This window comes from Pituophis catenifer, unplaced genomic scaffold, assembly GCF_029215685.1.
Source record: "Pituophis catenifer annectens isolate HBS135680 unplaced genomic scaffold, rPitCat1.0.hap2 SCAF_6, whole genome shotgun sequence".
Classification (NCBI taxonomy): Eukaryota; Metazoa; Chordata; class Lepidosauria; order Squamata; family Colubridae; genus Pituophis; species Pituophis catenifer.
In genome coordinates, this window is record NW_027256886.1 from 4004764 (window position 1) to 4276816 (window position 272053).

General features: G+C 41.7%; 3 protein-coding genes and 1 pseudogene across 3 annotated transcripts; all 4 read right to left on the reverse strand.

Moving 5' to 3' along the window:
• Positions 1-16482: 16482 nt before the first annotated feature.
• On the reverse strand, positions 16483-111182 carry LOC139318815 (cytochrome P450 2J5-like; annotated as a pseudogene).
• Positions 111183-123996: 12814 nt separating this feature from the next.
• LOC139318028 (cytochrome P450 2J5-like) lies at positions 123997-152356 on the reverse strand. Its single transcript, XM_070945266.1, has 9 exons — positions 152186-152356; positions 147739-147901; positions 133667-133816; positions 133324-133484; positions 131688-131864; positions 128231-128372; positions 126638-126825; positions 126329-126470; positions 123997-124181 (listed from the first exon to the last, which is right to left on the reverse strand). Exons 1-9 carry the CDS (start codon positions 152354-152356, stop codon positions 123997-123999), a joined length of 1479 nt encoding a protein of 492 aa, XP_070801367.1.
• A 21526-nt stretch (positions 152357-173882) lies between these two features.
• Positions 173883-192198, reverse strand: LOC139318057 (cytochrome P450 2J5-like). Its single transcript, XM_070945302.1, has 9 exons — positions 192028-192198; positions 187089-187251; positions 183519-183668; positions 183163-183323; positions 182159-182335; positions 179271-179412; positions 177340-177527; positions 177031-177172; positions 173883-174067 (listed from the first exon to the last, which is right to left on the reverse strand). Exons 1-9 carry the CDS (start codon positions 192196-192198, stop codon positions 173883-173885), a joined length of 1479 nt encoding a protein of 492 aa, XP_070801403.1.
• A 22869-nt stretch (positions 192199-215067) lies between these two features.
• LOC139318036 (cytochrome P450 2J5-like) lies at positions 215068-252456 on the reverse strand. The gene is made up of 9 exons (XM_070945279.1): positions 252286-252456; positions 243543-243705; positions 240284-240433; positions 239915-240075; positions 238292-238468; positions 233912-234053; positions 219188-219375; positions 218879-219020; positions 215068-215252 (listed from the first exon to the last, which is right to left on the reverse strand). The coding sequence occupies exons 1-9, from the start codon at positions 252454-252456 to the stop codon at positions 215068-215070; spliced, it is 1479 nt and encodes a 492-aa protein (XP_070801380.1).
• Positions 252457-272053: the final 19597 nt, after the last annotated feature.

Consider the following 272053-nt stretch of genomic DNA (forward strand, 5'->3'; position numbering starts at 1 on the left):
CCTTTATGATATTATGGCCCAATACTTTTATTATTCTTATTATTCCTTACAACTACATTTCTGATTGCTGTGATGTATCTTATTCTGAGCATAGCCTGAAAGCTGAATCTTTAAAAAAAATTTTTTTTGAAGTTCACATCTGTCCTTGTTCCTGAGCTCCAGATGTTTTTTTGTTCTCCTTAGGTAAACAGCAGCTCTCTAAGAATGACTCATGTTTCACTTGGTTCCTAGAGTCATTCCACAATTATCCCTTCACAGGACCTTTAATTGGTAATTTGGCCCATGTCACCAGGATAAGAATCCTCCTGTTCTCTCCTTGAATTATCCTCTCAATTGTTATTAATTTGCTTATTCATTAAATGTATAAATTGTCCCGTTCACCAAAGGGACTCTAGGTGTTCTTCAATAAGTGACTTTCCCTGACTGATTTTGCCTCTACCCCAGTCCTTGTGATACATTTTTTTAAAAAATACCCTTCCCGTCCTATTTGCAGTAAGTGAAGCATGATCAAAAGTATATGAATTAATGTGATAATATCTTGTTGAAATAAATACCAGCAGTGATTTGATGGAGCAAATATGGGTTGCTATTACTTTCCAGTCAGTGCAATACAGCAATCAGAAGAAAAAGCTAAAGCATCAGACTGAACTTTGCCCACCAGGCTTCCGGGTGCTGCACCAGCCAAGGGCCTAGGGTAGGGGGGGTGGCGGTTGTTATTAGGGAGACCCTTAGTCCGCGGGAGGTCACTGCTCCTAAGATAGACGGGTGTGAGATCCTCCTCATGAAGTGGGGCCCGCATGGGCAGTTGGGCTTGTTGACTGCGTACCTGTCTCCCAGCTGCGTATCAACAGCCCTGCCCGGGCTACTCGACGCCCTATCAGGGTTGGTGGTGGAGTTTCCCAGACTCATTGTTCTGGGGGACTTCAATCTGCCATCCCTGGGTGGGGCGTCGGGGGTGGCTCGGGAGTTCATGGCTTCCATGGCAGCTATGGACCTGACTCAGATTATTCTGGGCCTGACACATGAGGGGGGCCACAAGCCCAATCTTGTTTTTGTCTCGGAGAGTGGCAGGTGGAGTTCGGTGGGGGATTGTCTTCCATTTATCCTCTGTCATGGACCGATCACTATCTCCTCTGGCTGGGTTTCCAGTATACCACCCCTCCTCGCTGGGTGGCAGAGCCGACCATCTGGTTCCGCCCCAGGCACCTGATGGACCCAGAGAGGTTCCAGACAGAGTTTGGGATGATGCCTCTGTTTCTCTCCCACACCCCGGTCACAACCCTGGTGGATGCCTGGGATGAGGCTGCTGCTGGGGCTCTTGACCGGGTCGTTCCTTTGTGGCCTCTGACACGATGCAGATCCTGGTTGGCACCTTGGTTTACCGAGGAGCTCCGGGGGATGAAGCGATGTAGGCGAGGCCTAGAGAGCCGTTGGAGAGCCAGTCGTTCCGAATCTGACCGGTCCCAGATAAGGTTGGCCACACAGGCCTACCTGGTGAAATTGGTGACGGCAAAACATCGCTACTTCGCCAATGTCATTGTATCTGCAAAGAATCACCTGGTTGCCCTATTCAGGATGTCCCGCTCCTTCTTGAATCAAAGGGTGAGGGAAAACCCTCTGCGAGGGCGAGCCGAGGAGTTTAGCCAGCACCTGTTGGACAAGATCGCTCAGATTCGGGATGGCTTGGACTCTGACTGGACAGAGTCAGACGGTGAGGAGGCAGCGGGTCCTGTGCTTTGGGAAGAGTTCGATCCTATTACCCCAGAGGAAGTGGACAGGATCATGGGGAAGCTGAGTGCAGCCACTTGTGTACTGGACCCGTGCCCCTCCTGGCTGGTTTATTCAGCTCGGGAGGTGACACGCGGCTGGATCCAGGCAGTGATAACGGCTTCCTTGGGGGAGGGAAGCTTTCCGGCTGCCTTGAAGGAGGCGGTGGTGAGGCCCCTCTTCAAGAAGCCGGCCTTGGATCCAGCTGTTTTGAGTCATTTTCATCTGGTCTCCAACCTCCACTTTCTAGAGAAGGTTGTCGAGAGTGTGATGGCACGTCAGCTCCCGCTGGCCCTGGATGAAGCGGATTACCTCAACCCATGCCAATCGGGTTTCAGGCCCAGGTACAGCACAGAGACGGCATTGGTCGCACTGGTGGATGATTCTGGAGGGCTCGGGACAGAGGTTATTCCTCTGTTCAGGTCCTATTAGATCTTTCGGTGGCTTTCGATACCATCGACCACGGTATCTTGCTGTGGTGCCTCGAGGGGCTGGGAGTGGGAGGCACCGTTTTACGGTGGTTCTCCTCCTACCTCTCAGGTCAAACGCAAGCAGTGTTGGCAGAGGGGCAGAGATCGACCTTGAGGCCCCTCACTTGTGGGGTGCTCCAGGGGTCGGTTCTCTCGCCCCTTCTGTTCAACATCTATATGAAACCGCTGGGGGAGAACATCCGTGGTTTCGGGGTGAGGTACCACCAGTATGCTGACGATACTCAGCTCTTTATATCCATCCCGAACCAACCCAGTGATGCCCTCGACATGATGGCCCGATGCCTGGAAGCGGTACGGGTCTGGATGGGAAGGAACAGGCTTTGGCTCAACCCTGCCAAGACTGAATGGCTGTGGGTACCAGCATCTCAGTCCAAAGGAGAGATTCCATTGTTGGCTATAGGGGGTGAAGTTTTACCCCCTGTAGACAGGGCACGCAACTTGGGTGTTCTCCTGGACTCACGGTTGAGTTTAGAAGACCATATAACGACCATGACCAGGGGGGCATACGCCCAGATCCGTCTGGTGCGCCAGTTGTGCTCCTACTTGGACCGAGATGCCCTATGCACAGTTACTCATGCGCTAGTCACCTCCCGTATTGACTACTGTAACACTCTCTACATGGGGCTGCCCTTGAGGACCACTCGGAGGCTTCAGCTGGTACAAAATGCAGCCGCACGGGTTGTGATGGGAGAATCCTGATACTCCCATGTAACACCTCTCCTGCGTGACTTGCATTGGTTGCCAGTTGCTGTCCGGGTGAGATTCAAGGTGCTGGTGATGACCTATAAAGCCCTACATGGCTTAGGCCTAGGATATTTGGCGGACCACCTGCAGCCAGCAACAATTTCCCATCGCCCAGTTCGCGCCCATAGGGAGGGCTTGCTCAGGGTGCCATTGGCTAGACAATGTCGGCTGGCGGCCCCCAGGGGTAGAGCCTTCTCTGTGGGCATGCCCACCCTCTGGAATCAATTCCCCTTGGGGCTCCGGCTGGCCCCTGACCTTCGCACTTTCCGCCACAAATTAAAAACTTGGTTATTCAAGTCCTCCAGCCTGGACTGATGGGGTTTAATATGGGTTTTTAACTTTTATCTGGTCTAATTAGGTATTTTAACTTTGTACTGTGATTATTGTGGATTTTATTGTTGTAAGCCGCCCTGAGTCCGTTGGAGATAGGGCGGCATATAAATAAAATAAAAATAAATAAATAAATAAAAGGAAGCAACAGCAATGGTAACACAAATAAGAGAGAGAATTCCCAATCAGGGTCTAGGACCGTGATGGGGAACCTATGGCATAGGTGCCGAAATTGGCACCCAGGGACATCTCTCTGGGCACGCCAGACGTTGCCCGTTGCCCTTCCAGGTTCTGATGTGCACATCTGTGCTAGCCAGCTGGTCTTTGCACATGTGGGAGCACTGGAAACTGGAAGAGCAGCTCCCTGGTGAGCATGCATCCACCAGGAAGCTGAGCTTCCAGTTTCTGGCATGGACATGCGCACCAGCCAGCTGGTCTTCATGCACTCATGCATGCCGGAAGCAGGAAGATCAGGTGACTGGAGCAGATGTGCATACTGGAAACCAGAAGATCAGGTGACCAGCATAGAAATGCATACCGGGAAGCTGCTCTTCTGGTTTTTGGTGCTCCCCCCCCCCCCCGTGCACACTCCCATTTTGGTGACAAAAAGGTTCGCCAACACTGGCCTAGGATAACTCACCCTGGCCAACTTGCCATGACCAACTTTCTGTGGCCAACTGGCTACAGTCAACTTAACATGGCCAACTCTATTTGGGCCAACTCGCCACAGGACAAGAGTTATACTAATATAAAAGAAATGGTGGGATATTATCATTATTAAAGAAAAGATGTAAAAGGAGGAACAAAATGAAATGTGATTTTAAATAATTGAATTGAATTGTCCCATAGAGAGTTGTCACGTGGTGAGTTGTCCCATTCTGCCCCAAACACTATGTGATGAGAGGAAAATTTGGAATGCCTGAATCCTTCAAACTAGCTTGGTCCACATATATCTCTTAATAGAGTTAACATGGATCATTGGAATATCAGAAATAGAGATTGTTTTATCATTAAATCAACATCTTGACAGTCAGAACAATTAATCAGTGGAACAACTTGACTCCAGAAGTTGTGAATGTTCCAACACTGGAAGTTTTGAAGAGATTGGACAACATTTGTCTGAAATAGTATAGGGTTTCCTGCCTGAGCAGGGGGTTGGACTAGAAGACTTTCAAGCCCCCTTCCAACTCTGTTGCAGAAGCAAGACACGCGTGAGAGCAAAGCGGTTGCGTGTGTGTGAGCCCGTTGGGAACCAGTAATAAAGGTAAATAGAACCCATCCCTGTTCATTACCATGCTGAAATTTGGTCTTCTATATGTAATTTAGGGCAAAAGCAAGTAGCATATCTGAAAGCCATGGTGTTGTGACTCCGGCTCCCGAGCCTGTCCTCATGGAGGAAGATGACTCTGAAAGTGATGGGGAGGAGCTGACAAGGCCTCCCTCTCCAGGACCCTCCTTTCTGGCAACGCCTCAGGTTCCATCCGAAGGCCAGGAGGAAAGCATGTCGGGGCACCCACTAATAGGGAGTGATGAAGATCAATCTTGGATTGATCCCAGGCAGCGTCAGAGGGAGAGGCATGCGCAGCAAAGGAAGAGGTGGGGAAGGGCCAGAGATTGCTGAGTCACTGAACCATGCCCCACAGGGGATAAGGTGGCTCAGCAGTAGGAGCTCTAGTGGCTCAGCAGACTAATAGCCTGTTATTATCATCCAGCTGCCTGCAATTACTGCTAGTTCAAATCTCACCAGGCTCAAGGTTGACTCAGCCTTCCATCCTTTCTAAGGTAGGTAAAATGAGGACCCAGTTTGTGGAGGCAATAAGCTGACTTTGTATAAATATACAAAAGTCTGAAGGCTATTGCTTAACGCATTGTAAGTCGCCCTGAGTCTCCGGAGAAGGGCAGCATATAAATCAATTTTTTTTAAAAAAAAAGTGGGTGGGGTTGCTCTGCAGGCTCTGTGACGGACAAAAACTGCATATCGTGAGCTTCGGATGGGATATTTTTCGGAATTAAGGTTTGGACTTTGTGAATGACTTCTGACTACTCTTTGAACTCTTGGTTGCCCCAGCAACGGAATACAGATACGCTGACTCTTATTTCTAGAGGTGATAAGAAACTTGGCAGGCATTCGGAAAGTAGCTGCCAGAATTTTTATCTGCCAAAGGGATTCAGGTCGGCTTGTAAAAATAAATGACTGGTAGACATCTTTTGCTCATGTATCTGCCTATGTGAGGTGTGGGGACAGAACATATGGTAGATTTTCGCATTGAAAGTGTTAACTAGAGTACCCCAGGGCTCTGTTTTAGGCCTAGTACTCTTCAACATCTTCATCAATGACTTGGACGAAGGGCTAGATGGGGAACTCATCAAATTTGCAGATGACACCAAGCTGGCAGGAATAGCCAACACTCCAGAAGATAAGCTCAAGACACAGAAGGATCTTGACAGACTTGAATATAGGGCGCTATCTAACAAAATGAAATTCAACAGTGAAAAAGCAAGGTTCTACATTTAGGGAAGATTAAACAAAATACATAGGTACCGTATATGTGGTACCTTGCTCAATAATAGTAACTGTGAGAGGGATCTTGGAGTCCTAGTGGACAACCATTTAGATATGAGCCAGCAGTGTGCAGCAGCTGCCAAAAAAGCCAACACAGTTCTGGGCTGCATTAACAGAGGGACAGAATCAAGATCACGTGAAGTGTTAATACCACTTTATAATGCCTTGGTAAGTATTCCACACTTGGAATACTGCATTCAGTTTTGGCCTCCACGATGTGAAAAAGATGTGGAGACTCTAGAAAGAGTGCAGAGAAGAGCAACAAAGATGATTAGGGGACTGGAGGCTAAAACATTTGAAGAATAGTTGCAGGAACTGGGTATGTCTAGTTTGATGAAGAGAAGGATCAAGGGAGACATGATAGCAGTGTTCCAATATCTCAGGGGTTGCCACAAAGAAGAGGGAGTCAAGCTATTCTTCAAAGCACCTGAGGGTAGAACAAGAAGCAATGGATGGAAACTAATCAAGGAGAGAAGCAATTTAGAACTAAGGAGAAATTTCCTGACAGTTAGAACAATTAATCAGTGGAACTACTTGCCTCCAGAAGTTGTGAATGCTCCAACACTGGAAATTTTTAAGAAGATGTTGGATAACCATTTGTCTGAAGTGATGTAGGGTTTCCTGCCTGGGCAGGGGCTTGGACTAGAAGACCTCCAAGGTCTTTTACAACTCTGTTATTCTATTCTATTCTATTCTATTCTATTCTATTCTATTCTATTCTATTCTATTCTATTCTATTCTATTCTATTCTATTCGTTTCAGATTTGTACCGATTTCTAATTTTTAGTTCCTCACTGAATATTTTACTGAGGATTCAAAGAAGGCTCTCAGTTTATTTATTTAGTCCATGGCAGGCTCTCTGTATATACATTATTTGCTTTCCTTTAATCCTGCTAAATTCATACATCTGCTTATAGAATCAAGAACCTACATAGGAAAATTATTATGAAGAATAAAATTTAAATAATTTCTGTGCTTTTAGAACCTGAGAGTAACTCTTGTTCCACTAGCCATGTCTGTCTCACCTTGGATGTTGAAATGATTTGTCAGGAGGAGAAGTGCCTACATCAGAGAAAACAAGGTTGTGTCTGTTGCAGCAGAAAAAAAGTCTAAAATACACTGAGCCAGGTTCTTTTCATTGTAGGTAGATGTTTAAAATGGAAAATTACAATGAATTCTATCCAGCTTTTCTGTCATTTTTACTTCTGTATCTCAAGTCTAGAGAATAAATACATTCCTGGTGGCTATATAGAAATACCAATGCAGAAGAGTAATAATTAAAGTGGTAGATTCACACTTAACTTAAAATAGACAAGAAGAAAGACAGTCTCAGGTTTTGAAGAACTTTAATGTGTTTTGTTTTAATTGATAATTGATTACCTCAGGAAATGTTTGCATGTGGAACGGTGACTAATCTGTACTTACTAGAGTGAGTCACAAAAATTCAGAAGCAGCATTACTAGAATTGCCGCATGCATTCAGACATTTAAAGTCATGCCCAAATTGATGCCTATGACTGCTCTAACTATCAGATTTTGTGGCCATTATGCCATATCACAATAATTTATGCAATTTTTAGGATACGGGTAGTCCTCGAGTTACAATCATTTGTTTAGTGATCGTTCAAAGTTTCAGTGACACTGAAAAAAGTGATTTATAACAGCTTTTCATACAATTGCAGCATCCCCATGGTCACTTGGCAACTGGCATGCTTTAATTGCATTGTCCTGGGATAATTCAATCACCATTTGTAACCTTCCCAGCTGGCCTCTGACAAGCAAAGTCAATGGGGAAAGCCAGATTAGCACAGGATTCACTTAACAACTGCAGTGATTCGCTTAACAGCTATGGCAAGAAAGGTCATTAAATGGAGCAAAATTCACTTAACAACTGCTTTGCTTAGCAACAGAAATTTTGGGTCCAGTTGTGGTTGCAAGTCGAGGACTACCTGTGTTGGATTCTTGTGAGACAATATTAACCGTGCACCAAACCAGTGCAATTTCACAAAGAATTGTGGGACAACTGACACAATACAGACCATTTGTCTAGTGATAGAGAAGCATCTTGAGAAGCAAATCACCACAGATATGGCAGTCACTGAGCTAGAAAAAGCATTTGAAGAATTATCACATGATCTATTTCTTTCTCAACCACAAATGGTTCAATTCTCACCATTGCTCTTTATACACAGTACGTACACTGAAACCAGAAACCTTCAATTATAACACCCATGGATGCTATTATATGTTGCTGAACATGAAGCAACCTTGAATCGTTAATACAAGGGTGGAAAACCTGCCTTAATGGTTTAGGAATGAGGGCCTGTATTAAGAAGATTGTATATCTTGAATGTAGTGACCAGAACAATGGTACACTCAAGACTGACAATGCCAATTTGTAAATAAAGTGAGCCAGCTCAAAGTCATTTCAAATCGATAAAAGTTGTTTCTAAAAAACAAAAAAATCAATTTTTTTTTCTGAAAACATTCGAAAGAAGGATCTTTTATCCTTGTTTCAAACATTTTACTTTTTTACTGATGGTCAAAGCAGTAAAAGTATCTGTTGGGGAAAATTGTGCAGCAGTTGTCTAGATGAAATCAGAGGCACTAACACAAAAGTGTAGTCTTTTATATGTGTACATATATATTTAACATTCAACATCCCAGAAGGAGAAAAACACAAGAGAGTCAGGAACATCATGAGGTAAATTTTGCAATATACAGAACACAGAGAAGAGAAAAGGCGGGAAAAATGGGAAATGCCCCCCCCCTTTATACTAAGGCAACCAATCATAGCATAGATTGCCTCATGCATGAGTCAGCACCCTCTAACTAAGCAATTTTCAGCTACTAAATTCAATATCCTAACAGTATCTGTCCTTTTCCCAACTTTTCAGGGAAATTATTTCTTTAAGTATGAATTAATCAAAAGTCCCTGTTAATTCTTTTCCTTCTTAATGGAATTTCTTTAGAAAAAGGGGAAAGAAGTGATAGGGAAACATGAGCCGATGGTGAAATAATAATAAATCTAACTTCCCCCACAAAGAATCTTCCTTGTCTAATTAGAGTTTAAGATTGCTGAGGTACAAATATAGTTTTTATTCAGAAGCAACTCAGAATAGTAGCTGAATATGAAAAAAAAATCATTTGTTTAAGTATGAATTAATCAAAAGTCCCTGTTAATTCTTTTTCTTCTTAATGGAACTTCTTTAGAAAAAGGGGAAAGAAGTGATAGGGAAACATGAGATGATGAGAAATGATAATAAATCTAACTTCCCCCACAAAGAATCTTCCTTGTCTAAATAGAGTTTAAGATTGCAGAGGTACAGATATAGTTGTTATTTAGAAGCAATTCAGAATAGGAGCTGATTAAAAAAAAAATCCAGTGAAGACAATTTCAGTAGCCCTTCCTGTTTGCTTATAGCAAGGAATATAATAATTCCTTTTTGATGTATTGAATCACAATAAACTCATACCTTCTCCATCTGAATAAGATAGTAATTAATGATAGATAGATAGATAGATAGATAGATAGATAGATAGATAGATAGATAGATAGATAGATAGATAGATCAGAGTTGGAAGGGACCTTATAGGTCATCTAGTCCAACCCCCTGCCCAAGCAGGAGACCCTACACCATCCCCGACAAATGGCAGTCCAATATCCCCTTTAAAGCCTCCGGTGATGAAGCTCCCACAACTATTGAAGGCAACTTCTGTTCCATTGGTTGATTGTTTTCACTGTCAGAAAATTTCTCCTCATTTCTAGGTTGAAGCTCTACTTGATCTGTTTCCATCCATTATTCCTTGTCTGACCTTTCAACGAAATCTTGTGGCTCATGCAGAGAGTAGGATTCCTTGTGTTTCTCTATTTCCTGCTTTGCAACAGAAGTGATCACCTTTATAGAAGCCAAGGCCTCCTTGTGAGGGCGTGGGAAGTAGCTCATTAATCTTGGAAACACAACAAACATCTAATAGAAATGGAAAAGGAAAAGTTATTTATTTCCCACTACAACGAAAGAAGATGCTCAGCAGCTCGCAGTAATAGACAGGATTTAATAACCAAAGAAAAACATTGCAAGTGCATTAAAACATGGCAAACCATACATGGTGTCAGACCTCAAAAATCCTCCAAAAAAGCCGTTCCCAAATTCTGCTCAGGAAATTTCTCCTGAGTTCTAGATTGCTTCTCTCCTTGATAAGTTTCCATCCATTGCTTTTTGTCCTGCTTTCAGGTCCTTTGCAAAACAAGGCTTGACTCTCTCTTCTTTGTGGCAACCCCTTAGATATTGGAACACTGCTATCATGTTATCCCTAGTCCTTCTTTTCACTAGACTAGACATACTCAATTCCTACAACCATTCTTCATGTTTTAGCCTCCAGCCACTTAAATCATCTTTATCGCTCTTCTCTGCACTCTTTGCAGAGTTTCAGGACTTTTTTATAACATGGTGACCAAAACTGGATGCCATATAAGGCCTTATAAATCAGTACTAACCCCTCATGTGATCTTGATTTCCCTCTGTTAAAGATAGGATTGTCTTTTTTGGTGGCTGCAGTAGAAGTTCTGGATGGAAGCAATGGCTTTAAATCATAAAAAAGCAGATGTTGGTTTAGTATTAGGAGGTTTGAAAGAACTGTTCAATGATAGACTGACCCAGGAAGTGGTGGATCATCTTTTCTAGAACTGTTTAAACATGGGATGGACAGTCATCTAGTGCTGTTACTGATATAATGGATTTCTTTATGGGCAGAATCATTTTGGTACAGTGGTTCATGCACAAGCCTAGAAACTGAGATATTCTAAGTACTAGTGATAACTCAAGCACTAAGTCAACTGGGTGATGCTGGAACAGTCCCTTTCTTCCAGCCCTAGGAAGTAGGCAATGGACAGCCACTTTTGAAATCTTGACAGGAAAACTGCAAAGACTTGTCCAGGCTCTCATCTTGAGTTAAGACTGATTCAAGGACAGACACACCTATTAGGAATAATAGTACTGTCTACCCTGAAGCTGACATATATGATTTCCAAAGCTTCCTCCATGGATTCCATTCATGATTACATGAAATTACTGATGGAAACATAGGTTTGGGGAAGTTTTAATATAAAATATGACTCACCACGTGAAAAAAGCCACCAGAGAATTTCACAATAATTTCAAGGGCTTGAATTAACTTCTGGAAGTTTTCATCTTCGGGAGCAAACTGATGTCCAAAACTCAAAGCACATATGACATTAGAAACTGCATTTATTACTGGAAAGGAAGGGTCAAATGGCTGCCCTGCAGATGAAGATATTTCATAATTAATTATTAAAGAGCAGGAATTCTAAGGGGACGAGGAAAGAGAATTGGTTCAAAACTTTTAAAAAATAAAAAAAATACTGTACATCTTCTTTTGTTCCAAATACACAGAATGGAAAAAAATTCAGCAGATGGGGACTTGAGTCATTACCCCAAATTACATACCTTTTGCTTGTCTAAAGATCTCCACCAATGTCTGAGCTTTGTCTTCTATCTGATGGTCAATGCTTTTCTTCCCCAGGCCCAGCTTACACAGAGAAGTGAGGCCAATGTGTCGCTGCTGTTTCCAGGTGTGGCCATTGGAGAAAATAATTCCCGAGGGCATCGACAGACAGTGATAAGTGATTCCTTATAAAATTTATGTTTTTAAAAAAACAGTTAGGTCTGATCTTCCAAACATCTTTCTGGATTTCAGGTAGGAATATGATTCTGGCTATGTTATTTCTTCTTTAAAAATATTTATTGGTTTTGGGAATCACAAGGACACTGGGTGACATATGTGGTATGGTGACCACAGGAGCATTGCTGGCCAACCTCTATCTTATATGTCCAGAATCCTTATATTAAAAGGAGTCCCTTCAGGTTTTACTTTGCTAGTCGTGTTCATCTCCATTTCTAGGCCGTTTCTAGGCCATTGAGCCAACCTTATCCAAAGATATTTCTGTGATCATGTGGCCAGCATGACATCATGCCACAGTGCAATGTATGTGGCAAAATATGGACTGCTTTTATCTTCGCACCGAAGTGGTACCTATGCGTTCAAACTGCTAGGTTGGCAGGAGCCGAGTCAAGTGATGAGAGTTCACTCCTTCATGTGATGGTAGGACTCAAACTGCCAGAGCACAGACCTTCTCTGGCACCTTTTAAGCCACTGAGTTTAAACCGGGGTATTAATTGTCCTTAAAACCAAAGTATTCACATCTCGGTCTTTTATCCACCTCCATAGGGTAGATCTGTTCTTTGCTATGTTGTCTAACTTTAGTGGTCTTCTGACCATTCTGGAACTCCATAATGAAATGCCTAATGCAAGAATTGATGTTTCTTCTATCATGGTTCATTAGTGATAGTCCTCAACGTACAACCACAATTAGGACCACAATTGTTAAGCAAGGTAGTTGTTAAATGAGTCATGTCCAATTTTATGATTTTTTTTAATAAGGTTGTTAAACGAAGTCATTTTTTTTCAGTCCATTGTAACTTTGAATAATCATTAAATAAATGGATGTAAGTGGAGAACTATTATAATCGTTCCCTCCTAAAGCTCTCTCTTTCCAGTCACTTTTCCTCTCACCTGAGAACGTTTCTGTGTATTTATTTATTTATTTTATTAGATTTCTATACCGCCCTACTCCCGAAGGACTCAGGGCGGTGCACAGCCAAACAATAAAAACACATACAATACAAAATTTAAAAATAGAATAAAATCAAATTAAATAATTTTGGCCCCGACAAATTTAAAACCCCAAACTTTTAAAACCAATTTAAAATTGAATATATAAAATACTAAAAGATATTTAAAATTTTTAAAATCTTTTATAAAAGAGGGGGAAAATTAGGCCAGGACAGCCTGGTGAAATAGTAAGGTCTTTAAGGCGTGGCGGAAGGTGCGCAGATCCGGGATCCTCCGTATCTCTGGGGGGAGCTCGTTCCAGATAGTAGGTGCCCCCACAGAGAAGGCTCTCTCCCTGGGGGCCGCCAGTCGGCATTGTTTGGCTGACGGCACCCGGAGGAGCCCCTCTCTATGGGAGCATACCGGCCGGTGGGAGGCTATTGGTGGTAGTAGGCGGTCCCGCAAGTACCCGGGTCCTAAGCCATGGAGCGCTTTAAAGGTGGTAACCAGAACCTTGAAGTGCACCCGGAAGACCACCGGGAGCCAGTGCAGCTCGCGCAGGAGGGGTGTTACATGGGAACGCCATGTCGCTCCCATTACCACCCGCGCGGCCGCACTCTGTGCCAGTTGGAGCCTCCGGGTGCTCCTCAAGGGGAGCCCCATGTAGAGAGCATTGCAATAGTCCAGGCAGGAGGTGACAAGGGCATGAGTGACCGTGCGTAACGAGTCCCGATCCAGAAAGGGACACAACTGGCGAATCAGGCAAACCTGATGAAAAATCCTCCCGGTCACGGCTGTCAGGTGCTCTTCTAAAGACAGCCGTGAATCCAGGAGGACGCCCAAGTTGCGAGCCCTCTCCGTGGGGGCCAATGATTCACCCCCAATAGTCAGTGATGGCGTCAACTGACTATAACGGGACATCGGAAACCACAGCCACTCAGTCTTGGATGGGTTGAGACTGAGCCTGTTCCTCCCCATCCAGATCCGTACGGCCTCCAGGCACCGGGACATCACTTCAAGGGCATCGTTGGGGTGATCCGGGGTGGAGATGTACAGCTGGGTGTCGTCAGCATACTGATGGTACTCCACCCCGAAACCACGGATGATCTCGCCCAGCGGCTTCACATAAATGTTGAACAGGAGAGGCGAGAGGACCGACCCTTGCGGCACCCCACATATAAGGGGCCTCGGGGTCGATCTCTGCCCCCCTGTCAACACAGACTGCGACCGGTCAGAGAGAAAGGAGGAGAACCACCGCAACACAGTGCCTCCCACCCCCAACTCTTCCAACCAGTGCAGCATGATACCATGGTCGATGGTATCAAAAGCCGCTGAGAGATCTAACAGGACCAGGACAGAGGAGCACCCCCTGTCCCGAGCCCTCCAGAGATCATCTACCAATGCGACCAATGCCGTTTCCGTGCTGTACCCGGGCCTGAAGCCCGACTGGAACGGATCCAGATACGTCGTTTCATCCAGGTGCTGGGGGAGCTGTTGCGCGACCACACTCTCAACAACCTTTGCAACAAAGCGAAGGTTGGAGACCGGACGAAAATTTACCAACATTGCCGGGTCCAGGGAAGACTTCTTGAGGAGAGGCCTCACCACCGCCTCTTTCAAGGCGGCGGGAAAGTCACCCTCACTCAGCGAAGCGTTTATAATCCCCTGGAGCCAGCCTCGTGTCACTTCCCGGGAAGCCAGTACTAACCAGGAAGGATACGGGTCCAATAAACAAGTGGTCACGTTCAGTCTACCCAGAATCCTGTCCACGTCCTCAGGGGTCACAGGATCAAACTCATCCCAGATAACATTCTCAAGACCTGCCCCTGTATGTGTAGTCGGTTACATGCTCAGAACAATTCTTTTCCTAGGCCAGTTTTCCACCTTGCATTTATCAGAGAACAAAAATGATTGGCCTGTTTGGGTAATTATGGATGGTGGACAGTGTTGCTACTGTACTTTCTCCATTCTGTTGGAGGTTTAGGAGTTCTTACTGAAGGTATCTAAAAGTTGTATCTGAAATAGTATGAGTCTTTTATTGCAATGTTACAAGAAATTTGTAAAGCAGAAATTTCTGATTTCCAGTCAAAGGTTAATATATATATTGTATTTGGAATATTTTGAGTCTTCTCTTGCAACGTTATATTGTAAGAAACTTTAGACCACAACCTACTACTTGGTAAGCTAAAAAAAAAAAAAGTGGGATAGATAGCATCACCACCAGATGGATGTGTAACTGGCTTATCAATCATACTCAATGAGTAGTCCTTAATGGTACGACATCTACATAGAGGGAAGTAAGCAGTGGGTACCACAAGGTTCCGTCTTAGGCCCAGTACCCTGGAATATATTCATAAACGAATTAGATGAGGGACTAGAAGGGGAACTCATCAAATTTACAGATGATACTAAACTGGCAGGAATAGCCAAAACCCTAGATGATAGGCTCAAGATCTAGATTGATCTTGACAGACATGAACACTGGGACCTATCTAACAAAATGAAATTCAACATAGAGAAAAGTAAAGTCTTACACTTAAGCAAGAAAAACCAAAGTTACAAGTATAGTATAGTTTAGGTGAAACCTGGCTAAATAGCAATAACTGTGAGAAGGATCTTGGAGTCCTAGTGGACAATCAATCAAATATGAGTTAGCAGTATGTGGCAACAGCCAAAAAAAGCCAATGCAATCCTAAATTGCATTAACAGAGTGATTGAATCAAAATCACGTGAGATGCTGGTACGGCTTTATAAAGTCTTAGTAAGCCTACACCTAGAATACTGCATCCACTTTTGGTCACCACATTATAAAAAAAGATGTTGACACTCTACAAAGGGTGAAGAGAAATTCAGGGCCACCAAGACAAAATCAACAAACACTTCATCTGGTGGGTTTTTTTATCCTTAGCTAACATATGATCTGAAAATCAAGGACAGTCATGTCACTCAGCTGTGATCACTTTCCGTATACCAGAAAGCTTTGCTGCTGCCACACACCTCTTTATTTAGATCATATCATTCAGATGCAACTGCAATTTCTAGGAGGCACCTGGGGAAAGGTCCCAGAAGCCTGGCAGGCCCTTCTGTTGGGAATCTACTCAGTCTCCAGAATGCAGGGATAACAAAGGGACTAGGCAGATTACTCTGAAGGGACCACTTTATTTACATTGATTCAGAGGAAGATCTTGAATCATCAAAGAATTCTGACAGAGGAATTGCCAGAAAAGACAACTGGAGCAAGACTGACAAAAAATATTTGGGAAAGGTTGTAGAGAAAGTGATTAGGCTGCAACTACAGAGGGCTTTAGATCACGGCTGTCAAACTCGCAACCTGCAGGCCGGATGCGTCACGCACTGGCCACCCCCACCCCCTGGTTTGGTGAAGGGGATAAAATGTCATGATACGTCACGTGATGCTGCCGTGACAACGCAAGTGTGACACCCCTGCTTTAAATGAAGCTCATAATTAGATCCAGTTGAGGTTCAGCTGGGATGAAAAATGCATTGGTTGCTCTTGTCTTGTGGATGTTCTGCACTGGGATGTGATGGGAGCATATTTTCTTCTTTTGCTAATTCTCTCAGCATCATTTCATCCCTTCAAGCATGGCATCATTTTGGTCTATCTACGAAATCTGGTTGGGGAACATGGTCCATAGGAGAAATTTAGTAAAAATTAAAAAGATACCAAAACTAAAAGGAAATATGTTTTATTGGCACCCAAAAGGAAACAAAGATAAAGCATGATAACCTTAGTTTTTTTCACACACATCCTCCCAGTCTTTGGTTGACTTGTTAGGTATGTTGCATGAACCCAACAATAGGTTGAAGAAGTTCAGTATTGAGTAAATAGAAGCAAAACACAAGTGAATTAAGTGAATTGGTATATGTATGAAACATTTATTGTACTGAACAACTCTTCTGTATTTAGTTTTATGCTTTTTTGTGGTGTTTAGGTTTAAGCCTTTGTGGGAATAGCACACAGTTTATAAGGCTGTGGATGTATTGTCACTTTTACAACAGGTTCTTCGTTGAGTTCTTTCACTCCTTCAGGCAACTGGAAACTGAAGGCCTTCAACAGGCTGGTCAGAAAGATGAAGATCTCAATTCTTGCCAGTTGCTCTCCCACACATACACGCTGACCTGTAGGTGAGACAAAGTATAAAGGGAATAATGATCACTTCTCCAAAATATACCCCATCAGCAAGGAAACGTGAGAGAAGATTTGTAACGGATGAAACACATTTCCCTGTTGAACCTTGGTATCTTCTAGTATTGCTTATTATTTAGCATGTTATTATTTAGTCGTAGGAATAGCTTTTGGGGATAGTGCTTTGAATCTGTTGGGGTGCTGAGCCGTTGATCAAACTGCTTTGATAAATCAGTTCATGAGCCATGATGACACAGTGGTTAGAATTCAATATTGTAGGCTAACTCAGCTCACTGCCAGCAGTTCGATTCTGACCTGCTCATGGCTGTCTCAGCTTTCCATCCTTCTGAGGTCACTAAATTGAAGACACAGATTGTTGGGGGCAATATGCTGATTCTGTAAACCACTCATAGAAGGCTATAAAAGCACTATGAAGAAGTATATACTGTATTTTTCGGACTGTAAGACACACCTTTTCCCCAGTGGATGGAAATGTCCCTGCATCTTATAGACTGAATATGGCCCTGTTTTTAGCCTCCCAAAACACGGGGGGGGGGGCGGGGGTGTTTTGGGAGGCCAAAAGCAGGGCCATATTCGAACGTCCTGTTTTCGCCAAAAACAAGCCTGTTTTTGACAAAAATGGGACACATGAAGGGTTTACGAGGCCTGCAGAGTGTTTCTGCAGGCTGGGGAGGGCAAAAATGGGACACATGAATCGGGAGGCCAAAAACGGGCCTGTTTTTTCATGAAAATGGGCCGGTATTTCACAAAAATGAGATGCGCAGAGGGTTTGGGAGGCCTGCAGAGTGCTCCTGAGGGCTGAGGAGGGCAAAAACTGGATGTGTGCAAGCCAAAAAACTAATTTTTTCTCGTCTTCCTCTTCGAAATCTAGGTGCATCTTATACTCCGGTGCGACTCATAGTCCGAAAAATATGGTAAGTGCTAAGTGCTTGCTATTCCTAAATAGACAGAATGCCAATTTGAGCAGACCATCTGTTTCCTGCTCAGGAATGCCTGACTATAAAGGTGATCCTTGCATAGGAAGGTTTTATAGTAAGGAAGAATGCTATTGGTAATATTGATAAAATTTTAGTCTACCTTGTAACCTTTCACTTATAACCTTTAGCACTAGCTAAACCTTTAATAAACCTATTGTTCTTAGTTTTATATACTACTCCATAGGGGTTTACTGCACTCTGAGAGTGATTTACAATGTCCACACATTGCCCCCAAAAATCTGGCTCCTCATTTTACTGACTTCGAAAGGATGGAAGGTTGAGTCAAATTTGAGCCAGTCAAGATCAAACAGCTGGCTGTGGGCAGAGTTTTTCTGCAATACTGCATTTTAACCACTGCCCCACCATGGTTCAAGCTTTAGCTGAACTAAGCCACCCAAATTCTTTTTATTATAAGATGGATGGCATACTGTATTAATTACTTGTCTTACTATGACCCTGATGATGTATGCAAGATACTGCTTTTAATGATTGTTTTATAAAGATATGTATTTCCATAATATGTATCAATGTTTCTTTTTGAAATACATTTATTTTTCCCTGTTGACGCATTTTGCCTTATTTTGATGGATCAAAAAGTTATTCAGTAATCTACCAGTCCCAAAATCTCAGTTATCTGTAACACCAAAAAGCCAATATTGAAACAGTTTACTCAGTCCCAAAATTATTTCTCAGGATGCCCAATATTTATAGTTATTTATAGACCTCAACAGGTCAGTTTACTTCTAAGTTCTCCAAAAAGTTTTTTCTTCTTCTACTTTCACCTCTTAAGCAGTTATCAGATAATGTTTATAATCCTAGGTGATCCATCAGATTTCACCATGTCTTCTTTAGTCACACAGTCAACTCTTCAATTTCAGTGATAATTCCTGGTATTTGTATCCACTCTACTTAGAAATCTTCAGAAAGTCTCACAATTTGTTCCCCATCAGTCATGAAGCAAATAAGTATAAAATAATATGCAAAAAGGCAGTCTTCCAGATGTTGTTTGTCTCCACTCTCTTTTCTGCCTTATCAATCCTCAGATTATTCCAATGTTATTCCCAGCCTTGTAAAAATATAATATATATATATATTCTTTCACCAGTGGATGGCACCTTCTCCTAAAATTTCAACGTTACACAAAATCTAACAGTTGATTGTGGTTCCAATTTTCTTCAAGCAATTTCTTCCAATAATCAACTAAATATTCCCAGCATTTCAAAATGCCTTTTCAAAATATTACCAATAAAATATTTGAATCCAGTCTTTCTGTATTTTAAAACTTCATATTCTCCCCTTAGGTTTCACTTTTGGTAATCTTTCTCTAAGTGTTTATTCGTCACTTTCTCACAGCTTTAGAGAGTCTTTCTTTTGGAATTTCTTTTCTTTGGGATTAGACCTCTAGTATAGAACTTGAAAATCACCTCACCCAGTTCCAGGCCACTGTTCACAAACTGCTCCAGCACATTTCCTTCTTCAGTTGTCCCAGCTTCTCGGTGGCCATAATGGTCACCTCTCCACTTTGTTGTTGGATGGGAGGGCACCTTGGATCAAGCAGAAGAGCCGCCACTCTCCATGATCTGCAAGGCCCCCCCTCCTTTCTTTGTCATCTCTTCAGGGTGAGTTTAGTGCCTTAGGGCTCTCCAATGATGAGGATTCGGCCTAGGTTCATAGAGCCCCGTTACCCACGACCATCCCGCAGCAATGCCAAACTGGAATTCCTAATCTTGTAGCTATCTTACAAAGCTCTACTGATTACAATCTAAATATAAAATCTAAATGTAATTAATATTTCTTTGTAGTTTAAACTCGGTAGCCCAAGAGGAATTTCAGACTCTCGTGGTTTTCAAACTAGAAGGAATTTAGATTCTTTGATTTTCTATTCAGTCCATGATGAATTCAGAACAACTCAATGATGGGGCGGTGGAATCTATAAGTGATAAACTGCTTTGGGTTCATATACATACCCATTCCGAAGGGCAGAAACTCTTCTCTCTCTATGAACTTCCCATCCTTATCTAAAAAGTGATTTGGGTTGAATTCTTCAGGTGTCTCCCATTGTTCAGGATCAACGAGAACAGAACGCAGGTCTGCAATAATAATGGTCCCCTACAAACAAAGAGATGATTAAACAGAGCAGTTTCATAAGGGAAAAAGGGAGAAAAGTTCAAACAATATTGATGAAAAATTTGGTTTTAGTTTGCCTTTATAGACCCATATTTGTTCATTTCCAAAAACAGTTTCTGAGAGCAGTGGCTGTTCTTAGCATTTCTCACTTTTGGAATGTGGTAATCCTTCATCTTTACATCTTTTGTAGTTTGTCTGGGAAGCCCAGCTATCGAGACATATTTTAGACGCTGCATTTCATGAATCACAGCATTGGTGTAGGGCAGCTTCTTCCGATCCTGATAGGAAATTGACTGTGAGATGTCAAACACATCTTTAATCTCCTTCTGGACTTTCTCTAGAAAAAAAATGGAAATAGAAGCTTAATTTCCTTCATTTGTTTCCAAATTTTAATCCTTAGAGGCCTATTGCTACCAATGTTCTTCAGAGTATGTGAAGCCTTCCACCCTCAGGACACACTCTTTGGCATGGCTTCCAGCCATGCAACCCCTTCAGACTGGCATTGGATCACACTCAGGGCCACCTCTCTACCTCCTACCAGTCCCTTAGGAGTGCGGTGGCACATGCATTTAGAATGCTGGGTTGACAATTACAAGCCTGTGTTCGAGACCTGAGTGCTGCTCTATGCTTGGGTGAGCGCCTGTCATTTGCTCTAGCTCCTGCTGATGTAGCAATTTGAAAGCATGCAAACATGAATAGATAAATAGTTTATTTATTTATTTTATTATTTATTATTTATTTATTTATTAATCAAATTTCTATACCGCCCTACTCCCGAAGGACTCAGGGCGGTGAACAGCCAAGATAAAATACAGACAATACAAATATTAAAAATCCCTTAAAATTATTAAATATTTCGGCCGAAACACAGATTAAAACACCCAATTTATAAAATCACGAATTAAAAAATTTAAAATTTAAGAATTTAAAAGAGGGGAGTTAGGCCAGGCCAGCTTGCTGAAATAGAAAAGTTTTGAGAGCACGGCGAAACGTGCGCAGGTCCGGGATCTTCCGTATCTCTGGGGGGAGCTCGTTCCAGATGGTAGGTGCCCCCACAGAGAAGGCTCTCCCCCTGGGGGCCGCCAGTCGACACTGTTTGGCCGACGGCACCCTGAGGAGCCCCTCTCTATGGGAGCGTACTGGTCGGTGAGAGGCTATTGGTAGCAGAAGGCGGTCTCGTAGATACCCCGGTCCGATGCCATGGAGCGCTCTAAAGGTGGTAACCAAAACCTTGAAGCGCACCCGGAAGACCACCGGGAGCCAGTGCAGCTCGCGCAGGAGGCGGGTCACATGGGAGCGCCACGTCGCTCCCATAACCACCCGCGCGGCCGCATTCTGGACCAGCTGGAGCCTCCGGGTGCTCCTCAAGGGGAGCCCCATGTAGAGAGCATTGCAGTAGTCCAAGCGGGAAGTGACAAGAGCATGAGTGACCGTATTTAACGAGTCCCGATCCAGAAAGGGACGCAACTGGCGAATCAGGCGGACCTGATAAAAAGTCCCCCTGGCCACGGCCGTCATATGCTCTTCTAAAGACAGCCGTGAGTCCAGGAGGACACCCAAGTTGCGAGCCCTCTCCGTGGGGGGCAATGACTCGCCCCCAATAGTCAGTGATGGCGCCAACTGACTATATCGGGATGTCGGAAACCACAGCCACTCGGTCTTGGATGGGTTGAGCCTGAGTCTGTTTCTCCCCATCCAGATCCGCACGGCCTCCAGGCACCGGGACATCACTTCAAGGGCATCATTGGGGTGGTCCGGGGTGGAGATGTACAGCTGAGTATCGTCAGCGTACTGGTGGTACTTCACCCCGAAACCACGGATGATCTCACCCAGCGGCTTCACATAAATGTTGAACAGAAGGGGCGAGAGGACCGACCCTTGTGGCACCCCACATACAAGGGGCCTCGGGGTCGACCTCTGCCCCCCTGTCAACACAGACTGCGACCGGTCAGAGAGAAAGGAGGAGAACCACCGTAGGACAGTGCCCCCCACCCCTAACTCCTCTAGCCGGTGCAGCATGATACCATGGTCGATGGTATCAAAAGCCGCTGAGAGGTCTAATAGGACCAGGACAGAGGAACAACCCCTGTCCCGAGCCCTCCAGAGATCATCAACCAACGCGACCAATGCCGTTTCCGTGCTGTACCCAGGCCTGAAGCCCGACTGGAACGGATCCAGATACGACGATTCATCCAGGTACTGGGGGAGCTGTCGCGCTACCACACTCTCAACAACCTTCGCAATGAAGCGAAGGTTGGAGACTGGATGGTAATTTGCCAACACTGCCGGGCCCAGGGAAGGTTTCTTGAGGAGAGGCCTCACCACCGCCTCTTTCAAGGCGGCAGGGAAGACACCCTCACTCAAGGAAGCATTTATAATCCCCTGGAGCCAGCCTCGTGTAACCTCCCGAGAGGCCAGCACCAACCAGGAGGGACACGGGTCCAGTAAACATGTGGCTGCGCTCAGTCTGCCCAGTATCCTGTCCAAGTCTTCGGGCGTCACAGAATCAAACTCTTCCCAGATAATACTCACAAGACCTGCCTCTGTCCTCCCCGCTGAATCTACCCAGTCAGAGTCCAGATGTTCCCGAATCTGAGCGATTTTGTCATACAGATACTGTACAAAATCCTCGGCTCTACCACTTTGGTTGGCTCATTTAGGGGATATGAAAGGCATCCCCAACTGGGCATCCCCCAGACAACAGTGATGGCACTGGTTAATACTTTTAACCTGGAAGCACCTCGGTACTTCCAACGTTTTATGACGATGAACAGTCCCTTGTCCTGGTCATGTCCCTCAGTGCTTCAGACAATGGTCCTAGGTTGGCTCTCCCTGTCCACCTGAAATCTTCACTGGTTGGCAGGGTGAAAATACAAGTCTCAGCTGCCTCCGGACTCCAAATCAATCCCCTGTCTTTGCCAGGCCATCCCAGTTTGGTCCCTTCAGTCTCTGGACTCCAGTCAAATAGCAGAAAAGGCAGTAGCAGGGCAGGAAGAAGATAAGGTTAAGGGGAAGATTGAGGGCTTCCTTTGGTGCTCCAAGTGGTGAAGAATCTCCCACAATTTTCCCATCCCTTCTCTTCATGGCAGGGAGCCTTGTGTCATGCATCTGCTTGTTCCCACCATCTTGACTTATTATTGTTTGGAAATTTAGTCTTGTATATGCAATTTAGTCCAGAAACAAGTAACAAATCTGAAAACCATGGCAGATTTCTATGTTGAACATGTTAGATGTTTCAGATTTGTATTGATTCCAGTTTTTAGTTCCTTGCTCAACATTTTATTGAGAAATCAAAGAAGGCTCTCAAATTCTTTCTGTGTATGTATGTATGTATGTATGTATGAACTCGATTGCAGAAAATATGACTTCAGCAACAAAATGGTCAATGCATGGAATGCACTACCTGACTCTGTGGTTACTTCCCCAAACCCCCATAACTTTAACCTTAGACTGTCTACTGTTGACCTCACCCCGTTCCTAAGAGGTCTGTAAGGGGCATGCATAAGCGCACCAACGTGCCTACCATCCCTATCCTACTGTCCCCAAAAAGGATTTGTATCCTTTTTCTGAATTCATAATCATGTCTATACTTATATCTGTTACCTTACGTGTTTGACAAAATAATAAATAATAATAATGTTATGAGAATGGCACTTGTTCCCATTGCCAGATATGTCTCACCTTGGATGTCAGGATGATTTGTCAGGAGGAGCAGAGCCCACATCAGAGTAGCGAAGGCTGTCTCTGTTCCAGCAGCAAAAAAATCAAAAATACACTCAGCCAGGTTTTCTTCATTGTAGATAGAGTTGGGGTCCTTCTTGCTCTGATGTTTAAAATGGACAATGAAAATTATAACAATTCTAAGAAGATTTTTTCTGAAATCTCAACATCTTTTTTATAATGTGGTGACCAAAACTGGATGCAGTATTCCAGGTGTGGTCTTATTAAATATTTTTAAAATGGAACTAATACTTCATGTGATTTTGATTCTATGCCTCTGTTTATACAGGCAAGGATTTTATTAGCTTTTTTGCCTCACACTGCTAACTCATGTTTAAATGATCATCCACTAGGACTCCAAATCCATGAGGACTCCCTCATGGTTACTGTTTTTGAGCCAGATTTCACCTAATCTGTACTTACTTTGGTTTTTCCTGCCCAGGTGTAAAACCATGGTTTTCTCATTTATGTATTTTTTTTAGTCCTCAATTTATAACTGTTCATTTGGTGATTATTCAAAGTGTCCTCAGCACTGAAAAATGTGACTTATGACCACTTTTCATATTGTTGCAGCATCCCCATGGCCATGTGATCAAAATTCAGGTGCTTGGCAACTGGCATGTATTAATGATGGTTGCACTATCCTGGGGTCATATGATCACCATTCGTAACCTTCCCAGATGGCCTCTGACAAGCAAAGTCAGGGGGGAAGCCAGATTCGATAAACGATCACATGATTCACTTAACCACTGCAGTGATGCACTTAACAACTGTAGTAAGAAAGGTCATAAAATGGGGCAGAATTCATTTAACAACTGCCTTGCTTAGCAACAGAAAGTTTGTGCCCAGTTGTGGATGTACATCAAGGACTAGCTGTACTGGATTCTTGTGAGATATCAATAAGGTTTCACCAAACCAGTGCAACATCATGAAGAGCTATGGGACAAATGACACAATGCAGTCCATCTGCCTATTGATGGAGAAGCATCTTGAGAAACAAAACACCATAGATACGGCAGTCACTGAGCTAGAAAAAGTATTTGATCATGTACCACATGACCTATTTCTTTCCCATCCATAAATGGTCCAACCACTCACCATTGCTCTTTATAATTAGTGTGGATACTGTGACCATAAAGCAACCGTGGATGCTGTTATATACTGATGATACCATGATGGAGAGTGAAAGATGAATTGAAGCATTGAACCATCCTTGAACCATTAATTCAAAGGTGGAAAATCTACCTTAATGGTTTAGGAATGGAGGTCAGTATTAATGGCTAAGACACTGAGCTTATTGATCGAAAGGTCAGCAGTTCAGCGGTTCGAATCCCTAGTGCCGCATAATGGGGTGAGCTCCCATTACTTGTCCCAGCTTCTTCCAACCTAGCAGTTCGAAAGCACGTAAAAATGCAAGTAGAAAAATAGGGACCACCTTTGGTGGGAAGGTAACAGCGTTCTGTGCACCTTTGGCATTTAATCATGCCGGCCACATTACCACGGAGATGTCTTCGGACAGCGCTGGCTCTTCAGCTTTGAAACGGAGATGAGCACTGCCCCCTAGAGTCAGAAACAATAGCACATATGTGCGAGGGGAACCTTTACCTTAAATGTGGTGACCAGACCGATGGTCCACTCAAAACTGATAGTATCAAATTGTAAATAAAGTGATCCACTATAACTTCAAATCAATAAAAGTTGCTCTTTAAAAAATCAAATCTTTTTCTGAAAATGTTGGAGAGGAGGACCTTTAGTCCTTGTTTCAAACTGTTTTACATTTTTACTTATGGTCAAAGCTGTGGGAGGATCTGTCCTTTTCCGATCATTTCAAGATAAGTTTAAGTTTACTTTATTGTCATTGCACCTCGTACAGTGAAATAAATGCCATCTTCAGTGTACATCATACATAAGAAAACTATAAATAAATAAAAAAATCCTTTACATTCTATACAATTAAATTGAGGACCCCTGATACTGCATTAATATTACACTATACAGTGCAACAAGTGTGATAAGTATGTGTGTGTGTATGTATGTATGTATGTATGTATGTATTTGTCTAGTGCAAATGATTTTTTTAACAAATTTATTTATTTTGTCAAGCATGTACAAGATAACAGGGATAAGTATAAGCATGATTATGAATACATGAAATGGGTACGAATAAATGGGAACAGTAGGACAGGGATGGTAGGCACATTGATGCGCTTATGCACGCCCTTTAAAGACCTCTTAGGAATGGAGTGAGGTCGACAGTAGACAGTCTTATGTTAAAATTTTGGGAGTTTGAGAATGTAACAACAGAATCAGGTAGTGCATTCCAGGTATTGACCACTCTGTTGCTGAAGATGTATTTTCTGCAATCGAGTTTGTATCTATTGTGTGCTCGTACAATTTGGTGTACTAATCAAAAATCCCTGTTAATATAGTGAAAGATGTGTGTATGTCCTTTTATTTTTATAGTTATAATGTACACTGAAGGTGGCATTTAATTTTGTTGTACGATGTGCAATGACAATAAAGTAAACTAAACTAAACTAATTATTTTCCTTCTTAATGGAATTTCTTTACAAAAAAAGAGGAAAGAGTGATAGGCATACATGAGAGGATGACAAACGAAAATAATTCTAACTTCCCGTACAAAGAATTTCTCTTGTTTAAGTTTAAGATTGCAGAGGTACAATATAGCCCTTATTTAGAAGCAATCTGAATTAAAATGGGCTAAATTCAGAATAGGAATTGAATGAAAAAGAAAAAAAAAATCCAGTGAAGACAATTTCAGTAGCCCCTCCTGTTTGCTTATAGCAAGGAATATAGTGATTCCTTTTTCATGTATTGAACCACAGTAAACCCATACCTTCTCCATCTGTAGAAGGTAGTGATCAATGACGTCTTGTGGCTCATGCAGAGCGCTGGATTCCTTGTGTTTTTCTATTTCTTGCTTGGCAAAGGAATGGATTGTCTCTGCAGAAGCCAAGGCCTCCTTGTGAGGACCTGGGAGGTAGCTCATTAATCTTGGGAACATATTAAACATCTAATAGAAATGGAAAAGGAAAAGTTTATTTATTCCCCACTACAAATAAAGAAGGTTCTCAGAAGCTCACAGTAATAGACAGCACTTAATAGCTAAAAAAACCCACTACAAGCACATTAAAATATGGCAAACCATGTTTTAGTGTTAGACCGCAAAAGTCCTCCAGAAAAGCTGTTCCCAAATTCTTCCAGAAAAGAATTATGTTAGAGGCAGATTGATTATTATAAAGCTATTATAAAATTATCTCATTCTCTCCAGGAGCCTTTCTAAATATGGTTAACCATGGCTAACTAATCCGTTCTTCAAAAAATCTGGATTCACATGCCAAGCTAAAAAATGAATTAACTACATGGATTGGATATTCGGTTTGCTAGGTTTTCATAAGAGAATAACAGAGTTGGGAGGGACCTTGGAGGTCTTCTAGTCCAACCCCTGTTCAAGCAAAAGACTCTATATCATTTCAGACAATAGTTGTCCAATCTCTTCTTAAAAACCTCCAGTGATGAAGTACCTGCAATCTCTTAAGTCAAGCCATTCCACTGGTTAATTGTTCTTCCTGTCAAGAAATACCTTCTTAGTTCTAGTTGCTTCTCTCCTTGATTAGTTTCCATCCATTGCTTCTTATCCTGCCTTCAGGGGCTTTGGAGAATAGCTTGACCTCCTCTTCTATGTGGCTGCCCCTTAGATATTGTAACACTGCTATCATGCACCACTGCTCCTCGTTTTCACTAGACTAGATATACCCAAGTCCTGCAGCTATTCTTCATATGTTTTAGTCTCCTGCCCCCAATCATATTTGTTGCTCTTCTCTGGACTCTTTCCAGAGTGTCAAGATCTTTTTTATATCATGGCGATATAAAACTGGATGCAATATTCCAAGTGTGGTCTTACCAAGGCCTTGTAAAGTGGTACTAACCCTTCACGTGATTTTGATTCTATCCCTCTGTTAATGCAGCAAAAGAAGTTCTGGATGGAAGCCATGGGTTTAAATCAGAATGAAGCAGATGTTGGTTTGGTATTAGGAAAAAATTGTAAAAACTGTTCAATGACGGACTGACCCAGGAAGTGGTCATCTTTTCTAGAACTGTTTAAATATGGGATGGACAGCCAACTGCTGGTGAATACTGAAATGATGGATTCCTTCATTGGCAGAACCACTTTGGTACAGAGGTTAATGCACAAATTAGAAACTGAGTATTAGTCCCAACTCAAGCACTCAGTCAATTGGGTGAAACTGGACCAGTCCCTCTCTCTCAGACCCTGGGAAGTGGGCAATGGCAACCCTCTTCCAAAATCTTGACAAGAAAACTTAAAGACTTGTCCAATCCACTGGGAATAAGAGTACAAAAGATGATTTCAAAGGCTTCCTCCATGGATTCCATTCATGATTACATGAAAATACTGAGGGAAACAGTTTTGCCTCTTTAATAGAAAACATGACTCACCAAATGAAAAAAGTGACCACAGAATTCCACAACACTTCGAAGGGCTTGAATTAATTTCTAGAAGTTTTCATCTTCAGGGGCAAACTGATGCCCAAAACTCAAAGCACATATGACATTAGAAACTGCGTTTATTACTGGAATTGAAGGGTCAAAGGGCTGTCCTGCAAATGAAGATATTTCATAATGAATTATTAAAGAACAGGACTACTACAGGATGAAAAAAAATATTGGGAACTCCTATCAATTTTTTCAAAAATGTAAAAAAAAATTCATATCAAATACACATATCAAATACACATTTCTTGTTCAAAATACACAGAATGAAAAAATGTGAGCCATTACCCCAAATTACGTACCTTTTGTTTCTCTAAAGATCTCCACCAACGTGTGAGCTGCGTCTTCTATTTGATGCTCAATGCTTTTCTTGCCCAGGCCCAGCTTCCGCAGAGAAGTGATGCCAATGTGTCGCTGCTGTTTCCAGGTGTGGCCATTGGAGAAAATAATTCCTGAGGGCATCAGCAGACAATGATAAATGATTCCTTATAACACTCATATTTTTTTTAAAAAAACTTATAACACTGCCTTGTCAGTATTTGGAAAAGAGATCAGAAAGACAGCAGATTGGTTTGGCTATCTGGATCCGAGAGCAAAGCTGCAGCCAATAATCGTTAGCACATCTCTTGGCTGTCTGTTGGACTTTGCTATGAGCAGCTCGCAGAACCTGTAGGTTGCGCTCACTGGAACAGGCTTTATATGCAATTAAAACTCTCATTTTTTCTCCAAGAGACTCTGTGTTGAGGCTTTGTTTTAAAGTATGTATTGCTAACGCAAAAACCATAGTAGCAGCAAAACTCCAGCAGGCATTGGCCATTTTCGTTCATCTTCCCGACACCGAACTGACCTCAAGAAGTGGGCCAAGCACTATAATCAGCTCCAACTCTGGCATTAAAATCGCCAAGGATAAACAGTGGTTCTTTCAGGGATTTTCTTGATAGTAGCAGCCAGATCATCATAGAATTGGTCTTTGCATTCTACTGAATATGATAATGTCGGTGCATATGAGCTAATAAGAATAACCAGCCCTGTTGATGAGTGGAGCTGCAAAGGAAGAATTCTTTCACTTCCTGCAGCAGGTCGAGTAATGGATCCTAGTAACATGTTTCTGACCACGAAGCCAACCCCATATTCCCTAGACTCGTTTGATGATTTTCCCTGCCAGAAGAACGAGAAGTTTCTCTCCTTAACAGATCCCAAGTCTAACAGTCTTGTCTCTTGAAGGGCAATGATATCCATTTGCAGTCTGCTCAACTCCATGTCAATGGCAGCTGTCTTACATATGTCATCTATCTCTTGTAAATCGTCAGAAAGGCCAGGGATCATTCTCCGAACATTCCAGATGCCCAACTTTAGGGGTAAAGTTTTCTTCTGTTTGTTGCATGGTGCAAAGTTATCAATCTGCTTGTTGGCTTTGACCCTAAACCCCACGCACCCTGTGAGGTTAACAGACCATGCCGGGGCAGCACCTTACTGGCTGGGGGCTGCCCAGGTTAAGGTGGGCAGTAGCTGCTCAATGAGGTACAGTGACCTCTCCCACCGACAAAAGTGGCCCCTGGCGTCACACTCTACGCCAATCAAGCAAAGATTTATAACCGGTAACTGCCACTTCCTGTGTTGTTTCAATGCTGTATGCAAAGCTGGAGTGCCCTCTCCAGAGCACGAGGCCTGGGTAGATTAATATGGAGGATAGACTGTTACCCAAGCAGCAGATCCCCCCCTCCACATTGCTGAAATAGTCCAATGGAACAGCAAAGCCAATACGATTAATTCCAGCTGCGTCGCAGGTGTTACCAGAACGTGACTGTAGACAGTCACGAACTGCTTCCGGGACTCTGACTCTGGATTTTGCCTCAAGGTTGACTCCTGAAGCTTTTTCTGTAGTAGATATAGCCACAAGGCAGTGGAGGTTTGTAATCAGAGTTTCCCTTCTCCTAGAAGATGGTTCTGCCGTTTTATCTGCCGTTGGGGCATAAAGCCCCCTTCCACCTTCAAAACAGTTGACCATCTTCTCTTGTAACCCTGGAAAGGGGCCCTTACGAGGTGCTACCAGCCGGGCCAGGTGGACCAAGGTTTTTTAGAGAGGTATTACTCCTCTAGCACTCCTCCTCACTCCAGGACTCCTGCTCCAGGTTTTGCCTCGAGGTTGATTCCTGAAGACTCTCCCATATATGGATATAGCCACAAGGCAGTGGAGGTTTGAGATCAGAGTTTTCCTTCACCTACATGAGTTGCCTTCCAAGGCTGATGGACACCATCTAACCATTTTTTCCCATGCACACAGCTAACAAGACTTCCCACTTACACTCAATCAAACAGCCACTCTCCCCTCCTCCTAGAAACAAGCAGATTCATTCATGAGGTGAACTGGAGCACTTTCCTCCCTGCGGCCACTTGATTCACTCTCTCAAACAGACACTCTCCTTTCCCCTAAAACAAGCAGATTTACCCATGAGGAGAGCAGTATTGACAGCAGTATTTCAGTATTTGAGGGGTTGCCACAAAGAAGAGGGGGTCAATTTATTTTCCAAAGCACAAGAGGGCAGGACAAGAAAGAATGGATGGAAACTAATCAAGGAGAGAAGCAACTTGGAATTGAGGAGAAACTTCCTAACAGTGGGAACAATTAACAAGTGGAACAGAAGTTGCCTTCAGAAGTTGTGGGTGCTTCATCACTGGAGGTTTTTAAGAAAAGAAAGGACAGCCACTTATCTGAAAGTGAGCAGAGGGCTGAACTAGAAGAACAAATGCCAAACTAGAAGAACAAATGCTCTGTCTTACACATTGGCAAAAAAAAAAAAAAAAATCAGAACACCAAATACAAGCTGGGCGGATACGACTTCATAGACCACCCTCACTCTGTCAAGGACCTTGGAGTACTCGTGTCAAATGATCTAAACACCAGAGCTCACTGTAATAGCATTGCCAAAAAGTCATTAAGAGTTGTCACCTTAATCTTGCGAAGCTTCTTCTCCGATAATATTGTACTGCAAACTAGGACATACAAAACCTTTGCTAGACCAGTTCTCAAATACAGCTTGTCTGCTTGGAATCCGCACTGTATATTGGATATTAATACAATTGAGAAAATCCAGAGGTATTTCATAAGAAGAGTACGCCATTCATCTACTTACAACAGAATACCTTATGCCACCAGGCTTGAAATTTTGGGCTTGGACAACCTAGGACAACGCCACCTACAGTCTGACCTAAGCGTAGTACACAAAATTATCTTCTAAAATGTCCTACCTGTCAATGACTACTTCAGCTTCAACCGCAATAATACACAAGCACACAATAGATACAAACTCAAGGTAAACCACTCCAAACTCGATTGCAGAAAATACGACTTCAGCAACGCAATGGTCAATGCCTGGAATGCACTACCTGACTCTGTTGTTATATCCCCACCCCCCATAACTTTAATCTTAGACTGTCTACTGTTGACCTCACCCCATTCCTCAGAGCTCTGTAAGGGATATGCATAAGTGCACCAGAGTGCCTAGCATCCCTGTCCTACTGTCCCCATTTATTTGTACACATTTCCTATGTTCATATTTATGTTTATACTTATACTTGTTATCTTGTACATGTTTGTCTAAATATATATATATATATATATATATATATATATATATATATATATATATATATATATATATATATATGTTTTCTCAGGTTTTCGCGGGTGTTTGTATGTAGGTCTTTGGTTATTCGGGTCTTCTCCCACGTAGAATTGGAAGTGTATATATATGGAATTGGAAGTGTATATATAGAATTGGAAGTGTATATATATACATATATATATATGTATATATATACATATATATATATATATATGTAGGTCTTTGGTTATTCGGGTCTTTTCCCACGTAAAATTGGAAGTGTCTTGGCGACATTTCGACAAAGTCTCATTCGTCATCTTCAGGCTGGTGTTCTCGGCTTCGTGCTTCCAGGAACACCAGCCTGAAGATGACGAATGAGACTTCGTCGAAACGTCGCCAAGACACTTCCAATTTTATGTGGGAAAAGACCCAAATAACCAAAGACCTACATACAAACACCCGCGAAAACCTGAGAAAACATATATATATATATATATATCCCTTCCAGCTCTGTTATGATTCTGATTCTCTCTTTCCAACCACTTTCCCTCCAACCTGGGAACATTTCTGTGCACATGTAGTATGTTATATGCTTAGAGCAACTCTTTCCCCAGGCAAGTCTCAACTAAATCTAATTTTTATACATAGAAAGTACTGAAAGCTGATGGTTCTGTATGTGGGTAGTCAGTATGAAATTATTGCCTTTAGGTGGGTTGACCATATAGAGAGAATTGATGAAAATCCAAGCTGGAGAAAGTGGCAAAATTTGAAAGAAGAGGCAATTTTTTTAAAAAAAGGTAAAATATGAAACAAAGGAAAGGATTGAAGAGGTAAGGGAAGATTGAGAAAGTTTTTGTTGAATTGGGATGATGAGAGCCTGAAAAAACAGGTAGATATTTAGTGAAAAAGAAGTCAGGTCTAAGTCAATGTATGAATGTAATCGACAAGATAAAATGCAATTGAGACATATAATAATTTGGTGAAAACTGGATTATAGCAATATTTCTTTTGCTTACCTCATTACTTTAAATTATTTTGTTAACTATCCCTTGCTTATTCCCCCCCATGTTATGCATATTATACAAATTGTAACAGTGTGATGGTTTTTCAGATACAATTCCTTATTATTTGCACTTACCCCTTTCTTTCCCTAAAGCAGTGAAGAAAGCATCATCTAATCGATCAGAGAATTCTTCTGGGAAGCTGTTCATTGTTTCTTTCACAGTTTTGAATCCAGACAGCACTACTGCAAAGCGATGTCCAAACCACATGGAGTATATATTTCCATATTGTTTTGCAGGCTGCCAAGTGAATCAAAGTTGAGAAATGTTACAATCAAATAAAACAGATTATTTATAGTTAATATGCCACTTACAGGCTTTCCTAAATCCTCAATTCTAAGAATTTTTATTTTTATTTATTTATTTATATTTACTTTAAGGTGACCAGACGTCCCGCTTTTGGCGGGACAGTCCCGCTTTTGAGCAATTTGTCCCGCGTCCCGCGGCATTTCAAAAAAGTCCCGATTTTTCTTGAGCCCCAGCTGATGGCTAGAAGAAAAAAAAACTGTTTAAACTCTTGCCCGGGGCTTCAAAGGGCCGCCCTACAGGCAATCAGTGTAAAGCAGTTTTTTTTTCCCCTAGCTAAGCTTCAGAAACGAAACTGAAACCAGGGTCTTTGGTGCAGCGTGACAAAATGAGGCAGAGAGAGATTTATTTTTATTTTTATTTTTCCTCCCCAAAAAAGGTAGGTGAAAAACTGCAAACAATGGGAAATTTAGGAGGAGAGTTCAAGATTTTAAAACACAAAGGAAAAAAAGCTGTATTTAACTAGGGAATTGTAATAATTGAGATACTATTAATTGTATATTGTGTTGAAAGCAGAAATGGTTAAGTTGTGGTTCGGAGGAATATATGGGAGAAATTATTTGGTTTATTATTATTGGTAAATATAATTAATTGATTTGTAAGAAATTGGATTGCATGGAAATAATTGGAATATTCATGTTCATATTGATTAATATACAAAAAAGATAGTTTTATAACTAATTGATTTATATTAAAATGTTGAATTTGTATTAAACAACTGTATTACATAATTACATAATTAAACAATGTGAGGATGGATATAAAAATAGATGACAATGGGAAGGGGTATAATATAGAATAGAAGGGAAAAATTGAATTTGATTAAGATTAGAGATGAGGATGAAGGGTAATATTGGTTTTTTTAAAAAATAGATGAGGAATAAATATGGCAAAAAGGACATATAGAAATTGTAAATTTAATTGAAATAACTAAACGCTGTTTAAATTTGTGAACCAGCCAAATATTCTGTTCAAAGAAAATACATTGTATGTTTGTATGTGTGTTTCTAATTATTGCTATTTATTCATATTTGTTCTCTTTTATTCTTTAAAGTTTAACAATTCATTCTTTATCTTAATATCTTTATATTTGTTTGGGGTTGGCTTTCTTCCCTTTCATCTTTTTTATTGTACAGCAATCTTTCTCCTCAAACCTACCACCTCTCTCTTTTCTTTCCTTCTTACTTTCTCTTCCCCCACCCTCTTTTTCTCCTCCCTACTTCCTCTTTCTTTCTCCTTCTCCTCCTCTCTTCCTCCCTCTCTGACCCTCACTCCTACTCTAATTTCCATTCCTTCATCCCTCTCTATTGCTGTAATCCTTTAATGCATATGGACTACTCAGAGGGCTGAAAAAGTTATTTTTGACTGTCCTCACACTTTTGACCAGTCCTCGAACTTATGACTGTCCTCACATTTTACATTTTTGCCCTATCTTGTCATCATGGTGAAGAGAAGCAGTTGTGAAATGAGTGACATGGTTGTTAAGAATGCTGCATGGGCATAAATGTGAGGATGGTCATAAGTGTGAGGACCAGTCAAAAGTGCGAGGACCTGTCAGAAATGACTTTTTTCAGCTCTCTGGTTAGTCCTTTTGTGCATATGGACTACTCAGAGGGCTGAAAAAGTTATTTTTGACTGGTCCTCACACTTTTGACCAGTCCTCGAACTTACGACTGTCCTCACATTTTACATTTTTGCCCTATCTTGTCACCTTGTTGAAGAGAAGCAGTTGTGAAATGAGTGACATGGTTGTTAAGAATGCTGCACGGGCATAAATGTGAGGATGGTCATAAATGTGAGGACCAGTCAAAAGTGCGAGGACCTGTCAGAAATGACTTTTTTCAGCCCTCTGGTTAGTCCTTTTGTGCATATGGACTACTCAGAGGGCTGAAAAAGTTATTTTTGACTGGTCCTCACACTTTTGACCAGTCCTCGAACTTACGACTGTCCTCACATTTTACATTTTTGCCCTATCTTGTCACCTTGTTGAAGAGAAGCAGTTGTGAAATGAGTGACATGGTTGTTAAGAATGCTGCACGGGCATAAATGTGAGGATGGTCATAAGTGTGAGGACCAGTCAAAAGTGTGAGGACCTGTCAGAAATGACTTTTCAGCCCTCTGAGTAGTCCCTATACACATAGCCATGGCCACCCGGTCACATGACCAGGTAGCCACGCCCACCCAGTCACATGGCCTCCAAGCCATGCCCACACAATAAGCCACGCCCACAATGGTGTCCTTCTTACCAATGTTAAAATCTGTTCACCTTACCCTATAGACATAGCCATGGCCACCCGGTCACATGACCAGTTAGCCACGCCCACCCAGTCACATGACCAGCTAGCCACGCCCACAAAATAAGCCACGCCCACAATGTCCCTCTTTACCAATGTTAAAATCTGGTCACCTTAATTTACTTACTTATTTATTTTTATTTATTTATTTATTTATTTATTTATTTTGTCAAGCATATATAAGATAACAGGTAAAACTATAAACATAATTTGAATACATGAAAAGAGTAAAAGTAAAAAAGAAATATTAGGACAGGGACGGTAGGCACACTGGTACACCGTCAGGTAGTGAATTCCAGGCATTGACCACTCTGTTACTGAAGTCATATTTTCTGCAATCGAGTTTGGAATGGTTTACCTTGAGTTTGTATCTATTATGTGCTCGTGTATTGTTGTGGTTGAAGCTGAAGTAGTCATTGACAGGTAGGACATTGTGGAAGATAATTTTATGTACTAGTCTGTGAGTCACATCCTTTGAATGCTACCGTTTGGATGGTTATCAGAGGCTTTCTCAATCTCTTTGCCTTCTTTTTTCAGCCATCAATTCCTCAAATTTCCAACTGCAGTTACATTGACAGAGCTTGGTGGTGCATGAGCCATGATGGTACAGTGGTTAGAATGCAGTACAATGCCAGAAATTAGGCAGTTCAATTCTGACCGGCTCAAGCTTGACTAAGTTTTCCATCCTTCCGAGTTCGGTAAAATGAGGGACCCTGATTGTTGGGGGCAATATGCTGACTCTGTAAACTTCTTAGAGAGGGCTGTGAAATGATATATAAATCTAAGTGCTATTGCTATTCTAGGGATTATGGACTGCCCTGAAGAATTGTTTGTCATCTGATGGATTGTAATCTGAATTAAAATTGGCCACAAGAGCAGAACTATCCATATAAATTATTGGGTGAGTAAGTTGTTAAAACAATTGATTAACTTTCTTTTTTTCAGTTCTATTTTTATTTTTATTTTATTCAAAAGAAAAGTTAAAATACAAAGCTCAAAAAAAAGGAAAACTACAAAACAAACAAGACATTTTAAAAAGTGCATTACAAAAAGAAAAAACAACTCACACACAGAGACATATTATTCCCCCCTAGTTGTATACTGATTAATTCATTGCTACAATATTAGCTTCCCACCCATTGAAAAAAAGGAAAGGCTCCCGAAATTTTTAAACTATTTGCAAAGTATTAACCTATCATCTATATATTATATTAATATATATATATGTTATATTAATGACAAAATAGTTAACAAGAAGAACAATAATAATAAATAGGCAAGACTAAAGTTTCAAAATGCTTTGTAAACAAACTGTTATTTTAATCAACTCGTAGAAAATTTATCATGGCATCTTGGCTATCCGAAATTTATTTATTTATTTTATTTATTTGTCAAGCATGTATAAGATAACAGATATAAGTATAAACACGATTCTGAATACAGGATAAGGATACCAATACATGGAGACAGTAGGACAGGGACGGTAGGCACATTGGTGCACTTATGCACGCCCCTTACAGACCTCTTAGGAATGGGGTGAGGTCAACAGTAGACAGTCTAAGGTTAAAGTTTTGGAGATTTGAGGAAGAAACCACAGAGTCAGGTAGTGCATTGTGTATTGTTTTGGTTGAAGCTGGTAGGACATTGTAGCAGATGATTTTATGTACTATGCTTAGGTCAGACCAAAGACAGCAAAGTTCTAAATTGCTTAAGCCCAAAATTTCGAGTCTGGTAGCATAAGGTATTTTGTTGCGAGTAGAGGAGTGGAGGATTCTTCTTGTGAAATATCTCTGGACTCCTTCGATTCTATTACTGTCCAATATGCAGTGCGAGTTCCAGACAGGTGAGCTGTCTTCAAGAATTGGTCTGGCAAAAAAATTTTATGCCCTAGTTTGCAGTTCAATATTACCAGAGAAGAAACTATGCAAGATTAGGTTAACAACTCTTAATGCTTTTTTAGCAATGCTGTTACAGTGAGCTCTGGCTCTTAGATCATTTGAGATGAGTACTCCAAGGTCTTTGACAGAGTGAGGGTCATCTGTCAGGTCATATCCGTCCAGCTTGTATTTTGTGTTCTGATTTTTTTTGCCAATATGTAAGACAGAGCATTTGTTGGATGAGATTTGGAGTTGCCAACTGTTTGACCATTCTGACACATAGTCGATGTCTTTTTGTAGAGTAGCAGCATTGTCAGTGGTGTTGAATAGTTTTACATCATCCGCAAAGAGAACACAGTTGCTTATAATATGATCACAAAGGTCATTTATATAAAGTATAAAGAGTGTGAGTCCTAAAATGCTGCCTTGGGGGACACGGCTATTAACAAGTACAGGGTTTGATAGGGCACTCCCTATTTTGACTACTTGTTGCCTGCTTGATAGGAACACAGCTATCCACTTATGCAGGGATCCGTAAATGCCATACGTTTTTAGTTTTAGGAGTAGTTTGTTATGTACCACTGAATGAAAGGCCTTACAGAAGTCTATGTAAATTGAGTCTATTGCTTTGCACTGGTCGAGTTGTGTAGTCCATATGTTTTTGCAGTGTAAGAGTTGCAGATTACAGGACAAATTGTTCCTGAAACCAAATTGTTTGTTAGAGAGTAGGTTGTTTGTCTCTAAGTGGAGGGTAATAGATTGGTTTATGATTGATTCCATGACTTTGCAGGTGACGCAACATAAAAAAGTAACAGTGATTCAGCCTAGATCAAATACCCACATTTATTTCTAAATACCATCTGTTATCAATTTTTGTCTGGTTAAATATAATAAATTAAATCTCCAAGTCAGTCTATCTACCCAAAAAAGTCCAGATGAAATTGTTTTCCAGTTAAGTGTGATAAATCCATTCCCCAAATTGCCTTCAATCCTCCTTCTCCAATTAATTAGGTTTCTGCTGTTGTAAAATAATTCAGGCTTGAACTTCATGGAGGTGTGTGCAATCAACTCAGTTCTCAGTGTGTACAGTCCATATTTCTTTCCAATGAATCTGCCACTTTCAAATCACATTCCTTTTCTGAATCTCATTTATCTCCAGCTACATGCATCTGAATATTTTCAACAGCCATTATCATTTCAAACTTTTAAAAAGGCTTTCAACTAAGGATTGCATTTTACCAAACTTTTTTTCAGATATCAGCCAGATGCTTGTCTGTAATTTGATATATTGTTGCTCGGTATAATTTAACAATGATAAATAAGAGAACAAAGGAAACACAAAATGCTGAAGCAAAGTGAAGAAATAGATATTGAAGCAGGGAAAATATTTTCTGGATATTTCGATTCAAAGTTGAAAGAAAAATTTAAAAAATAAACTTCAAATATTTTGCAAATTAATAAAATGCAAAAACTCTCTGGTGAGAGTCAAATATAAATGACAATCAAATGAAAGCACTTCCACTATCCAAGAAAATGCTGTGTTTCCTTACAGAAAAGCAAAACTTATTCAAAACGACCACATAAATCAGAGGGAAAAAGAAAAAAAGAACTGATAAAGTCCGACAAGGGGTTAAAATAAATCAGCATTCAGCCAGCCAGTTAACCTTTAAAGATAAAAGGAAAGTGAAAGAAAAGATTCAAACAGTGAAGTTAAAACCCAGACACGCCTAAGAAAACAAACTGCTAAGAGGAAGATGGATGATCTTTCTGATTGCTCCCACAGGGACCTGAAATCTTCAATATTCCCCTTCCCAGGAGAGTCCATGGCTGTTCAAAAGCTGTCTTGGGTCATTCCTAAGTGATCTCATTCAAATCCAGGGAGCAGCACTGCCAAAGAACCAGCTTTGGCAACAAAATCAGCAGGTCGTCAGCAGAAAAATGAGAAATTCCTACTATTCAGCAGCCGTCAGGAGGAGGAAATACTTCCTTGTAATACATGACTCATGCAGTTAGTGGAAACATTTGTCAGCGTTGAACACTTCTTGGTAAGACTGAACTAGAATTTGCCACCTATTTTGCCCCATTATTTCATATCCTGCTCTGTGAAACACTGATAAGCAGGTCTTGATCTGGATATAGTGGCATGATGAGGAAAATAACCAAGTGTCATCACTATCATTTGATTAATTAAATTTCTCATTATGCAAAAATATTTTACTAGGTTAATACATTTGTATATAGTTATGGTACAGAGAAAATAACTGAGAATGTTTTTATATCATCATCTTCTTCTTCTTCATTTAACGACTCCAAAATCCCTTGCGGGGTAGAGTCTGGGAAACTGAATGGAGCTAACTAAGTTTTTATGGCCAGATGCCCTTCTTGTCACCAATGCAGAATTTTTGTTCGGCAGATATATTCTCAATGTGCCCAGAGAGAGAAATATCTGCCTCCACCTAGGATCAAACTCACAGCCTCCTGATTGTGAGGCGAGAGCTCCACCTCTAGGCCACTGCACCACTCCTGAGAATTATTTTATATATTGTTGGTTAATTATTTAGAACAAAATACCTTACGAAAATCATCTTCATGAAGCCAAAACCCATAAGCCCACAAGATCCCAATGAGAGGTAGAGCCAAAGTCTTTGAGCCCAAAGTTGTCTCAGGAAGAAGAGAATCAGCAGAGCAAGCAGCAAAACAAACAAAATTGTCCCTATTGCCATCATTGTCCAGTTGGTTCTTTTTCTTTGATGCTCATTAATAGATCTGGAGATGGTTGTATCATTTCATCTCATTCTTTTAACTTTTCTTCCACTTTTATATACTTTATTCAGCCCCGTTATTTCACACAGTGCTCTGTGAAACAGCTATAAGCAAATCTTACCTAAATATTCTGGTACCATGAGGAAAATGAGCCACGGTGAGAAAATGAGTGGTTAGAGTACAATACTGCAGGCTACTTCTGCTGACTGCTGGCTGCCTGCAATTTTGGCAATTTAAATCTCACCAGGCTCAAGGTTGACTCAGCCGTCCATCCTTCTGAGGTTGGTAAAATGGGGAACTGGATTGTTGGGGGCAATAGGCTGACTGTAAACCGCTTAGAGAGGGCTGTGAAGCACTGTGAAGCAGTATATACTGTAAGTCTAAGTGCTATTGCTATTGCTAAAATAACTAATCACGTTCATCACTAGCACTTGAAGAAATGTATTCCTCATTGTATTTTACTTGATTAAGTACATTTGTCTATAATTTTGATATAAAGAAAACAAGTGAGAATTATCTTGCATATTACTGGTTAGAATTAAATACCTTAAGGAAGTAATCTTCACGGAGCCAAAGCCCACTTGCCAAGACAGATCCAATCAGAGGCAGAGCCAAAGGACCAGGAGGCAAATGTCTTCGGGACCAGAGTTCTTTCAGGAAGAAGAGAATCAGCAGAGCAAGCAACAAAACACACAAAAATATCCCTGTCACCATCATTTTCCTGCTTTTTCTGGTGGATCTGAAGATGACTGTATGCTTTTGTCTGATACTTTTTTCTTTTCTTCCTCTTTTATATATTCCATTGATGGGAAACTAATAGCAGCATGTCTGTCTCATTAGTGATGGAACTTTGTCAAGAAGATACTATCACATTAATTCGGGTTAATGAGATTACCTCTGACCATGTGCCACCCAAATAACAGAGGAAAAATTTCAATCAAGGGCTGTGTAATCCCTTTTGTCGTAAACATGACAGCATACCAGAATCATTTCAAAATCATACTGTATCACATGCCCATCAAATCTATCTGAATATAAAGGAGAATCTTTTTGGGCCAGGGAGAGATTATCTAGTCCAGGATTATGTCTCATGCAAAGTCATGTAAACCCAGCATTGGGACCTTATCATAAAAAAAACTTCACTCAACTTTGCTTTCAAACGGATTTGACTGGAAGCATCGCGGCAAGACAGATGGGGAACAGTGGGCTCTGATGAGCCTTGCGAAATCCCAGGCTGACAAACCACTGTCGAGGGGTCTTCGGACCAGATCTGTCCTGTAGGGATGGAGGAGAAGGAGAGGCACCTCGGACGACCAAGAGGAACAGGCAAGTTCCTCAGAGGTCAGAGGAAACTCTTCAACTCAGAGGCGTGGGCGGGGGCCATTGCGGCTGTCATAAAGCTGGTGTAACCGGACCACGTTTTGAGCAGGAACAGTGATTTGAACGGAGTACTGATGCTGGGTGAGTGATGGCCAGCTCGTAGGCAAAAAAGAAATATTTTTAAATTGTTAAAAGGTGCCCCAGTGAAATAACAGCAGATAATGGGCCTGAGGGAAATGAAGGAAGAAGAATAAAGAGGAAGTTTAAAGTGGCAAAGCCTGAAACAAAACTTGATTTTTGGATTAAAATGCATAGAGATAATTAAAAAATTAGAAGAAGAAAAAACCCCATAATAGGTGTGAAGAGGATTGGAAAGAATTTAAAAAGATTTTTGTTGACTGCTGAGGAAAGAACAAAGGGAAACTTAAAATTAAAGCTCTGTAATAGAAGATTAAAAAAAAAAAATTCTCCAGGCCAGAGAGTTGAAAGGGACATTGGGGGCACAGTTGGTGATAATAAAGGGACTCATATTGGTTCTCTGGCTGTGTTGCCTTTGTGTCACGCCCTAGGTCATCACAGCTTATCTGCGTCATCAAGATCTTCTGAGTGGTACAAATGGGTGTGGAGAACTTCTCCTTAGAACTTGAAAGGACTGTGTTGTAGATTGGAGATAGATGATGCCATATCATTCTCCCTCTGTTGAAAGAGGGCAGTTCAGTTTTGACATAGATGTCCTCCTTGACCCATCTTTCAAACCAGCAGTCCTCTCTGTCCAAACTGTGGACTTTGCTTTCTTCAGAAGAGTGGGCTTTTCTTTTAAATGAAATGGACTGCTGAATCTAGTCTTGATGGGTTTGCTCTCGTATGTTCTCCTGCAAATGACCAGCTGCCTGCAAGGAGTATAAATCCTTCCATTCCCCACCATCCAGTCAGAGCTGAAGAAGCTTCTTGGCTCACGGTCACTTGATCAGAATTTGGACGCTTGGCAACAGATGTCTATTTACAACAGTTGCAATGTCCCTCCATCATGTGAACACCTTTCGCAAGTTTCTGGCAAGCAAAGTCAATGGGGAAGCCAGATTCTCTTATCAACTCTGTTACTAAATTAACAACTGCAGTGATTCACTTAACAGCTGTGGCAAGTAAGATCATAAAATGGGGCAAAACTCACTTGACAACTGTTTTGTTTAGCAATGGAAATTTAGTACTTGATTATAGCCTTAAGTTGAGGATTACCAGTATTAATGATATCCCAAAGTCCCTCCGTTCAACCAATATGTTTATCCCCAGAGTTAAAAATAAACATGTAAACCTTCTGTTCTATGCAGATGAGGTCTTATTAATGTCATGCACAGGTAGGGATGACAAAATTGCTGCACAGGTTTAGTTCACATTGTGCACCCAATGACATGAAGATCTAAAGTAATTGTTTTGAGGAAGAGACGGAGTGGAGTATGGATAATTGGAGCCTGGGTAGGGAATGTACACATCAAGTTAAGATCTGCCTACACAAAGGACTGGTTTTCACAAAAAGCAAGGTCCTTCACTCCCACATTTTAAGAAAAAGGGCTACAGCCTGTGCCAATTCCATAGGGCAGCTTATCAACTATAGCTACTTGTGTTGTCTACTTCCAGTCATCAAAATATATAACAGCAAAATAGTGTCAATGATGACAAATGGCACAGAGCTGTGGGAATATATAAATGCCCCTTTACTGGAAACGATGCAGTCTACTTTTCTGAAATGTATCCCGGGGGTGGATAACTCTACACTGTTTCCAGCATAAGGGTTGACTTGGATATACCTCCTATACAGGTAGTTCTTGATTTACAACAGTTCGCTTAGTGACCATTCAAAGTTACAATGGCACTGAAAAAGTGATTTATGACCATTTTTCACACTTATGACTGTTGCAGCATCCCCAAGGTCACATGATTTACATTTGGATGCTTGACAACTGACTCATATTTATGACGGTCGCAGTGTTCCAGGATCATTTGATCACCTTCTGCACCCTTTTGACAAGCAAAGCCAATGGGGAAACCAGATTCACTTAACAACCGTGTTACTAGTCTAAGAACGGCAGTGATTCACTTAACAAATGTGGCAAGAAAAATCGTAAAATGGTGCAAGACTCACTGAACAAATTTCTTGCTTAACAACATAATTTTTGGGCTCAATTGTGGTCATACATTGAGGGTTACTTGTACAAAGCCATCTAGTAATTAAAGTATTCAACTAGAAAACTTGGAAAACATATTGTGGCTGAAGATCCCTGTCTGTAGACCCAGATAGATTGCATGCTACTTCACAATTGGGCTAACCAATTTTCAAATGTCTTCACAATGTGGCTTCTCTATCCAAATTTCAGTCCAATTTTATCTAAAAGCCAAAGAAGGAATGCCTGAATCCTTCAAACTAGGTTACTCCACATATATCTCTTAATAGAGTTAACATGGATCAGTGGAATATCAGAAAGAGAGATTGTTTTATCACTAAATCAACATCCTGACAGTCAGAACAATTAATCAGTGGAACAGCTTGACTCCAGAAGTTGTGAATGCTCCAACACTGGAAGTTTTGAAGAAGAGATTGGACAACATTTGTCTGAAATAGTATAGGGTTTCCTGCCTGAGCAGGGGGTTGGACTAGAAGACTTTCAAGCCCCCTTCCAACACTGTTATTCTAATTCTGATTCTAATGTATGGTTGAGGAACTGTAACCTCCCAGAGGTTCATGGATTATGAATCCCAGGACCCTCTACCCTTTATCATATTATCTGGGACTTCATGGCACAGTAGTTCAGAAATATATTCAGAAATATGGAACAGCTTGCCTTCAGATGTTCTGGGTGTTTCATCACTGGAGGTTTTTAAGAAGAGACTGGACAGTCACTTCTCTGAAATGGTATATGGTCTCCCCCTTGTGCAGGGTGTTGGACTAGAAGACCTCCAAGGTGCCTTCCACCTCTATTCTGATTGATTGAATATAAGGAATCAAGTATAAACTTGATAACTATATAAGTATAATACTTATACTGCTGCTGTACTGTCTTCCTTGTTGCCCAGGCCTTTGACCTCATTGCCCTGATGTTGGCAAATTCATCCAAATTTCTTATATTCCAAAATATCAATCTCTAGGCCATCAGAGCAGGGTCTGAGTGACTCAGAAATTCATGACCACCAAGACAAAACCAAAAAGTTATCATGATGCTCATCACACTGGGAGCAGCATAGACTTGGTCTGGTCTTTTTCTTAACTAACATGTGATCTGAAGATCTAGGACATTCATGTCACTCATGGTGAGATCACTTCCCCTATACCAGGAATCTTGCTGCTATCACCCACCACTCTATTTAGATCACATCATTCAGATTCAACTGGTTTTCAGGAAGCACTTGAGGAAAGGTCTCAGATTTTGAATAATCAAAGAATTCTGGAAGAGGAATTGCCAGAAAATACAAGTGGAGCAATATTGGGAAAAATGTCTCCTATAGAAAGTGATTATACTATAACTAGAAAGGGCTTTAGATGAGGCATTTGGATCCAGTCTACATTCAGGCCTAAGTATGGGATAAAAAATGCATTGGTTGCTCTTGTAGATCTTCTGCCCTGGAATGTGGGTGGATAGAAGCCCCTTTCTTCTTCTGTTAATTCTGTCAGCAGCATTTCATCGCTTCAAGCATGGTATCATTTTGGATTATCTCTGAAGTTTGCTCTGGCTGGAGAAAGTGAAGTCCACAAGAGAAATCTACTAAAAATGAAAATAAGTACTAAAACTAAATGGAAAGTAATATGTTTTATTGGCATCCAGAAAGAAACAAAGGTTAATAACAAGCTTAACGTCTATGGAGATTCCCAATCATCCATATCGTGGTTATTTCAGAGATGCTTTATTCCAAAAGACAACTGAACTTAATTAGTTTTTTTTTTTTTTAATTTGAAAATATTTCACTTCTCATCCAAGAAGCTTCTTCAGTTCTAAACTGACCGGTGGGGAATGACTGCCAGAAGCTGCTCAAATTCCCCACCTGCGTCCTCCAAGCTCACCTGCCACCGCTGCAGCTCAGCAGTCCGATTGTCCTGACTGAAGCTGCTCTGTCAGGCTGGTGCCCTCCGCTCCCCAGTCCACCTCTCTCTGAACCTCCATGGTGTCTTTCCCCAAAATGTCAAGACCCAGCTCATCCTCCTCCTCCTTTTCTATTTCATGTCCAGAAATGAGTCCATATGCAGGTCCATTACACTTATCCTGGTTGTGTCCCTCAATGCTACAGACAATGGTTCTAGCTCGGCTGTGCCCCTTCCACTCCAAATCTGTGGCCCAGGGTCTTCACTGGTTGGCAAGGTAAAAAAAAATACAAGCCTCAGCTGGATCCCAACTCTGGACCAATCCTGTCTTCGCCATCCCATGCCATCCCAGCTCAGTGCCTTCAACTTCTAAGTCTCCAGTCAAGTAGCAGGCCAGGTAATAGTAGAGCAGGCCCCCCCCCCTTTGGGCCCAAACAAATATTTCCCTCCTCGAGTCCATTCAAAGCCAGTTCTTACGTCACCTAATGGGAGTCCCCCCCGTGTGAGCAATGCTGCAATCCGCCTGGAACTGGGCATACCATCACTCGCTACTGTTCTGTGGAAGCGTGCTATTGGCTACTGGCTGACCCTGTGGGTCAGACTTCCAGATTACTGTTTAGGCCAGTGCTTATGGCGGGGCGACTTCCACAGTCCTTGGGCCAGCAATATTCACACCAAACTTATGAAGATAGGTATTCCCCCTATTGAAGCCCTTATGCTTGACCCAGATGCAGCCAAATCACTGATATTCCAGTGATTGGATGATATTGAAAGACAACAGAATCTGGTATTTGGTGTGGGAGTATGTTCTCCGTTTTCTTTCGGTATTACTCCCCGAACACACACCCCTAAATATCTCTCTATGCTATCCTTTGTCAAATACAGGTTGGCCTTTCTAAAGGCACGTTTTAATGTGATCCCCTTGAATGTCCTAGAAAGCAAGTGCTTAGGGAGTGTGAAATCCACCCACTGTTCATGTGACGGCCGATCTCCGGAATCGTTGGCTCACATCGTATTTATATGCCCCCATTATCGGGAGGTAAGGTCAGAACTTATTTCTCCCATTTGCCAAAGATTTCCTGGAACATTTGAAAAGCAGCATTACTAGAATTGCCGCATGCATTCAGACATTTAAAGTCATGCCCAAATTGACGCCTATGACTGCTCTAACTATCAGATTTTGTGGCCCTTATGCCATATCACAATAATTTATGCAATTTTTAGGATACGGGTAGTCCTCGAGTTACAATCATTTGTTTGGTGATCGTACCAGCATCCCCATGGTCACTTGGCAACTGGCATGCTTTAATTGCATTGTCCTGGGATAATGCAATCACCATTTGTAACCTTCCCAGCTGGCCTCTGACAAGCAAAGTCAATGGGGAAAGCCAGATTAGCACATGATTCACTTAACAACTCCAGTGATTCGCTTAACAGCTATGGCAAAAAAGGTCATTAAATGAAGCAAAATTCACTTAGCAACTGCTTTGCTTAGCAACAGAAATTTTGGGTCCAGTTGTGGTTGCAAGTCGAGGACTACCTGTGCTGGATTCTTGTGAGACAATATTAACCGTGCACCAAACCAGTGCAATTTCACGAAGAATTGTGGGACAACTGACACAATACAGACCATTTGTCTAGTGATAGAGAAGCATCTTGAGAAGCCAATCACCACAGATATGGCAGTCACTGAGCTAGAAAAAGCATTTGAAGAATTATCACATGATCTATTTCTTTCTCAACCACAAATGGTCCAATTCTCACCATTGCTCTTTATACACAATACGTACACTGAAACCAGAAACCTTCAATTACAACACCCACGGATACTATTATATGCTGCTGAACATGAAGCAACCTTGAATCGTTAATACAAGGGTGGAAAACCTGCCTTAATGGTTTAGGAATGAGGGCCTGTATTAAGAAGATTGTATATCTTGAATGTAGTGACCAGAACAATGGTACACTCAAGACTGACAATGCCAATTTGTAAATAAAGTGAGCCAGCGCAAAGTCATTTCAAATCGATAAAAGTTGTTTCTAAAAAACAAAAAAATCAATTTTTTTTTCTGAAAACATTGGAAAGGAGGATCTTTTATCCTCGTTTCAAACATTTTACTTTTTTACTGATGGTCAAAGCAGTAAAAGTATCTGTTGGGGAAAATTGTGCAGCAGTTGTCTAGATGAAATCAGAGGCACTAACACAAAAGTGTAGTCTTTTATATGTGTACATAATATATATTTAACATTCAACATCCCAGAAGGAGAAAAACACAAGAGAGTCAGGAACATCATGAGGTAAATTTTGCAATATACAGAACACAGAGAAGAAAAAAGGCGGGAAAATGGGAAATGCCCCCCCCCTTTATACTTAAGGCAACCAATCATAGCGTAGATTGCCTCATGCATGAGTCAGCACCCTCTAACTAAGCAATTTTCAGCTACTAAATTCAATATCCTAACAGTATCTGTCCTTTTCCCAACTTTTCAGGGAAATCGTTCATTTAAATATGAATTAATCAAAAGTCCCTGTTAATTCTTTTCCTTCTTAATGGAATTTCTTTAGAAAAAGGGGAAAGAAGTGATAGGGAAACATGAGCCGATGGTGAAATGATAAAAAATCTAACTTCCCCCACAAAGAATCTTCCTTGTCTAACAAGAGTTTAAGGTTGCAGAGGTACAAATATAGTTTTTATTCAGAAGCAATTCAGAATAGGAGCTGATTGGGGAAAAAAAAATCCAGTGAGGATAATCTCAGTAGCCCCTCATTTTTACTTATAGCAAGGAATATAATAATTCCTTTTTCATGTATTGAATCACAATAAACTCATACCTTCTTCATCTGAAGAAGATAGTAATCAAAGATACTAGGTAGGTAGGTAGGTAGATAGGTAGGCAGACAGACAGACAGACAGACAGACAGATAGATTATATAGATAGATTAGATAGATAGATAGATAGATAGATAGATAGATAGATAGATAGACAGACAGACAGACAGACAGACAGACAGACAGACAGACAGACCAGAGTTGGAAGGGACCTTATAGGTCATCTAGTCCAACCCCCTGCCCAAGCAGGAGACCCTACACCATCCCCGACAAATGGCAGTCCAATCTTCCCTTGAAAGCCTCCACTGATGAAACTCCCACAACTATTGAAGGCAACTTCTGTTCCATTGGTTGATTGCTTTCACTGTCAGAAAATTTCTCCTCATTTCTAGGTTGAAGCTCTCCTTGATCTGTTTCCATCCATTATTCCTTGTCTGGCCTTTCATTGAAATTGTGTGGCTCATGCAGAGAGTAGGATTCCTTGTGTTTCTCTATTTTCTGCTTTGCAGCAGAAGTGATCACCTTTATAGAAGCCAAGGCCTCTTTGTGAGGGCATGGGAAGTAGCTCATTAATCTTGGGAACACAACAAACATCTAATAGAAATGGAAAAGGAAAAGTTATTTATTTCCCACTACAATGAAAGAAGACGCTCAGCAGCTCACAGTAATAGACAGCATTTAATAACCAAAAAAAAAACATTGCAAATTCATTAAAACATGGCAAACCATACATGGTGTCAGACCTCAAAAATCCTCCATAAAAGCTGTTCCCAAATTCTTAAGAATTATGTTGTAGGCAGATAGATTATCATAAAGATATTATAAAATTCTGTTATTCTCCTATTCTCTCCAAGAGCATTTGTAAATATGGTTACCCATATCTAACTGATTTAGACCAACTGGATTCACATGCCAGGCTAAATAATGAATTAACTACATGGGTTGGATTTTTGGTCTGCTTGCTTTTCATAACAGAATAACAAGAGTTGGAAGGGACCTTGTAGGTCTTCTAATCCAACCCCCTGTTCAATCAGGAGACTTTATACCATTTCAGAGAAACAGCTGTCCAATCTCTTTTTAAAAACTCCAGTGGTGGAGCACCCATTTGGAGGCAAGCCTGATTAATTATTCCCCTGCTCAGGAAATTTCTCCTTAGTTGTAGATTGCTTCTCTCCTTGATAAGTTTCCATCCATTGCTTTTTGTCCTGCTTTCAGGTCCTTTGCAAAACAAGGCTTGACTCTCTCTTCTTTGTGGCAACCCCTTAGATATTGGAACACTGCTATCATGTTATCCCTAGTCCTTCTTTTCACTAGACTAGACATACTCAATTCCTACAACCATTCTTCATGTTTTAGCCTCCAGCCACTTAAATCATCTTTATTGCTCTTCTCTGCACTCTTTGCAGAGTCTCAGATGTTTTTTATATTGTGGTGACCAAAACTGGATGCCTTATAAGGCCTTATAAATCAGTACTAACCCTTCATGTGATCTTGATATGTCAGGTATAAATGCTCTGCCCATGCCAGGGATCAGCTATAGCGCAGCAGTGCAAGGGTTAACCCAGACTCCCACCTGGTCAGCTCCTCCCATAGACTCCTCCTTACCTGAATCCCCGCCCACAGGTATAAAAGGTGGGCACACTCCTCCTCGCCCAGTTCCTGATGCATTCAAGTGATGATGTGATGAACCTGCAAATAAAAGAGATATATTTTACCAGATGACTCAAGTCTCTTTATTGGGCCTGATCCACCATTCCTTGTAACAAAATGGTAGCAGAGGATGGTTGGTAAGGCCCAAAGATCCCAAGACACAAGACAAGGACCCATACCTACCTGCAGAATGGCGACACCTCCGAAGCAACGGGAGAGCAACCCATCAGACTCGCCAGGGAAGGCAGGAACCTCAGCCACCCCCAAAGCCACAGCGACGGAAGAAAAGGGGGAGATCGAAAAAGGAAAAAGGGCCCACCACCACGACCAAGAGGAAGAGAAGCTGCGACTCGACGTCCTGCAGCTGCTGAAAGAGCGAGCCGGCGACAAGAACCTCCTTGCCGACCTGCGGAGCTTCATAATCGACCGCGAAGTGGCAAGGAGCGAAGAGGGCTCGGACTCTGAACTCGAGGAGCTGGACTCGGTGAGTGGATCGCCCAAAAGGGCACCCCCAACGGCCACCGAGCCCCAAAGCCCCGCTCTAAATTTGAAACGGCGGCCATCTTTGTCCACATGGTCAGACAAGATGGCCGACCCCCAACCAATCAGCGATCAGAATTCAAAATGGCCGGCGCGCGAAAAATGCCGGACCATAAACAATGATGAAAGTGACCAGGGAGAGGGAACCGAATCTGACTCCGACCCCTGGTACACCCCCAGCGAGCGGCAAGTGGATAGGGCCATGAAGACCCTTGCCGCCGCCTTCGGCCCAGGCCTCAAAATCACCAAAGAGAAGCCGGAGAGGCCGAAGCAGAAGGGAAGACGAGGAGAGGGGCAGCGGGGCACCCACCCGAGAGCCACCGACGCCCGCGACGATTCGCCAGCCCACCTTCGCACCCCAGGGACACCGCGCCTCCGATCGCCCAGGCCGCGCACCCCGGACCGCATGGATTGGGGCAGCTACTTACAACCGTCGCCGGAGCCCCAGCACCGCCGAGATCTTCATTCCAGGGAAGCAGCAGCTGGACGACCCCTTCCAGAGGACACCTGGACCCCCAAGGCCGAGGCCGAGGCCTACCCGACCAGCAGAGGCCTCTACAGCGGAGCCGCGACGAACAAGTCCTTCCTCGGCGATGGCGGAGCTGAAATGGACTTCGCGCATGCGCTCTTCCGCCTAGAGGAAGAAAAAAGAAAAAAATTACAAAGCGGGACTTTTAAACTGCCGGCAAGCGTTCCCATGCCCTACTGCTGCTATAGGAACATAAGGAACCATGGACAGCAGCCAGCAGTAAGTAATTTTACTACTAGTGCTGGGAACTTACCTGTTGACTTTCCCAAGTTGAGGATGGATGGGGGTAATATCCTAGAGTGGTCACAGCAGCTCCAGGTGGTGTTTCTGAAAGAAAACATGTCTCATTTTATTAATGACCCCCCAGAGAGACCATGGACTTTAGAGCTGGATTGCATGCACCATAAGGCATTCTACCTTTTAATTGCCAGTATTTCCCCCACAATTTACCACTGTATTGGCCATAACCTCACAGTATCCGAAATCATAGGGAAAATGTTTGGATTGTTTTATAGTGAGAGCGTGTCCACCACCACGCAAATTTCCAAGGACTTCTTTTCCGCCAGACTTAAGCCAGGGACCCCCATGAGTGAGCACCTAGTGTCCTTAAGTGGTACCAGAGCAGAGCTACACCTTAGGGGAGAAGTTATTTCCGACCAAATCATGAAGAGTGTGATAATCAACTCTTTAGATCACTCATGGAATAACTTCCTGACTCACCTAGACACCGTTAGCCTAGGGATGCTGTCTGTGGAGAGGCTATCCAACAGGCTCATCGCAGAAGATAATTTGAGGAGGAGCCGCCCCGGCCCTCCCAGAGAACACAAGAGTGAGAGGAGAGTAGTTTTCCAAGAGAAACAACACAACACCCCCGAGTGCTACATCTGCGGGTCGAGGGGACACATCAAAAGGGACTGCCCCAAGAACTATAGGGAGAGAGGCAGGCCAGAGCATGGACACAGACAAACAGAAAGGCACACATCCGGAGAAAGGTATAGGCGTAGAGACTCACCCATCCCCAGGGATAGGAAGGGAAACAGGGACAGTTCACGCGACAGCAGGACAGGGTCCCTATATGGAATAGGGGAGCACACACACACCACACACCAAGACAAAGACACCAGCTCTTGGCTCCTGGACTCGGGAGCCTCCAACCACACCACATACAATCAGAAACTACTCTCATCATTCAAGAGAGAGGATTTTTCCATCAAAGTTGCAGACCAGAACCAGGTTAGAGTAACAGGCAAAGGGACAATTACATTACCAAGCGTAGGGAAAATAGAGGGGGTACTACTAGTCCCGGAGATACCCCACAACATCCTGGCCGCAGTAAAGCTTAGCAGAGAGTCAGGGGTTGAGATGATATTCACAAAAGGCAACGTGAAGGTTAGCAAGGAAGGGAAAGATATAGGGAGAGTAACCATTAACCAAGGATTGCCCTACATAGCTTTCTATGAGAATCACGCCCACAGCATAAACACCAGTTCAGAGAACGCAGAAGACACTGACCAAGGCAGGACTGAGGGTGAACAGGTAGGCGGGAGAGAGGTAGATAAAGATGGTAACATGACACCAGAAACACAACACAACAAACACACCCAAAGAAGACCCTCAATAGGCAAACCAATGCATGACAACTGTGCCCACCTGCTGCATCGCAAGCTTGGACACGCCAGTTTTCCCGTGATACAGAAAATGGCCAATTGTACCGAGGGTGCCATAATAAAAAACTGTGAAAACTACCTCGAGTGCTCGGTGTGCAAATGTTCAAAACTGAAAGTAAAACCCAGACCCAAGAAGTCGTTACGCGCCGCCAACCAAATATTCGATTTAGTACACATGGACCTGGTAGGACCCCTAAGGCCATCCATAAACTATAAAAAAAGGTACTTCCTCACCATAGTGGATGACCATAGTCGATATGGCTTCGTCTACACCTTAAGAAAAAAGGATGAGGCCTTCCAAAAATTCAAGGAGTTTTATAAAAGAGTAGAAACCCAAAACAACAAACAGATCAAACAGATCATGACCGACAGAGGGTCTGAGTTTCTATCCAAGGACTTCTCACATTGGCTCAGGTCCAAAGGCGTGATTCACTTTACGTCGTCCCCGTTTTCCGCCTTTCAAAACGGGGTCGCAGAACGACGGAACTCCACGCTGCAAACGATGGTCAGGTGCGCCCTAGAGGACGCGGGCATTGGCCAGCACTTCTGGTCTGAGGCCCTGGTCTACTCCAACTATACATTAAATAGAACATGGTCCAGTGTGATAGACAAAACGCCCTACGAGGTTATGTATAACAAGAAGCCACAGATAGCACACCTACATGTGTTCGGTGTAACGGCTGATGTACACATACCCAAGCAGTTGCGCAAGAAAGGGGATAAGGTATCCAGAAGGCTCAGGTTTATGGGATACGAGCCAGGGACCAAGGGCTTCAGGTTTGTGGACAATAATAATAGGTTTGTGATCTCTAGAACAGCGGCATTCCATGAGCAAGCCAACTGGTCCAGATTACACCTAAATGAGGTACCCACCGAACGAGAGGATAGCCCAACCGAACAAACCCAAAACAAAAACGAGACAGTGAGTAGACAGGAAGGGAGCAGGCCCAAGCCCGACCTCCAAGGCATCAAGGTTGAGGGATGGAAAGAGAATCATCCCAAGATAAGTGTCGAATCACTGACACAAAGAGAAGCCAGATATCTGCATGACACCGAGCAGGCAGCAACCAGGCCGGTCAGATCGACCAGAAACCAGCTGCCAAAAAGGTTAAATGATTACGTGATGCACGTGCACGCAAACCACGTTACGCCAAACTCATACGAAGAGGTGCTAAGACTACCCCAGGGGGAGAGGGCAAAGTGGGAGCTAGCCATGGCCAAGGAACTGGACAGCCTGAGGAAGCTGGAAGTATACACCCCCACCAAAGTCCCAGAGGGCAAGAACACAATAGGCACCCGATGGATATTCAAAGTCAAGAACTTAGAGGGGGGCCAAAGCCTATACAAGGCAAGATTAGTTGCCCAGGGGTTTGCTCAAAGGTTTCCGGAGGACTACACAGACACCTATTCGCCCACCGTAAGAACAGAGAGCGTCAAAAGCGCCCTGGTCATCGCATCCTTGCTAGGGCTGGAAGTACACCAGTTCGATGTACAGACCGCTTACCTGCACGCCAACCTAGACAAAGAGATATACATCAGAGCCCCCCACAGCAAAGAAACCAACAGAGGGGACACCTGGTTACTTCATAAGAGCCTGTATGGACTAAAACAATCAGGCAAACGATGGTACGAATGCCTGGTAGAGGCCCTGAAGTCTATGGGATTCACGGCGACCATAGCTGACAACTGTTTCTTCACCAGGAAAGAGGGGGACTCGCCAGAATACATCCTAGTTTACGTGGATGACATTCTGTACATCAGCAAACACGAAGCCAACCGCAACACCTTCGCCAGCAGGCTGAGCGAGCATTTCACCCTAAAGTACCTTGGGAGGATTAACCGATACCTGGGAGTACAAGTCAACCAGACGCCAAAGGGTTTCCAACTGTCGCAGAAAGAGAAGATAGAAGAGTTGCTCCATAAATGCAACATGGCAGACGCCAAGGGATGTGATTCACCCATGCAGGCAGACTTCCTAAAAAACATGCATGATGAATCACCCGAATTTGGAGACAACACGCTGTACAGGTCAATCATAGGCTCCCTCCTGTATATCGCTAACTGGACCAGACCGGACATCGCTCTATCCGTTAATTTACTATCCAGGCACGTGTGCAAACCCACCACATACCACTGGGACGCAGTGAAAAGGGTGCTAAGATACCTGAAACAGAGTGTCAATGCATGCTTAACCCTAGAGCCTGAGAAATCCGAAGAACCCATCCTCTCATGCTACGCTGATGCTGACTGGGCCGGAGACGCCAAGGGGCGCAAAAGCACATCTGGGTACATATTCTACCTAAATAACTGCCCGGTGCATTGGTACTCAGGCAAACAAATCCTGGTGGCAACCTCAACTACTGAAGCTGAATACATATGCCTCTCCAAAGCCGCCAACAACCTCATCTGGTTCGACGACCTACTTGCCAGCGTGTGGAGAGAGCCAGCTTACCCAATAAATATCTACGAAGACAACAAAGCCGCCATAGAGATATCTATGTCCGACGCTGTAGGGCAAAGGTCAAGGCACATAGACATAAAGTATAAGCACGTTAGACAGCTCTCCAGAATTGGTTTCATAAAGGCCATACACTGCGATACAGAAGAACAGACCGCAGACATACTCACAAAACCCTTACAGGGCAAGCAACACTCACACTTAGTTTCCAAGCTCAACATTCACCCCAGAGTACCAACTAGTCAGTCAGGCCTACAGACATGGGTCAGGCATTTAGAGGGGGATTTGTCAGGTATAAATGCTCTGCCCATGCCAGGGATCAGCTATAGCGCAGCAGTGCAAGGGTTAACCCAGACTCCCACCTGGTCAGCTCCTCCCATAGACTCCTCCTTACCTGAATCCCCGCCCACAGGTATAAAAGGTGGGCACACTCCTCCTCGCCCAGTTCCTGATGCATTCAAGTGATGATGTGATGAACCTGCAAATAAAAGAGATATATTTTACCAGATGACTCAAGTCTCTTTATTGGGCCTGATCCACCATTCCTTGTAACATGATATCCCTCTGTTAATGCAGCCTAAGATAGGATTGTTGTTTTTTTTTTGTTTGTTTGTTTTTGGTGGCTGCAGCAGAAGTTCTGGATGGAAGCAATGGCTTTAAATCATAAAAAAGCAGATGTTGATTTAGTATTAGGAAGTTTGAAAGAACTGTTCAATTATAGATTGACCAAGTTAAGACTGATTCTTGAGTTAAGACTGATTCAAGGACAGACACACCTATTGGGAATAACTGTCTACCCTGAAGTTGACATATATAATTTCTAAAGCTTCCTCCATGGATACCATTCATGATTACATGAAATTACTGATGGAAACATAGGTTTGGGGGAGTTTTAATATAAAATATGACTCACCACATGAAAAAAACCACCAGAGAATTTCACAATAATTTCAAGAGCTTGAATTAACTTCTGGAAGTTTTCATCTTTGGGAGCAAACTGATGTCCAAAACTCAAAGCACATATGACATTAGAAACTGCATTTATTACTGGAAAGGAAGGGTCAAATGGCTGCCCTGCAGATGAAGATATTTCATAATTAATTATTAAAGAGAAGGAATTCTAAGGGGATGAGGAAAGAGAATTGGTTCAAAACTTTAAAAAAATAAAAAAAATACTGTACATCTGCTTTTGTTCAAAATACACAGAATGGAAAAAAATTCAGCAGATGGGGACTTGAGTCATTACCCCAAATTACATACCTTCTGTTTGTCTAAAGATCTCCACCAATGTCTGAGCTTTGTCTTCTATCTGATGCTCAATGCTTTTCTTCCCCAGGCCCAGCATCCACAGAGAAGTGACGTCAATGTGTCGCTGCTGTTTCCAGGTGTGGCCATTGGAGAAAATAATTCCCGAGGGCATCGGCAGACAGAGATAAGTGATTCCTTAAAAAATTTATGTTTAAAAAAAAAACAGTTAGGTCTGATCTTCCAAACATCTTTCTGGATTTCAGGTAGGAATATGATTCTGGCTATGTTATTTTTTCTTTAAAAATATTTATTGGTTTTGGGAATCACAAGGACAACCTCTATCTTATATGTCCAGAATCCTTATATTAAAAGGAGTCCCTTCAGGTTTTATTTCATTTCATTTTCATTTTATTAGATTTCTATACCGCCCTACTCCCGAAGGACTCAGGGCGGTGCACAGCCAAACAATAAAAACACATACAATACAAAATTTAAAAATAGAATAAAATCGAATTAAATAATTTTGGTTTTACTCTGCTAGTCGTGCTCATCTCCATTTTTAGGCCATTTCTAGGCCATTGAGCCAACCTTATCCAAAGATATTTCTGTGATCATGGGGCCAGCATGACATCATGCCATAGTGCAATGCATGTGGCAAAATATGGACTGCTTTTATCTTCGCACCGAAGTGGTACCTATGCGTTCAAACTGCTAGGTTGGCAGGAGCCGAGTCAAGTGATGAGAGTTCACTCCTTCATGTGATGGTAGGACTCAAACTGCCTTCTCTGGCACCTTTTAAGCCACTGAGTTTAAACCGGGGTATTAATTGTCCTTAAAACCAAAGTATTCACATCTCGGTCTTTTATCCACCTCCATAGGGTAGATCTGTTCTTTGCTATGTTGTCTAACTTTAGTGGTCTTCTGACCATTCTGGAACTCCATAATGAAATGCCTAATGCAAGAATTGATGTTTCTTCTATCATGGTTCATTAGTGATAGTCCTCAATGTACAACCACAATTAGGACCACAATTGTTAAGCAAGGTAGTTGTTAAATGAGTCATGTCCAATTTTATGATTTTTTTAAATAAGGTTGTTAAACGAAGTCATTTTTTTTCAGTCCATTGTAACTTTGAATGGTCATTAAATAAATGGATGTAAGTGGAGAACTATTATAATCGTTCCCTCCTAAAGCTCTCTCTTTCCAGTCACTTTTCCTCTCACCTGAGAACGTTTCTGTGTACGTGTAGTCGGTTACATGCTCAGAACAATTCTTTTCCTAGGCCAGTTTTCCACCTTGCATTTATCAGAGAACAAAAATGATTGGCCTGTTTGGGTGATTATGGATGGTGGACAGTGTTGCTACTGTACTTATTTATTTATTTATTTATTTATTTATTTATTTATTTATTCATTTATTTATTTATTTAATTTTTTATACCGCCCTTCTCCCGAAGGACTCAGGGCGGTGAACAGTCAAAATAAACATATATATAAAAATGTGAATAGAACCAATAAATAATAATTAAGTCAATTTGGCTTATCAGTTAAGTTAGGATCTTCAGAATAAAATTTACACAATTAGGAAAAGGAAAGAAAAAATTAACTATGCCAGCCTGGCTTGGTGAAAGAGGAAGGTCTTAAGTGCCCGACAGAAAGTACAAAGATCTGGGATTATTCTTATCCCTGGGGGTATCCTGTTCCAAAGGGTAGGTGCCCCCACAGAGAAGGCTCTCCCCCTGGGAACCACCAGTCGACATTGCTTTAGTGATGGTACCCTGAGGAGGCCCACTCTGTGGGAGCGTACTGGTTGGTGGGAGGTTATAGGTTGCAGAAGGTGGTCTCGTAGGTACCCAGGTCCTAAGCCATGGAGCACGTTAAAGGTAAGAACCAACACAAAAGTGCACTCGGAAGGCCACTGGGAGCCAGTGCAGCTCGCGTAGGAGAGGTGTTACATGTAAGCGCCATGTCGCTCCTAATATCACCTGCGCGGCCGCATTCTGGACCAGTTGGAGCCTCCGCGTGCACCTCAAGGGGAGCCCCATGTAGAGAGCATTACAGTAGTCCAGTCGAGAAGTGACGAGGGCATGAGTGACTGTGCATAAGGAGTCCCAATCCAGAAAGGGTCGCAACTGGCGAATCAGGCGAACCTGATAGAAAGCTCTCCTGGCCACGGCCATCATATGTTCTTCTAAAGACAGCTGCGTGTCCAGGAGGACACCTAAGTTGCGAGCCCTCTCCGTGGGGGCCAATGTCTCACCCCCAATAGTCAACGATGGTATCAGCTGGCTATATCGGAACGCCGGCAGTCACAGCCACTCGGTCTTGGAAGGGTTGAGTCCGAGCCTGCTTCTCCCCATCCAGATCCGCACGGCCTCGAGGCACTGGGACATCACTGCAAGGGCATCACTGGGGTGGTCTGGGGTGGAGATGTACAGCTGAGTATCATCAGCATAAAGATGGCACTGCACCCCAAAACCACGGATGATCTCATCCAGCGGCTTCACATAGAGGTGAAAGGACCGACCCCTGCGGCACCCCACAAGTAAGGTGTCTTGAAGTCGACCTCTGCCCTCCTGCCAACACAGACTGTGACTGGTCGGAGAGATAGGAGGAGAACCACTGTAGAACAGTGCCTCCCACTCCCAGCCCCTCCAGTTGGCGCAGCAAGATACCATGGTCGATAGTATCAAAAGCCGCTGAGAGATTTAATAGAACCAGGATAGAGGAGCAGCCCCTATCACGAGCTCTCCAGAGATCATCAACCAATGCGACCAATGCCGTTTCAGTGCTGTAACCAGGCCTGAAGCCGGACTGGAACGGATCTAGATAGACAGTTTTATCCAGGTACTGCGGGAGTTGCTGTGCCACCACACTCTCAACAACCTTAGCCACAAAGCGAAGGTTGGAGACAGGACGGTAGTTTGCTAGAACAGCTGGGTCCAGAGAAGGCTTCTTGAGGAGGGGCCTCACCATCGCCTCTTTCAAGGCGGAAGGTAAGAAACCTTCACTCAGAGAAGCATTTATAATCCTCTGGAGCCAGCCTCATGTAACCTCTCGGGAAGCCAGTACCAACCAGGAGGGACACGGGTCCAATAAACATTCGCATTCAACTTTCCCAGTAACCTGTCCACATCTTCAGGGGTCACAGGGTCAAACTCATCCCAAATAATATCCTCAAGACCCGCCTCCATCACTCCGTCTGAACCTACCCAGTCAGAGTCCAAGCCTTCCCGAATTTGAGCGATTTTATCGTGCAGATATTGTGCAAAATCCTCAGCTCGACCTTGTAAGGGGTCTTCCCGTGCTCCCAGGTGGAGGAGGGAGTGAGTCACCCTAAACAAGGCGGCTGGGCGATTATCTGCCAATGCAATAATAGCAGAAAAATAGTTATATTTATCACCACTAAGTAGGTCTTAATATAGGACCTCACCAGTGTTCGGTCAGATTCGGAACGACTGGCTCTGCAACTACTCTCCAGGCGTCTTTTCCGGCGCTTCATTTTCCTCAGCTCCTCGGAAAACCAAGGAGCTGGGCGACTTCGACGCTGGGTCAGAGGCCACAAAGGCACAATCTGATCCAAAGCACCAGCGGCCATCCTATCCCAGGTTGCCGCCAGGTCTTCAACTGAGTTGTGAGCTAGAGTCTCAGGAAATGGCCCAAGCTCCATCTGGAATCTATCAGGATCCATCAGGTGCCTGGGGCAGAACCACTTAATCAGTTCCGCCTCCCTGCGGTGGGTTGTAGCAGACAGAAAGTCAAGCCTAAGGAGAGAATGCTCTGACCATGACAAGGGTTTGATGACTATATCCCCTATATCTAGACCATTCAACCACTGGTCAGATACAAAAATCAAGTCCAGAGTGTGTCCCCCTGTGTGAGTAGGGCCATGAACTAATTGGGTCATGTCCATGGCCGTCATGGAAGCCATGAACTCTCGAGCTGCCTCAGACATTTCACCGATGGACGGCAGATTGAAATCTCCCATGACAAGAAGCCTAGGAATCTCAACCGCCACCCTGGCTATTACATTGAGGAGCTCAGGCAGGGCTGCTGCTACGTGGCAGGGAGCCATGTACACGATCAGCAGGCCCATCTGTAACCCATGACCCCACTTCACGAGGAGGGACTCACATCCGGCTGTCTGAGGAACAGTGGCTTCCCTAGGATCAAGACTCTCCTTTATAATAACTGCCACTCCTCCACCCCTACCCTGAGCCCTTGGCTGATGGAATGCGCGGAAACCTGGTGGGCACATCTCTACGAGGGGGACCCCCCCTTCATGGCCCAACCAGGTCTCTGTAATACCCGCCAGGTCCGCTCTCCCCTCCTGAATTAGTTCATAAATGAGGGGGGCTTTGTTAGCTGCGGACCTGACATTGCACAACATCAGCCTAAGGCTCAGGCCCTGAGATTCTGAGCAACCCAAGGAACGAGAAGAGCCTTGGGGGTCGGAGCGTGCTACCGCTTGAAGACAATACTTTCTCCATTCTGTCGGAGGTTTAGGAGTTCTTACTGAAGGTATCTAAAAATTGTATCAGAAATAGTATGAGTCTTCTATTGCAATGTTACAAGAAACTTGTAAAGCAGAAATTTCTGATTTCTAGTCAAAGGTTAACATATACGCTGTATTTGGAATATTTTGAGTCTTCTCTTGCAACGTTATATTGTAAGAAACTTGTAGACCACAACCTACTACTTGGTAAGCTAAAAAAAAAAGTGGGATAGATAGCATCACCACCAGATGGATGTGTAACTGGCTTATCAATCATACTCAATGAGTAGTCCTTAATGGTATGATATCTACATAGAGGGAAGTAAGCAGTGGGTACCACAAGGTTCCGTCTTAGGCCCAGTACCCTTGAATATATTCATAAATGAATTAGATGAGGGACTAGAAGGGGAACTCATCAAATTTACAGATGATACTAAACTGGCAGGAATAGTCAACACCCTAGATGATAGGCTCAAGATCTAGATTGATCTTGACAGACATGAACACTGGGACCTATCTAACAAAATGAAATTCAACATAGAGAAAAGTAAAGTCTTACACATAAGTAAGAAAAAACAAAGTTACAAGTATAGTTTAGGTGAAACCTGGCTTAATAGCAGTAACTGTGAAAAGGATCTTGGAGTCCTAGTGGACAATCAATCAAATATGAGTTAGCAGTATGTGGCAACAGCCAAAAAAAGCCAATGCAATCCTAAATTGCATTAACAGAGTGATTGAATCAAAATCACGTGAGATGCTGGTACGGCTTTATAAAGTCTTAGTAAGCCTACACCTAGAATACTGCATCCACTTTTGGTCACCACATTATAAAAAAAGATGTTGACACTCTACAAAGAGTGAAGAGAAGAGTGACTCAGAAATTCAGGGCTACCAAGACAAAATCAACAAACAATTCATATGGTGTTTTGTTTTGTTTTCTTAACTAACATATGATCTGAAAATCAAGGACATTCATGTCACTCAGCTGTGATCACTTTCCGTATACCAGGAAGCTTTGCTGCTACCACACACCTCTTTATTTAGATCATATCATTCAGATGCAACTGCAATTTCTAGGAGGCACCTGGGGAAAGGTCCCAGAAGCCTGGCAGGCCCTTCTGTTGGGAATCTACTCAGTCTCCAGAATGCAGGGATAACAAAGGGACTAGGCAGATTACTCTGAAGGGACCACTTTATTTACATTGATTCAGAGGAAGATCTTGAATCATCAAAGAATTCTGACAGAGGAATTGCCAGAAAAGACAACTGGAGCAAGACTGACAAAAAATATTTGGGGAAGGTTGTAGAGAAAGTGATTAGGCTGCAACTACAGAGGGCTTTAGATCACGGCTGTCAAACTCGCAACCTGCAGGCCGGATGTGTCACGCACTGGCCACCCCCATCCCCCGGTTTGGTGAAGGGGATAAAATGTCATGACACGTCACATGATGCTGCCGTGACAATGCAAGTGTGACACTCCTGCTTTAAATGAAGCTCATAATTAGATCCAGTTGAGGTTCAGCTGGGATGAAAAATGCATTGGTTGCTCTTGTCTTGTGGATGTTCTGCACAGGGATATGATGGGAGCATATTTTCTTCTTTTGCTAATTCTCTCAGCATCATTTCATCCCTTCAAGCATGGCTTCATTTTGGTCTATCTACGAAATCTGGTTGGGGAACATGGTCCATAGGAGAAATTTAGTAAAAATTAAAAAGATACCAAAAATAAAAGGAAATATGTTTTATTGGCACCCAAAAGGAAACAAAGATAAAGCATGATAACCTTAGGTTTTTTTACACATATCCTCCCAGTCTTTGGTTGACCTTGTTAGGTATGTTGCATGAACCCAGCAATAGGTTGAAGAAGTTTCAGTATTGAGTAAATAGAAGCAAAACACAATATTAAGTGAATTGGTATATGTATGAAACATTTATTGTACTGAACAGCTCTTCTGTATTTAGTTTTATGCTTTTTTGTGGTGTTTAGGTTTAAGCCTTTGTGGGAATAGCACACAGTTTATAAGGCTGTGGATGCATTGTCACTTTTACAACAGGTGCTTCATTGAGTTCTTTCACTCCTTCAGGCAACTGGAAGCTGAAGGCCTTCAACAGGCTGGTCAGAAAGATGAAGATCTCAATTCTTGCCAGTTGCTCTCCCACACATACACGCTGACCTGTAGGTGAGACAAAGTATAAAGGGAATAATGATCACTTCTCCAAAATATACCCCATCAGCAAGGAAACGTGAAAGAAGATTTGTAACGGATGAAACACATTTCCCTGTTGAACCTTGGTATCTTCTAGTATTGCTTATTATTTAGCATGTTATTATTTAGTCATAGGAATAGCTTTTGGGGATAGTGCTTTGAATCTGTTGGTGTGCTGAGCCGTTGATCAAACTGCTTTGATAAATCAGTTCATGAGCCATGATGACACAGTGGTTAGAATTCAATATTGTAGGCTAACTCAGCTCACTGCCAGCAGTTCGATTCTGACCTGCTCATGGCTGTCTCAGCTTTCCATCCTTCTGAGGTCGCTAAATTGAGGACATAGATTGTTGGGGGCAATATGCTGATTCTGTAAACCACTCATAGAAGGCTATAAAAGCACTATGAAGAAGTATATACTGTATTTTTCGGACTGTAAGACACACCTTTTCCCCAGTGAATGGAAATGTCTCTGCATCTTATAGACTGAATATGGCCCTGTTTTTAGCCTCCCAAAACACGGGGGGGGGGGGTTGGGAGGCCAAAAGCAGGACCATATTCGAACGTCCTGTTTTCGCCAAAAACAAGCCTGCTTTTGATGAAAATGGGACACATTTTATTAATTTATTATTATTTATTAATTTTATTTCTATACCGCCTTTCTCCCGAAGGACTCAGAACGGTGTACAGCCTAATTAAAAACACAAAGACAGACAATATTTCAAAATAATTAAATAATAGGCCCAATTTATAAAACCCCGAATTTAAAATCCCATTTAAAACCAGTTAAAATCTTTATATTGATAGCCCAGCCTGGCAGAACAACTTGGTTTTGAGGGCACAGCGAAATACATGGAGATCAGAGATTTTATGAATTTCTGGGGGGAGTTCATTCCAAAGGGCAGGGTCTCCCACAGAGAAGGCCCTCCCCCTGGGTTTCGCCAGCCGACATAATTTGGCCAATGGCACCCTGAGGAGACCCTCTCTGTGGGAGCGGACTGGCCGGTGGGAGGCTACTGGTGGCAGAAGACGGTCTCGAAGGTACCCAGGTCCAATGCCATGGAGCGCTTTAAAGGTGGTAACTAACACCTTGAATCGCACCCGGAAGACCACTGGGAGCCAGTGCAGCTCGCACAGGAGAGGTGTCACGTGGGCACAACAAGTTGCGCCCATAACAACCTGCACGGCCGCATTCTGGGCCAGTTGGAGCCTCCGGGTGCTTTTCAAGGGGAGCCCTATGTAGAGAGCATTGCAGTAGTCCAGTCAGGAAGTGACAAGGGCGTGAGTGACTGTGCGCAAGGCGTTGCGGTCCAGAAAGGGCCGCAACTGGTGGATCAGGCGAACCTGATAAAAAGCCCCCCTGGCCACGGCTGTCATATGTTCTTCTAAAGACAGCCGTGCATCCAGGAGGACGCCCAGATTGCAGGCCCTCTCTGTGGGGGGTAAAGATTCACCCCCAATAGTCAACGATGGCACCAGCTGACTATATCACGGCGCCGGGAACCACAGCCACTCGGTCTTGGAGGGGTTGAGTCTGAGCCTATTTCTCCCCATCCAGACCCGCACAGCCTCCAGGCAGCGAGACATCACATCAAGGGCATCATTGGGGTGGTCTGGGGTGGAGATGTACAGCTGAGTATGATCAGAGTACAGATGGACTCTCAACCCAAAACCATGGATGATCTCATCCAGCGGCTTCACATAAATGTTGAACAGAAGGGGTGAGAGGACCGACCCCTGCGGCACTCCCCATGCAAGGCGCCTCGAAGTCGACCTCTGCCCCCTTGTCAACACGAACTGCGAGCAGTCGGAGAGGAAGGAGGAGAACCACCGCAAAATGGTGCCCCCTATTCCTAACCCCCTCAACTGCTGCAGCATGATATCATGGTCGATGGTATCAAAAGCCGCTGAGATATCTAATAGGACCAGGACAGAGGAGCAACCCCTGTCCTAAGCCCTCCAGAGATCATCCACCAACGCGACCAATGCAGTTTCTGTGCTGTACCCCTGCTTGAAGCCCGACTGTTACGGGTCCAGATAGATAGCTTCATCCAGGTGCCTGGGCAGTTGTCGTGCCACCACACTCTCAACAACCTTCGCCACAAAATGAAGGTTAGAGACCGGACGGTGGTTGGCTAATTCAGCCGGGTCCAGGGAAGGCTTCTTGAAGAGGGGCCTCACCACTGCCTCTTTCAAGGCAGCAGGAAAGGCACCCTCACTCAGAGAAGCACTTAAAATCCCCTGGAGCCAGCCTCGTGTAACCTCCCGGGAGGCCAGTACCAACCAGGAGGGACACGGGTCCAATAAACATGTGGCGGCACTAATCCTACCCAGAACCCTGTCCACATCCTCAGGAGCCACAGGATCAAACTCCTCCCAGATAATGTTCTCAAGACCTGCCCTCGTCTCCTCCCCTGGACTCACCCAGTCGGAATCCAAACCTTCCCAAATCCAAGCAACTTTATCATGCAGGAATTGCACAAAATCCTCAGCTCGACCCTGCAAGGGATCTTCCCGCACTCCCCCCCAAAGAAGGGAGTGGGTCACCCTAAACAAAGCAGCTGGGCGGTTCTCTGCAGATGCAATAAGAGCAGAAAAATAGTTAGATTTTGCCACTTTTATCGCCACTAGGTAGGTCTTGATATAAGACCTCACCAGTGTCCGGTCGGAATCGGATTGACTAGTCCTCCAAATTTTTTTATTTTATTTATTTATTTATTTTCAATTTATATACTGCCCTTCTTCCTGAGGACTCAGGGCGGTGCACAGCCAGAATTAAAAACATGAAATACAAATATTAAAAACAATTAAAATCTATATAAATTTGGCCCAAAATTTAAAAAACCACAAACCAATTAAACATTTAAAAATTTTAAAAAATTTCTTCCTAAGCCAGCCCGGCTTGCTGGAAAAAGTGGGTTTTAAGGGCATGGCGGAAGGCACTGAGGCCTTGGATTCTCCTTATCTCTGTGGGCAGCTGATTCTAGAGGGTAGGTGCCCCCACAGAGAAGGCTCTCCCCCTGGGGGTCACCAGCCTACATTGTTTGGCTGATGGCACCCTGAGGAGGCCCTCTCTGTGGGAGCGCACGGGTCGCTGGGAGGTCGTCGGTAGCAGCAGGCGGTCTCGAAGATAGCTAGGCTCTATGCCATGGAGCGCTTTAAAGGTGATAACCAACACCTTGAAGCGCACCCGGAAGACCACCGGGAGCCAGTGCAGCTCACACAGGAGCGGTGTTACATGGGAGCGCCATGCTGCTCCCATCACTACCTGCGCTGCTGCGTTCTGGACCAGCTGGAGCCTCCGTGTGCCCCTCACGGGGAGCCCCATGTAGAGAGCATTGCAGTAGTCAAGGCGAGAGGTGACGAGGGCATGAGTGACTGTGCACAGGGAATCCTGATCAAGAAAGGGCTGCAACTGGCGAATCAGGCGAACCTGATAAAAGGTCCCCCTGGTTACAGCCGTCAGATGTTCCTCCAAGGACAGCTGCATATCCAGGAGGACTCCCAGATTGCGAGCCCTTTCTGTGGGGGCCAAGGACTCGCCCCCAATAGTCAGTGATGGAGTCAACTGACTATATCGGGATGCCGGGAACCACAGCCACTCAGTCTTGGAAGGGTTGAGCTTGAGCCTGTTCCTCCCCATTCAGATCTGCACAGCCTCCAGGCACTGAGACATCACTTCAAGGGCATCGTTGGGGTGGCCTGGGGTGGAGATGTACAGCTGGGTGTCATCAGCGTACTGGTGGTATCTCACCCCGAAGCCACGGATGATCTCACCCAGCGGCTTCACATAAATGTTGAACAGAAGGGGCGAGAGGACCGATCCCTGAGGCACTCCACAGATGAGAGGCCTCGAGGTCGACCTCTGCCCCCCTGCCAACACAAACTGCGACCGGTCAGAGAAAAAGGAGGAGAACCACCGCAATATGGTGCCTCCCACCCCCAACTCTTCCAGCCGGTGCAGCATGATACCATGGTTGATAGTATCAAAAGCCGCTGAGAGGTCTAACAGGGCCAGAACAGAGGAGCAACCCCTGTCCCGAGCCCTCCAGAGATCATCAACCAACGCGACCAATGCCGTTTCCATGCTGTGCCCAGACCTGAAACCCGACTGGAACGGATCTAGATAAGATGCTTCCTCCAGGAATTGTGGAAACTGTCGCGTGACCACACTCTCAACAACCTTCGCCATAAAGCGAAGGTTGGAGACAGGACAATAGTTGGCCAATATTGCCGGATCCAGGGGCGGCTTCTTGAGGAGAGGCCTCACCACCGCCTCTTTCAAGGCAGCGGGGAAGTAACCCTCACTCAACGAAGCATTGATAACACCCTGGAACCAGCCTCGTGTAACCTCCCGGGAAGCCAGTACCAACCAGGAGGGACACGGGTCCAGTAAACATGTGGCCATACTAAGTCTCCCCAAAATCCTGTCCACATCATCGGGAGTCACAGCATCAAACTCCTCCCAGATAACATTCTCAAGACTATTCCTCGTCACCCTGTCCTGATCTACCCAGTCAGAGTCCAAATCCCCCCAGATCTGAGCGATTTTGTCATACAGGTATTGTCCGAAATCCTCCGCCCTGCCTTCCAGGGGATCCTCCCGCACTCCCGGAGGGAGCAGGGAGCGGGTCACCCTAAACAGGGCGGCCGGACGATTCCCTGATGATGCAATAGAGGCGGAAAAGTAATTAAACTTTGCCGTCTTTATCACCACTAGGTAGGCCTTAATATGCGACCTTACCAGTGTTCGATCAGATTCAGCGAGACTGGCCCTCCAACCGCTCTCCAGGCATCTTTTCCGGTGCTTCATTTCCCTCAGCTCCTCAGTAAACCAAGGAGACACACGGGATCGGCACCGGGTCAGAGACCGCAAAGGCATGACTCGGTCCAAGGCCCCACCAGCCGCCCGATCCCAGGCGGCTACCAGGTCCTCAGCCGAGTCATGTGCTAGATCCTCAGGAAATGGCCCAAGCTCCATCTGGAACCTATCAGGATCCATCAGGCGCCTGGGGCGGACCCATCTTATTGGCTTCACCTCCCTGCAGCGGGGTGTAGCGGTTCGAAGGTCTAGGCAAAGGAGCGAGTGATCTGACCAGGGTTCCATGTCTATATCCCCTATAATAAGATCACTCAACCACTGGCCAGAGACAAAAATCAAGTCCAGAGTGTGTCCACCCCTGTGGGTGGGGCCATGAACTAGTTGGGTCAGGTCCATGGCCGTCATGGAAGCCATGAACTCCTGAGCCGTCTCAGACCTTTCACCGATGGATGGCAAGTTGAAATCACCCATGACCATAAGCCTGGGTGTATCAACTGCCACCATGGCTATCACGTCGAGGAGCTCGGGCAGGGCCATTGCTGCACGGCAGGGAGCCAGGTACGCAAGCAACAAGCCCATCTGAACCCCATGACCCCATCTCACAAAGAGGGATTCACATCCGGCAATCTGTGGCACAGTGGTCTCCCTCGGACTAAGACCTTCGTTAATAATAACCGCCACCCCCCCACCCCACCCCTGGGCCCTCGGCTGATGGAATGCTCTGAATGCTCTCTAGGCATCTTTTCCGACGCTTCATCTCTCTCAGCTCCTTGGAGAACCAAGGAGCCAATTGAGGTTGGCATCAGGTCAGAGGCTGCAAAGGCACAACGTGGTCCAAAGTCCCGGCGGCCGCCCTCTCCCAGGCAGCCACCAGGTCTTCAGTCAAGTCGTGTGCCAGGGTCTCAGGAAATGGCCCAAGCTCCATCAGGAACCTTTCGGGATCCATCAGGCGCCTGGGACGGAACCATTTAATCGGTTCCGTCTCCCTGCGGCGGGGGGAAATGGCAGGAAAGTCCAAGCAAAGAAGAGAATGATCTGTCCATGACAAGGGTTTAATGTCTAAATCCTCTCTACCAAGATCATTCAACCACTGACCAGAAATGAAAATCAAGTCCAGAGTGTGTCCCCCTGTGTGAGTGGGGCCTTGAACTAATTGGGTCAGGTCCATGGCCGCCATGGAAGCCATGAACTCCCGAGCCACTTCTGACGCCTCACCTGCAGATGGCAGGTTGAAATCCCCCCATGGCAATAAGTCTGGGGGTATCAACCGCCACCCTGGCAATAATGTCGAGCAGCTTGGGCAGAGTCACTGCCACGTGGCAGGGAGCCAGGTACGTAGTCAGCAAACCCATCTGTAGAGTGTTCCTGCAGGCTGGGGAGGGCAAAAATGGGACATATGAATCGGGAGGCCAAAAACGGGCCTGTTTTCTCATGAAAATGGGCCCGTATTTCACAAAAATTGGATGTGCAGAGGGTTTGGGAGGCCTGCAGAGTGCTCTTGAGGGCTGAGGAGGGCAAAAACTGGATGTGTGGAAGCCAAAAAACTAATTTTTTCTCGTCATCCTCTTAGAAATCTAGGTGCATCTTATACTCCGGCGCGACTCATAGTCCGAAAAATATGGTAAGTGCTAAGTGCTTGCTATTCCTAAATAGACAGAATGCCAATTTGAGCAGACCATCTGCTTCCTGCTCAGGAATGCCTGACCATAAAGGTGATCCTTGCATAGGAAGGTTTATAGTAAGGAAGAATGCTATTGGTAACATTGATAAAATCTTAATCTACCTTATAACCTTTCACTTATAACCTTTAGCACTAGCTAAACCTTTAATAAACCTATTGTTCTTAGTTTTATATACTACTCCATAGGGGTTTACTGGACTCTGAGAGTGATTTACAATGTCAGCACATTGCCCTCAAAAATCTGGCTCCTCATTTTACTGACCTTGAAAGGATGGAAGGTTGAGTCAAATTTGAGCCAGTCAAGATCAAACAGCTGGCTGTGGGCAGAGTTTTTCTGCAATACTGCATTTTAACCACTGCCCCACCATGGTTCAAGCTTTAGCTGAACTAAGCCACCCAAATTCTTTTTATTATAAGATGGATGGCATACTGTATTAATTACTTGTCTTACTATGACCCTGATGATGTATGCAAGATACTGCTTTTAATGATTGTTTTATAAAGATATGTATTTCCATAATATGTATCAATGTTTCTTTTTGAAATACATTTATTTTTCCCTGTTGAAGCATTTTCCTTATTTTGATGGATCAAAAAGTTAATCAGTAATCTACCAGTCCCAAAATCTCAGTTATCTGTAACACCAAAAAGCCAATATTGAAACAGTTTACTCAGTCCCAAAATTATTTCTCAGGATGCCCAATATTTATAGTTATTTATAGTCCTCAACAGGTCAGTTTACTTCTAAGTTCTCCAAAAAGTTTTTTCTTCTTCTTCTTTCACCTCTTAAGCAATTATCAGACAATGTTTATAATCCTAGGTGATCCATCGGATTTCACCATGTCTTCTTAAGTCACACAGTCAACTCTTCAATTTCAGTGATAATTCCTGGTATTTGTATCCACTCTACTTAGAAATCTTCAAAAAGTCTCACAATTTCTTCCGCATCAGTCGTGAAGCAAATAAGTATAAAATAATATGCAAAAAGGCAGTCTTCCAGATGTTGTTTGTCTCCACTCTCTTTTCTGCCTTATCAATCCTCAGATTATTCCAATGTTATTCCCAGCCTTGTAAAAATATAATATATATATTCTTTCACCAGTGGATGGCACCTTCTCCTAAAATTTCAACATTACACAAAATCTAACAGTTGATTGTTGTTCCAATTTTCTTCAAGCAATTTCTTCCAATAATCAACCAAATATTCCCAGCATTTCAAAATGACTTTTCAAAATATTACCAATAAAATATTTGAATCCAGTCTTTCTGTATTTTAAAACTTCATATTCTCCCCTTAGGTTTCACTTTCGGTAATTTTTCTCTAAGTGTTTATTCGCCACTTTCTCACCACTTTAGAGAGTCTTTCTTTTGGAATTTCTTTGCTTTGGGATTAGATCTCTAGTATAGAAGTTGAAAATCACCTCACCCAGTTCCAGGCCACAGTTCACAAACTGCTCCAGCACATTTCCTTCTCCAGTTGTCCCAGCTTCTCGGTGGCCATAATGGTCACCTCTCTACTTCATTGTTGGATGGGAGGGCACCTCGGATCAAGCAGAAGAGACGCCGCTCTCCGTGATCTGCAAGCCCCCCCTCCTTTCTTTGTCATCCCTTCAGGGTGAGTTTAGTGCCTTAGGGCCCTCCAACGATGAGGATTCGGCCTAGATTCACAGAGCCCCGTTACCCACGACCGTACCGCAGCAATGCCAAACTGGAATTCCTAATCTTGTAGCTATCTTACAAAGCTCTACTGATTACAATCTAAATATAAAATCTAAATGTAATTAATATTTCTTTGTAGTTTAAACTTGGTAGCCCAAGAGGAATTTCAGACTCTCATGGTTTTCAAACTAGAAAGAATTTAGATTCCTTGATTTTCTATTCAGTCCATGATGAATTCAGAACAACTCAATGTTGGGGCGGTGGAAATCTATAAGTGATAAACTGCTTTGGGTTCATATACATACCCATTCCGAAGGGCAGAAACTCTTCTCTCTCTATGAACTTCCCATCCTTATCTAAAAAGTGATTTGGGTTGAATTCTTCAGGTGTCTCCCATTGTTCAGGATCAAAGAGAACAGAACGCAGGTCTGGGATAATAATGGTCCCCTGCAAACAAAGAGATGATTAAACAGAGCAGTTTCATAAGGGAAAAAGGGAGAAAAGTTCAAACAATATTGATGAAACATTTGGTTTTAGTTTGCCTTTATGGACCCATATTTGTTCATTTCCAAAAAGAGTTTCTGAGAGCAGTGGCTGTTCTTAGCATGTCTCACTTTTGGAATGTGGTAATCCTTCATCTTTACATCTTTTGTAGTTTGTCTGGGAAGCCCAGTTATCAAGACATATTTTAGACGCTGCATTTCATGAATCACAGCATTGGTGTAGGGCAGCTTCTTCCGATCCTGATAGGAAATTGACTGTGAGATGTCAAACACATCTTTAATCTCCTTCTGGACTTTCTCTAGAAAAAAATATGGAAATAGAAGCTTAATTTCCTTCATTTGTTTCCAAATTTTAATCCTTAGAGGCCTATTGCTACCAATGTTCTTCAGAGTATGTGATCTTCACCTTCAATTTATTACTGGCTTCTGAATTCCTTATCTATTGGAATACCAAAGTTCACAACCCCAGCTAGGCCTCCAACCCCAGTTGCCAGCTCATTGACCTTTATGTCACCATTGTCCCTGGCCCACCTTACCAGAGGGCTCCAAATCCATCTCTGATCTCTGGGTTTTGCACTCCTCCTTCCAATCTCTGACCTCTGATTTGGGACACATACTTCACTTCAAAGGCCCCTGTTGACTTTGGGCAAGTTCTTGCTTCCAGTCCCTGCCAGTGTGTCATCCTTCTGGGCTGGCTTCAGCTCCAGCTCCAAGATAGCTCTTCACTACACCTCTATCAGCCTTCCACCCTCAGGACACACTCTTTGGCATGGCTTCCAGCCATGCAACCCCTTCAGACTGGCACTGGATCACACTCAGGGCCACCTCTCTACCTCCTACCAGTCCCTTAGGAGTGCAGTGGCACATGCATTTAGAATGCTGGGTTGACAATTACAAGCCTGTGTTCGAGACCTGAGTGCTGCTCTATGCTTGGGTGAACGCCTGTCATTTGCTCTAGCTCCTGCTGATGTAGCAATTTGAAAGCATGCAAACATGAATAGATAAATAGTTACCACTTTGGTTGGCTCATTTAGGGGATATGAAAGGCATTCCCAACTGGGCATCCCCCAGACAACAGTGATGACACTGGTTAATACTTTTAACCTGGAAGCAACTCGGTACTTCCAACATTTTATGACGATGAACAGTCCCTTGTCCTGGTCATGTCCCTCAGTGCTTCAGACAATGGTCCTAGGTTGGCTCTCCCTGTCCACCTGAAATCTTCACTGGTTGGCAGGGTGAAAATACAAGTCTCAGCTGCCTCCGGACTCCAGATCAATCCCCTGTCTTTGCCAGGCCATCCCAGTTTGGTCCCTTCAGTCTCTGGACTCCAGTCAAATAGCAGGAAAGGCAGTAGCAGGGCAGGAAGAAGATAAGGTTAAGGGGAAGATTGAGGGCTTCCTTTGGTGCTCCAAGTGGTGAAGAATCTCCCACAATTTTCCCATCCCTTCTCTTCATGGCAGGGAGCCTTGTGTTGTGCATCTGCTTGCTCCCGCCATCTTGATTTATTATTGTTTGGAAATTTAGTCTTGTATATGCAATTTAGTCCAGAAACAAGTAACAAATCTAAGAACCACAGTAGATTTCTATGTTGAACATGTTAGCTGTTTCAGATTTGTATTGATTCCAGTTTTTAGTTCCTTGCTCAACATTTTATTGAGAAATCAAAGAAGGCCCTCAAATTCTTTCTGTGTATGTATATATGAACTCGATTGCAGAAAATATGACTTCAGCAACAGAATGGTCAATGCCTGGAATGCACTACCTGACTCTGTGGTTACTTCCCCAAACCCCCATAACTTTAACCTTAGACTGTCTACTGTTGACCTCACCCCGTTCCTAAGAGGTCTGTAAGGGGCATGCATAAGCGCACCAACGTGCCTACCATCCCTATCCTACTGTTCCCAAAAAGGATTTGTATCCTTTTTCTGAATTCATAATCATGTTTATACTTATATCTGTTATCTTACGTGTTTGACAAAATAATAAATAATAATAATGTTATGAGAATGGCACTTGTTCCCATTGCCAGATATGTCTCACCTTGGATGTCAGGATGATTGGTCAAGAGGAGCAGTGCCCACATCAGAGTAGCAAAGGTTGTCTCTGTTCCAGCAGCAAAAAAATCAAAAATACACTGAACCAGGTTTTCTTCATTGTAGGTAGAGTTGGGGTCCTTCTTGCTCTGATGTTTAAAATGGACAATGAAAATTACAACAATTCTAAGAAGATTTTTTCTGAAATCTCAACATCTTTTTTGTAATGTGGTGACCAAAACTGGATGCAGTATTCCAGGTGTGGTCTTATTAAATATTTTTAAAATGGAACTAATACTTCATGTGATTTTGATTCTATGCCTCTGTTTATACAGCCAAGGATTTTATTAGCTTTTTTGCCTCACACTGCTAACTCATGTTTAAATGATCATCCACTAGGACTCCAAATCCATGAGGACTCCCTCATGGTTACTGTTTTTGAGCCAGATTTCACCTAATCTGTACTTACTTTGGTTTTTCCTGCCCAGGTGTAAAACCATGGTTTTCTCATTTATGTATTTTTTTTTAGTCCTCAATTTATAACTGTTCATTTGGTGATTATTCAAAGTGTCCTCAGCACTGAAAAATGTGACTTATGACCACTTTTCATATTGTTGCAGCATCCCCATGACCATGTGATCAAACTTCAGGTGCTTGGCAACTGGCATGTATTAATGATGGTTGCACTATCCTGGGGTCATATGATCACCATTCGTAACCTTCCCAGATGGCCTCTGACAAGCAAAGTCAGGGGGGAAGCCAGATTCGATAAACGATCATATGATTCACTTAACCACTGCAGTGATGCACTTAACAACTGTAGTAAGAAAAGTCATAAAATGGGGCAGAATTCATTTAACAACTGCCTTGCTTAGCAACAGAAAGTTTGTGCCCAGTTGTGGATGTACATCAAGGACTAGCTGTACTGGATTCTTGTGAGATATCAATAAGCTTTCACCAAACCAGTGCAACATCATGAAGAGCTATGGGACAAATGACACAATGCAGTCCATCTGCCTATTGATGGAGAAGCATCTTGAGAAACAAAACACCATAGATACGGCAGTCACTGAGCTAGAAAAAGCATTTGATCATGTACCACATGACCTATTTGTTTCCCATCCATAAATGGTCCAACCACTCACCATTGCTCTTTATAATTAGTGTGGACACTGTGACCATAAAGCAACCGTGGATGCTGTTATATACTGATGATACCATGATGGAGAGTGAAAGATGAATTGAAGCATTGAACCATCCTTGAACCATTAATTCAAAGGTGGAAAATCTACCTTAATGGTTTAGGAATGGAGGTCAGTATTAAGGAGACTGTATATGGCTCAGTGGCTAAGACACTGAGCTTATTGATCGAAAGGTCAGCAGTTTAGCAGTTCGAATCCCTAGTGCCACATAATGGGGTGAGCTCCCATTACTTGTCCCAGCTTCTTCCAACCTAGCAGTTTGAAAGCACGTAAAAATGCAAGTAGAAAAATAGGGACCACCTTTGGTGGGAAGGTAACAGCGTTCTGTGCACCTTTGGCATTTAATCATGCCGGCCACATTACCACGGAGATGTCTTCGGACAGCGCTGGCTCTTCAGCTTTGAAACGGAGATGAGCACTGCCCCCTAGAGTCAGAAACAATAGCACATATGTGCGAGGGGAACCTTTACCTTAAATGTGGTGACCAGACCGATGGCCCACTCAAGACTGATAGTATCAAATTGTAAATAAAGTGATCCACTATAACTTCAAATCAATAAAAGTTGCTCTTTAAAAAATCAAATCTTTTTCTGAAAATGTTGGAGAGGAGGACCTTTAGTCCTTGTTTCAAACTGTTTTACATTTTTACTTATGGTCAAAGCTGTGGGAGGATCTGTCCTTTTCCGATCATTTCAAGATAAGTTTAAGTTTACTTTATTGTCATTGCACCTTGTACAATGAAATAAATGCCATCTTCAGTGTACATCATACATAAGAAAACTATAAATAAAAAAAAACATCCTTTACATTCTATACAATTAAATTAAGGACCCCTGATACTGCATTAATATTACACTATACAGTGCAACAAGTGTGATAAGTATGTGTGTATGTATGTATGTATGTATTTGTCTAGTGCAAATGATTTTTTAACAAATTTATTTATTTTGTCAAGTATGTACAAGATAACAGGGATAAGTATAAGCATGATTATGAATACATGAAATGGGTACGAATAAATGGGGACAGTAGGACAGGGATGGTAGGCACATTGATGCGCTTATGCACGCCCCTTAAAGACCTCTTAGGAATGGAGTGAGGTCGACAGTAGACAGTCTTATGTTAAAATTTTGGGAGTTTGAGGATGTAACAACAGAATCAGGTAGTGCATTCCAGGTATTGACCACTCTGTTGCTGAAGATGTATTTTCTGCAATCGAGTTTGTATCTATTGTGTGCTCGTACAATTTGGTGTACTAATCAAAAATCCCTGTTAATATAGTGAAGGATGTGTGTATGTCCTTTTATTTTTATAGTTATAATGTACACTGAAGATGGCATTTAATGTTGTTGTACGATGTGCAATGACAATAAAGTAAACTAAACTAATTATTTTCCTTCTTAATGGAATTGCTTTACAAAAAAAGAGGAAAGAGTGTTTAAGTTTAAGATTGCAGAGGTACAATATAGCCCTTATTTAGAAGCAATCTGAATTAAAATGGGCTAAATTCAGAATAGGAATTGAATGAAAAAGAAAAAAAAAATCCAGTGAAGACAATTTCAGTAGCCCCTCCTGTTTGCTTATAGCAAGGAATATAGTGATTCCTTTTTCATGTATTGAACCACAGTAAAACCATACCTTCTCCATCTGTAGAAGGTAGTGATCAATGAAATCTTGAGGTTCATGCAAAGCACTGGATTCCTTGTGTTTTTCTATTTCTTGCTTGGCAAAGGAATGGATTGTCTCTGCAGAAGCCAAGGCCTCCTTGTGAGGACCTGGGAGGTAGCTCATTAATCTTGGGAACATAATAAGCATCTAATAGAAATGGAAAAGGAAAAGTTTATTTATTCCCCACTACAAATAAAGAAGACTCTCAGAAGCTCACAGTAATAGACAGCACTTAATAGCTAAAGAAAACCACTACAAGCACATTAAAATATGGCAAAACATGTTTTACTGTCAGACCTCAAAAGTCCTCCAGAAAAGCTGTTCCCAAATTCTTCCAGAAAAGAATTATGTTAGAGGCAGATTGATTTTTATAAAGCTATTATAAAATTCTCTCATTCTCTCCAGGAGCCTTTCTAAATATGGTTAACCATGGCTAACTAAGCCATTCTTCAAAAAATCTGGATTCACATGCCAAGCTAAAAAATGAATTAACTACATGGATTGGATATTCGGTTTGCTAGGTTTTCATAAGAGAATAACAGAGTTGGGAGGGACCTTGGAGGTCTTCTAGTTCAACCCCCCCCCCCACTTTATCTGAAATGATAAAGACTCTTTATCATTTCAGACAATAGTTGTCCAATCTCTTCTTAAAAACCTCCAGTGATGAAGCAGCTGCAATCTCTTAAGGCAAGCCATTCCACTGGTTAATTGTTCTTCCTGTCAGGAAATACCTTCTTAGTTCTAGTTGCTTCGCTCCTTGATTAGTTTCCATCCATTGCTTCTTATCCTGCCTTCAGGGGCTTTGGAGAATAGCTTGACCTCCTCTTCTATGTGGCTGCCCCTTAGATATTGTAACACTGCTATCATGCACCACTGCTCCTCGTTTTCACTAGACTAGATACACCCAAGTCCTGCAGCTATTCTTCATATGTTTTAGTCTCCTGCCCCCAATCATATTTGTTGCTCTTCTCTGGACTCTTTCCAGAGTGTCAAGATCTTTTTTATATCACGGCGATATAAAACTGGATGCAATATTCCAAGTGTGGTCTTACCAAGGCCTTGTAAAGTGGTACTAACCCTTCACGTGATTTTGATTCTATCCCTCTGTTAATGCAGCAAAAGAAGTTCTGGATGGAAGCCATGGGTTTAAATCAGAATGAAGCAGATGTTGGTTTGGTATTAGGAACAAATTGTAAAAACTGTTCAATGATGGACTGACCCAGGAAGTGGTGGACCATCTTTTCTAGAACTGTTTAAACATGGGATGGACAGCCAACTGCTGGTGAATACTGAAATGATGGATTCCTTCACTGGCAGAACCACTTTGGTACAGTGGTTAATGCACAAATTAGAAACTGAGTATTAGTCCCAACTCAAGCACTCAGTCAATTGGGTGAAACTGGATCAGTCGCTCTCTCTCAGACCCTGGGAAGTGGGCAATGGCAACCCACTTCCAAAATCTTGACAAGAAAACTTAAAGACTTGTCCAATCCACTGGGAATAAGAGTACAAAAGATGATTTCCAAGGCTTCGTCCATGGATTCCATTCATGATTACATGAAAATACTGAGGGAAACAGTTTTGCCTGTTTAATAGAAAACATGACTCACCAAATGAAAAAAGCGACCACTTAATTCCACAATACTTTGAAGGGCTTGAATTAATTTCTGGAAGTTTTCATCTTCAGGGGCAAACTGATGCCCAAAACTCAAAGCACATATGACATTAGAAACTGTGTTTATTACTGGAATTGAAGGGTCAAAGGGCTGTCCTGCAAATGAAGATATTTGATAATGAATTATTAAAGAACAGGACTGCTACAGGATGAAAATAATTATTGGAAACTCCTATCAATTTTTTCAAAAATGTAAAAAAAAATTCATATCAAATACACATATCAAATACACATTTCTTGTTCAAAATACACAGAATGAAAAAATGTGAGCCATTACCCCAAATTACATTACAAAATTACCTTTTGTTTCTCTAAAGATCTCCACCAGTGTCTGAGCTCCGTCTTCTATTTGATGCTCAATGCTTTTCTTGCCCAGGCCCAGCTTCCGCAGAGAAGTGATGCCAATGTGTCGCTGCTGTTTCCAGGTGTGGCCATTGGAGAAAATAATTCCTGAGGGCATCAGCAGACAACGATAAATGATTCCTTATAACACTCATATTTTTTTAAAAAAACCTTATAACACTGCCTTGTCAGGATTTGGAAAAGAGATCAGAAAGACAGCAGATTGGTTTGGCTATCTGGATCCGAGAGCAAAGCTGCAGCCAATAATCGTTAGCACATCTCCTGGCTGCCTGTTGGACTTTGCTATGAGCAGCTCGCAGAACCTGTAGGTTGTGCTCACTGGAACAGGCTTTATATGCAATTAAAGCTCTCATTTTTTCCTTGATGGCTGGCGTCAATTCCTCCGAATGGGCTTCAAACCAAACTGCTGTCTTTCTGATCTCTTTAATAAATACTGACAAGGCGGTGTTATAAACGGCATTCTTTTTTTTATTTATTTATTTATTTAAAACAATGCATCAAAAAAAAGAAATAGTCAAACAAATGATCGCGACAGGAACTTTACATGATATTTACACTTTCTACTGTATGTAGGCTTCAGTCAGATTTAACATATATTAAACATAATCCTGGTTATACTTGACTTTTTGGGCGTCTGTTGTTCAACCAAACGTACCATTTGTCCCAACATTGGAAATATACGGAGCCCTTTTGATCTCTCAATGCTTTAGTCAGCCTGTCGGCTTCCGCATAATCCAAAATTTTCTCCAAAATCATATCTTCAGCCGGCAGGTCTTTCCCCTTCCAATGTTGAGCGAAACATATTCTTGCTGACGTGGTGATAAATACACACAGACACCATATATTTGTGCCTATGTGGTCTGGCCTGATGTTCAGTAGATAGTACTCTGGTTTCAGAATTAGGTTATAACCTGTGATTTCCATGATCCATGCCTGTATAATTTTCCAGAATTCAGTCGTCCTGGAGCAGGTCCACCACATGTGGAAATAGGTGCCAATCTCCCCACACTTTTCCTACATGCTGCTCAGACACTCCTCAGACTGGGAAACGATCACCCTATTTGCACAGCTGAGTGCCAATCAAATCCCTCTGGAGCTGGATCCACCTCACTTCCTGCTTCTTCCTCAGACTTTTTCACTCAGCCATTGCAATAGCATCGAGTGTCTGTTCTCTTGATTACATTTCGTTCTTAATTTAGTTTGTACTTTACTGAATTGGCTAAATATTATTTATTTACTGTTTAAAGGTGCTGCGCTTCGTTTGCCTTCGCTTGGAGAGGTTTTAAGCGCGTAGCGGCGGTTCGGGGCTCTGGCCGCCACTTGCGGCTTGGCTTGGCTGGCGCTTTAATTCTAACTATTTTTCCCGCCATTTGCCGCCATTGCCGCCATTTTGCTGCCAGTCACTTTGCGAGGCTCCGGTTTGCCTTAGTGGCCATTAGATCGATCGGCTTGAGTCCCTGCCGGCTGGCATACTCATCAGCTGTCTTTGAAAATTGTGACTGCTCCCTTTGCTGCAGCTTCAGTCCGGCCGCAGGCGCTTTGTTTCGCCTGGCTTAGGACTTCTGGAAATTCGCCTCGCGGGCCGCCATTTTGGGCCCTGATCATCGGCACCGCTTTTGGATCTCTGTGGCCATAGCGACCTGGGCTTTGGTTTCCAGGGTCACTAGATTGCTGGCAGGTGGGGACGCTGTCCTGCTCGTACCTGCAATTCACAACGGCCTGTAGAGGGGTGCCTGAAAGTTCCAGGGAAGTACATATTGCTTAAATTAATTTACATTCTTATTTAAAAAAAAAGAAAAGAAAAAGAAAAAGGGCCGTTGCCTTGTTATATTGATAGACTGGTTGTGGTTGTAGATACTTATTGCATTTATTACAATAAAAAATAAAAAAAATAAAAAATAAAATTAAATTAAATTAAATAATAATAACAACAGAGCATATAGATATATATATTACAATTTATATTACTAATATTCAATCATATATATAGAATTGATAAGTTTCTATTTACAATTAATTAATTAATTAATTAATAATTCATTGGGGTGATTGATCATGGATGACAGGGAGGAAGGTGCCCTTTCTTCTGATATGGACAGGAGTCCCTCTCCTTCCCCAGTACCTTCCCCTAAACAGCTCAGGGGGAAGAAATCTAAGGCTTCCAGGCAGGCAAAGTCCTCCAAATCTGCCACAGCAGATAAAGATGCCCAAAGGAGGCATAAAGCATTAGAAAAGCAGTTTGCTAAGGCTAGGCAACGGGCCCAGGACCCTGGTCAAGGACCAATTCCTGAAGGCTTGAGCCATGAGGTGACCTGTGAGCCCTCGGCCTCTCATAATGTAGAATTGTTGGTCAGTGGTCTGAGGGAGGATGGCCCATCAACCTCTCAGGAGGCTCCAATGTCTGGGACTAATCAGTCAAGGGCCAGTGTTAGGTCCCACTCCTCTAGTTTTGCAAGCCATTTTTCTCAAGCTTCTAGGCCAGACCCTGAAGCTACCTTTACACCCACTGCAGCCGGCCTCCGCCCTGAAGCGGGCCCAGGGTTCCCTCAGCCTGTGGATTTTCAGTCCTTTTTTACTCAGGCCATGTCCCATATGTATCAAATGGGGTTGCAACAAGCCACTGGTGCCTTCCCTGCTCCTACGTGCCCTACTACTTCTGCCTTTTCCATGCATCCCCCTGGTGCACAACATCAGCAGCAATCTGTTGCCTGTAGCCTTGTGCCTGAATCAGCCCGGGAGGACGATTTCCTAGAGGATTTTGAGATGTCAGAGGATGAAGAAGAGATTCAGGACAAGCCGGCCTTTCCGGGACTATTTAAGCCTTCTTTGTTTCGCTCTCTCCTACGCAAGGCAAAAGCTGCCACTAATATGGAGTCCACTCCTCTTCAGGGTTCCTCTTCTTCTACTCCATCTGGTCCCAGTAGTAACTTGTTCAATCTACCTCAACCTGATGAGGATTTTGTTCCCTGTCCGGATCTTTTTTGCCAGGTTGTTCAAAAGCCTTGGGACCGCCCTGCCTCGTCGTCAGATCCGAATTCATTTGATCGAAAGCTCTATGCTTCGGCTCCTGTGCTGGATGCCCTTTTGCAGTTGCCAACAATTGATGATCCGGTGGCGAGTCTCACATCGTCTTCCATCCTGGTAGGTGAGGCGGGGGATGGCCTCAAGTTTGAGGACAAACGGGCCGAAATGGGTTTTCGTAAAACACACCAAGTGGCGGCTTGGGCCATTCGTGCTGCAACCTCCTCATCATTTTTTTTTTTTTTTATTGCAAAAGTTTTACAATTACATTTTCACCCCTTTTTTTTCCACCCCCCCTCCCTCCCCAAACTTCCCATCCTCCCTAACCCTCCCTAACCCTCCCCCCCCAAGACTTCCCTATTATATACTCATAACTAATAACACTGATATATAAACCTGAACCCATCCCTCCCCTTATATAGTTTTTCCTCTTTATCTCTTTACATTAAAATATTTCTAATACATTATTTTCAAATAAAAGCTATTTGATACTTTCTAGTTTGGTATTTGGTCTGAACATATTCTATCCACCTTTTCCATTCCCATTCATAAGTCTCTTGTGAACAATCTTTTAAATAAGCTGAAATCTTCGCCATCTCTGCAAAACTTGCCATCTTCAAAGTCCATTCCTCGATAGTAGGCAAAACTTCATTCTTCCAATATTTACCTATCAACAATCTTGCTGCTGTTATCATATACAATATTAATTTTATTTCACCCCGTGTAAAACCCTTAACTATACCCAATAAAAACAATTGTGGAGAAAATTGAATTTTTTTCTTCAAAACATTCTGCATGACCCACCATATTTTTATCCAAAAAGCCTTAACTTTCCTACAGGTCCACCAAACATGATAATACGTAGCATCCAAACATTCGCATCTCCAACATTTTGGCTGAACATTAGGGTACATACATGACAACTTTTTAGGATCCAAATGCCATCTATAAAACATTTTATAAAAATTTTCCCTCAAATTCTGCGACTGTGTGAACTTAACATTCTGAACCCAAATTTTTTCCCATGTTTCCAACATCACTGGTTCTTCAAAATTTTGTGCCCACTTAATCATACAATCTTTAACTAATTCAGTTTCTGAGTCCCTTTCTAGCAAAACATTATAAAGCCTTTTAATATGCATTGGACCTTTCTCCCTTATATGTCTAACCAATTCTTCCTCATGCAATATAATACCAGTTTTTTGGTCCTCTTTCCATCTCAATTGTAATTGATTATATTGTAACCAGGTTAAATTAATCCCTTCGTCCAACAGTGTCTGCAATGTCTTCAGCTGCCATCTGCCCGCATCTGTAAAAAGAACCTCTTTGTATAAAAACCCCCCGAGTGACATTATATTTGTATTCCACAAGGTATGACCAAGATCCAGCCATAGCGGTATTTTATAATCCCATTTGAGTCGGTGCTTCTTCCATACTCTCATCAAAGAATCTCTGAGTATATGACTTTTAAATACTTTATCAACTTTATCATGGCTATGATAAAGCTGTGGCTTCCAGCGTCCCGATATAGCCAGCTGACGCCATCGCTGGCTATTGGGGGCGAATCACTCGCCCCCACGGAGAGGGCTCGCAACTTGGGCGTCCTCCTGGACGCACGGCTGTCTTTAGAAGATCATTTGACGGCCGTGGCCAGGGGGGCTTTTTATCAGGTTCGCCTGATATGCCAGCTGCGCCCCTTTCTAGATCGGGACTCTCTACGCACAGTCACTCAGGCACTAGTCATTTCCCGCCTGGACTACTGCAACGCTCTCTACATGGGGCTCCCCCTGGGGTGCACCCGGAGGCTCCAGCTGGTCCAGAACGCGGCCGCGCGGGGGATTATGGGGGCGACGAGGCGCTCCCATGTGACACCTCTCCTGCGCGAGCTGCACTGGCTCCCAGTGGTCTTCCGGGTGCGCTTCAAGGTGTTGGTGACCACCTTTAAAGCGCTCCATGGCTTAGGGCCGGGGTATTTACGAGACCACCTTCTGCCACCAATAGCCTCCCACCGGCCAGTACGCTCGCACAGAGTGGGCCTCCTCAGGGTGCCGTCCGCCAGACAATGTCGGCTGGCGACCCCCAGGGGGAGAGCCTTCTCTGTGGCGGCGCCCACCCTCTGGAACAACCTTCCCCCAGAGTTACGTATAATAACAGACCTCCGGATTTTTCGTCGGGCCCTGAAAACCTATTTATTTCAACAAGCTGGGCTGGCCTGAGTTAAATTTTAAATTGATTTTAAATTGGGTTATCTTAATTTCGGCCAAAACATTTAATTATTTTAATATTGTTCTTAAATTTTGTATGCTTTGTTTTTATCTTGGCTGTGCACCGCCCTGAGTCCTATTTGGAGAAGGGTGGTATAGAAATTTAATAAATAAATAAATAAATAAATAAATCATCGTAAAATAAGTAAGCATGCCATCCAAATTCAAGATCAAAACTTTCTGCATTCAATATTCCAGCCTTTTTACTTCCAAACCAATCACTTGTTAAAGTTAAAGCTGCTGCATCATAATATAACTGTAGGTTTGGGAGTTTAAGGCCTCCTCTTTCTGGAACGTCTTGCATAATTTTCAATTTCACTCTCGGCTTTTTCTCGTTCCAGACAAATTTGTTCACACCAGACTGCCAAACTTTCAGTTGTTTATCACTTTTAAGCACCGGAATCATTTGAAACAAAAACAGAAATCTTGGCAAAATATTCATCTTAACTGCTGCTATTCTTCCAAGTAAAGACAGTTGCAGCTTTTTCCAAGTCTCCATGTCTTTCTGAACCTCTCGCCACAACACCTCATAATTATTTTGAAACAATTTCATGTTTGATTCTGCAACCTGAACTCCAAGATATTTTACCTTAGGTACAATTTCAAAACCTGCCCTCCTTTCAAGCTCATGTTTACGATCTTGTGTCATATTCTTAACTATCATTTTAGTCTTTTTTGAATTCAGTCTAAAACCTGAAACTCTACCATAGTCTCGTATAATGTCGTTCATCAGGATTGTTGATTCCATTGGTTGTGATAGGGTAACAACCAGATCATCTGCAAATGCCTTTATTCTATAATCCTCTTGCCTTATCACTATGCCTTTCAAAATTTTTGAGTCCCGTATTGTATTTAGCAAGACTTCCAATGTTAAAATAAATAAAAGTGGGGACAACGGACATCCCTGTCTTGTTCCTTTTTCAATTTTAAACTCTGTCGTCAGACTTCCATTAATAATAATCTGTGCTTTTTGCTCTTGATAAATTGCTGAGATCGCCTGTATAAATTGGTCCCCAAAGCCCATCTTTTTTAAAGTCTTTAGTAGAAAGTTCCAATCCACTCTATCAAAGGCCTTCTCCGCATCCAGAAAAACCAGCACTGCAGAAATCTGTTTATTCTTATCAAGATATTCCAATAAGTCTATTACTTGCCTTACATTGTCCTTCATGTATCTGCCCTCAATAAATCCCGCTTGGTCCTCATGAATCACTTTTTGGATTACTGGCATCAACCTGTTGGCTAATACCTTCGCATAAATTTTATAGTCTGTGTTCAAAAGAGATATTGGTCTGTAGTTCTCTGGTTTTTTAGGACCAACTTGTTCCTTTGGTATCAAAGATATATAAGCAGTTGTCCAAGATGGGGGTATTTTACCCCCTTGTTGAATATTGCAAAATAAATCTCTAAGTTGTCCCACCATTTCAGCTTGTAAGGTTTTGTAATACACTGCAGTCAAACCATCCGTGCCAGGAGCTTTGGCTGTTTTTAGCTGCTTAATTGCTGCTATTATCTCCTCCTCTGTTATAGGATAATTCATTCTTTCCTTTTGTTGATCAGTAATTTTTGTAACTCTCTTATCCTTTAAATATTTTTCTATAAGTCCATTCTGCACCTCTTCTTTGGCATATAATTTAGTATAATAATCCACAAAAGCTTCTTTAATTAATTTTTGTTGAAAAATTTCTTTCCCTCCAATATCAATACTATCAATAGTCCGTATACTTTGTTTTTTCCTCAGTGTGTAAGCCAACCATCTGCCCGGTTTGTTAGCATTGCAAAATGTATTATGCTTCGCGTATTGTAAACTTGTTGCAACTTGTTCCGCCATAAGCATTTGAAATTGGTCTTTCAAAAGTTTTATAGCACTTCGTATTCTTTCATCTGTTGGGTTTTTAATAAGTAACTGTTCTTTATTCTTTATTTCCATTTCCAACTCAGATCTTTTCTTTTGTCGGAACAGTCTATGTTTAGAATTCATGTAGATAAGTACCCCTCTCATATAAGCTTTACTTGCGTCCCAAACAATTTCAATTGGGGTACCTTTATTCAAATTTATTTCAAAAAATTCTTTCAAATGCTTTTTAAGTTCTATTGTATTTTTTTCATATCTAAACAAGTTCTCATTTAATCTCCAAGAACGTCTCTCAACCTTATCCATCTCGATTTCTATCCATACAGGGCTATGGTCAGTCAAAGTTCTTGGAAAAATCTTTGTTCTTTTTGTCTTAACAAGTAGATCATTTGACAACAGAATAAAATCAATCCTAGAAAAGGATCTATGTCTATCGGAAAAGAAAGTGTAATCCAATTCATTTGGATTATGTATTCTCCAAACATCTTTTAGTTCCATATCTTCTTTCATATCAAAAAAGGTCTGCGGTAGTCTAATTCTAGACTTTGCCAAGCTCTTTTTATCTAATTTAGAATCAATTACTCCATTCCAGTCTCCCATAATTAAAATAGATCTATAGTCCCATTGCAATATTTTGGTATGTAACATCTTGTAAAAATAATCCTGTTGTTGGTTAGGAGCATAAATTCCAATCAAAAGAATTTGACCATTTGCTGTAAGCAATTCAATTGCTACAAACCTACCATCTTGATCTAGTTCTATAACTTTTGCTGTTAATTTTTTATTTACATAAATAACCACACCATTCTTTTTCTGCGAAGTTGAAGATATATAATGTGCTCCTAATTTTGAGTTTATCAAATATTTTTGATCTTGAGTTGTAATATGCGTTTCTTGTAGACATATTATATCATTATTAAATTGTTTCAAATATGTAAATAATTTCTTCCTTTTCTGTGCTGAATTCAACCCATTAACATTCCAAGATAGACACTTAAAGGCCATCAGCCTGTTTCTGGAGCGCAGAGCAAAATATTTGAAGTTCATCCGAGAGCTTCGATCTTGCTCCTCCCATAGCTCCACTCTCTTGTGGGGTACTCTTAGCTGCCTTCTTGTCTTGTCTTTCCTGTTGTTGTTGTTGCTTTTGTTTAAGTAGCTTGGATTGAGCTCTAGTTATACGTTGATCTTTAACTTCAGTCAACTGAATCAAATCCAAAATTGGAGAAGAATCCAACAAGGGCTCACTCAGAAAACCTCCTTCTGCACCTTGCACATTTTCTAATTCCTGCTTAGACTGTTCTTTCAATTGCCTCTCTTCACTCTCCTTAATCTCCAAAACTGTAGATGTACGTGGAGATGGTGTTCTTTCCTTAAGAATAGTACTGTAAAAATGTTGTGCCTTCTCCACGGTATTCAGCCGATATCCTTCCCCCTTATATCTAAAAATTATCCCAACTGGTGCATCCCACCGGAAGGGTATCTGTAAATCTTTCAATTCCTTAACAAGAAAACCAAATTCTTTTCTAGCTTTCAGCATTTTAGGAGGTAATTCTTTAAAAATTACAAGTCGTGAGCCCCCCACTTGTACAGATGTATGAAAAGATTTTTGGAGGATTTCATTTCTAATTTCTCTCTCAGTAAAGTATATGACCACATCTCTAGGCAGTTGTCTTTGTCTGGCCACCCAAGAGTTCACTCTGTAAATTTTATCTATTTTATGAAATACCAAATCAGGATTAACTTGTAAAATCTTAGCCAGGGCTTCAGAGGAAACTTGTCTCAAGTCCTGTCTCTCCTCCTCTCGAATTCCCCGAAGCCGTATGGCAAATTCCATCGCCCGGAATTGTATCATGACAATCTCATCTTCAATTCTCTGCATTTTATTGTCAACTTCATCAATTTTATAGTCATTGTCTTTCATCCTAACATTAACTTCTGATTTAAATTCTTCTCATCATTTTTTAATCGGGCGTCGCTGGTGTGGTTACGTCAATTGAAGGACAGACTTCCCCCGGAGGATGCACAATTACAGCAGGACCTGGCCAAACTGGTCGCAGCTGCTGAATATTCAGCTGACGCGTCCTTGGACGCAGCCAAATTCGCTTCCCGGGCCTTAGCTTCGACAGTATCTTCAAGACGTCTCTTGTGGCTCCGTAACTGGAGAGCTGACGCCAAGTCCAAGTGGCGCTTGACTGCGACCCCTTACAAAGGCCCTGCCTTATTTGGCTCATCCCTGGACTCTGTGCTGGTCGAGAATAGGGATAAGAAGAAGGTGTTACCCACATCTTTCCGACGTCAGGATAGGCGCTATGTACCTTATAATCGACAGCCCTTTCGTCAGGAGCAGGGCGCCGGGGGCGCCTCTTACTACAGATCTTCGCAGTCTCACTACCAGCCAACTTCGGACAGGGCGCCCTTTCGTGACCGCGGCCGCCGACAATCCAACTTCAGACGACCTTTCAGACAGTCGGCGGGCCGTTTTTCCAGGCGCGGTAAGTGACTCACCGCCTCTGGTCCCAATCGGGGGCAGGCTCCAAGCATTCTCTCACCAATGGTCAACTACCACATCGGATGCCTGGATTGTCCAAACTGTAACCAAAGGGTTACGTTTGGAATTCACCACCATGCCACAGGACTTTTATCTTCAATGCCCTTGGCCTCTTCAGCCGGAGAAGCGGTCTCTTCTGTTGCTCGAAATTCACCATCTGTTGCAAATCCAGGCCATAGAACAGGTTCCATTGCATCAACTCAACACCGGCTTTTATTCAACACTATTCCTGGTACCGAAATCCTCGGGCGATTGGAGAGGCATTTTGAACCTTCGACGTCTCAATCAACACATCTTGTACCATCGGTTCAAAATGCATTCCCTCAAGTCTCTGCTGGGCTGCATTCGTCAGGGAGATCTGATGCAATCTGTAGATCTAAAGGAAGCGTACCTGCACGTCCCCATTCATCAGTCGCACAGGAAGTTCCTCCGGTTTGCGTTTGGAGACCACCACTTTCAATACAGGGCTATGCCATTCGGCCTTTCGTCTGCTCCGAGGATGTTTACAAAGTTGCTAGCAGCAGTAGCGGCGTCACTCAGAGAGGTTCCTGTTCGTCTGGCATGCTACCTCGACGACATTTTGATCCTGTCGTCTTCTCCCGAACGGGCGACCCAGGACCGGGAGCTAGTACTTCAATCCCTTCAAGACCACGGGTTCACTTTGAATCTTGCCAAAAGTCATCTGGTTCCCTCCTCGAGTATCCTACATCTCGGAGCAATGATAGATTCGACCCTGTGTGTGGTCTCCCTATCTCCCGACAGACAAGCCAGCATTCGGGAACTGACATCTCAAGTCTTATTACGCAGGACTGTGACCTTACTGTCTCTCTCCCAGCTTCTGGGGAAGTTGATATCATGCATAGACATTGTTCCGTGGGTGCATTTCCATCTTTGTCGCCTCCAATGGTTTCTGCTCCCTTACCAGAGACAAGGTCGAGCAGAGTCTCTTCTCAAGGTAAAGGTTCCAGCTCCCGTTCGCCTTTCCCTGAGGTGGTGGCTATCTCCGGCCCTCAACAAAGGTTCCCCCTTTCTGGAACCAGCTCGGATGGTGCTGACCACGGACGCAAGTCTGCGAGGCTGGGGGGCTCACCTCAACCGTCAGCTAGCCCAAGGTGCCTGGTCGTCGACGGAAAAGCTGCACAATATAAATTGGCTAGAGCTCAGGGCGGTCCGACTCGCCCTGATACACTTCAAACGACTTGTATATCGCCAGGACCTTCTGATTCTAACGGACAATGTGGCCACCAAGGCCCATATCAACAAACAAGGGGGGACCCGCTCCTGGACACTAATGCAAGAGGCGGAGCGTCTTCTGTCGTGGGCGGAGCTACACCTCTCGCCAATAAAAGCCGAACACATTTCGGGGACTCTCAATCGAGAAGCAGATTGGCTCAGCAGAGACCAAATAGATCACGCCGAGTGGAGGTTGGACCCCGGCCTGTTCCAGGACCTATCCAGGAGGTTCGGCCTTCCCCTAGTGGACCTGTTTGCGACGGCTCAGAACACCCAATTGCCGAGATTCTTCTCCCGCTACCCATGTCCAGCAGCGGAGGGGCTGGATGCTCTTCGAAGTCAGTGGCCCCGGGGCCTTCTTTACGCCTTCCCTCCTCTTCCTGTCATCTCCAAGGTCGTGCGGAAGATCATTCAAGAACGGGCGAACATTCTGCTGGTAGCGCCGTATTGGCCCCGTCGAGAGTGGTTCGCCGACCTCAAGAACTTATCGGTCGAACCACCGTGGAGGATTCCACCCGACAAGATAGTACTAACTCAAGGAGCCATCTGTCATCCGGAACCAGAATGGCTTCGATTAGCCGTGTGGCATTTGAGCGCATAAAGCTCATCAAGGACAATTTGTCTGACGACGTTATCTCCATTATTCAGGCAGCTCGAAGACCATCAACAATTCGTATTTATAACGCCTCATGGACTGCCTTCACGAGATGGTGCGGAGATCATCACGTAGATCCCACAACTGCATCTGTTCCGGACATTCTGTGTTTTCTGTATGCGGGATTCTCCAAGGGCTTGGCTCCCGCGACGCTACGCCGACAGGTGGCGGCTCTGGCCACTGTCCTGTCAGGGGAAGCTCGTGTGCCTTTGTCTCAGGACCCCAGAATCCGTTCCTTTCTCCAAGGGGTCTCGAACTTGCGGCCGCCGCCGATTCACCGCTACCCCACTTGGGACCTTACCTTAGTGTTGCAAGCCTTAACGGGTCCACCGTTCGAACCCATTGCTTCGTCCAGCCTACGCTACTTGTCCTTGAAGATGGCCTTTTTGTTGGCAATAACTTCGGCGCGCAGAGTATCCGAAATTGCTGCTTTGTCCATGAGGAGTGATCTCTGCATCTTCTATCCTGACCGGGTTGTTCTACGCCTCGACCCGGCTTTTGTTCCCAAAGTGAACACTCGTTTTCATCGAGCCCAAGAACTCGTCTTGCCTAACTTCTGCCCAAATCCGCGTCATCCTGCTGAGAAGCGATGGCATACTTTGGATGTGCGACGGGCACTGAGAAGATATCTCAAAAGGACTGCCCCCTTTCGCAAGACTGAGGCTCTGTTGGTGTCCTTCCTTCCCTCCTCCCTGGGTCAGAAGGTCTCTTCGACTACAGTAGGCAGGTGGCTCAAAGCCTGTATATCTAAGGCATATGACTTAAGGGAGGCCCCTGTCCCGGGTGGTATACTGCCCCATTCTACTCGTAGCGCCGCAACTTCAGCGGCTTGGGCTACCCAGGCTTCAGTAGATGATATTTGCCGGGCGGCCACATGGTCATCCCTTTCATCCTTTGTAAGTCACTATAGGCTGGATAAGTTTGCTTCTGCAGATGCTGCCTTTGGCAGGAGGGTGTTACAGGCTGTAATCGCTCCCCAAGACCAGTCTACGGCTTAGTTCCCTCCCTTCTTTCTCTAACTTGGGTATGTCCCAGTCTGAGGAGTGTCTGAGCAGCGTGTAGGAAAATGGTCGTTGCTTACCTGAACGACCCTTTTGTACACGCTGCGAGGACACTCCGTCCCTCCCTTTTTCTTCGCCGTGCCTGGCTTTGGTGGAGGTCTGCTTTTTCTCCCTCTGTAGCTGTCTGCTTCCTGTGTGACTACCTGGTGGAGTTTCTAACTGTCGATCCTGCTGCTATTGGACCAAGTTGTCTTCGTGAAAAGTCTGAGGAAGAAGCAGGAAGTGAGGTGGATCCAGCTCCAGAGGGATTTGATTGACACTCAGCTGTGCAAATAGGGTGATCGTTTCCCAGTCTGAGGAGTGTCCTCGCAGCGTGTACAAAAGGGTCGTTCAGGTAAGCAACGACCATTCCAACAGTTTGGTGAGAGATTTGAATACATTTTAGAAAGACGAGCAGGTGGAAGGTGCCATCTATACAGCATCTTGTACACATTTTCTTTGTATGATGTTGCCCACAGGAATTTCATATGTTTAAGCCAGATTTCTTCCCATTTTGTCATATCAATTGGATAGCCAATATTTCTCCCCCAGGCAATCATAGAGTCTTTAACTATTTCATCCCCTATCCAATAGTCTATTAAAAGTTTATATATCCTTGATAACATTTTGTCCTCTTTTCCTAGTATGATATTGTCCAGATCATGCTGATTCAAATTAATACCATCTTGTTCCCTATCTTTTTTTAAATTTCAAGCAAATTTGGGCATAATGTCTCCAAGAGACTCTGTGTTGAGGCTTTGTTTTAAAGTATGTATTGCTAACGCAAAAACCATAGTAGCAGCAAAACTCCAGCAGGCACTGGCCATTTTCGTTCATCTTCCCGACACCGAACTGACCTCAAGAAGTGGGCCAAGAACTATAATCAGCTCCAACTCTGGCATTAAAATCGCCAAGGATAAACAGTGGTTCTTTCAGGGATTTTCTTGATAGTAGCAGCCAGATCATCATAGAATTGGTCTTTGCATTCTACTGAATATGATAATGTCGGTGCATATGCGCTAATAAGAATAACCAGCCCTGTTGATGAGTGGAGCTGCAAAGGAAGAATTCTTTCACTTCCTGCAGCAGGTCGAGTAATGGATCCTAGTAACGTGTTTCTGACCACGAAGCCAACCCCATATTCCCTAGACTCGTTTGATGATTTTCCCTGCCAGAAGAACAAGAAGTTTCTCTCCTTAACGGATCCCAAGTCTAACAGTCTTGTCTCTTGAAGGGCAATGATGTCCATTTGCAGTCTGCTCAACTCCATGTCAATGGCAGCTGTCTTACGTACGTCATCTATCTCTTGTAAATCGTCAGAAAGGCCAGGGGTCATTCTCCGAACATTCCAGATGCCCAACTTTAGAGGTAAAGTTTTCTTCTGTTTGTTGCATGGTGCAAAGTTATCAATCTGCTTGTTGGCTTTGACCCTAAACCCCACGCACCCTGTGAGGTTAACAGACCGTGACAGGGCAGCACCTTACTGGCTGGGGGCTGCCCAGGTTAAGGTGGGCAGTAGCTGCTCAATGAGGTACAGTGACCTCTCCCACCGACAAAAGTGGCCCCTGGCGTCACACTCTACGCCAATCAAGCAAAGACTTATAACTGGTAACTGCCACTTCCTGTGTTGTTTCAATGCTGTATGCAAAGCTGGAGTGCCCTCTCCAGAGCACGAGGCCTGGGTAGATTAATATGGAGGATAGACTGTTACCCAAGCAGCAGATCCCCCCTCTCCACATTGCTGAAATAGTCCAATGGAACAGCAAAGCCAATACGATTAATTCCAGCTGCGTCGCAGGTGTTACCAGAACGTGACTGTAGACAGTCACGAACTGCTTCCGGGACTCCGACTCCGGATTTTGCCTCAAGGTTGACTCCTGAAGCCTTTTTCTGTAGTAGATATAGCCACAAGGCAGTGGAGGTTTGTAATCAGAGTTTTCCTTCTCCTAGAAGATGGTTCTGCCGTTTTATCTGCCATTGGGGCATAAAGCCCTCTTCCGCCTTCAAAACAATTGACCATCTTCTCTTGTAACCCTGGAAAGGGGCCCTTACGAGGTGCTACCAGCCGGGCCAGCTGGACCAAGGTTTTTTAGAGAGATATTACTACTCTAGCACTCCTCCTCACTCCAGGACTCCTGCTCCAGGTTTTGCCTCGAGGTTGATTCCTGAAGACTCTCCCATAGATGGGTATAGCCACAAGGCAGCGGAGGTTTGAGATCAGAGTTTTCCTTCACCTACATGAGTTGCCTTCCAAGGCTGATGGACACCATCTAACCATTTTTTCCCACGCACACAGCTAACAAGACTTCCCACTTACACTCAATCAAACAGCCACTCTCCCCTCCTCCTAGAAACAAGCAGATTCATTCATGAGGTGAACTGGAGCACTTTCCTCCCTGCAGTCACTTGATTCACTCTCTCAAACAGGCACTCCCCTTTCCCCTAAAACAAGCAGATTTACCCATGAGGAGAGCAGTATTGACAGCAGTATTTCAGTATTTGAGGGGTTGCCACAAAGAAGAGGGGATCAATTTATTTTCCAAAGCACAAGAGGGCAGGACAAGAAAGAATGGATGGAAACTAATCAAGGAGAGAAGCAACCTGGAATTGAGGAGAAACTTCCTAACAGTGGGAACAATTAACAAGTGGAACAGAAGTTGCCTTCAGAAGTTGTGGGTGCTTCATCACTGGAGGTTTTTAAGAAAAGAAAGGACAGCCACTTATCTGAAAGTGAGCAGAGGGCTGAACTAGAAGAACAAATGCTCTGTCTTACATATTGGCAAAAAAAAAAAAAAAATCAGAACACCAAATACAAGCTGGGCGGGTACGACTTCATAGACCACCCTCACTCTGTCAAGGACCTTGGAGTACTCATGTCAAATGATCTAAACACCAGAGCTCACTGTAATAGCATTGCCAAAAAGTCATTAAGAGTTGTCACCTTAATCTTGCGAAGCTTCTTCTCCGATAATATTGTACTGCAAACTAGGACATACAAAACCTTTGCTAGACCAGTTCTCAAATACAGCTTGTCTGCTTGGAATCCGCACTGTATATTGGATATTAATACAATTGAGAGAGTCCAGAGGTATTTCATAAGAAGAGTATGCCATTCATCTACTTACAACAGAATACCTTATGCCACCAGGCTTGAAATTTTGGGCTTGGACAACCTAGGACAACGCCACCTACAGTCTGACCTAAGCATAGTACACAAAATTATCTTCTAAAATGTCCTACCTGTCAATGACTACTTCAGCTTCAACCACAATAATTGATCTGTCCCCGTACCCACACATACACCAACACAGCCAGTTGAGGGTTAAGGAAACACTTTGGAACGCACCCAGGTCTTATCTCCGACTTGGCAGCGATAGACACACCGTCTGCCAAGTGACTTTATTTTCAAAGTAAAACAGAAAGATAAATACTCAAGAGTCCAAATGTCCGACACTTTAAATCTTTCTCTCAGCAGTTCCAGACGAGGCTTTAGTGACTATCCAAGGTTTGCTTTGTTCGTCACAAAGATCCTTGACCACCACCCTCTATTATATAGTCTCTGGGGTGTGGTCCAGTGACTCAGTTCTAATCCCTAGCACGCCTCCTAAGCTGCTGCAAACGTTTATCACGCCTTCGGAGGCGTGCATCCAGGAATGATGTTTCCTCATCACTCTGATCCAAATCAGCTGTCTCCTCTCCCTCGGCCGGCACTTGAGACAATGCCAGAGGGGAGGGGCCTGGAGAGGGAGGCCTGGCTGACTCCTCTTCCTCATGCTCGGAGCTTTCTTCCTCCGATGGGACAGGCTCAGAGGGCGGGGCCACAACAATAATACACAAGCACACAATAGATACAAACTCAAGGTAAACCACTCCAAACTCGATTGCAGAAAATACGACTTCAGCAACGCAATGGTCAATGCCTGGAATGCACTACCTGACTCTGTTGTTATATCCCCACCCCCCATAACTTTAACCTTAGACTGTCTGCTGTTGACCTCACCCCATTCCTCAGAGCTCTGTAAGGGATGTGCATAAGTGCACCAGGGTGCCTAGCATCCCTGTCCTACTGTCCCCATTTATTTGTACACATTTCCTATGTTCATATTTATGTTTATACTTATACTTGTTATCTTGTACATGTTTGCCTAAATAGGCAAGTTTTCCACCTTGCATTTAGCAGAAAACAAAAATAGTTGATGCATCTGCGTGGTCATGGATGATGGAAAGTGCTGTTACTTTCTCATTCTGTCTGAGGTTTAGGAGCTCCAATCCAAGGTAAAGGTAAAGGTTCCCCTTGCACATATGTGCTAGTTGTTCCCAATTCTAGAGGGTGGTGCTCATCTCTGTTTCAAAGCCGAAGAGCCAGCACTGTCCGAAGACATCTCTGTGGTCATGTGGCCAGCATGACTAAATGCCAAAGGCACATGGAACACTGTTACCTTCCCACCAAAGGTGGTCCCTATTTTTCTACTTGCATTTTTTACGTGCTTTCGAACTGCTAGGTTGGCAGAAGCTGGGACAAGTAACGGGAGCTCCCCCCGTTACACGGCACTAGGGATTCAAACCGCTGAACTGCCAACCTTTCAATTGACAAGGTCAGCGTCTTAGCCACTGAGCCACTGTGATCCTCAATCCAAGGTATTTAAGTGTTTAAATTGTTTTCTTGATTTCAGGTAAAATAACTAAACTGCTGATTTTATTCCAATTTTGGACATTTTATTAGCTTAGAACAGATCTCAACTAAATCTAATTCTTATACATAGAAAGTACTGAAAGCTGATGGTTCTGTATGTGGGTAGTCAGTATGAAATTATTGCCTTTAGGTGGGTTGACCATATAGAGAGAATTGATGAAAATCCAAGCTGGAGAAAGTGGCAAAATTTGAAGGAAGAGGCAATTTTTTTTTAAAAAAAAGGCAAAATATGAAACAAAGGAAAGGATTGAAGAGGCAAGGGAAGATTGAGAAAGTTTTTGTTGAATGGGGATGATGAGAGCCTGAAAAAAACAGGTAGATATTTAGTGAAAAAGAAGTCATGTCTAAGTCAATGTATGAATGTAATCGACAAGATTAAATGCAATTGAGACATATAATAATTTGGTGAAAACTGGATTATAGCTATATTTCTTTTGCGTACCTCATTACTTTAAATTATTTTGTTAACTATACCTTGCCTATTCCCCCCATGTTATGCATACTATACAAATTGTAACAGTGTGATGGTTTTTCAGATACAATTCCTTATTATTTGCACTTACCCCTTTCTTTCCCTAAAGCAGTGAAGAAAGCATCATCGGATCGACCAGAGAATTCTTCTGGGAAGCTGGTCATTGTTTCTTTCACAGTTTTGAATCCAGACAGCACTACTGCAAAGCGATGTCCAAGCCACATGGAGTATATATTTCCATATTGTTTTGCAGGCTGCCAAATGAATCAAAGTTGAGAAATGTTACAATCAAATAAAACAGATTATTTATAGTTAATATGCCACTTACAGGTTTTCCTAAATCCTCAATTCTAAGAATTTTTATTTTTATTTATTTATTTATATTTACTTACTTATTTATTTTTATTTATTTATTTATTTTGTCAAGCATATATAAGATAACAGGTAAAACTATAAACATAATTTGAATACAGAGAATAATAAAAGATCATTTGACGGCCGTGGCCAGGGGGGCTTTTTATCAGGTTCGCCTGATACGCCAGCTGCGCCCCTTTCTAGATCGGGACTCTCTACGCACAGTCACTCAGGCACTAGTCATTTCCCGCCTGGACTACTGCAACGCTCTCTACATGGGGCTCCCCCTGGGGTGCACCCGGAGGCTCCAGCTGGTCCAGAACGCGGCCGCGCGGGGGATTATGGGGGCGACGAGGCGCTCCCATGTGACACCTCTCCTGCGCGAGCTGCACTGGCTCCCAGTGGTCTTCCGGGTGCGCTTCAAGGTGTTGGTGACCACCTTTAAAGCGCTCCATGGCTTAGGGCCAGGGTACTTACGAGACCGCCTTCTGCCACCAATAGCCTCCCACCGGCCAGTACGCTCGCACAGAGTGGGCCTCCTCAGGGTGCCGTCCGCCAGACAATGTCGGCTGGCGACCCCCAGGGGGAGAGCCTTCTCTGTGGCGGCGCCCACCCTCTGGAACAACCTTCCCCCAGAGTTACGTATAATAACAGACCTCCGGATTTTTCGTCGGGCCCTGAAAACCTATTTATTTCAACAAGCTGGGCTGGCCTGAGTTAAATTTTAAATTGATTTTAAATTGGGTTATCTTAATTTCGGCCAAAACATTTAATTATTTTAATATTGTTCTTAAATTTTGTATGCTTTGTTTTTATCTTGGCTGTGCACCGCCCTGAGTCCTATTTGGAGAAGGGCGGTATAGAAATTTAATAAATAAATAAATAAATAAATAAATAAAAGAGAATACTCTTTTAAAGAGTAAAAGTAAAAAGAAATATTAGGACAGGGACGGTAGGCACACTGGTACACTTATGCACGTCCCTTACAGACCTCTTAGGAATGGGGTGAGGTCAACAGTAGACAGTTTAAGGTTAAAGATTTGGGGGTTTGGGGAAGAAACCACAGAGTCAGGTAGTGCATTCCAGGCATTGACCGCTCTGTTACTGAAGTCCTATTTTCTGCAATCGAGTTTGGAACGGTTTACCTTGAGTTTGTATCTATTATGTGCTCGTGTATTGTTGTGGTTGAAGCTGAAGTAGTCATTGACAGGTAGGACATTGTGGAAGATAATTTTATGTACTAGTCTGTGAGTCACATCCTTTGAATGCTACCGTTTGGATGGTTATCAGAGGCTTTCTCAATCTCTTTGCCTTCTTTTTTCAGCCATCAATTCCTCAAATTTCCAACTGCAGTTACATTGACAGAGCTTGGTGGTTCATGAGCCATGATGGTACAGTGGTTAGAATGCAGTAGAATGCCAGAAATTAGGCAGTTCAATTCTGACCGGCTCAAGTTTGACTAAGTTTTCCATCCTTCCGAGTTCAGTAAAATGAGGGACCCAGATTGTTGGGGGCAATATGCTGACTCTGTAAACTGCTTAGAGAGGGCTGTGAAATGATATATAAATCTAAGTGCTATTGCTATTCTAGGGATTATGGACTGCCCTGAAGAATTGTTCGTCATCTGATGCATTGTAATCTGAATTAAAATTGGCTACAAGAGCAGTACTATCCATATAAATTATTGGGTGAGTAAGTTGTTAAAACAATTGATTAACTTTCTTTTTTTCAGTTCTATTTTTATTTTATTCAAAAGAAAAGTTAAAATACAAAGCTCAAAAAAAAGAAAACTACAAAACAAACAAGACATTTTAAAAAGTGCATTACAAAAAGAAAAAACAACTCACACTCATAGACATATTATTCCCCCCTAGTTGTATACTGATTAATTCATTGCTAAAATATTAGCTTCCCACCCATTGAAAAAAAAGAAAGGCTCCCGAAATTTTTAAACTATTTGCAAAGTATTAACCTATCATCTATATATTATATTAATATATATATGTTATATTAATGACAAAATAGTTAACAAGAAGAACAATAATAATAAATAGGCAAGACTAAAGTTTCAAAACGCTTTGTAAACAAACTGTTATTTTAATCAACTCGTAGAAAATTTATCATGGCATCTTGGCTATCTGAAATTTATTTATTTATTTTATTTATTTGTCAAGCATGTATAAGATAACAGATATAAGTATAAACACGATTCTGAATACAGGATAAGGATACCAATACATGGAGAGAGTAGGACAGGGATGGTAGGCACATTGGTGCACTTATGCACGCCCCTTACAGACCTCTTAGGAATGGGGTGAGGTCAACAGTAGACAGTCTAAGGTTAAAGTTTTGGAGATTTGAGGAAGAAACCACAGAGTCAGGTAGTGCATTTCAGATGTTGACAACTCTGTTACTGAAGTCGTATTTTCTGCAGTCTAGTTTGGATCCATTTACCATCAGTTTGTATCTATTGTGTGCTCTTGTATTGTTTTGGTTGAAGCTGGTAGGACATTGTAGCAGATGATTTTATGTACTATGCTTAGGTCAGACCAAAGACAGCAAAGTTCTAAATTGTTTAAGCCCAAAATTTCGAGTCTGGTAGCATAAGGTATTTTGTTGCGAGTAGAGGAGTGGGGGATTCTTCTTGTGGAATATCTCTGAACTCCTTCGATTGTATTACTGTCCAATATGCATTGCGGGTTCCAGACAGGTGAGCTGTCTTCAAGAATTGGTCTGGCAAAAAAAAATTATGCCCTAGTTTGCAGTTTAATATTACCAGAGAAGAAACTATGCAAGATTAGGTTAACAACTTTTAATGTTTTTTTAGCAATGCTATTACAGTGAGCTCTGGCCCTTAGATCATTTGAGATGAGTACTCCAAGGTCTTTGACATAGTGAGGGTCATCTGTTAGGTCGTATCCATCCAGCTTGTATTTTGTGTTCTGATTTATTTTGCCAATATGTAAGACAGAGCATTTGTTGGTTGAGATTTGGAGTTGCCAACTGTTTGACCATTCTGACACATAGTCGATGTCTTTTTGTAGAGTAGCAGCATTGTCAGTGGTGTTGAATAGTTTTACATCATCCGCAAAGAAAACACAGTTGCTTATAATATGATCACAAAGGTCATTTATATAAAGTATAAAAAGTGTGGGTCCTAAAATGCTGCCTTGGGGGACACGGCTGTTAACAAGTGCAGGGTTTGATAGGGCGCTCCCTATTTTGACTACTTGTTGCCTGCTTGATAGGAACACAGCTATCCACTTATGCAGGGATCCGTAAATGCCATACGTTTTTAGTTTTAGGAGTAGTTTGTTATGTACCACTGAATGAAAGGCCTTACAGAAGTCAATGTAAATTGAGTCTATTGCTTTGCCCTGGTCGAGTTGTGTAGTCCATATGTTTTTACAGTGTAAGAGTTGCAGATTACAGGACAAATTGTTCCTGAAACCAAATTGTTTGTTAGAGAGTAGGTTGTTTGTCTCTAAGTGGAGGTTAATAGATTGGTTTATGATTGATTCCATGACTTTGATGGTGACGCAACATAAAAAAGTAACAGTGATTCAGCCTAGATCAAATATCCACATTTATTTCTAAATACCATCTGTTATCAATTTTTGTCTGGTTAAATATAATAAATTAAATCTCCAAGTCAGTCTATCTACCCAAAAAAGTCCAGATGGATTTGTTTTCCAGTTAAGTGTGATAAATCCATTCCCCAAATTGCCTTCAATCCTCCTAGGGAAAACCAATTTATTACTTCTCCAATTAGTTAGGTTTCTGCTGTTGTAAAATAATTCAGGCTTGAACTTCATGGAGGTGTGTGTAATCAACTCAGTTCTCTGTGTGTACAGTCCATATTTCTTTCCAACGAATCTGCCACTTTCAAATGACATTCCTTTTCTGAATCTAATTTATCTCCAGCTACATGCATCTGAATATTTTCAATAGCCATTATCATTTCATCAAACTTTTTAAAAGGCTTTCAACTAAGGATTGCATTTTACCAAACTTTTTTTCAGATATCAGCCAGATGCTTGTCTGTAATTTGACATATTGTTGCTCGGTATAATTTAACAATGATAAATAAGAGAACAAAGGAAACACAAAATGCTGAAGCAAAGTGAAGAAATAGATATTGAAGCAGGGAAAATATTTTCTGGATATTTCGATTCAAAGTTGAAAGAAAAATTTAAAAAATAAACTTCAAATATTTTGCAAATTAATAAAATGCAAAAACTCTCTGGTGAGAGTCAAATATAAATGACAATCAAATGAAAGCACTTCCACTATCCAAGAAAATGCTGTGTTTCCTTACAGAAAAGCAAAACTTATTCAAAACGACCACATAAATCAGAGGGAAAAAGAAAAAAAGAACTGATAAAGTCCGACAAGGGATTAAAATAAATCAGCATTCAGCCAGCCAGTTAACTTTTAAAGATAAAAGGAAAGTGAAAGAAAAGATTCAAACAGTGAAGTTAAAACCCAGACACGCCTAAGAAAACAAACTGCTAAGAGGAAGATGGATGATCTTTCTGATTGCTCCCACAGGGACCTAAAATCTTCAATATTCCCCTTCCCAGGAGAGTCCATGGCTGTTCAAGAGATGTCTTGGGTCATTCCTAAGTGATCTCATTCAAATCCAGGGAGCAGCACTGCCAAAGAACCAGCTTTGGCAACAAAATCAGCAGGTCGTCAGCAGAAAAATGAGAAATTCCTACTATTCAGCAGCCGTCAGGAGGAGGAAATACTTCCTTGTAATACATGACTCATGCAGTTAGTGGAAACATTTGTCAGCGTTGAACACAGATCCATAAAGCTTTTGAAATCATTATACAATTGCAGAATTAGCAAGGGACATTTAGGCTATCAGGTTCCACCTATTGTCCACTGCAGGAATATAGAATAAAGCATCTTCAACAGAAGAATGTCTAGCTTCATTTGAGCAGAATGAAGGAGAAACCACCCTCTCCCCTCTCTCTCTGAAGAATGGGTTCCATTATCAAACATTTCTTGGTAAGACTGAACTAGAATTTGCCGCCTAAAAACTTAGCCCCATTATTTCATATCCTGCTCTGTGAAACACTGATAAGCAGGTCTTGATTTGGATATAGTGGCATGATGAGGAAAATAACCAAGTGTCATCACTATCATTTGATTAATTAAATTTCTCATTATGCAAAAATATTTTACTAGGTTAATACATTTGTATATAGTTATGGTACAGAGAAAATAACCGAGAATGTTTTTATATCATCTTCTTCTTCTTCATTTAACGACTCCATAATCCCTTGCGGGGTAGAGTCTGGGCAACTGAATGGAGCTAACTAAGTTTTTATGGCCAGATGCCCTTCCTGTCACCAATGCAGAATTTTTGTTCGGCAGATATATTCTCAGTGTGCCCAGAGAGAGAAATATCTGCCTCCACCTGGGATCAAACTCACAGCCTCCTGATTGTGAGGCGAGAGCTCCACCTCTAGGCCACCGCACCACTCCTGAGAATTATTTTATATATTGTTGGTTAATTATTTAGAACAAAATACCTTACGAAAATCATCTTCATGAAGCCAAAACCCATAAACCCACAAGATCCCAATGAGAGGTAGAGCCAAAGTCTTTGAGCCCAAAGTTGTCTCAGGAAGAAGAGAATCAGCAAAGCAAGCAGCAAAACAAACAAAATTGTCCCTATTGCCATCATTGTCCAGTTGGTTCTTTTTCTTTGATGCTCATTAATAGATCTGGAGATGGTTGTATCATTTCATCTCATTCTTTTAACTTTTCTTCCACTTTTATATACTTTATTCAGCCCCATTATTTCACACAGTGCTCTGTGAAACAGCTATAAGCAAATCTTACCTAAATATTCTGGTACCATGAGGAAAATTTTATTTATTTTATTTTATTTTGAATTTGTATACCGCCCTTCTCCCTGAGGACTCAGGGCGGTGAACAGCCAAGTAAAAACATCAAGTACAAATATTAAAATACAGTTAAAATATACATATATAAATTTGGCCCCATTAATTAAAAACAATAAACAAAACACTTAAAAACACTTAAAAAATTAGGCCAGCCTGGCTTGCTGGAAAAGGAAGGTTTTAAGGGCACGGCGGAAGGCACCGAGGTCTTGGATTCTCCTTATCTCTGGAGGCAATTGATTCCAGAGGGTAGGTGCCCCCACAGAGAAGGCCCTCCCCCTGGGGGTCACCAGCCTGCACTGTTTGGCTGATGGCACCCCGAGGAGGCCCTCTCTGTGGGAGCGCACAGGTCGATGGGAGATCGTCGGTGGCAGCAGGCGGTCCCAAAGATAGCTAGGCCCTATGCCATGGAGCGCTTTAAAGGTGATAACCAACACCTTGAAGTGCACCCGAAAGACCACTGGGAGCCAGTGCAGCTCACGCAGGAGCGGTGTTACATGGGAGCGCCAGGCTGCTCCCGTCACTACCCGCGCTGCTGCATTCTGGACCAGTTGGAGCCTCCGAGTGCTCCTCAAGGGGAGCCCCATGTAGAGAGCGTTGCAGTAGTCAAGGCGAGAGGTGACGAGGGCATAAGTGACTGTGCACAGGGAATCCCGATCAAGAAAGGGCCGCAACGGGACTTCCGGTTTGCGAGCTTCGGCGACGGCGGTGATTTTCTAAGACCGCCAGCCCCGCCGCCTGTAGAGCCGCCCCGCGAACGAGGAGCGGCTCGAAAACTCCGAAATCTTGAAGATTGCAGGAGCAGAGACAGCAGGGCACAGGTTGAGCCCCTGTAACCCCCCCAGGGAATTGTTTCTGGGGGTGAAAACAGGAGCGGCTCCCTTCCAACCTGCGGAGACTCCGGGCGGCGTGGGACGATTCTGCCTTCAGCAGAACAAGCCGACAGCAGCAAACTCTTAAAGTGAGAGGAACTAATTCTAACAAATAGCGGAAATACCAACTTGAATCCAGAAACCTGAAAATTGCAAGTATTAGTGCTTTATTGACTTTTTAAATCAAGAGAAAGTGAGCGAGTGAAAGTGATTTGGAAAAAATATGGCGTCCAGCGCTTGAGTTAACGAGCTAGTGAAAGTGAATTTGTGAAGCCTCTCTGCTTTGCTACAAAGTTGAAAAGTTGCTACAAAGTTGTCTTACCTAAAGGAAAACATTTCTTTTTGCTAAAATTTGACTTTGCTTTACTTCAGTTTTATTTGACTAAATTTGGGGGACTTTTTTAGAAGCTTTTGTGGAAGAGGGAAAGGAAAAAGAACTTTCCTCTCTAGAAAAATTAGCCTACGTGGCACAATGGCTTCAAAGAAGCAGGAAGGGAAGGCATCAGGGGGGGGATCCCCCACACACAAACATCAAACGCAACTTCCCCCTGCTCAACAACTACAAACTCAGAAAAAAGAATTTGATGTGGGAGATTTAAAAGACTTTATTGCTAAAACTTTGGATGAAAAATTTCAAGAATCTCAACAGGAAATAGATCATAAACTTCAAAAATCACATGAGGAATTTCTGCAGGAAATTAATGAAGTTAAAGATATGGTGAAGCAGAATCAAAATATGGTGACCAAAAAAATATCAGAAGTGGCGTCTGGCCTGGCAAATTTTATTGGGAAAGTTGATTTTAAAGTTGAAGAACTCAAATTAGAAGTTAATGTTAGGATGAAAGATAATGACTATAAAATTGAAGAAGCTGATAATAAAATGCAGAGAATTGAAGATGAGATTGTCATGATACAATTCCGGGCGATGGAATTTGCCATACGGCTTCGGGGAATTCGAGAGGAGGAGAGACAGGATTTGAGACAAGTTTGCTCTGAAGCCCTGGCTAAGATCTTACAAGTTAACCCTGATTTGGTATTTCACAAAATAGATAAAATTTACAGAGTCAACTCTTGGGTGGCCAGACAAAGACAATTGCCTAGAGATGTGGTCATATACTTTACTGAGAGAGAAATTAGAAATGAAATCCTCCAAAAATCTTTTCACACCTCTGTAGAAGTGGGGGGCTCACGACTTGTAGTTTTTAAAGAATTACCTCCTAAAATGCTGAAAGCTAGAAAAGAGTTTGGTTTTCTTGTTAAGGAACTGAAAGACTTACAGATACCCTTCCGGTGGGATGCACCAGCTGGGATAATTTTTAGATATAAGGGAGAAGGATATCGATTGAATACCGTGGAGAAGGCACAACATTTTTATAGTACTATTCTTAAGGAAAGAACACCATCTCCACGTACATCTACAGTTTTGGAGATTAAGGAGAGTGAAGAGAGGCAGTCGGAAGAACAGCCCAAGCAAGAATTAGAAAATGTGCAAGGTGCAGAAGGAGGTTTTCTGAGTGAGCCCTTGCTGGATTCTTCTCCAATTTTGGATTTGATTCAGCTGACTGAAGTTAAAGATCAACGTATAACTAGAGCTCAATCCAAGCTACTTAAACAAAAGCAACAACAACAACAGGAAAGACAAGACAAGATGGCAGCTAAGAGTACCCCACAAGAGAGTGGAGCTATGGGAAGAGCAAGATCGAAGCTTTTGGATGAACTTCAAATATTTTGCTCTGCGCTCCAGAAACAGGCCGATGACCCTTAAGTGTCTATCTTGGAATGTTAATGGGTTGAATTCAGCACAGAAAAGGAAGAAAATATTTACATATTTGAAACAATTTAATAATGATATAATTTGCTTACAAGAAACACATATTACAACTCAAGATCAGAAATATTTGATAAATTCAAAATTAGGAGTGCATTATATATCTTCAACTTCGCAGAAAAAGAATGGTGTGGTTATTTATGTAAATAAAAAATTAACAGCAAAAATTATAGAAGTAGATCAAGATGGTAGGTTTGTAGCAATTGAATTGCTTACAGCAAATGGTCAAATTCTTTTGATTGGAATTTATGCTCCTAACCAACAACAGGATTGTTTTTACAAGATGTTACATACTAAAATATTGCAATGGGACTATAGATCTATTTTATTTATGGGAGACTGGAATGGAGTAATTGATTCTAAATTAGATAAAAAGAGCTTGGCAAAGTCTAGAATTAGACTACCGCAGACTTTTTTTGACATGAAAGAAGATATGGAACTAAAAGATGTTTGGAGAATACATAATCCGAATGAATTGGATTACACTTTTTTTTCCGATAGACATAGATCCTTTTCTAGGATTGATTTTATTCTGTTGTCAAATGATTTACTTATTAAGACAAAAAGAACAAAGATTTTTCCAAGAACTTTGACTGACCATAGCCCTGTATGGATAGAAATTGAGATGGATAAGGTTGAGAGACGTTCTTGGAGATTAAATGAGAACTTGTTTAGATATGAAAAAAATACAATAGAACTTAAAAAGCATTTGAAAGAATTTTTTGAAATAAATTTGAATAAAGGTACCCCAATTGAAATTGTTTGGGACGCTAGTAAAGCTTATATGAGAGGGGTACTTATCTACATGAATTCTAAACACAGACTGTTCCGACAAAAGAAAAGATCTGAGTTGGAAATGGAAATAAAGAATAAGGAACAGTTACTTATTAAAAACCCAACAGATGAAAGAATAAGAAGTGCTATAAAACTTTTGAAAGACCAATTTCAAATGCTTATGGCGGAACAAGTTGCAACAAGTTTACAATACGCAAAGCATAATACATTTTGCAATGCTAATAAACCGGGCAGATGGTTGGCTTACACACTGAGGAAAAAACAAAGTATACGGACTATTGATAGTATTGACATTGGAGGGAAAGAAATTTTTCAACAAAAATTAATTAAAGAAGCTTTTGTGGATTATTATACTAAATTATATGCCAAAGAAGAGGTGCAGAATGGACTTATAGAAAAATATTTAAAGGATAAGAGAATTACAAAAATTACTGATCAACAAAAGGAAAGAATGAATTACCCTATAACAGTGGAGGAGATAATAGCAGCAATTAAGCAGCTAAAAACAGCTAAAGTGCCTGGCACGGATGGTTTGACAGCAGTGTATTACAAAACTTTACAAGCTGAAATGGTGGAACAACTTAGAGATTTATTTTGTAATATTCAACAAGGGGGTAAAATACCCCCATCTTGGACAACTGCTTATATATCTTTGATACCAAAGGAACAAGTTGGTCCTAAAAAACCAGAGAACTACAGACCAATATCTCTTTTGAATACAGACTATAAAATTTATGCGAAGGTATTAGCCAACAGGTTGATGCCAGTAATTCAAAAAGTGATTCATGAGGACCAAGCGGGATTTATTGAGGGCAGATATATGAAGGATAATGTAAGGCAAGTAATAGACTTATTGGAATATCTTGATAAGAATAAACAGATTTCTGCAGTGCTGGTTTTCTTGGATGCGGAGAAAGCCTTTGATAGAGTGGATTGGAACTTTCTACTAAAGACTTTAAAAAAGATGGGCTTTGGGGACCAATTTATACAGGCGATTTCAGCAATTTATCAAGAGCAAAAAGCACAGATTATTATTAATGGAAGTTTGACGACAGAGTTTAAAATTGAAAAAGGAACAAGACAGGGATGTCCGTTGTCCCCACTTTTATTTATATTAACATTGGAAGTCTTGCTAAATATAATACGGGACTCAAAAATCTTGAAAGGTATAGTGATAAGGCAAGAGGATTATAGAATAAAGGCATTTGCAGATGATCTGGTTGTTACCCTATCACAACCAATGGAATCAATAATCCTGATGAACGACATTATACAAGACTATGGTAGAGTTTCAGGTTTTAAACTGAACTCAAAAAAGACTAAAATGATAGTTAAGAATATGACACAAGATCGTAAACATGAGCTTGAAAGGAGGGCAGGTTTTGAAATTGTACCTAAGGTAAAATATCTTGGAATTCAGGTTGCAGAATCAAATATGAAATTGTTTCAAAATAATTACGAGGTGTTGTGGCGAGAGGTTCAGAAAGACATGGAGATCTGGAAAAAGCTGCAACTGTCTTTACTTGGAAGAATAGCAGCAGTTAAGATGAATATTTTGCCAAGATTTCTGTTTTTGTTTCAAATGATTCCGGTGCTTAAAAGTGATAAACAACTGAAAGTCTGGCAGTCTGGTGTGAATAAGTTTGTCTGGAACGAGAAAAAGCCGAGAGTGAAATTGAAAATTATGCAAGATGTTCCAGAAAGAGGAGGCCTTAAACTCCCAAACCTACAGTTATATTATGATGCAGCAGCTTTAACTTTAACAAGTGACTGGTTTGGAAATAAAAAGGCTGGAATATTGAATGCAGAAAGTTTTGATCTTGAATTTGGATGGCATGCTTATTTATTTTATGATGATAAAGTTGATAAAGTATTTAAAAGTCATATACTCAGAGATTCTTTGATGAGAGTTTGGAAGAAGCACCGACTCAAATGGGATTATAAAATACCGCTATGGCTGGATCTTGGTCATACCTTGTGGAATACAAATATAATGTCACTCGGGGGGTTTTTATACAAAGAGGTTCTTTTTACAGATGCGGGCAGATGGCAGCTGAAGACATTGCAGACACTGTTGGACGAAGGGATTAATTTAACCTGGTTACAATATAATCAATTACAAATGAGATGGAAAGAGGACCAAAAAACTGGTATTATGTTGCATGAGGAAGAATTGGTTAGACATATAAGAGAGAAAGGTCCAATGCATATTAAAAGGCTGTATAATGTTTTGTTAGAAAGAGATTCAGAAACGGAATTAGTTAAAGATTGTATGATTAAGTGGGCACAGAATTTTGAAGAACCAGTGATGCTGGAAACTTGGGAAAAAATTTGGGTTCAGAATGTTAAATTTACACAGTCGCAAAACCTGAGAGAAAATTTTTATAAAATGTTTTATAGATGGCATTTAGATCCTAAAAAGTTGTCATGTATGTACCCTAATGTTCAGCCAAAATGTTGGAGATGTGATTGTGTAGATGCTACATATTATCATGTTTGGTGGACCTGTAGGAAAGTTAAGGCTTTTTGGATAAAAATTTGGTGGGTCATGCAGAATGTTTTGAAGAAAAAAATTCAATTTTCTCCACAATTGTTTTTATTGGGTATAGTTAAGGGTTTTACACGGGGTGAAATAAAACTAATATTGTATATGATAACAGCAGCTAGATTGTTGATAGGTAAATATTGGAAGAATGAAGCTTTGCCTACTATCGAGGAATGGACTTTGAAGATGGCCAGCTTTGCAGAGATGGCGAAGATTTCAGCGTATCTAAAAGATTGTTCACAAGAGACTTACGAATGGGAATGGAAAAGGTGGATAGAATATGTTCAGAATAAATACCAAACCAGAAAGTATCAAATAGCTTTTATTTGAAAATAATGTATTAGAAATATTTTTATGTAAAGAGACAAAGAGGAAAAATTATATAGGGGGAGGGATGGGTTCAGGTTTATATATTAGTGTTATTAGTTATGAGTATGTAATAGGGAAGTCTGGGGGGGAGGGTTAGGGAGGGTTAGGGTGGATGGGAAGTTTGGGGAGGGAGGTGGGGGGGTGAAAAAAGGGGTGAAAATGTAATTGTAAAACTTTTGCAATAAAAAAAAAAAAAAAAAAAAAAAGAAAGGGCCGCAACTGGCGGATCAGGCGAACCTGACAAAAGGTCCCCCTGGTTACAGCCGTCAGATGTTCCTCCAAGGACAGCTGCCTATCCAGGAGGACTCCCAGATTGCGAGCCCTCTCTGTGGGGGCCAAGGACTCACCCCCAATAATCAGTGATGGAGTCAACTGACTATATCGGGATGCCGGGAGCCACAGCCACTCAGTCTTGGAAGGGTTGAGCCTGAGCCTGTTCCTCCCCATCCAGATCCGCACAGCCTCCAGGCACTGGGACATCACTTCAAGGGCATCGTTGGGGTGGCCTGGGGTGGAGATGTACAGCTGGGTGTCATCAGCGTACTGGTGGTATCTCACCCCAAAGCCACGGATGATCTCGCCCAGCGGCTTCACATAAATGTTGAACAGGAGGGGCGAGAGAACCGACCTCTGAGGCACTCCACATATAAGAGGCCTTGAGGTCGACCTCTGCCCCCCTGCCAACACGAACTGCGACCGGTCGGAGAGAAAGGAGGAGAACCACCGTAATACGGTGCCCCCCATCCCCAACTCTTCCAACCGGTGCAGCATGATACCATGGTCGATGGTATCAAAAGCCGCTGAGAGGTCTAACAGGACCAGAACAGAGGAACAACCCCTGTCCCGAGCCCTCCAGAGATCATCAACCAACGCGACCAATGCCGTTTCTGTGCTGTGTCCAGGCCTGAAACCCGACTGGAACGGATCTAGATAGGATGTTTCCTCCAAGAATTGTGGAAACTGTCGCGCGACCACACTCTCAACAACCTTCGCCAGGAAGCGAAGGTTGGAGACAGGACGATAGTTGGCCAATATTGCCGGATCCAGGGACGGCTTCTTGAGGAGAGGCCTCACCACCGCTTCTTTCAAGGCGGCGGGGAAGTGACCCTCACTCAACGAAGCGTTGATAACACCCTGGAGCCAGCCTCGTGTAACCTCCCGGGAGGCCAGTACCAACCAGGAGGGACACGGGTCCAGTAAACATGTGGCCGCACTAAGTCTCCCCAAAATCCTGTCCACATCATCCGGAGTCACAGCATCAAACTCCTCCCAGGTAACATTCTCAAGACTATTCCTCATCACCCTGCCCTGATCTACCCAGTCAGAGTCCAAATCCCCCCGGATCTGAGCGATTTTGTCATACAGGTATTGTCCGAAATCCTCCGCCCTGCCTTCCAAGGGATCCTCCCGCGCTCCCGGATGGAGCAGGGAGCGGGTTACCCTGAACAGGGCGGCCGGACGATTCCCTGATGACGCAATAGAGGCGGAAAAGTAGTTAAACTTTGCCGTCTTTATCGCCACTAGGTAGGTCTTAATATGCGACCTTACCAGTGTTCGGTCAGATTCAGCGAGACTGAGCCACGGTGAGAAAATGAGTGGTTAGAGTACAATACTGCAGGCTACTTCTGCTGACTGCTGGCTGCCTGCAATTTTGGCAATTTAAATCTCACCAGGCTCAAGGTTGACTCAGCCGTCCATCCTTCTGAGGTTGATAAAATGAGGAACTGGATTGTTGGGGGCAATATGCTGACTGTAAACCACTTAGAGAGGGCTGTAAAGCACTGTGAAGCGGTATATACTGTAAGTCTAAGTGCTATTGCTATTGCTAAAATAACTAATCAAGTTCATCACTAGCACTTGAAGAAATGTATTCCTCATTGTATTTTACTTGATTAAGTACATTTGTCTATAATTTTGATATAAAGAAAACAAGTGAGAATTATCTTGCATATTACTGGTTAGAATTAAATACCTTAAGGAAGTAATCTTCACGGAGCCAAAGCCCACTTGCCAAGACAGATCCAATCAGAGGCAGAGCCAAAGGACCAGGAGGCAAATGTCTTCGGGACCAGAGTTCTTTCAGGAAGAAGAGAATCAGCAGAACAAGCAACAAAACACACAAAAATATCCCTGTCACCAACATTTTCCTGCTTTTTCTGGTGGATCTGAAGATGACTGTATGCTTTTGTCTGATACTTTTTTCTTTTCTTCCTCTTTTATATATTCCATTGATGGGAAACTAATAGCAGCATGTCTGTCTCATTAGTGATGGAACTTTGTCAAGAAGATACTATCACATTAATTCGGGTCAATGAGAGTACCTCTGACCATGTGCCACCCAAATAACAGAGGAAAAATTTCAATCAAGGGCTGTGTAATCCCTTTTGCCGTAAACATGACAGCGTACCAGAATCATTTCAAAATCATACTGTATCACATGCCCATCAAATCTATCTGAATATAAAGGAGAATCTTTTTGGGCCAGGGAGGGATTATCTAGTCCAGGATTATGTCTCATGCAAAGTCATGTAAACCCAGCATTGGGACATTATCATAAAAAAAACTTCACTCAACTTTGCTTTCAAACGGATTTGACCGGAAGCATCGCGGCAAGACAGATGGGGAACAGTGGGCTCTGATGAGCCTTGCGAAATCCCAGGCTGACAAACCACTGTCAAGGGGTCTTCGGACCAGATCTGTCCTGTAGGGATGGAGGAGAAGGAGAGGCACCTCGGACGACCAAGAGGAACAGGCAAGTTCCTCAGAGGTCAGAGGAAACTCTTCAACTCAGAGGCGGGGGCAGGGGCCATTGCGGCTGTCATAAAGCTGGTGCAACCGGACCACATTTTGAGCAGGAACGGTGATTTGAACGGAGTACTGATGCTGGGTGAGTGATGGCCAGCTCATAGGCAAAAAAGAAATATTTTTAAATTGTTAAAAGGTGCCCCAGTGAAATAACAGCAGCTAATGGGCCTGAGGGAAATGAAGGAAGAAGAATAAAGAGGAAGTTTAAAGTGGCAAAGCCTGAAACAAAACTTGATTTTTGGATTAAAATGCATAGAGATAATTAAAAAATTAGAAGAAGAAAAAACCCCATAATAGGTGTGAAGAAGATTGGAAAGAATTTAAAAAGATTTTTGTTGACTGCTGAGGAAAGAACAAAGGGAAACTTAAAATTAAAGCTCTGTAATAGAAGATTAAAAAAAAATAATTCTCCAGGCCAGAGAGTTGAAAGGGACATTGGGGGCACAGTTGGTGATAATAAAGGGACTCATATTGGTTCTCTGGCTGTGTTGCCTTTGTGTCACGCCCTAGGTCATCACAGCTTATCTGCGTCATCAAGATCTTCTGAGTGGTGCAAATGGGTGTGGAGAACTTCTCCTTAAAACTTGAAAGGACTGTGTTGTAGATTGGAGATAGATGATGCCATATCATTCTCCCTCTGTTGAAAGAGGGCGGTTCAGTTTTGACATAGATGTCCTCCTTGACCCATCTTTCAAACCAGCAGTCCTCTCTGTCCAAACTGTGGACTTTGCTTTCTTCAGAAGAGTGGGCTTTTCTTTTAAATGAAATGGACTGCTGAATCTAGTCTTGATGGGTTTGCTCTCGTATGTTCTCCTGCAAATGACCAGCTGCCTGCAAGGAGTATAAAACCTTCCATTCCCCACCATCCAGTCAGAGCTGAAGAAGCTTCTTGGCTCACGGTCACTTGATCAGAATTTGGACGCTTGGCAACAGATGTCTATTTACAACAGTTGCAATGTCCCTCCATCATGTGAACACCTTTCGCAAGTTTCTGGCAAGCAAAGTCAATGGGGAAGCCAGATTCTCTTATCAACTCTGTTACTAAATTAACAACTGCAGTGATTCACTTAACAGCTGTGGCAAGTAAGATCATAAAATGGGGCAAAACTCACTTGACAACTGTTTTGTTTAGCAATGGAAATTTAGTACTTGATTATAGCCTTAAGTTGAGGATTACCAGTATTAATGATATCCCAAAGTCCCTCCGTTCAACCAATATGTTTATCCCCAGAGTTAAAAATAAACATGTAAACCTTCTGTTCTATGCAGATGAGGTCTTATTAATGTCATGCACAGGTAGGGATGACAAAATTGCTGCACAGGTTTAGTTCACATTGTGCACCCAATGACATGAAGATCTAAAGTAATTGTTTTGAGGAAGAGATGGAGTGGAGTATGGATAATTGGAGCCTGGGGAGGGAATGTACACATCAAGTTAAGATCTGCCTACACAAAGGACTGGTTTTCACAAAAAGCAAGGTCCTTCACTCCCACATTTTAAGAAAAAGGGCTACAGCCTGTGCCAATTCCATAGGGCAGCTTGTCAACTATAGTTACTTGTGTTGTCTACTTCCAGTCATCAAAATATATAACAGCAAAATAGTGTCAATGATGACAAATGGCACAGAGCTGTGGGAATATATAAATGCCCCTTTACTGGAAACGATGCAGTCTACTTTTCTGAAATGTATCCCGGGGGTGGATAACTCTACACTGTTTCCAGCATAAGGGTTGACTTGGATATACCTCCTATACAGGTAGTTCTTGATTTACAACAGTTTGCTTAGTGACCATTCAAAGTTACAATGGCACTGAAAAAGTGATTTATGACCATTTTTCACACTTATGACTGTTGCAGCATCCCCAAGGTCACATGATTTACATTTGGATGCTTGACAACTGACTCATATTTATGACGGTCGCAGTGTTCCAGGATCATTTGATCACCTTCTGCACCCTTTTGACAAGCAAAGCCAATGGGGAAACCAGATTCACTTAACAACCGTGTTACTAGTCTAAGAACGGCAGTGATTCACTTAACAAATGTGGCAAGAAAAATCGTAAAATGGTGCAAGACTCACTGAACAAATTTCTTGCTTAACAACATAATTTTTGGGCTCAATTGTGGTCATACATTGAGGGTTACTTGTACAAAGCCATCTAGTAATTAAAGTATTCAACTAGAAAACTTGGAAAACATATTGTGGCTGAAGACCCCCGTCTGTAGACCCAGATAGATTGCCTGAGCATGCTACTTCACAATTGGGCTAACCAGTTTTCAAATGTCTTCACAATGTGGCTTCTCTATCCAAATTTCAGTCCAATTTTATCTAAAATCCAAAGAAGGAATGCCTGAATCCTTCAAACTAGGTTACTCCACATATATCTCTTAATAGAGTTAACATGGATCAGTGGAATATCAGAAAGAGAGATTGTTTTATCACTAAATCAACATCCTGACAGTCAGAACAATTAATCAGTGGAACAGCTTGACTCCAGAAGTTGTGAATGCTCCAACACTGGAAGTTTTGAAGAAGAGATTGGACAACATTTGTCTGAAATAGTATAGGGTTTCCTGCCGGAGCAGGGGGTTGGACTAGAAGACTTTCAAGCCCCCTTCCAACACTGTTATTCTAATTCTGATTCTAATGTATGGTTGAGGAACTGTAGCCTCCCAGAGGTTGATGGATTATGAATCCCAGGACCCTCTACCCTTTATCATATTATCTGGGACTTCATGGCACAGTAGTTCAGAAATATATTCAGAAATATGGAACAGCTTGCCTTCAGATGTTCTGGGTGCTTCATCACTGGAGGTTTTTAAGAAGAGACTGGACAGTCACTTCTCTGAAATGGTATATGGTCTCCCCCTTGTGCAGGGTGTTGGACTAGAAGACCTCCAAGGTGCCTTCCACCTCTATTCTGATTGATTGAATATAAGGAATCAAGTATAAACTTGATAACTATATAAGTATAATACTTATACTGCTGCTGTACTGTCTTCCTTGTTGCCCAGGCCTTTGACCTCATTGCCCTGATGTTGGCAAATTCATCCAAATTTCTTATATTCCAAAATATCAATCTCTAGGCCATCAGAGCAGGGTCTGAGTGACTCAGAAATTCATGACCACCAAGACAAAACCAAAAAGTTATCATGATGCTCATCACACTGGGAGCAGCATACACTTGGTCTGGTCTTTTTCTTAACTAACATGTGATCTGAAGATCTAGGACATTCATGTCACTCATGGTGAGATCACTTCCCCTATACCAGGAATCTTGCTGCTATCACCCACCACTCTATTTAGATCACATCATTCAGATTCAACTGGTTTTCAGGAAGCACTTGAGGAAAGGTCTCAGATTTTGAATAATCAAAGAATTCTGGAAGAGGAATTGCCAGAAAATACAAGTGGAGCAATATTGGGAAAAATGTCTCCTATAGAATGTGATTATACTATAACTAGAAAGGGCTCTAGATGAGGCATTTGGATCCAGTCTACATTCAGGCCTAAGTATGGGATAAAAAATGCATTGGTTGCTCTTGTAGATCTTCTGCCCTGGAATGTGGGTGGATAGAAGCCCCTTTCTTCTTCTGTTAATTCTCTCAGCAGCATTTCATCACTTCAAGCATGGTATCATTTTGGATTATCTCTGAAGTTTGCTCTGGCTGGAGAAAGTGAAGTCCACAAGAGAAATCTACTAAAAATGAAAATAAATACTAAAACTAAATGGAAAGTAATATGTTTTATTGGCATCCAGAAAGAAACAAAGGTTAATAACAAGCTTAACGTCTATGGAGATTCCCAATCATCCAGATCGTGGTTATTTCAGAGATGCTTTATTCCAAAAGACAACTGAACTTAATTAGTTTTTTTTTTTTTTAATTTGAAAATATTTCACTTCTCATCCAAGAAGCTTCTTCAGTTCTAAACTGACCGGTGGGGAATGACTGCCAGAAGCTGCTCAAATTCCCCACCTGCGTCCTCCAAGCTCACCTGCCACCGCTGCAGCTCAGCAGTCCGATTGTCCTGACTGAAGATGCTCTATCAGGCTGGTGCCCTCCGCGCCCCAGTCCACCTCTCTCTGAACCTCCATGGTGTCTTTCCCCAAAATGTCAAGACCCAGCTCATCCTCCTCCTCCTTTTCTATTTCATGTCCAGAAATGAGTCCATATGCAGGTCCATTACACTTATCCTGGTTGTGTCCCTCAATGCTACAGACAATGGTTCTAGCTCGGCTGTGCCCCTTCCACTCCAAATCTGTGGCCCGGGGTCTTCACTGGTTGGCAAGGTAAAAAAAATACAAGCCTCAGCTGGATCCCAACTCTGGACCAATCCTGTCTTCGCCATCCCATGCCATCCCAGCTCAGTGCCTTCAACTTCTAAGTCTCCAGTCAAGTAGCAGGCCAGGTAATAGTAGAGCAGGACCCCCCCTTTGGGCCCAAACAAATATTTCCCTCCTTGAGTCCATTCAAAGCCAGTTCTTACATCACCTAATGGGAGTCCCCCCCGTGTGAGCAATGCTGTAATCCGCCTGGAACTGGGCATATCATCACTCGCTACTGTTCTGTGGAAGCGTGCTATTGGCTACTGGCTGACCCTGTGGGTCAGACTTCCAGATTACTGTTTAGGCCAGTGCTTATGGCGGGACGACTTCCACAGTCCTTGGGCCAGCAATATTCACACCAAACTTATGAAGATAGGTATTCCCCCTATTGAAGCCCTTATGCTTGACCCAGATGCAGCCAAATCACTGATATTCCAGTGATTGGATGATATTGAAAGACAACAGAATCTGGTATTTGGTGTGGGAGTATGTTCTCCGTTTTCTTTTGGTATTACTCCCCGAACACACACCCCTAAATATCTCTCTATGCTATCCTTTGTCAAATACAGGTTGGCCTTTCTAAAGGCATGTTTTAATGTGATCCCCTCGACTGTCCTAGAAAGCAAGTGCTTAGGGAGTGTGAAATCCACCCACTGTTCATGTGACGGCCGATCTCCGGAATCGTTGGCTCACATCGTATTTATATGCCCCCATTATCGGGAGGTAAGGTCAGAACTTATTTCTCCCATTTGCCAAAGATTTCCTGGAACATTTGAAAAGCAGCATTACTAGAATTGCCGCATGCATTCAGACATTTAAAGTCATGCCCAAATTGACGCCTATGACTGCTCTAACTATCAGATTTTGTGGCCATTATGCCATATCACAATAATTTATGCAATTTTTAGGATACGGGTAGTCCTCGAGTTACAATCATTTGTTTGGTGATCGTACCAGCATCCCCATGGTCACTTGGCAACTGGCATGCTTTAATTGCATTGTCCTGGGATAATGCAATCACCATTTGTAACCTTCCCAGCTGGCCTCTGACAAGCAAAGTCAATGGGGAAAGCCAGATTAGCACATGATTCACTTAACAACTCCAGTGATTCGCTTAACAGCTATGGCAAAAAAGGTCATTAAATGAAGCAAAATTCACTTAGCAACTGCTTTGCTTAGCAACAGAAATTTTGGGTCCAGTTGTGGTTGCAAGTCGAGGACTACCTGTGCTGGATTCTTGTGAGACAATATTAACCGTGCACCAAACCAGTGCAATTTCACGAAGAATTGTGGGACAACTGACACAATACAGACCATTTGTCTAGTGATAGAGAAGCATCTTGAGAAGCCAATCACCACAGATATGGCAGTCACTGAGCTAGAAAAAGCATTTGAAGAATTATCACATGATCTATTTCTTTCTCAACCACAAATGGTCCAATTCTCACCATTGCTCTTTATACACAGTACGTACACTGAAACCAGAAACCTTCAATTACAACACCCACGGATACTATTATATGCTGCTGAACATGAAGCAACCTTGAATCGTTAATATAAGGGTGGAAAACCTGCCTTAATGGTTTAGGAATGAGGGCCTGTATTAAGAAGATTGTATATCTTGAATGTAGTGACCAGAACAATGGTACACTCAAGACTGACAATGCCAATTTGTAAATAAAGTGAGCCAGCGCAAAGTCATTTCAAATCGATAAAAGTTGTTTCTAAAAAACAAAAAAATCAATTTTTTTTTCTGAAAACATTGGAAAGGAGGATCTTTTATCCTTGTTTCAAACATTTTACTTTTTTACTGATGGTCAAAGCAGTAAAAGTATCTGTTGGGGAAAATTGTGCAGCAGTTGTCTAGATGAAATCAGAGGCACTAACACAAAAGTGTAGTCTTTTATATGTGTACATAATATATATTTAACATTCAAGATCCCAGAAGGAGAAAAACACAAGAGAGTCAGGAATATCATGAGGTAAATTTCGCAATATACAGAACACAGAGAAGAAAAAAGGCGGGAAAATGGGAAATGCCCCCCCCCTTTATACTTAAGGCAACCAATCATAGCGTAGATTGCCTCATGCATGAGTCAGCACCCTCTAACTAAGCAATTTTCAGCTACTAAATTCAATATCCTAACAGTATCTGTCCTTTTCCCAACTTTTCAGGGAAATCGTTCATTTAAATATGAATTAATCAAAAGTCCCTGTTAATTCTTTTCCTTCTTAATGGAATTTCTTTAGAAAAAGGGGAAAGAAGTGATAGGGAAACATGAGCCGATGGTGAAATGATAATAAATCTAACTTCCCCCACAAAGAATCTTCCTTGTCTAACAAGAGTTTAAGGTTGCAGAGGTACAAATATAGTTTTTATTCAGAAGCAATTCAGAATAGGAGCTGATTGGGGAAAAAAAATCCAGTGAGGATAATCTCAGTAGCCCCTCATTTTTACTTATAGCAAGGAATATAATAATTCCTTTTTCATGTATTGAATCACAATAAACTCATACCTTCTTCATCTGAAGAAGATAGTAATCAAAGATACTAGGTAGGTAGGTAGATAGGTAGGCAGACAGACAGACAGACAGACAGACAGACAGATAGATTATATAGATAGATTAGATAGATAGATAGATAGATAGATAGATAGATAGATAGATAGACAGACAGACAGACAGACAGACAGACAGACAGACAGACAGACAGACCAGAGTTGGAAGGGACCTTATAGGTCATCTAGTCCAACCCCCTGCCCAAGCAGGAGACCCTACACCATCCCCGACAAATGGCAGTCCAATCTTCCCTTTAAAGCCTCCACTGATGAAACTCCCACAACTATTGAAGGCAACTTCTGTTCCATTGGTTAATTGTTTTCACTGTCAGAAAATTTCTCCTCATTTCTAGGTTGAAGCTCTCCTTGATCTGTTTCCATCCATTATTCCTTGTCTGGCCTTTCATTGAAATTGTGTGGCTCATGCAGAGAGTAGGATTCCTTGTGTTTCTCTATTTTCTGCTTTGCAACAGAAGTAATCACCTTTATAGAAGCCAAGGCCTCTTTGTGAGGGCATGGGAAGTAGCTCATTAATCTTGGGAACACAACAAACATCTAATAGAAATGGAAAAGGAAAAGTTATTTATTTCCCACTACAATGAAAGAAGACACTCAGCAGCTCACAGTAATAGACAGCATTTAATAACCAAAAAAAAAAAAAAAAAATTGCAAATTCATTAAAACATGGCAAACCATACATGGTGTCAGACCTCAAAAATCCTCCATAAAAGCTGTTCCCAAATTCTTAAGAATTATGTTGTAGGCAGATAGATTATCATAAAGATATTATAAAATTCTGTTATTCTCCTATTCTCTCCAAGAGCATTTGTAAATATGGTTACCCATATCTAACTGATTTAGACCAACTGGATTCACATGCCAGGCTAAATAATGAATTAACTACATGGGTTGGATTTTTGGTCTGCTTGCTTTTCATAACAGAATAACAGAGTTGGAAGGGACCTTGTAGGTCTTCTAATCCAACCCCCTGTTCAATCAGGAGACTTTATACCATTTCAGAGAAACGGCTGTCCAATCTCTTTTTAAAAACTCCAGTGGTGGAGCACCTATTTGGAGGCAAGCCTGGTTAATTATTTTCCTGCTCAGGAAATTTCTCCTTAGTTGTAGATTGCTTCTCTCCTTGATAAGTTTCCATCCATTGCTTTTTGTCCTGCTTTCAGGTCCTTTGCAAAACAAGGCTTGACTCTCTCTTCTTTGTGGCAACCCCTTAGATATTGGAACACTGCTATCATGTTATCCCTAGTCCTTCTTTTCACTAGACTAGACATACTCAATTCCTACAACCATTCTTCATGTTTTAGTCTCCAGCCACTTAAATCATCTTTATTGCTCTTCTCTGCACTCTTTGCAGAGTCTCGAGTGTTTTTTATATCGTGGTGACCAAAACTGGATGCCTTATAAGGCCTTATAAATCAGTACTAACCCTTCGTGTGATCTTGATATCCCTCTGTTAATGCAGCCTAAGATAGGATTGTTGTTGTTGTTGTTGTTGTTGTTGTTGTTTTTTTGGTGGCTGCAGCAGAAGTTCTGGATGGAAGCAATGGCTTTAAATCATAAAAAAGCAGATGTTGATTTAGTATTAGGAAGTTTGAAAGAACTGTTCAATTATAGATTGACCCAGTTAAGACTGATTCTTGAGTTAAGACTGATTCAAGGACAGACACACCTATTGGGAATAATAGTACTGTCTACCCTGAAGCTGACATATATAATTTCTAAAGCTTCCTCCATGGATACCTTTCATGATTACATGAAATTACTGATGGAAACATAGGTTTGGGGGAGTTTTAATATAAAATATGACTCACCACGTGAAAAAAACCACCAGAGAATTTCACAATAATTTCAAGGGCTTGAATTAACTTCTGGAAGTTTTCATCTTTGGGAGCAAACTGATGTCCAAAACTCAAAGCACATATGACATTAGAAACTGCATTTATTACTGGAAAGGAAGGGTCAAATGGCTGCCCTGCAGATGAAGATATTTCATAATTAATTATTAAAGAGCAGGAATTCTAAGGGGATGAGGAAAGAGAATTGGTTCAAAACTTTAAAAAAACTAAAAAAAATACTGTACATCTGCTTTTGTTCAAAATACACAGAATGGAAAAAAATTCAGCAGATGGGGACTTGAGTCATTACCCCAAATTACATACCTTCTGTTTGTCTAAAGATCTCCACCAATGTCTGAGCTTTGTCTTCTATCTGATGCTCAATGCTTTTCTTCCCCAGGCCCAGCTTCCACAGAGAAGTGACGTCAATGTGTCGCTGCTGTTTCCAGGTGTGGCCATTGGAGAAAATAATTCCCGAGGGCATCGGCAGACAGTGATAAGTGATTCCTTATAAAATTTATGTTTAAAAAAAATCTGTTAGATCTGATCTTCCAAACATCTTTCTGGATTTCAGGTAGGAATATCAAAACCCTGTGACATTTTGCATTTTATATGATTCTGGCTGTTTTATTTTTTCTTTAAAAATATTCATTCGTTTTGGGAATCACAAGGACACTGGGTGACATATGTGGTATGGTGACCACAGGAGCATTGCTGGCCAACCTCTATCTTATATGCGTTCAAACTGCTAGGTTGGCAGGAGCCGAGTCAAGTGATGAGAGTTCACTCCTTCATGTGATGGTAGGACTCAAACTGCCAGAGCACAGACCTTCTCTGGCACCTTTTAAGCCACTGAGCTTAAAATGGGGTATTAATTGTCCTTAAAACCAAAGTATTCACATCTCGGTCTTTTATCCACCTGCATAGAGTAGATCTGTTCTTTGTTATGTTGTCTAACTTTAGTGGTCTTCTGACCATTCTGGAACTCCTTAATGAAATGCCTAATGCAAGAATTGATGTTTCTTCTATCATGGTTCATTAGTGATTGTCCTCAATGTACAACCACAATTAGGACCACAATTGTTAAGCAAGGTAGTTGTTAAATGAGTCATGTCCAATTTTATGATTTTTTTTAATAAGGTTGTTAAACGAAGTCATTTTTATTTTCAGTCCATTGTAACTTTGAATGGTCATTAATGGATGTAAGTGGAGAACTATTATAATTGTTCCCTTCTAAAGCTCTCTCTTTCCAGTCACTTTTCCTCTCACCTGAGAAGATTTCTTTGTACGTGTAGTAGGTTACATGCTCGGAAAAATTCTTTTTCTAGGCCAGTTTTCCACCTTGCATTTATCAGAGAACAAAAATGATTGGCCTGTGTGGGTGATTATGGATGGCGGACAGTGTTGCTACTGTACTTTCTCCATTCTGTTAGAGGTTTAGGAGTTCTTACTGAAGGTATCTAAAAATTGTATCTGAAATAGTATGAGTCTTCTATTGCAATGTTATAAGAAACTTGTAAAGCAGAAATTTCTGATTTCCAGTCAAAGGTTAACATATACGCTGTATTTGGAATATTTTGAGTCTTCTCTTGCAATGTTATATTGTAAGAAACTTGTAGACCACAACCTACTATTTGGTAAGCTTAAAAAAAAAGTGGGATATCACCACCAGATGGATGTGTAACTGGCTTATCAACCATACTCAATGAGTAGTCCTTAATGATACTATATCTACATAGAGGGAAGTAAGCAGTGGGTACCACAAGGTTCCATCTTAGGCCCAGTACCCTTGAATATATTCATAAATGAATTAGATGAGGGACTAGAAGGGGAACTCATCAAATTTACAGATGATACTAAACTGGCAGGAATAGTCAACACCCTAGATGATAGGCTCAAGATCTAGATTGATCTTGACAGACATGAACACTGGGACCTATCTAATAAAATGAAATTCAACATAGAGAAAAGTAAAATCTTACACTTAAGCAAAAAAACCCAAAGTTACAAGTATAGTTTAGGTGAAACCAGGCTTAATAGCAGTAACTGTGAGAAGGATCTTGGAGTCCTAGTGGACAATCAATCAAATATGAGTTAGCAGTATGTGGCAACAGCCAAAAAAAGCCAATGCAATCCTAAATTGCATTAACATAGCGATTGAATCAAGATCACGTGAGATGCTGGTACCGCTTTATAAAGCCTTAGTGAGCCCACACCTAGAATACTGCATCCACTTTTGGTCACCACATTATAAAAAAAGATGTTGACACTCTACAAAGAGTGAAGAGAAGAATGACTCAGAAATTCAGGGCCGCCAAGACAAAATCAACAAACACTTCATCTGGTGGGGTTTTTTTTTTCCTTAGCTAACATATGATCTGAAAATCAAGGACATTCATGTCACTCAGCTGTGATCACTTTCCGTATACCAGGAAGCTTTGCTGCTACCACACACCTCTTTATTTAGATCATATCATTCAGATGCAACTGCAATTTCTAGGAGGCACCTGGGGAAAGGTCCCAGAAGCCTGGCAGGCCCTTCTTTTGGGAATCTACTCAGTCTCCAGAATGCAGGGATAACAAAGGGACTAGGCAGATTACTCTGAAGGGACCACTTTATTTACATTGATTCAGAGGAAGATCTTGAATTATCAAAGAATTTTGACAGAGGAGTTGCCAGAAAAGACAACTGGAGCAAGACTGACAAAAAATATTTGGGGAAGGTTGTAGAGAAAGTGATTAGGCTGCAACTACAGAGGGCTTTAGATCACGGCTGTCAAACTTGCAACCTGCAGGCCGGATGCGTCACGCACTGGCCACATCCACCCCCCGGTTTGGTGAAGGGGATAAAATGTCATGATACGTCACGTGATGCTGCTGTGACAACGCAAGTGTGACACCCCTGCTTTAAATGAAGCTCATAATTAGATCCAGTTGAGGTTCAGCTGGGATGAAAAATGCATTGGCTGCTCTTGTCTTGTGGATGTTCTGCACAGGGATGTGATGGGAGCATATTTTCTTCTTTTGCTAATTCTCTCAGCATCATTTCATCCCTTCAAGCATGGCATCATTTTGGTCTATCTACGGAATCTGGTTGGGGAACATGGTCCATAGGAGAAATTTAGTAAAAATGAAAAAGATACCAAAAAACAAAAGAAAATATGTTTTATTGCCACCCAAAAGGAAACAAAGATAAAGCATGATAACCTTAGTTTTTTTTCACACACATCCTCCCAGTCTTTGGTTGACTTGTTAGGTATGTTGCATGTACCCAGCAATAGGTTGAAGAAGTTTCAGTATTAAGTAAATAGAAGCAAAACACAATATTAAGTGAATTGGTATATGTATGGAACATTTATCGTACTGAACAGCTCTTCTGTATTTAGTTTTATGCTTTTTTGTGGTGTTTAGGTTTAAGCCTTTGTGGGAATAGCACACAGTTTATAAGGCTGTGGATGCATTGACACTTTTACAATAGGTTCTTCGTTGAGTTCTTTCACTCCTTCAGGCAACTGGAAGCTGAAGGCCTTCAACAGGCTGGTCAGAAAGATGAAGATCTCAATTCTTGCCAGTTGCTCTCCCACACATACACGCTGACCTGTAGGTGAGACAAAGTATAAAGGGAATAATGACCACTTCTCCAAAATATACCCCATCAGCAAGGAAACATGAGAGAAGATTTGTAACGGATGAAACACATTTCCCTGTTGAACCTTGGTATCTTCTAGTATTGCTTATTATTTAGCATGTTATTATTTAGTCATAGGAATAGCTTTTGGGGATAGTGCTTTGAATCTGTTGGTGTGCTAAGCCATTGATCAAACTGCTTTGTTAAATCAGTTCATGAGCCATGATGACACAGTGGTTAGAATTCAATATTGTAGGCTAACTCAGCTCACTGCCAGCAGTTCGATTCTGACCTGCTCATGGTTGTCTCAGCTTTCCATCCTTCTGAGGTCGCTAAATTGAGGACACAGATTGTTGGGGGCAATATGCTGATTCTGTAAACCACTCATAGAAGGCTATAAAAGCATCATGAAGAAGTATATCCTGTATTTTTTGGACTGTAAGACACACCTTTTTCCCAGTGGATGGAAATGTCTCTGCATCTTATAGACTGAATATGGCCCCGTTTTTAGCCTCCCAAAACATGGGGGGTGTTTTGGGAGGCCAAAAGCAGGGCCATATTCGAATGTCCTGTTTTTGATGAAAATGGGACACATGAAGAGTTTACGAGGCCTGCAGAGTGTTCCTGCAGGCTGGGGAGGGCAATACTGCATTTTAACCATTGCCCCACCATGGTTCAAGCTTTATATGTATCAATATTTCTTTTTGAAATACATTTATTTTTCACTGTTGAAGCATTTTGCCTTATTTTGATGGATCAAAAAGTTATTCAGTAATCTACCGGTCCCAAAGTCTCAGTTATCTGTAACACCAAAAAGCCAATATTGAAACAGTTTACTCAGTCCCAAAATCATTTCTCAGGATGCCCAATATTTATAGTTATTTATCGTCCTCAACAGGTCAATTTACTTCTAAGTTCTCCAAAAAGTTTTTTCTTCTTCTTCTTTCACCTCTTAAGCAATTATAAGACAATGTTTATAATCCTAGGTGATCCATCAGATTTCACCATGTCTTCTTAAGTCACACAGTCAACTCTTCAATTTCAGTGATAATTCCTGGTATTTGTATCCACTCTACTTAGAAATCTTCAAAAAGTCTCACAATTTGTTCCCCATCAGTCGTGAAACAAATAATTATAAAATAATATGCAAAAAGGCAGTCTTCCAGATGTTGTTTGTCTCCACTCTCTTTTCTGTTTTATCAATCCTCAGATTATTCCAATGTTATTCCCAGCCTTGTAAAAATATAATATATATATTCTTTCACCAGTGGATGGCACCTTCTCCTAAAATTTCATCATTACATAAAATCTAACAGTTGATTGTTGTTCCAATTTTCTTCAAGCAATTTCTTCCAATAATCAACCAAATATTCCCAGCATTTCAAAATGCCTTTTCAAAATATTACCAATAAAATATTTGAATCCAGTCTTTCTGTATTTTAAAAATTCATATTCTCCCCTTCGGTTTCATTTTCGGTAATTTTTCTCTAAGTGTTTATTCGCCACTTTCTCACCACTTTAGAGAGTCTTTCTTTTGGAATTTCTTTTCTTTGGGATTAGATCTCTAGTATAGAAGTTGAAAATCACCCAGTTCCAGGCCACTGTTCACAAACTGCTCCAGTACATTTCCTTCTTCGGTTGTCCCAGGTTCTCAGTGGCCATAATGGTCACCTCTCCACTTCATTGTTGCATGGGAGGCCACCTCGGATCAAGCAGAAGAGCCGCCGCTCTCCGTGATCTGCAAGGCCCCCCCTCCTTTCTTTGTCATCCCTTCAGGGTGAGTTTAGTGCCTTAGGGCCCTCCAACGATGAGGATTCGGCCTAGGTTCACAGAGCCCCGTTGCCCACGACCGTCCCGCAGCAATGCCAAACTGGAATTCCTAATCATGTAGCTATCTTACAAAGCTCTACTGATTACAATCTAAATATAAAATCTAAATGTAATTAATATTTCTTTGTAGTTTAAACTTGGTAGCCCAAGGGGAATTTCAGACTCTCGTGGTTTTCAAACTAGAAGGAATTTAGATTCCTTGATTTTCTATTCAGTCCGTGATGAATTCAATGATGGGGGCAGTGGGAATCTGTAAGTGATAAACTGCTTTGGTTTCATATACGTACCCATTCCGAAGGGCAGAAATTCTTCTCTCTCTATGAACTTCCCATCCTTATCTAAAAAGTGATTTGGGTTGAATTCTTCAGGTGTCTCCCATTGTTCAGGATCAAAGAGAACAGAACGCAGGTCTGGGAAAATAATGGTCCCCTGCAAACAAAGAGATGATTAAACAGAGCAGTTTCATAAGGGAAAAAGGCAGAAAAGTTCAAACAATATTGATGAAACATTTGGTTTTAGTTTGCCTTTATGGACCCATATTTGTTCATTTCCAAAAACAGTTTCTGAGAGCAGTGGCTGTTCTTAGCATTTCTCACTTTTGGAATGTGGTAATCCTTCATCTTTACATCTTTTGTAGTTTGTCTGGGAAGCCCAGTTATCAAGATATATTTTAGACGCTGCATTTCATGAATCACAGCATTGGTGTAGGGCAGCTTCTTCCGATCCTGATAGGAAATTGACTGTGAGATGTCAAACACATCTTTAATCTCCTTCTGGACTTTCTCTAGAAAAAAATATGGAAATAGAAGCTTAATTTCCTTCATTTGTTTCCAAATTTTAATCCTTAGAGGCCTATTGCTACCAATGTTCTTCAGAGTATGTGAAGCCTTCCACCCTCAGGACACACTCTTTGGCATGGCTTCCAGCCATGCAACCCCTTCAGACTGGCACTGGATCACACTCAGGGCCACCTCTCTACCTCCTACCAGTCCCTTAGGAGTGCGGTGGCACATGCATTTAGAATGCTGGGTTGACAATCACAAGCCTGTGTTCGAGACCTGACTGCTGCTCTATGCTTGGGTGAGCACCTGTCATTTGCTCCAGCTCCTGCTGATGTAGCAATTTGAAAGCATGCAAACATGAATAGATAAATAGTTACCACTTTGGTTGGCTCATTTAGGGGATATGAAAGGCATCCCCAACTGGGCATCCCCCAGACAACAGTGATGGCACTGGTTAATACTTTTAACCTGGAAGCACCTCAGTACTTCCAACATTTTACGACGATGTACAGTCCCTTGTCCTGGTCATGTCCCTCAGTGCTTCAGACAATGGTCCTAGGTTGGCTCTCCCTGTCCACACCAAATCTTCACTGGTTGACAGGGTGAAAATACAAGTCTCAGCTGCCTCCGGACTCCAGATCAATCCCCTGTCTTTGCCAGGCCATCCCAGTTTGGTCCCTTCAGTCTCTGGACTCCAGTCAAATAGCAGGAAAGGCAGTAGCAGGGCAGGAAGAAGATAAGGTTAAGGGGAAGATTGTGGGCTTCCTTTGGTGCTCCAAGTGGTGAAGAATCTCCCACAATTTTCCCATCCCTTCTCTTCATGGCAGGGAGCCTTGTGTTGTGCATCTGCTTGCTCCCGCCATCTTGATTTATTATTGTTTGGAAATTTAGTCTTGTATATGCAATTTAGTCCAGAAACAAGTAACAAATCTAAGAACCACAGTAGATTTCTATGTTGAACATGTTAGCTGTTTCAGATTTGTATTGATTCCAGTTTTTAGTTCCTTGCTCAACATTTTATTGAGAAATCAAAGAAGGCTCTCAAATTCTTTCTGTGTATGTATGTATGAACTCGATTGCAGAAAATATGACTTCAGCAACAGAATGGTCAATGCCTGGAATGCAATGCCTGACTCTGTGGTTACTTCCCCAAACCCCCATAACTTTAACCTTAGACTGTCTACTGTTGACCTCACCCCCTTCCTAAGAGGTCTGTAAGGGGCATGCATAAGCGCACCAACGTGCCTACCATCCCTATCCTACTGTCCCCAAAAAGGATTTGTATCCTTTTTCTGAATTTATAATCATGTCTATACTTATATCTGTTATCTTACGTGTTTGACAAAATAATAAATAATAATAATGTTATGAGAATGGCACTTGTTCCCATTGCCAGATGTGTCTCACCTTGGATGTCAGGATGATTGGTCAAGAGGAGCAGAGCCCACATCAGAGTAATGAAGGTTGTCAATGTTCCAGCAGCAAAAAAATCAAAAATACACTGAGCCAGGTTTTCTTCATTGTAGGTAGAGTTGGGGTCCTTCTTGCTCTGATGTTTAAAATGGACAATGAAAATTACAACAATTCTAAGAAGATTTTTTCTGAAATCTCAACATCTTTTTTGTAATGTGATGACCAAAACTGGATGCAGTATTCCAGGTGTGGTCTTATTAAATATTTTTAAAATGGAACTAATACTTCATGTGATTTTGATTCTATGCCTCTGTTTATACAGCCAAGGATTTTATTAGCTTTTTTGCCTCACACTGCTAACTCATGTTTAAATGATCATCCACTAGGACTCCAAGGTCCCTCATGGTTACTGTTTTTGAGCCAGATTTCACCTAATCTGTACTTGTTACTTTGGTTTTTCCTGCCCAGGTGTAAAACCATGGTTTTCTCATTTATGTATTTTTTTTTAGTCCTCAATTTATAACTGTTCATTTGGTGATTATTCAAAGTGTCCTCAGCACTGAAAAATGTGACTTATGACCACTTTTCATATTGTTGCAGCATCCCCATGGCCATGTGATCAAAATTCAGGTGCTTGGCAACTGGCATGTATTAATGATGGTTGCACTATCCTGGGGTCATATGATCACCATTCGTAACCTTCCCAGATGGCCTCTGACAAGCAAAGTCAGGGGGGAACCCAGATTCGATAAACGATCACATGATTCACTTAACCACTGCAGTGATTCACTTAACAACTGTAGTAAGAAAGGTCATAAAATGGGGCAGAATTCATTTAACAACTGCCTTGCTTAGCAACAGAAAGTTTGTGCCCAGTTGTGGATGTACATCAAGGACTAGCTGTACTGGATTCTTGTGAGATATCAATAAGCTTTCACCAAACCAGTGCAACATCATGAAGAGTTATGGAACAAATGACACAATACAGTCCATCTGCCTATTGATGGAGAAGCATCTTGAGAAACAAAACACCATAGATACGGCAGTCGCTGAGCTAGAAAAAGCATTTGATCATGTACCACATGACCTATTTCTTTCCCATCCATAAATGGTCCAACCACTCACCATTGCTCTTTATAATTAGTGTGGACACTGTGACCATAAAGCAACCGTGGATGCTGTTATATACTGATGATACCATGATGGAGAGTGAAAGATGAATTGAAGCATTGAACCATCCTTGAACCATTAATTCAAAGGTGGAAAATCTACCTTAATGGTTTAGGAATGGAGGTCAGTATTAAGGAGACTGTATATGGCTCAGTGGCTAAGACACTGAGCTTGTCGATCGAAAGGTCAGCAGTTTAGCAGTTCAAATCCCTAGTGCCACATAATGGGGTGAGCTCCCATTACTTGTCCCAGCTTTTTCCAACCTAGCAGTTCGAAAGCACGTAAAAATGCAAGTAGAAAAATAGGGACCACCTTTGGTGGGAAGGTAACAGCGTTCTGTGCACCTTTGGCATTTAATCATGCTGGCTACATTACCACGGAGTTGTCTTCGGACAGCGCTGGCTCTTCAGCTTTGAAACGGAGATGAGCACTGCCCCCTAGAGTCAGAAACAATAGCACATATGTGCGAGGGGACCTTTACCTTAAATGTGGTGACCAGACCGATGGTCCACTCAAGAATGATGATCTCTTTTTATAAAATGGAATGTATATATAGACATATGTATATTTTAGCAGAGTGGGCAGTGGATTATATTTAGAATTGTAGTGCATGGTAATCTTGCAGGAAACTGGGTTGAAATAGGCTAGTTTAGTGATTGATTAGTTTAAGAAAAAGGATTTTTAAGTCATATATTTTGGGGAGTGGAAGAATTGGATAGAACTGAATAAATGTTAAATTTGGAGAAGGCTGCTTTGAAATGTTAAATTAATATATATAAAAGTAAAGGTTATGTTGTAATAATAATAATATTTTATAAGTTTGGGAGAGGAGAAAAAGGGTAGATTGTGAAAAGCGGAGAAAAGCGGAGTTATAAGAATACTATGCTAAGGGTCAGTACTTTGAGGAGTGAGTAAGGGCATGGTAAAATATTATGTAATTAATTATGAATTAGCTTATTGTTGTGAAGAAGAAGTCACAGGGGGGGATGGGTGGTGAGGGGGGGTTAGGGAAGAAGGGAGGAAAAGGAGGAAAAACTTGTATTTGAAAAACTTTTTCAATAAAAAAAAAAGAATGATGGTATCAAATTGTAAATAAAGTGAACCACTATAACTTCAAATCAATAAAAGTTGCTCTTTAAAAAATCAAACTTTTTCTGAAAATGTTGGAGAGGAGGACCTTTAGTCCTTGTTTCAAACTGTTTTACATTTTTACTTATGGTCAAAGCTGTGGAAGGATCTGTCCTTTTCCGATCATTTCAAGATAAGTTTAAGTTTACTTTATTGTCATTGCACCTCGTACAGTGAAATAAATGCCATCTTCAGTGTACATCATACATAAGAAAACTATAAATAAAAAAAAAACATCCTTTACATTCTATACAATTAAATTGAGGACCCCTGATACTGCATTAATATTACACTATACAGTGCAACAAGTGTAATAAGTATGTGTGTATGTATGTATGTATGTATTTGTCTAGGGCAAATGATTTTTTAACAAATTTATTTATTTTGTCAAGCATGTACAAGATAACAGGGATAAGTATAAGCATGATTATGAATACATGAAATGGGTACGAATAAATGGGGACAGTAGGACAGGGATGGTAGGCACATTGATGCGCTTATGCACGCCCTTTAAAGACCTCTTAGGAATGGAGTGAGGTCGACAGTAGACAGTCTTATGTTAAAATTTTGGGAGTTTGAGGATGTAACAACAGAATCAGGTAGTGCATTCCAGGTATTGACCATTCTGTTGCTGAAGATGTATTTTCTGCAATCGAGTTTGTATCTATTCTGTGCTCATACAATTTTGTGTACTAATCAAAAATCCCTGTTAATATAGTGAAGGATGTGTGTATGTCCTTTTATTTTTATAATTATAATGTACACTGAAGATGGCATTTAATTTTGTTGTACGATGTGCAATGACAATAAAGTAAACTAAACTAAACTAATTATTTTCCTTCTTAATGGAATTTCTTTACAAAAAAAGAGGAAAGAGTGATAGGCATACATGAGAGGATGACAAACAAAAATAATTCTAACTTCCCCTACAAAGAATCTCTCTTGTTTAAGTTTAATATTGCAGAGGTACAATATAGCCCTTATTTAGAAGCAATCTGAATTAAAATGGGCTAAATTCAGAATAGGAATTGAATGAAAAAGAAAAAAAAAATCCAGTGAAGACAATTTCAGTAGCCTTGCTATAAGCCTGTTTGCTTATAGCAAGGAATATAGTGATTCCATTTTCATGTATTGAACCACAGTAAACCCATACCTTCTCCATCTGTAGAAGGTAGTGATCAATGAAATCTTGAGGCTCATGCAGAGCACTGGATTCCTTGTGTTTTTCTATTTCTTGCTTGGCAAAGGAATGGATTGTCTCTGCAGAAGCCAAGGCCTCCTTGTGAGGACCTGGGAGGTAGCTCATTAATCTTGGGAACATAATAAACATCTAATAGAAATGGAAAAGAAAAAGTTTATTTATTCCCCACTACAAATAAAGAAGGTTCTCAGAAGCTCACAGTAATAGACAGCACTTAATAGCTAAAAAAAAAACCACTACAAGCACATTAAAATATGGCAAACCATGTTTTAGTGTCAGACTTCAAAAGTCCTCCAGAAAAGCTGTTCCCAAATTCTTCCAGAAAAGAATTATATTAGAGGCAGAATGATTTTTATAAAGCTATTATAAAATTCTCTCATTCTCTCCAGGAGCCTTTCTAAATATGGTTAACCATGGCTAACTAAGCCATTCTTCAAAAAATCTGGATTCACATGCCAAGCTAAAAAATGAATTAACTACATGGATTGGATATTCGGTTTGCTAGGTTTTCATAAGAGAATAACAGAGTTGGGAGGGACCTTGGAGGTCTTCTAGTTCAAACCCCCCCCACTTTATCTGAAATGATAAAGACTCTTTATCATTTCAGACAATAGTTGTCCAATCTCTTCTTAAAAACCTCCAGTGATGAAGCAACTGCAATCTCTTAAGGCAAGCCATTCCACTGGTTAATTTTTCTTCCTGTCAGGAAATACCTTCTTAGTTCTAGTTGCTTCTCTCCTTGATTAGTTTCCATCCATTGCTTCTTATCCTGCCTTCAGGGGCTTTGGAGAATAGCTTGACCTCCTCTTCTATGTGGCTGCCCCTTAGATATTGTAACACTGCTATCATGCACCACTACTCTTCGTTTTCACTAGACTAGATATACCCAAGTCATGCAGCTATTCTTCATATGTTTTAGTCTCCTGCCCCCAATCATATTTGTTGCTCTTCTCTGGACTCTTTCCAGAGTGTCAAGATCTTTTTTATATCATGGCGATATAAAACTGGATGCAATATTCCAAGTGTGGTCTTATCAAGGCCTTGTAAAGTGGTACTAACCCTTCACGTGATTTTGATTCTATCCCTCTGTTAATGCAGCAAAAGAAGTTCTGGATGGAAGCCATGGGTTTAAATCAGAATGAAGCAGATGTTGGTTTGGTATTAGGAAAAAATTGTAAAAACTGTTCAATGATGGACTGACCCAGGAAGTGGTCATCTTTTCTAGAACTGTTTAAATATGGGATGGACAGCCAACTGCTGGTGAATATTGAAATGATGGGTTCCTTCATTGTCAGAACCACTTTGGTACAGTGGTTAATGCACAAATTAGAAACTGAATTTTAGTCCCAACTCAAGCACTCAGTCAATTGGGTGAAACTGGACCAGTCCCTCTCTCTCAGACCCTGGGAAGTGGGCAATGGCAACCTACTTCCAAAATCTTGACAAGAAAACTTAAAGACTTGTCCAATCCACTGAGAATAATAGTACAAAAGATGATTTCCAAGGCTTCCTCCATGGATTCCATTCATGATTACATGAAAATACTGAGAGAAACAGTTTTGCCTCTTTAATAGAAAACATGACTCACCAAATGAAAAAAGCGACCACTGAATTTCACAATACTTTGAAGGGCTTGAATTAATTTCTGGAAGTTTTCATCTTCAGGGGCAAACTGATGCCCAAAATTCAAAGCACATATGACATTAGAAACTGCATTTATTACTGGAATTGAAGGGTCAAAGGGCTGTCCTGCAAATGAAGATATTTCATAATGAATTATTAAAGAACAGGACTACTACAGGATGAAAAAAAATATTGGGAACTCTTATCAATTTTTTCAAAAATGTAAAAAAAAATTCATATCAAATACACATTTCTTGTTCAAAATACACAGAATGAAAAAATGTGAGCCATTACCCTAAATTACATACCTTTTGTTTCTCTAAAGATCTCCACCAATATCTGAGCTCCCTCTTCTATTTGATGCTCAATGCTTTTCTTGCCCAGGCCCAGCTTCCGCAGAGAAGTGATGCCAATGTGTCGCTGCTGTTTCCAGGTGTGGCCATTGGAGAAAATAATTCCTGAGGGCATCAGCAGACAATGATAAATGATTCCTTATAACACTCATATTTTTTTTAAAAAAACCTTATAACACTGCCTTGTCAGTATTTGGAAAAGAGACCAGAAAGACAGCAGAATGGTTTGGCTATCTGGATCCGAGAGCAAAGCTGCAGCCAATAATCGTTAGCACATCTCCTGGCTGTCTGTTGGACTTTGCTATGAGCAGCTCGCAGAACCTGTAGGTTGCGCTCACTGGAACAGGCTTTATATGCAATTAAAGCTCTCATTTTTTCCTCGATGGCTGGCATCAACTCCTCCGAATGGGCTTCAAACCAATCTGCTGTCTTTCTGATCTCTTTACTAAATACTGACAAGGCGTGGTGTTATAAACAGCATTCTTGAAATATTCCCATCGTTCAGATACATTTACTTCAGCCGGGCCTGGGAAAGTTTCCTTGAGTGCTTGTGCAAATTCCTCCACTTTGCCCTGACTGTGGGTCTTGTTGATGTCAATTCGTGGTCTTCCCATCTTCTTCGAGTGATGCAATATCTTTGTTTGCAGTTTTATTCTGCTGCACACCAAGGAGTGGTCTGTATTGCAAGCAGCACCCTGATAACTGCGTGTGCTTGTAATATTGGGGTAGTTGGAGCGTGTTGCAATATTTTCAGGATCAGACTCAATAAAGATAATAGAAGTTATAGGTTTAAATATAATTCTCTTTAATCATAATAGGCATTCTATATTCGCTGAATATTCAAGATAGAAGCAAGGAAAATGGGGAGGATGGCTCCTTTTATATACAAGGGGCGGAGCCAGTAATGGGAGTGGTAAAATATGAATACATTAAAGCTCAAGTAATAAGTTAACCCCTGATGTTCCATATATACATTATTTACACATTAGAGAATAAGGCATTTACATCTGACAAATCCCCCTCTAAATGCCGGTTCGTTATACAACACCAGTTACATTCAGATTCAGGACAATATAATACATATAATTTAGAAGTTAAATATTTGTGTTGTTTAGAAGGTAAGGGTTTTGTTAATATGTCAGCTAATTGTTCAGAAGTATCACAATGTATTGCTTTGATGAATCCGTCTTGAGATAGTTGTCTCACGTGCTTAAATTTTATATCAATATGCCTGGACCTTTGTCCAATTGCATCGGATCTAGAAATTTCAATGGCCGCTTTGTTATCTTCATGCATAATAAATGGTAAAGTAGGTTTCTTCCAAACATCTGTGATCAAATCATTGAACCATACAAGGTTATTTGCAGCTTTAGACAAGCAAACATATTCTGCTTCTGTGGTAGAGGTGGCTACCAGTTCTTGTTTACCAGTATACCAGTAAACTGGACAATCGTTCAATAGAAAAATATAACCAGAGGTACTCTTTCTGCATGATGTATCACCAGCCCAATCTGCATCAGCATAACAAGTAATTTTTGGTTCTTTGTCATTATTGGGTTCCAATATTAAACAAAAATCTAATGTATTTTTCAGATATCTTAAAATTCTTTTGACAGCTTCCCAATGATACAAGGTTGGTTTGCTAACATATCTTGACAATAAATTGAGAGGTAATGCAATATCTGGCCTAGTCCAATTAGATATATAAAGGAGTGAACCTATAACTGATCTGTAAAATGTGTTGTCTTTAAACTCAGGGGAAGATTCACCATTGTTTCTAAGAAAATCAGTTTGCATAGGTGTGTCACATGTTTTGGCATTATTTAAGTTACATTTGTTTAGGAGTTCAATGATTTTATCTTTTTGAGTAAGTTTGAATCCCCTTTTTGTTTTGTTAATTTGTACACCAAGGTATTTATTCACTCTACCTAGTGATTTCAATGAGAAGTGTTCGTTTAACTTATTTACAAAGATTTCCCTGCTCTCTTTATGCTTTCCAATATATAAAATATCATCCACATAAATTAATACAAATTCAATATGATCATTACTCTTTTTTACAAAGAAACAGTTATCAGCAGTGGTGGCGTTGAAATCCATGGTCTTTAGTACCTTTACCAAACAATCGTACCATCTTTTGCCAGATTGCTTCAATCCGTACAGACTCTTATTTAGTAACCAAATTTCGTTCTTATTAGTGTATTGACTGTGTGGTGCTCTTACATATATTTCCTTATCTAATTTTGCATGTAAGTATGCAGTCTGTATGTCATATTGAAACACGTCTAGATTGAGTGCAGATGCTACTACAAGAGCTGTTTTGACACTCTCTGTTCTCACAGTGGGTGAATATGTGTCAGTATAGTCTTCTGGATATTTTTGTGCATAACCTTGTGCAACTAGTCTGGCCTTGTATAAGGTATTACCTCCTTCTAAATTCTTAATTTTATAAATCCACCTGGTACCTATAATTGTTTTATCCTTAGGTGCGATCGCAGGTGTGAATACATTTAATCCTTGTAAACTTTTCATTTCTTTTTCCATAGCTAGTTCCCATTTTTCTCTTTCTTCACGGGGAAGTTTCAATACTTCCTCATATGTATTAGGTGTTATTTGTTCTCCATCCATATGCATAATATAATCTTTGTATTTATTTGGTATTTGGTTTCTATTATTTCTAATATTTCTTTCAGGTTTGCTATGGTTGTCATGCAAATATCTGGCTTCCTTTTTTGTTAATGTGTCTGTCTTTATTTTATGCTGACTATTTGTCCAAGTTTTGGTTTTGTTCTTACTTTTGTTAATATTTTGATTTTCTGTTGTTCCTTCCTCGCAAGATATATTATCTTTGCTTTTATTAGGAAAAATTTCATTAAGGTGCAACTTAGACCAATTGGCCTGCTCATGAAACACAGCTGTTCTGGATACTATAAATTTGTTATTATTATCGATGAATCTGTACCCTTTGGTTCCAGTTTCGTATCCCATGAATCTTAATCTCCTGGATACGTTTTCTCCCTTTCTCCTCAATTGTTTAGGTATGTGCACGTCTGCAGTAACTCCAAATATGTGCATGTGTGCTAATTTAGGTTTTCTATTGTACATCACCTCATATGGTGTCTTATTCACAATACTGGACCATGTTCTATTTTGAGTGTAATTTGAATAATGTAAGGCTTCTGACCAAAATTGTTTGCCTAAACCAGCATCCTCTAATGTGCATCTAATCATGGTTTGTAGTGTGGAGTTCTTTCTCTCTGCAATCCCATTTTGAAAGGCAGAAAATGGATTGGACGTGAAATGTAGCATCCCTCTATCCTTTAACCATTGGGAGAATTCTTTAGACATGAATTCACATCCCCTATCTGTCATAATTTGTTTTATTCTGATATTATGTTGTGTTTCTACGCGTTTGTAGAATTCCTTAAATTTCTGAAAGGTTTCATCCTTGTGCTTTAATGTGTAAACAAAACCATAGCGACTGTAATCATCCACTATTGTTAGGAAGTAACGTTTTCTATAGGTAATTGATGGAGTTAATGGACCAACTAAGTCCATATGTACCAAATCAAAAATATTGTTAGTTGATCTGTTAGATTTTTTTGGTCTAGGACTGGTTTTTAGTTTGGTGGATTTACATACTGAGCATTCTAAATAATTTTCACAATTTTTTATTTTTACACCTTCTGCGTGTTCAGTCATTTTTTGTACTACAGGAAAGCTAGCATGTCCTAACTTCCTATGTAAGATATGAGCACACTCATCATGAATTGGTTTACCTATTTTTGGTTTCTTCTCATTGTGTGTATTTTTGTTATCATGAGTTATTTTACATTCATCATTGTCACTGTTACTGACATTTTCATCATCTGCTTCAATACAATCTTCCATATTTGAATCAATGTTATGTAACCATCTTTCTTTGGTTATCAGATAGGGTAGACCCCCTTTTATCATCACAGTGCCTACATTTGTTTTGTTCTTTTCTATAGTTGCTTTCCCCTTTGAGAAAACTATATTGATGTCAGATTCTCTGCTTAGTTTTATAGCACTTAGTATGTTGTGAGGTATTTCTGGGATTAATAATACCCCCTCTATTATCCCTAAACCAGGCAAGGTCACATTTCCTCTGCCTAATACTTGAACCTTTTCTTGATTAGCTACCTTTATCACAAACTTATCTTCTGTAAATGAAGATAATATACTTTTGTTATTAGTGGTGTGATTTGTTGCACCAGAATCAATAAGCCAATTATTGTTCTCATCTTGTTGTGTTTTGGTGCTGTCTTGTTTATTTAGCCCATTTAGTGACCCAGATTTTCTCTCTTTTGAATTTTCTCTACCCCCTCTACTTTCTCTGTAGTTTGGTGGACTTCTATATTTGTGTCTATCTGTGGAAGGTTGTCTGTAATTGTATTTGCTCCTATATTCTGGCCTATGTCTCTCCCTTGGGACTTTGGGACAGTCTCTTCTACTGTGTTCCCTGGATCCACAATTGTGGCATCTAAAGGCTTCATTATATTTATCTTGAAAGACTACTTTCCTAAAAGATTTGTGTTCTGTTTGGTTACTGGAACGATTTTTTCTTGAATTGTCTTCTGCTATCAATTTGTTAGATAGACTTTCTATTGATAAATATCCCAAATTAATGGTATCTAAGTGTGACATAAAGCTATCCCATGATGGATCAAGTGAATTGATAATAACACTTTTCATAGTTTGATCTGAAATCACTTCCCCCCTCAATTGCAGCTCAGCTCTTATTTTGTTTAGATTTATCAAATGTTCACTTATAGAAACCCCTGGTTTCACTCTAGAAGAAAAGAAATCCTTAGACATTCTTGTGGTTGTGGCTACGCTATCGCTGTGAAATAGATTAAACATGCATTGAATTATTTCTGATACAGTTAGGTTTGGTTTGATGCTATGATACATTGCAGGAGACACGCTAGAAATTATTATGAAAAATGCTCTATGATGTAAACAGTCTATTTTTAAAGTCCAAGGTCTTCTTGGAGGACTAGTTATAAAGAATAGTAAATTTTCTTTCATAAAAATAACCTGAAGCTGTTGGTACCACTCTTGTAAATTAATGCCATCAACTCTAAGTTTTGGGAAGTCACTGGGTAAGTTCCCCACATTATTTTGTCCATTACTTACAACCTGAGGCAGTCCGTGGTCTCTCAAGTGCAGGAAATTACAGAACGGCATTGGGATGCTTGTAACGAGTCTGCGCGATTCTCTGGCCAGTTCAAGTCTTTCGGGGCCGTCTACGTAGTTTTGCACATGCGCGTTGCTCATTTCTTCTTTGGCGCCGTTGTGGAAGGTTCTCTCCATTTCAGCTCTCTCGATCCGCTCCTCTTCAGATGAGTCGGTCTCTGGCTCGGTTTTTGGGGCTTTGGTGATGGCGGCGGTTCTTCTCTTTCTCTTGTGTGTGCTGGCACTCGATTCTGTCTGCGGTGTAGGGCGGAATCGGCATGGCTCTCTGGGCTCGGGTGTCGTCGTTTTCGAAGTCAGGATGGGAGCGTGCAGGTCTTGAGTTGTCGGTTTGATTTCTTGCTTCTTCGTCGATGTCTTGGAGATTTTCAATCTTGGCCCAAAAGCAGCAAAAAGCGTTTTCATTGCTGACTCTACTTGAGACTTTGTTAAATCGTCTTCACTTTCTGATTTTGGTTCATCTGAAGAGTTTGAGACTTCTTTTTCACTTTCTTCGTCTGATAGCGTTTTTCGCGCCAGAAATTTTGAACTGAGCGTTTTGATTGGCTCTGCTTCACTCTCTTTTGAAGTTCGTTGAAACCAAGATGGCTGCCGTTCAAAATTTCGCGCGGGGTCACATCTTTTCTTTTTTACAACTATTTTCTCAGTAGTCATTTCACTCACAGTTTTTTGATCTTTGGGTTTTTCTTTAATGATGTTTTTCTCTCTCGCTGCTCCGCTGTTCCTCAGCATCTCCTGGAGGTCCGCGATGAGGCTTTCATCATTCTTTTGGCTTTTTAGTATTTTTAATATTTCTGATCTGAGTTCGTTATTTTCTATCTCGATTTCTTCCTGGTCGTTATTTTCACTCATCAGTTCTTCTTCTTCAGTGGTGTATTCTTCGGATTCTCTCGAAATCGCATTAGTGGATTCGTTGATCATCTCTTGATCAGTTTCTATTTCTTTGCTGTAGGCCCTGGTGTTGGGCCTATCTTTCTTGGACATTTTTAATTACTTATTGAGTCAATTAACCATCCTCTGCTACCAGCTTGTTGCAATATTTTCAGGATCAGACTCAATAAAGATAATAGAAGTTATAGGTTTAAATATAATTCTCTTTAATCATAATAGGCATTCTATATTCGCTGAATATTCAAGATAGAAGCAAGGAAAATGGGGAGGATGGCTCCTTTTATATACAAGGGGCGGAGCCAGTAATGGGAGTGGTAAAATATGAATACATTAAAGCTCAAGTAATAAGTTAACCCCTGATGTTCCATATATACATTATTTACACATTAGAGAATAAGGCATTTACATCTGACAGAGCGCCTGGTAAGAATCAAGTCAAGCTGGTGCCAATTCTTCGATCTTGGATGTCTCCAAGAGACTCTTTGTTTTAAAGTATGTATTGCTAATGCAAAAACCATATTAGCAGCAAAACTCCAGCAGGCATTGGCCATTTTCGTTCATCTTCCTGACACCGAACTGACCTAAACAAGTGGGCCAAGGTTTGAGATCAGAGTTTTCCTTCACCTACATGAGTTGCCTTCCAAGGCTGATGGACACCATCTAACCATTTTCCCCCCACACACAGCTAACAAGACTTCCCACTTACACTCAATCAAACAGCCACTCTCCCCTCCTCCTAGAAACAAGCAGATTCATTCATGAGGTGAACTGGAGCACTTTCCTCCCTGCAGTCACTTGATTCACTCTCTCAAACAGACACTCCCCTTTCCCCTAAAACAAGCAGATTTACCCATGAGAAGAGCAGTATTTGAAGTGGTTCGGGAATAACGAGAGGCACAAGCAGGCAAGTGACAACAGCTCTTTAATATACAGTGAGACTTCAGCAAAAACTCAGAGGCTGCAGCCATCCTTATATACAATCCTGGAGGGACTGTCAGCCAATCAGAAACTCAGGCAGGTTTGAAACTCCCGCTGAAAAGTATCAATACATAAGACCCCTCCCTTCCCAGAAGGCACTAACACTCAAATATTTACATAAGTACACACAAAATCTCGCAGGTGCCCTGGCCGAGTTCTTGTCCTAGTTGACCTGCGCAGTTCAGTGTTTGGTGGGGCGTCGAGCTGGTCAGAGGGACTTTCTGTCTCTCCCGGCTCCGCCAATGGAACCTCCTGGATTTTGTCTGGGGCGTGGTTATCCCCGGTTGGGAGTGGCGACTCGCTGGGGCAGCGCTGGAACCAGGGCTTGTCAGCTAAGTATTCTCTCAAACCCGGGCTTGAGTTAGCTGTTTTAGGAAAGTTATTGTAGTTAGGTTCGGAGATGTCTAAATTGATGTTTGCTTTGCCGACTATTCTTTTTCTAAGTTGGTCTATGTGGCGTTTCCAGAGTCTGTCCACCCCTACGTCTACCGTGTATGATTGTGGGCCCGTTATGCCCACTATGGTTCCTGCAACCCATAGAGGTCCGCTAGCATAATTGCGAGCGAACACCGGGGACCCCACCTGGAACTGTCTTAGTCTGGTGGTCTCTCCCTTGAAATTCTCATGTGTGTAATTGGGATGAAGCCTGTCTAACACGCACCGAAGCTTCCTGCCCATGAGGAGTTCATGGTGGTCTCTCCCTTGAAATTCTCATGTGTGTAATTGGGGTGAAGCCTGTCTAACACGCACCAAAGCTTCCTGCCCATGAGGAGTGCATGGTGTGGCATGCTGGACGGCTAGAAATTGGTCTATCCTGGCCTGCCAGTCCCCGTTATCTAGCCTGGACAATGCTTCTTTAGCCGTTCTTACGAAACGTTCAGCCAAGCCATTAGAAGCCGCATGGAACGGGGCCGATAAGGCATGGCGGATGCCCAGCCCAGCCAGGTAGCCCTCAAACAGGGTCGCTGTGAATTGAGGGCCGTTGTCAGATACTAGAGTATCCGGTAGGCCATGTGTGGCAAATAGTTTGCGAAGGACTTTGATGACTGCCTCGGCTGTGGTAGAGGGCATTAGTATTATTTCGAGCCATTTCGAAAAGGCATCGACTACGATTAAAAATGTTTGCCCATGGAAGGGGCCGGCAAAGTCAATATGGATCCTCCCCCATGGTCCTTTTGGTTTCTCCCACTCTCGGATGGGCGCTATCGGGGGATCAGGTCGAGACTCCTGACAGGGTCTGCACTTCCCCACCCACTCGGATATGACTTGGTCCATGTTGGGCCACCAGACATAACTGCGGGCTAAACTTTTCATTTGGACAATCCCTGGATGCCCCTCGTGCAGTAACTCCAAGACCCTCGTTCTCAGTTTCGTTGGTATTACCACCCTATCACCCCACAACAAACAACCCCCTTGCATACATAATTCGTTACGTTTGTTGACATAGCCCTGGTACTCCCCACCGACTGCCTTGACCGGCCACCCCTTAAGGACCCAACCCATTACAGTACGAATTACAGGGTCCCTAGCAGAGGCTTTCGCCACCTCGCAAGAGGAGATAGGTCCCAAGGTCATGGCGTCGATCAGTAGAACGGGGGTCTCCGGCGTGGGGTTGACCAGTAATTCAGGGAGGGGGCAGTGGCTGAGGGCGTCCACGTGGCCCAAGGTCCGTCCGGGTTGATGGACAAGCTGGTATGAATAGGCCAACAGGAAAATGGCCCACCTGGTCAACCGTGGGGACAGGGCAGCAGGGGTGGGCTTGTCACCGGCCAAGAGTCCAAGCAGGGGCCGGTGGTCAGTCACAAGTTTGAATTGATGGCCATAGAGATATTCATGGAACTTTTTAACCCCCGCAATTGCAGCCAGAGCCTCTCTGTCCAACTGACTATAGTTCCGCTCTGCGCTTGACAGGGTGCGAGAGTAAATTGCAATAGGTGCCTCTAGGCCGTTTGGTAGTCTAGGGCCTAGGACGGCACCAACTCCTACGGGGGAGGCGTCACAAACCAATACAAGCGGTAGCGCTGCGTTGTATTGTATTAAGAAGCTATCTTCGGATAGAAGTCTCTTTACAGCCTCGAAAGCGGCTGCTTGGGCTTTTCCCCAAACCCAAGGTACATTTTTACCTAAAAGTTTGTGTAGGGGATCTGCAACTTTGGCCTTATCCTTCAAAAACATTGAATAAAAATTGAGCAGTCCAAGGAAGGCTTGGAGCTCCGCTTTGGTTTTGGGGGCTGGTGCGTTTTTGATTGCTCTCACTTTACTTTCGGTGGGGTGGATGCCTGTGCCATCCACCCTGTACCCCAAAAATTCAATGGAGGGGACAGCGATTATGCATTTATTTTTCTTTAATTTAAGTCCCGCTTCCCTAAATCTGGATAGGACTTTCCTCACTCTGTCCCCTAGTTGACGTTCATCCTGAGCGCTGATTAAAACATCATCAAAATAGAGCACCACCCCCGGGAGCCCTTGCAATAGGCGCTCCATGGTGCTTTGAAAAAGGCCGGGTGCGACGCTCACCCCAAACTGGAGCCTGGTGCATTTGAATGCACCCCTATGAGTTACAATTGTCTGTGCCTCTGCCGTGGCATCGTCAACTGGTAATTGTTGGTAGGCCTGAGCTAGGTCTAATTTGGCAAAAATTTTGCCGGGCCCCAGGGAGTGTAGTAGATGATGCAGGATTGGCACTGGATAGGCACTCGGCTGCAAAGCCTTGTTGATCGTGCACTTGTAGTCGGCGCAAATTCTGATTGAGCTGTCAGATTTAACTGGGGTCACTATGGGGGTCTCCCATTTCGCATGGTCAACAGGGACCAACACCCCTTGTTTAATTAATTTGTCCAGTTCCGCATCGATCTTTGGTTTTAATGCGAAAGGCACCCGTCTGGCTTTAAGTCTTATTTGGGCTACGTTGGGGTCTAGGTTTAGGGAGGTAGGGGTCCCCACATACTTGCCCAACATGTCCCTGAAGACATCTTGGAACTCGTTCAGGAGGCTGTCCTTCAGTGACGGCTCAGACATTCGGTGGACGCCGGTGAAGCCCATGCCAAGGGCTCGGAACCACCCCATGCCTAGAAGACTAGGTAGCTGCTTTGAGACGATGGTCAGCGGCAGGTCTTTTTCGTAGTCTCCGTAGGTGACTCAGAACGTGCCCATGCCTTCGAGGGGGACCCGGTTCCCCTGGTAGTCTAGGATGCGTAGTCTTTGCTTGGATAGCTGGTCCTTCCGGAACGACGGCAGGAGGGTCTTCAGGGTTGCCCACGACATTATGGAGAGAGCTTATCCGGTGTCGATCTCCATCGAGCATGGCTTGCCGTTGATTTCGACCACCGTGCTGACTTTGTCCTCGATCGCCGTGCTGGCCTGGTCTATGTGTACGCTGCAGCCATCTCGCGGTTCAAATTCACGCCGTTTCTTCACGCCGCCTTCTCTCATTGGATGCTTCTAGCGCGTTGATTCTGGTTGGCTACGGCGCTCACGTGGTTGGTGTTTTCTGGGCAGAATGGCTCTACAGACTCGCGCCAAGTGCCCTTTTTTCTCGCAACGCCTGCAAATAGCCTCTCTGTATTTGCAGGACAGTCTATCATGGTGCCCGCCACAGCTGGGGTAGTTTCGCCGAGAGCTGCCTGTGTCTTTTCTGTGGTGCTCTGTTCGGAAGACGTCCTCATCCGACTCGGACTCCGAGCTGGATCCGGCATCTTCCCTGTGCACTGGTGTGGACTTGGGACTGTCTTTGCTGGTCAGCGGATGCTGCAGTGTTTCTGCGGCTTTTGTAGAAGCTTCATGAGCCCTGGCCTCGTCTAGGGCTCCAGCAAGCGTTAGATCAGGCTTGGCGAGTAGACGCCTTTGTAGCCTTATGTCTCGAACCCCACAGATTAGTTGCTCCAGCAACACATCGTCCAAGTCCCTATAGTCGCAGTGTGTTGCGGCTTTTCGCAGGCTCACCATGTACGTGCTGACGGGTTCTCCCTCTCGTTGTACGCGCTGTCTGAGTTGGTATCGTTGCACGAACTTGGAGGGCACAGGAGCGTAGTGAGCCCGGAGAGTTGCCATCAGGGTGTCCCAGGAAACGGTCTGGACCGGCGTTGGCTCACAAAGTGACTCCGCCATCTCGAACACGTCCGGTCCGCAGTGGCTTAAGAAGAGGGCTCTCTTCCGATTAGCGGAGAGCCCTTGCATGTCGCTGGCTTTGAGCGAGCACTCAAACCTCATTAGGTATGAGACCCATTTTTCGCGGGTCGGATCAAAAGGCTTGGGCGGAACGTAGGCAGACATGTTCGGTATGCCTCCTGTAGTTCGCCTCGTCGCCTAGCTGAAGCTCGTGGTCTCACTGGTTCGCCTCTTGTGGCCTCGATCCCATCCTCATCGCCAATGAAGTGGTTCGGGAATAACGAGAGGCACAAGCAGGCAAGTGACAACAGCTCTTTAATATACAGTGAGACTTCAGCAAAAACTCAGAGGCTGCAGCCCTCCTTATATACACTCCTGGAGGGACTGTCAGCCAATCAGAAACTCAGGCTGGTTTGAAACTCCCGCTGAAAAGTATCAATACATAACAGTATTGACAGCAGTATTTCAGTATTTGAGGGGTTGCCACAAAGAAGAGGGGGTCAATTTATTTTCCAAAGCACAAGAGGACAGGACAAAAAAGAATGGATGGAAACTAATCAAGGATAGAAGCAACTTGGAATTGAGGAGAAACTTCCTAACAGTGGGAACAATTAACAAGTAGAACAGAAGTTGCCTTCAGAATTTGTGGGTGCTTCAACACTGGAGGTTTTTAAGAAAAGACTGGACAGCCACTTATCTGAAAGTGAGCAGAGGGCTGAACTAGAAGAACAAATGCCAAACTAGAAGAACAAATGCTCTGTCTTACACATTGGCAAAAAAATAATAATAATAAATCAGAACACCAAATACAAGCTGGGCGGATATGACTTCATAGACAACCCTCACTCTGTCAAGGACCTTGGAGTACTCATGTCAAATGATCTAAACACCAGAGCTCACTGTAATAGCATTGCCAAAAAGTCATTAAGAGTTGTCACCTTAATCTTGCGAAGCTTCTTCTCCGATAATATTGTACTGCAAACTAGGACATACAAAACCTTTGCTAGACCAGTTCTCAAATACAGCTTGTCTGCTTAGAATCCGCACTGTATATTAGATATTAATACAATTGAGAGAGTCCAGAGGTATTTCAAAAGAAGAGTACGCCATTCATCTACTTACAACAGAATACCTTATGCCACCAGGCTTGAAATTTTGGGCTTGGACAACCTAGGACAACGCCACCTACAGTCTGACCTAAGCGTAGTACACAAAATTATCTTCTAAAATGTCCTACTTGTCAATGACTACTTCAGCTTCAACCGCAATAATACACAAGCAAACAATAGATACAAACTCAAGGTAAACCACTCCAAACTCGATTGCAGAAAATATGACTTCAGCAACACAATGGTCAATGTCTGGAATGCACTACCTGACTCTGTTGTTATATCCCCACCCCCGATAACTTTAACCTTAGACTGTCTATTGTTGACCTCACCCCATTCCTCAGAGGGATGTGTAAGGGATGTGCATAAGTGCACCAGGGTGCCTAGCATCCCTGTCCTACTGTCCCCATTTATTTGTACATATTTCCTATGTTCATATTTATGTTTATACTTATACCTGTTATCTTGTACATGTTTGTCTAAATAAATAAATAAATATCCCTTCCAGCTCCGTTATGATTCTGATTCTGATTCTCTCTTTCCAACCACTTTCCCTCCAACCTGGGAACATTTCTGTGCACATGTAGTATGTTATATGCTTAGAGCAACTCTTTCCCCAGGCAAGTTTTCCACCTTGCATTTATCAGAAAACAAAAATAGTTGATGAATCTGGGTGGTCATGGATGATGGAGAGTGCTGTTACTTTCTCATTCTGTCTGAGGTTTAGGAGCTCCAATCTAAGGTAAAGGTAAAGGTTCCCCTTGCACATAAGTGCTAGTTGTTCCCAATTCTAGAGGGTGGTGCTCATCTCTGTTTCAAAGCCGAAGAGCCAGCACTGTCCGAAGATGTCTCTGTGGTCATGTGGCCAGCATGACTAAATGCCAAAGGCACATGGAACACTGTGACCTTCCCACCAAAAGTGGTCCCTATTTTTCTACTTGCATTTTTTACGCGCTTTCGAACTGCTAGATTGACAGAAGCTGGGACAAGTAACGGGAGCTCCCCCCGTTATACGGCACTAGGGATTCAAACCGCTGAACTGCCAACCTTTCAATTGACAAGGTCAGCGTCTTAGCCACTGAGCCACTGTGATCCTCAATCCAAGGTATTTAAGTGTTTAAATTGTTTTCTTGGTTTCAGGTAAAATAACTAAACTGCTGATTTTATTCCAATTTTGAACATTTTATTAGCTTAGAACAGATCTCAACTAAATCTAATTCTTATACATAGAAAGTACTGAAAACTGATGGTTCTGTATGTGGGTAGTCAGTATGAAATTATTGCCTTTAAGTGGGTTGACCATATAGAGAGAATTGATGAAAATCCAAGCTGGAGAAAGTGGCAAAATTTGAAGGAAGAGGCTTTTTTTTTTTTAAAAAAAAAGGCAAAATATGAAACAAAGGAAAGGATTGAAGAGGCAAGGGAAGATTGAGAAAGTTTTTGTTGAATGGGGATGATGAGAGCCTGAAAAAAACAGGTAGATATTTAGTGAAAAAGAAGTCATGTCTAAGTCAATGTATGAATGTAATCGACAAGATTAAATGCAATTGAGACATATAATAATTTGGTGAAAACTGGATTATAGCAATATTTCTTTTGCTTACCTCATTACTTTAAATTATTTTGTTAACTATCCCTTGCTTATTCCCCCCATGTTATGCATATTATACAAATTGTAACAGTGTGATGGTTTTTCAGATACAATTCCTTATTATTTGCACTTACCCCTTTCTTTCCCTAAAGCAGTGAAGAAAGCATCATCTGATCGACCAGAGAATTCTTCTGGGAAGCTGTTCATTGTTTCTTTCACAGTTTTGAATCCAGACAGCACTACCGCAAAGCGATGTCCAAACCACATGGAGTATATATTTCCATATTGTTTTGCAGGCTGCCAAGTGAATCAAAGTTGAGAAATGTTACAATCAAATAAAACAGATTATTTATAGTTAATATGCCACTTACAGGCTTTCCTAAATCCTCAATTCTAAGAATTTTTATTTTTATTTATTTATTTATATTTACTTACTTATTTATTTTTATTTATTTATTTATATATTTTGTCAAGCATATATAAGATAACAGGTAAAACTATAAACATAATTTGAATACATGAAAAGAGTAAAAGTAAAAAAGAAATATTAGGACAGGGACGGTAGGCACACTGGTACACTTATGCACGTCCCTTACAGACCTCTTAGGAATGGGATGAGGTCAACAGTAGACAGTCTAAGGTTAAAGTTTTGGAGATTTGAGGAAGAAACCACAGAGTCAGGTAGTGCATTTCAGATGTTGACAACTCTGTTACTGAAGTCGTATTTTCTGCAGTCTAGTTTGGATCCATTTACCATCAGTTTGTATCTATTGTGTGCTCTTGTAATGTTTTGGTTGAAGCTGGTAGGACATTGTAGCAGATGATTTTATGTACTATGCTTAGGTCAGACCAAAGACAGCAAAGTTCTAAATTGCTTAAGCCCAAAATTTCGAGTCTGGTAGCATAAGGTATTTTGTTGCGAGTAGAGGAGTGGAGGATTCTTCTTGTGAAATATCTCTGGACTCCTTCGATTCTATTACTGTCCAATATGCAGTGTGGGTTCCAGACAGGTGAGCTGTCTTCAAGAATTGGTCTGGCAAAAAAATTTTATGCCCTAGTTTGCAGTTCAATATTACCAGAGAAGAAACTATGCAAGATTAGGTTAACAACTCTTAATGCTTTTTTAGCAATGCTGTTACAGTGAGCTCTGGCTCTTAGATCATTTGAGATGAGTACTCCAAGGTCTTTGACAGAGTGAGGGTCATCTGTTAGGTCGTATCCGTCCAGCTTGTATTTTGTGTTCTGATTTTTTTTGCCAATATGTAAGACAGAGCATTTGTTGGTTGAGATTTGGAGTTGCCAACTGTTTGACCATTCTGACACATAGTCGATGTCTTTTTGTAGAGTAGCAGCATTGTCAGTGGTGTTGAATAGTTTTACATCATCCGCAAAGATAACGCAGTTGCTTATAATATGATCACAAAGGTCATTTATATAAAGTATAAAGAGTGTGGGTCGTAAAATGCTGCCTTGGGGGACACGGCTGTTAACAAGTGCAGGATTTGATAGGGCGCTCCCTATTTTGACTACTTGTTGCCTGCTTGATAGGAACACAGCTATCCACTTATGCAGGGATCCGTAAATGCCATACGTTTTTAGTTTTAGGAGTAGTTTGTTATGTACCACTGAATGAAAGGCCTTACAGAAGTCTATGTAAATTGAGTCTATTGCTTTGCCCTGGTCGAGTTGTGTAGTCCATATGTTTTTACAGTGTAAGAGTTGCAGATTACAGGACAAATTGTTCCTGAAACCAAACTGCTTGTTAGAGCGTAGGTTGTTTATCTCTAAGTGGAGGGTAATAGATTGGTTTATGATTGATTCCATGACTTTGATGGTGACGCAACATAAAAAAGTAACAGTGATTCAGCCTAGATCAAATATCCACATTTATTTCTAAATACCATCTGTTATCAATTTTTGTCTGGTTAAATATAATAAATTAAATCTCCAAGTCAGTCTATCTACCCAAAAAAGTCCAGATGAAATTGTTTTCCAGTTAAGTGTGATAAATCCATTCCCCAAATTGCCTTCAATCCTCCTAGGGAAAACCAATTTATTACTTCTCCAATTAGTTAGGTTTCTGCTGTTGTAAAATAATTCAGGCTTGAACTTCATGGAGGTGTGTGCAATCAACTCAGTTCTCAGTGTGTACAGTCCATATTTCTTTCCAATGAATCTGCCACTTTCAAATCACATTCCTTTTCTGAATCTAATTTATCTCCAGCTACATGCATCTGAATATTTTCAATAGCCATTATCATTTCATCAAACTTTTAAAAAGGCTTTCAACTAAGGATTGCATTTTACCAAACTTTTTTTCAGATATCAGCCAGATGCTTGTCTGTAATTTGATATATTGTTGCTCGGTATAATTTAACAATGATAAATAAGAGAACAAAGGAAACACAAAATGCTGAAGCAAAGTGAAGAAATAGATATTGAAGCAGGGAAAATATTTTCTGGATATTTCGATTCAAAGTTGAAAGAAAAATTTAAAAAATAAACTTCAAATATTTTGCAAATTAATAAAATGCAAAAACTCTCTGGTGAGAGTCAAATATAAATGACAATCAAATGAAAGCACTTCCACTATCCAAGAAAATGCTGTGTTTCCTTACAGAAAAGCAAAACTTATTCAAAACGACCACATAAATCAGAGGGAAAAAGAAAAAAAGAACTGATAAAGTCCGACAAGGGATTAAAATAAATCAGCATTCAGCCAGCCAGTTAACCTTTAAAGATAAAAGGAAAGTGAAAGAAAAGATTCAAACAGTGAAGTTAAAACCCAGACACGCCTAAGAAAACAAACTGCTAAGAGGAAGATGGATGATCTTTCTGATTGCTCCCACAGGGAACTGAAATCTTCAATATTCCCCTTCCCACGAGAGTCCATGGCTGTTCAAAAGCTGTCTTGGGTCATTCCTAAGTGATCTCATTCAAATCCAGGGAGCAGCATTGCCAAAGAACCAGCTTTGGCAACAAAATCAGCAGGTCGTCAGCAGAAAAATGAGAAATTCCTACTATTCAGCAGCCGTCAGGAGGAGGAAATACTTCCTTGTAATACATGACTCAGGCAGTTAGTGGAAACATTTGTCAGTGTTGAACACAGATCCATAAAGCTTTTGAAATCATTATACAATTGCAGAATTAGCAAGGGACATTTAGGCTATCAGGTTCCACCTATTGTCCACTGCAGGAATATAGAATAAAGCATCTTCAACAGAAGAATGTCTAGCTTCATTTGAGCAGAATGAAGGAGAAACCACCCTCTCCCCTCTCTCTCTGAAGAATGGGTTCCATTATCAAACATTTCTTGGTAAGACTGAACTAGAATTTGCCGCCTAAAAACTTAGCCCCATTATTTCATATCCTGCTCTGTGAAACACTGATAAGCAGGTCTTGATCTGGATATACTGGCATGATGAGGAAAATAACCAAGTGTCATCACTATCATTTGATTAATTAAATTTCTCATTATGCAAAAATATTTTACTAGGTTAATACATTTGTATATAGTTATGGAACAGAGAAAATAACCGAGAATGTTTTTACATCATCTTCTTCTTCTTCATTTAACGACTCCATAATCCCTTGCGGGGTAGAGTCTGGGAAACTGAATGGAGCTAACTAAGTTTTTATGGCCAGATGCCCTTCTTGTCACCAATGCAGAATTTTTGTTTGGCAGATATATTCTCAGTGTGCTCAGAGAGAGAAATATCTGCCTCCACCTGGGATCAAACTCATAGCCTCCTGATTGTGAGGCGAGAGCTCCACCTCTAGGCCACCACACCACTCCTGATAATTATTTTATATATTGTTGGTTAATTATTTAGAACAAAATACCTTACAAAAATCATCTTCATGAAGCCAAAACCCATAAGCCCACAAGATCCCAATGAGAGGTAGAGCCAAAGTCTTTGAGCCCAAAGTTGTCTCAGGAAGAAGAGAATCAGCAGAGCAAGCAGCAAAACAAACAAAATTGTCCCTATTGCCATCATTGTCCAGTTGGTTCTTTTTCTTTGATGCTCATTAATAGATCTGGAGATGGTTGTATCATTTCATCTCATTCTTTTAACTTTTCTTCCACTTTTATATACTTTATTCAGCCCCGTTATTTCACACAGTGCTCTGTGAAACAGCTATAAGCAAATCTTACCTAAATATTCTGGTACCATGAGGAAAATGAGCCACGGTGAGAAAATGAGTGGTTAGAGTACAATACTGCAGGCTACTTCTGCTGACTGCTGGCTGCCTGCAATTTTGGTAATTTAAATCTCACCAGGCTCAAGGTTGACTCAGCCTTCCATCCTTCTGAGGTTGGTAAAATGGGGAACTGGATTGTTGGGGGCAATATGCTGACTGTAAACCGCTTAGAGAGGGCTGTAAAGCACTGTGAAGCAGTATATACTGTAAGTCTAAGTGCTATTGCTATTGCTAAAATAACTAATCAAGTTCATCACTAGCACTTGAAGAAATGTATTCCTCATTGTATTTTACTTGATTAAGTACATTTGTCTATAATTTTGATATAAAGAAAACAAGTGAGAATTATCTTGCATATTACTGGTTAGAATTAAATACCTTAAGGAAGTAATCTTCACGGAGCCAAAGCCCACTTGCCAAGACAGATCCAATCAGAGGCAGAGCCAAAGGACCAGGAGGCAAATGTCTTCGGGACCAGAGTTCTTTCAGGAAGAAGAGAATCAGCAGAGCAAGCAACAAAACACACAAAAATATCCCTGTCACCATCATTTTCCTGCTTTTTCTGGTGGATCTGAAGATGACTGTATGCTTTTGTCTGATACTTTTTTCTTTTCTTCCTCTTTTATATATTCCATTGATGGGAAACTAATAGCAGCATGTCTGTCTCATTAGTGATGGAACTTTGTCAAGAAGATACTATCACATTAATTCGGGTTAATGAGAGTACCTCTGACCATGTGCCACCCAAATAACAGAGGAAAAATTTCAATCAAGGGCTGTGTAATCCCTTTTGCCGTAAACATGACAGCGTACCAGAATCATTTCAAAATCATACTGTATCACATGCCCATCTAATCTATCTGAATATAAAGGAGAATCTTTCTGGGCCAGGGAGAGATTATCTAGTCCAGGATTATGTCTCATGCAAAGCCATGTAAACCCAGCATTGGGACCTTATCATAAAAAAAATTTCATTCAACTTTGCTTTCAAACGGATTTGACCGGAAGCATCGCGGCAAGACAGATGGGGAACAGCGGGCTCTGATGAGCCTTGCGAAATCCCGGGCTGACAAACCACTGTCAAGGGGTCTTCGGACCAGATCTGTCCTGTAGGAATGGAGAAGAAGGAGAGGCACCTCGGACGACCAAGAGCAACAGGCAAGTTCCTCAGAGGTCAGAGGAAACTCTTCAACTCAGCGGCGGGGGCGGGGGCCATTGCGGCCGTCATAAAGCTGGTGCAATCGGACCACGTTTTGAGCAGGAACGGTGATTTGAACGGAGTACTGATGCTGGGTGAGTGATTGCCAGCTCATAGGCAAAAAAGAAATATTTTTAAATTATTAAAAGGTGCCCCAGTGAAATAACAGCAGCTAATGGGCCTGAGGGAAATGAAGGAAGAATAATAAAGAGGAAGTTTAAAGTGGCAAAGCCTGAAACAAAACTTGATTTTTGGATTAAAATGCATAGAGATAATTAAAAAATTAGAAGAAGAAAAAAAACCATAATAGGTGTGAAGAAGATTGGAAAGAATTTAAAAAGATTTTTGTTGACTGCTGAGGAAACAACAAAGGGAAACTTACAATTAAAGCTTTGTAATAGAAGATTTTAAAAAAAATTCTCCAGGCCAGAGAGTTGAAAGGGACATTGGGGGCACAGTTGGTGATAATAAAGGGACTCATATTGGTTCTCTGGCTGTGTTGCCTTTGTGTCACGCCCTAGGTCATCACAGCTTATCTGTGTCATCAAGATCTTCTGAGTGGTGCAAATGGGTGTGGAGAACTTCTCCTTAGAACTTGAAAGGACTGTGTTGTACACTGGAGATAGATGAAGCCATATCACTCTCCCTCTGTTGAAAGAGGGTGGTTCAATTTTGACATAGATGTCCTCCTTGACCCATCTTTCAAACCAGCAGTCCTCTCCGTCCAAACTGTGGACTTTGCTTTCTTCAGAAGAGTGGGCTTTTCTTTTAAATGAAATGGACTGCTGAATCTAGTCTTGATGGGTTTGCTCTCGTATGGTCTCCTGCAAATGACCAGCTGCCTGCAAGGAGTATAAATCCTTCCATTCCCCACCATCCAGTCAGAGCTGAAGAAGCTTCTTGGCTCACGGTCACTTGATCAGAATTTGGACGCTTGGCAACAGATGTCTATTTACAACAGTTGCAATGTCCCTCCATCATGTGAACACCTTTTGCAAGTTTCTGGCAAGCAAAGTCAATGGGGAAGCCAGATTCTCTTATCAACTCTGTTACTAAATTAACAACTGCAGTGATTCACTTAACAACTGTGGCAAGTAAGATCATAAAATGGGGCAAAACTCACTTGACAACTGTCTTGTTTAGCAATGGAAATTTACTACTTGATTATAGCCTTAAGTTGAGGATTACCAGTATTAATGATATCCCAAAGTCCCTCCGTTCAACCAATATGTTTATCCCCAGAGTTAAAAATAAACATGTAAACCTTCTGTTCTATGCAGATGAGGTCTTATTAATGTCATGCACAGGTAGGGATGACAAAATTGCTGCACAGGTTTAGTTCACATTGTGCACCCAATGACATGAAGATCTAAAGTAATTGTTTTGAGGAAGAGATGGAGTGGAGTATGGATAATTGGAGCCTGGGGAGGGAATGTACACATTAAGTTAAGATCTGCCTACACACAGGACTGGTTTTCACAAAAAGCAAGGTCCTTTGCTCCCACATTTTAAGAAAAAGGGCTACAGCCTGTGCCAATCCCATAGGGCAGCTCGTCAACTATAGTTACTTGTGTTGTCTACTTCCAGTCATCAAAATATATAACAGGAAAATAGTGTCAATGATGACAAATGGCACAGAGCTGTGGGAATATATAAATGCCTCTTTACTGGAAACAATGCAGTCTACTTTTCTGAAATGTATCCTGGGGGTGGATAACTCTACACTGTTTCCAGCAATAAGGGTTGACTTGGATATACCTCCTATACAGGTAGTCCTTGATTTACAACAGTTCGCTTAGTGACCATTCAAAGTTATAACGGCACTGAAAAAGTGACTTATGACCATTTTTCACACTTATGACTGTTGCAGCATCCCCAAGGTCACATGATTTACATTTGGATGCTTGACAACTGACTCATATTTATGACGGTCGCAGTGTTCCAGGATCATTTGATCACCTTCTGCACCCTTTTGACAAGCAAAGCCAATGGGGAGACCAGATTCACTTAACAACCGTGTTACTAGTCTAAGAACGGCAGTGATTCACTTAACAAATGTGGCAAGAAAAATCGTAAAATGGTGCAAGACTCACTGAACAAATTTCTTGCTTAACAACATAATTTTTGGGCTCAATTGTGGTCATACATTGAGGGTTACTTGTACAAAGCCATCTAGTAATTAAAGTATTCAACTAGAAAACTTGGAAAACATATTGTGGCTGAAGATCCCTGTCTGTAGACCCAGATAGATTGCATGCTACTTCACAATTGGGCTAACCAGTTTTCAAATGTCTTCACAATGTGGCTTCTCTATCCAAATTTCAGTCCAATTTTATCTAAAATCCAAAGAAGGAATGCCTGAATCCTTCAAACTAGGTTACTCCACATATATCTCTTAATAGAGTTAACATGGATCAGTGGAATATCAGAAAGAGAGATTGTTTTATCACTAAATCAACATCCTGACAGTCAGAACAATTAATCAGTGGAACAGCGTGGCTCCAGAAGTTGTGAATGCTCCAACACTGGAAGTTTTGAAGAAGAGATTGGACAACATTTGTCTGAAGTAGTATAGGGTTTCCTGCCGGAGCAGGGGGTTGGACTAGAAGACTTTCAAGCCCCCTTCCAACACTGTTATTCTAATTCTGATTCTAATGTATGGTTGAGGAACTGTAGCCTCCCAGAGGTTGATGGATTATGAATCCCAGGACCCTCTACCCTTTATCATATTATCTGGGACTTCATGGCACAGTAGTTCAGAAATATATTCAGAAATATGGAACAGCTTGCCTTCAGATGTTCTGGGTGCTTCATCACTGGAGGTTTTTAAGAAGAGACTGGACAGTCACTTGTCTGAAATGGTATAAGATCTCCTGCTTGAGCAGGGGGCTGGACTAGAAGACCTCCAAGGTCCCTTCTAGTTCTATTTTGATTCTGATTCTGAAAATATTTGGAGAATTTTAGGTTTCCCAGTAACCAGTTCCTAGCTCAGAATATCTAAATCTAATAAGGTAAATCCTTGCTTATGGAAGTTGTACAAGACATCTCCTCTGTTAACTTCTTCTAATAGGCCCCAAAAAAGCAGAATGACTAGCCACTGAAAGGGAAAATAAGATTTTTGCTGATATTTAAAAGCTGTACTATACCTTGAATATATCAGGTCCTCTTGATCTCAGATCTGTTGATGATTGACAGAATGGGATACATTACAATCCACCCCTAAAAAGCTCCTTTTAGACAAGAGTACAAGTAAAGTAACATTTGGAATTATTCAAGAGATCAATTCAATTTATACATCTCAACAAATACATATTATTGTTAATGGGAGTAATGGTGATTTAAATGAGCTGTGTGAAATCCAAAAAGGGATGAAACAAGGATGCTCTCTTTCTCCACTGTTGTTTATTTTAGTGCTGGAAGTTTTCAACAAAGAAAAATAATTAAGAATGAAAATTAAGAATGAAACTTATAACTGAGAGTTATTTTTCTATAAGATGTCAAAAGTGATATGGAATATCTGATGAAGAAGCTGAACAACTTTGGAGGTTTAACCAGTTTCAAAATAAACAAACAAAAAACAAATATGCTGGTAAAAAATCAAAATATCCAAAACTGGACTTGTGATGAAGAAGTCAAGTTTTAAGGTGGAGAAAAGAGTTAAATACCCTGGGATCATGCTTACAAATACAAATTCTAAATTGTTCCAAAATAATTTAGAACATTCATCAAAATCAGGTGTGCCACTCTCTGAGATTCTCCAGCCAGGATTTCAGCTCTTATACCAGCCATGACTCCTCTGACATGAGTCAGAGGAAAAGAGATGGAAATGATCCTCTGGGAGAACATTGTGGTATCAAGATGCTATGATCCTTACGTAGCTGTTTGGGGGGGGGGGGCGTGCCTAAGTTCCTAACAGTGAGGCAATTAACCAGTGGAACAGCTTGCCGTCAGATGTTCTGGTGCTTCATCACTGGAGGTTGTTAAGAAGAGACTGGACAGTCACTTCTCTGAAATGGTATATGGTCTCCCCCTTGAGCAGGGTGTTGGACTAGAAGACCTCCAAGGTGCCTTCCACCTCTATTCTGATTGATTGAATATAAGGAATCAAGTATAAACTTTGAGTACTGCTGCTGTACTGTCTTCCTTGTTGCCCAGGCCTTTGACCTCATTGCCCTGATGTTGGCAAATTCATCCAAATTTCTTATATTCCAAAATATCAATCTCTAGGCCATCAGAGCAGGGTCTGAGTGACTCAGAAATTCATGACCACCAAGACAAAACCAAAAAGTTATCATGATGCTCATCACACTGGGAGCAGCATACACTTGGTCTGGTCTTTTTCTTAACTAACATGTGATCTGAAGATCTAGGACATTCATGTCACTCATGGTGAGATCACTTCCCCTATACCAGGAATCTTGCTGCTATCACCCACCACTCTATTTAGATCACATCATTCAGATTCAGCTGGTTTTCAGGAAGCACTTGAGGAAAGGTCTCAGAAGCCTGGCAGGCCCTTGTTGGGAATCTACTCCAGATTATAGGGTTAACAAAGAGACTAGGCAGGATTAACCCCAAGGGACCGCTTTCTTTGCATTGATTCAGAAGAAGATTTTGAATAATCAAAGAATTCTGGAAGAGAAATTGCCAGAAAATACAAGTGGAGCAATATTGGGAAAAATGTCTCCTATAGAAAGTGATTATACTATAACTAGAAAGGGCTCTAGATGAGGCATTTGGATCCAGTCTACATTCAGGCCTAAGTATGGGATAAAAAATGCATTGGCTGCTCTTGTAGATCTTCTGCCCTGGAATGTGGGTGGATAGAAGCCCCTTTCTTCTTCTGTTAATTCTGTCAGCAGCATTTCATCGCTTCAAGCATGGTATCATTTTGGATTATCTCTGAAGTTTGCTCTGGCTGGAGAATGGGAAGTCCACAAGAGAAATCTACTAAAAATGAAAATAAGTTCTAAAACTAAATGGAAAGTAATATGTTTTATTGGCATCCAGAAAGAAACAAAGGTTAATAACAAGCTTAACGTCTATGGAGATTCCCAATCATCCAGATCGTGGTTATTTCAGAGATGCTTTATTCCAAAAGACAACTGAACTTAATTGGGTTTTTTTTTAATTTGAAAATATTTCACTTCTCATCCAAGAAGCTTCTTCAGTTCTAAACTGACCGGTGGGGAATGACTGCCAGCAGCTGCTCACATTCCCCACCTCACCTGCCACCGCTGCAGCTCAGCAGTCCAATTGTCCTGACTGAAGCTGCTCTGTCAGGCTGGTGCCCTCCGTGCCCCAGTCCACCTGTCTCTGAACCTCCATGGTGTCTTTCCCCAAAATGTCAAGACCCAGCTCATCCTCCTCCTCCTTTTCTGTTTCATGTCCAGAAATGAGTCCATATGCAGGTCCGTTACACTTATCCTGGTTGTGTCCCTCAATGCTACAGACAATGGTTCTAGCTCAGTTGTGCCCCTTTCACTCCAAATCTCTGGCCCGGGGTCTTCACTGGTTGGCAAGGTAAAAAAAAATACAAGCCTCAGCTGGATCCCAACTCTGGACCAATCCTGTCTTCGCCATCCCATGCCATCCCAGCTCAGTGCCTTCAACTTCTAAGTCTCCAGTCAAGTAGCAGGCCAGGTAATAGTAGAGCAGGACCCCCCCCTTTGGGCCCAAACAAATATTTCCCTCCTCGAGTCCATTCAAAGCCAGTTCTTACGTCACCTAATGGGAGTCCCCCCCTGTGTGAGCAATGCTGCAATCCGCCTGGAACTGGGCATACCATCACTAGCTACTGTTCTGTGGAAGTGTGCTATTGGCTACTGGCTGACCCTGTGGGTCAGACTTCCAGATTACTGTTTAGGCCAGTGCTTATGGCGGGATGACTTCCACAGTCCTTGGGCCAGCAATATTTACACCAAACTTATGAAGATAGGTATTCCCCCTATTGAAGCTCTTATGCTTGGCCCAGATGCAGCCAAATCACTGATATTCCAGCGATTGGATGATATTGAAAGACAACAGAATCTGCCAGTTATTGCGGGAGTATGTTCTCCGTTTTCTCTCGGTATTACTCCCCGAACGCACCCCCCTAAATATCTCTCTGCGCTATCCTTTGTCAAATACAGGTTGGCCTTTCTAAAGGCACGTTTTAATGTGATCCCCTCGAATGTCCTAGAAAGCAGGTGCTCAGGGAGCGTGAAATCCACCCACTGTTCATGTGATGGCTGATCTCCGGAATCGTTGGCTCACATCGTATTTATATGCCCCCATTATCAGGAGGTAAGGTCGGAACTTATTTCTCCCATTTGCCAAAGATTTCCTGGAACATCTGAAAATCTTAGCCTTCGCTTCTTACTCCAAGATACTGATTCTAAGATTAAGGTAGCAAAAATTTTTGCTGCAGTATTGGTATGTAAGAGTCAGGGGAAGGGACGGGCTGGACCCATTGACTGAGGTCAGCCTCACTGATCGTCAGCAGTTGAGCTAGCTGGTGGTTGTATAAAGTGCCGATGTGTGGATTTTATGCAAATTGCAATATAGTATTTTCTACCTATGTATAATTTTAATCGACCATAGTCCATATAGATTGGAGCTAAAAAAATTTAGAACACATGAACTATGAGCTTGACGGAGTGGTTTTCTACCACTGATCTTGTTGTCGTTTTGCACTGCAGTCTGGTCATGTGCCAGCTACGTGCCTTGGATGTTTTGGTTTTTTGGTCTATGACCGCAATAAAGTATGCTGCTGCTGTAGAGCAGGAAAAAGGTAGGTTTAAGGAAAAGATTGAGGGGTTTGTTTGGTGTTGTGAGTAGCAAGAAACCCCCTACAGTTCTCCCATCTCTTCTCTTCATGGCAGGCAGCATTGCACTGTATAGCTGCTCATGTCCGCCATTTTGATTTTTTTCTATATTCATTACCAGTGGTGGGTTGCACCCGGTTCGGACTGGTTTGCAAGAACTGGTAGTAAAACCGGCGGGAGGCATGTGCAGAAACAAGGCATGCGCGAGAGTGAAGCGGTTGCACATGCGCGAGCCCATTGTGAACCGGTATAAAGTTAAATAGAACCCACCCCTGTTCATTACCATGCTGAAATTTGGTCTTCTATATGTAATTTAGGCCAAAAGCAAGAAACAAATCTGAAAACTATGGTAGATTTCTTCATTGAAAGTGTTAAATGTTTCAGATTTGTACCGATTTCCAATTTTTAGTTCCTCACTGAATATTTTACTGAAGATTCAAAGAAGGCTCTCAGTTTATTTATTTAGCCCAAGGCAGGCTCTCTGTATATACATTATTTGCTTTCCTTTAATCCTGCTAAATTCATACATCTGCTTATAGAATCAAGAACCTACATAGGAAAATTATTATCAAGAATAGATTTCAAACAATTTCTGTGCTTTTAGGACCTGAGAGTAACTCTTGTTCCACTAGCCATGTCTGTCTCACCTTGGATGTTGGGATGATTTGTCAGGAGGAGAAGTGCCCACATCAAAGAAGACAAGGTTGTGTCTGTTGCACCAGAAAAAAAGTCTAAAATACACTGAGCCAGGTTCTTTTCATTGTAAGTAGATGTTTAAAATGGAAAATTACAATGAATTCTATCCAGCTTTTCTGTCATTTTTACTTCTGTATCTCAAGTCTAGAGAATAAATACATTCCTAGTGGCTATATAGGAATACCAATGCAGAAGAGTAATAATTAAAGTCGTAGAGTCACACTGAGACACTTATCTTAAAATAGACAAGATGAAAGATAGCCTGAGGTTTTGAAGAACTTTAATGTGTTTTGTTTTAATTGATAGATTACCTCAGGAAATGTTTGCATGTGGAACAGTGACTAATCTGTACTTACTAGAGTGAGTCACAAAAATTCAGAAGCAGCATTACTAGAATTGCCGCGTGCATTCATACATTTAAAGTCATGCCCAAATTGACACCTATGACTGCTCTAACTATCAGATTTTGTGGCCATTATGCCATATCACAATAATTTATGCAATTTTTAGGATACGGGTAGTCCTCGAGTTACAATCATTTGTTTGGTGATCGTTCAAAGTTTCAGTGACACTGAAAAAAGTGATTTATAACAGCTTTTCATACAATTGCAGCATCCCCATGGTCACTTGGCAACTGGCATGCTTTAATTGCATTGTCCTGGGATAATGCAATCACCATTTGTAACCTTCCCAGCTGGCCTCTGACAAGCAAAGTCAATGGGGAAAGCCAGATTAGCACATGATTCACTTAACAACTCCAGTGATTCGCTTAACAGCTATGGCAAGAAAGGTCATTAAGTGGAGCAAAATTCACTTAACAACTGCTTTGCTTAGCAACAGAAATTTTGGGTCCAGTTGTGGTTGCAAGTCGAGGACTACCTGTGTTGGATTCTTGTGAGACAATATTAACCGTGCACCAAACCAGTGCAATTTCACGAAGAATTGTGGGACAACTGACACAATACAGACCATTTGTCTAGTGATAGAGAAGCATCTTGAGAAGCAAACCACCACAGATATGGCAGTTACTGAGCTAGAAAAAGTATTTGAAGAATTATCACATGATCTATTTCTTTCTCAACCACAAATGGTCCAATTCTCACCATTGCTCTTTATACACAGTACGTACACTGAAACCAGAAACCTTCAATTACAACACCCATGGATTCTATTATATGTTGCTGAACATGAAGCAACCTTAAATCGTTAATACAAGGGTGGAAAACCTGCCTTAATGGTTTAGGAATGAGGGCCTGTATTAAGAAGATTGTATATCTTGAATGTAGTGACCAGAACAATGGTACACTCAAGACTGACAATGCCAATTTGTAAATAAAGTGATCCAGCTCAAAGTCATTTCAAATCGATAAAAGTTGTTTCTAAAAAACAAAAAAATCAATTTTTTTTTTTTTAAACATTGGAAAGGAGGATCTTTTATCCTTGTTTCAAACATTTTACTTTTTTACTGATGGTCAAAGCAGTAAAAGTATCTGTTGGGGAAAATTGTGCAGCAGTTGTCTAGATGAAATCAGAGGCACTAACACAAAAGTGTAGTCTTTTATATTTGTACATATATATTTAACATTCAACATCCCAGAAGGAGAAAAACACAAGAGAGTCAGGAACATCATGAGGTAAATTTTGCAATATACAGAACACAGAGAAGAAAAAAGGCGGGAAAAATGGGAAATGCCCCCCCCCTTTATACTAAGGCAACCAATCATAGCATAGATTGCCTCGTCAGTACCCTCTAACTAAGCAATTTTCAGCTACTAAATTCAATATCCTAACAGTATCTGTCCTTTTCCCAACTTTTCAGGGAAATTATTTCTTTAAGTATGAATTAATCAAAAGTCCCTGTTAATTCTTTTTCTTCTTAATGGAATTTCTTTAGAAAAAGGGGAAAGAAGTGATAGGGAAACATGAGATGATGAGAAATGATAATAAATCTAACTTCCCCCACAAAGAATCTTCCTTGTCTAAATAGAGTTTAAGATTGCAGAGGTACAAATATAATTGTTATTTAGAAGCAATTCAGAATAGGAGCTGATTGAAAAAAAAAAAACCAGTGAAGACAATTTCAGTAGCCCTTCCTGTTTGCTTATAGCAAGGAATATAATAATTCCTTTTTCATGAATAAGATAGTAATCAATGATAGATAGATAGATAGATAGATAGATAGATAGATAGATAGATAGATAGATCAGAGTTGGAAGGGACCTTATAGGTCATCTAGTCCAAACCCCTGCCCAAGCAGGAAACCCTACACCATCCCCGACAAATGGCAGTCCAATATCCCCTTTAAAGCCTCCAGTGATGAAGCTCCCACAACTATTGAAGGCAACTTCTGTTCCATTGGTTGATTGTTTTCACTGTTTTCACTGTCAGAAAATTTCTCCTCATTTCTAGGTTGAAGCTCTCCTTGATCAGTTTCCATCCATTATTCCTTGTCTGGCCTTTCAATTAAATCTTGTGGCTCATGCAGAGAGTAGGATTCCTTGTGTTTCTCTATTTCCTGCTTTGTAACAGAAGTGATCACCTTTATAGAAGCCAAGGCCTCCTTGTGAGGGCGTGGGAGATAGCTCATTAATCTTGGGAACACAACAAACATCTAATAGAAATGGAAAAGGAAAAGTTATTTATTTCCCACTACAACTAAAGAAGATGCTCAGCAGCTTGCAGTAATAGACAGCATTTAATAACCAAAGAAAAACATTGCAAGTGCATTAAAACATGGCAAACCATACATGGTGTCAGACCTCAAAAATCCTCCAAAAAAGCTGTTCCCAAATTCTTAAGAATTATGTTGGAGGCAGATAGATTATTAGAAAGATATTATAAGATTCTGTTATTCTCCTGTTATGTCCTTATAAGGACATCCGCCCTGATTGGCTGCCAGCCATCGGGCGGGAGATTTGAATCCCTGTCTAGGGGCGGTGCGTCTGCCGGGAGCGAATATAAGGAGAGCTCCGGCAGCGTGCCAGCAGTCTTCTTTTACTTGTTACATTGTAAATAAAGCTGTTACATGTATCAAGCTGGTCACGTCTTCTGTTCCTGCGCCTGATCTAACACTGGCGACGAAGGACTAGAGAAGAGAACCTGAGAAAGACTCAAGGCACGATCGCCCACAGAGCTGAAGTCACTACACCACAGCGACTTCCAGAATGGCTACCCCGCAAGCTCCGATGACCGCGCTGAACCCATTCGACCCATCCCGGGAGAAGTGGAGGTCATACATGGTCCGATTCCGGCAATTCCTGCGAGGTAATGGCTACCAGAACCTCGACGATGAGAGGAAAAGAGCCCTCTTCCTGGCTCATTGCGGATCGGACGTCCTAGAGATGGCGATTGACCTCGTGGCACCCAGGGACATTGAGGAGATGTCCTGGAACGACCTGCAGGAAGTCCTACAGGAGCACTATGCACCGACAGGCACACCCATCGCAAACAGGTTCACCTTCCAGCAAAGAAATCAGCGGGAAGGTGAATCCATCAAGGAATTCGTGGCAGCGCTTCGCCAGATCGCTGCCAACTGCGAATTCGACAACGTTGATAACGCAATCCGAGACCGCGTTGTGTTTGGGATGCGAGATGTGGGGCTGCAGAAGAAGTTCCTCAGCCGGAAGAGGATCCCGCTCAAAGACGTCCTCGACGAAGCAACAGCGGCTGAAACGTCTGAGCAAGCAGCCGCCGCGATGGTAAAGGCAAGAGGGATCCATAAGATCCACAAGTCGGGCCTGACCTCATCAGACGAGGCAACCACTCAATCCGAGTCGGATGAGGAAATGGCCGTCCACAAGGTCTCCCGCCCCCCCAGGCGGGAAAACCCACAGCATGGCGACCGGGGAGAACGATGCGGCAGCTGCAGAGGTGACCACCCCAGGGCGACCTGCAGATGGAGGGACGCGACCTGCCGCCGATGCCTGAAGAGGGGGCACATCGCAGAGGCCTGCAGAGCCACCGATCCAGCCCTGGAACCGCCCAGACCACGATTCCGGGAGAATCGCAAAGACAACCAGAGGACATCCAAACGGTCCTCAAACCAGTCCCGGCGCGGAGAGGAGGAATACCCCCGAAGTAGAACAGTGCACCAGACCACCATCGCTCACACAAGCGACGAGGGAACCACTAAGTTCCACGTGACGCTGCTGGCAGAGGGGTCACCGTGCAAGATGGAGGTAGACTCCGGATCCGCCTATTCCATCATGGACTGGCAGCACCTACAGCAGCTGAAGCCATCCTATAAAAAGGCACAGCTGAAAACCCCAAAGTCGAGGCTTGTGGACTTCAACGGGAACCCCATTGGAATCCTGGGCAGAGCCACCATCCACGTGAAGTACAACGACTTCAACGGAGAGCTGCCCATCACCATCGTGGAGCACAGCCGACCGAACCTGCTTGGTGTGGAGTGGTTTAAGCCGCTGGGGCTTTCCATCGAGGGCATCCACGAAATCCACAGGGACGAACTCGACACCATCATCGAAGAGTTCAAAGAAGTCTTCGATGGTAAGCTGGGGAAATTTGTGGGGAGGCCAATCTCTTTTAATCTGGATAAGGGAATCACCCCAATTAGGCTCAAGCCCCGCCAAGTTCCGTTTGCCCTGCAGCCCAAAGTAGACGAACAGCTGGATAAGCTGATCGCCCAGGGCGTCCTGGAACCGATCGATCATGCCTCATGGGAGACTCCCATTGTGACCCCACTGAAGCATGATGAATCTGTGCGCATCTGCGCCGACTACCGTTGTACCATCAACAAAGCGTTGGCACAGAGCGCATACCCAGTCCCAGTAGTGCAACATCTGCTGCATTCCCTGGGAACTGGCTCAATTTTTGCGAAACTGGACCTGGCCCAGGCTTACCAGCAACTGCCAGTGGACGAAAAAACGGCGGAGGCACAAACAATTGTCACGCACAGGGGGGCATTCAAATGCAACCGCCTCCAATTTGGAGTCAGCGCTGCCCCCGGCATTTTCCAATCAATGATGGAATGCCTTCTCCAAGGCGTTCCAGGGGTGGTGCCATACTTCGATGATGTGCTCATCTCCGGTGGCTCAAGAGCTCAACTCCTTGAGTGGCTCAGGCTTGTCCTGCAGCAGTTCAAGGCCAAGGGCTTGAGGGTCAGGCGGGACAAGTGCATCATAGGAGTACAGGAAGTCGAGTTCCTGGGCTACCTCATTGATAGCACTGGCATCCACCCCACCAAATCAAAAGTAGAAGCAATCCATGAAGCTCCAAGCCCAAAAAACAAAACGGAGCTCCAGGCTTTCCTTGGGTTGCTCAACTTCTACGCAATTTTCTTAAAACAGAAAGCCACAGTTGCTGAGCCACTTCACCGCCTGCTGGGGAAGTCGGCTTCCTGGAGGTGGGGCCAGGAAGAGGAGGCAGCATTCCGGGCCATCAAAGGACTATTGACGTCCAAGAGCGTACTCATTCAATACAGCGAGACGCTCCCCATCCAGCTGACCTGTGACGCACCGCCATACGGAGTGGGGGCAGTCCTCAGCCACAAACTGCCCAACGGCACGGAAGCCCCGATCGCCTACTTCTCCAAGACGATGTCCGGCGCAGAACGGAACTACAGTCAGCTGGACAAAGAAGCCCTGGCCATCGTGGCGGGAGTGAAGCGCTTCCATGAATACCTCTACGGAAGACGTTTCACAATAGTCACCGACCACAAGCCACTCCTGGGACTCCTCGCAGGCGACCAACCCACCCCGAGCTTCATGTCTCCGCGGATGACGAGATGGGCCATCTTCCTGGCCGGCTACTCCTATAGGCTCGTGCACCAGCCAGGCACAGCCATAGGAAACGCCGACGCACTCAGCAGATGCCCATCTAAGAACCCAGTCGAAGACCCAGCCCCCACGCTCCGCCTATTCCACATCGACGACGACGCCAGCTGCCCAGTCTCATCCGCAGATGTGGCCGTCCACACCCAGAAGGACCCCACACTCCGCCAAGTGAAGTCCTGGATCCTCAGGGGGTGGCCATCGGACAAGACGGAAGAGAAGTTCAGCCCATTCACCAGGAAACAGAAGGAGCTGTCCACCATAAAGGGCTGTCTTCTATGGGGAGACAGGGTGCTGATCCCAAGCACTCTGCAACGGCGGACTCTAGAGACATTGCACAAAGGGCACCCGGGCATCGTCCGCATGAAGGCCCTGGCACAGAGTTACGTCTGGTGGCCCTCCATGGACAAAGACGTTGAGCAATGGGTCTCCAGATGTGACCCGTGCCAAGAAGTCCGCCCAGCACCGCCGCAATCCGAAGTCGCGAGGTGGGAGACCCCCAGCAACCCCTGGTCGAGGATCCACATCGACTTTGCGGGTCCGATGCAGGGGCGACACCTCCTCATCGTGGTAGATGCCTTCTCCAAGTGGCTCGAGGTGGTACCCATGGCATCTACCACAACAGAAGCGACGATCCGAGCGCTGCGCCGCCTTTTCGCCACACACGGGCTACCGGACGTGCTGGTCTCGGACAACGGCCCCCAGCTCACATCCCTGGCCATGGAGTCCTTCCTGGCAGGACTGGGCATCCGCCACGCCCTGTCCGCCCCCTACAGGCCAGCCGGAAACGGACAAGCTGAACGTATGGTCAGACTGACCAAAGAAGCCCTCACCAAGATGGGCCCGGGAGACTGGCAGGAACGCATAGACAACTTCCTCCTCACCCAGCACATCACGCCACATGCCACCACCCACAAGAGCCCGGCCGAAATGCTGATGGGCAGAAGGTTGAGGTCACCCTTGGACCGGCTGCACCCCCAATACAGCCCGGAAGTGACCGCAACCGCCAGCCGCCCGCTTCGCGCCTTCAGCAACGGAGATTCAGTTTTCGCGCTGAATTTCAACGGCTCTCCTAAGTGGCTGAAGGGGAAGATTGCCAGCACAACCGGCCCCAAATCCTACACCGTCGAGTTGGAAGATGGACAGGTCTGTAGACGTCACATCGACCAACTCTGGAAAAGGTGGGGGGGAGCACACGAAAACCAGCCTGACGAGGGAGGCCTACAACACCTCGGCGAGGTAGACCTACCACACCCAGACGAGGTGGGCCTCCAACACCCCGGCGAGGTAGACCTACCACACCCAGACGAGGTAGGCCTACAACACCCCGACGAGGTAGGCCTACCCCACCCCTGCGAGGCAGAGCAACGCCATCCCGACGAGGTCGGCCCAGCACACTACCTGGTACTGTCACGTCGGCAGTCCAGCAAGGTAGACCGGGGCCAACCGCACGGGGGATGGCAACACCAACCCAGCCAGGTGGGCACCGGGCACAACAGGGCCAGGGACCACCAACCCAACCCGCAAGTAGACCGGTACCTGCCCAGAGGAGGAGCGGTGCACCCCACCAGTGACAGCAGCCTACGCCAGCCCAGCCAAGGAGACCGCGGTTCCAGGCGAGTAGACCGGGACCCATCGAAGACGGGCACCCCCCGACCCATGGGCAAGGGTGGCACACGACTCCCCGGCGAGAGGGACCCCCACCCACCTCAAGAGGCAGCCAGAAAACAACACCCCGACCCGGATGACCCCAGGCACCACCCGACGGTAGACCAGGGACTAGGGGGAAGGGAAAGCCGACAACAACCCGGCCAGGTAGACCTGCACCACCCCGGCAGGGGCGACCTCCGCCGCCCCGCAGAGGTAGTGCCGCAACAACAGCCCGGCCAGGTCGACCACCACCAACCAGATGGGGTAGACCAACGCCAGCCTGACCTAGCAGACCAACACCACCCCTGCGAGGTCGGACAACGCAACACAAGCCAGCACCACCCGCAGCCGGCGGGCCGGTCCAGAGGGCACCGAACAGAACCACCACCCACCCGACACCAGGCCAAACCGAAACCGAACCGCAGCGCCCGGGAGACCAGGGAGGAGCAAACGATGGACTTACCGAGACTCAGACGCTCTTCCCGGGTCGGAACCGAGCCACCGAGACAAGGCGATAGATCCACAGGCCAGGAGGAAGACCATCAGAACCAGCCATCCAAGGTCTGCGGTCCGGCCGGAGGCGCTGGGGGTGACCCCGCTCACTCGACAGCCGAACCAAGCCCGGTTCCGGAGAGGGAGCCGGGAGACGACAGAGCCCCATCCACCCAGGCCGGAGACGGAGAACAAGTGAGACTGCGCAGGTCAGCTAGGGTGCCGAGGCGTCCTACGTACCTGCGTGATTACGTGACTTTTGTGGACGAGATTTGACAGTCCAGACTAAGGGGGGAGGAGTGTTATGTCCTTATAAGGACATCTGCCCTGATTGGCTGCCAGCCATCGGGCGGGAGATTTGAATCCCTGTCTAGGGGCAGTGCGTCTGCCGGGAGCGAATATAAGGAGAGCTCCGGCAGCGTGCCAGCAGTCTTCTTTTACTTGTTACATTGTAAATAAAGCTGTTACATGTATCGAGCTGGTCACGTCTTCTGTTCCTGCGCCTGATCTAACACTCCTATTCTAACCCGGAGCATTTGTGAATATGGTTACCCGTATCTAACTGATTTAGACCAACTGGATTCACATGCCAGGCTAAATAATGAATTAACTACATGGGTTGGATTTTTGGTCTGCTTGCTTTTCATAACAGAATAACAAGAGTTGGAAGGGACTTGTAGGTCTTCTAATCCAACCCCCTGTTCAATCAGGAGACTTTATACCATTTCAGAGAAACGGCTGTCCAATCTCTTTTTAAAAACTCCAGTGATGGAGCACCGATTTGGAGGCAAGCCTGGTTAATTATTCTCCTGCTCAGGAAATTTCTCCTTAGTTCTAGATTGCTTCTCTCCTTGATAAGTTTCCATCCATTGCTTTTTGTCCTGATTTCAGGTCCTTTGCAAAACAAGGCTTGACTCTCTCTTCTTTGTGGCAACCCCTTAGATATTGGAACACTGCTATCATGTTATCCCTAGTCCTTCTTTTCACTAGACTAGATATATTCAATTCCTACAACCATTCTTCATATTTTAGCCTCCAGCCACTTAAATCATCTTTATTGCTCTTCTCTGCACTCTTTGCAGAGTTTCAGGACTTTTTTATATCATGGTGACTAAAACTGGATGCCTTATAAGGCCTTATAAATCAGTACTAACCCTTCATGTGATCTTGATATCCTTCTGTTAATGCAGCCTAAGATAGGATTGTCTTTTTTAGTGGCTGCAGCAAAAGTTCTGGATGGAAGCAATGGCTTTAAATCATAAAAAAGCAGATGTTGGTTTAGTATTAGGAGGTTTGAAAGAACTGTTCAATGATAGACTGACCCAGGAAGTGGTGGATCATCTTTTCTAGAACTGTTTAAACATGGGATGGACAGTCATCTAGTGGTGTTACTGATATGATGGATTTCTTTATGGGCAGAATCATTTTGGTACAGTGGTTCATGCACAAGTCTAGAAACTGAGATATTCTGAGTACTAGTGATAACTCAAGCACTAAGTCAACTGGGTGATGCTGGAACAGTCCCTTTCTTCCAGCCCTAGGAAGTAGGCAATGGACAGCCACTTTTGAAATCTTGACAGGAAAACTGCAAAGACTTGTCCAGACTCTCATCTTGAGTTAAGACTGATTTAAGGACAGACACACCTATTGGGAATAATAGTACTATCTCCCCTGAAGCTGACATATATGGTTTTCAAAGCTTCCTCCATGGATTCCATTCATGATTACATGAAATTACTGATGGAAACATAGGTTTGGGGGAGTTTTAATATAAAACATGACTCACCATGTGAAAAAAGCCACCAGAGAATTTCACAATAATTTCAAGGGGTTGAATTAACTTCTGGAAGTTTTCATCTTCGGGAGTAAACTGATGTCCAAAACTCAAAGCACATATGACATTAGAAACTGCATTTATTACTGGAAAGGAAGGGTCAAATGGCTGCCCTGCAGATGAAGATATTTCATAATCAATTATTAAAGAGCAGGAATTCAAAGGGGATGAGGAAAGAGAATTGGTTCAAAACTTTAAAAAAATAAAAAAAATACTGTACATCTGCTTTTGTTCCAAATACACAGAATGGAAAAAAATTCAGCAGATGGGGACTTGAGTCATTACCCCAAATTACATACCTTCTGTTTGTCTAAAGATCTCCACCAATGTCTGAGCTTTGTCTTCTATCTGATGCTCAATGCTTTTCTTCTTCAGGCCCAGCTTCCACAGAGAAGTGAGGCCAATGTGTCGCTGCTGTTTCCAGGTGTGGCCATTGGAGAAAATAATTCCCGAGGGCATCGGCAGACAGAGTTAAGTGATTCCTTATAACATTTATGTTAAAAAAAAATCTGTTAGATCTGATCTTCCAAACATCTTTCTGGATTTCAGGTAGAAATATCAAAACCCTGTGACATTTTGCATTTTATATTATTCTGGCTGTTTTATTTTTTCTTTAAAAATATTCATTCGTTTTGGGAATCACAAGGACACTGGGTGACATATGTGGTATGGTGACCACGGGAGCATTGCTGGCCAACCTCTACCTTATATGTCCAGAATCCTTATATTAAAAGGAGTCCCTTCAGGTTTTACTCTGCTAGTCGTGCTCATCTCCATTTCTAGGCCATTTCTAGCCCATTGAGCCAACCTTATCCAAAGATATTTCTGTGATCATGTGGCCAGCATGACACCATACCACAGTGCAATGCATGTGGCAAAATATGGACTGCTTTTATCTTCGCACCGAAGTGGTACCTATGCGTTCAAACTGCTAGGTTGGCAGGAACTGAGTCAAGTGATGAGAGTTCACTCCTTCATGTGATGGTAGGACTCAAACTGCCAGAGCACAGACCTTCTCTGGCACCTTTTAAGCCACTGAGCTTAAAATGGGGTATTAATTGTCCTTAAAACCAAAGTATTCACATCTCGGTCTTTTATCCACCTGCATAGGGTAGATCTGTTCTTTGTTATGTTGTCTAACTTTAGTGGTCTTCTGACCATTCTGGAACTCCATAATGAAATGCCTAATGCAAGAATTGATGTTTCTTCTATCATGGTTCATTAGTGATAGTCCTCAACGTACAACCACAATTAGGACCACAATTGTTAAGCAAGGTAGTTGTTAAATGAGTCATGTCCAATTTTATGATTTTTTTTAATAAGGTTGTTAAACGAAGTCATTTTTTTTTCAGTCCATTGTAACTTTGAATGGTCATTAAATAAATGGATGTAAGTGGAGAACTATTATAATTGTTCCCTTCTAAAGCTCTCTCTTTCCAGTCACTTTTCCTCTCACCTGAGAAGATTTCTTTGTACGTGTAGTAGGTTACATGCTCAGAAAAATTCTTTTTCTAGGCCAGTTTTCCACCTTGCATTTATCAGAGAACAAAAATGATTGGCCTGTTTGGGTGATTATGGATGGTGGACAGTGTTGCTACTGTACTTTCTCCATTCTGTCGGAGGTTTAGGAGTTCTTACTGAAGGTATCTAAAAGTTGTATCTGAAATAGTATGAGTCTTCTATTGCAATGTTACAAAAAACTTGTAAAGCAGAAATTTCTGATTTCCAGTTAAAGGTTAACATATAAACTATATTTGGAATATTTTGAATCTTCTCTTGCAACGTTATATTGTAAGAAACTTGTAGACCACAACCTACTACTTGGTAAGCTAAAAAAAAAAAAAAAAAAGTGGGATAGATATCATCACCACCAGATGGATGTGTACCTGGCTTATCAATCATACTCAATGAGTAGTCCTTAATGGTACGACATCTACATAGAGGGAAGTAAGCAGTGGGTACCACAAGGTTCCGTCTTAGGCCCAGTACCCTTGAATATATTCATAAACGAATTAGATGAGGGACTAGAAGGGGAACTCATCAAATTTACAGATGATACTAAACTGGCAGGAATAGCCAACACCCTAGATGATAGGCTCAAGATCTAGATTGATCTTGACAGACATGAACACTGGGACCTATCTAACAAAATGAAATTCAACATAGAGAAAAGTAAAGTCTTACACTTAAGCAAGAAAAACCAAAGTTACAAGTATAGTTTAGGTGAAACCTGGCTAAATAGCAATAACTGTGAGAAGGATCTTGGAGTCCTAGTGGACAATCAATCAAATATGAGTTAGCAGTATGTGGCAACAGCCAAAAAAAGCCAATGCAATCCTAAATTGCATTAACAGCGAGTGAATCAAGATCACGTGAGATGCTGGTACGGCTTTATAAAGCCTTAGTAAGCCCACACCTAGAATACTACATCCACTTTTGGTCATCACATTATAAAAAAAGATGTTGACACTCTACAAAGGGTGAAGAGAAGAGTGACTCAGAAATTCAGGGCCACCAAGACAAAATCAACAAATACTTCATCTGGTGGGTTTTTTTTTCCCTTAGCTAACATATGATCTGAAAATCAAGGACATTCATGTCACTCAGCTGTGATCACTTTCTGTATACCAGGAAGCTTTGCTGCTACCACACACCTCTTTATTTAGATCATATCATTCAGATGCAACTGCAATTTCTAGGAGGCACCTGGGGAAAGGTCCCAGAAGCCTGGCAGGCCCTTCTGTTGGGAATCTACTCAGTCTCCAGAATGCAGGGATAACAAAGGGACTAGGCAGATTACTCTGAAGGGACCACTTTATTTACATTGATTCAGAGGAAGATCTTGAATCATCAAAGAATTCTGACAGAGGAATTGCCAGAAAAGACAACTGGAGCAAGACTGACAAAAAATATTTGGGGAAGGTTGTAGAGAAAGTGATTAGGCTGCAACTACAGAGGGCTTTAGATCACGGCTGTCAAACTCGCAACCTGCAGGCCGAATGCGTCACGCACTGGCCACACCCACCCCCCGGTTTGGTGAAGAGGATAAAATGTCATGACACGTTACATGATGCTGCCGTGACAATGCAAGTGTGACACCCCTGCTTTAAATGAAGCTCATAATTAGATCCAGTTGAGGTTCAGCTGGGATGAAAAATGCATTGGCTGCTCTTGTCTTGTGGATGTTCTTCACAGGGATGTGATGGGGGCATATTTTCTTCTTTTGCTAATTCTCTCAGCATCATTTCATCCCTTCAAGCATGGCATCATTTTGGTCTATCTACGAAATCTGGTTGGGGAACATGGTCCATAGGAGAAATTTAGTAAAAATGAAAAAGATACCAAAAATAAAAGAAAATATGTTTTATTGGCACCCAAAAGGAAACAAAGATAAAGCATGATAACCTCAGTTTTTTTCACACACATCCTCCCAGTCTTTGGTTGACCTTGTTAGGTATGTTGCATGAACCCAGCAATAGGTTGAAGAAATTCAGTATTGAGTAAATAGAAGCAAAACACAATATTAAGTGAATTTGTATATGTATGAAACATTTATAGTACTGAACAGCTCTTCTGTATTTAGTTTTATGCTTTTTTGTGGTGTTTAGGTTTAAGCCTTTGTGGGAATAGCACACAGTTTATAAGGCTGTGGATGCATTGTCACTTTTACAACAGGTGCTTCATTGAGTTCTTTCACTCCTTCAGGCAACTGGAAGCTGAAGGCCTTCAACAGGCTGGTCAGAAAGATGAAGATCTCAATTCTTGCCAGTTGCTCTCCCACACATACACGCTGACCTGTAGGTGAGACAAAGTATAAAGGGAATAATGATCACTTCTCCCAAATATACCCCATCAGCAAGGAAACGTGAGAGAAGATTTGTAACGGATGAAACACATTTCCCTGTTGAACCTTGGTATCTTCTAGTATTGCTTATTATTTAGCATGTTATTATTTAGTCATAGGAATAGCTTTTGGGGATAGTGCTTTGAATCTGTTGGGGTGCTGAGCCATTGATCAAACTGCTTTGTTAAATCAGTTCATGAGCCATGATGACACAGTGGTTAGAATTCAGTATTGTAGGCTAACTCAGCTCACTGCCAGCAATTCGATTCTGACCTGTTCATGGTTGTCTCAGCTTTCCATCCTTCTGAGGTCACTAAATTGAAGACACAGATTGTTGGGGGCAATATGCTGATTCTGTAAACCACTCATAGAAGGCTATAAAAGCACTATGAAGAAGTATATACTGTATTTTTCGGACTGTAAGACACACCTTTTCCCCAGTGGATGGAAATGTCCCTGCATCTTATAGACTGAATATGGCCCTGTTTTTAGCCTCCCAAAACACGGGGGGGGGGGTGTTTTGGGAGGCCAAAAGCAGGGCCATATTCGAATGTCCTGTTTTCGCCAAAAACAAGCCTGTTTTTGATGAAAATGGGACACATGAAGGGTTTACGAGGCCTGAAGACTGTTCCTGCAGGCTGGGGAGGGCAAAAATGGGACACATGAATCAGGAGGCCAAAAACGGGCCTGTTTTTTCATGAAAATGGGCCCGTATTTCACAAAAATGGGATGCGCAGAGGGTTTGGGAGGCCTGCAGAGTGCTCCTGAGGGCTGAGGAGGGCAAAAACTGGATGTGTGGAAGCCAAAAAACTAATTTTTTCTCGTCATCCTCTTCGAAATCTAGGTGCATCTTATACTCCGGTGCGACTCATAGTCCGAAAAATATGGTAAGTGCTAAGTGCTTGCTATTCCTAAATAGACAGAATGCCAATTTGAGCAGACCATCTGTTTCCTGCTCAGGAATGCCTGACTATAAAGGTGATCCTTGCATAGGAAGGTTTATAGTAAGGAAGAATGCTATTGGTAACATTGATAAAATCTTAATCTACCTTATAACCTTTCACTTATAACCTTTAGCACTAGCTAAACCTTTAATAAACCTATTGTTCTTAGTTTTATATACTACTCCATAGGGATTTACTGCACTCTGAGAGTGATTTACAATGTCAGCGCATTGCCCCCCAAAATCTGGCTCCTCATTTTACTGACTTTGAAAGGATGGAAGGTTGAGTCAAATTTGAGCCAGTCAAGATCAAACAGCTGGCTGTGGGCAGAGTTTTTCTGCAATACTGCATTTTAACCATTGCCCCACCATGGTTCAAGCTTTAGCTGAACTAAGCCACCCAAATTCTTTTTATTATAAGATGGATGGCATACTGTATTAATTACTTGTCTTACTATGACCCTGATGATATATGCAAGATACTGCTTTTAATGATTGTTTTATAAAGATATGTATTTCCATAATATGTATCAATGTTTCTTTTTGAAATACATTTATTTTTCCCTGTTGAAGCATTTTGCCTTATTTTGATGGATCAAAAAGTTATTCAGTAATCTACCAGTCCCAAAATCTCAGTTATCTGTAACACCAAAAAGCCAATATTGAAACAGTTTACTCAGACCCAAAATTATTTCTCAGGATGCCCAATATTTATAGTTATTTATAGTCCTCAACAGGTCAGTTTACTTCTAAGTTCTCCAAAAAGTTTTTTCTTCTTCTTCTTTCACCTCTTAAGCAATTATCAGACAATGTTTATAATCCTAGGTGAATCCATCAGATTTCACCATGTCTTCTTAAGTCACACAGTCAACTTTTCAATTTCAGTGATAATTCCTGGTATTTGTATCCACTCTACTTAGAAATCTTCAAAAAGTCTCACAATTTGTTCCGCATCAATCGTGAAGCAAGTAAGTATAAAATAATATGCAAAAAGGCAGTCTTCCAGATGTTGTTTGTCTCCACTCTCTTTTCTGCCTTATCAATCCTCAGATTATTCCAATGTTATTCCCAGCCTTGTAAAAATATAATATATATATTCTTTCACCAGTGGATGGCACCTTCTCCTAAAATTTCAACATTACACAAAATCTAACAGTTGATTGTTGTTCCAATTTTCTTCAAGCAATTTCTTCCAATAATCAACCAAATATTCCCAGCATTTCAAAATGCCTTTTCAAAATATTACCAATAAAATATTTGAATCCAGTCTTTCTGTATTTTAAAACTTCATATTCTCCCCTTAGGTTTCACTTTCGGTAATTTTTCTCTAAGTGTTTATTCGCCACTTTCTCACCGCTTTAGAGAGTCTTTCTTTTGGAATTTCTTTTCTTTGGGATTAGATCTCTAGTATAGAAGTTGAAAATCACCTCACCCAGTTCCAGGCCACTGTTCACAAACTGCTCCAGCACATTTCCTTCTTCAGTTGTCCCAGCTTCTCGGTGGCCATAATGGTCACCTCTCCACTTCATTGTTGGATGGGAGGGCACCTCGGATCAAGCAGAAGAGCCGCCGCTCTCGGTGATCTGCAAGGCCCCCCCTCCTTTCTTTGTCATCCCTTCTGGGTGAGTTTAGTGCCTTAGGGCCCTCCAACGATGAGGATTCGGCCTAGGTTCACAGAGCCCCGTTACCCACGACCGTCCCGCAGCGATGCCAAACTGGAATTCCTAATCTTGTAGCTATCTTACAAAGCTCTACTGATTACAATCTAAATATAAAATCTAAATGTAATTAATATTTCTTTGTAGTTTAAACTTGGTAGCCCAAGAGGAATTTCAGACTCTCATGGTTTTCAAACTAGAAGGAATTTAGATTCCTTGATTTTCTATTCAGTCCATGATGAATTCAGAACAACTCAATGTTGGGGCGGTGGGAATCTATAAGTGATAAACTGCTTTGGGTTCATATACATACCCATTCCGAAGGGCAGAAACTCTTCTCTCTCTATGAACTTCCCATCCTTATCTAAAAAGTGATTTGGGTTGAATTCTTCAGGTGTCTCCCATTGTTCAGGATCAAAGAGAACAGAACGCAGGTCTGGGAAAATAATGGTCCCCTGCAAACAAAGAGATGATTAAACAGAGCAGTTTCATAAGGGAAAAAGGCAGAAAGGTTCAAATAATATTGATGAAACATTTGGTTTTAGTTTGCCTTTATGGACCCATATTTGTTCATTTCCAAAAAGAGTTTCTGAGAGCAGTGGCTGTTCTTAGCATGTCTCACTTTTGGAATGTGGTAATCCTTCATCTTTACATCTTTTGTAGTTTGTCTGGGAATCCCAACTATCAAGACATATTTTAGACGCTGCATTTCATGAATCACAGCATTGGTGTAGGGCAGCTTCTTCCGATCCTGATAGGAAATTGACTGTGAGATGTCAAACACATCTTTAATCTCCTTCTGGACTTTCTCTAGAAAAAAAATGGAAATAGAAGCTTAATTTCCTTCATTTGTTTCCAAATTTTAATCCTTACAGGCCTATTGCTACCAATGTTCTTCAGAGTATGTGATCTTCTCCTTCAATTTATTACTGGCTTCTGAATTCCTTATCTATTGGAATACCAAAGTTCACAACCCCAGCTAGGCCTCCAACCCCAGTTGCCAGCTCATTGACCTTTATGTCACCATTGTCCCTGGCCCACCTTACCAGAGGGCTCCAAATCAATCTCTGGTCTCTGGGTTTTGCACTCCTCCTTCCAATCCCTGACCTCTGATTTGGGACACATACTTCACTTCAAAGGCCCCTGTTGACTTTGGGCAAGTTCTTGCTTCCAGTCCCTGCCAGTGTGTCATCCTTCTGGGCTGGCTTCAGCTCCAGCTCCAAGATAGCTCTTCACTACACCTCTATCAGCCTTCCACCCTCAGGACACACTCTTTGGCATGGCTTCCAGCCATGCAACCCCTTCAGACTGGCACTGGATCACACTCAGGGCCACCTCTCTACCTCCTACCAGTCCCTTAGGAGTGCGGTGGCACATGCATTTAGAATGCTGGGTTGACAATTACAAGCCTGTGTTCGAGACCTGAGTGCTGCTCTATGCTTGGGTGAGCGCCTGTCATTTGCTCTAGCTCCTGCTGATGTAGCAATTTGAAAGCATGCAAACATGAATAGATAAATAGTTACCACTTTGGTTGGCTCATTTAGGGGATATGAAAGGCATCCCCAACTGGGCATCCCCCAGACAACAGTGATGGCACTGGTTAATACTTTTAACCTGGAAGCACCTCGGTACTTCTAACGTTTTATGACGATGAACAGTCCCTTGTCCTGGTCATGTCCCTCAGTGCTTCAGACAATGGTCCTAGGTTGGCTCTCCCTGTCCACCCCAAATCTTCACTGGTTGGCAGGGTGAAAATACAAGTCTCAGCTGCCTCCGGACTCCAGATCAATCCCCTGTCTTTGCCAGGCCATCCCAGTTTGGTCCCTTCAGTCTCTGGACTCCAGTCAAATAGCAGGAAAGGCAGTAGCAGGGCAGGAAGAAGATAAGGTTAAGGGGAAGATTGAGGGCTTCCTTTGGTGCTCCAAGTGGTGAAGAATCTCCCACAATTTCCCCATCCCTTCTGTTCATGGCAGGGAGCCTTGTGTCATGCATCTGCTTATTCCCACCATCTTGACTTATTATTGTTTGGAAATTTAGTCTTGTATATGCAATTTAGTCCAGAAACAAGTAACAAATCTGAAAACCATGGTAGATTTCTATGTTGAACATGTTAGATGTTTCAGATTTGTATTGATTCCAGTTTTTAGTTCCTTGCTCAACATTTTATTGAGAAATCAAAGAAGGCTCTCAAATTCTTTCTGTGTATGTATGTATGAACTCGATTGCAGAAAATATGACTTCAGCAACAGAATGGTCAATGCCTGGAATGCAATGCCTGACTCTGTGGTTACTTCCCCAAACCCCCATAACTTTAACCTTAGACTGTCTACTGTTGACCTCACCCCGTTCCTAAGAGGTCTGTAAGGGGCATGCATAAGCGCACCAACGTGCCTACCATCCCTATCCTACTGTCCCCCAAAAGGATTTGTGTCCTTTTTCTGAATTCATAATCATGTTTATACTTATATCTGTTACCTTACGTGTTTGACAAAATAATAAATAATAATAATGTTATGAGAATGGCACTTGTTCCCATTGCCAGATATGTCTCACCTTGGATGTCAGGATGATTGGTCAAGAGGAGCAGAGCCCACATCAGAGTAGCGAAGGCTGTCTCTGTTCCAGCAGCAAAAAAATCAGAAATACACTGAACCAGGTTTTCTTCATTGTAGGTAGAGTTGGGGTCCTTCTTGCTCTGATGTTTAAAATGGACAGTGAAAATTACAACAATTCTAAGAAGATTTTTTCTGAAATCTCAACATCTTTTTTGTAATGTGGTGACCAAAACTGGATGCAGTATTCCAGGTGTGGTCTTATTAAATATTTTTAAAATGGAACTAATACTTCATGTGATTTTGATTCTATGCCTCTGTTTATACAGCCAAGGATTTTATTAGCTTTTTTGCCTCACACTGCTAACTCATGTTTAAATGATCATCCACTAGGACTCCAAGGACCCTCATGGTTACTGTTTTTCAACCAGATTCACCTAATCTGTACTTACTTTGGTTTTTCCTGCCCAGGTGTAAAACCATGGTTTTCTCATTTATGTATTTTTTTTTTAGTCCTCAATTTATAACTGTTCATTTGGTGATTATTCAAAGTGTCCTCAGCACTGAAAAATGTGACTTATGACCACTTTTCATATTGTTGCAGCATCCCCATGGCCATGTGATCAAAATTCAGGTGCTTGGCAACTGGCATGTATTAATGATGGTTGCACTATCCTGGGGTCATATGATCACCATTCGTAACCTTCCCAGATGGCCTCTGACAAGCAAAGTCAGGGGGGAACCCAGATTCGATAAACGATCACATGATTCACTTAACCACTGCAGTAATTCACTTAACAACTGTAGTAAGAAAGGTCATAAAATGGGGCAGAATTCATTTAACAACTGCCTTGCTTAGCAACAGAAAGTTTTTGCCCAGTTGTGGATGTACATCAAGGACTAGCTGTACTGGATTCTTGTGAGATATCAATAAGCTTTCACCAAACCAGTGCAACATCATGAAGAGCTATGGGACAAATGACACAATGCAGTCCATCTGCCTATTGATGGAGAAGCATCTTGAGAAACAAAACACCATAGATACGGCAGTCACTGAGCTAGAAAAAGCATTTGATCATGTACCACATGGCCTATTTCTTTCCCATCCATAAATGGTCCAACCACTCACCATTGCTCTTTATAATTAGTGTGGACACTGTGACCATAAAGCAACCGTGGATGCTGTTATATACTGATGATACCATGATGGAGAGTGAAAGATGAATTGAAGCATTGAACCATCCTTGAACCATTAATTCAAAGGTGGAAAATCTACCTTAATGGTTTAGGAATGGAGGTCAGTATTAAGGAGACTGTATATGGCTCAGTGGCTAAGACACTGAGCTTATTGATCGAAAGGTCAGCAGTTCAGCGGTTCGAATCCCTAGTGCCGCATAATGGGGTGAGCTCCCATTACTTGTCCCAGCTTCTTCCAACCTAGCAGTTCGAAAGCACGTAAAAATGCAAGTACAAAAATAGGGACCACCTTTGGTGGGAAGGTAACAGTGTTCTGTGCACCTTTGGCATTTAATCATGCCGGCCACATTACCACGGAGATGTCTTCGGACAGCGCTGGCTCTTCAGCTTTGAAACGGAGATGAGCACTGCCCCCTAGAGTCAGAAACAATAGCACATATATGCGAGGGGACCTTTACCTTAAATGTGGTGACCAGACCGATGGTCCACTCAAGACTGATGGTATCAAATTGTAAATAAAGTGATCCACTATAACTTCAAATCAATAACAGTTGCTCTTTAAAAAATCAAACTTTTTCTGAAAATGTTGGAGAGGAGGACCTTTAGTCCTTGTTTCAAACTGTTTTACATTTTTACTTATGGTCAAAGCTGTGGAAGGATATGTCCTTTTCCGATCATTTCAAGATAAGTTTAAGTTTACTTTATTGTCATTGCACCTCGTACAATGAAATAAAATGCCATCTTCTGGGTACATCATACATAAGAAAACTATAAATAAAAAAAAAACATCCTTTACGTTCTATACAATTAAATTGAGGACCCCTGATACTGCATTAATATTACACTATACAGTGCAACAAGTGTGATAAGTATGTGTGTATGTATGTATGTATGTATTTGTCTAGTGCAAATGATTTTTTAACAAATTTATTTATTTTGTCAAGCATGTACAAGATAACAGGGATAAGTATAAGCATGATTATGAATACATGAAATGGGTACGAATAAATGGGGACAGTAGGACAGGGATGGTAGGCACATTGATGCGCTTATGCACGCCCTTTAAAGACCTCTTAGGAATGGAGTGAGGTCGACAGTAGACAGTCTTATGTTAAAATTTTGGGAGTTTGAGGATGTAACAACAGAATCAGGTAGTGCATTCCAGGTATTGACCACTCTGTTGCTGAAGATGTATTTTCTGCAATCGAGTTTGTATCTATTGTGTGCTCGTACAATTTGGTGTACTAATCAAAAATCCCTGTTAATATAGTGAAGGATGTGTGTATGTCCTTTTATTTTTATAGTTATAATGTACACTGAAGGTGGCATTTAATTTTGTTGTACAATGTGCAATGACAATAAAATAAAATAAACTAATTATTTTCCTTCTTAATGGAATTTCTTTACAAAAAAAGAGGAAAGAGTGATAGGCATACATGAGAGGATGACAAACGAAAATAATTCTAACTTCCCGTACAAAGAATTTCTCTTGTTTAAGTTTAAGATTGCAGAGGTACAATATAGCCCTTATTTAGAAGCAATCTGAATTAAAATGGGCTAAATTCAGAATAGGAATTGAATGAAAAAGAAAAAAAAATCCAGTGAAGACAATTTCAGTAGCCCCTCCTGTTTGCTTATAGCAAGGAATATAGTGATTCCTTTTTCATGTATTGAACCACAGTAAACCCATACCTTCTCCATCTGTAGAAGGTAGTGATCAATGAAATCTTGAGGCTCATGCAGAGCACTGGATTCCTTGTGTTTTTCTATTTCTTGCTTGGCAAAGGAATGGATTGTCTCTGCAGAAGCCAAGGCCTCCTTGTGAGGACCTGGGAGGTAGCTCATTAATCTTGGGAACATATTAAACATCTAATAGAAATGGAAAAGGAAAAGTTTATTTATTCCCCACTACAAATAAAGAAGGTTCTCAGAAGCTCACAGTAATAGACAGCACTTAATAGCTAAAAAAACCCACTACAAGCACATTAAAATATGGCAAACCATGTTTTAGTGTCAGACCTCAAAAGTCCTCCAGAAAAGCTGTTCCCAAATTCTTCCAGAAAAGAATTATGTTAGAGGCAGATTGATTTTTATAAAGCTATTATAAAATTCTCTCATTCTCTCCAGGAGCCTTTCTAAATATGGTTAACCATGGCTAACTAATCCGTTCTTCAAAAAATCTGGATTCACATGCCAAGCTAAAAAATGAATTAACTACATGGATTGGATATTCGGTTTAAATCAGAATGAAGCAGATGTTGGTTTGGTATTAGGAAAAAATTGTAAAAACTGTTCAATGACGGACTGACCCAGGAAGTGGTCATCTTTTCTAGAACTGTTTAAATATGGGATGGACAGCCAACTGCTGGTGAATACTGAAATGATGGATTCCTTCATTGGCAGAACCACTTTGGTACAGTGGTTAATGCACAAATTAGAAACTGAGTATTAGTCCCAACTCAAGCACTCAGTCAATTGGGTGAAACTGGACCAGTCCCTCTCTCTCAGACCCTGGGAAGTGGACAATGGCAACCCACTTCCAAAATCTTGACAAGAAAACTTAAAGACTTGTCCAATCCACTGGGAATAAAAGTACAAAAGATGATTTCCAAGGCTTCCTCCATGGATTCCATTCATGATTACATGAAAATACTGAGGGAAACAGTTTTGCCTCTTTAATAGAAAACATGACTCACCAAATGAAAAAAGTGACCACAGAATTCCACAACACTTTGAAGGGCTTGAATTAATTTCTGGAAGTTTTCATCTTCAGGGGCAAACTGATGCCCAAAACTCAAAGCACATATGACATTAGAAACTGCGTTTATTACTGGAATTGAAGGGTCAAAGGGCTGTCCTGTAAATGAAGATATTTCATAATGAATTATTAAAGAACAAGACTACTACAGGATGAAAAAAATTATTGGGAACTCCTATCAATTTTTTCAAAAATGTAAAAAAAAATTCATATCAAATACACATATCAAATACACATTTCTTGTTCAAAATACACAGTATGAAAAAATGTGAGCCATTACCCCAAATTACGTACCTTTTGTTTCTCTAAAGATCTCCACCAACGTCTGAGCTGCGTCTTCTATTTGATGCTCAATGCTTTTCTTGCCCAGGCCCAGCTTCCGCAGAGAAGTGATGCCAATGTGTCGCTGCTGTTTCCAGGTGTGGCCACTGGAGAAAATAATTCCTGAGGGCATCAGCAGACAATGATAAATGATTCCTTATAACACTCATATTTTTTTAAAAAAAACCTTATAACACTGCCTTGTCAGGATTTGGAAAAGAGACCAGAAAGACAGCAGAATGGTTTGGCTATCTGGATCCGAGAGCAAAGCTGCAGCCAATAATCGTTAGCACATCTCCTGGCTGTCTGTTGGACTTTGCTATGAGCAGCTCGCAGAACCTGTAGGTTGCGCTCACTGGAACAGGCTTTATATGCAATTAAAGCTCTCATTTTTTCCTCGATGGCTGGTGTCAACTCCTCCGAATGGGCTTCAAACCAATCTGCTGTCTTTCTGATCTCTTTACCAAAGAGATGGCAGTGACAAGGCAGTGTTATAAACAGCATTCTTGAAATATTCCCATCGTTCAGATACATTTACTTCAGCCGGGCCTGGGAGAGTTTCCTTGAGTGCTTGTGCAAATTCCTCCACTTTGCCCTGATTGCGGGTCTTGTTGATGTCAATTCGTGGTCTTCCCGTCTTCTTCGAGTGATGAAATATCTTTGTTTGCAGTTTTATTCTGCTGCACACCAAGGAGTGGTCTGTATTGCAAGCAGCACCCTGATAGCTGCGTGTGATTGTAATATTGGGGTGGTTGGAGTGCCTGGTAAGAATCAAGTCAAGCTGGTGCCAATGCTTCGATCTTGGATGTCTCCAAGAGACTCTGTGTTGAGGCTTTGTTTTAAAGTATGTATTGCTAACGCAAAAACCATAGTAGCAGCAAAACTCCAGCAGGCATTGGCCATTTTCGTTCATCTTCCTGACACTGAACTGACCTAAACAAGTGGGCCAAGGTTTGAGATCAGAGTTTTCCTTCACCTACATGAGTTGCCTTCCAAGGCTGATGGACACCATCTAACCATTTTTTCCCATGCACACAGCTAACAAGACTTCCCACTTACACTCAATCAAACAGCCACTCTCCCCTCCTCCTAGAAACAAGCAGATTCATTCATGAGGTGAACTGGAGCACTTTCCTCCCTGCAGTCACTTGATTCACTCTCTCAAACAGACACTCCCCTTTCCCCTAAAACAAGCAGATTTACCCATGAGGAGAGCAGTATTGACAGCAGTATTTCAGTATTTGAGGGGTTGCCACAAAGAAGAGGGGGTCAATTTATTTTCCAAAGCACAAGAGGGCAGGACAAGAAAGAATGGATGGAAACTAATCAAGGAGAGAAGCAACCTGGAATTGAGGAGAAACTTCCTAACAGTGGGAACAATTAACAAGTGGAACAGAAGTTGCCTTCAGAAGTTGTAGGTGCTTCATCACTGGAGGTTTTTAAGAAAAGACTGGACAGCCACTTATCTGAAAGTGAGCAGAGGGCTGAACTAGAAGAACAAATGCCAAACTAGAAGAACAAATGCTCTGTCTTACACATTGGCAAAAATAAATAAATAAATAAATAAATCAGAACACCAAATACAAGCTGGGCGGATACGACTTCATAGACCACCCTCACTCTGTCAAGGACCTTGGAGTACTCATGTCAAATGATCTAAACACCAGAGCTCACTGTAATAGCATTGCCAAAAAGTCATTAAGAGTTGTCACCTTAATCTTGCGAAGCTTCTTCTCCGATAATATTGTACTGCAAACTAGGACATACAAAACCTTTGCTAGACCAGTTCTCAAATACAGCTTGTCTGCTTGGAATCCGCACTGTATATTGGATATTAATACAATTGAGAAAGTCCAGAGGTATTTCATAAGAAGAGTACGCCATTCATCTACTTACAACAGAATACCTTATGCCACCAGGCTTGAAATTTTGGGCTTGGACAACCTAGGACAACGCCACCTACAGTCTGACCTAAGCGTAGTACACAAAATTATCTTCTAAAATGTCCTACTTGTCAATGACTACTTCAGCTTCAACCGCAATAATACACAAGCCCACAATAGATACAAACTCAAGGTAAACCACTCCAAACTCGATTGCAGAAAATACGACTTCAGCAACGCAATGGTCAATGCCTGGAATGCACTACCTGACTCTGTTGTTATATCCCCACCCACCATAACTTTAACCTTAGACTGTCTACTGTTGACCTCACCCCATTCCTCAGAGCTCTGTAAGGGATGTGCATAAGTGCACCAGGGTGCCTAGCATCCCTGTCCTACTGTCCCCTTTTATTTGTACACATTTCCTATGTTCATATTTATGTTTATACTTATACTTGTTATCTTGTACATGTTTGTATCAATATATATATATATATATATCCCTTCCAGCTCTGTTATGATTCTGATTCTGATTCTCTCTTTCCAACCACTTTCCCTCCCACCTGGGAACATTTCTGTGCACATGTAGTATGTTATATGCTTAGAGCAACTCTTTCCCCAGGCAAGTTTTCCACCTTGCATTTATCAGAAAACAAAAATAGTTGATGCATCTGGGTGGTCATGGATGATGGAGAGTGCTGTTACTTTCTCATTCTGTCTGAGGTTTAGGAGGGTGGTGCTCATCTCTATTTCAAAGCCGAAGAGCCAGCACTGTCCGAAGACATCTCTGTGGTCATGTGGCCAGCATGACTAAATGCCAAAGGCACATGGAACACTGTTACCTTCCCACCAAAGGTGGTCCCTATTTTTCTACTTGCATTTTTTACGTGCTTTCGAACTGCTAGGTTGACAGAAGCTGGGACAAGTAACGGGAGCTCACCCCATTACACGGCACTAGGGATTCAAACCGCTGAACTGCCAACCTTTCAATTGACAAGGTCAGTGTCTTAGCCACTGAGCCACTGTGATCCTCAATCCAAGGTATTTAAGTGTTTAAATTGTTTTCTTGGTTTCAGGTAAAATAACTAAACTGCTGATTTTATTCCAATTTTGGACATTTTATTAGCTTAGAACAGATCTCAACTAAATCTAATTTTTATACATAGAAAGTACTGAAAGCTGATGGTTCTGTATGTGGGTAGTCAGTATGAAATTATTGCCTTTAGGTGGGTTGACCATATAGAGAGAATTGATGAAAATCCAAGCTGGAGAAAGTGGCAAAATTTGAAAGAAGAGGCAATTTTTTTTAAAAAAGGTAAAATATGAAACAAAGGAAAGGATTGAAGAGGTAAGGGAAGATTGAGAAAGTTTTTGTTGAATTGGGATGATGAGAGCCTGAAAAAACAGGTAGATATTTAGTGAAAAAGAAGTCATGTCTAAGTCAATGTATGAATGTAATCGACAAGATAAAATGCAATTGAGACATATAATAATTTGGTGAAAACTGGATTATAGCAATATTTCTTTTGCTTACCTCATTACTTTAAATTATTTTGTTAACTATCCCTTGCTTATTCCCCCCCCCCCATGTTATGCATATTATACAAATTGTAACAGTGTGATGGTTTTTCAGATACAATTCCTTATTATTTGCACTTACCCCTTTCTTTCCCTAAAGCAGTGAAGAAAGCATCATCTAATCGATCAGAGAATTCTTTTGGGAAGCTGGTCATTGTTTCTTTCACAGTTTTGAATCCAGACAGCACTACTGCAAAGTGATGTCCAAACCACATGGAGTATATATTTCCATATTGTTTTGCAGGCTGCCAAGTGAATCAAAGTTGAGAAATGTTACAATCAAATAAAACAGATTATTTATAGTTAATATGCCACTTACAGGCTTTCCTAAATCCTCAATTCTAAGAATTTTTATTTTTATTTATTTATTTATATTTACTTACTTATTTATTTTTATTTATTTATTTATTTTGTCAAGCATATATAAGATAACAGGTAAAACTATAAACATAATTTGAATACATGAAAAGAGTAAAAGTAAAAAGAAATATTAGGACAGGGACGGTAGGCACACTGGTACACTTATGCATGTCCCTTACAGACCTCTTAGGAATGGGGTGAGGTCAACAGTAGACAGTTTAAGGTTAAAGTTTTGGGGGTTTGGGGAAGAAACTACAGAGTCAGATAGTGAATTCCAGGCATTGACCGCTCTGTTACTGAAGTCATATTTTCTGCAATCGAGTTTGGAACGGTTTACCTTGAGTTTGTATCTATTATGTGCTCGTGTATTGTTGTGGTTGAAGCTGAAGTAGTCATTGACAGGTAGGACATTGTGGAAGATAATTTTATGTACTAGTCTGTCAGTCACATCCTTTGAATGCTACCGTTTGGATGGTTATCAGAGGCTTTCTCAATCTCTTTGCCTTCTTTTTTCAGCCATCAATTCCTCAAATTTCCAACTGCAGTTACATTGATAGAGCTTGGTGGTGCATGAGCCATGATGGTACAGTGGTTAGAATGCAGTAGAATGCCAGAAATTAGGCAGTTCAATTCTGACCGGCTCAAGTTTGACTAAGTTTTCCATCCTTCCGAGTTCGGTAAAATGAGGGACCCAGATTGTTGGGGGCAATATGCTGACTCTGTAAACTGCTTAGAGAGGGCTGTGAAATGATATATAAATCTAAGTGCTATTGCTATTCTAGGGATTATGGACTGCCCTGAAGAATTGTTCGTCATCTGATGGATTGTAATCTGAATTAAAATTGGCCACAAGAGCAGTACTATCCATATAAATTATTGGGGGAGTAAGTTGTTAAAACAATTGATTAACTTTCTTTTTTTCAGTTCTATTTTTATTTTATTCAAAAGAAAAGTTAAAATACAAAGCTCAAAAAAAAGGAAAACTACAAAACAAACAAGACATTTTAAAAAGTGCATTACAAAAAGAAAAAACAACTCACGCACATAGACATATTATTCCCCCCTAGTTGTATACTGATTAATTCATTGCTACAATATTAGCTTCCCACCCATTGAAAAAAAGGAAAGGCTCCCGAAATTTTTAAACTATTTGCGAAGTATTAACCTATCATCTATATATTATATTAATATATATATGTTATATTAATGACAAAATAGTTAACAAGAAGAACAATAATAATAAATAGGCAAGACTAAAGTTTCAAAACGCTTTGTAAACAAACTGTTATTTTAATCAACTCGTAGAAAATTTATCATGGCATCTTGGCTATCTGAAATTTATTTATTTATTTTATTTATTTGTCAAGCATGTATAAGATAACAGATATAAGTATAAACACGATTCTGAATACAGGATAAGGATACCAATACATGGAGACAGTAGGACAGGGACGGTAGGCACATTGGTGCACTTATGCAGGCCCCTTACAGACCTCTTAGGAATGGGGTGAGGTCAACAGTAGACAGTCTAAGGTTAAAGTTTTGGAGATTTGAGGAAGAAACCACAGAGTCAGGTAGTGCATTTCAGATGTTGACAACTCTGTTACTGAAGTCGTATTTTCTGCAGTCTAGTTTGGATCCATTTATTGATCTATCTATTGTGTGCTCTTGTATTGTTTTGGTTGAAGCTGGTAGGACATTGTAGCAGATGATTTTATGTACTATGCTTAGGTCAGACCAAAGACAGCAAAGTTCTAAATTGTTTAAGCCCAAAATTTCGAGTCTGGTAGCATAAGGTATTTTGTTGCGAGTAGAGGAGTGAAGGATTCTTCTTGTGAAATATCTCTGGACTCCTTCGATTGTATTACTGTCCAATATGCAGTGCGAGTTCCAGACAGGTGAGCTGTCTTCAAGAATTGGTCTGGCAAAAAAATTTTATGCCCTAGTTTGCAGTTCAATATTACCAGAGAAGAAACTGGTAATAACCTAATCCTAACCTAAGATTAGGTTAACAACTCTTAATGCTTTTTTAGCAATGCTGTTACAGTGAGCTCTGGCTCTTAGATCATTTGAGATGAGTACTCCAAGGTCTTTGACAGAGTGAGGGTCATCTGTTAGGTCGTATCCGTCCAGCTTGTATTTTGTGTTCTGGTTTTTTTTGCCAATATGTAAGACAGAGCATTTGTTGGATGAGATTTGGAGTTGCCAACTGTTTGACCATTCTGACACATAGTCGATATCTTTTTGTAGAGTAGCAGCATTGTCAGTGGTGTTGAATAGTTTTACATCATCCGCAAAGAGAACACAGTTGCTTATAATATGATCACAAAGGTCATTTATATAAAGTATAAAGAGTGTGGGTCCTAAAATGCTGCCTTGGGGGACACGGCTGTTAACAAGTGCAGGGTTTGATAGGGCGCTCCCTATTTTGACTACTTGTTGCCTGCTTGATAGGAACACAGCTATCCACTTATGCAGGGATCCGTAAATGCCATACGTTTTTAGTTTTAGGAGTAGTTTGTTATGTACCACTGAATGAAAGGCCTTACAGAAGTCTATGTAAATTGAGTCTAGTGCTTTGCCCTGGTCGAGTTGTGTAGTCCATATGTTTTTACAGTGTAAGAGTTGCAGATTACAGGACAAATTTTTCCTGATACCAAATTGTTTGTTAGAGAGTAGGTTGTTTGTCTCTAAGTGGAGGGTAATAGATTGGTTTATGATTGATTCCATGACTTTGCAGGTGACACAACATAAAAAAGTAACAGTGATTCAGCCTAGATCAAATATCCACATTTATTTCTAAATACCATCTGTTATCAATTTTTGTCTGGTTAGAAAAGATTCAAACAGTGAAGTTAAAACCCAGACACGCCTAAGAAAACAAACTGCTAAGAGGAAGATGGATGATCTTTCTGATTGCTCCCACAGAGACCTAAAATCTTCAATATTCCCCTTCCCAGGAGAGTCCATGGCTGTTCAAAAGCTGTCTTGGGTCATTCCTAAGTGATCTCATTCAAATCCAGGGAGCAGTACTGCCAAAGAACCAGCTTTGGCAACAAAATCAGCAGGTCGTCAGCAGAAAAATGAGAAATTCCTACTATTCAGCAGCCGTCAGGAGGAGGAAATACTTCCTTGTAATACATGACTCATGCAGTTAGTGGAAACATTTGTCAGCGTTGAACACAGATCCATAAAGCTTTTGAAATCATTATACAATTGCAGAATTAGCAAGGGACATTTAGGCTATCAAGTTCCACCTATTGTCCACTGCAGGAATATAGAATAAAGCATCTTCAACAGAAGAATGTCTAGCTTCATTTGAGCAGAATGAAGGAGAAACCACCCTCTCCCCTCTCTCTCTGAAGAATGGGTTCCATTATCAAACATTTCTTGGTAAGACTGAACTAGAATTTGCCGCCTAAAAACTTAGCCCCATTATTTCATATCCTGCTCTGTGAAACACTGATAAGCAGGTCTTGATCTGGATATAGTGGCATGATGAGGAAAATAACCAAGTGTCATCACTATCATTTGATTAATTAAATTTCTCATTATGCAAAAATATTTTACTAGGTTAATATATTTATATATAGTTATGATACAGAGAAAATAACCGAGAATGTTTTTATATAATCATCTTCTTCTTCTTCATTTAACGACTCCATAATCCCTTGCGGGGTAGAGTCTGGGCAACTGAATGGAGCTAACTAAGTTTTTATGGCCAGATGCCCTTCCTGTCACCAATGCAGAATTTTTGTTCGGCAGATATATTCTCAGTGTGCCCAGAGAGAGAAATATCTGCCTCCACCTGGGATCAAACTCACAGCCTCCTGATTGTGAGGCAAGAGCTCCACCTCTAGGCCACCGCACCACTCCTGAGAATTATTTTATATATTGTTGGTTAATTATTTAGAACAAAATACCTTAAGAAAATCATCTTCATGAAGCCAAAACCCATAAGCCCACAAGATCCCAATGAGAGGTAGAGCCAAAGTCTTTGAGCCCAAAGTTGTCTCAGGAAGAAGAGAATCAGCAGAGCAAGCAGCAAAACAAACAAAATTGTCCCTATTGCCATCATTGTCCAGTTGGTTCTTTTTCTTTGATGCTCATTAATAGATCTGGAGATGGTTGTATCATTTCATCTCATTCTTTTAACTTTTCTTCCACTTTTATATACTTTATTCAGCCCCGTTATTTCACACAGTGCTCTGTGAAACAGCTATAAGCAAATCTTACCTAAATATTCTGGTACCATGAGGAAAATGAGCCACGGTGAGAAAATGAGTGGTTAGAGTACAATACTGCAGGCTACTTCTGCTGACTGCTGGCTGCCTGCAATTTTGGCAATTTAAATCTCACCAGGCTCAAGGTTGACTCAGCCTTCCATCCTTTTGAGGTTGGTAAAATGAGGAACTGGATTGTTGGGGGCAATAGGCTGACTGTAAACCGCTTAGAGAGGGCTGTAAAGCACTGTGAAGCAGTATATACTGTAAGTCTAAGTGCTATTGCTATTGCTAAAAAAACTAATCACGTTCATCACTAGCACTTGAAGAAATGTATTCCTCATTGTATTTTACTTGATTAAGTACATTTGTCTATAATTTTGATATAAAGAAAACAAGTGAGAATTATCTTGCATATTACTGGTTAGAATTAAATACCTTAAGGAAGTAATCTTCACGGAGCCAAAGCCCGCTTGCCAAGACAGATCCAATCAGAGGCAGAGCCAAAGGACCAGGAGGCAAATGTCTTCGGGACCAGAGTTCTTTCAGGAAGAAGAGAATCAGCAGAGCAAGCAACAAAACACACAAAAATATCCCTGTCACCATCATTTTCCTACTTTTTCTGGTGGATCTGAAGATGACTGTATACTTTTGTCTGATACTTTTTTCTTTTCTTCCTCTTTTATATACTACAGGCTACTTCTGCTGACTGCTGGCTGACTGCAATTTTGGCAATTTAAATCTCACCAGGTTCAAGGTTGACTCAGCCTTCCATCCTTCTGAGGTTGGTAAAATGTGGAACTGGATTGTTGGGGGCAATAGCAGCATGTCTGTCTCATTAGTGATGGAACTAAATTAATTTGGGTTAATGAGAGGACCTCTGACCATGTGCCACACAAATAACAGAGGAAAAATTTCAATCAAGGGCTGTGTAATCCCTTTTGCTGTAAACATGACAGCGTACCAGAATCATTTCAAAATCATACTGTATCACATGCCCATCAAATCTATCTGAATATAAAGGAGAATCTTTTTGGGCCAGGGAGGGATTATCTAGTCCAGGATTATGTCTCATGCAAAGCCATGTAAACCCAGCATTGGGACAATATCATAAAAAAAACTTCACTCAACTTTGCCCTCAAACGGATTTGACCGGAAGCATCGCGGCAAGACAGATGGGGAACAGTGGGCTCTGATGAGCCTTGCGAAATCCCGGGCTGATAAACCACTGTCGAGAACCTTCTGTTCTATGCAGATGAGGTCTTATTAATGTCATGCACAGGTAGGGATGACAGAATTGCTGCACAGGTTTAGTTCACATTGTGCACCCAATGACATGAAGATCTAAAGTAATTGTTTTGAGGAAGAGATGGAGTGGAGTATGGATAATTGGAGCCTGGGGAGGGAATGTACACATCAAGTTAAGATCTGCCTACACAAAGGACTGGTTTTCACAAAAAGCAAGGTCCTTTGCTCCCACATTTTAAGAAAAAGGGCTACAGCCTGTGCCAATTCCATAGGGCAGCTTGTCAACTATAGTTACTTGTGTTGTCCACTTCCAGTCATCAAAATATATAACAGCAAAATAGTGTCAATGATGACAAATGGCACAGAGCTGTGGGAATATATAAATGCCCCTTTACTGGAAACGATGCAGTCTACTTTTCTGAAATGTATCCCGGGGGTGGATAACTCTACACTGTTTCCAGCAATAAGGGTTGACTTGGATATACCTCCTATACAGGTAGTCCTTGATTTACAACAGTTCGCTTAGTGACCATTCAAAGTTACAATGGCACTGAAAAAGTGACTTATGACCATTTTTCACACTTATGACTGTTGCAGCATCCCCAAGGTCACATGATTTACATTTGGATACTTGACAACTGACTCATATTTATGATGGTCGCAGTGTTCCAGGATCATTTGATCACCTTCTGCACCTTTTTTTTTTTATTGCAAAAGTTTTACAATTACATTTTCACCCCTTTCCTCCCCCCCCCTCAACCCACCCCAAACTTCCCAACCTCATCCTCCCTAACCCTCCCTAACCCTCCCCTCCCCCCGGACTTCCACACAATATACTCAGATCAAGAAAAAAAAAACCCTTTGTATAAAACTTGAACCCCTCCATCCCCCTTATAATTTTTCATCTTCATTCTTATGCACTCTTTTGACAAGCAAAGCCAATGGGGAAACCAGATTCACTTAACAACCATGTTACTAGTCTAAGAACGGCAGTGATTCACTTAACAAATGTGGCAAAAAAAATTGTAAAATGGTGCAAGACTCACTGAACAAATTTCTTGCTTAACAACATAATTTTTGGGCTCAATTGTGGTCATACATTGAGGGTTACTTGTACAAAGCCATCTAGTAATTAAAGTATTCAACTAGAAAACTTGGAAAACATATTGTGGCTGAAGATCCCCATCTGTAGACCCAGATAGATTGCCTGAACATGCTACTTCACAATTGGGCTAACCAGTTTTCAAATGTCTTCACAATGTGGCTTCTCTATCCAAATTTCAGTCCAATTTTATCTAAAAGCCAAAGAAGGAATGCCTGAATCCTTCAAACTAGGTTACTCCACATATATCTCTTAATAGAGTTAACATGGATCAGTGGAATATCAGAAAGAGAGATTGTTTTATCACTAAATCAACATCCTGACAGTCAGAACAATTAATCAGTGGAACAGCTTGACTCCAGCAGTTGTGAATGCTCCAACACTGGAAGTTTTGAAGAAGAGATTGGACAACATTTGTCTGAAGTAGTATAGGGTTTCCTGCCGGAGCAGGGGGTTGGACTAGAAGACTTTCAAGCCCCCTTCCAACACTGTTATTCTAATTCTGATTCTAATGTATGGTTGAGGAACTGTAACCTCCCAGAGGTTGATGGATTATGAATCCCAGGACCCTCTACCCTTTATCATATTATCTGGAACTTCATGGCACAGTAGTTCAGAAATATATTCAGAAATATGGAACAGCTTGCCTTCAGATGTTCTGGGTGCTTCATCACTGGAGGTTTTTAAGAAGAGACTGGACAGTCACTTGTCTGAAATGGTATATGGTCTCCCCCTTGTGCAGGGTGTTGGACTAGAAGACCTCCAAGGTGCCTTCCACCTCTATTCTGATTGATTGAATATAAGGAATCAAGTATAAACTTGATAACTATATAAGTATAATACTTATACTGCTGATGTACAGTCTTCCTTGTTGCCCAGGCCTTTGACCTCATTGCCCTGATGTTGGCAAATTCATCCAAATTTCTTATATTCCAAAATATCAGTCTCTAGGCCATCAGAGCAGGGTCTGAGTGACTCAGAAATTCATGACCACCAAGACAAAACCAAAAAGTTATCATGATGCTCATCACACTGGGAGCAGCATACACTTGGTCTGGTCTTTTTCTTAACTAACATGTGATCTGAAGATCTAGGACATTCATGTCACTCATGGTGAGATCACTTCCCCTATACCAGGAATCTTGCTGCTATCACCCACCACTCTATTTAGATCACATCATTCAGATTCAACTGGTTTTCAGGAAGCACTTGAGGAAAGGTCTCAGAAGCCTGGCAGGCCCTTGTTGGGAATCTACTCCAGATTATAGGGTTAACAAAGAGACTAGGCAGGATTAACCCCAAGGGACCGCTTTCTTTGCATTGATTCAGAAGAAGATTTTGAATAATCAAAGAATTCTGGAAGAGGAATTGCCAGAAAATACAAGTGGAGCAATATTGGGAAAAATGTCTCCTATAGAAAGTGATTATACTATAACTAGAAAGGGCTCTAGATGAGGCATTTGGATCCAGTCTACATTCAGGCCTAAGTATGGGATAAAAAATGCATTGGTTGCTCTTGTAGATCTTCTGCCCTGGAATGTGGGTGGATAGAAGCCCCTTTCTTCTTCTGTTAATTCTCTCAGCAGCATTTCATCACTTCAAGCATGGTATCATTTTGGATTATCTCTGAAGTTTGCTCTGGCTGGAGAATGTGAAGTCCACAAGAGAAATCTACTAAAAATGAAAATAAGTACTAAAACTAAATGGAAAGTAATATGTTTTATTGGCATCCAGAAAGAAACAAAGGTTAATAACAAGCTTAACGTCTATGGAGATTCCCAATCATCCAGATCGTGGTTATTTCAGAGATGCTTTATTCCAAAAGACAACTGAACTTAATTGGGTTTTTTTTTAATTTGAAAATATTTCACTTCTCATCCAAGAAGCTTCTTCAATTCTAAACTGACCGGTGGGGAATGACTGCCAGCAGCTGCTCACATTCCCCACCTCACCTGCCACCGCTGCAGCTCAGCAGTCCGATTGTCCTGACTGAAGGTGCTCTGTCAGGCTGGTGCCCTCCGTGCCCCAGTCCACCTCTCTCTGAACCTCCATGGTGTCTTTCCCCAAAATGTCAAGACCCAGCTCATCCTCCTCCTCCTTTTCTGTTTCATGTCCAGAAATGGGTCCATATGCAGGTCCGTTATCCTGGTTGTGTCCCTCAATGCTACAGACAATGGTTCTAGCTCGGCTGTGCCCCTTCCACTCCAAATCTGTGGCCCGGGGTCTTCACTGGTTGGCAAGGTAAAAAAAATACAAGCCTCAGCTGGATCCCAACTCTGGACCAATCCTGTCTTCGCCATCCCATGCCATCCCAGCTCAGTGCCTTCAACTTCTAAGTCTCCAGTCAAGTAGCAGGCCAGGTAATAGTAGAGCAGGACCCCCCCCCTCTTTGGGCCCAAACAAATATTTCCCTCCTCGAGTCCATTCAAAGCCAGTTCTTACGTCACCTAATGGGAGTCCCCCCCTGTGTGAGCAATGCTGCAATCCGCCTGGAACTGGGCATTCCATCACTCGCTACTGTTCTGTGGAAGCGTGCTATTGGCTACTGGCTGACCCTGTGGGTCAGACTTCCAGATTACTGTTTATGCCAGTGCTTATGGCGGGACGACTTCCACAGTCCTTGGGCCAGCAATATTCACACCAAACTTATGAAGATAGGTATTCCCCCTATTGAAGCCCTTATGTTTGACCCAGATGCAGCCAAATCACTGATATTCCAGCGATTGGATGATATTGAAAGACAACAGAATCTGGTACTTGGTGTGGGAGTATGTTCTCCATTTTCTCTCGGTATTACTCCCCGAACACACACCCCTAAATATCTCTCTATGCTATCCTTTGTCAAATACAGGTTGGCCTTTCTAAAGGCATGTTTTAATGTGATCCCCTCGAATGTCCTAGAAAGCAAGTGCTTAGGGAGTGTGAAATCCACCCACTGTTCATGTGATGGCCGATCTCCGGAATCGTTGGCTCACATCGTATTTATATGCCCCCATTATCGGGAGGTAAGGTCAGAACTTATTTCTCCCATTTGCCAAAGATTTCCTGGAACATCTGAAAATCTTAGCCTTCTCTTCTTACTCCAGGATACTGATTCTAAGATTACATTAAAGGTAGCAAAAAAATTTGCTGCAGTATTGGTATGTAAGAGTCAGGGGAAGGGACAGGCTGGACCCATTGACTGAGGAGAGCCTCACTGATCGTCAGCAGTTAAGCTAGCTGGTGGTTGTATAAAGTGCCGATGTGTAGATTTTATGCAAATTGCAATATAGTATTTTCTACCTATGTATAATTTTAATCAACCATAGTCCATATAGATTGGAGCTAAAAAAATTTATAACACATGAACTATGAGCTTGACGGAGTGGTTTTCTACCACTGATCTTGTTGTCGTTTTGCACTTCAATCTGGTCATGTGCCAGCTACGTGCCTTGGATATTTTGGTTTTTTGGTCTATGACCGCAATAAAGTATGCCGCTGCTGTAGAGCAGGAAAAAGGTAGGTTTAAGGAAAAGATTGAGGGGTTTGTTTGGTGTTGTGAGTAGCAAGAAACCCCCTACAATTCTCCCATCTCTTCTCTTCATGGCAGGCAGCATTGCACTGTATAGCTGCTCATGTCCGCCATTTTGATTTTTTTCTATATTCATTACCAGTGGTGGGTTGCACCCGGTTCGGACTGGTTTGCAAGAACTGGTAGTAAAACTGGCGGGAGGCATGTGCAGAAGCAAGGCACGCGCGAGAGTGAAGCGGTTGCGCATTGCGAACCAGTTGTAAAGGTAAATAGAACCCACCCCTGTTCATTACCATGCTGAAATTTGGTCTTCTATATGTAATTTAGGCCAAAAGCAAGTAACAAATCTGAAAACCATGGTAGATTTCTTCATTGAAAGTGTTAAATGTTTCAGATTTGTACCGATTTCCAATTTTTAGTTCCTCACTGAATATTTTACTGAGGATTCAAAGAAGGCTCTTGGTTTATTTATTTAGCCCAAGGCAGGCTCTCTGTATATACATTATTTGCTTTCCTTTAATCCTGCTAAATTCATACATCTGCTTATAGAATCAAGAACCTTCATAGGAAAATTATTATGAAGAATAGATTTCAAACAATTTCTGTGCTTTTAGGACCTGAGAGTAACTCTTGTTCCACTAGCCATGTCTGTCTCACCTTGGATGTTGGGATGATTTGTCAGGAGGAGAAGTGCCCACATCAGAGAAGCCAAGGTTGTGTCTGTTGCACCAGAAAAAAAGTCTAAAATACACTGAGCCAGGTTCTTTTCATTGTAAGTAGATGTTTAAAATGGAAAATTACAATGAATTCTATCCAGCTTTTCTGTCATTTTTACTTCTGTATCTCAAGTCTAGAGAATAAATACGTTCCTAGTGGCTATATAGGAATACCAATGCAGAAGAGTAATAATTAAAGTCGTAGAGTCACACTGAGACACTTATCTTAAAATAGACAAGATGAAAGATAGCCTGAGGTTTTGAAGAACTTTAATGTGTTTTGTTTTAATTGATAGATTACCTCAGGAAATGTTTGCATGTGGAACAGTGACTAATCTGTACTTACTAGAGTGAGTCACAAAAATTCAGAAGCAGCATTACTAGAATTGCCGCGTGCATTCATACATTTAAAGTCATGCCCAAATTGACACCTATGACTGCTGTAACTATCAGATTTTGTGGCCATTATGCCATATCACAATAATTTATGCAATTTTTAGGATACGGGTAGTCCTCGAGTTACAATCATTTGTTTGGTGATCGTACCAGCATCCCCATGGTCACTTGGCTACTGGCATTCTTTAATTGCATTGTCCTGGGATAATGCAATCACCATTTGTAACCTTCCCAGCTGGCCTCTGACAAGCAAAGTCAATGGGGAAAGCCAGATTAGCACATGATTCACTTAACAACTCCAGTGATTCTCTTAACAGCTATGGCAAAAAAGGTAATTAAATGAAGCAAAATTCACTTAACAACTGCTTTGCTTAGCAACAGAAATTTTGGGTCCAGTTGTGGTTGCAAGTCGAGGACTACCTGTGTTGGATTCTTGTGAGACAATATTAACCGTGCACCAAACCAGTGCAATTTCACGAAGAATTGTGGGACAACTGACACAATACAGACCATTTGTCTAGTGATAGAGAAGCATCTTGAGAAGCCAACCACCACAGATATGGCAGTCACTGAGCTAGAAAAAGCATTTGAAGAATTATCACATGATCTATTTCTTTCTCAACCACAAATGGTCCAATTCTCACCATTGCTCTTTATACACAGTACGTACACTGAAACCAGAAACCTTCAGTTACAACACCCACGGATGCTATTATATGCTGCTGAACATGAAGCAACCTTGAATCATTAATACAAGGGTGGAAAACCTGCCTTAATGGTTTAGGAATGAGGGCCTGTATTAAGAAGATTGTATATCTTGAATGTAGTGACCAGAACAATGGTACACTCAAGACTGACAATGCCAATTTGTAAATAAAGTGAGCCAGCGCAAAGTCATTTCAAATTGATAAGTTATTTCTAAAAGAAAAAAAAAATAACTTTTTTTCTGTAAACATTGGAAAGGAGGATCTTTTATCCTCGTTTCAAACATTTTACTTTTTTACTGATGGTCAAAGCAGTAAAAGTATCTGTTGGGGAAAATTGTGCAGCAGTTGTCTAGATGAAATCAGAGGCACTAACACAAAAGTGTAGTCTTTTATATGTGTACATAATATATATTTAACATTCAACATCCCAGAAGGAGAAAAACACAAGAGAGTCAGGAATATCATGAGGTAAATTTTGCAATATACAGAACACAGAGAAGAAAAAAGGCGGGAAAATGGGAAATGCCCCCCCCTTTATACTTAAGGCAACCAATCATAGCATAGATTGCCTCATGCATGAGTCAGCACCCTCTAACTAAGCAATTTTCAGCTACTAAATTCAATATCCTAACAGTATCTGTCCTTTTCCCAACTTTTCAGGGAAATCGTTCATTTAAATATGAATTAATCAAAAGTCCCTGTTAATTCTTTTCCTTCTTAATGGAATTTCTTTAGAAAAAGGGGAAAGAAGTGATAGGGAAACATGAGCCGATGGTGAAATAATAATAAATCTAACTTCCCCCACAAAGAATCTTCCTTGTCTAACGAGAGTTTAAGATTGCAGAGGTACAAATATAGTTTTTATTCAGAAGCAATTCAGAATAGGAGCTGATTGGGGAAAAAAAAATCCAGTGAGGATAATCTCAGTAGCCCCTCATTTTTACTTATAGCAAGGAATATAATAATTCCTTTTTGATGTATTGAATCACAATAAACTCATACCTTCTTCATCTGAAGAAGATAGTAATCAAAGATACTAGGTAGGTAGGTAGATAGGTAGGCAGACAGACAGACAGACAGACAGACAGACAGATTATATAGATAGATTACATAGATAGATAGATAGATAGATAGATAGATAGATAGATAGATAGATAGATAGACAGACAGACAGACAGACAGACAGACAGACCGACCAGAGTTGGAAGGGACCTTATAGGTCATCTAGTCCAACCCCCTGCCCAAACAGGAGACCCTACACCATCCCCGACAAATGGAAGTCCAATCTTCCCTTGAAAGCCTCCACTGATGAAACTCCCACAACTATTGAAGGCAACTTCTGTTCCATTGGTTGATTGTTTTCACTGTCAGAAAATTTCTCCTCATTTCTAGGTTGAAGCTCTCCTTGTTCTGTTTCCATCCATTATTCCTTGTCTGGCCTTTCATTGAAATTGTGTGGCTCATGCAGAGAGTAGGATTCCTTGTGTTTCTCTATTTCCTGCTTTGCAACAGAAGTGATCACCTTTATAGAAGCCAAGGCCTCTTTGTGAGGGCATGGGAAGTAGCTCATTAATCTTGGGAACACAACAAACATCTAATAGAAATGGAAAAGGAAAAGTTATTTATTTCCCACTACAATGAAAGAAGACACTCAGCAGCTCACAGTAATAGACAGCATTTAATAACCAAAAAAAAAAAAAAAAAACATTGCAAATTCATTAAAACATGGCAAACCATACATGGTGTCAGACCTCAAAAATCCTCCATAAAAGCTGTTCCCAAATTCTTAAGAATTATGTTGTAGGCAGATAGATTATCATAAAGATATTATAAAATTCTGTTATTCTCCTATTCTCTCCAAGAGCATTTGTAAATATGGTTACCCATATCTAACTGATTTAGACCAACTGGATTCACATGCCAGGCTAAATAATGAATTAACTACATGGGTTGGATCTTTGGTCTGCTTGCTTTTCATAACAGAATAACAGAGTTGGAAGGGACCTTGTAGGTCTTCTAATCCAACCCCCTGTTCAATCAGGAGACTTTATACCATTTCAGAGAAACGGCTGTCCAATCTCTTTTTAAAAACTCCAGTGATGGAGCACCCATTTGGAGGCAAGCCTGATTAATTATTCCCCTGCTCAGGAAATTTCTCCTTCTAGATTGCTTCTCTCCTTGATAAGTTTCCATCTGAAGTGGTTCGGGAATAATGAAAGGCACAAGCAGGCTAGTGACAACAGCTCTTTAATATACAGTGAGACTTCAGCAAAAACTCAGAGGCTGCAGCCCTCCTTATATACAATCCTGGAGGGACTGTCAGCCAATCAGAAACTCAGGCAGGTTTGAAACTCCCGCTGAAAAGTATCAATACATAACACCCCTCCCTTCCCAGAAGGCACTAACACTCAAATATTTACATAAGTACACACAAAATCTCGCAGGTGCCCTGGCCGAGTTCTCGTCCTAGTTAACCTGCGCAGTTCAGTGTTTGGTGGGGTGTCGAGTTGGTCAGAGGGACTTTCTGTCTCTCCCGGCTCCGCCAATGGAACCTCCTGGATTTTGTCTGGGGCGTGGTTATCCCCGGTTGGGAGTGGCAACTCGCTGGGGCAGCGCTGGAACCAGGGCTTGTCAGCTAAGTATTCTCTCGAACCCGGGCTTGAGTTAGCTGTTTTGGGAAAGTTATTGTAGTTAGGTTCGGAGATGTCTAAGTTGATGTTTGCTTCGCCGACTATTCTTTTTCTAAGTTGGTCTATGTGGCGTTTCCAGAGTCTGTCCACCCCTACGTCTACTGTGTATGATTTTGGGCCCCTTATGCCCACTATGGTTCCTGCAACCCATAGAGGTCCGCTAGCATAATTGCGAGCGAACACCGGGGACCCCACCTGGAACTGTCTTAGTCCAGTGGTCTCTCCCTTGAAATTCTCGTGTGTGTAATTGGGGTGAAGCCTGTCTAACACGCACCGAAGCTTTCTACCCATGAGGAGTTCGGCTGGGCTTCTCCCTGTGGCTGTGCATGGTGTGGCATGCTGGACGGCTAGAAATTGGTCTATCCTGGCCTGCCAGTCCCCGTTATCTAGCCTGGACAATGCTTCTTTGGCTGTTCTTACGAAACGTTCAGCCAAGCCATTAGAAGCCGGATGGAACGGGGCCGATAGGGCATGGCGGATGCCCAGCCCAGCTAGGTAGCCCTCAAACAGGGTCGCTGTGAATTGAGGGCCGTTGTCAGATACCAGAGTATCTGGTAGGCCATGTGTGGCAAATAGCTTGCGAAGGACTTTGATGACTGCCTCGGCTGTGGTAGAGGGCATTAGTATTATTTCGAGCCATTTCGAGAAGGCATCGACTACGATTAAAAATGTTTGCCCATGGAAGGGGCCGGCAAAGTCAATATGGATCCTCCCCCATGGTCCTTTTGGTTTCTCCCACTCTCGAATGGGCGCTATCGGGGGATCGGGCCGAGACTCCTGACAGGGTCTGCACTTCCCCACCCACTCGGATATGACTTGGTCCATGTTGGGCCACCAGACATAACTGCGGGCTAAACTTTTCATTCGGACAATCCCTGGATGCCCCTCGTGTAGTAACTCCAGGACCCTCGTTCTCAGTTTCGTTGGTATTACCACCCTATCACCCCACAACAAACAACCCCCTTGCATAAATAATTCATTACGTTTGTTAACATACTCCCCACCGACCGCCTTGACTGGCCACCCCTTAAGGACCCAACCCATTACAGTACGAATTACAGGGTCCCTAGCAGAGGCTTTCGCCACCTCGCAAGAGGAGATAGGTCCCAAAGTCATGGTGTCGATCAGTAGAACGGGGGTCTCTGGCGTGGGGTTGACCAGTAAGTCGGGGAGGGGGCAGCGGCTGAGGGCATCCGTGTGGCCCAAGGTCCGTCCGGGTCAATGGACAAGCTGGTATGAATAGGCCGACAGGAAAATGGCCCACCTGGTCAACCGTGGGGACAGGGCGGCGGGGGTGGGCTTGTCACCGGCCAAGAGTCCAAGCAGGGGTCGGTGGTCAGTCACAAGTTCAAATTGGCGGCCATAGAGATATTCATGGAATTTTTTAACCCCCGCAATTGCAGCCAGAGCCTCTCTGTCCAACTGACTATAGTTCCGCTCTGCGCTTGACAGGGTGCAAGAGTAAAATGCAATAGGCGCCTCTAGGCCGTTTGGTAGTCTATGGCCTAGGACGGCACCAACTCCTACGGGGGAGGCGTCACAAACCAATACAAGTGGTAGCGCCGCGTTGTATTGTATTAAGAAGCTATCTTCGGATAGAAGTCTCTTTACAGCCTCGAAAGCGGCTGCTTGGGCTTTTCCCCAAACCCAAGGTACATTTTTACCTAAAAGTTTGTGTAAGGGATCTGCAACTGTGGCCTTGTCCTTCAAAAACATTGAATAAAAATTGAGCAGTCCAAGGAAGGCTTGGAGCTCCGCTTTGGTTTTGGGGGCTGGTGCGTTTTTGATTGCTCTCACTTTACTTTCGGTGGGGTGGATGCCTGTGCCATCCACCCTGTACCCCAAAAATTTGACGGAGGGGACAGCGATCATGCATTTATTTTTCTTTAATTTAAGTCCCGCTTCCCTAAATCTGGATAGGACATTCCTCACTCTGTCCCCTAGTTGACGTTCATCATGAGCGCTGATTGAAACGTCATCAAAATAGGGCACCACCCCCGGGAGCCCTTGCAAGAGGCGCTCCATGGTGCTTTGAAATAGGCCGGGTGCGACACTCACCCCAAACTGGAGCCTGGTGCATTTGAATGCACCCCTATGAGTTACAATTGTCTGTGCCTCTGCCGTGGCATCGTCAACTGGTAATTGTTGGTAGGCCTGAGCTAGGTCTAATTTGGCAAAAATTTTGCCGGGCCCCAGGGAGTGTAGTAGATGATGCACGATCGGCACCGGATAGGCGCTCGGCTGCAAAGCCTTGTTGATCGTGCACTTGTAGTCGGCGCAAATTCTGATTGAGCCGTCAGATTTAACTGGGGTCACTATGGGGGTCTCCCATTTCGCGTGGTCAACGGGGACCAACACCCCTTGTTTAATTAATTTTTCCAGTTCCGCATCGATCTTTGGTTTTAATGCGAAAGGCACCCGTCTGGCTTTAAGTCTTATTTGGGCTACGTTGGGGTCTAGGTTTAGGGAGATAGGGGTTCCCACATACTTGCCCAACATGTCCCTGAAGACGTCTTGGAACTCGTTCAGGAGGCTGTCCTTCAGTGACGGCTCGGACATTCGGTGGACGCCGGTGAAGCCCATGCCAAGGGCTCGGAACCACCCCATGCCTAGAAGACTGGGTAGCTGCTTTGACACGATGGTCAGCGGCAGGTCTTTTTCATAGTCTCCGTAGGTGACTCGGAACGTGCCCACGCCTTCGAGGGGGACCCGGTTCCCCTGGTAGTCTAGGATGCGTAGTCTTTGCTTGGATAGCTGGTCCTTCCGGAACGATGGCAGGAGGGTCTTCAGGGTTGCCCACGACATTATGGAGAGAGCTGATCCGGTGTCGATCTCCATCAAGCATGGCTTGCCGTTGATTTCGACCACCGTGCTGACTTTGTCCTCGATCGCCGTGCTGACCTGGTCTATGTGTACGCTGCGGCCATCTCGCGGTTCAAATTCACGCCGTTTCTTCGCGCCGCCTTCTCTCGTTGGATGCTTCTGACGCGTTGATTCTGGTTGGCTACGGCGCTCACGTGGTTGGTGTTTTCTGGGCAGAATGGCTCTACAGATTCGCGCCAAGTGCCCTTTTTTCTCGCAACGCCTGCAAATAGCCCCTCTGTATTTGCAGGACAGTCTATCATGGTGCCCGCCACAGCTGGGGCAGTTTCGCCGAGGGCTGCCTGCGTCTTTTCTGTGGTGCTCTGTTCGGAAGACGTCCTCATCAGACTCGGACTCCGAGCTGGATCCGGCGTCTTCCCTGTGCACTGGTGTGGACTTGGAGCTGTCTTTGCTGGTCAGCGGACGCTGCAGCATTTCTGCGGCTTTTGTTGAAGCTTCATGAGCCCTGGCCTCGTCTAGGGCTCCAGCAAGCGTTAAATCAGGCTTGGCGAGTAGACGCCTTTGTAGCCTTATGTCTCGAACCCCACAGATTAGTTGCTCAAGCAACGCATCGTCCAAGTCCCTATAGTCGCAGTGTGTTGCGGCTTTTCGCAGGCTCGCCATGTATGCGCTGACTGGTTCTCCCTCTTGTTGTACGCGCTGTCTGAGTTGGTATCGTTGCACGAACTTGGAGGGCACAGGAGCGTAGTGAGCCCGGAGAGTTGCCATCAGGGTGTCCCAGGAAACAGTCTGGACCGGCGTTGGCTCACAAAGTGACTCCGCCATCTCGAACACGTCCGGTCCGCAGTGGCTTAGGAAGAGGGCTCTCTTCCGATTAGCGGAGAGCCCTTGCATGTCACTGGCTTCAAGCGAGCATTCAAACCTCGTTAGGTACGAGACCCATTTTTCGTGGGTCAGATCAAAAGGCTTGGGAGGAACATAGGCAGACATGTTCAGTATGCCTCCTGTAGTTCGCCTCGTCGCCTAGCTGAAGCTCGTGGTCTCACTGGTTCACCTCTTGTGGCCTCAATCCCACCTTCGTCGCCAATGAAGTGGTTCGGGAATAACGAAAGGCACAAGCAGGCTAGTGACAACAGCTCTTTAATATACAGTGAGACTTCAGCAAAAACTCAGAGGCTGCAGCCCTCCTTATATACAATCCTGGAGGGACTGTCAGCCAATCAGAAACTCAGGCAGGTTTGAAACTCCCGCTGAAAAGTATCAATACATAACACCATCCATTGCTTTTTGTCCTGCTTTCAGGTCCTTTGCAAAACAAGGCTTGATTCTCTCTTCTTTGTGGCAACCCCTTAGATATTGGAACACTGCTATCATGTTATCCCTAGTCCTTCTTTTCACTAGACTAGACATACTCAATTCCTACAACCATTCTTCATGTTTTAGCCTCCAGCCACTTAAATCATCTTTATTGCTCTTCTCTGCACTCTTTGCAGAGTCTCGGGTGTTTTTTATATCCTGGTGACCAAAACTGGATGCCTTATAAGGCCTTATAAATCAGTACTAACCCTTCGTGTGATCTTGATATCCCTCTGTTAATGCAGCCTAAGATAAGATTGTTTTTTTGTTTTGTTTTGTTTTTGGTGGCTGCAGTAGAAGTTCTGGATGGAAGCAATGGGTTTAAATCATAAAAAAGCAGATGTTGATTTAGTATTAGGAAGTTTGAAAGAACTGTTCAATTATAGATTGACCCAGTTAAGACTGATTCTTGAGTTAAGACTGATTCAAGGACAGACACACCTATTGGGAATAATAGTACTATCTACCCTGAAGTTGACATATATAATTTCTAAAGCTTCCTCTATGGATACCTTTCATGATTACATGAAATTACTGATGGAGACATAGGTTTGGGGGAGTTTTAATATAAAATATGATTCACCACGTGAAAAAAACCACCAGAGAATTTCACAATAATTTCAAGGGCTTGAATTAACTTCTGGAAGTTTTCATCTTTGGGAGCAAACTGATGTCCAAAACTCAAAGCACATATGACATTAGAAACTGCATTTATTACTGGAAAGGAAGGGTCAAATGGCTGCCCTGCAGATGAAGATATTTCATAATTAATTATTAAAGAGCAGGAATTCTAAGGGGATGAGGAAAGAGAATTGGTTCAAAACTTTAAAAAAATAAAAAAAATACTGTACATCTGCTTTTGTTCCAAATACACAGAATGGAAAAAAATTCAGCAGATGGGGACTTGAGTCATTACCCCAAATTACATACCTTCTGTTTGTCTAAAGATCTCCACCAATGTCTGAGCTTTGTCTTCTATCTTATGCTCAATGCTTTTCTTCCCCAGGCCCAGCTTCCACAGAGAAGTGAGACCAATGTGTCGCTGCTGTTTCCAGGTGTGGCCATTGGAGAAAATAATTCCCGAGGGCATCGGCAGACAGAGATAAGTGATTCCTTATAACATTTATGTTAAAAAAAAATCTGTTAGATCTGATCTTCCAAACATCTTTCTGGATTTCAGGTAGGAATATCAAAACTGTTGCAATATTTTCAGGATCAGACTCAATAAAGATAATAAGAATTAGAGATTTAAATATATTTCTCTTTAATAATAATAGGCATTCTATATTCGCTGAATATTCAAGATAGAAGCAAAGAAAATGGTGAGGGTGGCTCCTTATATATACAAGGGGTGGAGCCAGGAATGGGAGTGGTAAATTATGAATACATTAAAATCCAAAGAATAAGTTAACCCCTGATGTCCCATATATACATTATTTACACAATAGAGAATAAGGCATTTACATCTGACAAATCCCCCTCTAAATGCCGGTTCGCTATACAACACCAATTGCATTCAGATTCAGGACAATATAATACATACAATTTAGAAGTTAAATATTTGTGCTGTTTAGAAGGTAAAGGCTTCATTAATATGTCAGCTAATTGTTCAGAAGTATCACAATGTATTGCTTTGATGAATCCATCTTGAGATAATTGTCTCACGTGCTTAAATTTTATATCAATATGCCTGGACCTTTGTCCAATGGCATCGGATCTGGATATTTCAATGGCTGCTTTATTATCTTCATGCACAACAAAAGGTAATGCAGGTTTTTTCCAAACATCTGAGATCAAGTCATTGAACCATACAAGGTTATTTGCAGCTTTGGATAAACAAACATATTCCGCTTCTGTGGTTGAAGTGGCTACCAGTTCTTGTTTACCAGTGTACCAGTAAACTGGACAATCATTCAATAGAAAAATATAACCAGAAGTACTCTTTCTGCATGATGTATCACCAGCCCAATCTGCATCTGCATAACAGGTAATTTTTGGTTCTTTGTCATTATTAGGTTCTAATACTAAACAAAAATCTAATGTACTTTTCAGATATCTTAGAATTCTTTTGACAGCTTCCCAATGATACATGGTTGGTTTGCTAACATATCTTGACAATAAATTGAGAGGTAATGCAATATCTGGTCTGGTCCAATTAGATATATAAAGGAGTGAGCCTATAACTGATCTGTAAAATGTATTATCTTTAAATTCAGGGGAAGACTCATCAGTGTTTCTAAGGAAATCAGTTTGCATAGGAGTGTCACAGGTTTTGGCATTGTTTAAATTACATTTGTTTAGAAGTTCAATGATCTTATCTTTCTGAGTAAGTTTGAATCCCCTTCTAGTTTTGTTAATTTGTACACCAAGGTATTTATTCACTTTACCTAGAGATTTCAACGAGAAATGTTCGTTTAACTTATTTACAAAGATTTCTCTGCTCTCTTTGTGTTTTCCTATATATAAAATATCATCCACATAAATTAATACAAATTCAATGTGATCATCACTCTTTTTTACAAAGAAACAGTTATCAGCAGTGGTAGCGTTGAAATCCATGGTCTTTAGTACTTTTACCAAGCAATCGTACCATCTCTTGCCAGATTGCTTTAATCCGTATAGACTCTTGTTTAATAACCAAATTTCATTCTTATTAGTGTATTGACTATGTGGTGCTCTTACATATATTTCCTTATCTAGTTTTGCGTGTAAATACGCAGTCTGTATGTCATATTGAAATACGTCCAGATTGAGTGCAGATGCTACTACTAGAGCTGTTTTAACACTCTCTGTCCTCACCGTGGGGGAGTATGTGTCAGTATAGTCTTCTGGATATTTTTGTGCATAACCTTGTGCAACTAGTCTAGCCTTGTATAAAGTATTGCCTCCTTCTAGGTTCTTAATTTTATAAATCCACCTGGTACCTATAATTGTTTTATCCTTAGGTGCGATCGCAGGAGTGAATACATTTAATCCTTGCAAACTTTCCATCTCTTTTTTCATAGCTAGTTCCCATTTTTCTCTTTCTTCACGAGGGAGTTTTAATACTTCCTCATATGTATTAGGTGTTATTTGTTCTCCATTCATATGCATTATGTAATCTTTGTATTTACTTGGTATTTGATTTCTATTGTTTCTAATAGCTCTTTCAGGTTTGCTATGGTTGTCATGCAAATATCTAGCTTCCTTTTTTGTTAATGTGTCTGTCTTTATTTTATGCTGACTATTTGTCCAAGTTTTGGTTTTGTTCTTATTTTTGTTAATGTTTTGATTTTCTATTGTCCCTTCCTCGCAAGATATCGCATCTTTGCATTTATTTGGAAATATTTCATTAAGGTGTAGTTTAGACCAATTGGCCTGCTCATGGAACACAGCTGTTCTGGAGACTATAAATTTGTTATTATTATCAATGAATCTGTACCCTTTGGTTCCAGTTTCATATCCCATAAATCTTAATCTTCTGGATACGTTTTCTCCCTTTCTCCTCAACTGCTTAGGTATGTGCACATCTGCAGTGACTCCAAATATGTGCATGTGTGCTAATTTAGGTTTCCTATTGTACATCACCTCATACGGTGTCTTATTCACAATACTGGACCAGGTTCTATTTTGAGTGTAATTTGAATAATGTAGGGCTTCTGACCAGAATTGTTTGCCTAAACCAGCATCCTCTAATGTGCATCTAATCATGGTTTGTAGTGTGGAATTCTTTCTCTCTGCAATCCCGTTTTGAAACGCAGAAAATGGATTGGACGTGAAATGTAGCATTCCCCTATCCTTTAACCATTGGGAGAATTCTTTAGACATGAATTCACATCCCCTATCTGTCATAATTTGTTTTATTCTGATATTATGTTGTGTTTCTATGCGTTTGTAGAATTCCTTAAATTTCTGAAAGGTTTCATCCTTGTGCTTTAATGTGTAAACAAAACCATAGCGACTATAATCATCCACTATTGTTAGAAAGTAACGTTTTCTATAGGTAATTGATGGAGTTAATGGACCAACTAAATCCATATGTACTAAGTCAAAAATATTGTTAGTTGATCTGTTAGATTTTTTTGGTCTGGGACTGGTTTTTAGTTTGGTGGATTTACATACTGAGCATTCCAAATAATTTTCACAATTTTTTATTTTGACACCTTCTGCGTGTTCAGTCATTTTTTGAACTACAGGAAAGCTTGCATGCCCTAACTTCCTATGTAAGATGTGAGCACACTCATCATGAATTGGTTTACCTATTTTTGGTTTCTTCTCATTGTGTGTATTTTTGTGATCATGAGGTATTTTACATTCATCATTGTCACTGTTACTAACATTTTCATCATCTGCTTCAATACAATCTTCCATATTTGAATCAATGTTATGTAACCATCTTTCTTTTGTTATCAGATAGGGTAGACCTCCTTTTATCATCACAGTGCCTATATTTGTTTTGTCCTTCTCTAAAGTTGCTTTCCCCTTTGAGAAAACTATATTGATGTCAGAATCTCTGCTTAGTTTTATAGCACTTAGTATGTTATGAGGTATTTCTGGGATTAATAATACCCCCTCTATTTTACCTAAACCAGGCAAGGTCACATTTCCTCTGCCTAATACTTGAACCTTTTCTTGATTAGCTACCTTTATCACAAACTTATCTTCTGTAAATGAAGATAATATACTTTTGTTGTTAGTGGTGTGATTGGTTGCACCAGAATCAATAAGCCAATTATTGTTCTCATTTTGTTGTGTTTTGGTGCTTTCTTGTTTGTTTAGTCCATTTAGTGACCCAGATTTTCTCTCTTTTGAATTTTCTCTACCCCCTCTACTTTCTCTGTAATTTGGTGGGCTTCTATATTTGTGTCTATCTGTGGAAGACTGTCTATAATTGTATTTGCTCCTATATTCTGGCCTATGTCTCTCCCTTGAGACTTTGGGACAGTCTCTTCTACTGTGTTCCCTGGACCCACAATTGTGGCATCTAAAGGCTTCATTATATTTTTCTTGGAAAGCTACTTTCCTAAAAGATTTGTGTTCTGTTTGATTACTGGAACGATTTTTTCTTGAATTGTCTTCTGCTATCAATTTGTTAGATAGACTTTCTATGGTTAAATATCCTAAATTAATAGTATCTAAGTGTGACATAAAGCTATCCCATGATGGATCAAGTGAATTGATAATAACACTTTTCATTGTTTGATCTGAAATCACTTCCCCCCTCAATTGCAGCTCAGCTCTTATTTTGTTTAGAGATATCAAATGCTCACTTATAGAAACCCCTGGTTTCACTCTAGAAGAAAAGAAATCCTTAGACATTCTTGTAGTTGTAGCTACGCTATCGCTGTGAAATAGATTAAACATGCATTGAATTATTTCTGACACAGTTAGGTTTGATTTGATGCTATGATACATTGCAGGAGACACGCTAGATATTATTATGAAAAATGCTCTATGATGTAAACAATCTATTTTTAAAGTCCAAGGTCTTCTTGGAGGACTAGTTATAAAGAATAGTAAATTTTCTTTCATAAAGACAACCTGAAGCTGTTGATACCACTCTTGTAAATTAATGCCATCAACTCTAAGTTTTGGGAAGTCACTGGGTAAGTTCCCCACATTATTTTGTCCATTACTTACAACCTGAGGCAGTCCGTGGTCTCGCAAGTGCAGGAAATTACAGAACGGCATGGGGATGCTCGCAACGAGTCTGCGCGGTTCTCTGGCCAGTTCAAGTCTTTCGGGGCCGTCTACGTAGCTTTGCACATGCGCGTTGCTCATTTCTTCCTTGGCGTCGTCGTGGAAGGTTCTCTCCATTTCAGCTCTCTCGTTCCGCTCCTCTTCAGATGAGTCGGTCTCTGGTTCGGTTTTAGGGGTTCTGGTGGTGGCGACAGCTCTTCTCTTTCTTTCGTGTGCGTTGGCACTTGATCCGGTCTGCGGTGTAGGACGGAATCGGCATGGCTCTCTGGGCTCAGGTGTCGTCGCCTTCGAAGTCAGGATGGGAGCGTGCAGGTCTCGAGTTGTCGGTTTGATCTCTTGCTTCTTCGTTGGTGCCTTGGAAATTTTCAATCTTGGCCCAAAAGCAGCAAAAAGCGTTTTCATTGCTGACTTTACTTGAGACTTTGTTAAATCGTCTTCACTTTCTGATTCTGGTTCTTCTGAAGAGTTTGAGTCTTCTTTTTCACTTTCGTCGTCTGATAGCGTTTTTCGCGTCAGAAATTTTGAACTGAGCGTTTTGATTGGCTCTGCTTCACTCTCTTTTGAAGTTCGTTGAAACCAAGATGGCTGCCATTCAAAATTTCGCGCGGGATCACATCTTTTCTTTTTCACAACGACTTTCTCAGTATTCATTTCACTCACAGTTTTTTGATCTTTGGGTTTTTCTTTAACGACGTTTTTTTCTCTCGCTGCTCCGTTGTTCTTCAGCATTTCTTGGAGGTTCGCGATGAGGCTTTCATCGTTCTTCTGGCTTTTTAGTATCTTCAATATCTCTGACCTGAGTTCGTTATTTTCTATTTCGATTTCTTCCTGGTCATTATTTTCATTTATCAGTTCTTCTTCTTCAGTGGTGTATTCTTCGGATTCTCTCGAAATCGCGTTAGTGGATTCGTTGATCATCTCTTGTTCAGTTTCTATTTCCTTGCTGTAGGCCCTGGTGTTGGGCCTATCTTTCTTAGACATTTTTAATTATTTATTGAGTCAATTAACCATCCTCTGCTACCAGCTTGTTGCAATATTTTCAGGATCAGACTCAATAAAGATAATAAGAATTAGAGATTTAAATATATTTCTCTTTAATAATAATAGGCATTCTATATTCGCTGAATATTCAAGATAGAAGCAAAGAAAATGGTGAGGGTGGCTCCTTATATATACAAGGGGTGGAGCCAGGAATGGGAGTGGTAAATTATGAATACATTAAAATCCAAAGAATAAGTTAACCCCTGATGTCCCATATATACATTATTTACACAATAGAGAATAAGGCATTTACATCTGACAAAAACCCTGTGACATTTTGCATTTTATATGATTCTGGCTGTTTTATTTTTTCTTTAAAAATATTCATTCGTTTTGGGAATCACAAGGACACTGGGTGACATATGTGGTATGGTGACCACAGGAGCATTGCTGGCCAACCTCTATCTTATATGCGTTCAAACTGCTAGATTGGCAGGAACTGAGTCAAGTGATGAGAGTTCACTCCTTCATGTGATGGTAGGACTCAAACTGCCAGAGCACAGACCTTCTCTGGCACCTTTTAAGCCACTGAGCTTAAATAAATTTAAATAAATGGATGTAAGTGGAGAACTATTATAATTGTTCCCTTCTAAAGCTCTCTCTTTCCAGTCACTTTTCCTCTCACCTGAGAAGATTTCTTTGTACATGTAGTAGGTTACATGCTCAGAACAATTATTTTCCTACGCCAGTTTTCCACCTTGCATTTATCAGAGAACAAAAATGATTGGCCTGTTTGGGTGATTATGGATGGCGGACAGTGTTGGTACTGTACTTTCTCCATTCTGTCAGAGAAAAACAAAGTTACAAGTATAGTTTAGGTGAAACCAGGCTTAATAACAGTAACTGTGAGAAGGATCTTGGAGTCCTAGTGGACAATCAATCAAATATGAGTTAGCAGTATGTGGCAACAGCCAAAAAAAGCCAATGCAATCCTAAATTGCATTAACAGAGTGATTGAATCAAGATCACGTGAGATGCTGGTACCGCTTTATAAAGCCTTAGTAAGCCCACACCTAGAATACTGCATCCACTTTTGGTCACCACATTATAAAAAAAGATGTTGACACTCTACAAAGAGTGAAGAGAAGAGTGACTCAGAAATTCAGGGCTACCAAGACAAAATCAACAAACAATTCATATGGTGTTTTGTTTTGTTTTCTTAACTAACATATGATCTGAAAATCAAGGACATTCATGTCACTCAGCTGTGATCACTTTCCGTATACCAGGAAGCTTTGCTGCTACCACACACCTCTTTATTTAGATCATATCATTCAGATGCAACTGCAATTTCTAGGAGGCACCTGGGGAAAGGTCCCAGAAGCCTGGCAGGCCCTTCTGTTGGGAATCTACTCAGTCTCCAGAATGCAGGGATAACAAAGGGACTAGGCAGATTACTCTGAAGGGACCACTTTATTTACATTGATTCAGAGGAAGATCTTGAATCATCAAAGAATTCTGACAGAGGAATTGCCAGAAAAGACAACTGGAGCAAGACTGACAAAAAATATTTGGGGAAGGTTGTAGAGAAAGTGATTAGGCTGCAACTACAGAGGGCTTTAGATCACGGCTGTCAAACTCGCAACCTGCAGGCCGGATGCGTCACGCACTGGCCACATCCACCCCCCGGTTTGGTGAAGGGGATAAAATGTCATGATACGTCACGTGATGCTGCCGTGACAACGCAAGTGTGACACCCCTGCTTTAAATGAAGCTCATAATTAGATCCAGTTGAGGTTCAGCTGGGATGAAAAATGCATTGGTTGCTCTTGTCTTGTGGATGTTCTGCACAGGGATGTGATGGGAGCATATTTTCTTCTTTTGCTAATTCTCTCAGCATCATTTCATCCCTTCAAGCATGGCATCATTTTGGTCTATCTACAAAATCTGGTTGGGGAACATGGTCCATAGGAGAAATTTAGTAAAAATTAAAAAGATACCAAAAATAAAAGGAAATATGTTTTATTGGCACCCAAAAGGAAACAAAGATAAAGCATGATAACCTTAGGTTTTTTCACACACATCCTCCCAGTCTTTGGTTGACCTTGTTAGGTATGTTGCATGAACCCAGCAATAGGTTGAAGAAGTTTCAGTATTGAGTAAATAGAAGCAAAACACAATATTAAGTGAATTGGTATATGTATGAAACATTTATCGTACTGAACACCTCTTCTGTATTTAGTTTTATGCTTTTTTGTGGTGTTTAGGTTTAAGCCTTTGTGGGAATAGCACACAGTTTATAAGGCTGTGGATGCATTGTCACTTTTACAATAGGTTCTTCATTGAGTTCTTTCACTCCTTCAGGCAACTGGAAGCTGAAGGCCTTCAACAGGCTGGTCAGAAAGATGAAGATCTCAATTCTTGCCAGTTGCTCTCCCACACATACACGCTGACCTGTAGGTGAGACAAAGTATAAAGGGAATAATGATCACTTCTCCAAAATATACCCCATCAGCAAGGAAACGTGAGAGAAGATTTGTAACGGATGAAACACATTTCCCTGTTGAACCTTGATATCTTCCAGGGATGAAATGTAAAATTTGTTACTACTGTTTCTGTGGGCGTGGCTTGGTGGGAGGGGGGGTAATGTGACTGGGTGGGCGTGGCCAACTTTTTTTTAAAAAAAGAGGTTGCAGAAAAAAATGCTTTAAAAGTTTCTGATGATCCCAGCTGTATTGCCTGATCATCAGAGACTTTTCAAAGCATTTTTTAAACCACCTCTTCCCCGGAAGAAGTTGCAGAAAAAAATGCTTTGAAAAGCCTCTGACGATCCCAGCTGAGCCTCACGATCATCAGAGACTTTTTTTTTACTTTTAAAAGCATTTTTTCGGGGGAAGAAGTTGTAGAAAAAATGCTTTGAAAAGTTTTTTTAAATTTTTATTTATTTATTTATTTATTTATTTCCATTTCTATACCGCCCTTCTCCAATAGGACTCAGGGCGGTGAACAGCCAAAGTAAAAAACAGAGCATACAAAATTTAAAAACAGTATTAAAATAATTAAATATTTTGGCCGTAAATTAAAACAACCCAATTTAAAATCAATTTAAAATTTAAAGTTTAACTCATTTAACTCAAATTTAAAAAGCCTCTGATGATCATGTGGCTCAGCTGGGCATGGTGGAGGAGGCGCAGAGATTTTTGCTACTGGTTCTCTGAACCACCCGCCGCCATTGCTACTGGATCGGGCAATCCGGTCCAAACCGGGAGCATTTCACCCCTGGTATCTTCTAGTATTGCTTATTATTTAGCATGTTATTATTTAGTCATAGGAATAGCTTTTGGGGATAGTGCTTTAAATCTGTTGGTGTGCTGAGCCATTGATCAAACTGCTTTTTTAAATCAGTTCATGAGCCATGATGACACAGTGGTTAGAATTCAATATTGTAGGCTAACTCAGCTCACTGCCAGCAGTTTGATTCTGACCTGTTCATGGTTGTCTCAGCTTTCCATCCTTCTGAGGTCGCTAAAATGAAGACCCAGATTGTTGGGGGCAATATGCTGACTCTGTAAACCACTATAGAAGGCTATAAAAGCACTATGAAGGGGTATATACTGTATTTTTCAGACTATAAGACACACATTTTCCCCACAAAAAAGTGGGTGGAAATGTCTCTGCATCTTATAGACCGAATATGGCCCTGTTTTTAGCCTCCCAAAACACAGGGGGGGGTGTTTTGGGAGGCCAAAAGCAGGGCCATATTCGAACGTCCTGTTTTCGCCAAAAACAAGCCTGTTTTTGACGAAAATGGGACACATGAAGAGTTTACGAGGCCTGCAGAGTGTTCCTGCAGGCTGGGGAGGGCAAAAATGGGACACATGAATCGGGAGGCCAAAAACGGGCCTGTTTTTTCATGAAAATGGGTCCTTATTTCACAAAAATTGGATGTGCAGAGGGTTTGGGAGGCCTGCAGAGTGCTCCTGAGGGCTGAGGAGGGCAAAAACTGGATGTGTGGAAGCCAAAAAACTATTTTTTTCTTGTCATCCTCTTCGAAATCTAGGTGCATCTTATACTCTGGTGCGACTCATAGTCCAAAAAATATGGTAAGTGCTAAGTGCTTGCTATTCCTAAATAGACAGAATGCCAATTTGAGCAGACCATCTGTTTCCTGCTCAGGAATGCCTGACTATAAAGGTGATCCTTGCATAGGAAGGTTTATAGTAAGGAAGAATGCTATTGGTAACATTGATAAAATTTTAGTCTACCTTGTAACCTTTCACTTATAACCTTTAGCACTAGCTAACCCTTTAAGAAACCTATTGTTCTTAGTTTTATATACTACTCCATAAGGGTTTACTGCATTCTGGGAGTGATTTACAATGTCAGCACATTGCCCCCAACAATCAGGCTCCTCATTTTACTGACCTCAGAAGGATGGAAGGCTGAGTCAAATTTGAGCCAGTCAAGATCAAACAGCTGGCTGTGGGCAGAGTTTTCCTGCAGTTTTCCTTTCTAACCACAGCCACACCATGGTTCAAACTTTAGCTGAACTAAGCCACCCAAAGTCATTTTATTATAAGATGGATGGCATATTAATTACTTGTTTTACTATCACCTTGATGATGTATGCAAGATACTGCTTTTAAAGATTGTTTTATAAAGATATATATTTCCATGATTTGTATCAATATTTCTTTTTGAAATACATTTATTTTTCCCTGTTGAAGCATTTTCCTTATTTTGATGGATCAAAAAGTTACTCAATAATCTACCAGTCCCAAAGTCTCAATTATTTGTAACACCAAAAAGCCAATATTGAAACAGTTTACTCAGTCAAAATTATTTCTCAGGATGCCCAATATTTATAGTTATTTATAGTCCTCAACAGGTTAGTTTACTTCTAAGTTCTCCAAAAAGTTTTTTCTTCTTCTTCTTTCACCTCTTAAGCAGTTATCAGACAATGTTTATAATCCTAGGTGAATCCATCAGATTTCACCATGTCTTCTTAAGTCACACAGTCAACTCTTCAATTTCAGTAATAATTCCTGGTATTTGTAATCCACTCTACTTAGAAATCTTCAAAAGTCTCACAATTTGTTCCCCATCAGTCGTGAAGCAAATAAGTATAAAATAATATGCAAAAAGGCAGTCTTCCAGATGTTGTTTGTCTTGATTCTCTTTTCTCCCTTATCAATAATCAGATTATTCCAATGTTATTCCCAGCCTTGTAAAAATATAATATATATATTCTTTCACCAGTGGATGGCACAGTTGATTGTTGTTTCACTTTTCTTCAAACAATTTCTTCCAATAATCAATCAAATATTCCCAGCATTTCAAAATGCCTTTTCAAAATATTACCAATAAAATATTTGGATCCAGTCTATTTTAAAACTTCATATTCTCCCCTTAGGTTTCACTTACGGTAATCTTTCTCTAAGTGTTTATCTGCCACTTTTTCACCGCTTTAGAGAGTCTTTCTTTTGGAATTTCTTTTCTTTGGGATTAGATCTCTAGTATAGAAGTTGAAAATCACCTCACCCAGTTCAAGGCCACTGTTCACAAACTGCTCCAGCACATTTCCTTCTTCGGTTGTCCCAGGTTCTCGGTGGCCATAATGGTCACCTCTCCACTTCATTGTTGGATGGGAGGGCACCTCGGATCAAGCAGAAGAGCCGCTGCTCTCCGTGATCTGCAAGGCCCCCCCTCCTTTCTTTGTCATCCCTTCAGGGTGAGTTTAGTGCCTTAGGGCCCTCCAACGATGAGGATTCAGCCTAGGTTCACAGAGCCCTGTTACCCATGACTGTCCCGCAGCAATGCCAAACTGGAATTCCTAATCTTGTAGCTATTTTACAAAGCTCTACTGATTACAATCTAAATATAAAATCTAAATGTAATTAATATTTCTTTGTAGTTTAAACTTGGTAGCCCAAGAGAAATTTCAGACTCTCGTGGTTTTCAAATTAGAAGGAATTTAGATTCCTTGATTTTCTATTCAGTCCATGATGAATTCAGAACAACTCAATGATGGGGGTGGTGGAATCTATAAGTGATAAACTGCTTTGGGTTCATATACGTACCCATTCCAAAGGGCAGAAACTCTTTTCTCTCTATGAACTTCCCATCCTTATCTAAAAAGTGATTTGGGTTGAATTCTTCAGGTGTCTCCCATTGTTCAGGATCAAAGAGAACAGAACGCAGGTCTGCGATAATAATGGTCCCCTGCAAACAAAGAGATGATTAAACAGAGCAGTTTCATAAGGAAAACAGGCAGAAAAGTTCAAACAATATTGATGAAATATTTGGTTTTAGTTTGCCTTTATGGACCCATATTTGTTCATTTCCAAAAACAGTTTCTGAGAGCAGTAGCTGTTCTTAGCATTTCTCACCTTTGGAATGTGGTAATCCTTCATCTTTACATCTTTTGTAGTTTGCCTGGGAGCCCCAGTTATCAAGAAATATTTTAGACGCTGTATTTCATGAATCACAGCATTCGTGTAGGGCAGCTTCTTCCGATCCTGATAGGAAATTGACTGTGAGATATCAAACACATCTTTAATCTCCTTCTGGACTTTCTCTAGAAAAAAATATGGAAATAGAAGCTTCATTTCCTTCATTTGTTTCCAAATTTTAATCCTTAGAGGCCTATTGTGTCACAAGTAAATGCCTTATTCTCAAATGAGGAAAATGTATATTCACAGAATATCAGGGGTTAATTTATATCTCCTTCTTAATGTATTCATATGTAACCACTCCCATCCATTACTCCGCCTCACTAATATAAAAGGGGACGTATGGACCTCCCACTTGCTTCTATCTATGATCATTCAGAGAATATAGAATGCCTACTGTAAATAAATAATGCTTTGTTTAAATACTTCGTTCCTGAATCATTTATTGAGTCTGATCCTCAAAATTACGCAACAATCTGGTAGCAGAGGATGGTTGGACTGACTCAATAAAAATTAGATATGCCTAAGAGAGAAAACTCCAGAAACAAAAGAGAAAGACCCAACACCAGGGCACACAATAAAGAGATGGAAACGGATCAAGAAATGATCGATGAATCCACAACTATAATAACAAAAGAATCTGAAGACTGCGCTACAGACAACGAAGAGATAATCGATGAAACTGATGACCAAGAAGAGAACGAGATAGAAAACAACGAACTCAGATCAGAGATACTGAGACTATTGAAAAGCCAAAAAGACGAAAATGACGAAAATCTCATCGCGAACCTCCAAGACATCATAAAAAACAGCGGAGCAGCGAGAGAAAAACACATCGTAACAGATGAATCTAAAGAACTAAAAATGGTGAGCGAATTGCCTGTAGATAAGAATATAACAAAAAGGAAGACTAACAGTCCCGCACAAAATTTCGAATGGCAGCCATCTTGGTTTCAACAGACCACTAAGATGAGTGAAGCAGAGCCAATCAGAAAACAGAATTCAAAATGTCTGGCGCGAAAAGCCCTACATAGTGTAAAAATTAAAAAAGAAAAAATCTACTCTTCAGAAGAATCTGATACAGACATCGAAGAAACTTCAATCGAACTACAAATAGAATCAGCAATGAAAACTCTCTTTGCAACATTCGGCCCGAATTTAAGAATTACAAAAGAATCAACGAAAGCTGGCGATCAAAGAATAAAGAAAAGACAAGCAAGCAAGCAAACGTCTCGGAATCTACCCGCTTCTATCCAAACAGCGAGAACACCAACGCCTGAGCCCAGAGAACCCTGTAAATACTCCCCCACGCCGCAGACGATTCCAGGGGCCAGAGACCTCAACAGGAACAACTTCAGCGAAAAGAAGCAAGCACCAGTCGTCACCTGGACACCCAAGATCGAACCGGAGACCGAGTCATCGGAGGAAGAACACTACGAGGGAGCTACAGTAACGAGAACCTCTCCCGACAGCTTCAGAAGCGAAATGAGCAATGCGCATGCGCAAACACACGCAGACAACTACGGAGGACATGAAGAACAGAGAGAACCATTCAGACTCGTTGCGAGCATACCCACACCATTCTGCAACTATCAACATTTACAAGATCATGGACAACCTCCAGTTGTAAGTAATGGAACAAATAATATTGGGAACTTGCCCAATGATTTCCCAAAACTGAGAATAGATGGTATTAATTTACAGGAATGGTGTCAACAACTTCAGGTTGTTTTTCTAAAAGAGAACTTATTATTTTTTATAACTAACCCCCCCAAAAGGCCTTGGACTCTAAAATTGGACTGCCTGCACCACAGAGCATTCTACTTATTAATATCTAGTATATCTCCTGCTATGTATCATAGTATTAAGCATAACTTGACTGTCTCAGAGATTATTCACTGCATGTTTAAATTGTTTCATAGTGAAAGTGTAGCGACCACTACAAGAATGTCTAAAGATTTCTTCTCAGCTAGGATAAAACCTGGGGTTACTATAAGTGAACATTTGATATCTCTAAACAAAATCAGAGCAGAGCTACATTTAAGGGGAGAGATAATTTCAGATCAAACAATGAAAAGTGTTATCATTAATTCATTAGACCCATCGTGGGATAACTACATATCACATTTAGACACAATTAATTTGGGATACTTATCCATAGAAAATTTATCAAATAAGCTAATAGCTGAAGATAATTTAAGAAGAAGCCGCTGTAATACACACATAGAACATAGACAAAGTAAGAGAGTAGTATTTCAAGAAAAATATCGAGAATCAATTGAATGTTATAATTGTGGATCCAAAGAACACTGTAGAAGAGATTGTCCTAAATTTCTTAGAGAAAGACAAAAACATGACTATAGAAGCAGATATCATAACAGACAATCGTCTATTGATAGACATAGATATAGAAACTCACCTAATTTTAGAGAGCGTAGAGGGGGCAGAGATAATTCAAGAGATAGAAAGTCTGGATCATTAAATGGATTAGATAAACATAATATAACTAACATACAGGATTCAAGGGATAATGCTTGGCTCATTGATTCTGGGGCAACTAATCACACAACACATGACAAAAAAATACTATCTTCCTTTATAGAAGATAAATTTGTAATTAAGGTAGCCAATCAAGAAAAAGTCCAAGTTATTGGTAGAGGAAATGTAAACTTACCCGGTCTAGGGAAAATAGAGGGGGTATTATTAATACCAGAAATACCTCATAACATACTTAGTGCAATAAAACTAAGTAGAGATTCTGACATAAATATAGTATTCTCAAAAGGAAAAGCAACACTAGAGAAAAACAAAACAAATTTGGGTAGTGTGGTTATCAAAGGGGTACCATATTTGGTCACAGAAGAAAAATGGCTACACAATATTGATTCAAACATGGAAGATGACACTAACATAGAGAATGAAGACAATAGCAATAGTGATAATGAGGAACATGAAACAAATCATAATCACAAAAACACATCTATTAATGACACACTCAATAACAAAAAACCTACGATTGGAAAACCAATCCACAATAAATGTGCACATATATTACATAGAAAATTGGGACATGCTAGTTTTCCTGTAGTACAAAAAATGATTGAACATGCTGAAGGTGTTAAAATAAAAAATTGTAAAAATTATTTGGAATGCTCAGTATGTAAGTCCTCAAAACTCAGAACTAATCCCAAACCAAAAAAGGCAACAAGATCAACTAATCACATTTTTGATCTGGTACATATGGATCTAGTTGGTCCATTAACCCCATCAATCACATATAGAAAACGATATTTTCTAACTATTGTAGATGAGTATAGTCATTATGGATTTGTCTATACTTTGAAACACAAAGATGAAACATTTCAAAAATTTAAAGAGTTTTACAAACGTGTAGAAACACAGCATAATATTAAAATAAAACAAATCATGACAGACAGGGGATCTGAATTCATGTCAAAAGAATTCTCCCAATGGCTAAAAAACAAAGGAATGCTACACTTCATATCTAGCCCTTTCTCTGCATTCCAAAATGGAGTGGTAGAAAGAAAGAACTCGACACTACAAACCATGATTAGATGTACATTAGAAGATGCTGGCTTAGGAAAACAATTCTGGTCAGAAGCATTACTATATTCCAATTATACTCAAAACAGAACTTGGTCCAGCATCGTAAACAAAACGCCATATGAACTAATGTATAATAGAAAACCCAAAATAACACACATGCACATATTTGGAGTCACAGCGGATGTACACATACCAAAACAATTGAGGCGTAAAGGAGAGAACGTATCCAGAAGACTTAGAGTCATGGGATACGAAACAGGCACGAAAGGGTACAGATTTATTGATAATAACAACAAATTCATAATTTCTAGAACAGCTGTATTTCATGAACAGGCCAATTGGTCTAAAATACATCTTAATGAGATATTCCCAACTACAAAAACAGACACTGAACATCAAGACAAAATAGATAGAGAAGAACTCAATCACAATGCACATGAAAACAAAAATAAAACATGGACAAATAGTCACCCCAGAATAAAAACAGATTCATTAACAAAAAAGAAGGCAAGATATCTACACGATAACGATAGCAAACCAGAAAAAACAATCAGATGTAACAGAAATCAGGTGCCAAGTAAATACAAGGATTACATAATGTACATGAATAATGAAACATCAACACCTAACACATTCGAGGAAGTATTAAAGCTCCCCATTGAAGAAAGAAAAAAATGGGAATTAGCCATGGCCAAAGAGATGGACAGTTTGCGAGAATTAAATGTATTTACACCTACTCCTGCACCTAAGGACAAAACTATTATAGGCACCAGGTGGATATTCAAAATTAAAAATCTGGAAGAAGGCAACACATTATATAAAGCTAGATTAGTTGCACAAGGTTATGCTCAAAAGTATCCTGAGGATTACACAGACACATACTCTCTCACAGTAAGGACTGAGAGTGTTAAGACAGCTTTAGTTATAGCATCTGCACTTAATCTTGATGTCTTTCAATATGACATACAGACTGCGTATTTACACGCAAAGCTTGTTAAAGAGATATATGTAAGAGCACCTCATAGCCAATACACAAACAAAAATGAAACTTGGTTATTGAAAAAAAGTTTGTACGGACTAAAGCAATCTGGCAAACGTTGGTATGAATGTTTAGTCAACGTACTCAAAACTATGAATTTCAATGCCACAACTGCAGACAATTGTTTCTTTGTTAAAAAAGAAGGTGACTCATTAGAATTTGTGTTAATTTATGTGGATGATATTTTATATATCGGTAAACATAAAGAGAAAAGAGATACATTTGTAACAAAACTAAATGAACATTTTTCTTTAAAATCATTGGGAAAAGTAAACAAATATCTTGGAGTTCAAATCAGTAAAACCAAAAAAGGATTTAAACTTTCTCAAAAAGATAAAATTATAGAACTCCTGAACAAATGTAATTTGAATGATGCCAAAACTTGTGATACTCCAATGCAGGCCGATTTCTTAAGAAACATGGATGAATCATCCCCTGAATTTAAAGATAATACACTTTACAGATCAGTTATTGGTTCCCTTTTGTATATATCTAATTGGACTAGACCTGATATTGCTTTACCCCTCAATCTGTTATCCAGATATGTTGGTAAACCCTTAATGTATAATTGGGAAGCCATTAAACGAATATTAAGGTATTTAAAGCACAGCTTAGACTTCTGCCTACTACTGGAACCCAATAATATTAAAGAGCCCATCCTCACTTGTTACGCTGATGCGGATTGGGCAGGTGATACTAAATGCAGAAAAAGCACCTCAGGTTATATATTCTTTCTTAACAATTGTCCAGTCTATTGGTATACTGGAAAACAAGATTTAGTAGCCACATCAACAACCGAGGCAGAATATGTTTGTTTGTCTAAAGCCTCCAATAATCTTGTATGGTTTAATGATTTATTATCAGATGTTTGGAAAAATCCTTCATTACCATTTATCATACATGAAGATAACAAAGCTGCTATTGAGATATCTAGATCTGATGCTATTGGTCAAAGATCCAGGCATATAGATATCAAATTCAAACACGTAAGACAATTATCTCAAGATGGATTTATTAAAGCCGTTCACTGCGAAACCTCAGAACAAATAGCTGACATATTGATTAAGCCTTTGCCATCTAAACAACACAAATATTTAACTTCTAAACTACAAGTTTTATATTGTTCTGAATCTGAATGCAATTATTGTTGTATATCGAATCGGCATTTAGAGGGGGATTTGTCACAAGTAAATGCCTTATTCTCAAATGAGGAAAATGTATATTCACAGAATATCAGGGGTTAATTTATATCTCCTTCTTAATGTATTCATATGTAACCACTCCCATCCATTACTCCGCCTCACTAATATAAAAGGGGACGTATGGACCTCCCACTTGCTTCTATCTACGATCATTCAGAGAATATAGAATGCCTACTGTAAATAAATAGTGCTTTGTTTAAATACTTCGTTCCTGAATCATTTATTGAGTCTGATCCTCAAAATTACGCAACATATTGCCACCAATGTTCTTCAGAGTATGTGATCTTCACCTTCAATTTATTACTGGCTTCTGAATTCCTTATCTATTGGAATACCAAAGTTCACAACACCAGCTAGGCCTCCAACCCCAGTTGCCAGCTCATTGACCTTTATGCCACCATTGTCCCTGGCCCACCTTACCAGAGGGCTCCAAATCCATCTCTGGTCTCTGGGTTTTACACTCCTCCTTCCAATCTCTGACCTCTGATTTGGGACACATACTTCACTTCAAAGGCCCCTGTTGACTTTGGGCAAGTTCTTGCTTCCAGTCCCTGCCAGTGTGTCATCCTTCTGGGCTGGCTTCAGCTCCAGCTCCAAGATAGCTCTTCACTACACCTCTATCAGCCTTCCACCCTCAGGACACACTCTTTGGCATGGCTTCCAGCCATGCAACCCCTTCAGACTGGCACTGGATCACACTCTCTACCTCCCTCTACCTCCCACCAGTCCCTTAGGAGTGTGGTGGCACATGCATTTAGAATGCTGGGTTGACAATCACAAGCCTGTGTTTGAGAGCTGAGTGCTGTTCTATGCTTGGGTGAGCGCCTGTCATTTGCTCCAGCTCCTGCTGATGTAGCAATTTGAAAGCATGCAAACATGAATAGATAAATAGTTACCACTTTGGTTGGCTCATTTAGGGGATATGAAGGCATCCCCAACTGGGCATCCCCCAGACAACAGTGATGGCACTGGTTAATACTTTTAACCTGGAAGCACCTCGGTACTTCCAACATTTTTTTTTATTTATTTATTTTTATATGCCGCCCTTCTCCGGAGACTCAGGGCGGCTTACAATGCGTTAAGCAATTTTACGACGATGAGCAGTCCCTTGTTCAAGTTATGTCCCTCACTGCTTCAAACAATGGTCCTAGGTTGGCTCTCCCTGTCCACCCCAAATCTTCACTTTTTTTTTTTAATTTTAAAAAACAAACTTTATTGAATTTAAAAATTTAAAAATACAAAATTATACAAATTTTTCTCAATCATAAAATTGCATATACAATACACAACCCCACAGACAAACTAAATATATGTACCTATGTGTACATATATACATACATATATAAACAGTGATTTATTTCTTATTCTATCTACCTTATGGTGCTTATTTGTTACATTTGATTTTTCCTAAATTTAGTCTTTGCCCTTTTTTCTTTTGATCTATCCACTTATACCATTTATTCCATACTTCAAAATATTTTGAGTCTTCCTTGTCTTTTAATTTTAAGGTTAATTTATCCATTTCTGCACATGCGTAAATTTTTTGAATTATCTCCTGGTCTGTTGGCAAACGATCTGTTTTCCATAATTGTGCTAATACCAATCTTGCCGCCATAATTATGTGTAGTGTTAAGTATTTTATGTCCTGTCTAATGTTCCTTTTGATCATGCCTAATAAAAAGATTTCTGGTTCTAATTCAATTTCTTGATTTGTTATTTGTACTATCCATGTTTTTATTTTCCTCCAATATTTCTTTATTTCTGGGCAAAGCCATCATGAATGCAAGAAAGTACCTTGAGCTTGCTTACATTTCCAACAAGCCGAATTTACATTCGGGTACATTTTCACTAACCTTGAAGGAGCTAGATACCATCTGTACCACATTTTATAATGATTCTCAATTATACTGTAATTGTTTTCCCATGCCCTTTCCCATTCTTCTAGCTGTATACTGTGCCCAATGTTCCTTGCCCAAGCTATCATCTGTCCCTTGTCCTGGTCATGTCCCTCAGTGCTTCAGACAATGGTCCTAGATTGGATCTCCCTGTCCACCCCAAATCTTCACTGGTTGACAGGGTGAAAATACAAGTCTCAGCTGCCTCTGGACTCCAGATCAATCCCCTGTCTTTGCCAGGCCATCCCAGTTTGGTCCCTTCAGTCTCTGGACTCCAGTCAAATAGCAGGAAAGGCAGTAGCAGGGCAGGAAGAAGATAAGGTTAAGGGGAAGATTGAGGATTGAGAGCTTCCTTTGGTGCTCCAAGTGTTGAAGAATCTCCCACAATTTTCCTATCCCTTCTCTTCATGGCAGGGAGCCTTGTGTAGTGCATCTGCTTGCTCCTGCCATCTTGATTTTTTTTTCTATATTTATTATTGTTCTGAAATTTAGTCTTGTATATGCAATTTAGGCCAGAAACAACTAACAAATCTGAAAACCATGGTAGATTTCTATATTGAACATGTTAGTTGTTTCATATTTGTATTTGTTGCAATATTTTCAGGATCAGACTCAATAATAATAGTAAGAATTAAAGGTTTAAATATACTTCCTTTTATTTACAATAGGCATTCTATATTCACTGAATATTCACAGATAGAAGCGAGGAAAAGGGTGAAGGTGGCTCCTTATATATACAATGGGTGGAGCTATGAGTGGGAGTGGTGAATTATGAATACATTAAGAATCGAAGAATAAGTTAACCCCTGATATCCCATTCATATACTATTTACACATTAGAGAATAAGGCATTTACATCTGACAAATCCCCCTCTAAATGCCGATTCGCTATACAACACCAATTACATTCAGATTCAGGACAATACAAAACATACAATTTAGAAGTTAAATATTTGTGCTGTTTAGAAGGTAAAGGCTTTGTCAATATGTCAGCTAATTGTTCCGAAGTATCACAATGCACTGCTTTAATAAATCCATCTTGAGACAATTGTCTCACATGTTTAAATTTTATGTCTATATGCCTGGACCTTTGTCCAATGGCATCGGATCTAGATATTTCAATGGCTGCTTTATTGTCTTCATGCATAACAAAAGGCAAAGCAGGTTTTTTCCAAACATCTGAAATTAAATCATTAAACCATACAAGGTTATTTGCAGCTTTGGATAAACAAACATATTCCGCTTCTGTCGTTGAAGTGGCTACTAGTTCTTGTTTACCAGTGTACCAGTAAACTGGACAGTCATTTAAGAGAAAAATATAACCAGAAGTACTTTTTCTGCATGATGTGTCTCCAGCCCAATCCGCATCTGCGTAACATGCAAGCTTTGGTTCTTTATTATCACTAGGTTCTAATACTAAGCAAAAATCTAGTGTACTTTTCAGATACCTTAAAATTCTTTTAACAGCTTCCCAGTGATACATTGTTGGTTTGCTGACGTGTCTAGATAATAAATTGAGTGGTAAGGCGATATCTGGTCTAGTCCAATTAGATATATAAAGAAGTGAACCTATGATTGATCTATAAAATGTGTTATCCTTGAATTCAGGAGAAGATTCATCAGTATTTCTAAGAAAATCAGTTTGCATAGGAGTATCACAGGGTTTGGCATTGTTTAAATTGCATTTATTTAGAAGTTCTATAATCTTATCTCTCTGAGTAAGTTTGAATCCCCTTCTAGTCTTATTAATTTGGACACCAAGGTATTTGTTCACTTTACCTAGAGATTTCAACGAGAAATGTTCATTTAGCTTATTTACAAAAGTTTCTCTTCTCTCTTTGTGTTTTCCTATATATAAAATGTCATCTACATAAATCAATACAAATTCAATGTAATCATCACCCTTTTTGACAAAGAAACAGTTATCAGCAGTGGTAGCGTTGAAATCCATGGTCTTAAGTACTTTTACTAAACAATCATACCATCTTTTACCAGATTGTTTTAATCCGTATAAACTCTTGTTCAACAGCCAAATTTCATTTTTGTTGGTGTATTGACTGTGAGGTGCTCTTACATATATTTCCTTATCTAGTTTTGCGTGTAGATACGCAGTCTGTATGTCATATTGAAATACATCAAGATTGAGTGCTGATGCTACTACTAGAGCTGTTTTGACACTCTCTGTTCTTACTGTGGGGGAATACGTGTCAGTATAGTCCTCCGGATATTTCTGTGCATAACCTTGTGCAACTAATCTAGCCTTGTATAGAGTATTGCCTCCTTCTAGGTTCTTAATTTTATATATCCACCTGGTACCAATAATTGTTTTATCTTTAGGTGCAATTGCAGGTGTAAACACATTTAATCCTTGTAAACTTTCCATCTCTTTTTTCATGGCTAGTTCCCATTTTTCTTTTTCTTCACGAGGAAGTTTTAACACTTCCTCATAAGTATTAGGTGTTATTGATTCACCATCCATATGCATTATGTAGTCTCTGTATTTATTTGGCATTTGATTTCTGTTGTTCCTAATGGTTCTTTCAGGTTTGCTATTGTTATCATGCAAATATCTTGCTTCCTTTTTTGTTAGTGTGTCTGTCTTTATTTTGTGTTGACTATTTGTCCAAGTTTTGGTTTTGCTTTTATATTTGTTGATATTTTGTTTTTCTATGGTCCCTTCCTCATGAGATTTTGTATCTTTGCATTTATTTGGAAATATTTCATTAAGATGTAATTTAGACCAGTTGGCCTGTTCATGGAACACAGCTGTTCTGGAAACTATAAATTTGTTATTATTATCAATGAATCTGTACCCTTTGGTGCCAGTTTCATATCCCATAAATCTGAGTCTTCTGGATACGTTTTCTCCCTTCCTTCTCAACTGTTTAGGTATGTGTACGTCTGCAGTGACTCCAAATATGTGCATGTGTGCTAATTTTGGTTTCCTATTATACATTACTTCATATGGTGTCTTATTTACAATACTGGACCAGGTTCTATTTTGTGTGTAATTTGAATAATGTAAGGCTTCTGACCAAAATTGTTTGCTTAAGCCAGCATCCTCCAATGTGCACCTAATCATAGTTTGTAATGTGGAATTCTTCCTCTCTGCAATCCCGTTCTGAAACGCAGAAAATGGACTAGACGTGTAATGTAGCATTCCTCTATCCTTTAACCATTGGGAGAATTCTTTAGACATGAATTCACATCCCCTATCTGTCATAATTTGTTTTATTCTGATATTGTGTTGTGTTTCTATGCGTTTGTAAAATTCCTTAAATTTTTGAAAGGTTTCATCTTTGTGTTTTAATGTGTAAACAAACCCATAGCGGCTATAATTGTCTACTATTGTCAGGAAGTAACGTTTTCTATAAGTGATTGATGGAGTTAATGGGCCAACTAGGTCCATGTGTACTAAGTCAAAAATTTTGTTAGTTGATCTAGTAGATTTTCTTGGCCTGGGACTAGTTTTTAGTTTTGTAGATTTACATACTGAGCATTCCAAATAGTTTTCACAATTTTTTATTTTGACATCTTCTGCGTGTTCAGTCATTTTTTGTACTACAGGAAAACTTGCATGTCCTAACTTCCTATGTAAGATGTGAGCACACTCATCATGAATTGGCTTACCTATTTTTGGTTTTTTTTCATTGTGTGTATCTATGTGATCATGAGATATTTTACATTCATCATTGTCACTGTTACTAATATTTTCATCATCTGCTTCAGTACAATCTTCCATATTTGAATCGATGTTATGCAACCATTTTTCCTTTGTTATCAGGTAAGGTAGGCCTCCTTTAATCATCACAGTGCCTACATTTATTTTATTCTTCTCTAAAGTCGCTTTTCCCTTTGAGAAAACTATATTAATGTCAGAATCTCTACTTAGTTTTATGGCACTTAGTATGTTATGAGGTATTTCAGGTATTAACAATACCCCCTCTATTTTTCCTAGACCAGGCAAGGTTACATTCCCTCTGCCTAATACTTGAACCTTTTCTTGGTTAGCTACCTTTATTACAAATTTATCTTCTGTAAATGAAGACAATATATTTTTGTTATTAGTGGTGTGATTAGTTGCTCCAGAATCAATAAGCCAATTATTGTTCTCATTTTGTTGTATTTTAGTGTTGTCTTGTTTATTTAGTCCATTCAGTGAACCAGATTTTCTCTCCTTTGAATTTTCTCTGCCCCCTCTATTTTCTCTGTAATTTGGTGGGCTTCTATATCTATGTCTATCTATGGAAGACTGTCTATAATTGTATTTGTTCCTATATTCTGACCTATGTCTTTCCTTTGAAATTTTGGGACAATCTCTTCTATTGTGTTCCCTGGATCCACAATTGTGACATTTAAATGTTTCATTATATTTTTCTTGGAAAGCTACTTTCCTAAAAGGTTTGTGCTCTGTGTGATTGCTAGAACGATTTTTTCTTGAATTGTCTTCTGCTATCAATTTGTTGGATAGACTTTCTATGGATAAATATCCTAGATTGATAGTGTCTAAATGTGACATAAAACTATCCCATGATGAATCAAGTGAGTTGATAATAACACTTTTCATTGTTTGGTCTGAAATCACCTCCCCCCTCAAATGCAGCTCAGCTCTTATTTTGTTTAAAGATATTAAATGCTCACTTATGGAAACCCCTGGTTTTACTCTAGATGAAAAGAAATCCTTAGACATTCTTGTGGTGGTAGCTACACTGTCGCTGTGAAACAAATTAAACATGCATTGAATAATTTCTGAAACAGTCAAATTTGGTTTGATGCTATGATACATTGCAGGAGACACACTAGATATTATTAAGAAAAATGCTCTATGGTGTAAAGTCCAAGGTCTTTTTGGGGGACTAGTGATAAAAAATAGTAAGTTTTCCTTCATAAAGACAACCTGGAGCTGTTGATACCATTCTTGCAAATTAACGCCATCAACCCTTAGTTTTGGGAAGTCACTGGGTAAGTTTCCCACATTATTTTGTCCATTACTTACAACCTGAGGTAGTCCGTGGTCTCGCAAGTGTAGAAAATTGCAAAACGGCATGGGGATGCTCGCAACGAGTCTGCGTGGTTCTCTCGCCAGTTCATGTCTTTCCAGACCGTGTACGTAGTTTCGCGCATGCGCGTTGTCCATTTCTTCTTTGGCGTCGTCGTGGAAGGTTCTCTCCATTGCGGCTCGCTCGCTCTGCTCCTCTCCAGACGAGTCGGTCTCTGGTTCGGCCTTGGGAGTTCTGACGACGGCGGCTGCTCTTCTTTTTCTTTTGGGGGCGTTGGCACTTGCTTCGGTCTGTGGTGTAGGGCGGAATCGACAAGGCTCTCTGGGTTCGGGCGTCGTCGCTCTCGAAGTCAGGATGGGAGCGGGCAGGTCTTGAGGTATCGGCTTGCTCGCTTGCTTCTTCGGTGGCACTTTGGTAATTTTTAGTTTTGGCCCAAATGCAGCAAAGAGCGTTTTCATTGCTGATTTTACTTGGGATCTCGTTGAGTCATCTTCACTTTCTGATTCTGACTCTTCCGAGGAGTTTGAATCCTCTTTTTCATTTTCGTTGTCTGATAACGTTTTTCGCGCCAGAAATTTTGAACTGAGCATTTTGATTGGCTCTGCTTCGCTCGCCTTGGAGGCCTGTTGAAACCAAGATGGCTGCCATTCAAAATTTCGCGCGGGATCACATTTTTTCTTCTTCGTAACGACTTTCTCTGTAGTCATATCACTCACTATTTTTGGGTCTTTAGACTTCTCATTAGTGATGTTTTTCTCTCTCGCTGCTCCGCTGTTCTTCAGTATTTCTTGGAGGTTCGCGATGAGGCTTTCATCATTCTTCTGGCTTTTTAATAGTTTTAATATCTCTGACCTGAGTTCGTTATTCTCTATTTCGATTTCCTCCTGGTCATCATTTTCATCTATTATTTCTTCGTCTTCAGTGGTGTATTCTTCGGATTCTCTCGAAATTGCGTTTGTGGATTCGTTGATTATTTCTTGTTCTGTTTCCATTTCTTTGCTGTAGGCCCTGGTGTTGGGCCTATCTTTCTTAGACATTTTTAAGTTTTTATTGAGTCAATTAACCATCCTCTGCTACCAGCTAGTTGCAATATTTTCAGGATCAGACTCAATAATAATAGTAAGAATTAAAGGTTTAAATATACTTCCTTTTATTTACAATAGGCATTCTATATTCACTGAATATTCACAGATAGAAGCGAGGAAAAGGGTGAAGGTGGCTCCTTATATATACAATGGGTGGAGCTATGAGTGGGAGTGGTGAATTATGAATACATTAAGAATCGAAGAATAAGTTAACCCCTGATATCCCATTCATATACTATTTACACATTAGAGAATAAGGCATTTACATCTGACAGTATTGATTCCAGTTTTTAGTTCCTTGCTCAACATTTTATTGAGAAATCAAAGAAGGCTCTCTGTACATACCTGGCTTTCCTATAATGTTGCTAAATTCATTCCCCTGTTTGTAGGGTCAAGAATCCACTTAGGAAAATTATTATGAAGAATAGATTAAGTTCCTCATTCAATAGCTTAGTATTTCAAATTCTTTCTGTGTATGTATGTATGTTTGTATGTATGTATGTATGTATGTATGTATGTATGCATGCATGCATGCATGAACTCGATTGCAGAAAATATGACTTCAGCAACAGAATGGTCAATGCCTGGAATGCACTACCTGACTCTGTGGTTACATTCCCAAACCCCCATAACTTTAACCTTAGACTGTCTACTGTTGACCTCACCCCCTTCCTAAGAGGTCTGTAAGGGGCATGCATAAGTGCACCAATGTGCTTACCGTCCCTGTCCTTCTGTTCCCATATATTTGTATCCTTTTCCTGAATTCATAATCATGTTTATACTTATATCTGTTATCTTACGTGTTTGACAAAATAATAAATAATAATAATGTTATGAGAATGGCACTTGTTCCTATTGACAGATGTGTCTCACCTTGGATATCAGGATGATTGGTCAAGAGGAGCAGAGCCCACATCAGAGTAGTGAAGGTTGTCTCTGTTCCACCAGTAAAAAAATCAGAAATACTCTGAACCAAGTTTTCTTCATTGTAGGTAGAGTTGGGGTCATTCTTGCTCTGATGTTTAAAATGGAAAATGAAATTACAACAATTCTAAGAGATTTTTTCTGAAGTCTCAACATCTTTTTTGTAATGTGGTGACCAAAACTGGATGCAGTATTCCAGGTGTGGTCTTATTAAATATTTTTAAAATGGAACTAATACTTCATGTGATTTTGATTCTATGCCTCTGTTTAAACAGCCAAGGATTTTATTAGCTTTTTTGGCTGCTGTCTCACACTGCTAACTCATGTTTAAATGAAGTCCACTAGGACTCCAAGGTCCCTCATGGTTACTGTTTTTCAACCAGATTTCACCTAATCTGTACTTACTTTGGTTTTTCCTGCCCAGGTGTAAAACCTTGGTTTTCTCATTTATGTATTTTTTTTAGTCCTCAATTTATAACTGTTCATTTGGTGATTATTCAAAGTGTCCTCAGCACTGAAAAATGTGACTTATGACCACTTTTCATATTGTTGCAGCATCCCCATGGCCATGTGATCAAAATTCAGGTGCTTGGCAACTGGCATGTATTAATGATGGTTGCACTATCCTGGGGTCATATGATCACCATTCGTAACCTTCCCAGATGGCCTCTGACAAGCAAAGTCAGGGGGGAAGCCAGATTCGGTAAACGATCATATAATTCACTTAACCACTGCAGTAATTCACTTAACAACTGTAGTAAGAAAGGTCATAAGATGGGGCAGAATTCATTTAACAACTGCCTTGCTTAGCAGCAGAAAGTTTGTGCCCAGTTGTGGATGTACATCAAGGACTAGCTGTACTGGATTCTTGTGAGATATCAATAAGCTTTCACCAAACCAGTGCAACATCATGAAGAGTTATGGGACAAATGACACAATGCAGTCCATCTGCCTATTGATGGAGAAGCATCTTGAGAAACAAAACACCATAGATACGGCAGTCGCTGAGCTAGAAAAAGCATTTGATCATGTACCACATGACCTATTTCTTTCCCATCCATAAATGGTCCAACCACTCACCATTGCTCTTTATAATTAGTGTGGATACTGTAACCATAAAGCAATCGTGGATGCTGTTATATACTGATGATACCATGATGGAGAGTGAAAGATGAATTGAAGCATTGAACCATCCTTGAACCATTAATTCAAAGGTGGAAAATCTACCTTAATGGTTTAGGAATGGAGGTCAGTATTAAGGAGACTGTATATGGCTCAGTGGCTAAGACACTGACCTTGTCGATCAAAAGGTCGGCAGTTCAGCGGTTCGAATCCCTAGTGCCACGTAACGAGGTGAGCTCCCGTTACTTGTCCCAGCTTCTGCCAACCTAGCAGTTCGAAAGCACGTAAAAATGCAAGTAGAAAAATAGGGACCACCTTTGGTGGGAAGGTAACAGCGTTCTGTGCACCTTTGGCATTTAGTCATGCTGGCCACATTACCACGGAGATGTCTTCGGACAGCGCTGGCTCTTCGGCTTTGAAACGGAGATGAACACTGCCCCCTAGAGGCAGAAACAATAGCACATATGTGCGAGGGGAACCTTTACCTTAAATGTGGTGACCAGACCGATGGCCCACTCAAGACTGATAGTATCAAATTGTAAATAAAGTGATCCACTATAACTTCAAATCAATAACATTTGCACTTAAAAAAATCAAATCTTTTTCTGAAAATGTTGGAGAGGAGGACCTTTAGTCCTTGTTTCAAACTGTTTTACATTTTTATTTATGGTCAAAGTTGTGGAAGGATCTGTCCTTTTCCAATCATTTCAAGGTAAGTTTAAGTTTACTTTATTGTCATTGCACCTCGTACAGTGAAATTAAATGCCATCTTCAGGGTACATCATACATAAAAAAACTATAAAAAACACACACACAAACATCCTTCACATTCTATATAATTGAATTGAAAACACCTGATACTGCATTAATATTACACTATACAGTGTAATAGTATAATAAGTATGTTTTTAAGTAAGAATTAATCAAAAATCCCTGTTAATATAGTGAAGGATGTGTGTTTGTGCTTTTTTTTTATAGTTATAATGTACACTGAAGATGGCATTTAATTTCGTTGTACAATGTGCAATGACAATAAAGTAAAGTAAACTAAACTAATTATTTTCCTTCTTAATGGAATTTCTTTAGAAAAAAAGAGGAAAGAGTGATAGGCAAACATGAGAGGATGACAAACAAAAATAATTTTAACTTCCCCGACAAAGAATCTCTCTTGTTTAAGTTTAAGATTGCAGAGGTACAATATAGCCCTTATTTAGAAGTAACCTGAATTAAAATGGGCTAAATTCGCTCAGATTCGGGAAGGGCTGGCCTCTGACTGGGTATGTCCGGACGGGATGACTGAGGCAGGTCTTGAGAGTGTTATCTGGGGGGAGTTCGATCCTGTGGCTCCCGAGGACATGGACAGGGTCCTGGGACGGCTGAACGCGACCACATGTTTATTGGACCCGTGTCCCTCCTGGTTGGTACTGGCTTCCCAGGAGGTGACACGAGGCTGGCTCCAGAAGATTGTTAACGCTTCTTTGAGTGAGGGGGTCCTGCCGGCTGCTTTGAAAGAAGCGGTTGTGAGGCCCCTCCTCAAGAAGCCCTCTCTGGATCCGGCTGTTTTGGCTAACTATCGTCCAGTCTCCAACCTTCGCTTCGTTGCGAAGGTTGTTGAGAGTGTGGTAGCGCAACAGCTTCCCCGGTACCTGGATGAAACTGTCTATCTAGACCCGCTCCAGTCCGGCTTCCGGCCTGGGCACAGCACGGAAACGGCATTGGTCGCGTTGGTGGATGATCTCTGGAGGGCTCGGGATAGGGGTTGCTCCTCTATCCTGGTCCTGTTAGACCTCTCAGCGGCTTTTGATACCATCGACCATGGTATCATGTTGCACCGGTTGGCGGGGTTGGGGGTGGGGGGCACCGTTCTGCGGTGGTTCTCCTCCTACCTCTCTGATGGGTCGCAATCTGTGTTGACGGGGGGGCAGCGGTCGACCCCGAGGCACCTTGCTTGTGGGGTGCCACAAGGGTCGGTCCTCTCGCCCCTTCTGTTCAACATTTATGTAAAGCCGCTGGGTGAGATCATCCGTGGCTTCGGGGTGGAGTTCCATCAGTACGCTGATGACACCCAGCTGTACATCTCCACCCCAGGCCACCCCAACGATGCCCTTGAAGTGATGTCCCAGTGCCTGGAGGCCGTGCGGGCCTGGATGGGGAGAAACAGGCTCCGACTCAACCCCTCCAAGACCGAGTGGCTGTGGCTTCCAGCGTCCCGATATAGCCAGCTGACGCCATCGCTGGCTATTGGGGGCGAATCACTCACCCCCACGGAGAGGGCTCGCAACTTGGGCGTCCTCCTGGACGCACGGCTGTCTCTAGAAGATCATTTGACGGCCGTGGCCAGGGGGGCTTTTTATCAGGTTCACCTGATACGCCAGTTGCGCCCCTTTCTAGATCGGGACTCTCTACGCACAGTCACTCAGGCACTAGTCACTTCCCGCCTGGACTACTGCAACGCTCTCTACATGGGGCTCCCCCTGGGGTGCACCCGGAGGCTCCAGCTGGTCCAGAACGCGGCCGCGCGGGGGATTATGGGGGCGACGAGGCGCTCCCATGTGACACCTCTCCTGCGCGAGCTGCACTGGGTCCCGGTGGTCTTCTGGGTGCGCTTCAAGGTGTTGGCGACCACCTTTAAAGCGCTCCATGGCTTAGGGCCGGGGTACTTACGAGACCGCCTACTGCCACCAATAGCCTCCCACCGGCCAGTACGCTCGCACAGAGTGGGCCTCCTCAGGGTGCCGTCCGCCAGACAATGTCGGCTGGCGACCCCCAGGGGGAGAGCCTTCTCTGTGACGGCGCCCACCCTCTGGAATAACCTTCCCCCAGAGTTACGTATAATAACAGACCTCCGGATTTTTCGCCGGGCCCTGAAAACCTATTTATTTCAACTAGCTGGGCTGGCTTGAGCTAAATTTTAAATTGATTTTAAATTGGGTTGTTTTAATTTACGGCCAGAATATTTAATTATTTTAATACTGTTTTTTAAATTTTGTATGCTTTGTTTTTACTTAGGCTGTGCACCGCCCTGAGTCCTATTTGGAGAAGGGCGGTATAGAAATTTAAACAAATAAATAAATAAATTCAGAATAGGAGTTGAATGAAAAAGAAAAAAAAATCCAGTGAAGACAATTTCAGTAGCCCCTCCTGTTTGCTTATAGCAAGGGATATAGTGATTCCTTTTTCATGTATTGAACCACAGTAAACCCATACCTTCTCCATCTGTAGAAGGTAGTGATCAATGAAATCTTGAGGCTCATGCAGAGCGCTGAATTCCTTGTGTTTCTCTATTTCTTGCTTGGCAAAGGAAAGGATCGTCTCCATAGAAGCCAAGGCCTCCTTGTGAGGGCCTGGGAGGTAGCTCATTAATCTTGGGAACAGAATAAACATCTAATAGAAATGGAAAAGGAAAAGTTTATTTATTCCCCACTACAAATAAAGAAGGTTCTCAGAAGCTCACAGTAATAGACAGCACTTAATAGCTAAAAAAACCCACTACAAGCACATTAAAATATGGCAAACCATGTTTTAGTGTCAGACCTCAAAAGTCCTCCAGAAAAGCTGTTCCCAAATTCTTCCAGAAAAGAATTATGTTAGAGGCAGATTGATTTTTATAAAGCTATTATAAAATTCTCTCATTCTCTCCAGGAGCCTTTCTAAATATGGTTAACCATGGCTAACTAAGCCATTCTTCAAAAAATCTGGATTCACATGCCAAGCTAAAAAATGAATTAACTACATGGATTGGATATTCGGTTTGCTAGGTTTTCATAAGAGAATAACAGAGTTGGGAGGGACCTTGGAGGTCTTCTAGTCCAACCCCTGTTCAAGCAAAAGACTCTATATCATTTCAGACAATAGTTGTCCAATCTCTTCTTAAAAACCTCCAGTGATGAAGCAGCTGCAATCTCTTAAGGCAAGCCATTCCACTGGTTAATTGTTCTTCCTGTCAGGAAATACCTTCTTAGTTCTAGTTGCTTCTCTCCTTGATTAGTTTCCACCCATTGCTTCTTATCCTGCCTTCAGGGGCTTTGGAGAATAGCTTGACCTCCTCTTCTATGTGGCTGCCCCTTAGATATTGTAACACTGCTATCATGCACCACTGCTCCTCGTTTTCACTAGACTAGATACACCCAAGTCATGCAGCTATTCTTCATATGTTTTAGTCTCCTGCCCCCAATCATATTTGTTGCTCTTCTCTGGACTCTTTCCAGAGTGTCAAGATCTTTTTTATATCATGGCGATATAAAACTGGATGCAATATTCCAAGTGTTGTCTTACCAAGGCCTTGTAAAGTGGTACTAACCCTTCACGTGATTTTGATTCTATCCCTCTGTTAATGCAGCAAAAGAAGTTCTGGATGGAAGCCATGGGTTTAAATCAGAATGAAGCAGATGTTGGTTTGGTATTAGGAAAAAATTGTAAAAACTGTTCAATGATGGACTGACCCAGGAAGTGGTCATCTTTTCTAGAACTGTTTAAACATGGGATGGACAGCCAACTGCTGGTGAATACTGAAATGATAGATTCCTTCATTGGCAGAACCACTTTGGTACAGAGGTTAATGCACAAATTAGAAACTGAGTATTAGTCCCAACTCAAGCACTCAGTCAATTGGGTGAAACTGGACCAGTCCCTCTCTCTCAGACCCTGGGAAGTGGGCAATGGCAACCCACTTCCAAAATCTTGACAAGAAAACTTAAAAGACTTGTCCAGTCTACTGGGAATAATAGTACAAAAGATGATTTCCAAGGCTTCCTCCATGGATTCCATTCATGATTACATGAAAATACTGAGGGAAAGAGTTTTGCCTCTTTAATAGAAAACATGACTCACCAAATGAAAAAAGCGACCACTGAATTTCACAATACTTTGAAGGGATTGAATTAACTTCTGGAAGTTTTCATCTTCAGGGGCAAACTGATGCCCAAAACTCAAAGCACATATGACATTAGAAACTGCATTTATTACTGGAATTGATGGGTCAAAGGGCTGTCCTGCAAATGAAGATATTTCATAATGAATTATTAAAGAACAGGACTGCTACAGGATGAAAAAAATTATTGGGAACTCTATCAATTGTTTCAAAAATGTAAAGAAAAATTCATATCAAATACACATATCAAATACACATTTCTTGTTCAAAATACACAGTGGAAAAATGTTTGTAGACAGAGGTTTGAGCCATTACCCCAAATTACATACCTTTTGTTTGTCTAAAGAGCTCCACCAACATCTGAGCTGAGTCTTCTATTTGATGCTCAAGGCTTTTCTTCCCCAGGCCCAGCTTCCGCAGAGAACTGATGCCAATCCGTCGCTGCTGTTTCCAGGTGTGGCCATTGGAGAACATAATTCCTGAGAGCATCAGCAGACAATGATAAATGATTCCTTATAACACTCATGTTAAAAAAAAAAAAACCAGTAAAGTCTAGTTCTTGCTACACATCTCCCTGAATTTCAAGTGGGAATACCAAACTTTTGTGCAACCTTGCCATTTTGTAACATTTTGGCTATGCTAATTTTTATTATAAAAACATTTATTCATTTTGGGAGTCACATGGACACCAGGAGATACATGTGGTCATTACATATAGTGACCACAGATGCCGTGCTTGCCATCCTCTATCTTATATGATGGACATCAAAAGCTTCTAAGATGATGTAAATGTTCAGGTAGGAGAACATACGTTAAAGGCACAAGAGACAAGATGTTCTCAGGTGTGGCATTTGTAACTTCCTCCTATAAGATTAAAACTAACCAGCAAAAATGCCTTTTTTATTCACCAAGTTTAATCAAGCTACTAATAAAGAAGAATATTTGTAGCTCAGGGTTGAAATGAGAGGTCTTTGATGTTCTCTGAGCTTGGTTGTTTTCTTGCAGATGTTTCATTACTGAAACTAGATAACATCATCAGTTCTCTCTTTGATAAGTTTCCAGTCAGTACAAGTAGTCCTTGACTTACAACAGTTTTTTTAGTGACTGTTCAAAGTTACAATGGCAGTAAAAAAAAAAGTGACTTATGACCACTTATAACCATTGCAGCATCCCTGTACTCATGTGATCAAAATTGGATACTGACTCATATTTATGACAATTGCAGTGTCCCAGGATCCCAGCAAGTCAATGTGGAAGCCAGATTCACTTAAAAAACATGTTACTAATTTAACAACTGCAAGGATGCACTTAACAACTATGACCAAAAAAGCTGTAAAATGGGGCAAAACTCACTTAACATAAATTTTGGACTCAATTGTGATCATATGTCGAAGACTATGTGGACTTCTTGTCCTGTCCTATGGTACCCTAAAGAACAATTCAAATCTTCAAGTACTGGAAGGCAATTGTCATGTCCCCCCTAATCCTTCTCTTCAATAGGCTATACCAGTGATGGCTAACCTTTTGCCATTGCGTTCCAGGGGGGGCAGGAGAGCTTCACACATGTGCGTGCCCACACCCATAGTTCTATGTGCCCTGCCCTGTGCATGCGCATGCAACCCCCCCCCCAGCTCCTGCCACGCGATGGCCCGGTAGGCCCATTTTTCTTTCTCACCTGGCTCCAGATCCTCTCTATGCATCTGGGGAGGGCAAAAACAGCTTCCCCACCCCCTTGGAGGCCCTCTGGAGGCCTGAAACGGCCCATTTCCCAATTCCCGGTTGGACAGGAAGTGATGTTTTTTGCTGTCCCCAGTCTCCAGAGCCTCTCTAGGAGTCTCTGGAGGCTGGGGACTGCAAAAAAGTCACTTCCTGTCCAACCGGAAGTTTGGAAATGGGCCGTTTCAGGCCTTCCCCACCCCACTCCCAGGCCCTCCGGAGGCAGGAAATAGTCTGTTTCCCTACTTCAGGTGGGCCCAGGAGGCCCAAAAACCAGTTGGCCGGCGTGCACATGAGTGCCAGAGCTGAGCTGGCGTGCCCACTGATATGGCTACGAATGCCACCTGTGGCATGCGTACCATAGGTTCGCCATCACGGGGCTATACATACCCATCTTTGTACATTTTAACCTCCAGACTCTTTATCATTTTTATTCTCTTCTCTGCACATGCTCCAGGGTTCAATATGTATGGTGGTGACCAAAACTGGATGCAGTATTTTAAATGTGGTCTCACCAGAGTGATGTAAAGTGGTGATATCAGTTCTCATTGTCTTGATGCTACCCTTGGGTTGAGGCAGCCTAGAACTGCATTCGCTTTCTTGGCAGCTGCAACAAATCTCCAGCTCATACTTAAGAAGTGGTCCATTAGGACACCTAGTAAGAGCAACCAGAGCCGGCTGCAGGTGCAGCCGGGCAGGCGGGCGCACATGCAGTGGGGTGCAGGCTTAAGGTGCCACCTCCATGAAGAGGGGCAACCCAATGATGTGGTAGGTGCCGCCACTGCGCACCTACCAAGAGAAAGAGGGGGGGGGACTGCCTCCGACCGCTCCAGCAGGTCATTTTTATTTAATTAATTTAATTAAGAATGCTGCAATGGGCATAAATGATGACCGGTCAAAAGTGCAAGGACCTGTCAGAAATCACTTTTTTCAGCCCTCTGGGTAGTCCCTATGTGCATATGGACTACTCAGAAGGCTGAAAAAGTTATTTTTGACAGATCCTGACACTTTTGACCAGTCCTTGCACTTACGACTGTCCTCACATTTTATCTTTTGCGCCCTATCTTGTCACCATGGTGAAGAGAAGTAGTTGTGAAATGACTGACACGGTTGTTAAGAATGCTGCAACGGGCATAAATGTGAGGATGGTCATAAGTGTGAGGACCCGTCAAAAGTATGAGGACCAGTCAGAAATGACTTTTTTCAGCCCTCTGAGTAGTCCCTATGCACATAGCCATGCTCACCCCGGTCACATGACCAGCTAGCCACACCCACCCGGTCACATGACCACCAAGGCACACCCCCAACTAAGCCACGCCCACAGAACCAGTTGTTAAAAAAATTGAATCCCACCACAGACTAAATCTAATTCTTATACATAGAAAGTACTGAAAGCTGATGGTTCTGTATGTGGGTAGTCAGTATGAAATTAGTGCCTTTAGGTGAGTTGACCATATAGAGAGAATTGATGAAAATCCAAGCTGGAGAAAGTGGCAAGATTTGAAGGAAGAGGCAATTTTTTTAAAAAAAAGGCAAAATATGAAACAAAGGAAAGGATTGAAGAGGTAAGGGAAGATTGAGAAAGTTTTTGTTGAATTGGGATAATGAGAGCCTGAAAAAACAGGTAGATATTTAGTGAAAAAGAAGTCATGTCTAAGTCAATGTATGAATGTAATTGACAAGATAAAATGCAATTGAGACATATAATAATTTGGTGAAAACTGGATTATAGCTATATTTCTTTTGCATACCTCATTAATTTAAATCATTTTGTTAACTGTACCTTGCCTATTCCCCCCATGTTATGCATATTATACAAATTGTAACAGTGTGATGGTTTTTCAGATACAATTCCTTACTTTTTGCACTTACCCCTGTCTTTCCCTAAAGCAGTGAAGAAAGCATCATCTGATCGATCAGAGAATTCTTTTGGGAAGCTGGTCATTGTTTCTTTCACAGTTTTGAATCCAGACAGCACTACTATAAAGTGATGTCCAAGCGAAATGGAGTATATATTTCCATATTGTTTTGCAGGCTGCCAAGTGAATCAAAGTTGAGAAACGTTACAATCAAATAAAACAGATTATTTATAGTTAATATGCCACTTACAGGCATTCCTAAATCCTCAATTCTAAGAAATTTATTTATTTATTTATTTACTTACTTATTTATTTATTTATATTTTGTCAAGCATATATAAGATAACAGGTAAAAGTATAAACAATTTGAATACATGAAAAGAGTAAAAGTAAAAAGAAATATTAGGATAGGGATGGTAGGCACTCTGGTGCACTTATGCACGCCCCATACAGACCTCATAGGAATGGGTCAACAGTAGACAGTTTAAGGTTAAAGTTTTGGGGGTTTGGGGAAGAAATCACAGAGTCAGGTAGTGCATTCCAGGCATTGCCCACTCTGTTGCTGAAGTCATATTTTCTGCAATCGAGTTTGGAGTGCAACAGATGAAATAGTTTGCATCTATTGTGTGCTCGTGTATTGTTGTGGTTGAAGCTAAAGTAGTTATTGACAGGTAGGACATTGTGGCAGATAATTTTATGTACTACACTTAGGTCAGACCCAAGTCAGCATAGTTCTAAGTTGACTAAGCCCAAAATTTGAAGTCTGGTGGCATAAGGTATTTGGTTGCGGGTAGAGCAGTGGAGTACTCTTCTCGTGAAATATCTCTGTACTTGCTCAATTTTATTAATGTCTGATATGCAATGCAGGTTTAAGATAGATGAGCTGCATTCAAGAATTGGTCTAGCAAAGGTTTTATATGCCCTAGTTTGCCGTACAATATTACCAGAGAAGAAGCTTCGCAAGATTAGGTTAACAACTCTTAATGCCTTTCTGGCAATGCTGTTACAGTGAGCTCTGGCAATTAGATCATTAGAGATAAGTAGTCCAAGGTCCTTGACAGAGTGAGGGTCATCTACAAGATCGTATCCACCCAGCTTGTATTTTGTGTTCTGATTTTTTTTTTTTTTTTTGCCAATGTTTAGGACAGAGCATTTGTTGGTTGAGATTTGGAGTTGTCAATTGTTTGACCATTCTGACACATAGTCAAGCATCTTTGTAGGGTAGCAGCATTGTTGGTGGTGTTGAATGGTTTTTCATCATCAGTGAAGAGAATGCAGTTGCTTATATATGATTGCAAAGGTCATTTATGTAAAGTATAAAGAGTGTGGGTCCTAAAACGCTGCCTTGGGGGACACCACTGTTGACAGGTGCAGGGTTTGATAGGGCGCTCCCTATTTTGACTACTTGCTGCCTGTTTGATAGGAATGCAGCTATCCACTTATGCAGAAATCCAGAAGTTTTTAGTTTTAGAAGTAGCTTGTCGTGTACCACTGAGTTGAAGGCCTTACAGAAGTTTATGTAAATTGAGTCTATTGCTTTGCCCTGGTCAAGTTGTGTAGTCCATATGTTTTTGCAGTGTAAGAGTTGCAGATTATAGGACAAATTTTTCCTGAAACCAAATTGTTTGTTAGAGAGTAGAGAGAGGAATGTCAGCATTCCAGAAAACCCCAACTCCGAGTAAAGACGCGGAAGCAAGCATTTTCCAAAGTTCTCTTTACTAGAATAAGCAAACTGGCACATCTGGGAAAACCCGAATCTGAAAGGTCCGGGTTTTCCCTCAGTAAATCAAAACCCCCCAAACCATCCCCTCACTCCCCAGTCCATCACATGCTCCAATCCACATCCGTCCCATCTCGACTCAGCACCCTGACCACTCCTTCTCCAGATGCTGGATCGCCCTGACTTTGACCGACAGGAAGAATGCTATTATATCTACCAACAACCCCTCTACTAAATCCCCCCTCCTACTTTCCCCCACATGAGAAAATGGCAGCATTGAAGCTTCTGGCCTAATATGGCTTCCAAAGCTGACAGGTTGTTTGTCTCTAAGTGGAGGGTAATAGATTGGTTTATGATTGATTCCCTGACTTTGTAGGTGATGCAACATAAAAGAGTAACAGTGATTCAGCCTGGATCAAATATCCACATTTATTTCTAAATACTATCTGTTATCAATTTTTGTCTGGTTAAATATTGTTGCAATATTTTTCAGGATCAGACTCAATAATATTAGTAGAGTTAACGGTTTAAATAGAGTTTCTTTTATTTACAATAGGCATTCTATATTCACTGAATATTCACAGATAGAAGCAAGGAAAAGGGTGTAGGTAGCTCCTTATATATACAATGGGTGGAGCTATAAGTGGGAGTGGTGAATTATGAATACATTAAGAAGTGAAGAATAAGTTAACCCCTGATACCCCATTCATATACTATTTACACATTAGAGAATAAGGCATTTACATCTGACAAATCCCCCTCTAAATGCCGATTCGTTATACAACACCAATTACACTCAGATTCAGGACAATACAAGACATACAATTTAGAAGTTAAATATTTGTGCTGCTTAGAAGGTAAGGGCTTTGTCAATATGTCAGCTAATTGTTCTGAAGTATCACAATGCACTGCTTTAATAAATCCATCCTGAGATAATTGTCTCACATGTTTAAATTTTATATCTATATGTCTGGACCTTTGTCCAATGGCATCAGATCTAGATATTTCAATGGCTGCTTTATTGTCTTCATGCATAACAAAAGGCAAAGTAGGTTTTTTCCAAACATCTGAAATTAAATCATTAAACCATACAAGGTTATTTGCAGCTTTGGATAAACAAACATATTCCGCTTCCGTTGTTGAAGTGGCCACTAGTTCTTGTTTACCAGTGTACCAGTAAACTGGACAGTTGTTTAAGAGAAAAATATAACCAGATGTACTTTTTCTGCATGAGGTGTCTCCAGCCCAGTCCGCATCTGCATAACATGCAAGCTTTGGTTCTTTATTATCATTAGGTTCTAATATTAAGCAAAAGTCTAGTGTACTTTTCAGATATCTTAAAATTCTTTTAACAGCTTCCCAGTGATACATTGTTGGTTTGCTGACATGTCTGGATAATAAATTGAGTGGTAAGGCGATATCTGGTCTAGTCCAATTAGATATATAAAGAAGTGAACCTATGATTGATCTATAAAATGTGTTGTCCTTGAATTCAGGGGAAGATTCATCAGTATTTCTAAGAAAATCAGTTTGCATAGGAGTATCACAAGGTTTGGCATTATTTAAATTGCATTTATTTAAAAGTTCTATGATCTTATCTCTCTGAGTGAGTTTGAATCCCCTTCTAGTTTTATTAATTTGGACACCAAGATATTTGTTCACTTTGCCTAGAGATTTCAACGAGAAATGTTCATTTAGCTTATTTACAAAAGTTTCTCTTCTCTCTTTATGCTTTCCTATATATAAAATGTCATCTACATATATCAATACAAATTCAATGTAATCATCACCCTTTTTGACAAAGAAACAGTTATCAGCAGTGGTAGCGTTGAAGTCCATGGTTTTAAGTACTTTTACTAAACAATCATACCATCGTTTACCAGATTGTTTTAACCCGTATAAACTCTTGTTCAACAGCCAAATTTCATTTTTGTTTGTGTATTGACTGTGAGGTGCTCTTACGTATATTTCCTTATCTAGTTTTGCGTGTAGATACGCAGTCTGTATGTCATATTGAAATACATCAAGATTGAGTGCTGATGCTACCACTAGAGCTGTTTTTACACTCTCTGTTCTTACTGTGGGGGAATACGTGTCAGTATAGTCCTCCGGATATTTCTGTGCATAACCTTGTGCAACTAGTCTAGCTTTGTATAGAGTATTGCCTCCTTCTAAGTTCTTAATTTTATATATCCACCTGGTACCAATAATTGTTTTATCTTTAAGTGCAATTGCAGGTGTAAATACATTTAATCCTTGTAAACTTTCCATCTCTTTCTTCATAGCTAATTCCCATTTTTCTTTTTCTTCACGAGGGAGTTTTAACACTTCCTCATATGTATTAGGTGTTATTGGCTCACCATCCATATGCATTAGGTAATCCTTGTATTTATTTGGCATTTGATTTCTGTTGTTCCTAATGATTCTTTCAGGTTTACTATTGTTATCATGCAAATATCTTGCTTCCTTTTTTGTTAGTGTGTCTGTCTTTATTTTGTGTTGGCTATTTGTCCAAGTTTTGGTTTTGTTTTTATATTTGTTGATATTTTGTTTTTCTATGGTCCCTTTCTCATGAGATTCTGTATCTTTGTGTTTATTTGGAAATATTTCATTAAGATGTAATTTAGACCAGTTGGCCTGTTCATGGAACACAGCTGTTCTGGAAACTATAAATTTGTTATTATTATCAATGAATCTGTACCCTTTAGTGCCAGTCTCATATCCCATAAATCTGAGTCTTCTGGATACGTTTTCTCCTTTTCTTCTCAACTGCTTAGGTATGTGTACGTCTGCAGTGACTCCAAATATGTGCATGTGTGCTAATTTTGGTTTCCTATTATACATTACTTCATATGGTGTCTTATTTACAATACTGGACCAGGTTCTATTTTGTGTGTAATTTGAATAATGTAAGGCTTCTGACCAGAATTGTTTGCTTAAGCCAGCATCTTCCAGTGTGCATCTAATCATGGTTTGTAATGTGGAATTCTTTCTCTCTACAATTCCGTTCTGGAACGCAGAAAATGGACTAGATGTGTAATGTAGCATTCCTCTATCTTTTAACTATTGGGAGAATTCCTTAGACATGAATTCACATCCCCTATCTGTCATAATTTGTTTTATTCTGATATTGTGTTGTGTTTCTATGCGTTTGTAAAATTCCTTAAATTTTTGAAAGGTTTCATCTTTGTGTTTTAATGTATAAACAAACCCATAGCGGCTATAATCGTCTACTATTGTCAGGAAGTAACGTTTTCTATAAGTGATTGATGGAGTTAATGGGCCAACTAAGTCCATGTGTACTAAATCAAAAATTTTGTTAGTTGATCTAGTAGATTTTCTTGGCCTGGGACTAGTTTTTAGTTTTGTAGATTTACATACTGAGCATTCCAAATAGTTTTCACAATTTTTTATTTTGACACCTTCTGCGTGTTCAGTCATTTTTTGTACTACAGGAAAACTGGCATGTCCTAACTTCCTATGTAAGATGTGAGCACACTCATCATGAATTGGCTTACCTATTTTTGGTTTTTTTTCAATGTGTGCATCTACGTGATCATGAGATATTTTACATTCATCATTGTCACTGTTGCTAATATTTTCATCATCTACTTCAATACAATCTTCCATATTTGAATCAATGTTATGCAACCATTTTTCTTTTGTTATCAGATAAGGTAGGCCTCCTTTAATCATCACAGTGCCTATATTTATTTTATTCTTCTCCAAAGTCGCTTTTCCCTTTGAAAAAACTATATTAATGTCAGAATCTCTACTTAGTTTTATGGCACTTAGTATGTTATGAGGTATTTCAGGTATTAACAATACCCCCTCTATTTTTCCTAGACCAGGCAGTGTTACATTCCCTCTACCTAATACTTGAACCTTTTCTTGGTTAGCTACCTTTATTACAAATTTATCTTCTGCAAAAGAAGATAATATATTTTTGTTATTAGTGGTGTGATTAGTTGCTCCAGAATCAATAAGCCAATCATTGTTCTCATTTTGCTGTATTTTTGTGTTGTCTTGTTTATTTAATCCATTCAGTGAACCAGATTTTCTATCCCTTGAATTATCTCTGCCCCCTCTATTCTCTTTGTAATTTGGTGGGCTTCTATATCTATGTCTATCTATTGAAGACTGTCTATAATTGTATTTGTTTCTATATTCTGACCTATGTCTTTCCTTTGAAATTTTGGGACAATCTCTTCTATTGTGTTCCTTGGATCCACAATTGTGACATTTAAATGTTTCATTATATTTTTCTTGGAAAGCTACTTTCCTATATGGTTTGTGTTCTGTGTGATTGCTAGAACGATTCCTTCTTGAATTGTCTTCTGCTATCAATTTATTGGATAGACTTTCTATGGATAAATATCCTAGATTGATAGTGTCTAAATGTGACATAAAACTGTCCCATGATGGATCAAGTGAGTTGATAATAACACTTTTCATTGTTTGGTCTGAAATCACCTCCCCCCTCAAATGCAGCTCAGCTCTTATTTTGTTTAAGGATATTAAATGCTCACTTATGGAAACCCCTGGTTTTACCCTAGATGAAAAGAAATCCTTAGACATTCTTGTGGTGGTAGCTACACTGTCGCTATGAAACAAATTAAACATGCATTGGATAATTTCTGAAACAGTCAGATTTGGTTTGATGCTATGATACATTGCAGGAGACACACTAGATATTATTAAGAAAAATGCTCTATGGTGTAAACAATCTATTTTTAAAGTCCAAGGTCTTTTTGGGGGACTAGTAATAAAAAACAGTAAGTTTTCCTTCATAAAGACAACCTGGAGCTGTTGATACCATTCTTGCAAATTAACGCCATCAACCCTTAGCTTTGGGAAGTCATTGGGTAAATTTCCGACATTATTTTGTCCATTACTTACAACCTGAGGTAGTCCGTGGTCTCGCAAGTGTAGAAAATTGCAAAACGGCATGGGGATGCTCGCAACGAGTCTGCATGGTCTTCTCGCCAGTTCATGTCTTCCCGGACCGTCTGCGTAGTTTTGCGCATGCGCGTTGTCCATTTCTTCTTTGGAGTCATCGTGGAAGGTTCTCTCCATTGCGGCTCGCTCGTTCTGTTCCTCTTCAGACGAGTCGGTCTCTGGTTCGATTTTGGGAGTCCTGATGATGGCGGCTGCTCTTCTTTTTCTTTTGGAGGCATTGGCGCTTGTTTCGGTCTGTGGTGTAGGGCGGTATCGGCAAGGCTCTCTGGGTTCGGGCGTCGGCACTCTCGAAGTCAGGATGGGAGCGGGCAGGTCTTGAGGCATCGGCTTGCTCGTTCGTTTCTTCGGTAGTTCTTTGGTAATTTTGAGTTTTGGTCCAAATGCAGCAAAAAGCGTTTTCATTGCTGATTTTATTTGGGAGTTTGTTGAATCATCTTCACTTTCTGATTCTTCTGAGAGGTTTGAATCTTCTTTTTCATTTTCGTTGTCTGATAACGTTTTTCGCGCCAGAAATTTTGAATTGAGCATTTTGATTGGCTCTGCTTCGCTCACCTTGGAGGCTTGTTGAAACCAAGATGGCTGCCATTCAAAATTTCGCGCGGGATCACCGTTTTTCTTCTTCGTAATGACTTTCTCTGCAGTCATATCACTCACTATTTTTGGGTCTTTAGACTTCTCATTAGTGATGTTTTTCTCTCTCGCTGCTCCGCTGTTCTTCAGCATATCTTGGAGTTTCGCGATGAGGCTTTCATCATTCTTCTGGCTCTTTAATAGTTTTAATATCTCTGACCTGAGTTCGTTATTCTCTATTTCGATTTCCTCCTGGTCATCATTTTCATCTATTATTTCTTCGTCTTCAGTGGTATATTCTTCTGATTCTCTCGAAATTGCGTTTGTGGATTCGTTGATTATTTCTTGTTCTGTTTCCATTTCTTTGCTGTAGGCCCTGGTGTTGGGCCTATCTTTCTTAGACATTTTTAAGTTTTTATTGAGTCAATTAACCATCCTCTGCTACCAGCTTGTTGCAATATTTTTCAGGATCAGACTCAATAATATTAGTAGAGTTAACGGTTTAAATAGAGTTTCTTTTATTTACAATAGGCATTCTATATTCACTGAATATTCACAGATAGAAGCAAGGAAAAGGGTGTAGGTAGCTCCTTATATATACAATGGGTGGAGCTATAAGTGGGAGTGGTGAATTATGAATACATTAAGAAGTGAAGAATAAGTTAACCCCTGATACCCCATTCATATACTATTTACACATTAGAGAATAAGGCATTTACATCTGACAAATATAATAAATTCAATCTCCAAGTCAGTCTATCTACTCAAAAACATCCAGGTGAAATTGTTTTCCAGTTAAGTGTGATAAATCCATTCCCCAAATTGCCTTCAATCCTCCTAGGGAAAACCAATTTATTACTTCTCCAATTAGTTAGGTTTCTGCTGTTGTAAAATAATTCAGGCTTGAACTTCATGGAGGTGTGTGCAACCAACTCAGTTCTCAGTGTGTACAGTCCATATTTCTTTCCAATGAATCTGCCGCTTTCAAATGACATTCCTTTTCTGAATCTAATTTATCTCCAGCTACATGCATCTGAATATTTTCAACAGCCATTATCATTTCATCAAACTTTTTAAAAGGCTTTCAACTAAGGATTGCATTTTACCAAACTTTTTTTCATATATCAGCCAGATTTGCTTGTCTGTAATCTGATACATTGTTGCTCGGTATAATTTAACAATGATAAATAAGATAACACAGGAAACACAAAATGCTGGCTCAAGGTTGACTCAGGCTTCCATCCTTCTGAGGTTGGTAAAATGAGGAACTGGATTGTTGGGGGCAATAGGTTGACTCGGTAAACCGCTTAGAAAGGGCTGTAAAGCACTGTGAAGCGATATATAAGTGCTATTGCTATTGCTAAAATAACTAATCAAGTTCATCACTAGCACTTGAAGAAATGTATTCCTCATTGTATTTTACTTGATTAAGTACATTTGTCTATAATTTTGATATAAAGAAAACAAGTGAGAATTATCTTGCATATTACTGGTTAGAATTAAATACCTTAAGGAAGTAATCTTCACGGAGCCAAAGCCCAACTGCCAAGGCAGATCCAATCAGAGGCAAAGCCAAAGGACCAGGAGGCAAATGTCTTCGGTACCAGAGTTCTTTTAGGAAGAAGAGAATCAGCAGAGCAAGCAACAAAAAACACAAAAATACCCCTGTCACCATCATTTTCCTGCTTTTTCTTTGATGCTCACTGGTGGATCTGAAGATGATTGTATGCTTTTGTCTGATGCCATATTAATGTAATGTACAGGTAGGGATGACAAAATTGCTGCACACCCAATGACATGAAGATTTAAAGTATTTTTTTGAGGAAGAGGTGGAGTGGAGTATGGATAATTGGAGCTTGGGTAGGGAATGTACACATCAAGTTAAGATTTACCTACACACAGGACTGGTTTTCACAAAAAGCAAGGTCCTTCACTCCCACATTTTAAGAAAAAGCCTGTGCCAATCCCATAGGGCAGCTTGTCAAGTATAGTTACTTGTGTTGTCTACTTCCAGTCATCAAAATATATAACAGCAAAATAGTGTCAATGATGACAAATGGCACAGAGCTGTGGGAATATATAAATGTCCCTTTACTGGAAACGATGCAGTCTACTTTTCTGAAATGTATCCCGGGGGTGGATAACTCTACACTGTTTCCAGCAATAAGGTTGACTTGGATATACCTCCTATACAGGTAGTCCTTGATTTACAACAGTTCGCTTAGTGACCATTCAAAGTTATAACGGCACTGAAAAAAGTGACTTATGATTTTTCACACTTATGACCGTTGCAGCATCCCCAAGGTCACTTGATTTACATTTGGGTTACTGACTCATATTTATGATGGTCAACTGACTCATATTTATGACGGTCGCAGTATTCCAGGGTCATTTGATCACCTTCTGCACCCTTTAGACAAATGTAGCCAATGGGGAAACCAGATTCACTTAACTGTGTTACTAGTTTAAGAACGGCAGTGATTCACTTAACAAATGTGGCAAAAAAATCGTAAAATGGTACAAGACTCACTGAACAAATTTTTGGCTTAACAACATAAATTTTGGGCTCAATTATGATCATACATTGAGGGTTACTTGTACAAAGCCATCTAGTAATTAAAATATTCAACTAGAAAACTTGGAAACCATATTGTGGCTGAAGATCCCGGTCTGTGAACCCAGATAGATTACCTGAGCATGCTACTTCACAATTGGGCTAACCAATTTTCAAATGTCTTCACAATGTGGCTTCTCTATCCAAATTTCAGTCCAATCTTATCTAAAAGCCAAAGAAGCTGTCAAAGAGTCATTGTTGTGACTGCCCAATATGATATTGTAGCACTTAAATATGTTAAATCTTTGAAGTGGCTTAATTAGAATAGAATAGAATAATAACTTCATTGTCACTTTGAATGTACATTCATTGGCATACATTAAAAATGAAATTTTGTTGCAAATAACTCTTAAAGAGTCACTACCTCCAATATTACACTACATAAACATGACTAAATAAATACATACATACATACATACATACATACATACATACATACATACATACATAATTATGTATATACCAGGGGTGAATGCTACCCGTTCACTCCAGTTCAGGTGAAGACAGGATTTGAACTCATCATCCCTTGCTGTCATGGCCCCATTGTATCCCAGTTTGGAAGAAAAGGAGGAATTGGAACCGGGACCATCTGATGGGCACATAGAATAGAATAACAGAGTTGGAAGGGATTTTGGAGGTCTTCTAGTCCGACCCCCTGCTTAGGCAGGAAACCCTACACCACTTCAGACAAATGGTTATCCAATATCATCTAAAAAACTTCCAGTGTTGGAGCATTCACAACTTCTAGAGGCAAGTTGTTCCATTGATTAATTGTTCTAACTGTCAGGAAATTTCTCTTTAGTTCTAAGTTGCTTCTCTCCTTGATCAGTTTCCACCCATTGCTTCTTGTCCTACCCACAGGTCTTCCCTGGAGAGTCCAGGGGCTGAAGTCGATGCTATCCCAGGCCCCTCCAGCATTAGGGGAAGTGTTTGACAAGACAGGGAGTTGTCTGCCTTCACAAACATAGGCAAGGATCAGCTGCAAATAGACAGTAGTGATGAGAGGCAATAGATTCCCTTCTAGGGCTGCCACAAAGAAGAAAGGGTCAATGTATTCTACAAAACACCTGAAGGCAGGACAAGAAGCAATGGATGGAAATGAACCAAGGAGAGAAGCAACTAGAACGAAGGACAAATGTCCTTACAATGAGAACAATCAACCAGTGGAACAACTTATTTGTGGGTGATCCAACACTGAAGGTTTTTAAGAAGAGAGGACAACTATTTGTCTGAAATGTTATTGGGCTTCCTGCTTCAGCAGGGGGTTGGACTAGAAGACCTCAAAGGTCCCTTCTGTTAACTCGTGGGTGCAAGAATGGACAGGACATGCAGTAGAATCAAACACCTTTTATTAGCTCCATAATCGCAATAGAGAATCCTAGCCACGGCAGCTCCTTTTATAGCTAGGAGTTGTCCGCGACGTCAGCCACTGACGTTACTCTGAATTTCCCGCTCACGTCCCTGATTGTCCATTCAAATCTGCCATTCAATACCCAACACCTTCCAACTCTGTTATTCTGATGCTTCTTTCCAAGAATAGAATCCTGTAGATTGTGCATTATTCCAGCATCCCAAAATAATTTTACAGTTCTCAATCAGTTAAAAAGAATCTTCTAACACATCCTGAGTGTGTATGTGTGTGTGTGTATGTATGTGTACGTGTGTATATATCCTACATCTTGAGTTGTACAACTTGTTTACCTCTGATTTTCTGTTGAAATAGTGGAATCCAGGCAAAGAATATAACTTTCTTCCCTAGGTAAATGTATGCTACATTGCTAAGAGAACATGAAGCTGGAGAACATGCCAGTAATGGAGATGCAGTTAAATTAGACATTATAAGTACCAATATCTAGGATAGAAAGCCGATATAAGTGTCTGTTCAGAGAAACCTGTTCTATTCCTGTCTTCTCCAATCAGCTACATGTGAGTCATTATCTAAAATAGAAATTACTCTTCAGAACTCAGGCCAAGAAGATTTTTGAAATTATTACACAATTGCAGAATTAGAAGGGGCCATTTGGGCTACAAAGTTCCACCTATTGTCCATTGCAGGAATATAGAACAATGCATCTTCAACAGAAGAATGTCTAGCATCATTTGAACAAAATGAAGGGGGAATCCACTCTCTCTTTCTCTGAATAATTAGTTCCATTATCAAACATTTCTTGGTAAGATTGAATTAGAATCTCTCTTCTAAATATTCAGCCCCATTACTTCACATTGTTTTCCGTGAAGCAGCTGTAAACAAGTCTAACCTGAATATTGTCTGTGGAGATTCTCAGTCCTCCAGGTCATGGTAGTCCCAAAGGTTCTTTTTCAAGCGGCAACTGGGCTTTCTGGTTTTTCTTTGAAGACATTTTGTTTCTCATCCAAGAAGCTGAGCTGAAGAAATTTCTTGGATGAGAGGTGAAACATCTTCAAAGAAAAACCTGAAAGTTCAGTTGCCTCTTGAAAAAGAACCTTGAAAAAGAATCTCTTGAAAAAGAACCAGCATTACTTGAATATTGTGGCATGATGAATTATATCATAATTGTTAAAAGAAAACAATTGAGAATTATCTTGCATACTACTGGTTAGCATTAAATACCTTATGGAAGTAATCTTCACGGAGCCAAAGCCTGTTGTGGCCCCGCCCTCCGAGCTTATCTCATCAGAGGAAGAAGGCTCCAAACATGAAGAAGAGGAGTCGGCCAGGCCTCCCTCTCTAGGCCCCTCCCCTCTGGCACTGCCTCAAGTGCCGGCCAAGGAAGAGGAGATTAGCCAGGAGCCAGGTGTCTCTGATGAGAGCGAGGGAGGTGATCTGTCATTCCTGGATCCACGCCAACAAAGGCGTGATAAACGGTTGCAGCAGTTAAGGAGGTGTGCCAGGGATTATAACTGAGTCACTGGACCACACCCCAGAGACTATATAAGAGAGTGTGGTGGCTGTTTAAGACTCTGTGACGAACAAACACTAACTCTGGCTAGTCACTTGAACAACTCTTAAAGCTGCCGAAGGTTTCTTGTTTGGAACTGGACTATTTGCAATTCGTATGTATTTTCTGTTTATCTGACAAAGTAAAGTCCTTGGCAGTCGATGATCGTATAGCTGCCAAGTTTTAGATAACAACCTGTGTGCGTGCCAAGTGCTTTCTTAACCCTCGGCTGGCTGTGTTTGTGTGTGTGTGGAGACGGGGACAGAACAAAGCCCAGTTGCCAAGAAGGTCCCAACGAGTGGCAGAGCCAAAGGACCAGGAGGCAAATGTCTTCGAGTCCAACGTTGTTTCAGGAAGAAGAGAATCAGCAGAGCAAGCAGCAAAAAAATCAAAAATGTCCCTATCATCATCATTATTTTGCTACTTCTTTTTCCTTGAAGCTCACTAGTAGATTTGGAGATGGTTATATCCTTTTGTCTGATGCTTTTTGCTCTTCCTCCTGTATTCATCAATGGGAATAAATAAAAAGATGTTTTGATTATTAGTTTGAGTATCACTAGTATTTTGTCAACAAGTTATTATATTAATCTACATGAATGAGGTTCCCTCTGACCCTGCCTCACTCAGGATTTCTTTAAAAAAGACTAGGACTGTATAATCCAATAGGTTCCTAAAATGATACTATGCCAGCATTATTTGGAAATCATGATGAAAATCATGGTGTTTCATACATCCATGAAATATACAGAAAAATCTTGTTGGGCCACAGAGATATTATCTAGTCCAGGATTATGTCTCATACTTTTTACCCTTGCAAGCCTAGCATCAGGACATTAGCATGAAGAATCTCACTTCATTATCATGAAAAAGAAAAACTCACTCAACTTTGCTTACAAATAAGGGAACGTCTTCATGAAGGCCTCATACTGCTGAGAACCTCTGGTGAGAACCTCTGCACAGTCTCTGGTACTGTGCAGCCTTTTGCAACAAAAACAAGTGTAGCCACCATGCTAATAAGGAAGGGCTGTTTGCATAGATTCCGCAGTAGCTGTTAATGATTGAAAGGTGTCCTAAATCCAAGCAGCAAATTATAGGTAGAGAGCTATGGGTGTTTAGAAATACCTACTTAAAAATGTTGTCAAAAATCCAGCTGCCTAATCCATGACCAATTCTGGAAATGATCCATGCTAAAACTTTAGCAGAAAAAAATAGCCCAACTTTGAAGCATCATTAAACCTAATAGATATCAGGAGGCTTGAGTTATCCATTATGATAGTGTGTTTTGTCTTTTGGCCCAATAGCAACAGCACTTAGACTTATATACCGTTTCACAGCCCAATCTAAGTGGTTTTACAGAATCAGCATATTGGGTCCTTATTTTACCGACCTCGGAAGGATGGAAAGCTGAGTCAACCTTGAGCCTGGTGAGATTTGAACTGCCAAATTACAGGCAAACCAGCCGTCAGCAGAAGTAACCTGTAGTACTGCATTCTAACCACTGCGCCACTACGGCTCCAATACTTTTATTATTCTTTTTATTCCCTCCCACCAAAGCAGGGGTGAAATGCTCCCAGTTCGGATGCTTAGGTCAGACCAAAGACATCTAGTTCTAAGTTGTCTAAGCCCAAAATTTTGAACCTGGTGGCATAAGGTATTTTGTTGCGAGTAGTGGAGGACTCTTCTTGTGAAATATCTCTGGACTCATTTGAGTGTATTAATGTCCGATATGCAGTGCGGGTTCCAGACAGATGAGCTGTATTCAAGAATTGGTCTGGCAACAGTTTTGTATGCCCTAGTTTGCAGTTCAATATTACTGGAGAAGAAACTACACAAGATTAGGTTAACAATTCTTAATGCTTTTTTAATGCTGTTACAGTGAGCTCTGGCTCTTAGATCATTTGAGATGAGTACTCCAAGGTCTTTGACAGAGTGAGGGTCGTATGTGAGGTTGTATCCGTCCAGTTTGTATTTTGTGTTCTGATATTTTTTATTTTTTTTTTGCCAATGTTTAGGACAGAGCATCTGTTGGTTGAGATTTGGAGTTGTCAATTGTTTGACCATTCTGACACATAGTCAAGCATCTTTGTAGGGTAGTAGCATTGTTGGTGGTGTTGAATGTTTTTTCATCATCAATGAAGAGAATGCAGTTGCTTATATATGATCGCAAAGGTCATTTATGTAAAGTATAAAGAGTGTGGCTAGAGAACAAGAATCCATGAGTTTTAGCCCTGACTTATGCCTAGAAGCTGGCTGGGTGATCTGTCCCCGTACCCACACACACACACACAGCCAGTCGAGGGTTAAGGAAACACTTTGGAACGCACCCAGTTCTTATCTCCCACTTGGCAGCGATAGACACACCGTCTGCCAAGTGACTTTATTTTCAAAGTAAAACAGAAAGACAAATACTCAAGAGTCCAAATGTCCGACACTTTAAATCTTTCTCTCAGCAGCTCCGGACGAGGCTTTAGTGACTATCCAAGGTTTGTTTTGTTCGTCACAAAAATCCTTGACCACCACCCTCTATTATATAGTCTCTGGGGTGTGGTCCAGTGACTCAGTTCTAATCCCTAGCACGCCTCCTAAACTGCTGCAAACGTTTATCATGCCTTCGGAGGCGTGCGTCCAGGAATGATGTTTCTTTATCACTCTGATCCGAATCAGCTGTCTCCTCTCCCTCGGCCGGCACTTGAGACAATGCCAGAGGGGAGGGGCCTGGAGAGGGAGGCCTGGCTGACTCCTCTTCCTCATGCTCGGAGCTTTCTTCCTCCGATGGGACAGGCTCAGAGGGCGGGGCCACAACACTGGGTGACTTTGGGCCAGTTCCTCCCTCTCAGTCCAACCTGCCATGCAGGAATGATATTGTAAATTATGAATGCCAGCCTTACAGGTAGACCTGACAGGAAACACGACCAGATAAGCTAATTCTACTTTATTGTAAAGCTTTTGTTTGAAATGTTATAGGGCTTCCAGCCTAAGCAGGTGGTTGGACTAGAAGACCTCCAAGGTCCCTTCCAACTCTATTCTGTTACTCTTTTGTTATTCTTTTACAGCAGAACTCTAAGAATGACTCAGGTTTCACTTGGTTCCCAGGGTCCTTCCACAATTATCCCTTCTTAGAACTTCCTTTATGGTAAATGGGTGCCAGGCCCATGCCTCAAAGATAAGAATCCCCCTGTTCTCTCCTTCAATCACCTTCTTGCTTGTTATTCATCTAATTATTTACTTCATGTATAAATTGTCTCATTCACTAAAGTGGCTCTAGATGATGCATGACTTTCTTTCTCTAACTGCTTTTGCTCCCACCCCACCCCATGTCCTTGATTTAAAAAATAATAATATCTTCCTCTGCTACTGAAGACGCTACTGAAGTATGAGAATGAATGTGGCAATCTCTTGTTGACAAAATTTCAGCGCTAATTAGACGCATCATCGAAAGACACATTGCTATTAGTTTCCAATCAATGAAGTACAGAAACCAGGAAGAAAAGCAAAAAAAGTGTTAGATAAAAGGAAACAATCATCTCAAGGTCAACTTGGAAGCACCAGAGAGAAAGTTCCAGAAGGACAATGTTGGCAATAGGGACAATTTTGTCTGTTTTGCTCAGGAGTCCTCAAACTTTTAAACAGGGGGCCAATTCACAGTCCCTCAGACTGTTGGGTGGGCCAGATTGGCTGGGAGGGCATGGTTAGGTGGTCATGTGACTAGGTGGGTGTGGCTAGGTCATGTGACTGGGTGGGCATGGCCAATTTAACAGTCCATTGAACAATGCACACAAATTAAACTTTAATTTGTTTTGCTCCTGTTGTTTGCATGTGGCTCTTTTGGTTGCCTTTTCTTTTTACTAGATCATTTTTTCAGTTGTTTAGGAGTCTAGTGGTCCACTTCAAAAAACTCAGTTTTGCAGCAATTCTTCTCAGCCCCAACGAGCTTGAGAAATCTCTCTCTGTCTCTCTCTTTCCTTCTCTCTCTCCCTCTCTTTTTCTTTTTTCTCTCTCTCGCTTTCTCTCTGTCTGTCTGTCTCTCTTTCTTTGTCTCTCTCCCTCTCTCTCCCCCTTTCTCTCCTTCTCTCTCCCTCTCTCTTTCTCTCTCTCTGGAATGTGTGGGAGAAGGAATACAGATGAGAAGCCAAACTTCCAACAGCAATGTTTATTGTAAAACAAACTTGCAACTTCCAGCTGATAGCCCCTTTTAAAGGAAAACTATCAGCCTTTAACCAATAACATTAAAATATGTCCCGCACCTGCGTGGCAGAAGAAAAGTCTCTGCTCACGCCTGCACGGACATAACACTCTCTTTCTCTCTGTCTGTCTGTCTCTCTCTTTCTTTGTCTACCTCCCTCTCTCTCTCCCTTCCCTTCTCTCTCCCTCTCTCTCTCTATCTTGTGGAGGCAGGGAAAGTGAAAAACGGGTCATTTTTGCCTGTTTTATTTGCCTCCTTTCACTCCCCCCCACCTCTGCAAGCATTCTGCAGCCTAAAACCAGGCAAAAACGGTTCATTTTTTGGCCAAAAAACGAGCTATTTTTGCCTGGATTTTTTGCCTCCTTTCACTCCTGTAGGATAGGAACACCACCAAGACAGTGCCAGATCAGTATAAACGTATAAAACTCCATAGTAATTAGAATGCAGGATCAGCTCAGAAGAATAAAACTGTACATATGTTTAGAAAAACGACCTTCCCAAATTGAAACACAGGAGCATCAGGGCTATTAGGAAACAAAAGAGAACTCAGGAAGACAATACAAAGACCAGGACATGCCAGGAAATAAACTATTGAAACAGGGATAACAAATAAAAGAGATAATCAGCTCAGGGCAAAGAACAAGGATTTAATCATTAGCCGGAACGATCTGATAAGAGCTAAGCCAGGCGTGAGGGCTTAATCAATAACAACATGATTACATGAACAACAACATGAACTTAGAGTGAAAGACAGAGCAATAAGACATAGGAAGGACAGGAACACATGCCCAGATAATGCTTGAACTGAAACCTCACCCAGCATTACGTAAATCAAGAAAACTAGAATAAGAAAACACAAGAAGCTCAGCAAGCACACACACAAAAGGGACGCACACAAAAGAACAAAAGAAAACAAAGAACTTGTAAAATAGAGTATAAAAATGTATGCTTATCTCATATCCACCCAGGAACGCTAATCCTCACCACGGCTAGATCGGACTTCCTGCAAAATCAAGAAACCTCGCTTTCACGCCGCTCGCTTCCATTTCAATTTCTTTCGCTACACGGATAACGCTCCACCACGTGAGCGACACTCTCCCAGCTGGGAAATTCAAAACCAAAGGAGAAGCCTTGGAAAATTCCAACACTCCCCCCCACCACCACCTCCACAAGCATTCTGCAGGCTAAAACCAGGCAAAAACAGTTCATTTTTTGGCCAAAAATGGGCCATTTTTGCCTGGGTTTTTTGCCTCTTCTAACTCCCCCCCCCTCCATCTCCACAAGCATTCTGCAGGCTAAAATTGTTGAGCTTACCTTTTGGTTCCAGCCCACAGATCTCCCGAAGGCAAGTCCTGCACTCTGCTAAAGGGTGGGCAGGTGATGTGGGCGGAGCAACCTTGTGGTGCTCCGCAGGCCGGATTAATTGCTGCAGCGGGCCACATGCGGCCCACGGGCCCTAGTTTGAGGACCCATGGTTTTGCTGCTTGCTCTGCTGATTCTCTTCTTCCTGAGAGAAAATTTGGACCCGAAGACATTTGCCTCCTGGTCTTTTGGCTCTACCTCTCATTGGGACCTTGTGGGCTACCAGGATTGGGCTTCAAGAAGATATTTTAACAAGACGACATGATGCGATTTTTTAGAAGGCAGATTCTGGTTCAATCTTACTAATAAAATATTGATCACGGAACTAATTTCTCCAGAGAGAGGGTGATTTCCTTTTCCCTTTCATTCTTCTCAAGCTGGACATCCACCAACGGAGTTGTTTTATTTTGTATAGCTGTACTGGACAAGAGTCGAATGTGATAGCCGAAATGGCCCTTCTTAATTCTGCAATTCTATAATGATAAAATGGTAATGTTCCTATATTGCTTTTGAGATTATACAATCACTAGTTACAATGTCCAGTAAAATGGAAAGACTAGCATTAACCCGAAGAAATAGATGCAGGGGCTTTATCTGGGAAGAACATTAATAGAACTAAAATTATTAAAGGTACTGGCATGTTGCCAGTATTTTTTCCAGGTGCAATTCAAGGTATTTTTCCATTGCGCTGCTCCTCCAATCCATGCATGGATGGGTAGTATCTCCTAGTTGCTGGGCAGAAACTGAGTGCTAGTTACTTCTCATTGCCAGGCCACGCCCACCTCGACCAATCAGCTTTAGTCTTTCTCACTCAGTTGCTGTGAGAACCTGGCAATTTGAGTGCTCTCTATTTGGATTTAATCTATCCTTAAATTTGACCTTCCCATTGCCTTTTTTTTAATTTTATTTTCTTATTTTACCTGTCATTATACTTCTGCTGAGGAGCTGCTACGTGTAATTTCTGCTGTGCTGCGTGCCTTGGGCGGGCTTGGGGCTCCAAGCCGCCTGGCCTATCTCATCTTCAATCGAGTCTGCAGCACGCCGGATTCCGACCCGGCTGGGCGGATCCGTGCTTTTAAAGCCACTGGCGACGCGCTAGCTTTCTGGTGAGCTGGAAAAGCTGCCGTCGCCCCAGCTCCGACGATCGAGCAGCTCCGGAGTGCTTGCCTTTTCATCAGGCGGCCTCCGTTAATTACAATCAGCTGTAGAGCGCAGGCGGCGCCTTCAAAAGCAAGCGGAGGATCAGAGGCAAGCCTTGCAGCTATTTCGGGCCGAATTCACATCGCCGGCTGGCAAAAACGCAGGGCAGCATCTACAGCGGCGCCATTTCCCCTGCAGCGGATTCAGGCCTCAGGAGGTACTTGAGTTCAGTGACGGCCGCCATTTTGTTTCGGGACACTGACGGCATGGCGGCCGCCATTTTGAGGGCGTTCAAATAAAAAAAAAATTAAAGAAGAGGAAAGGAAAGTGAGAGGCTGGCCTGATAGCAACGGTTGGACTTTTGGGGCCTTATAAGCCACCCTGCTAGACTTGTGTCCCTGATCCCTGCCCAGGGCGGATTGGCGCTACCCCCCCCCCCCTTTTGGCCTAGTTCAGTTGCTGACTTTTCATTGGGGTTGAGCCCAGCGGCTTCTGGGCCTAGTTTACCCCTAACCAACTGAGTCCTCACTGTGGGCATCATCCTTGGAGGAGCCTCGGTGTTGATCTCTTAAGGGTCTGTACTGCTGCTTGCTTTGTACTCCTCATCATGGCAGACATAGCCTTGTCATCTGATTCTGAAGGCGCCTGCAATTATCCTGCTACCCAGCATAAGCCAGGCAAAAAGAAAACAAAATCTAAAGCCCACAGATCCAAATTGGCTTCCAAATCTAGCTCCTCAAACAAGGCGGAGCAGAGGCACCATGAAGCCTTGGAAAAACAGTTTGAACAGGCCAGACAGCATCAGGCGGCTCTGTCAAGGCAGGCTCACACTTCTCAGTGCGATGCTGATAATTCTGGGAATTTACAGTCTGGATCCACCTCTGGATCGGCCACCAGACCTTATATTTCAAACTTGCAACACTCCAAAGGGGTGTCTATGTCATTGCCAGATGTTTCGAGCCACTCTGATGTCCCCTTGGGTCACAGGCGACAGCCAGAGGCTACCTTTACGCCTACTGCGGCGGGGCTCTGCCCAGAGGCGCCTGACACTTCAGTGAATTTTCAAGCTATGTTATCAGATGCCCTGGCTAAGATTTTGGCAGCTGGCATTCAACAGGATGTGACTAGGTCAATTAACACTTGTCAGCCTTCGCAAGATCAGGCTCCTGTTGATGAGGCTGTTCCGGGTACAAGTAAATACCGTCCTGTCGAATCGTCTTCAGAGGAGTCTGAAGAAGGGGAGATCTGTCCGGAGGATGTCGAATTCTCCGAGGATGAGGATCTTCCCCCCGAAAAACCCACCTTCACAAATTTGTTCCGGCCTTCTGTCTTCAAATCCCTACTGCACAAAGCCAAGGTCGCTACTAAGTTTGGAATTACAGAAAGTTCTGCTGACAAAGCCGCTGACTCACAACATCCACATGATACTCTTTTCCAAGTGGCTCATCAAGACAAAGATGTTATCCCTTGTCCTCCTTTGTTCTCCAATGTCATCAAGTCGGCTTTTGGCCAACCAGGCTCATTGACAGCCCCAAGCGGCCTTGACAAACGTCTTTATGCTGCTGAGTCGCAGTTGGAGGAGTGGACTCCCCAGTGGCTGCCCTGTCTACTTCTTCCATGCTGACTTCTGACGTGGTGGATGGCCTCAAAGCGGAGGACCGCAAGATGGAGATGGGATTCCGTAAGGCACACCAAGCGGTAGCTTGGGCTATCAAGGCAGCCACGGCTACGTCGTTCTTCAATAGAGCTTCGCTAATTTGGCTCCGCCAGCTACAAGAGAGGTTGCCTCCCACTGACACCAGGCTGCACCAAGATATTAATAAACTGGTGGCTGCTACAGAATATTCCGCGGATGCCTCCTTAAGAGGGACAAAGTTTGCCTCACGAGCTATGGCAGCAACAGTAACCAACAGACGCCTTTTCTGGCTCCGCAATTGGCGCGCAGATAATAAGGCTAAATGGAAATTGGCCTCAGCGCCTTTTACTGCCCCATCACTATTCGGCCCTTGTCTGGAGCCAATCCTGATAGAGGATAAAGACAAATGCAAAGTGTTGCCTTCCTCCTTTCACCATTCCAAACGGAGATTTACACCTTATACCCCGCGGCAGTCCTTTCGATCATCCTCGGGACCGGGTGGCTCATTCTACCAGCGTCCTTACTCCCAGCCCTCGGACCGTGCTTCAGACAGACAGTCCTTTCGGGATAGAACCAGGAACCAGTCCCAAGCAAAGCATCCCTTTCGAGGTTCCTCCTACCGGCCTCCTCGCAGAGGGAAGTGACTCGCTGCTCCCGGGTCCGATCGGAGGTCGACTGCAGCAATTCTACCTCAGGTGGGGCCTCTCGACAACCGATGCTTGGATCCTAGCGACCATCCAACAGGGACTGCACTTGGAATTCCATCAGGCAAGGGGACTACCTTCAATCTGTAGATCTGCGCGAAGCATACCTGCATGTGCCTATCCACCCGTTGCATCGTCGCTACCTCCGCTTCGAATACAACAACATGCATTTTCAGTATCGTGCAATGCCCTTCGGGCTGTCCTCGGCCCCCAGGACCTTCACGAAATTGGTGACAGTGGTCGCGGCTTCCATCAGATCCCGTTCTGTACGCCTCAGTTGTTACCTCGACGATCTCCTGGTGATGTCAGTGTCACCGTCGTGGGCTCGGGAGGACATGGAAGTGGTCCTACAGGCGTTCCAGAGCCACGGTTTCTCCATCAACTGGCGGAAGAGCCACCTAACACCTACGACACGGCTCCAACACCTGGGTGCAGTGATCGATTCCCAGCTGGGCCAGGTGTTTTTGTCTCCAGATCGCATTCGCGACATCAGGTCGATGGTTCGACAGGTCCAATCCCAGAAGAAGGTACCCCTACTACTGCTGACCCAATTGTTGGGGAAGTTAATATCCTGCATACATGTCGTTCCGTGGGCACGCAGACATTCTCGCCCGCTTCAGTGGCTGTTGCTCCCCTTTCAGAGAACCCACCGCAGCACGTCATCTCATCAAATTGTCTTACCTCCGCAGACTCGTCTATCGCTCACGTGGTGGAAGTCGGCTGCTCTGGAAAGGGGATGTCTATTTCTCGACCCGGAACGAGTTGTCCTGATTACCGACGCCAGCCTGTTGGGCTGGGGAGCCCATCTACAGAATGCGGTGGTTCAAGGTCAGTGGTCTCCGGCGGAGCGGGCGAACAGCATCAATTGGCTGGAGTTGAGGGCTGTTCGTCTCGCCTTACGCCATTTCGCACACGCCTTGGAGGGGCAACATGTGTTAGTCCGGACGGACAATATTACCACCAAGGCACACATAAATCGGGAAGGAGGCACACGCTCCAAGTCCCTGATGTTGGAATCGGAGAGTCTTTTAGCCTGGGCGGAACAACACACAGCTTCTCTGGTGGCGGACCACATTTCAGGGCAAGACAACATCATGGCGGACTGGCTCAGCAGGGAGCACTTGGACCCTGCAGAGTGGTCTCTTCACCCTGCACTCTTCGAACAGATTGTGAGCAGATTTGGTCGCCCTCAAGTGGACCTCTTCGCCACGCCCCAGAACGCCCAGCTACCGAGGTTCTACACGCGTTACCCAACCAGCGGAGCAGAAGGTTACGACGCCCTACACTGCCAGTGGCCTTCCGAGCTCCTCTACGCGTTCCCACCTCTACCGCTGATTCCACGACTGATTCGCAAAATGTTGTTGGAGGGAGCGGAGTTGATTCTGATTGCACCACAGTGGCCGCGCCGACCCTGGTATGCAGACCTGATGGGCCTATCCACGGTACCACCATGGGTAATACCTCTACAAGCGAACATGCTCAGCCAGGGGGTCATCTTCCACCCCGATCCAGGGTGGCTCCGATTAGCCGCCTGGTGCTTGAGCGGCTCCAGCTACAAAAGGACAGATTGTCCCCTGATGTCATTGATGTGATTCAAGCTGCAAGACGCCCTTCTACTACTAGGATTTATGAGGCCTCTTGGCGTTCGTTTTCTGCCTGGTGTGTTTCCCATCACGTGGATCCAACCTCTGCGGATGTGCCGGATGTGCTAGGATTTCTGCATGAAGGTTTAGCCAAGGGTCTAGCCCCCGCCACGCTTCGTCGTCAGGTGGCAGCCTTATCAACCGTCATTTCTTGTGAGAAACACCGTACTCTATCGCACAATCCTAGGATTAGGAGTTTCCTTCATGGGGCCTCCAACATCTCTCCGCCTGTGATACACAGATACCCATCTTGGGATCTTCCATTAGTGCTACAAGCGCTTACCACTTCGCCATTCGAACCCTTGGCTTCCGTATCTCTCAAATTTCTAACACTTAAGGTCACCTTCCTACTGGCCATTACTTCAGCTAGGCGTGTATCGGAGCTCACTGCGCTCTCTGTTCACAAAGATCTTTGTGTGTTTCACAGCGACAGAGTAGTTCTGCGCTTGGACCCATCCTTTTTACCAAAGATTAACTCAAGATTCCACCGTGCCCAAGAGTTGGTTCTGCCTAACTTTTGTCCGAATCCGCGGCACCAATCTGAATCCTTATGGCATACTTTGGACGTTAGGCGTGCCCTCCGACGTTATATCAAGCGTACTGAGTCTTTTCGACAGACTGAATCCTTACTTGTATCTTTCACTCCTTCCTCAATGGGGAAGAAGGCGTCGTCTAATACGGTGGCAAGGTGGATTTAAGCTTGTATTACAACAGCCTACAATGTGAGAGTCTGTCCTCGTCCGACTACGATTTACGCACATTCAACACGAAGTGCGGTTGCATCAGCAGCTTGGTCTACGAACGCTTCGGTGTCTGAGATCTGTAGAGCGGCCTCCTGGGCGTCTGATTCGTCCTTCATACGGCACTACAAAATTGACCAATATGCCTCTGCGGATGCTGCCTTTGGTCGTAGAGTTTTGCAACAAGTGGCCACACCCAGGAATGAGGACTCCAGTCAGCCTCCCGCCCTAAAAAATTGAACTTGGGTACATCCCATCCATGGATTGGAGGAGCAGCACAATGGAAAACGGACGTTGTGTCCCTGAACGTCCATTTTCGGGGCGCTGCGACTCCAATCCATACCCACCCATTCGGCTTCCTGTTACGTTGTTATTCTGCCTGTTTGTTGGACTATTATAGTTGACATTGTTCCTGCGCCTTCGTGAGGAAAGACTGAAGCTGATTGGTCAAGGTGGGCGTGGCCTGGCAATGAGAAGTAACTAGCACTCAGTTTCTGCCCAGCAACTAGGAGATACTACCCATCCATGCATGGATTGGAGTCGCAGCGCCCCGAAAATGGATGTTCAGGGACACAACGTCCGTTCTACACCTCTTAGCCCTTCATGGCTTGAAACCAGATTCCTGAGGGACTGTTTTTCTCCAAGCTGTTTCTCCCCATCCCATTCAGTCCAGCAGATTGGGCTTGTTATGGACCCTGCCAGCCAAGGAATGGAGATGTCCCTTCTCTGTGGTAGCCCCTGATCCTCTGGGACATTCTTCCCCCAGAGATTAGGATGCCCCCAACCCTGTTTAGCTTTCATAAAGCCACCATGACAATGTTACATGCCCAGGCCAGGGACTATGAGTGTGTTAAGGGTACCTGTTTTGTGCCTACATTATGGCATCTATAGCAGGGGTGAAATGCTCCTGGTTCGGACCAGATCACCCGATCCGGTAGCGATGGAGGCAGGTGGCTCGGAGAACCGGTAGCAAAAAACCCCGCCCCCCCCCAATGCCCAGCTGAGCCATGCGATCATCAGAGGCTTTTTTTAAAAAAAACCCTCTGCCGATCAGACAACTCAGCTTGGATCGTCAGAGGCATTTAAAAAAAAAACACTTTTTTTCTTTTAAATGACTCTGATGATCTTAGCTGAGTTGCATGATTGGCAGAGGGTTTTTTAAAAACCCTCTGATGATCAGGCAACTCAGCTGGGATCGTCAGAGCCTTTTGAAAGCATTTTTTTTACAATCTCTTCGCCGAAGAGGTTGTAGAAAAAATGGTTTTGAAAAGAAAAAAAAATTGGCCAAGCCCACCCAGTCACATTAACCCACCACCACCACCAAGCCATGCCCACAGAACCGGTAGTAACAAATTTTAGATTTCACCACTGATCTATAGCAATAGCCATATTTGGTGACCATGTATATATTTATTCTGTACTGCTTTAATTTTTTAATGTTGTAAACTGTAGAGAACATCTGGTTGAGATGAGTGTCTATAGGGAAGGGAGGGAGGGAGGGAGAGAGGGAGAAAGGAAGGAAGGAAGGAAGGAAGGAAGGAAGGAAGGAAGGAAGGAAGGAAGGAAGGAAGGAAGGAAGGAAGGAAGGAAGGAAAATACATACAAACAAGTAATTATTGTAATTCAGCAGATACAACCAATCATATGAGCCATAAGTGCAATGGTGCATGTGAAAGTCTTTGGAAGATGGGGTAAAGAAATGCTGCCTAGGGAACAGACAGTTAAGAGAGAGTATAACCCAGATCTAGACAGTGGCAGGACAAGAGGCTCAGAACACACCCTTTATAATTTCTCAGACTGTAAAAGAGCCAGGGGGAAGAACTATTTTTTGAGACTTGCAAGATTCTATTAACGTAGCTTCACGATAAAATAGAATTAGATTATCTGGTCATGTTCCCTGTCTGTTCTACCTGGTAACATTAACATCAAATCTATTCTTATAATTTCTGTATGTCTACTCAGAATTAAAGTTCACTAAATTCAGATAAAGCTAACTAAGCCTAAGGGGTTTACTGTCATAAAAGTATTTCACACAACCTCATCATATCCTTAAAAGCAAGAGGTATAACAAAAATGACTTTCACGTTCCAGTGAAGTCATGGCCAGCAGCTGACACGCCTAGAGAATCTCCTCTCTCTGGACTGTCATTTTTCCAACTCAACAACAAAAAGAGCAGGCTTCCTTTTGTCTGCTTGACTTTCTGAGGTTAAGGAAAGTCCCAGAATCATCCTTCAAGATCTTCCAATAACAGCAACAGCCTGTAAACAGTTTTGAAAGCTAAACTAGCAAGATAACTGGTGAGCTGAAGCTGGGAGTCGGGGTTAAAACCAGGGGTGAAATCCAGAAGGTTCTGACAGGTTCTGGAGAACCGGTAGCGGAAATTTTGAGTAGTTCGGAGAACTGGCAAATACCACCTCTGGCTGGCCCCAGAGTGGGGTGGGAATGGAGATTTTGTGGTATCCTTCCCCTGCCATGCTCACCAAGCCATGCCCACCAAGCCACACCACGTCTACCAAGCCACGCCCACAGAACCAGTAGTAAAAAAAATTGGATTTCACGACTGGTCAAAACCACATCATTGTTGGATAAAACAACCATTTTGGAATTTCTGTTTCAAATGAACAATAAGCTGTGCCCTTCATTTCTTAAACGATTTATGAGACTATTGTTTTTACAAGCTAAAGAGGCTCTCTTTAGTTACAGTTTACAACCCTTTTTTGAAGCTTTGAATGCCATTTTTGAGACTTCTTCTTTGCTATAAAACAACAGGGAGAGGATTGCTAGAGGTACCCAAAATAAGAAAGCAGGGAATATTCTTTTGTTTGAAATATTAGGATAAAAGTTGTGGATTTAATCTACTACTTTTAAAATAATTAGTTGCTCTGTATTGTTTTGTTGTGAGTGGTTGAAATCTGCCGATTTCTGCTTGGTTTGTGCTATAGTATGTCCTAGATATTGATGGTTATAAAGTCTACTTTAACTACCTCTCCACTTCTGGAACTCTTAGCAATGTAAGATGGCTAAGTTATTATTCAGAAATGGCAGAGGAGGTGGTCAATTTATTTTCCATAGCACCAGAGGGTAGGACAAGAAACAAGGGATGGAAACTAATCAAGGAGAGAGGCAACCTGGAATTGAAGAGAAACTTCCTAACAGTGAGGAAAATTAACCAGTGGAATAGCTCACCTTCCGATGTGGGTGTTTCTTCCCTGGAGGTTTTCAAGAAGAGACTGGACAGCCACTTGTCCCTCCCTCCCTCCTTCCCTTCCTTCCCTATAGCCACTTGTCTCAACCAGATTTCAATGTTTACTCCAGCCATGATTCCAAGGCAAGAGAAGAGAGATGGAAATGATCCTCTAGGAAAACTTGGTGGTATCAAGATGCCTTGTTCTATAGGTAGCTGGTATGATCACCTTCCATATACCAGGAAGTTGTCTGCTACCACCCTCCCATTTATTATTATTATCTCTTTTATTCATTAAACATGAAACTCAGTCAACTGAACATTTAAAAATGTGTCACAAATACCATTGACTGGTACTAATGGTTGATATGGGTTGCTGCCAGTGTCCTAGGTATCAACCAAATATCTTCTTAAAATATACGATGTTCCGAGTACCACAGTTTTTTGCAGTTCCGCTGGTGTTATTACAGGAAGCTGCAATTTCTTGAAGTGTGTTGAAAAATTCTTGGACATGGTACCAAATGCCCCGATGACAATGAGTATCACTGTTATTGTTGTTGTTGTTGTTGTTGTTGTTATTGCCTTTATTGTCATTGTACATCATGTATACAATGAAATTGGTTTAGCCTCTACTGGTGCAATCCATAACAAAAATACAAGACAACATAAATAGTATAGAAAATAGTCCTTATGCAACTAATTAGGAAAAAACTAGTCATACATTTCCATATGTACGTGGAGTGATTGTGGTTGTGTTTAGGAGTCTGAGAGCCCATGGGTAGAAGCCAGTGATGGGATTCAAGTAATTTAACAACCGGTTCTCTGCCCTAATGATTTCTTCCAACAACCAGTTTGCCAAACTGCTCAGAAAGTTAACAACCGGTTCTCCAGAAGTGGTGCGAACTGGCTGAATCCCACCACTGGTAGAAGCTGTTTATTAAATCTGTTTGTCCGGCTGGCTATAATTCTGTGTCTTCTGCCCAATGGTAAAAGTGAGAAGAGATACTGACCAGGGTGTAAATCTGTCAGCCCTGGAAATCAACTTTTTCTTCAGGGCTGCCGCACTTGGTGCCTGGGAAAACAGGAGGGGGGAATTACAAGAAGTCAGTGGAAATTTATAGCCATAACAACATTCTTTTCTCTGGGAGCCA

Excerpts from the sequence above, each read along its gene's own strand:
- LOC139318036 (XM_070945279.1), bottom strand. The coding sequence starts at position 252,456 with ATGATGGTGACAGGGGTATTTTTGTGTTTTTTGTTGCTTGCTCTGCTG. Across the intron at positions 240,076-240,283 it reads GCTCTTTAGACAAACAAAAG|GACAGCCCTTTGACCCATCA; the intron begins GTATGTAATTTG and ends CTTCATTTGCAG. Across the intron at positions 234,054-238,291 it reads ACCTTCTACAGATGGAGAAG|AGCAAGAATGACCCCAACTC; the intron begins GTATGGGTTTAC and ends TTTAAACATCAG.
- LOC139318028 (XM_070945266.1), bottom strand. The coding sequence starts at position 152,356 with ATGATGGTGACAGGGATATTTTTGTGTGTTTTGTTGCTTGCTCTGCTG. Across the intron at positions 133,817-147,738 it reads TGCTTTAGGGAAAGAAAGGG|GAATTATTTTCTCCAATGGC; the intron begins GTAAGTGCAAAT and ends TGATGCCCTCAG. Across the intron at positions 124,182-126,328 it reads ATTTCTGCCCTTCGGAATGG|GTCAGCGTGTATGTGTGGGA; the intron begins GTACGTATATGA and ends TCTCACCTACAG.
- LOC139318057 (XM_070945302.1), bottom strand. The coding sequence starts at position 192,198 with ATGATGGTGACAGGGATATTTTTGTGTGTTTTGTTGCTTGCTCTGCTG. Across the intron at positions 179,413-182,158 it reads ACCTTCTACAGATGGAGAAG|AGCAAGAAGGACCCCAACTC; the intron begins GTATGGGTTTAC and ends TTTAAACATCAG. Across the intron at positions 174,068-177,030 it reads GTTTCTGCCCTTCGGAATGG|GTCAGCGTGTATGTGTGGGA; the intron begins GTATGTATATGA and ends TCTCACCTACAG.